Source organism: Protopterus annectens, chromosome 6.part0 (assembly GCF_019279795.1).
Source record: "Protopterus annectens isolate FY-2018-M chromosome 6.part0, PAN1.0, whole genome shotgun sequence".
In the NCBI taxonomy this organism is placed as follows: Eukaryota; Metazoa; Chordata; order Ceratodontiformes; family Protopteridae; genus Protopterus; species Protopterus annectens.
In genome coordinates, this window is record NC_056737.1 from 373,373,803 (window position 1) to 373,662,160 (window position 288,358).

Here is a 288,358-nt window from a genome sequence, read left to right on the forward strand (position 1 = left end):
TGCCACCACCAGCTAATAATAATCAGCTGCCCAAAGGCCCTTAAAAGGGTGTCAAATTATTACTGTGTAATATTATTATCCAATAGTAGTGTAACTAAGCAATCAAGGCTTATTGGAAGGGCTTATTACAGGATCACTTATAAGCATGCAATGTACTCTAGAGCTTAATTATTTCTACATAAACCAGCCACAGTTGAAAAGGGTTTAAAAATATTTAATAATAAATACTAAAAACACAAGACAATGCTACTACACCACAGTGCTATTCAAGAGTTCAGAGATCACACAGAAACGTAAAATAATACAGTAGGAAAGTTCTGATGGGAATACAGAAAAACACTTAGTCTAATTTTTTTCTAATTCCTAGCTATTGCTACAAGAAAGCATACTTCTAAGATAACTTACTTACATAGAGCATAGGCAATGCTGAATTGGATATCCAAGATCAAAATGCTTAATAATCTCTGGTCCTCACTGCTTAAATTGAAACTCCAGTTCTGCTAAATATTACATCATCTTTTACACCTTCTTGGTGTTCCCAGGTTACACATTAACTGCATTTACATTCTTTTACACTTAGAGCAATAAAGGACATTCCACATGTAAATTCTGGTCATTAACTTTAGCCTTAAAACAATAGGCAGGAAGCCTTCATCTAGCTGGACTGGAGCCAATATGTAAAATCAAAGGCAGTGATGAAATAATTTTAATTTCAAAGGACCAACAAGAAATGCTTGACGTAGCTTTCTTTACAGCAGATGGCAATGTTGCCACATTGTTTTAAGTTCAACATTCATATTTACAAATGATAGAATTATCTGCACAATTCTATCTGGCTAGGCTGGCAGCCTTCACCCGTCTCTACCAGTCTTCACATTTCTCACCCCGGAGAACTCAAACTAGTTTTTCAAGTGATTCTTGAGAAGCACCACTTGAGAGGGTTAGGTCTATCTGAATGTGTCTCACCCCATTCCCTGTCTTGAGAGCCCATCTGCATTGGCATTGCTACTCCCACTGTGGTGCTGCACTGATATCACATGCTTGCAACCCTAGGTTCCATCTTAGCAGCTTGGCATTTTGCTGGCTGGCTCTGTTTAACTATGTTAGGGGGTTGTGTTTTGTCATTACAGTGAATTTTCTTCCATACAGATAAGGCTGAAATTTCTGCAGTGCCCACACAATGGCTAGACATTCCTTTTCTAAAGCTGCATAGCATTCCTCCCTAGGTTGGAGCCTCTGGATGCTCTCCCCCCTCTAAAGAAATCTGGCTAAGTACAGCCCCCACCCCATGGTTCAAAGCATCCACTTGCACAACAAATGATTTGCTGTAATCTGAACTGGCTAATACAGGGGGTCCTCCCAAAGCTTCTTTAAGCTTCTGGAATGCCTGCACACATGCTGGGGTCCACACTACCTTATCTGGCCTGTTCTTCCTTGTCAGGTCTGTGAGGGGAGCAACTATAGTACTATATCATTGTTGGAGCCTTCCTGTGTCCTGAAAGAGTGCTCTTCAAACTATCTGGAGATATACAGAGCTGAGTATATTTTTCTGGCACTTCAGAGTTGTGTACTGGTAATTGTTGTTTGACTAATTTTATATCATTTCTGGCTGACTTCAGAGTTGTGCACTGTTATTTTTGCTTCACTGTATAGTTTTCAGATCTCTGCTGAAGGTGTTGGTTTTCCCATACCCACCCTCTCTATTCCTGTGTTGTTGTTTAAATTTGGAGGTTTTTGCAGTTGCCCGCCCCCACTGTAGATTTGATATGGGACACTCCCCCCAGTCCCATCTCTTTACCTCATTCTACCTAATAGACTCCTTCTGCATTGTTTTTAATCATTTTTAATTTAATTGCATTTTTTAAACTGTTTGGTTTAACATTGCTACATACTCGTGTGCTAGCTTGCACTGTATTTGAATTGTTTTGACTGCTGTTTTAGCTGCTTTTCTGTATATATATATATATATATATATATATATATATAAATATGTATATATATATATATATATATATATATATATAATATGTATATATATATATATATATATATATATATATATATGTGTATATATATAATATGTATATATATGTATGTATATATATATATATATATATATATTTAAAAACCTTTCCTGTAACTAGTGTAGTCTAGATTCAGATTTGCTGTATCCAGGACTGTATGTAAGCTTCTGAGCCCCCCAAGCTTTCTGTGTTGGAGGGAAGCCTTCTAGCTTATCAGTGGGAGTGGTAAGCACTAGGTAACCTATCTACCACATAAGGAGTGGTTCTGGCCCAGAAATTGTAGTTATTGGCCGTTTGTTTTTCCATCTCTCTCAACTTTCTGATTTAAAAGCCCACATTTGCACTTGTTTCCCCCCTTTCATGTAACTAGTTTAGTCCAGATACAGATTCTTACTTTTAGCACTTGAATTTGCTTATTCATGATCAGCACTTGTTCAGAACTTGTAAGCACTAAATAACCTACTAATTACTACAGCACTCAGCCTTCTTCATTACCTAGAGGAAAACAGTTTTGGTACTTACTTTCCACACTTGCTTAGAGAAAAACAGCTCTTGTACTCACTTTCCTCACTTATCTAGAGGAAAGTAGTTTTTTATTCAGGCATGTCCAAGGGTCAGCTCCCAGTGTTCTCTCCTGTCTATCTGATGAATCTGGGCATCTTGGGGCAATGTAGAAATTGCCTCATGTACACAGACAACCCTCTCCTCCTACCACCCAACAGTACAACCTGTGAGAGATGCACTTATCTAGCCAAACTGGAGGTAAATCTCTCTCCAATCAAGACTGAACTTGACAGTCAAGAGGAGAAGGTAAACACTTGCGCCACACCACACTCATCACATAGTCTCACTAAATCTACACCTCCAAAATCCACACATAGAAATACAAAAACATTTGCAGGGGCTCTCAATAATAATCTGCTCAAGCAACAGACACCTCCAAAGCAGAAATGCAAGCAACCTCCACCCCCCAACACAACCCAAATGACACATAGCCCGCAGACTCAGTGTGCCACTCAACCACAGCCAATAAGGCAAAACAACATACCCAACACACTAGTCATAGGTGACTCTATAGTCAGGCACACTGATGTCGCACTCACCAGGCTAAACAAGGAGAAGGTTACTGTCAGCTGTCTGTCGGGTGCCAGGATCCGCCACATAATCCACACACTCAGGTCACTCCACAACAAGTACAAGTATGACTCTGTCATTGTCCATGTTGGTGTGAATGACCTGAGGAGTACCTCCCTGGACTACATGAAAAGAGACGTGGAAGAGCTCTCCGATCTTGTAGCCCAGGCAGGTATGACCCTAGCCCTGAGTAGCATTCTGCCATCACCCAGAATGATGCCGCAGTACAAGGACAAAATGACTGACTTCAACAATTGGCTAAGCTTCTGGTGCCATTCTAAAGGGATCCAGTATCTGTCTGCCTGGGATGACATAGTCGACAGACCACGATGCTTTGCCAGAGATGGCCTGCACCTGTCACCCCTGGGTTTCCGGATACTGGCTAAGGCTCTTGTCGCCCCTATAGTGCCTTTTTTAGGCAAGGTTCAAATGAAAAATTCACCACCATAACAGGAACAGGCAAGCAAAAACTGAGGGTGATGCTACTCAATGCCAGAAGTCTAAATCTCAAAAGGCACTCACTCGAGCTACTCCTTAAAATGGAGAACACCGATATCTGTGCAGTGACTGAGACCTGGTTCAAGGCTCCAGAGAGCACCCCTGCACTACCAGGCTATAACTCATACCACACTTTTCAGCCATGTAACCTGGACCGGAACACCAAAGGCGGAGGTTTATCCATATTCATTAAGGATATCCACACCTCCAGGCTAGTTGCTCAGCATAATGCAGCTGAGGTTATCCAAGTGCAACTAACTCTGGGCAAAACTGCAATCCAAATTGTAGCTTGCTACAGATCACTCACCATGACCCAGGATTCCCACTCCTCTTTTCTTGATATACTGGAAAATATTAGGGTTCAACCAAACACCCTAATAATGGGCGATTTCGACTACCCCACCATTAACTGGAAAACTACTCATGTACCAACTCCTTCACTCAACGCTTTCTGGAATTCATAAACTCCAATGCCCTGGCTCAACTTATCCACACCCCCACCAGGGGCAACAATATCCTAGATCTAGTCATTACCAATATGAGTGACCGGTGTTCCACACCTGAAGTCAATGCCTCATTGGTCCGATCCGACCATAAGCTAATTACCCTAGATATCCACATCCTGCCTCCACCCCCCATTAAGGAAACCATAATAAAAAAATTTCTCCAAAGCCAACTTCATGCTTCTTAAGACAGAAGTGCTGAACTTCATGACACCCATGCAGATGGACAATACAGTTACGACTACTGAATCCTACACAATTGCACTTTATAAGCACTTACATGAGTGCATGGATCATGCTATCCCAAACAGAACCAAGACGCTATCCTCCAAAAAAGGAAGCCAATCTGGTGGTCCCCTGCCATAAACAAACTATACAACAGAAGGAAGAAACTCTTGCAAAAGAGAGTAAAATCCCATGAGTGGAGGAGCTCCCTGGTCAGCCTCAGTAAGAAGCTGCGATCCCTGATAAAATCCTCCAAAGCTAGTTACGAAAACAAAATTGCCACTGATTCTAAAGGCAACCAAAAAGCATTCTATAGCTATGTCAAGAATCTGAATGGCAACACTCAGATCTGCTCTGAGTTACAGCACAATGACACTAAATATACAGACCCAACTGATATTGCCAACATCCTGGCAGATAGGTTCAGTGCTAACTTTACCCCCCTCTCACCCCCTAAAGAGCCCATCTCTATACCGGAAGAATGCAAAGTTCCTGTAATCACGGCTGCACAGGTAAAAACCACACTCTCCAAAGCCAAGAACACAGCATCCATGGGACCAGACAACATCCCAGGGTGCATTCTACATGAACTACAGAATGAACCGGCACCCCACCTAAGTACCATGTTCAATCATAGCCTCACCTCAGGCTTTGTGCCTGCTGAATGGCACACAGCAATGGTTATCTCACTCCACAAGGGGAGAGCCACCATGGACCCAGGGAACTACCGCCCCATTAGCCTGACTAGCCTGGTCTGCAAGGCCATGCAACGTATCATCATGCAACTTATAAACAAAGACATTGGTAATCTCCAGACTCTGGATCCCACCCAGTTTGGGTTTGTAAAAGGCAGATCATGTCTCCTGAACCTGATAGACTTCTTTGAAGCAGTCACAAAACAGTAGACAAGGGTAAGGTAGTTCACACAGCCTATCTAGATCTTGCCAAGGCTTTTGACACCATCCCCCACTCTGGAATTATAAATAAACTCACTAAACTAGGTATAAATCCCTATGTCACAAGATGGGTTGCCAGCTGACTCACTGACAGAATCCACACTGTGAAAGTAGCAGACTCCAAATCCAACTTCAGACCAGTGACAAGTGGAGTACCACAGGGTTCAGTCCTGGGTCCTCTCCTTTTTGGTATCTACTTCTCTGAAGTACAGGCTAACACAGAAGGTCTTTGGCTAATGAAGTTCGCAGATGACTGCAAACTAGGAGCCATAATTGAAACTCCTAACGATGTGGACATCCTACAAAAGGGCCTCACTGAGACAGATGCCTGGTGTCAAAGCTATGGCCTCAAGCTCAATGCCAAAAAGTGCATTGTCATCCCCTTTGGTAAAAACTCTGTACCCATGAACTACAACATAGGCGGTAGTATACTTAACACCGAAAGTGTGATAAGAGACCTTGGGACACAGGTGGACAGTAGTCTCTCCTTTGATAATCACATTGCCACAGTAGTCAGGAAATCCTTCTATGTGGCACACCTCATTACAAAAGGTTTCTCATCCAGAAAAAAAGAGGTCATTGTTCCCCTCTACTCATCACTCATTAGACCCATTATAGAGTACAACACCCCTTTTGGTATGTACCTCACAAGACATCTCCAACAACTGGAAAAGCCGCAGAAATACCTCACAAAGAGGATTACTGGTCTCAAACAGATGCCCTACGCTGACCGTCTCAAAAAACTCCAGCTTTACTCTGTCGCATATCACCTACTCAGAGGTGATCTCTGCCTAACATACAAAGCTATGTCAAACCCAGAGCTGGACATGCTCCACTTAAAGAAATCCCAATCCCTCCGAGCTACATGCTCTAGGGACCTAAACCTTGTCACCACAATAAACAGAACATGCCGGAGGGATAGATTCCTGTCCCAGAGACTTCCCATACTCTGGAATAAACTACCTATCTATATCAAATAAAGCTCCTCATTAGCACTCTTCAAGAAAAATCTTGATGATTGGATGTTAAATAGGAAATTCACCCCGGGGATCACCTTTGTGCCTCTGCTCAACAGTCACACGGGAAAATAATTTTCTTGGGTGGCAAAAGCCAGGGTACCTTTTTGGCTGGGCTTGTATGGACCCCAGGGCCAATAGCCTAGTACCTACCTATGAACCTATGAACCTATGAACTGGGGATGAACTTTCTGTAGTACCCTGCTGTTCCTAAAAATGCCCTCACCTGCTTTTTAGTAACAGCTGCAGGCCATGTCTGAATGGCTTCCATGTTGGCAGGTTCTGGCCTTATCTTACCACTCCCCACTCTATGTCCTAAGTAGGAGACCTCTGCCATACCCACCTGACATTTGCTCAGCTTAATGGTCAACCCTGCCCTCTGTAGTCTGCTCAGCACCTCCCTGACATGCTGAAGGTGCTCTGGCCAGGAATGGCTGTAGATGGCAATATCATTTAAGTAAGCAAGGGCAAACCCTCCTGCTCCTGCTAAGATATGATCTACCAGCCTCTGGAAAGTCACTGGGGCATTCTTCATCCCAAAGGGCATCTTTGTGAACTCATACAAGCCAGAAGCAGTCACAAGGCAACTGCCAGTAACCCTTGGTAAGATCAATGGTTGTAAGATACTTAGCCCCACCCAGCTGCTCTAGGGCCTCATCCATCCTAGGCATGGGGTAAGCATCCGACTCTGTGACTATTTCTGACTATTTAATTTCCTGTAATCCACACAGAACCTGGTGCTGACATCTTTCTTTGGCACCAGCACCACTGGGGAGGCCCAGGGACTGTTGGACTCTTGAATCACCCCTACTTCCAACATCTCCTGTACCTCTTCCCTCAGAGTCTGTCTGACTCTCTCATGCATCCTATAAGGGGCCTGCCTAATAGGCCTTTGGGGTCCTGTATCCACCTCATGCTGCACCAGGTGGGTACACCCTGTTTTCAATGTAAACATGTCCCCAAAATTCTGCAACACTGCTCAGATTTCTCGAACCTGGGTAGGAGATAGTTGCTGAAAGATTGCTACCCCTTCCACTGAGGTGTCAGCCCGAGCCTTACCGAGGAGAGCAGACACCAGATCTCCCTCAGACTCCTCCTGCAATCCACTGCAAATGCTCAGCACAAGGGCTTCCCTATCATGGTAAGGTTTCATCATGTTAACATGGTACAATATGTGCCCCTGTCATCTGCCTAGCAGTTCCACCATGTATTTAACATCACTTACCTTTCTTATCACCTTGTAGGGTCCCTCCCAAGCTGCTTGCAGCTTGTTGTGTCTGACAGGAATGAGAACCATTACCTGCTGCCCCACAACATACTCTCTAGCTCGAGCATTCCTGTCATACCACTCCTTTTTCTGTTGTTGGGCTTCTGCCAGGTTCTCCTGGGCCAAGCCCATGAGTTACCTGAGCCTTGTCCTGAGGTTTAGGGTGTATGCCACAACAGACTCCTTGTGAGACTCGCACTCACCTTCCCACTCATCTCAAAGTAAATCTAGAGGTCTGCTCACCCTATGCTCATACAGCAACTCAAAGGGTGAAAAACCTGTGGATTCCTGTGGAATTTCTCTGTAAGCAAACAACAGATGGGGCAAATATTTATCCCACTCCCTCTTAAACTGATCTGAAAATGCCTGTAGCATGGACTTGATTATAGATTTTAACCTCTCAACAAGACCATTAGTCTGGGAATGGTAGGGGGTGGTCTTTATGTGCTTCACCCCACAGGACTTCCGCAGACAAGCCAGCAGGTCTGACATGAAATCGGCACCTCTGTCAGACAGTATTTATTTTGGGAAACCCACCCTGCTGAAAATCTCTAACAAAGCATTTGCCACCTTCTCTGCCTCAATGGAGGACAAAGCCACTGCCTCAGGGTATCATGTAGCATAATCCACTACCACTAGGATATATTTTTTCCATGTGGTACTTGGGGTACTCAGAGGACCCACAATATCCATAGCTACCCTCAGAAATGGCTCCTCAATCACAGGCAAAGGCATCAAAGGAGCTCTCATCTTGTCTCCTGTTTTGCCTACCTTTTGGCACTGCTCACAGGTCCTGCAGTACCCTGTTACATCTCTGGAAATTCCAGGTCAATAGAAGTTCTGCATAATATGCCTCTTTGTGTGTTTTATGCCCATATGACCTGCAAACGGAATATCATGGGCTATGGCTAGACATGCCAGATGGTAGGCTCTAGACACTACCAACTGCTGTACTCTCTCACCTTCTAGCCCTCCCTCAGGCATCCACTCTTGGTATAGTAACCCTTTGTCCCAGTATACAGATTCCCCCTTCCCTTGAGAACCGGGTGCCTCCCTAGCTACCTGCCTCAGGCCTTGCAATGTAGGGTCTGAAAGCTGAACCTGTCTCAACTCTCTCCTTGTAACCCTTCCCAGCTCCCCTTCCACAAGAAGTCTGGCATCCTGTGACAGTGGTGCTTCACTGTCAGCCTGGGTACTACTACTCACCTCTACCTTTGCAGTCATTCTGTCCAAGGGACAATCAGTACCCACAAGTAGCTGTGGCTCACATTCAGTCTCACTGCTACAAAGTAGCTCCCTTCCTGAAATAACCACCTCACCAGTCCTGGCTGCAAGTATGCAGTCTGTCTGGGTCTCCCCCAGGCTACCAGACCCACATGCTTGTCTCCTAGCTTGACCGCGTGTAACTGCATAAGCACATGGTACTGCCACATCCAAATCCTTCCCTCTCAGGACATTTGCAAGATGGTAGTTTAGTATCCCTGTTGTCTCAACACAACCTACTATTGGCATTTTTTCTTTCTCACTTACTGGCTCCCTCACCTTTCGTTCCCCACCTTGCCTCAGTGGACACCTGTATGCCACATGGCCCCACCGGTTGCATTCAAAACATTTAACCCTAGCTCCTGGACGGGTACCTGGACTAGTGGCTTCCCCTGCTACTGGCAGATTCTGTTGTGGCAGTCTGTGCTGCCCACCATGGTTATCTTTAGACCCATGAGCAGTACTGGGGGTTCACTTCCTGTGCAGGGCTGCCCTGCTGGCCAGGTATAGATCTCCCTCCTTCCCCAAATCATTTGAAGTAGCACATTGTCTATCAGCAAACCAGATCCTCATGTCCTCAGACAAAGTGCTAAGGGCTTGGTCCCTCACCAAATGGTCTGCCAGCCCTTCAATAGTGGTGACCTGACATCCACTCACCCAGCTATGAAAATAAGTGCTCAGTTCAGCAACATATTCACACACACTTTCATTTGCCTTGTGTCTATGCTCACAAAACTTTTTCCTATACATTTCAGGTGTTAGCTTAAAACATTCTAAAAGACATTTTTACAGCAGTATAATCAAAACAGACAGAGTCAGGCATTTTTTACAAAAACGTTACAGCTTTCCCATGGAGTAAGGGGGTCAGGAACTATACCTAGAGCCTTTGGTCAACACTATACTGTTTGCATACCCTCTCAAACATATGAATGAAATTATCAAAAGTATCCCCCTCTTTAAATTGCAAAAGAAATTTACTGACCTGTTGTGCTTCTGGGGTCCAGTTGCTCCCTTCCCCATTACCTCCATGATTCTGGTGAAGAGTCAGCATTTCCCTCTCATGCCTACTCTGATGCTCCTTTTCTTCGCCTTCTATCTACAAACACGTGGCCTCCAACTCAATTCTCTTTAGCTCCAGCTGGATTATTAAGTCCACTGCAGAAAGAACGAGCTGTCCATTCTCCGAGGATATTGTATCTCCACTGCCAGTCTGATTGTCCTTCACAGAAAGGTTGAGCTGTCCATTCTCTGAGGATATTGTATCTCCACTGCCAATCTGATTGTCCTCCTGGATGCTGTTTTCTGATGCAGCTGTAACCAAGGCTGCAATTAGGTCTGCCTTAGTCAGGTTTCCATGCACCAATCCTCTAGCCTGGCACATCTCCACTAGCTGGCTCCTTGTTAGCTTTCCATACTCCTCTGCTGACATGCTGCCTGATCACCCTGACTAACTAAGCTAACAAAAGAAATAAAACAATTGTGATCTGAACTCTTGAGTATTCACTGCATGGCTGATTTAGAGTACACAACACCTTCAGAGATCACTATACATAAGCTACAGGATTCACTCTACCCATACCACTACAAGCCAATTAATATTTGCCAACTAATTAATATGTGATGTGAATATCCCACTGCTGCCAAACACAAATGTGAGGTGGATATCCCAACCACTGCCACCAATTAATATGTGAGGTGGATATCCCAACCACTGCCACCAATTAATATGTGATGCCCGTGCCCTGGCCCAGCAGTCAAGGAGCCTCAATCCTCACCACTAACACCAGAGAGGGCATCTCATATAGGAGAAAGGATAACAAATACACACAGTAAAGTGCAATTTCCCTTAAGAGCACACAGAGATCACAGTCAGTCCAGGGCTGGTCACTCCCTTGCTCCCCAGGTCCCCAATAAGACTCCCCAGTGGCACAGCTATAGGGTCCAGATCTCAGCCTAGCTTTTTTCATAGATTCATAGATTCATAGATTCATAGATTAGTTCTAGGCTAACTGCCCTTGCAAGCCATTTTAAGCCTAGCCAATTATCCCCTGTGAGATTCAAACCCTGTACCTTGTGTTTATAAGGCAAACACTTTAACCATTAGGCCACCCTCCAACAGAAAGCTGGCAAGCTAACCCCAGTACCCTCTCTGTCCAACCAGTGCTTCATGTCCCTGTACAAATAGCTGACACACACACACTTAGAGATAAGTATTTATATAACTTCATTGACACTCCTGGGAAAGGCTGACACAGATATGGTAGTAATTCCTGCCACCACCAGCTAATAATTATCAGCTACCCAAAGGCCCTTAAAAGGGTGTCCAATTGTTACTGCGCAATATTATTATCCAATAGTAGTGTAACTAAGCAATCAAGGTTTATTGGAAGGGCTTATTACAGGATCACTTATAAGCATGCAATGTACTCTAGAGCTTAATTATCTCTACATAAACCAGCCACAGTTGAAAAGGGTTTAAACATATTTAATAATAAATACTAAAAACACAAGACAATACTACTACACCACAGTGCTATTCATGAATTCAGAGATCACACAGAAACTTAAAATAATACAGTAGGAAAGTTATGATGGGAATGCAGAAAAACACTTAGTCTAATATTTTCTAATTCCTAGCTATTGCTGCAAGAAAACATACTTCTAAGTTAACTTACATAGAGCATAGGCAGTGCTGAGTTAGATGTCCAAGATCAAAATGCTTAATAATCTCTGGTTCTCACTGTTTAAATTGAAACTCCAGTTCTGCTAAACATTAAATCATCTTTTACACCTTTCTGGTGTTCCCAGGCTACACATTAACTGCATTTACATTCTTTTACACTTAGAGCAATAAAGGACATTCCACATGTAAATTCTGGTCATTAACTTTAGCCTTAAAACAATAGGCAGGAAGCGTTCATCTAGCTGGACTGGAGCCGACTTGTAAAACATCAAAGGCAGTGATTAAATAATTTTAATTTCAAAGGACCAACAAGAAATGCTTGACTTAGATTTCTTTACAGCAGATGCCAACATTGCCACATTGTTTTAAGTTCAACATTCATATTTACAAATGATAGAATTATCTGCACAGTTCTATCTGGCTAGGCTGGCAGCCTTCACCCATCTCTACCAGTCTTCACAGTAACAACTTTCTAATTATATATGATCAGTATTCATATTCTGTCCCTGATTTTGGGCTATTGTCATATATTATTTTAGACTTTGTCCCTGATTCTAGAAGTAAGACATTGAGAGGTATGCTGCTAAACACTCAATGACATGGCAGGAGTAGTGTTACACAATGTATTTTATTTGCTGAAATCAGTGTAAAACGAATATTGTTATGGTTTATGCTAGTGTGTGTGTGTGTGTGTGTGTGTGTGTGTGTGTGTGTGTGTGTGTGTGTGTGTGTGTGTGTGTGTGCGTGCGCGTGTGTGTATGTGTGTGTGATGAGAGGTGGATGCAGTTGTAATGTATTTCAGGGTAACAAGTTGGCCACAGTTTCTTTCAAGTTCTGGCAATAATGTAGATCATTGGACTATGTTGACTTGCAATACAGCATACAGATGCCACTGTTCCACATTATCATCATTAACAGAGAAAATTCATGTATGATGGTTGATATGTAACTAACTGGGCTATACTTCATAAAACAATGTATTATAAATGGAAATGCTAAACAAACAAACAAATAAACATAAACACCTAATCCCAAGGCAGTAGTAATGAGCACTTCAACACTAACCGGCTGTAGTAATTACTGTCTCAGAAGCAAGCAGCATCTTACACTACATCCTAAAGAAGATGTGTTTTGGCCTCATAGTCGCTTCACAGGATCACTACGCTCAAGCTGCAGGCTGTGTGTTTGTCATTTTTTGAGTTTGCAGTTTAAAGTATGCATTCACTGTTAGGCAAAAAAGCGTGAGAAATACAACAATTATATGTTTCTTATTGATGATTGATTCAGACATTAGATGCAATTATATTTGTAGGTGATCACTTCCTCAACATAGTTAGAACTACTTTCTCCAATGGCAGCAGAATATGGAGGGGTGAGTATACCATATAAAAAGCTTGTGGCCAGTGCCATTTTGATTAATAAGAACCTTTTTGTACGACAGTATTTCTGATCTCTTGGCTATGCATTGTGGTTGTTTGGTGCCATTTGTTTTGGTTTTGCTGCAGTTCTTACTATGCATTTTTGCTGTACTGAATTAAACATACAGAACAGTCCACTTTAATATGATAACTCCTCTACACTTCATTGCACTACTCCTGTTATCGCATTCACAAGGTTCGGAATGTTACAGCAGGAGCATGCGAGTGTCAAATTGTGCTACTGGTGTAACATTTTAAGCAAAGACACTACCAAAATTCACCAACAAAGCCATCAGGCCTTGAACCTTATTGCTATAATTATCTGATTGCAGACTGAACTTCCTGTAGGGGGAATAATTTACCCAAGATGGCAGAAGTATACTGGAAGATGTGATGAGAAAAATGTGCATTTAATTTAAAAAAAATCTTTATTTTGCTGGAATTTAACAAAAGACATACTACTACTACTACTACTACTACTACTACTACTACTACTACACACACACACACACACACACACACACACACACACACACACACACACACACACACTCACCATATAGACATACACACATATATATATATATATATATATATATATATATATATATATATATAAAAACCTGAAACAACTGCCTGCATACAAAAACACAGAGAGCGGAAACCCGTACAAACCAATAAAAGCTACTGCAAGTCTTACTTTTACCAACAGACTGTGAGCAGTGTAGGTCTATTATAATATTCTCTCTGTGATACTGCTACTGATTCTTTTGCTGTGCACACTACTAGACCCCCCCTTCCCCCCATTTATTATAACAAATATATACATTTTCCAAAGCTTTGCATTTATGTTATATTCTTATATTTTATTTATCTTATGTATTATATTTATTTTATGACACTGTGCGGTGGTACAGCGGTAGCATTGTTGCCTCACAGCAAGAGGTTCTACCGTTCGATTCTCGGCTGAAGTGCAGAGAGTGCCTTCTGTGTGGAGTCTGCATGTCCTCCCCATGGTTGGATGGGTGTTCGAAAGACATGCGTAAATGGGAGAGCCTTTGCTGAAGGCTGGACGTTGAGCTGGCACCTCGGCGTTCATGAAAAATCTACTACCAATCATTAGCGGACCGGAGTTCTGCTGTGGCGACCCCTAACCGGGAAAAGCCGAAAGACAAACAACAGCAATATTACATTTATTTTATATTCTTATATTTTATTCTCCCATTTATTGTAACAAATATATACAGTTTTCAAAGCTTTACATTTATTTTATATTCTACTTCCCTGATGCTCTACTAAATCTGCTTTTGAGTTCAGATAGATAAACAGACACCTTTAGGTACTGACCTGAGCTAGCTGGTTGATTGTGAAAAAAGAAAAACAGCTTTCTCCAAGTCCTGATTTATAGGTACTGACCTGGGCTAGCTGGTTGATTGTGAGAAAAGAAAAACAGCTTTCTCCAAGTCCTGGTTTATAGCCTCCCCCCTTTTTTTCTTGTTCTCCTATCATAATTCTATTTTACGTTTCCTAGCCCTATCAAATCTGTTTTATAGGTTCATAGATTAGTACCAGGCTAACTGCTCTTGTGAGCCATTTTAAGCCTAGCCCATTATCCCTTGTGAGACTCAAACTCTGCACGTTGTGTTTATAAGGCAAACACCTTAACCATTAGGCCACCTCCCTGGCTCTTAGCCTTCCCCCTTCTCTTGGTCTCCTAATAATCTTATTGTAAGCTTTCCCAGCCCTGTCAATCCTGTCTATTCCCTCCCTGTTCCTCTTGAGAGTTTACTTATTCTTCCCCTGAGCTGTGGCACCATCTTTAAATACTTAGACCATCTGCTCCCCCTCCAGATTTCCTACCTTACTAATAGTTTTCTTTCCAGATAGCAATTCCATATTTGGTTTCAACCCACTCCATTTGACCTCACTGTGCTCAGACTCACTCCTAACTAACTAACATCACTTACATCCCAATTCTTGAGGAAATCTTTGCCTGGGCATCTACTAACATAAAAAATGAGACTATCATATTGGAAGATGTAAATATCAACTAGACATATCCCCACACCATTCTAACTGCAATATCAATCTATATAAGTTCAGCCAGCTAGTTAACACCATAACCAGGCCTAATAAAATTAATACTAATGGCTCAATCCTAGACTGGATTTTAGTGTCCAACCCAAATAAAACCACATCTACTGGTACACTCTCCAATAGGAAAAAATTACCACTTACCAGTCTTTATACAACGCGAATGTACCACAACAATTAATAAACATCAGTACACGGTTACCAGAGATGAATCCCAGTTCTGTCCATCTAACTTTAACCAAAGGTTGCTTAGCATCAACTGGGATGCACTAAAATCACTTCCCCTTGATGAGACAGTTAAGTTCTTCAACTCAACCTTCCTCAGCATACTAAACAATCTCGCTCCCCTTTGACAAAAGAGAGTAAAGACCAGCAATGCCAGTTGGCTAACAAGGTCCACTAAGGATCTCTTGAAACACAGGGACAAATCTTGGAAAATCTGGCAAAAAAACAAAAACCCATCTGACCTCACCCAATACAAACAGCTCTGAAACCAGGTAAGTATTACAAAACAAAAAAGAATGCTACATTACATTACAAAATCAACACAAGCAAAACCCAAAGAAATTCTGGAGCTCCCTCACCTCTTTATTAAACCCAGGCTCTAGCAATAATCCTTGCCAGACCAAAATAAAACACCCATTGAAACTGCTGCAACCTTCAACTCCTATTTCATAGATGCTATAGCCAATCTAACCGCTACCTTCCCCAAGACCAACTTGTTCACCACAGACCTCTCCACAGCTAACACCAGTACACCCCCTATTCCCAACTTTACTCTGTCACCTATACCCACCTTGACTATTAAAAAAATTGCTTCTAAAATTCAAACCATGTACAAATGCCCCTGACAATATAACCGGCAAATACCTGCAAATCACAGCCAACTCAATCACTTACACTATCAGCATACTTCTCAACAGATCTATCCAAGAATCCTATATGCCCATCATCTGGAAAAAAGGTTATATCCTCCCTCTACACAAGGGGGGCCCCAACATAGACACCACCAACTTCCGCCCCATTGCTAAACTATCACCCACCTCTAAGATTCTGGAAAAATGTATTCATTCTCAACTTCTTCACCATCTGACTCACTATCACATCCGCACACCCATCCAACACGGATTTAGACCAAGGCATAGTACCACCATTGCCCTCATATCCTTCATGGACACTGTCAAGCGAGCCTGGTAAAATCATATCTTCACTATTTCTTGATCTTTCTAAAGCTTTTGATACTATATCTCACTCTCTCCTTCTAACAAAACTCTCTAACATAGGTACCTCACCTCAAACTCTAAACTGGTTCACTAATTACCTCACTAACAGGCAACAATCAACTAAATGGCAGAACTCTTACTCCCCTTTCCTAAACACTACAATTGGTGTTCCTCAAGGCTCCATTTTAGGCCCACTCCTGTTTATCATGTTTATCAATAACTTCCACACTGCACTCTCTCAAGGCTCAGTCATCTAGTATGCAGATGACTACACTATCATATGCACTGCAAACAACTCCTCAAAACTCCACCAACTCACCCAAAATGCCCTCACCTCCACCAAAATTTGGATGTCTAATAATCATCTTGCCCTGAACCCCAACAAAACCAAACTAGTAATATTTGCCCCCAAAAAGTCCACTCCCCTACAAACAGAGAACTTCAACATTCAATCCCTAAATGGTACCACCATCAACATTGTACCTATGACAAAACTCCTAGGTGTCATCATAGACAAAAGCCCCACATTCAACCTGCACATCCAGTCCAATGTCAAAAAGACACATCAAAAGCTTGGCACTCTCTACCAACACAATCACCTACTCAGTGCATCAGTCCGACTTTCCCTTGCCTCTTCATTTCTATTACCCTCTTTTTTATACGGTGCCCCCCTCCTCACCAACATTCAGTCCTCTCTAAAGTCCAAATTAGACTCATGCTACAACAAAATTGCTACGTTTGTAACTAATGCCTCCTACTTATCCCCTCACTGCTTATCATTATGCAACCTAAAATGGCTTGAACTCCTCAACTATCTCACCTTTATCCAACTAACTACAGCTCACAGACTCATTCATAATCCATCCATGTGCCCTGCTTTGTCTTCTATACTTACTTTATACCATCCTAACAGACCACTCCGATCCAACAACCAACTGCTCGTAAATGTAGAAAAATCCAAACTTTCGGCTGGCCAGATGCTTTACTCCTTTACCATAGCAAAACTTTGGAACTCCCTTCCCCCAACACTTAGATCCGCCTGCCCAGTAACCCTCTTCAAGACATCTCTGAAACAATACATTTCCTCATCTTGGCTGTGTACATGTGCTAACACCACATCTCATATAACCTAACTTCAACCATCACAACTATTCTCACCCCCACTCTACTACTCTGGCATCCTCCTTTCACATCCACCTGTCTTTTACTTACTCTGCCTCTCCATCCTTTCCACTTCCCTCTTCTACTAACCCTCATTGTCCTACCATTGATCCCTCCTGTCTATTTCTTTCTCTTCCTAACCCTTATAGACCTACCATCGAACCAGGCCAGACATTCAGGTACTCTCGCAGACTACCTTAATATCATACCACCACTTATATCTACAACAATATTCACCAACTTTGTTGATTCTTGCAACAGGAATCATACAGCCTATTGCTTAGCTATTACACCTCCTAAACGTGTGAGAAGTTTAAGTACCTAGTCCCTAATTAATTCATATATCTGCTTTGCACCCACTGAATGAAGTGTCCTAAATAAATTTTGATAACTGAATACTACTCATATGGAATGTTGTCGTGTATATACTCTGTATTGCTTGTATACTATCTTTGATTTGAGAATGATTACTTATGTACTGTTTTTTTTCACCAGTTGTATAAGCTGCCAATAATATGTACTAAATGTCTTTATTAATGTAAATTCTGTATTGTATATGAAATGTGTTATATGTGGAGCTTTTCTCCCCAGGACTCCACTGTGGCAGTTCTGGCCCAGCTGGAACATCCCGGTAAACAAATGCAAATAAATAAATTATAATAAATAAATTATATATATATATATATATATATATATATATATATATATATATATATATATATATTTAAAACCATCTATTAAAAATGCAAAATTTTCAAATGACAAGTGATCAAACACAACTTGTCAACAACCAACCGAAGGTGGAAAAAAAAACATTGTAAAACATATGTTGTGCAGGGGCTAAGCCCAACTTCACCTCCCCCCCACCTGCTATTATAGATACCATCACCAAACTTCCCACTGCACTGTAATCTTGCATGGGAACAAAGCTGCCACATTCGATCAGCTATGCTAGCTCTTTGTCTATATAAATACACCTTAGAAGATACTTGAGGAAAGAGTCTAAAACCGATTTATTAACATTTGAGATATTTTCCAATTTAATAACTGCAAAATTATTGGATAACTGCTGCATTTTAATAATATTAGCAGTAGTTTTTTCAGAGTTTGAGCCTATTCTGAATATGTGGCAGTCAGTTTTGCCTTGAACTATAACAAATGAGAGGGTATGTTTACATGTAATCTGGCCTTTAATTCATCAATTTGTTACTTTACATTTGTATCATATCTGTTTATCAGATGTATATCTAGCAACATAATTTCCTTTCTGGAGTATTTTTTGCCTTTTAGATGTGCAGTGTGACTGATAAAAAGACCCTTCGTTTGGCTTTAAAGTGACAATTAAATATCTAGTTTTATACGCAATGATCAAAACTATTCATGAAGTCAGTAAGATTAAAACTGATATATTTTTCATCCTGAAGAATGTCATTTGTACCAGGATTGCAGAGAGTAATGTTTTGCATAAATCTCATAAAATTCTATGTTAAAGGAACAGCTAAATGATCAGAAAAGGCATTAAATCACTGTATTCTATTCTATTCCCATAATTAAATAATTTTTTGTAAATTTGGACAGAAAGTTTATTATGAAAGCTATATAGTCTTCTTGCTATTAGCATAGATAGCATATATATTTAAAATTAGTAAAGTTTTACAAAGTTTACAGTCTGAATAAACTAAGTAACAGAATCTGCCAAGATTAACAGCATTAGAATCAATATATAAGGATTACATCTTTCCACAAGAAGGACTATGGCTGCCCCACAGTTATCTCTATGAACACCACCTGCAATAACAGAGGTGACCCATTTTTTTCATAGATTTCTAGTGCTCAGCTAACATGAGGGTTTTTAAATGAGCACATTTATGAATTTAAAAAATAGTTTACATATACATAACATGAACAAACATATCTAATTTTAAGCATTGTTCAAAGCATTTATTTTGATCCTTTCATTTCTTATATCCACCTTTTCCCATTAAGTAATCTCTGGTGTTCATTTCAGGCCTGAGCAGAATAATGTAACATTTAGGAGTAAATATACAAACCAGCAGACCAGCCCCAGAGGACACAATGGCAAACACTTCCACAACTACCATATACTTCCCCTGTGTGCTCAAGTAAGCTGGGATGAAAGACATCCATACAGTGACAAAAACTAGCATACTGAATGTTATGTATTTAGCCTCATTAAAGCTATCTGGGAGGTTCCTTGACAGAAATGCTACAACAAGGCTTACACTGGCTAACAGGCCCATGTAAGACAGCATGCACCAAAATGCTATGGGTGAACCTTCATTACATTCTATGATGATATTCCCTGTTACAGAAGCTGTGTTTTCATCCTGGAATGGAGAGCAGATATTTAACCAATTAGCACATATTATTACTTGGATAACTGTACAGAGTGTAACTAAAGATCTTGGAAGTCCAGGTCCAACAAATTTTCTTAGATTGCTGTTCGGTTTACTTGCATTGAAGGCAATTACAACCACAAGAGTTTTAGCTAAAACACAAGAGACAGAAAGTGTGAAAATGAGGCCAAAAGTAACTTGTCGGAACATACAGATCAGGTGGGTGGGTCGTCCAATGAAAATCAGTGAAGAGAGGAAACACAGTACAAGGCTTAACAGAAGAACATAACTAAGTTCTTGGTTGTTTGCTTTGACAACAGGAGTATTATGGGACTTGACAAAGACAGCCAAAATGCTAACAGTAATCATAGCCATGAATGTGGGAACTGCAGTTAAAATTTTCCCAAGTGGCTCTTCATAAGAAAGATATTGAGTCACTTTCTGAATGCACATGTCCTGCTTCACATTAGGCCACTGATGACTGGGGCACTTCAGGCAGGTAATAGAATCTAAAAAGAAACAGAACTGAAGATAAGTTCAGACTCATCACATACTTCTGACAAAGTTTAAAACTGTATAGCAAAATATCTGGAGAGAACTTTGTTGCTCAGTTCTGACAAATAAGGCATGACATTGTATAAAAGTAAAAAGTGAAGCATAACTTAACAGTAAGAGTGCAGGGCTGGGAACTAGAAATCTCAACAGGTCTAATATAAAACCAGCAGCCAATGTTTGGATTTTGCAATTGGAACAAGTTACCTGAACATAGGTAATTTGTATTAAAGTGATATACAGGCCTAGGCATATACCACAAAAACAACACCTAGGCCAGTATTTATCTATTCCCTGACCTTCCTTCTCCCCTCCTTCATATACCACTTAACCATCTCACATATGATCCTCTTGAAGGATGGAACAAGTGTAAACTTTGTAATGTACAACGTCCCACAATATCGCAACTATATATGTCCTGTAGTCCTAGCTCGCCTTCATTCCTACACATGGGTTCAGAGCTGATCCTCGGCTCCGACTCTGCTTAATTGCAAGCTCAAAGTCTTCTTGTTGGTTCGTGGCAAGGTAGGTATCCCACAATGCACTGCTGACAAGCCCCAGATCTTGTTTGCCGCTTGACGAGTTCAGAAGTCTCTCTTCTTGGCCATGGCTAAGTGGATTGTTTTTTCTACTCTTATTAGTGAAAAAGTTGTTAGTTTACTGTTATTAGACTTAGTAGTCAGTTGTTTGTATTATCTTAGCTGTTGCTAGTTATTTTCAATGTTGTTACTGTTTGGCCGTTGCTTTCGCAGGCCTTTTTTTTTTTTACTTGGTATCTCCGCTCTTGCTCTGTTTATCCCTTCTTCTTATCGACTTTCCTGTCTATCTGCTAGACCCATTTAAATTAGAGGATCTAGCTTCCTTTCTTTCCATACAGGGCTAGGCCCATTTAAATTAGAGGACCTAGTCCTCTCCTTTTTCCTCTGTCTTCTTGTTTTGTTTTTCAGGGCTAGGCCCATTTAAGTTAGAGAACCTAGTCCTCTGTCTGTTGTTTTCCTTTGCCTCAGACTAACTGTTTACATTACAAGTTTTTAGTCTTTCTCTTCTCCTGTAGCTTGGTTTTTTGCATTAGAGGTATATTTTCTTAGTGTTAGATAAGTGTTTTTAATAGTTAGATAGCTATGTCTAAAGAAGCAAAAGACCATAAACCTTCGGGTTTTAAGAAGTGCTCAAAGTGTGCCCAAAAAATGTCTTTGACAGATGGGCATAATGTTTGTGTTTATTGTTTAGGTGCTATACACCTTCAGGAAACTTGTTATTCTTTTAGTCCTCAAGTCCTTCAAGAGAAGAAAAACAAAAAATTTTGAAAGGCCTCCTTAAACATTCCTTTGAGGAAAGTTTGGCTTCTTCCTCTTCATCCAATTCCAAGTCTCCCTCTTCTAAGAAATTGAAGGCTAAACCTGCTAAAAGGCAGTTTCCTACTACTTCTACTTCTTTGGAGTCGCCAAAACGTGCAAAAAAATTTCCCCCTCTTCGGCTCCTTTGACTTTGGTGCCATTAGAGGTCATTGATGTTGAAAAGCCAGTTTCAGCTCCAAGCATTATGGAACCGATAACAGAATCTGTGTCTTGGAGCCGGTGTACGGATTTACTACCAGTCTCTCCTACACTCAGGTCACCAATATTTCAAAGATCTAGATCTCCCACGTTATCCTCCCAGTCCTCTAGGAGCCTTTCTGATGAGGATATTGAGAGAGTGGTGTGCAGACTTTTAAAGACGTCGTCGCTAGCAAATCTACTTTCGGCTCCGACCCAGTCAGCTCCAGAGCCCACAAAGTCAGTTTTTCCTGTCTCTGTTCTTCCTCCAAGCCATACCAGTCCTTCAGAGCCAGAGATGTCAGTACCACCTGTTGTGGTACAGTCAACTCCAGCAACCCAAGTGGCTTTCTCAGATCCGATTTCCAGTCCGACACCTTCGGTGCCATCCAAGGTGTCTAGGGTTCGAAGTTCTCCGGTCGGGCCCGAGGGGGATGCGTGGACCCAAACTTCTTCGGCTCCGAGCTTACCTCTTGGGGCTTCGGCTTGGGTGAGCTCAGACCCTACATCAGTCTTGGAGCTGATCTCCTTGGGGCCGAGGTCTATCCCCGCTTCTTCGGAACCGGTGGTGTCCTCAGAGCCGGGAGGCTCGGCCTTCGAGCTAATTAGGAGTGTGCTGTCTAGGTCACGCACATACACATCGAGTCACCACCCAGTGAGCAGGGTAGGCACTACATAAACCGCAAGGGATACCCCTCCATCAACTGCCAGGTCATGTGCAATGCCCAGGGCATTATCATGGATGTGTGTGCTGGCAGCCCTGGAAGCTATCACGACTCCCACATCTGGAATGCCTTACAGCTGTATCGGTTATTTGGCGGGAGGACATCCCAAATGGCCACCTGGTGGGGGATGCTGGCTATGGACTGGAACTGTGGATGATGACTCCCATCAGAAATGCACACACACCCATGCAGGAACGCCATAATGAGGCACACACAAACCAGAATCATCATAGAGCATGTGTTTGGGATGCTGAAATCTAGGTTCCGTTGCTTGGACATATCTGGTGAAGCCTTGCAGTACTCTCGAGGCATATGTGCCCACATCTTCATAGTGTGTACCATGCTACACAATATGGTCCTGCAGAAACAGCTGCAGCAGGGACAGAATGGTGAAGGCCCTCACAGCCCACCACCATTGCCAAGGGCCCCACAGGCACAGAGGTACTCAGACCATGAACACCCTGAGCCAGCCCCAGTAGGCAGACGGAGGCATGCCCAGTATGCCCATGCCTTGGCAAAGAGGGAATGTATAGCACAAACACTGACAGTGTAGGCACCTAGGGACTGACACCTTTCTCCACCTGCACACACAGTAAAAATGGATGACACACACACAAGACTACTTGTAAATTGTCATGTATAGGCAGTCTAATGTGTGCATCCAACATAGGCAGCCGTCAACTATTGCACACACAATAGCCATTGGCACAAAGTAAGTCAACACCTGAACAGTAAATTAAGCTATCAGAATATGCAGATACTGTATGTATAGATTCATAGGTAGGTACTTGGCCAACTGCCAGAGGCCATTTATAAGGCCAGCCAAAATGTGTCAGCTTTTGCCACCCCATTGATTCATTAACTGTCCCTCTGTGGAGCAGAGCCAATGGCGGGATTCCTGGGGTGCATCTACTGTTCCCCATCCACTCTTCAAGGTTTCTCTTGCAGAGTGTTAGTGAGGGGCTCTGTATAATGTAGTTAGGGATGTTGTTCCAAAGTATGGGGAGTGTCTGTGACAGGAAGCTGTCCCTCCAGCATCTTCCAGTTATTGTTGTGGCAAGGTTCAGCTCACTACAGTGTGTGGCTCACTGTGACATGGATTCCCATAGGTGGAGCATATCCATCAAGCCTGAGTTCGACATGGCTGTGTTGGCCAGCAGAGATCATCTCTGGGTAAACAAGATGCCACTGAGTAAAGCAGGAGGTTATTCAGTCTGGCTGCATAGGCTATATGTTGGAGGCCAGTACTCCCCTTGGTGAGGTACATTCGTGGACCCCCCCAGCTGTTGGATGTGTCATCTGAGGTACATCCCACATGGGTTATTATACCCTATGATGCGACTGATGAGTGATGACTAAAGGGGCACTATAGCCCTGGTATGTCTAGATGGAAATCCTTTAGTAATCAGATGGCCTAAATAGAAGGATGTCCTAACTACTGTGGAGATATGATTGTCAAAGGGGGGATCACTATCTACCTTAGTCCCCAGATACCCCATTACCTCATCTGTATTAAAGTGGCTGCCACTTATGTTTTAATATGTGGGTGCCAATTCCACAATGGAATGACCATGCAGTTAGTTGCACTTGGCTGGAGGCCATGTCATTGGCACCCTGTGACGTTCTCTGTGAGGCCCCTTGAGGGATGTCTGTGTCAGCTGGACTATCAATCATGGCTCCCAGTTTGCAGTCATTACCAAACATGGTCTGCCGTAGTCCACCTGTGTTTGCCTGTACCTCTGAGACGTATATGCCAAACAGTAGGGCTCCCAGGACTGAGTCCTGTAGGACACCAGCCATGACTGTTCAAGAGCTGGACCTGGAGACCGCTACTCGCACCATGTGGGTTCTGTGTAAGTCTGTTGGCAACCCAACCTGTGATGTATGGGTGAATGTACAGGCTGGTGTGTTTATCAATAATACCTGAGTGGGGCATGGTGTCAAAAGCCTTGATGAGGTCCAGGTAGTATGTGTGGACCACCTCCCCCCAAGTGGCGGCTGGTGACTTCAAATTAAAGGAGGGCTGCAGGAGACAGCTGAATGGGTGGGGCCAATGGGAAGGGGCATGGCCAACTAGAAAAGGGTGGAGCTATGCTCACAACCACAACAACTGGAACTTTAATTAAATACGCTGCCCTGGGTGCCAAACAGTCATTACAAGACTCCAATCAAGACAAAATGAAGTGTAGAAGACAAAAACATTTCAATGCATTGGCTACATGATAACTTACTTAATATCCAGATGGAAACAGGTTGTGAGGATGAAAAAATAAATTACTTTTTAAATACATTACTGGAATGCCAGTCAAAATCAAGTATAAAAAAACAAGCAGCACTCAACTCAAACCACTACTCCTTGCACTGCAGTTCTAATTATAATTTATATTCAGCTTTATAAAATTTAACCCACTGGGGATGCACATGGAGGTGTTTAGGTGAAATGGCACTGGAGTTTTTAACCAGATTGTTTAATGAAATCTTAGAAAGTGAGAGGATGCCTGAGGAATGGAGAAAAAGTGTTTTGGTACCAATTTTTAAGAATAAGGGTGATGTGCAGAGCTGTAATAACTACAGAGGGATTAAATTGATCAGTCACAGCATGAGGTTATGGGACAGGGTAGTGGAAGCTAGGTTAAGAAGGGACGTGATGATTAGTGAACAGCAGTATGGTTTCATGCCAGGAAAGAGCACTACAGATGCAATGTTTGCTCTGAGTGTGTTAATGGAGAAGTACAGAGAATGTCAGAAGGAGTTGCATTGTGTTTTTGTAGACTTAGAGAAAGCATATGACAGGGTGCCTAGAGAGGAGTTGTGGTATTGTATGAGGAAGTCAGGAGTGTCAGAGAAGTATGTAAGAGTGGTACAGGATATGTACGAGGGTAGTGTGACAGCGGTGAGGTCTGCGGTGGGAGTGACGGATGCATTTAAGGTGGAGGTGGGGTTACATCAAGGATCAGCTCTGAGCCCTTTCTTATTTGCAATGGTGATGGACAGGTTGACAGACGAGATCAGACAGGAGTCCCCATGGACTATGATGTTTGCAGATGACATTGCGATCTGTAGTGAGAGTAGGGAACAGGTGGAGGACACCCTGCAGAGATGGAGATATGCTCTAGAGAGAAGAGGAATGAAGGTCAGCAGGACTAAGACAGAATATATGTGTGTGAATGAGAGGGAGGATAGAAGAATGGTGAGGATGCAAAGAGTAGAGGTGGCGAAGGTGGATGAGTTTAAATACTTGGGGTCAATAGTTCAGAATAACAGTGAGTGTGGAAGAGAGGTGAAGAGGAGAGTACAGGCAGGATGGAGTGGGTGGAGAAGAGTGTCAGGAGTGATTTGTGACAGACGAGTACCTGTAAGAGTGAAAGGGAAGGTCTACAAGAGGGTAGTGAGACCAGCTATGTTATATGGGTTGGAGACAGTGGCATTGACAAAAAGGCAGGAGTTTGAGCTGGATGTGGCAGAGTTAAAGATGTTAATATTTACACTGGGTGTGACGAGGGTGGACAGGATTAGGAATAAGTATATTAGAGGGTAAGCCCAGGTTGGAAGGTTTGGAGACAAAGCCAGAGAGGCAAGATTAAGTTGGTTTGGACATGTGCTGAGGAGGGATGCTGAGTATATTGGGAAAAAGATGCTAAGGATGAAGCTGCCAGGTAACAGGAAAAGAGGAAGGCCTAAGATAAGGTTTATGGATGTGGTGAGAGAGGACATGCAGGTGGTTTGTGTGACAGAGCAAGATGCAGAGGACAGGAAGAAATGGAAACAGGTGATCCGCTGTGGCGACCCCTAACGGGAACAGCCGAAAGAAGATGATGATTCAGCTTTATAAAATTACCAAGTAACATGCTGAAAGTAGCAATCTCTGTGATACCCCCACTTGTAAAAATGTTTCTTATCCAAAAAAGACCTGCTGCCTGACACAGCTATCTACTTGTTTCATGGGGAAGACATGATCAAAGTAAAAAATGAACAGCAAACTAGAAACAAGCTCAAGATAAATTGCTTAAAGGATTCCTGCACAAGTTATGGACCACACATGATAGATTGGCATTCTGTTTAGGTTATGGGTAAGCCTGCAAAGATGACTGCAAGTCTCCAACAAAAGATGACTGCAAGTCTCCAATAAATGTAATGAGCTTCTGAAAATACTGTAATCATGTCCTTTTATTACAAATACTGTCATATGCATTTCAATACCCAAGGCTTATACATTATCTAGTTATGTAAATATTCTCTGCATGGCAACAATGAAAAGGCTTTCAATGCTGGTAATTCTTTAACAGTATGCTTATTAAAGCTTACTTTCATCTTACAATCTCTGACAAGCTTACCTGATGCTCATTAAATAATTGCTACTTAAAAAGAGCTACAGGGCACTGTGACAGCATGCATTTTCTAAATAATAAGAAGCATAAATCAACAGTATAAAAATCTGACAGAAAACCAGAACATTCTGCAAAATCAAGGACAGATAAAAAGCCACGGTCATACTTGTGGTCTACCTTGGATGGGGGAATACTCTGCACACTTACACTGCATAACTGCTCCTTGCCTTCCTTGGACACATCCAGAACAACTACAATGGGGAGTGGGGTGCAACAAGTATGTCACAATTTGAAATGTCTCTGGCTAACAGTGATGGCTCTGACACTCATACCTCTGAACTTCAGAGCAAGAAATCTGGACAAAGCCATACATGGAACTAGAAGTGGGACATAGGCCCAAAACTATGGACAATTTTTAAATATTGCTCTTATTAACTTAGATAATAGAACAGTAGTAGGTCTTGCATTAGTACGAATTTTCTGAAGGGTATGAAATCTGAAACTCAAATGTCTGCCATTATTTTCTAACTTCAGTCTTTAATGACTTGCCACTAATTTGCCAGAAAACCACAATTTTATGAAAAACAGACCAAAAATGTGATGCAAAAATATAAATTTGCCACACAATACAGCTGGGAACCTGTCAAAAAAGGGCCACCTTTTTAATATTAACACTGTTAACTTGAGCAGCTAACAAAATAAGAGCATCTACATGCATTTCTGAAATAAAAGTAATCTATAACTCTGATCATTACAGTTATATATAATTGTAAACCCTCCACGTTTTCTTCCAAAATTGCCATTTTGAGGAGGGATAATTAGGGGAGAGCAACATTTTGAGCCAAAATTGGGGACAATTAAGAGGTTTGGATATTCCTAATTCTACAAAGTGATTTGCACGTACCTTTCAACCTCGTAATGCAGGAAATCTGGACAAGGCCAAATATATTGCGGGAACATACAAACACTACTAAAAATTGCTCTTGTATAAACTTAAGACAGTTGATAGAATAACAGGTCTTGCATTAGCATGCATTTTTCTGAAGGTTATGACGTCTGAAACTCAATGTCTGTCATTTAGTGACTTCATTCCTAAATGATTTGCTAGAAAACCACACATTTTATGAGGAACAAACCAAAAGTAAGAAGCAAATATCTATTCATTCTGCAAAAATATGGACAACTGAGAGGTATAGTTCAACCGGGGCTGTTTGAGTTTGCTACCCTTCCCCCCCTCACAAAATCATGGTCGAATGGAGCTTCCCCCCTGCAGCCATTCCAACGTCCCATTCCTTGGTTATTTTGCCCCATTTACCATAAACACTATAATGTGCATACTGCTTTACTTCTGTGATGATTTAGATTTCATTTGAAAGTTTTATTTTGCATTTTACAGCACAAACCCTAATAGATATCTGTTAAACAAAGCAATGCAGTCTCACAATGAAAATAGACTTAGCATTAAAACTTCTCTGCCCTTGAAACTCACATGCATTGAAACAGCATTGAAACCCACATTCAAAGAAAATACATTTTGCCAGTGGCAGATAAAGATGAACTCTGGGCTGTTTTCAAAATCATAGGCCCCTTGAACATGAAACATACACATGCTCTTTGATACACCTTCCTGACTGTATTACATTATATTCCTTGTACAATACAGTACAGTTGTTAGAGGGCATTTTAAATGTATTGTTTTGAACATTTTTCCAGTAAACAATGAAACAAAATGCATGCACCAATGACAAAACTGCCCAATTCAGAACATTTCCATCATAAAACGTATACTCAATCTTCTATAGTCCACCAGTATCAGTAAATATGTAAAATCTCTGAAGTAGTAACATCCACATTAAAGAAATCTGTAACTAATAAAGAGGTTGCTGCTAGCAAACAAATTTATATGCCATTGTTTCATCTACAAATAAAGTGCCTGTTGCCCTTGAAGAATAAATTGCCTATGTTGCATGCATTAAAAAAATGATAAGCTAGTAATACCGCAATAGGGAATGGATAGCAAACTGATAACAGGTTCATAGTTACTAGGTATCTTTGCCAAAAAGGACTGCAGCATCCACCCCCTTTACCACACAGTACAGTATCAGCAATGCATCTACCTACTGTGGGAGTAGAACCCACAGCCTTCTGCATCAAAAGCAAGTACACTACCTGTTGTGCTATTAACAATTCAAGCAGACTTAGCATAAGCAGCACTAAACTTTTGTTCCCCTGCAGCTCTCAGCTCCTTGTAAAATCTATTCAACACTCAGTTGTATCTATGAACTTTACAGCACAAGAAATCTGGAAAAAGCCAAAATTTATTGGGGGGGGACAAAAGGCCAGAAACCAGGGACACATTTTAAACATTGCTTGTATAATGTTGGAAAGTTGCTAGAATAAAATGCTGTGTTAAAACCATACATTTCACTGTCACGTCTTGAACCCAGGGGACCCTGTGCAAAACAGTCAGAGAAACATACCACTATGCCAAAGCGGCTGAAACAGAGGAAGACAAACTTAAATGGGTACTATTTAGTGAATTCAGTTCTCACCATAGCTGTCAACCTCTTAGCAAAAAACACCTGAAAAAAGCCAATAATGTGGGAATACAGCTGCCAAACATATTCATTGAATTCAGTTCTCACCATAGCTCTCAACCTTAGTACAAAATACCTGGACGAGGCCAATAATGGGGGAATGCAGTCCCAAAAATATGGTCAAATTTCAAATATCCATGTTATAAACTTAGACAATTGCTAGAATAAAAGGTTTTGTTTTACCATGTACTTTCTGAAGAATATGAAGTCTGAAATTCAAATGCCTGTTATTTTTAAACATTTGTTAACCAGGAAACTACTCTGACTTGGAACAAAACAAAGCCAATTTTCAGCAGAGCAGGGAGAAACGCTCCAGACACATCTTTGTAAGGGATGGGAGGACATGCAGACTCCACACAGAAGGCACCCCAGCCAAGAATCAAACCAGTGAAGCTGTAGCTGTCAAGCAACAATGCTACCAGTGCACCACTGCACTACAAACCTTTGCAAGGAAATATGAAGATACAGAAACCACAGATTTTATGAAGAACAGAACAAATACGAGGCAAAAATCTGCAATGTTTTACAAATAGTGGTTTGTAGGGAATTCAGGTCCTTGCCACCTGCGTCCAAGGTACAGGGTTCAAGCCTGAGTATTTCTACCCACCACTATGTGTTAACAAAGGCATTACACACACACACACCACACTCCATTACCTGTAAATGGGTCCGGAAGCAGTAAACTAGGTCCAACTCCATTGTCTCGAAGCAGCAAACCCACGCTTGACTTAACACTTCCCTGCAAGAGCTTAGAACTCAACTTGCCTCACTCCTGATTGGTCCTGTGCTTGAATCCCTGCTCACCTCTCTCCTGATTGGTCCTGTCTGCGGATCAAGCAGTCCGGAGCTCCTCTGTTCTGTGTGGTCGTCTACCACACAGATTCCAGGGTATCTGCAGGGCAGAAAATACCTTCTCTGCATCTGGACTGCTGACTCAGGCAGTCAGAATTTGCACAGATTCCTGGGTATCTGTGGGGCAGTCTGAGTGTGTCTGTGCATGCGAAGTGAGTTCCGGTACCCATTTATGTTTCATGTTATTTATTTCTAGATGGGAGGGCTGCAGCCCGATAGCACAAGCAGCCCCTGCTCCCCGTCATCTAATGTCTTGGTGACTGTATGTAAGACGTCAAACAGGTTCAGTAGGCATGAACTGCACTCAAACAAGCTGACCTGGGTTGGGTCACGTGTTCGGAGGTTGCCAATGTCATTGTTAATGAGTGCCATGAGGATGCGAACCATACCATTGCAGACCAGGCTAGTCAGGCTTATGGGGGGGTAGTTACCATGGTCAGTTGTGATTCCATCTTGATGGAGTGGAATAACCGTTGCCACGTGCCATTGTATGGACATGTAGCCTGTGGAGAGGCTGAGGTAGGAATGCTTAATTAGGAGGAGGGCAGGTTGTCTTGTACAGTTTGCAAGATGCAGTCTGGGTCAACATCTGCCTCCATTGACACTGTGTTCTGCTGTTAGAGAGGGACATTTCCACCTGTGTGTCTCTGATGGTTGGGATACTGTACCTTTCGGATATTGTTGTGGGCTCTTTAAGGGGTGAAGTATGCACCGAATGTATCTGCAAGGATGTTGGCAATATCATTAGGGTCAGCATATTTTGTGCTATATTTCACCGTCACATTGCAAATCTGTGTGTCACCACGTAGATCCTTGACATAGCCAAAGAAGACTTTGTGGTTATCTTTTGAATCCTTGCGTATTCTCCTGCTGATGTTAGCCTTGGATGATGTCATGAGGGACCTACGTATCATACTAATAGTGGTCACGGATGTCTGCCCTTCATGGGATTTGCTGTGTGTCTGGAACACTGTCCTACTTCTGCAGTATAGCTGTTTATTGCAGAGGTCCACCAGACCGGTGTTCTTGTCTGGGAGGAGTGAGTCTTGGTTTACCAGTGATGGCACGATCCATACATTCATGTAGGTGCTTATCGACTGCATTTGTAAATCTGTCTGTATCTTGAGCAGTGTTTCCCCTTAGCGTGGGGGCTGTGAAACCCCCCACCCCTGTCACTAGTAGTGTAAATTTAGCTGTAGGAAAGGTATACACTGTGGTATTAATGGGTGGGGGAGATGCTAGGGTGTGGAAACAGTGAATAGTTCATAGTCAGGTCTAACCAGTGACCGGTTAATCTCCGCTGTGGTGCACCTGTTGCCCATGTTGGTGATGACCACATCTAGTAGTTTCACCCCACATTAGGGAGGTTACCACCTAATACAGGGCATATGAGGTGATACATTCTGGGAAGCGCTGGGCCTGGAAGTGAGTAACGGAGTACGTTTCCCAGTTAATGGTATGGTAGTTGACATCGACCAATGCCAGGGTGTGTGTTAGGACTGTCATGTTCTCCACTATCTCCAGGTAGGTGGAGTGGAGGTCCTGGGTCATGGAGGGTGATCTGTTGCAGGCCACATTTCACATTGCAATTGTGGCTGATGTTAGCTGCACATGGATGATCACAGAGATATCATGCTGCCTCACTAACCTGGCAGTGTAGGTATCCCTGATGAATATGGATACAGCCCCTCCATGTCTGTCAGTCCATGTTCTGTGGCTGAAATGTGTATTCCAAAGCCTAAGGCTGACACATAGGCCGGTATGGTGTCATTGCATATATGTTCCCCATCTGTGCTTGTTTTTCATCTCCCCTGTAGGTAACCTACTGGTAACCAATAGAAAGCCTTAAACTTATACAAGTCTTCTAGCTTCCAAGATAGGCTTTTGGAGTGACTATGTATCAGTGTTCTGTATGTTCTTGCTGTACTCAACTGTTTCTTGACTACATGGTGATTTCTCACTGTATATTGTGATCTGAAGGTCTGTTTATTCACATATTATGGCTGTGATGGCCTGCACGTTAGAGGTTCACAGATAGCCTACTACCTATCTGCCCAAGGGCAGTTAGAAGCATAGCTACAGTGTGTTGGCTTTACCGGCACCATTGATGAAGTAACTGAGCCTCTGTCAAGCTTAGCGAATGAAGCAATTCCAGGCAGCGTTGCTGGAAGCTGTTGAAGACTGGGATTGTGCAGGGTGATAGGGGCACTTAGTGATCTAAAGAGGGCATGTTAATGTGACAATTCAACACCATTCAATTCCCTCAACAGGTGTTGCAGCTATTAAACTGGACAGGCTCCCTCACCCCCTGGCTGTATGGTTCTGGGACACATGATCCCAGGGGTGTATAGTCTATTTCCCATTCACGCAACAAGGTTTCCCTTGAAGTGTGTCAGTGAGGGGCTATGCCTAATGTATTTAGGAATGTAATGTATTGTTTCACAGTACATTTGTTATATGTTGTTATTTCAAGAGTACGTGAAGCTCAGTGAGTTTGGGGGCCTCCGCCCTTTGCTTAGCCTAGCTTACACATAGAAATCATCTAAATAGGAAATAGGTGGAAGCAACGTTAATGTCAACAGTGTAATGGTTACAGCATTCGCATAGTATCTGTGCATTCGAGGTTGCAATCCCTATAAAGGCAGGGATGTTTATCATGTGCAAAAGTATACCTTAACCACAGCTTGCATATATAGGTAGTAATTGTCAGTATAATAAACATTCGAAACACCCATATAAACCCATGTGTGCTGGAGAGTGCAGTCAACAGACAATGTAATGTTATGTCAGCACATAGTGAGATGTTACATCACTGACATGTATATATCCGGAGTAGTTAGCGGATGTGGCCATGTTTGACGCACAGGTTATATGTTACAAAGTTTTTTAACTGTGTTTAACTGCTGCTATAATGTCACACAAACACTTTTAAACATGCTTAAAACTGCTTAAATGAGCCTTATTCTGCAGAAAAAAACATTTGTAAAGCATCTCAGGTGTCGAACCCTGGACCACGAACACTATAGTCACGGAATTTACCACTAAGCCATCCAAGGAGTATACATGTTGCATGCTCTTGAGACTACATCTTATACCATATGCATTTCACTGTAGTGATCACAAATGGGACAGTCACTTTGTGTACATATGTACAGTACATTGTAATGTACTGTAGTTTGTGAACCAACACATTCCAGTCTACATATGTATTACTGTTACAAACTAATACAAAAAATATATATATATATATATATATATATATATATATATATATATATATATATACATGTCAGTGATGTCTGCACACACACACATATATATATATATATATATATATATATATATATATATATATATATATATATATAAATATATATACATATATATATATATATATATATATATATATATATATATATACATATATATATATATATATATATATATATATATATATATATATATATATATATATATATTTATACAGTTACATCAATAGCCATATATATAAATATCTATGAACACACTTTGTGACACAGAAGCACTCCAAAGGAATTGGAGTGTACACAAAACACATGCAGCTCTGGTATTATAACAATTAATATTAACCTAATTCACCATAGAAGGGGTGGTTGTTGTGTATGTGAAGATTGGGGTGGGGGAGGAATGATGGGTAATGCAATCATGCATCAAGGAGGGCTTGGGTCAGATGTCCAATAAGTGAACTGTAGGGGCATACATGGAGTATGGGGACAATATAAAAAGGACACAAAGCAAGAACCATTCTCATTCATAATACACCCTGTCATGTCACATTGCAACACCTACTTTCACAAACATATGAACATTAACATGTAGCAGACATATGTGCACCAAATGACTGTCACATTTGGTTTCAGTAGTGAGAAATGTCTGTAGTACAATGTATATTCTAAACACCATAACATTTGTACATATCTCAGATGCCTCAGTGGTAAAGTCGATGACTGTGGTGTTCATGGTCCCGTGTTCAAGGGCTGTTAGGTTATTTTGAGGGCCAGAATAAGGGCTTTTGAATGCAGGTGGATTAAAGCACTCTTAAGCAGTTGTAAGCGGGTTTCCACATGTTTGCGCGATGGTAAGCGGCGCTGAAACACGGTAAACGGAGAAGCGCTTCACATGTTTAACCTTTGCTTAACGTCACACAGACCATGGGCAAACCTGCTCACAACCAAGTAAATGTGTGTTATTCACACTTTCCCTACCAGTGCCTACCCTGAGAGGTAAAATAATAACACCTACCAGGAGTAGAACCCGTAACCATGTACTCCATTCTCAGAGGAGCCTAACACTAAGCTACCTGGGATGTACCTATCCAAGTTGTATATGCAGACAGGTTAAAATACAAAAGGGAGGAATGTGTTGAAATAGGACAACCTGCCATGTACCAATTAGAGGTGTATGCTCATATATATATATATATATATATATATATATATATATATATATATATATATATATATATATATATATATATATATATATATATACACATATATATATATACATACATACATGTCTGTAGACAGCATCCGAAGTGGTCATATCTGAGTATAATCCACAATACAGAATCCGGCAAGTCCAGAGGCTATCCAACAGACAACGCTAAATAAGCAAAATAAAAGTTTAATGCAGTAGTTTGAAGCGCTTTTCGTCTGCAAAATATGAAGACTTCCTCAGAAACATGTTTAAAAGTTACAATCAGTGCTTAAAAAGGAACTCATACTCTCTAATAACTAAGAACATCAATAAAAAATTAAGTGCAATTAATTAAGCAAAAGATTACCATAGACACTAAATCCTCCAGGCAATTGACTCCACCATCATCCTAAGCAGTAAAAAATGTAAACTGCATTATACAATCCTAAAATAGTAAATCAAAGGCTTCCATAAAGAAAACCACACGTCCACTTGCACAGTGTGTATATAGTAATATCTGAGTATAACATGGACCATAACAATCACACATTCTGCCCCCCACCAAATAATATGAACATAACATATGAAGAGTATACGCCAATACACTTTTACAAATATGTTCTATGGACACAGTCACCAACACAACTGCAATGACTGCAAATATCCATGACAGAATTACACAGACAGCTTTCATTTTGCAAAACTTTATTACATTCCAATGTATTGCCAAAAGGATTCAAGAACTAACAGTACCTGCATGCTATACAGGAAGCATTTAATAGTGCCTTAATGAATCAGCCTGCAATTATCATAGTATTAGTCCACTAAGGGATAGGTGTTCACATAGGGAAAGAATACCCACACACATATAGACATTGTATAAAAGGGGTTCCTACACACCTGCATGTGCTATGTACACCCACCAACATCTACCCCACAACCGAAATAATTACATCAATACATACTTTCATACCATAACCAGTTATGCAACTACTGTACATCTGCTGAAACCTTAACATACCTGGACACAGATACACTAACATGGCCCTATGTGAAATAGTTGCCATTATACAATTGAACAGCTGCTGATGTAACAGGGTTTGTATGAACTAATCCCGTTTCAGAGGGTTGAAAGGTTCATAGACCAGGAAGTTTTACCGAGTACTGATTATTAGCACAGTATGATACATAGTAACACCAAACTAAATATGTCTGGTAAGCACACTGTAAACTCCCTAACGTTATATGCATAGCTATGCTGCCTTGAGCTGGTCAAACAACCTGACCAGACTGAAACATATGCAGAAGTATTAGGTACAGATAAACCCTGCGCAAGTAGCAATGTTCAGAAATATAGCAGCAGTACTCACATTTAGACCAAATCCTCTACGCATTACACACAATATATTACTGTTTGTCTCCATACAGCTGTTGCAATAGATTCCAAACAAAACTTCCACGCTGTCTTCCTCACAAGTAAGGCAAAGGGACAACACCCAAGTGGAGTACTCAGTTATACTCCCCTGTAGCCATGGTATTGGCTAAGGCAGTAGCAGCACAACTGGTGTGCATGTAATTAGCTACTTAGGAACACCAATTGGTCATCGGGATAGCACATGTTACTGATCTGTAACTATAAAAGGTTGCCTTGTCACACATTCAAACCATATGTATCTACCTGTAGGACAGTATAAAACACTGAAAGACGAACCGAAAATGAGTATTATACTAGTTAATAACACCTCCGATTACTAAGACGGTATGTATAACATGTAGTATGTCTGTGTATGTAGTACCTGTACCGTAAGAATTACAGTGAAATCAATGCATATAGTGGAAATAGCTATCTTGTAGCGATGTATTGTTGAGCAGTAGTAGTGCTTGTAGTATTCTATGTGTGTACTGCTGTAGGCCACATGGCACACTCCGCATACCCCACAGGGGATGATATGGGCTTGGAACCCACCAATTCACTTCCAGCCACTGTCAGTGTCAGGATTGGTCCAACAAGTATGTGCTATAACAGGGGATAGTATATGTCGATATATTGTAACAGTCAACATGTGTATGGGTGTATACGTAAGATGAACATGTTAAAGGTGGGCGTACCTTGCAAATATGGTGTGCATTGTGGGATATTGTGCCAATAACTGTGTAATGTACAGTATTCTAGGCAGATCTGTATTCTATTCTACATAGCAGTTCTGTTATGTTATGCAAACAGTACTTATGTCTATTGGCAATTACAATACTCAATGACAGGATACATAGCATTAGTATTCATCTGACAGGTTAGCAGCATGACAGCAAAGATAATTGGAAGAGCCAGGTAACTATCCATGCACATAACACATGTAATATCCACCTCTCTGCTATCATTTGCAAGCAATAACAGCTGTGCATGTGTACATGTTATGCAAATGTGTAGTGATCCTTGTTACAGGGCTGGGTGAAATGGCTATGTGCACACCTACGTAGAGTGGATATTGGGAGTACAGACACACTGGTTGAACTACCAGGTTTGTGTAGCCCATCCTCTCATTGCCAACCTAACAGCCACCTGCACATACTGTATGTAAGGTAGTGCACAGCACTGGTAATGAAACAGGTTGCATATCATCTTTAACTCCAGTGTAACTTCTGCAGTAGGAGTGTAAGATGCAGGAGACAGCTGCCCATGTGTAATAGCCGCATCATAGGTGATGGCTCACACTATCTGATTATATCCTGATTATGTTGATAGTGGCATCAGAGTCTATTGATACATTACTCAGTTTGGAGAGTGGGTGTCTGTGCCCAACAGAGCTCATGGTCCTGGTGGATATGTGAGTATATACCCAGAGAAGGAAACAGACCTGTAGACACTTGCATCATCTGTAATCAACTAACAGGATGTGATGTGCTCCTCAGAGGAGGATTGCTGCTAAAGGTAGCTACAATGTTTCCTTAATAGCCAGTGTTGTCACGTCCATAACACAAATATTTACATGTGAGCATCACTGTCAAAAACATCTTCATAGGCAATACGTAAACTAAATACAGTACTTGGTACTTGTAACACTGACTGCTCATACAGGCATGTCCACTAGTCAGCTACTGGTGTTTACTAATGTCAGCTTTGTGTATGTGGCCATCCTGGGGGAATGTAATCTCTATGCCATGCACACTGCCAGACCCACCTAACACCATGCCCCACACATTGTTTGGGATACAGATACAGGGGTAAGCTGGAAGGCAGCCCAGTTTACAGCAATGACCGGACTAGACAGTCATGAGGTGTAAGTTAACACATGCAGCTCATCAACACAACCAACACATACCCTTACCAGAACACAGTAAGGACACCCACACACACTACCGGAAATCACACACATTCACAGACGCGTCTAAGTATGTGGCCAAACAAGTGACCTCCCCCCCAAGCAGGAAGAGACAGACACCGAAATACACAAACTGTATAACATAGTTTGCATAATTGTGCCACACCTCTGAAGACGTGACTGGAAACATGCCCAACAGTACTCATTTGTGAATGCAGACTCTAGCACTATGTTACACACCAACCTATATGAGGGCATACATACTGTCAGCTGTCTGTCTGCCATGATTAGCCACATACTCATATACTCAGACCATCTTTTGAACTATACACATGGCTCTGGCATATTCCATGTTGTTGTGCAGGACCTGTGATGAAGTAGCCTGGACTGCATGGAAACACATGTAGGAACTGACAGGTCTTGTAGCCCATGCAGGTATGTCCCAAGGCCTGGGTAGCATTCAGCCATTGGACAGAATGATACTGCAGTACAGGGACAAAAGGATTGTATTCCACAATTGTCTAGTGTAGTGGTGCATGTCAAAGGGTATCCAGTATATGTAGTCCTGGGATAACATGGTTGACAGACCATGATGCTTTGCCAGACCGGGCCTGCACCTGTCACCCCTGGGAATCTGGATACTGCCTAGAGCTCATGCTTCCCCTATAGTGCCTTCATCATGCACAGTTCAAGTGAGGGTCCACTGCTGTTACAGGGACAGCCAAGCAATAAACTGTGGTTCTCGTTACACAATGATAGATGTTATAAACACTATACGGACACACATATGTCAATCCCTAACATGAAGAACATATCTGTTCAGTGGCTGAGACATGTTTCAACGCTCCGGAGAGCACACCTGCATGACCATGTTATAACACATACCTCACCTCTTGCCCATTATCCTTTATTGGAACACATGGGCTGCAGGTGTGTCCATATTCCTGAAGGATATGTACACCCCCACGCTAATTGCACTTGCATAACATCAGATGCATTATGCTGAGCAACTACCTTTGTGCCAAAGTGGAATTCAAAATGCATCTTGAGACAGATCACCCATCAGGCCGCGGACTTCCCAACTGTCATAATGTGCTGTAATGGGGAAGATTAGGTCAGAGACAGAACCATAATAATGGCTACTCTCAACTATTCCATTATGAACTAGGAAGACTCCTCATGTACCAACACCTGCGCTCAATGCATGTTGGATTCCATCAACTCCACTGACCAGGATCACAGTAGTCACACAAACAGTGCTAACAGTATGCTACACATAGTTAGTCCCCAATGCCAATGTTATGTTTCCTAAGAGCAGAGTGGTGAGTGTCATGGCACCCATGCAGATGGATAATGCATGTGCAAATGCTGAATCCTACACAAATGAACCTTAAGCAGTCACATATTTGCAGTGATTGTGCCAATGAAACAGAACCAGGATTCAACCCTACACAAACAAGTAGGCAAACTGGTGGTACCATGCTTTAAACTGTACCACAGAAGGTAGTAACTGTTGCAAGAGTGAACACACATGAGTGTAGGTGATCCCTGGTCAGCCTCAGTAAGATGCAGATACACCATATAAAACCATGAAAAGCTACTGTGAAACTAATCAGCTACATATTATGAGGCCAAGCACAGAGCATTCTATAGCTGTGTCATTAATTGTAATGGCAACAATAAGACCTGCCGTGCTGCACAGCACTATGACATGGGAAGTACTGCACCTACAGAAATAGCACCCATTCATCCAGATAGGGTCTCGGAGAACCTAAACCCACTCCCACCTCACCCTCCGACAGGTACACTTAGTAATATATCCATGTACACTACAGGGCCCCTGTACTAACAACTATGCAGGTACAAGCTGCACTCTCTAAAGCCATACATACAGCTTTCATGGGACCTGTTAACATCCCAGAGTGTATCCTACACAAATGTAAGAACATTCAGCTATCTACATACACATCCTGTTCAATCATAGCTCCATGTCAGGCTGTGTACACACCAAATGGTGCACAGCAACAGTTATCACACCCCACAAAGGGGGAGACACCATTGATAATGGGACATAGTGCACAACTACCCTGCTAAGTCTGGTCTGTATGGCCATGAACCGTGGTCAACGTATTTGATGTACTCGGTACAGATAAAGATGACAGTAGGGTTGATTCATGCTGCATATCATGACCTTGCCAGGTCGTAGGACACCATCACTCATACAGTGTTCCAGCTACACTCAGTAAACTAGGTGTATATTCCTATGTCACAAGAGTGGTTGGCAACTCGACTGCTGACAGAACCAACACTACAGAAGATGTCTGACTAATACACACACATCAAACCAGTGCCAGCCACAGTAATACAGGGTTCATTCCTGTATAACCCCCCTCTTTGTTATCTATACCACACAGACTAACACAGAAGGTATCAGCCTATTGATGTTTGCAAATGACTATGAACTAGGAGCAATAGTCGACTCAATGTGTGCTGCGTTCAACATACAGAAGGGCCTTAGTGCGTCAGATGTGTGGTGTGTGATATATGGCCACAATCTGACAGCTAAGTATTGCATTGTCTTCCCCTATGTTACAAACCCTGTACCCAGTAACTATCACTTAGGCAGAGGTCAACATAATGGCAACTGTGGGTATGGAATGCAGCTGGACAGTACCTCCCTTTCATAATTACGTCACCACAAAAGACAGGTAGTCTTATGTGGCACTCTTAATCATGACAGGGTGCCATCCAGGAATATAGAGATAACTGCTCAGCCATACTCAACACCCATGTGACCCATAATAGATCACATATTTCCTTTAAGGGTTATCGCCCATGTGTAGATGGCCTAGACTGCCCTTCCCAATCCCTAGCTGCACTATGTAGCATGCAGCCTACCCTTAATAAAGCCATGTCCAACCCAGAGATGTTGGACATGCTACACTTAACACATCCTGATCCCAAATAAACACGTACGTCATGGACATCCACCTTTCTAGTACAAGGATCACAATATGCCTGACAAATCTCAGTCCCATACTCTTGCCATACTATGCATCCCTGTCCAGCGAAACTGCACAACGCCCCTCTCTGTGACTTGGTGTGATGACCGTATGCCAAATATATCAGTAACCATGTGTATCAGTTCTGTGGCACTGCTTGAACTGGCCACTGAAACTTACCTGTCTGTTGCCTACAGCTAGGTAACCTGTCTGCCTAGGCTCATAAATGGCCCAGAGCATATAACCTACTAGATCACTATGACCATACATGCTACAGCTGATATCCAGCCCTGCAAATACCATCAGGCTAGCTATCGTCCCATGTGTTACACATATGCAACACAGGCAATACATGGCAGGATGCTACACAGCTGTACAGTGCCATGTAGATGTATATGGCAAAACACATACATGCTTGCAAGTCTGCAGGGTCATAGGTCATGTCCGTAATGGCTATGTATGACTATATATGTGACATATACACAGCATTAAGGTCAATTGCATTAATGTGAACACATCCAGGCATGTGCTAATAGGTAATGACCCCACTACAGGCAAACAGACATGACCACGTCAAGACAACATACACATGGTGTATGAGCAATGTCATCACATGACACACACATATATGGCGATAACATTACATCACCAGTAGGTGTCAAATGTGTGTGACTTATACATGTCAGTGGTATTAGTGTCATGTAGATTTGCAAAGACGCATTTGTAATCTTAATAAATGTGATACACATGTATGTTCAGCTGTACTGCTGTACTTCTCTGTGAGTTACTGTGACCTGTCTCCATCATTATGTCTTCCAGGTATGCCACGTAGCAGACTGCCGGCATACAGTCGCAGGATGAGGTCCTCATCCCATACCTCCTTGACAACTACACAGCGCTCTTCAGCCATGTGCCACAAGATACACAGCAGCGGGATGCCCTGTGGGAGGAACTGTGCAGGAGGGTAAATGATGTTGGTGGTCATAATCGCACCTATCAGCAGGTGCACTGACACTGCAATGACCTGATAAGATGGGCGAAACAGCATGCTAATGCAATCACCAGGGAACAAGGTGCAACAGGTGGGGGGGACACTCACCCAGCCCCCACTCACATGTGCCGAGGAGCTACTGGCCAACCTGGGGACACCTGCAGACCTCCGTACACAAGCTTTAGCTGGTATTGTGGTGGTGGGTGTCTCTCAACCACCAAGCCTGGAGTTGCCTGGTAAGTCACTACTGCACATAAAACACAACTATATTTCACATAGTTACATGTGTCACTATACAATATGTAATGTAACATCATATGCAAGGCATGCATGCACACATGCCACATACTATAGTCTGCTACTCTATGTATGCACAGATGTGCATACTCCATAGTATAGTGTATTGTACTGGCTTGTGTACTAACATGGACATTGCACCCTGTAGCTATCACACAGGTGTGGATAATGATCTTACTGCTGTGACACTCCTGTTTAGGTACCTCTGGCATTTTGCAGTGACAGCAGCCTGTGTCAGGTGAAATTGTTATTATTTACCAGGCTTGATAATGCATGGAACATATTAATTGCATGCTATCTGCCATAACACACATACACGTAATGTTTGGTGGTCCTGTTAATGGACACTGGTCAGACCTGCAATGCATCACACTATTTACCTATGTGAAACAATTGAAGACTATATGAAACACCTACACTAAACCTTCCAAACTGTCATTGCCAGATGTGTGGACAACAGTGAATACAATGGTGGAGGTGTGTTCCACTGTAGAGACAGGTACTACATATCAGCATTACACATGTTGGGAATATGAACAGTACTGTACAGAGAGCATATGTGTGCACACACTCTAAATGTGTTGGAGCTGGAGTATGACTGGCCCACAGGATACACCCTTGTGGAGTATACCCTTGCTATGAATGTCACACAATGTCATGTGCTATCAGACATGTCCATGACATGTAGTGGGCTGACTGCAGCACTACTCAGCTATCCTGCAAAACATGTCTCACATCCCATACATACCACCCTTTGTCTGCATAATCCTGTCCTCAGTGGAGCATATGACATCTATGGGTGTATGTCATATGGGATAACACTGACATGTGAAATAAGATGGCCATCACAACCATTGGACTAGCATGTGTACACATGGCCATGGCGGATGACCAGAGACATGAAGTAACACACACAGTAGAAGTGATGTACATGTGTGTGCACCCTGTTGTACATTGGCTCGACACAATACAACTATGGCCTTTGTGTAATGGTGATATTGCAGATGTGAAACACTAAACATCATACAGGCCTGTGCACAGCTTGTGTAGGCATAACATGAAACCAACACATAACATGTCTTGAACATCTTGAGTGTGTCACGACATGGAAGCATTCACCTATACAGTATCCAAATACATACATGTGTTGCACAACATACACATACATCCACATCAAGCCACAGATACAGTACATTCACATTGCTGGTGTCAGACATCACTGTCATGCCTGCTCCTCATGTGTGTGATGTGCACAGATGGCATGTGGGACATAGAGTACTGCTAAGTTAGCCATGTGTGGGCATAGTTGCCAGACATCAGTAATATGGTTGCAGATGTGCAGGGGTGTCATCTGTATACCCTTCTGTGACCTGTGTCACAAATTCCACATTAGGGTTTATTGTGTATACACCTCAGTGACGTGGGTCACATTCCACATTAGATATGCATTGTATGTGAACATAGTCATGAACTGTGTCAGTAGCTCACACTGTATAGCAAATGTGAAGCCACATGATGCCCTGCAATGGCTATGCACATCAGCTCAATGTGCAGTATGTCCCTGCATATTTGTATGGTGGACAGACAACATTGCATCAGCTGAAGGCCCATGTTAGTATAACACATCCCTGCATTGGGACACTATTACCGTAATGTAGCTTGGAAAGGACACCATTGTGTTACACATGTATGCATGTCATTCAACACGTCAGCAGAAGACATGTCATACTACATGTGATTGCCAAGGTCATATGCCACACAGCAGGCCAGTGTACTGTAAACCTGTGCTGGTCTGTGGCACCATTGCAAAGTAAGGACAGCCATGTCAAACATGTGTGTACAGCCACATACACAATGTCTACACTCAGCTCAGGGGTAGGCGGAATAATGTTGAACAGACATGCACTGCTTTGGGGGAGATATGCAAGCTAGGGCTCAGGCAAACATAGTATGCAGTCAGCATACTCTACTGCTCATGTCCTCACACATGGATGTGGTGGCCAACACAAAGCATCAGTGCCAGATGTACAAAGGTCAGCCATGGTCTGTTAACATGTGGTGTATGTTGCACACACCATGGCAGTGCAGTGCAACAGTGCAAAGTGCATGCATTGTTTAGCAGGTATGGGACATAGGCTACTAACACAAATGGTGCAATACAGGTATGTATGCTAACCACCACTATAATTGTGTAAGGTGCATGCTGTCTGCTATAACACATGCATGCTGTTGTGTGCAACTCAGGGATGTATAACTACCACTATAATTGTCTAAGCTGAAACTATAATTGTCTAAGCTGAATGCCATCTGCCACATCACCTGCATGTAGCGTGTGTGTCTCTGTGTCTGTGTGTGTCTGTGTGTGTCTGTGTGTGTGTGTGTGTGTGTGTGTGTGTGTGTGTGTGTGTGTGTGTGTGTGTGTGTGTGTGTGTGTTTGTGTGTGTGCGCGTCTGTGTGTGTGTGCCTCTGTCTGTGTGTGTATGTCTGTGTGTGTGTGTGTGTGGGGGTCTCTGTCTGTGTATGTCTGTGTGTGTGTGTGTGTGTGTGTGTGTGTGTGTGTGTGTGTGTGTGTGTGTGTGTATCTGTGTCTGTGTCTGTCCATCTGTGTCTGTGTATGTGTCTGTCTCTGTCTGTCTGTGTGTGTGTCTGTCTGTCTGTGTCTCTGTCTGTGTGTGTGTCTCTGTCTGTCTGTGTGTCTGTCTGTGTGTGCCTGTGTGTGTCTCTGTCTGTCTATGTGTGTCTCTGTCTGACTGTGTGTGTCTCTGTCGGTGTGTGTCTCTGTCTGTCTGTATGTGTCTCTGTCTGTCTGTCTCTGTCCATCTGTCAGTATGTGTCTCTGTCTGTCTGTGTGTGTGTGTCTGGTATAACTTGTAATGTACAGTTCTTATCTTCCCCTTACAGGTGTTGATGTATGTGCATTGCCCTCCTGCGGTCCACCTGATGTTAGTGTCCCCACAGACTTTAGCAGCGATGATGATAGTATGATTGAGGCACAGGCAGGGTTGTCAGGGGCTGAATCTGTGCCATTGGTTGCCATTCCACCTGTCTCCCCCTCATCCTCGGACACAGTTCCCCTGCCTGCACATACCCCATCACCACTGACCATAGAGGAAGGACAGTTGGCAGGTGGTAGCATGGAACAGGGAAGTGTGGTGACTATGGAAGGTGTGCCTGTACACCATGATCCCAGTCAACAGACTGGTGATGTCCCACACAGGCATGTGCCCAACTCTGCTCATAGGAGGACCACTGGCCAACATGCCCCGTGAGACAAAGCACATCAGCTGGAGTCACTAGACACATGTTTCATGCTGTAATGGAGGCACAGGCACATGCTGAATGGCACAACAGAGAAGGTCTGAGGCTTCAGAGGGCTGCTGCCCATTCATTAACTGACAACATCCAGGCACTTGCAAATGCTCACCATCATCTTGCAGATGTTTTGGATAGACGATCGGGTGACATGGTGGGAGTCCTTGACAGTGGCATGTCAATCCTCGAGCGTGGAATGTCTGTGCTGGAACATTAGGAGGGAGTGAGGTGTCAGGCACGTGGACGTAGGGGCTACATCACCTGTTGAAGGTTTACGTGAACATGCTACTGAACATGCCTGCTCCCATAGAGGTGGTAGCAGCAGCAGTGCAGCTGGTGCTGTGCAGTCCACACCAGGACACAGCAGGCCATGTGCACATGGTCCTGGACGATCCCAACAGGGACACGATTCCAGTGGACATGTGTCATCAGACGGTACCCAATCTGGACCTCTGCCTGGTAGTGTCTGTGCAGCCCCTGGCAGGCGCAGGTCACATGGCCATGGCCGGACACCGTGAACTGTGAAACCTGCCTTGTACAGTCTGCAGCTGTCAATAATACCCCTGTGTAGGCCAGTCACATGCCACATCTGTGTGCCTGCATACACACACACACAAACTGGAAACAAATGTAGGGCACCTCAACACATACACGCATAACATCCACACATACCCAATGATATCACAGGCCCTAACACACACACATGATGTCATCCAATGGCACAGCCTAGGTCTCTGGAAAACATTATAACCCTATAATTTAGCTAGTGCTGTGTCTCCTTTTAATTAACAACCTGTATTCAAACTGGAACCTTAGTTTGAGAGACAGCCTTACAGAACTATCTTCAAGTATATAGAGCTGAGTATATTTTCTGTGTAATTCTGTATTATAGAGCTAAATTGTCTGCTTGATATCTGTGTCTTACTGCTCTGCAAATACATAGAAAACAGTATATATATTTTTTTATAATTTGCACATTCCTTACATCTGTGTTGAAACTGTTTTCCCACCCCTCCCTCCATATTCTTGGTTGTAGTTTAAATTTGGTGGCTTTTGCAGTGCCCGCCCCACTGTAGATTTCATCTAAGACAGTCCCCCAGGACATCTCTTTACCGCATTCTACCTAATAAACCCTTTCTGCACTTGCTTTTAGTCCTTTTTAATTTAATTACATTTTTTCAAACTGTGTGTGGACTAATATTGCTACATATTCAAGTGTGCCAGCTTGCACTGCATGAGAATTGTATTTACTACTGCTTTTGCTACTTTTCTAAAAAAAAAAAAAAAAAAAAAATTCTTCTGCTTTTACTGTACTTGTGTTTCTTCGTACTTTATTTCTGCTTTTGCGTCATCTTAAACGTTCTCAGTTGTATTTATTACTGCTTGGTGTAACTCATTCTAAGCCTTTTAGTTTAAACACTTGGGCTTCAGACCAGTTGTTTTACATTGAGAGGGTTTGTGGTCTGCACTGTAGTGGCAGAACAGGTAGCTTACATCCTTCTAAGTTGGGAACTGCTGATTGAGGGCTCAGTGTCTGTTATTCTAAAAGTATATTAATTCTGGTTTAAGCACCTGGGCTTTCAGGCCAGTTATTTTACATTTAGAGGGTTCGTGGTCTGCACTCTTGGGGGAGGAGAGGCTGGACTCTGCCCTTCTGAGCTGGGAATTTCTGGTTGAAGGCTTATAGTGCTTGCATATCTGAATTTATTCTTACTGAAATTGGTACACCTTGTTTGCTGTAGCATAGACTAGATCCAGGCCTGCTGAATCTAGCTTTGTTTGTATAACTTGAGCACTAATCCAGGCATTATTTAAAGTATTCAGTTGTATTTATTACTGCTTGGTAGTAACTTGGTTAAAGTGTAGCTATCATTCTAAGTCTTTTGGATTAAGCACTTGGGCTTCAGACCAGTTGTTCTACGTTAGGAAGGTTTGCGGCATGCACTGTGGTGGCAGGACAGGTAGCTTTCATCCTTCTAAGTTGGGAACTGCTGATTGAGAGCTCAGTGTCTGTTATTCTTAAAGTGTATTAGCTCTGGTTTAAGCACTTGGGTTTCAGGCCAGTTATTTACATTAAGAAGGTTCGTGGTCTGCACTCTTGTGGGAGGAGAGGCTGGACTCTGCCCTTCTGAGCTGGGAATTTCTGGTTAAAGGTTTATAGTGCCTGAATATTTGAACTGTATCTTACTGAAATTGGTACATCTTGTTTGCTGTAGCATAGACTAGATCCAGGCCTGCTGAATCTAGCTTTGTTTGTATGCTTGTTATTTCCCTGGAACGCTAATTCCACCTAAAACGCGGCTTCTCAGCACTTCTGTGGATCCCTAGTGATATCTGCATTGCTTACTGTACTTATTTCCTTGCTTCGCTTGAAAGAAAGTTACTGTTTGTCGTTTTTGCATTTAAGTTACCTGTAACACATTGCACTTGTTACCTGGCACTTGCTCACTAAAGCAATTATAAGTCAGCACTAAAAATTAAAAGCACTACACCCTCGCTCCCCATTGGCCCTTGTTTTCAATTATAAAGGAATTCCCAATATTATTCTAGCATGTCCAAAGGTCAGTTGTCAATCTCCTCTCCGGTCCAGCTGGTTAATATGGGAATCTTGAGGCAATGTTACAACTGCCTCATGTACACAGACAACACTCTCCTCCTCCCAACAAATTCCAACACATGTGAGAGATGCAACCATATAGCCAAACTGGAGGCTAAGCTCTCTCAACTCAGTACTGGCATAACCAGTCAGGAGGAGAAGGAAACTACACTCACTACAATTCCAGTCTCACATAGACCTACCACGACAGCAAACCAAACACATAATCACACAAAACATACTGGAGGCTCTAAATAAAGATCTGCCTAAGCAGCAGAGACCTCCAAAGCAGACACCCAAGCAACCGCTACCCCAAAACAAAACACGTGCAACACATATCTCACAAAGCCAGTGTGCCCAACAGTCACAGCCCTTCAGGCTAAACAACACACCTGATACACTTGTAATAGGTGACTCTATCGTCAGGCACACTGACGTCCCGCTCACCAGGCTGAACAAGGAGAAGGTCATGGTGAGCAGCCTGTCTGGCGCTAGGATCTGCCACATAACACAAGCACTCAGGTCACTCCAAGGCAAGTACAAATATGACTCAGTCATTGTCCATGCTGGTGTGAATGACCTGAGACGTACCTCCCTGGACTACATGAAAAGAGACATAGAGGAGCTCTCTGAGCATGTAGCCCAGGCTGGTATGACCCTGACCTTCAGTAGCATCTTACCCTCACCAAGAATGATGCCACAATATGAAGACAAGATGATCAATTTCAACAATTGGCTTAAGTATTGGTGTCATTCAAAGGGGATCCAATGCCTGTCAGCTTGGGATGATATGCATGACAAGCCATGATGCTTTGCTAGGGACGGCTTGCACCTGTCACCCCTGGGCTTTCAGATATTGGCAAAGGCTCTTGCTACTCCCATAGTGCCATTTTTAGGCAAGGCTCAAAAGACAAACCCACCTTCATAGGTATCACAAGGGATAAGAAACTAAGAGTAATGCTACTCAATGCCAGAAGTCTAAACTTCAAGATGCATGCACTCGAAACTCTCCTTAGCATGGAGAACATCGATATCTGTGCAGTAACAGAAACCTGGTTCAGGACTCACGAGAGCACCCCAGCACTACCAGGTTATACCCCATACCATGCTTTTCGGCCCCAAAACTTGGACCGAACCACAAAAGGAGGGGGAGTATCGATATTCATCAAAGATACCCACACCTCCAGGTTGGTGGCAAAGCACGAAGCATCAGAGACTATCCATGTGCAACTAACAGTGGGTAAAACTGCCTTCCAGTTTATAGCCTGCTACAGACCACCCTCCCAAACCCAGGAACCCCACTCGGCCTTCCTGAGAACACTGGAAAATATGAAGGTCTCTCTAAACACCATTATATTGGGCGACTTCAACTACCCAAACATAGATTGGGAGCATTACTCTTGCGCCAACACCCTTGCCCAAAGGTTCCTAGAATTCATAAACTCAAATGCTATGGAACAACTTGTTACCACTCCCACAAGAGGGGAAAACATACTGGACCTGATCATCACCAACATGGGGACTCTATGCTCCAGACCAGAAGTGTATCTCTCACTGGTAAGATCAGACCATAAACTGATCTCACTGGATATTCACATCCCGACCCCACCCCCTGCCCAGAAAACCACAGTGAAAAACTTCTCTAAAGCAAATTTCACACTCCTCAAAACCGAGGTGGAATCCTTCAAAGCCCCCGGGCCTGTGGAAAATACGTCCCAGACCACAGAATCCTTTATAAATGCATTCTATGAACACCTTCAGGAATGCATGGATCATGCAATCCCAAATAAAACCAAGACCCAATCCTCAAAAGGCAGACGACCTGTCTGGTGGACCCCAGCCATAAACAAACTATACAATAGAAGGAGGAAGCTACTACATGATAGAGCAAAATCCCAAAAAGGGAAGGTATCTCTGATCAGTATTAGCAAAAAACTAAGGGCACTCATAAAATCGTCAAAGGCCAGCTTCGAGAGAAAAATTGCACAGGACACTAAGGATAATCACAAGGCTTTCTTTAGTTATGTTAGGAACCTGGGTGGGAATTCCCAGATATGCTCAGAATTAGTCCAAAATGACAAAAATACACGAACCCACAGACATTGCCAACATCCTAGCTGACAGGTTCAGTGCAAACTTTTCCCCCCCATCCCCACCAAAAGGGCAAATATCTATCCCAGCAGAGTGCTGCCCCGCTGACATCTCAGATGCTCAGGTGGGAGCCGCCTCTCAAAGCAAAAACACAGCATCAATGGGACCAGACGGTGTCCCAGGCTGCGTCCTACATGAACTCCAAGAAGAGCTAAACCCAAACATAAAACTACTGTTCAATCTCAGCCTTACTACAGGATATGTACCCAAAGAGTGGCGTACAGCAACAGTGGTCCCTCTCCACAAAGGTGGTGCCTCAACGGACCCTGGAAACTATCGCCCCATAAGCCTGACTAGCTTGGTCTGCAAAGCTATGGAAAGGATCATCATGGACCTCATAAATAAAGATATTGGGGACCTACAGACACTGGATCCTACCCAGTTCGGCTTTGTTAAGGGCAGATCCTGCCTCTTAAACCTGGTTGACTTCTTTGAAACAGTCACCAAGGCCATTGACGAAGGGAAGGTGGTCCACACAGCCTATCTGGACCTCGCAAAGCCTTCGATACAATACCCCACTGGCATTATAGATAAGCTCACCAGCTTAAATATAAACCCCTATGTCACTAGATGGGTTGCAAACTGGCTCAAGGACAGAACCCACATGGTTAGAATAGCTGGAGCCATGTCAGACTCCAAACCAGTTACAAGTGGCGTCCCACAAGGCTCAGTCCTGGGACCTCTCTTGTTTGGTATAAATTTCTCGGAGGTACAGGCCAACACGGAAGGACTGTGGCTGACCAAGTTCGCAGATGACTGCAAACTGGGCGCCATAATCGACTCTCCAGCCGACACAAGCATCCTCCAAAAGGCCCTCATAGAAACAGACAACTGGTGCCAGAGCCATGGCCTCAAGCTAAACGTCAAAAAGTGTATAGTCATCCCCTTTGGCAAAAACAAAGTGCCCACAAATTACCACATAGGTGGTAATCCATTAATTACAGAAGAAGTAATTAGGGACCTGGGGACCCAAGTTGATATCAATCTCTCATTTGACAACCACGTGGCCAAAGTGGTTAGAAAAACATTTTATATAGCCCACCTAATCATGAAGGGATTCACATCTAGATTAGGGGAGGTCATCGTGCCTCTTTACTCATCCCTCATCAGGCCCATAATCGAGTACAATGCCCCTTTTGGGATGTACCTTACCAAACACCTGCAGCAACTGGAAAGACCCCAAAAGTACCTCACCAAGAGGATCAAAGGGCTCAAACAGATGCCATATGCTGCCCGGTTAAAGAAACTCCAGCTCTACTCAGTGGCATACTGCTGCTCAGAGGTGACCTGTGCCTGACGTATAAGACCATGTCCAACCCGGAATTAAGGGACATGCTGCACCTCAAAAAATCCAAATCCCATCGAGCTACACGCTCGAGAGACTTGAACCTCAGCACTGAAATAAATAGGACATGCTGGAGGGACAGATTCATAACCCAGAGGCTCCCTTCACTATGGAATAAAATCCCAGTCCAGGTTAGGCAGAGTCCCTCATTGATTCTCTTCAAGAGGAGTCTTGATGAGTGGATGGGAGATCATAGGTTTACCCCGGGTATCACTTCTGTGTCACTGTTAAACAGAGGCACAGTATACTAACCTCGAAAAAGGGCATAGCAAAATTAATTTAAAATGGGTGGCGAAAGCCAAACATACTCTGGCTAGGCTTATAAATGCCCCAGGGCAGATAGCCTAGTATGAACCTATGAACCTATGAACCTATATGATGATGCCTATACCGCATCCCTGTCATCCACACCATCGGCGCAGGGACATGTTCATATGGTCAAATGCACAGGGTGAACATACTAGGTAGACAACTATAGATTAATATTGTTGAGTAGTGTTGACAGGCAGCAGACATACCATGTACTGCAGTTTTAGAATGCATTTTGTACGTTTGACAGCATGTATCATGTATAACAACACTAACAGCATGTTGATCTTGATGTTCTGCCTTCCTCTTTCAGGTGTAGTTGCATGTGCCGGGGGATGTCGGTGTTTGCGGGTGCCCCATTTGTACATGTTGACTACCCACAGGTCAGTATGACAATACCTGCAAAAAACAAGTAATCTCCGTGGTATCCCCGAAGTCTCAAAAGAATTCACTAAAGTGTAGTGGGTCCAAAAACAAACAGTGTAAGAAACTTCTCTGTGTGGAAGATTTTCAGTCCATATATTTCTAGTTAATCACTGTATATTAATCAGATCAAACAATAGCAGTAGAAGTAGCGAATGTAAACTAGTCTTAAGTCAAAACAAAACAAAACAAAAAGTAATAATAGAAAATATATAATTGTACAGCATTACTAAGTATTGGAAAGTAATCCAAGCAAGGCAGGCAGTCTGTTTCCAGTCGAAAATCCTTTATTAAGTACACAGACAAGTGATTCAAGTAAAACAAAAATAGAGTAATAATTTCCTCACAAGCTTTCTAAATATATATATACTTTTTATCAGGCATGGGAGTGGTTTATTGTGCTGTAAAACAAAGTGTTATTGGTACACATGTTAAATTTACATCCCTTCCCCCATCAGTGTGACATTCGAGCTGGTCCTGCCCTACTTAGTAGCTGTCATAATAATATATAACCCTTATGTTCTTTAAATAAAATTATATAATGATGTGGTACCTCTTATTTAGACAAATTATTAAGTAGATTATTAAAAGACATGCTGTAGTTGGATTGGACACTCTGAATTGGCCCTAGGTGTGAGTGTGCATGTGTGTGCCTTCTGTGGAAAGTTGGGTGCCGGGCTGGTAACTCGACACTGTAAAACTCCACTGCCAATCATGAGAGGACAGGTGATCTGTTGTGGCGACCCCTAACTGGGAAAAGCCGAAAGAAGAAGAAGAAGATTAAGTAGATTATTAAGTCTGTGATTTTATCCAAGACAATATACAACATAGCTGGAAATATATCAACCTTAGTTCATTTGGCAATCAAAAAATATATATAAATATATACATATACATTTTGCATGTAAAAATCCATTTCTACTTTCATAACCTATTGTTAACAAAGATCGCTTTCGTTCTTCTAGACTTCTTCAGGTCTGTGTACAAAAACCCTAAAAACCTATATAATTGTATAATTAGTTAGTATTTTTATTACACATCATTTTGAATAAAGTGGAAAAAAGAACCAGAAAAAAATAAAAATAAGAAAAAAATCTATGTATGATGACGGAAACAAAATATACACTTAAATTTCAACTGATTTAAAATGGTATTTAAAACCAGTTTGTAGAATAAAATAAAATAAAATACAATTAGTCATGTAAACAATGTGTCAATTTTCTAAGTTCCAGTGCACTTTTAATTGAACAGTAGTAGTTTAGTCCAGGCTTCCAAAAAGAGTTCAGCTTTAATTGCCACATGAGTTCATGTTTCTCCAGAATATTCGGGATGTCTCCTTCAAGATCACCCATGTCTGTGCAATCCAGGATCTGGAAATTAAAACCTGTGCGTCTTTTATGAAGAGAAAGGTGTTTGGCTAGTGCATTATTTTTACATCCAGAGTGGATTTCTGACAGATGACATGAAATCCTACGCTTGAGTTTATTTACAGTCTTGCCCACATAGAATGCATCACATTCATTACACTGTGCCCTGTAAATTACTTTTTTAGTGCTACAGTCACCCCCTGCACTGGTTTTAATGATCTTCTTTAAATAAGGGCAATAAAAACTATCACCTTGCTGTATAAATATACAAAATGTACAATTAGTTTCACATCTTTTAGTGCTTTTCTCACATGGTCTAGGTTTAAATTCAACAAAACTTCTAATGTTCCTGGCCTTCCTATAAACAAATGATGGGGCTTCACCTAAGATTTTAATCAGAAAAGGGTTTCCTGTGACAATGTCCCAATTTTCTTCAATAATATTTTTGATACTTTGATAATCCAAAGTGTATGTCAGGATGCAGCTATTTTTGCATTTGTTATTCTCTGTGGAATTACTTAACATTTTTCTACTGGGGAGGTTGAGTGAAGGTGCTTCAGTCCTTTTCAGTTCTATAATGGGTTCCAGGACATTTTTTAACATCTGACTTTCATAGCCTCTCACTAGAAAATCATTCTATAAATTGTTCAGGTTTCTCAAAAATGGTTCCATCTCTGTGGTAATTCGAGCTAATCTATAGCCTTGGGACTTCACTACATTATACTTGTTTTTTGTAGGATGTAGACTTTTACTGTGGAGTAATAAGTTAACCCTCGTTGGTTTTCTGAATAGATCAGTGGTGATTCTGTTATTGTTGCTGTCCTTGGAAATCTGCATATCTAAGAAAGTGGTTGAAGTACAGCTATGGGAAGAGGTAAACTTCAGGAAGGGGGTTGTTTGATTGAGGTAAGTGATAAAATCTCCAAGCTGCAAGGTGTCACCTTCCCACACAATAAAGACATCATCAGTAAAACGTAAATAACGTGTGATATGCTGGATGTAATCTGTGTTGTTTAACACAAAGTTCTCCTCCCATTTGTCCAGGGCTATGTTAGCTATGCTGGGAGCCATGGCAGCCCCCATTGCTATACCAGTTTTTTGTTTGTAGTGTTTGCCATTGAAAGTAAAGAAATTGAAGTCCAGTACAAGATTAATGAGCTTGCTTAACTTTTGCAGTTGTGCCTGTGTACCCTTATTATGTTTCTTAAAAGACTCCATAGCTGCTGTTATACAGTAATTGTGAGGGAGCACTGTATACAAGGATTTCACATCAATAGTTATCAGCTTCCACTGTAATGTTTTTTTTATTTTCTTCAAAAAATCCATTGAATCTCTTTTGTATGACTTATTCTTTTCTGCTAGAGGTTTCAGCAAGTAATCAAGGTAAATGGCTGTGGCTTCAGTAAGGGAACCTCCACTTGCTACCACCGGTCTATAAGGTGGGTCTTCTCTGTTCTTGTGTGGCTTTGGTATTCCAAAAAAGTAAGGTAAACGTGGACATGGGCTCCATAAATAATTATAAAGATTTTCAGTGATACGTTTTTCTTCCCATAATGTGGTGAGATTAGTGTTCCATAAATCATATGCTCATCCATGTCATCCATGGTAAATAACTCATAAAATCTGTTATCCTCCAGCATGTTCTCTATCTTTTGGTTGTAGCTAGTGGTATCAGTCACAAGTATACCTCCTCCCTTGTCTGCCTTCATTACACGCCTGGATTTATCATTGCCTAGCTCAAGCAATGCTTTTCTTTCTCCCTGTGTTAAGTTATGAAGTTTTTTCTTAGGAGGTTTTTTAAGCAGTTTCCTGATATCCATCTCACATTTCACTTCGAAAGCAGCTAGTGTTTGATGTAGTGGTGGACAATAGCTGCTAGGCCTTTTTATAGTTTCATCAATAGGCTTATTTTCAGTGTCATTACTTTTGCCATGAAACTGTACCCTTAAGTTGAGCTTCCTCACAAACATTTTAAGGTCTATCAGTACCTGAGCAACCTCACTCCTGCAGCTTGGTACAAAAGTAAGTCCTTTGGATAACACACTTTTTTCCTCTACAGTCAGTGCTTTAATAGAGTGGTTCCAGATAAGTAGAGCACCTGTTATTGTGGTACCTGTTGTTGTTGCTATTGTACCTGTTATTTATTTATTTATTTGCAGTTGTTTAACCAGGATAGTCCATTGGGCCTAAAGAACCCGTTTTCAATGGAGTCCTGGGGAGAAAAGCTCCACATAAAGATTATACAGAGGTTATGTTCCACATACAGATTATACAAAGATTATGTTCCACACATAGTTTACATGAGGATTATAGAGAAAAACATTCTAGAATTTCTGGTTAAAAGTTAGAAGTAGTATATATGTTTTTTTTTGTGTATTTTACTAAAAATTACTAGGTACAAATAAGGAGTTGTATGCTAGAAGCAAGCATGAATTTGCTAGCTGGGAATTGAGAAAAAGGAAGGAGGAAAAAGTGTTGGGAGTAGAGAGTAGGTTATGAGGGGTGTGAACAGGAGCATTCCCATGAGGATGTTAGATGGGAGTGTAGTGATTTTTTAAAGTATGGGAGGCTCGCAATTGTACGAATGGAGGGGGGAAGGGAGTTCCATAGGCGTGCTAGTGAGAAGGACAGGAGGTTTGGTCCTGGAGGGTGTAGGGGTCTATAAACTTCTATGAGGTTTTGATTGTTAGATCTTAGAAGTCTTTGTGTTTGATGCATTTTAAAGGTAGTAGAGAGAGAGGGACAGAGGGATGGCTGGAATATGACTTTATGTGCATAGGTGAGCTGAGTGTAGGAGAAGTAGTTGGGAAGCTCTAGCCAGTTGAGTTTGTAGAGAGGTTCACAGTGATGGGTAGATGATTTGTTACTGGTGGCGAATCTGGCTATTTTATTGGAACAAGAGGACAGTTTGGTTTTCAGAAAAGATTGTAGGTTTGTTAGAAGAGGGGCACCATAGAGAAGGGAGGGAAGGAGAAATGTGGTAGAGAGAGTAATTTTGGTAGTTGAGGTGAGGAACCGATTGTGACGGTAGAGCATGCCTAGTTTTTGGTGGGGTTTTTTTATATTTAGTAGTAGATGGGAGTTGAATTTGAGCGTGTCATCGATTTGGACCCCTAGCAGTTTAGCTTCAGATACCAGCTCAAGAGATGTGTTATTTTGGCTGGAGATGGAGAATAAATTTCTATCAAGGTTATTAGTTTTGGAGGGGGTAAATATCATACGTTTAGTTTTAGCAGCATTGAGTGCAAGATGGTTGTCTTTCATCCATTGTTCTGTGGTGGAGAAGGCATCTTGAGTGTGTTTTAAAAGAGGTGGGATGGATGAGGCAGCACAGATGATTGTGGAGTCATCTGCATATTGAATAATGTTTGCAAGGGGGATATAGCGGAAAAAGTCATTAATGAAAATATTGAAGAGGAGGGGGCCCAAAATAGAACCTTGTGGGACACCTGTGGAGGTGTTGAGGAAGGAGGAGGTGGCTTTTTACCACTTGACGGCTTGTTGCCTATTGGAGAGATAGCTAGAAAACCAACAGAGGGAAGAGGGAGAAAGGTTTAGGTTAGTTAGCTTAGTAAGAAGTAGGTTATGAGAGATAGTGTTGAAGGCTATAGAGAGATCGAGTAGAATGGTAGATACAGTGAGGCCGGAATCTCTAGCTTTATTCACAGCTTCAAGGAAGGATAGGAGGGCAGTCATAGTACTATGATAGGGTCTGAACCCATGCTGTGTAGGAGTTAGTAGATTGTTGTCCAGGAGATGGGGAAGGAGTTGAAGATGGATACATTTCTCTAGGACTTTTGAAATGGGGGAAAGGATGGCGATAGGACGGAAGTTGGTAATATTAGTATTGCTTCCACCTTTATGCAGTGGAATGATGTAGGCTTTTTCCAGATTTGAGGAACAATACTTTCTTGGATTGAGCGGTTAATTAGGATACTGATAGGGAGGGCAATGGCTTCAGTAGCTATGCTAAGGAAGTATGAGGGAATGTTATCAGGGGCATTGGTGCATGGTTTTAGTTTCTGCAGGAGTTTTTTATGGTGGATGTAGGAATAGGTTTGATGAAGAATGGTGGGGGTGGGGAATGAGTGGGAGAAGTTGAGGGAGGAGAAGCATGAGGAGAAGTGGGAGAAGATGGAGGTGGAGAAGCCTGAGGAGAAGTGGGAGAAGTTGGAGGGGGAGAAGCAAGAGGAGAAGTGGGAGATGTTGGAGGGGGAGAAGCCTGAGGGGAAGTGGAGGTAGGAGAAGGATTGTTATTTGAAAAAGAAGAGGTAAGTTTAGAAATAGAGTCTATGAAGAAAGAGTTGAATTGGGTAGCAAGATCAGTGTCATCTATATTTGGGCAAGGGATTGGGTTTTCTGTGTTCCCGGATTTTAAGAGGGTAGTTATACCTCTCCAGAACTTTTGAGGGTTGGTTTTGAGGTTGCTTTGAAGTCGGGTGAAGTAGTTACGACGGTCTGCAGAGATACGTTTTTTAACTGAATTACGAAGAGTTTTGTATTCGTTGAGGGAAGATGTAGATTTGTTCTTTTGATATTGTGTCCAGGCTTTGACTCTAAGTCGCGTGGTGGTTAGGGTGTTTATAGTTAACCAGGGGGTGGATTTGCCTTTTTATTCTTTTGGTTTTTAATGGAGCATGAGTATCTAGAAGGTTTAGGAAGGTAGTATTAAAGTGAGTGATTGCATTTTCAAGTGGTAGAGTTTTTAAGGGGTACCAGTTAAGTGATTTTAGGGTGTCAGAGAAAGCTTCTGGGTTAAAGTTTCTATGACATTGGGTAGTGATATAATTATGAGTGACTTGTAAGGGACAAGGAAGACGTCTAGCGAAGATAGGAAGGTGGTCGCTGAGGGAGTCAGGTATGGTCAGGCTGCTGAATCACCTACAAGGGAGATCAGACAAAAGTAAATCAGTTACTAAGTAGGTAGTATAGACACAATAGATGGTTTGATGCTACCTACATTCAAGCAGTAATAATTTAGGGCAGTCTTCAGGAGTTCTATAGTTCAGTCAAGCAGGCAAGTTCCAGGGAATTCACAGAGGTGATACAGGTGATATTCTGTGTTTGGATTGAGGTGGGGAAGGGAGCTTCAGTGGTGAGCTTCCGAAGAGAGGAACTGTAAAATGAGAGGAGACAAAGTCTAGGTTAGGTTCATAAAAAGGTTAAAACCTGGCAAAGAGGGGAAGGAATAAGAGGGAAAATTTAGTAGGAAAGGAAAAGTATACAAGAATGTAGTAAATAAATACAGAATTCAAGGAAAAGGATGTAAAATTAATCTTGTAGGTAGATAGCGAGCACAAGGTCTTTAGAAACAGAGACTAGCATGAATATAGAAAAAGTGAAACATTATATGGTGCCAGAGTTATTTAAAACAGAAACTGAAGCATTGTATTCTGCCAGGGTTATCTAAAAAAGAGACAGAAACATTGTATACTGCCAGGGTTATCTAAAAGTAACTCAAACAATATATTCTACCAGGGTTATCTAAACAGTTATACAAGCAAAAGATGAGTCCAAGCAGTCTTATACACAACCTAGAATTATAAGTCTCTCTAGAGCACTATTTTAGAAGTATCAATGGCAGAAATCTGTAGAAGGCTGAGTCTTTTCCCCAAATACTAGGCAGACAGGGTACTTATTCAAACAGGCAGATAAGGCATATTAAGAAAGACAATTAAGGTAATGCATAGTACTGTAAACATTCAACTGACAATCTGGTAGGCAGAAGCAATCCAAATAATAGAATATTTCTAGGCAGATTAAACATGTATAAAGAGCATAGAACTTTAAACATTCAACTCATAATCTGGTAGGCAGAGAAAATCCAAATAGTAGAATATTTCTTAGTAGAATAAACATCTATAAAAAGCCAATTGAGGTAAAGTACAGCTCTTTAAACATAAAACATGGTATAATAGGGGGAAAAAAAACAAGAACTAGACAATTGTCTTGCGCAAGGGCTGCCTAAGCAAAGAATATATTGTGTACATACCTAAGCGGGGCAAAATGATTTATCAAGGGAACCATAAAAGACATTTGTGGGAGCTTCTTCCGTTACCTATTGCTAACCTATGGTGTCAGTCTGTGCATGGTGGAGTAATAGAAAGGAGAGAAAAATGAAGCCTTCTACCAACAGTCGGTAGACTTTATACGTTGGTCAGGTGTTAAAAGCCACTTTTAGGGAACAAAGTTTAGGCTACAGGTGAGCTGGCTGAATTGCGAGCAAGAGCAATGTCTCTCAGCGTGTGTAAGGGATTGCACATGGGTTGAGACACGCTATGGTGGCGCTTTGACCAAGCTCGGTATGGATAGGTAAAAAAGGCGCTAAAAAAAAAAAAAAAAGAATTCCTAAAGGGGCTCACAGATAAACACTAAGAAGAAGCCTCAATGGGGCTCTCCCAATATAGAAAGTGAGTAACTCAGATGGGAAGCTACGTAGATAGTTTACAGTTGGAAGCCTCGATGGGGCTCTCCCATTATAGAAAGCGAGTAACTCGGATGGGAAGCCACGTAGTTAGTTTACAGGTGGCTACTAGATAAACCTAGTGAAATGCTAGTAGTAAGGGGCAACTAGATAAAGCTAGCAAAATGCTAGTAAATTGGGGGAAAGCGTATTGTGGCTAGTTCCTCCGTCTTTGCCTGGGACGTGGGTTGTAGTCGGGGTTCCAGTCGGGATTGCCCAGGTACTGTATTTCCCTCACCCCTGTCCACTGTTTGGTTCTCCTGTCTCCCAAGGACACCAACAATAACAGAATCACCACTGATCTATTCAGAAAACCAGTGAGGGTTAACTTATTACTCCACAGTAAAAGTCTACATCCTACAAAAAACAAGTATAATGTAGTGAAGTCCCAAGGCTATAGATTAGCTCGAATTACCACAGAGATGGAACCATTTCTGAGAAACCTGAACAACTTAGAGAATGATTTTCTAGTGAGAGGCTATGAAAGTCAGATGTTAAAAAACGTCCTGGAACCCATAATAGAACTGAAAAGGACTGAAGCACCTTCACTCAACCTCCCCAGTAGAAAAATGTTAAGTAATTCCACAGAGAATAACAAATGCAAAAATAGCTGCATCCTGACATACACTTTGGATTATCACAGTATCAAAAATATTATTGAAGAAAACTGGGACATTATCACAGGAAACCCTTTTCTGATTAACATCTTAGGTGAAGCCCCATCATTTGTTTATAGGAAGGCCAGGAACATTAGAAGTTTTGTTGAATTTAAACCTAGACCGTGTGAGAAAAGCACTAAAAGATGTGAAAGTAATTGTACATTTTTTATATTAATACAGCAAGGTGATAGTTTTTATTGCCCTTATTTAAAGAAGATCATTAAAACCAGTGCAGGGGGTGACTGTAACACTAAAAAAGTAATTTACAGGGCACAGTGCAATGAATGTGATGCCTTCTATGTGGGCAAGACTGTAAATAAACTCAAGCATAGGATTTCATGTCATCTGTCAAAAATCCACTCTGGATGTAAACATAATGCACTAGCCAAACACCTTTCTCTTCATAAAAGACACACAGGTTTTAAGTTCCAGATCCTGGATCACATAGACATGGGTGATCTTGAAGGAGACATCCCGAATATTCTGAAGAAACATGAACTCATGTGGCAATTAAAGCTGAACTCTTTTAGGAAGCCTGGACTAAACTATTACTGTTCAATTAAAAGTGCACTGGAACACAGAAAATTGCCACATTGTTTACATGACTAATTGTATTTTATTTTATTTTATTCTACAAACTGGTTTTAAATACCATTTTAAATCAGTTGAAATTTAAGTGTATATTTTGTTTCCGTCTTCATACATACATTTTTTTCTTATTTTTATTTTTTTCTGGTTCTTTTTTCCACTTTATTCAAAATGATGTGTAATAACAATACTAACTAATTATACAATTATATAGGTTTTTAGGGTTCTTGTACACAGACCTGAAGAAGTCTAGAAGGACGAAAGCGATCTTTGTTAACAATAGGTTATGAAAATAGAAATTGATTTTTACATGCAAAATGTATATGTATATATTTATATATATTTTTTGATTGCCAAATGAACTAAGGTTGATATATTTCCAGCCATGTTGTATATTGTCTTGGATAAAATCACAGACTTAATAATCTACTTAATAATTTGGTTAAATAAGAGGTACCACATCATTATATAATTTTATTTAAAATACATAAGGGTTATATATTATTATGACAGCCACTAAGTAGGGCAGGACCAGCTCAAATGTCACACTGATGGGGGAAGGGATGTGAATTTAACATGTGTACCAATAACACTTTGTTTTACAGCACAATAAACCACTCCCATGCCTGATAAAAAGTATATATGTATATATTTAGAAAGCTTGTGAGGAAATTATTACTCTATTTTTGTTTTATTTGGATTGCCTGTCTGTGTACTTAATAAACGATTTTCAACTGGAAACAGACTGCCTGCCTTGCTTGGATTACTTTCAAATACATAGTAATGCTGTACAATTATATATTTTCTATTATTACTTTTTGTTTTGTTTTGTTTTGACTTGACGAGTTTACGTTCACTACTTCTACTACTATTGTCTGATCTGATTAATATACAGTGATTAACTAGAAATATATGGACTGAAAATCTTCCACACAGAGAAGTTTCTTACATTGTTATTTTGTAGCTTCCACATCACAGTTATATTCTCCCATGTTTCAATTATGTTTACTGTTCTAATGATCCAAGAGCATGATAGTTGTGTAGTAAGCTACTGTGTTCAGAGCCATCGCATCCATAGTGGGTGACATCACAGGTATAGTTACCTGGAGTGCGGAGGGGGTAAAAGAGTTTTATGCCGGATGACAATGGTAAAGGTCAGTGGAAATAGTGGCTTCTCATTGGGAAGCGGTAATACCCACTGCCATGACAGCATGCAAACACAGACACACCCACACACTCAGGGATTCACAGACACAGTAACACACACTCTGACACACACACACACATAGTTGCCAGTGTTTGGATGAGAACCCCTGCCTATGTGTATATCATCATTATAGTACTATGCAATTACAAGCCGCACCACGGAGATTACATATGTACAGGTATTTGGAATGGCCTAAGATCGAGGACATCGACAGGGATACTACAGTGCAGTGAGTGTATGTGGGGAGAGGGGTCCATCAGTAGGCTATGTAACAACAGGTCACACCCCAGGGTGTACATGTTAACAGGTGGTTAGTATGCCTATCTATGATTGATGATATCAACAGGGATGCTAGATTGCATTGAGTGGATGGGGAGGGGGTATTAATATTTCACTATGGTAAAATACAGCCTCACTCCAGGAACTGGACAGCCATACACATGGACAACCACACACACACACACACACACACACACACACACACACACACACACACACACACACACACTGGCATTCACAAAGATATACACCTATGTCACACACATACAGACACTTTACATGTGTGAGGTTTAACCACCTGCCTATGCCTTTCTTTCTACACTTCACTCTGTACTGGTGTCAACAACAGTGTTCAGGAGAGTGATAACATGTGGGATGTATTCCCAACCATACGTGACATATATGGACACACACACACCCACACATGCCAGTACTGTGAACCAAACACCTGCCTATCTCATGATAGGTACTACAGAAGTACAGCACTATCACATCCGGTACAATGCTTACTGACTCTTTCCTTTGACAACTGTGCTGATATATGCACAATATATGCACAAGGAAGGTATTACTGTTACAGGTGTCATGAGGCTTGCCTTCAGTGTCACCCTTACAGCATTCTACATTGTCTGTCTTCCACTTCAATTAACAAAACCTGACCTTAGCAGGTGCACTAATTATTGTAGGACTGGTTGTAACACACCAGTGAGTTGTCCTCAGTAATCATTCATCTGCAAAGAAGCCCCACCACTTAGTAGTCATGTCAAAACATCTGTCCATACCTCATGTACGGCTTACTGTACTTAGAGCATATCACCATATACAGTTGGCAATGTTGAAGCTGTATTGCAACAGCATGATGTACTAAGACAACAGTCACCTTCAGACATTAGACACTGCACACACATGGAATCTACACAAACATAAATACATGTACACATATGCGGTCTACATTAGTACGTGCACTAGCAGGTCAACAGGATGCATTCCACACCTTCCCTATGCCATGTGTGAAACATAGCCGAGCATTACACCATAATGGATGTTGTATTCATGTACTGGTAGGACACCATCACTTTCACCGAGTAGGCAAGTGTACATATATTACAACAGCACATATCAGTGAGACACACACAGCATTATTCCATGTCATGCTCCTACAAACTGTTACTTGACAGTGCCATGGTGAAGCGAGGGCACTGTAATGGTCAACAGTGAGCACATCATATTTGCCACACACATCTCATGTGTACTGGAAGAGTGCCAGCAATGTGCTCTGTTAGAGCTAAGCAGTACAGTCATTCAAGCATGTGCGAGGTCTGTGGCTTATAAACATCTCACCCCAGCATGTACTGGCTATTGTGGTACTAAGGCTAATGTCCAGACAGCATACAGCATGCATGGCTTGCAATTGTTGACATGGGGTATATGTAGGAGCTGTGGCCACACATAGCTGTACATGTCATGAACATATCACCTGTGACTACTCAGGAACATACAGAGCAGAGCTGGATTTCCCTGAGTCTGTCAATACAGGCCTTATATAGGTCGTATGGTCCTGTTATTTGGGTATGTTTGTAGGCATTGCATTAGGTGGACATGTCTAAAGACATACATGCCACATGGGGTGTTGTATGATATGATAGGTGTCATGGGTGACCAGTAGAGAGGGGATATTGCCTCTGTCAACATATATATCAAACCTTATGTACTGTTAGCATGCTATCTGCCATGTGCATGTTGTAATGACTGTAGCCACCTGTATGTAGAAAGGAAAACGAAAGCTATGGTAATGTAATTTATGTTGTATGAGTGTGGGATGTACATATCCAGGGCAGGTACGGTTAGGTCATATCCAACCATGAGGGTGTTGTTTACTGGTGTACAGCAACAGTTGACTGTGTTAATGCTGACAACATCTGAGGGACTCTGGTATGTGTACAACTGAGCTGGTTACAAACAGTGGTATTATTGCATTGCATAACACATTATGCAGCTGTGTCTGTACATGGGTACTTTGCACAGTTGCTGTAGGCCTACGTACAGTCCACCAATTGAGGGTTATCTGGTGGTCTACCATACTATGTCATACCACATATGGATGTGTGTTGGTAGTCTGGGAACAAGGTGGTGGATGTATATGAGGATACAACCTAGAATGCAGCATTTGCCACTGTCACCTGTACCTAACTCATCTGTGACACGTTATGTCGGAGTACTGGTCTTTATATGTGAGTAGCCTTTATGAATATGTGTACACCACTACCTGGAATGTTCCATACCACTGTTATGGCCCACATGTCTGGATCTGAGTTATATGGTGGTAGCACAATTGTGCACTACAGAGCCTTCAGCCAGGTGTTCCTCACGGCACAGATGTCAGTATTCCCCATTGTAGGTTCTACATTGAGCAAATGGATTACTAAAGCCACACATCTAGCACTGGCTAGCATAAGCATCCAATGCAATTGTCATGTAGGTGGCAGGGTGTTACTTCTGTGTGTAGGACATTTGCCTTGGAATGCGGCTATATGGGTAAATGTGACCTAGATATTATCCACACACATGTGCAACATGGATGCATGTGCTCTGTGTTGAAGGCTCATTGTTCGGTCATGACAGCCCGGAATGACAGACACTGGACAACCTCATAATAACAGCAGGACACTGGCTCATTGTTTTGGTCTAGCAGTTGCCACCTGTACCATGACATCACTGCACATGGCATTAATGTGCTTGGTAGCAAATGCCTCATGTAAGGTAACGGACAGCAGCAGAACTTGGGTATATGACTAATGTGAGATATATTTGGGTAGCAGTCCTGCTAATAATGACAACTACTAACACAGCCGGGAGAGGTCATCTTGACTCCTGCACCTCAGTATCATTACACAAGGTGGCTTACACATTATGCTTCCACATGCCACTGTTCCACGTATAATGCCACTGTCCACAACCTGCTATCAATATATGCCTTTCAGGGCAGCAAGGTGTGTGACACATGCTGTAGGTAGCATCTGCCTGTGCGACCCAGGTAACCTATTGTCTGTCACGTCCACACATGCATGAATGTGTATACTTAGCATATATATGTCAGTACTTCATGTACATGTATGCATGTGTATCACACAGCAGAGACACAGATATATAATATACGGGCCACATACAGGTATCAGGTAGTAAACCAGTATGATGTGCATATATACTTACAGGTAAGATGTACCTAGCTGTAAACCTGTGTATTTACAATAGGAGTCCATTACAATGTGTTCTGTACATGTAAGTGTTTGAGCATGCACACTGTGGCCTTCAGTGGTTAGAATTGGAGTGCATCCTAAACAGCCCTATGCTACTAAGTGTATGAGCGTGCCCACTGCCACCTTGTGTAATTTGAGTCAGTGCATCCAACAAGCCCTTTGTTACTAAATGTATGAGCATGCCCAGTATAACCTTGTGTAGTTGTAGTCATAGTGCATCGCAAATGGCCCTGTGCTACTAAGTGTATGAGTATGCCCACTGTAACCCTGTATAGTCATAGTAGTTGTCCATTCCACAGATGGCCATACTCCAGTTCAGGTTCCTGTTGTGTTACAACTATACCTCTCAGGCCTACCTGCAGATGATGTGTCTTGTTTGTGCATACAGGTTGTAATGGACACCAACTTTAAACACACCGGTCTACATCTATGTACTTCATGACTGTCAGTCTCCCTGTTGTTGTCCTCAATCGTAGAAGGGTAGTCTGCCTCAGCATGTGTAATCTCTGTGGCACGTCTCGTAACTGCATAGTACTGTAATAGTGATCTGTAGATAGGTAGGAGTTCTGATTCGACCACTGGCAACTGTGTGCGTGACAGCAAATGCCTGAGTGTGTGTGTCAGCAAATGGCTGAGTGTGTTTCTGTGTATGTGTGTCAGCAAATGCCTGAGTGTGTGTGTCAGCAAATGGCTGAGTGTGGTGTTGTGTGCGCATTTGTGTCTGCATCCTATCATGACAGCGAGTTTTGCTGCATTCCAAAGAGATACCTCCTTTTGCAGTGGCCTTTATCCTTGTCAACTGCTAAACCTCTCTCTTCCCCCCTCCCCACTGCAAGTAATCAATCCTGTGATGTCACTCAGCTCAGAAGTGGAATCAGAATAAGTGTAATTGTATGTGTTCTGTGGCACATACCCCAACTGCATACCACTGTACTAGTTACCTTTACATAGGTTAGACGTGTATGCACAATGCTGGCAAGTGTGTGTGTGTTTGTGTGTGTGACTACCCTGTAGCCAGGCATACACATGTGTAATGTCTTTTAGCACACCATGGTAGCCATCTGTGGTGACCGATGTCTACAAAGTATTACATAGTTAGGAATGGTAAAGAATACACAGTCAAGCATGACTACAGTTGGGTATGTTATTTTCTTGTGCCACTGTCAAGCAGTGACACAGAAGTGGTCGCTGGGGTGTAGGTCCATACCTATCATTTCCCACCCTAACTCCATAATCCCCAGGGTAGATTACATTAGCCATTATTCCCTACCCCAAACTCTACATACACAACAACCATCATTTCTCTGGTGAACTGCTTATGATTTAAATGTTAATACACAAGAAATGCCTCTGTTTTGTGTACACATTAGTTCCTTTGGAACCCTTCTGTGTGACAAAGGGTGTTCAGACGTGTGTATATATATATATATATATATATATATATATATATATATATATATATATATATATATAGATATAGAGCTGTGTCTGTGTATATGCATATATATATATATATATATATGTGTGTGTGTACAGATCCCGTAGGTGCATATATATATATATATATATATATATATATATATATATATATATATATATATATATATATATATATAGTTATGACAGTTGTACAGATGTAGACTTGTCTTTGTTGTTTCACAGAGTACAGTACATTCAAGGGTACTGTACATATGTACACAAAGTGACTGTCCCATTTGTTTTCAGTACTGTGGAATTCCTGTAGTAGGATGTGCATTATAGACTTCATGCAACATGTATATACAATCCAGATGGCTTAGTGGTACATCCAGTGACCTCAGTGTGCATGATCCAGGGTTCAAGACCTGCAAGCCTTGTTTATACTGTCAATTAGGAGTGCACAAGGCAGTTGTAAGCAGGTGTAAATGTGTTTTTGTGACAGTAAGCAGCGGGTACACGCAGGTAACAGACATGTACAACTCACAGTACTCTTGGAATGCCCTTCTTTGGCAATCCTGCTGATGTCACCCACCTACAAATACACCTCTGGGGCTGCTGTAACCCAGTAATCTCCATGGTGCATGCTGTAACTGTGTAATGCTGTCGTGTGTTAAACTAGTTTGGTAGGTGTTCTAATCCCAGACAAATCAACTGTGTGTGTGTCTGCTTGCCTGTGAAAGAAACAATGCTTTTAGAGTATGCACACTCTTTACAATTCACATGACCACCGTTGGCAATCCTGCTGATGTCACCCACCTAGAAATACACCTCTAGGACTGCTGTAACCCAGTATTTTCCATAGCGCATGCTGTAACTGCGTATTGCTGTAGTGTGATAAACTAGTTAGGTAGGGGTTCTAGTCCAAGAAAGGCCAACTGTGTGTGTGTGTGTGTTTCTGTCTGCCTGAGACAAGAACAATGCTCTTTAGAGTATGCACACCCTTTACAATTCACAAGACCACTTTTGGCAATCCTGCTGATGTCACCCACCTAGGAATACACCTCTATTAGTGCTGTAACCCAGTATTCTCTGTAGTGCATGCTATAACTGCATATTGCTGTAGTGTGATAAACTAGTTAGGTAGGGGTTCTGTTCCAAGAGAGACCAACTGTGTGTGTGTATGTGTCTGTCTGTCTGCCTGAGAAAGTAACAATGCCTTTTAGAGTATGCACACTCTTTACAATTCACAAGACCACCTTTGGCAATCCTGCTGATGTCACCCACCTAGACATACACCTATGGGACTGCTGTAACCCAGTAATCTCTGTAGCGCATGCTGTAACTGCGTAATGCTGTAGTGTGATACACTAGTTAGGTAGGGGTTCCATTCCAAGACATGGCAGGTGTGTGTGTATGTTTGACTGCCAGAGCCTGTGTGGAGATGGCTGTGAGTGTCTAACCACTGGACATGTTGGGGAGTGGATTTTGTAGTTTTCCTATATGGTGTCCATCTTATATGTCACAATGTCCACCTCACGAGGAGTACAGATGTCAGTCAGCCAAGGGACTGTGTTGGCAAGCCATACCCCTACATCTGGCAAAAGGCCTGGTGAGCAAAGTATGGAACCCTACTATTACCCGGAATACATCCTGAACTCATGTGTCATACACAAACACACTTTCCTAGAACATCCCGCTATGTTGCTAGTACACTGCACATTGATGACAGATAGTAGGCATGGTGTGATTGCAGTGGGCTGCAGAGGGCATGGCACCCTGTACAGCAGTACAATAGGCACATAATTGTGGACAATGTGCCTTCACTATATTCCCTACTGGATGCCTGCAACATATGTGATGCTATCAAATGTGATCCACAGAGGCCATACAATGCCTTACACATGTGCCCTGTATGGACCAATGCCACTGACACCAGGGAATACTTGTATCATGCTATCAATGCAGGTGCAGGGTCAACTTGCTGTCTATAAGCAGGTCCTGCCACACCAGGCCAGTATTGGCATATCAGTGGATTACAGTCTGTGTACACAGCATGTGCCAGCCAAACCAGGTACACCTGTACATGTCACTGTACATTATTGTGGGACGTGCACATCCCAGGCAATGTCCATGTCAAGGACTATCAAACACAGACATGGCATGCATTGCAAAGCTATGGCCATACACAATAGTAACCAGGATGTCAGGACAGTTCATACAATACCCATCTGTGTGGGACATTGCAGACACTACACCCCTGTACCACACTGCACACCATTGTCGGGTGGAGTGATGCCAAAGATTACCCCTTGCCCAGCCTTGTACAGCCATCTTGCACAGCCAACCACTACACACCCATGAAGCAATGCATACATGTATGTCAGTACTGGCACCTTGTGGCTGCATGTGGGGTATTATGCTCCCAACCACAGTCACTCACAGTATAACTCCCATTGGCATACCGACAGATGTCAAACATGTTCACATGCCCTAGCCCATAGAACATCTGGATATCTCCTGTGGTGTATGTAGTACCTGTGCATTACTGCAGTGTGGCAAACTAAGTAGTTTGGAAGTGTATTTGTGGGCCTGGCAAAGAGTGTCAATGTGAGTCCATTAGAGAGTGTGGTTGTGTTGACAATGACATCCGTTCAAGTGGACAGACATGTGTACTACACCTAATGTATGTCTACTATATCTCTGTTGCAGATGTCGCTCACCAGCACACATATATGTTCTTACAGCACACCAGCATGTCAGCCTTGTGGCACATGGAGTGAATGCATGCACTTGTAATAGTAATGACTAGTCAGTCAGGGGTTTGAACCCCTGTACTGGTAGGTGTGTGACAGACGATGCTTAGGTTTTAGTCTCCAAGCCCTTCTCTGATGTACTTTGCCTCTCTCCGTCCCTCCCACACACTCTCTGGTGGATGTGGAGGTGTACACCTGCTCAGCAGCAGCTTGTGTTTTGCAAGTGATGGTCATGATCAGGTGATGGCCTGTCCACCTATTGCAATCCTCCTTTAGCTGATTGCATGTGGAACAGCTGTGATGATGTTCCCATAGCCAATCGCATGAAAAACACAGTACAATATCTAGGAACATCATGTTGGTGTTTGCCAATGGCAGTCACTGTGAGTGGTACCTGGATCTGGTGTTTGGTAAATGGCATCACAGATGACATCTGGATGTTCCTCAAACAACATACACAGTGGGAAATAGCCTAAAGACAGGAAGGTGATGTGCCAGACATGACTACAGCATGTAAGTGTAGCTATGCTTCATTGAGACTACTGCCTGTTTAACAAGTTGTGTGTGGTAATGGCTATTCTGCATGTTTTAAAACTGACAAGACAGTGCTCTGTTTGTGAGGTACCCCCATCTGTAGTGCCATCTGTGGATTGGTCAGTGTGTGGAACTATTTGTTTCCTGTGTTACTCACTGAACACACATCTGTGAACTGCAGGAGTATAGTGTGAGGATTGCAGTCAGTACATGGTGATAGTGATGAGTTACTGCCATCGCATCCCTGATTGGGCATATGTCACATAAAACACTGGTATGACAGACACTGTCTGGGGTTCTCAGTGACATGCCAATAATGGGCCACTGTTCATAGCTGCAGTCATAAGTCTTCTACACTTTGTGCAGATGTCATGCAGTATATATGCATGTGTTGTGCTCCCTCTGCAAATGTATACCATCTGTTGTGTTGGGTTGATGGTCATATCTATGCATGCTGTTATAAGTAATCCTGAATGCTGTTGACTATTACTAAGCCATATCTGTGTTTAAACTGCAACACCATAGGCTGTATGGGTTTGGAGGTCCTGGCAGAACCTTCTGTCCCAATTCAGCTGGCCATGGCACTGGGCACCAGCACATCTGGGGCCCAGCCTTAGATCTCCACCTCTATTGGCTCTACACCAACTTCTGGTGGTACCCCACTGAGGATGGGGCTTGTCCCCACTGGGAGCAGGTCCAGACAGGAACATGTCCGCTGTCATACAGTCCTGGACGTGGTGCATAGGGGGCTCAATAAGGGGTTTTGAGGCCATATATGCCAGCTCAAGGGCAGAGTGTCACATTTACATGGTGAGGCTGCCCCTCCTAGACAGCCCCCAGCACTGCCACCTTTGCAGCTGTTTTGGTACAGTGGTCGCTGCCCATGGCTGCGGACCTCCGTCCCACTGTTTCCATCTGGGGGCTCATGGGCTTGTGACTGCCAAACACCTCTCACCATCTGAGGTGTATCCCCCCACGTGTCATATACTGACCCTGTATGCTATCTTGTCTGTCATCCTAACCTACCTATCCTCCACGAGCATACCTACTCTCCTTCCCCCACATCCTACTGTCACCCTACAGAAACAAAAGGCCAATCAGTTCCTAGAACAACATTTGCCCCATACATAGCTGTCCATTTCACACATGTGTCCACTGGACACATGTAACCCTTTTAATATGCATCACAACATACTCCAGTTGTCCTCACCCCTGTCTCTCAGGCACATGATCCTAGTATGCACATGACTCCTAAATGTTCCAGGTACACATTATGCGGATGATCCTATTGTGCACCCAACACTACCGGTCCCTCTATGGTTACCCCATTTACCTTTATCATGATGATGATGTCACACACAGCACCTTGCAAGAGTACAGTTCTCACATAATGATTGGACAGGAACTGTTGTGTTAATGTAAATAACATGCACAGAGCGATGTATATGGCCAATGTACAAATGTTTGCGTGTATGAATTACACGTCTGTCTGAGGGAGTCTTGATATTACATAGTACAACACCACTACATAACACAGGCATTGCTGGTGTTTCCCTTTTCATTCCTTTGTAATGCTTTGTTGTCACATGGGATGTTCCTGATATATCTATATATATGTATGTATCTATATCTAGACATAAACACTCACACATACATCTACATGATGGAATACATCTCTTATACTGTTGAATGACTGCGCTGGATGATATGGTTGTGATAAGGTCTGGTGTCTGTATATCTGCCATGGCTTAGTGGTAAATCACAACAGCTGTGTGTTCAGGGTCCTGGTTTCGAGCCTTGAAGAGACCATTTATTTTGTTGCTGGGCAGAACAAGGCCGTTAGATATGGAGTGATTAAGGCACATTAAAGCAGTTGTGAGCGGGTGTGCGTGGGTTTGCACGGAGCTAAGCAATGCTTACCTCCGGTTACAGTTTCTTACACTCAGTTAGCCTCTACATAGCTTTACCAGTGTAATACTCACATACTGGCGGCCAAACAGGCTTATACCCGCTTGCTCCCACACTTGCAAATCCACTGCATTTGGTGTTTGCATCTGACACTCACACCCCTGGGTGGGAGTGAAGACTACGATATTACCTTGTGATGCCTATTACATCAGATTACATGCCTACAGTATCGGGAACGGCTGCCCATTAGGTGACAGCATGCCGTTCGACTGTACGGAATCCGCAGCCTGTCCAGAATTTGATTCATATTATTGGTGTGTTCCTCTTACAATCTGCACCTGTCTGGCTTATACATGGGAACTGACACTCTTCAATACAAACAAGTAATTGGGTTTTGCAACCCACGTCCTTCAGCCGAGTCATGCTACTGCATTCCTAATATTCTATCATCTTTCTAAGGTTGTCAGTGGAATATGTGCTTTCTGTCCCTATCAGACCTCTCATACGATTGGGGAAAAATACAAACTGAATCAGGGGCACTGCATAACAACATCAGGGACACATGTAAATTATTGGTGCTATTAACCTGACACATTGACAGACTCAGAGCATATGAATTAATTCACATTTTCTGAGGTAAATGATGTTTATGACTCTTAATTGTTGTCGTTATTCATTATGTGTAATTCAACACCTTTCCTCCAAATGTCACTCATTTTAGGAGGGATTAAGTGGGACAGAGTTAGAAATTGAGTCAAAATCAGAGACGTCCCTGGAAATCGGGGACAGTTCAGAGGTATGGTCCCTATTTGTTCCCCCAGTGGTTTATGTCCTGTCCAGTGGATTTGCTCTTAGGGGTTGAGAGGTATGGGCGTCAGCTATGCCCATTTTGGAATATTACTTACATCCCCGGGGTGGTCCTAATATGACTGCACCAGCCAACACCTGCATGTCTAGGCCCATAATTGCATACCCATAGTTCCCCCACCTGCCACTCCTCTACAGCACTCATCCTTACTGTGGGTGCACGTGGGGTATAAACACACCACTACACACTGCCCACTCTCCCCGTGTCAGAGCACATGTCGTATGTTGTGTTGACCCATGGGTTATCAGGCTTGCACAACCTACTAGTCCGTGTACATCTACAGCCTGGTTTGATGAGTCATTACTGGGACTGCCTCCGATGATCATTCATTTCTGGTGTCCCACAAGGGACATCGATGTCTATGTTTCAAGATTTAGACCTGGCAGGTCTCTCCCACTGGTAGTATCCTGCCAGTGGTCTGGGAAGTAGTGGTGTGATTACTTTTATTGTGTGTCTGTATGTCTCACCGGCCTAACTGGGGGGGGGATTGATGCTACATGTTACACGTTTGTTTATTGGACTCCTCACCCCCATATGCACGGCCTGTGAACGTATGTAACTCATAACTGCTGTATCATACCCTAGCTATATACATGTGTATATTTACAGTCACATATATATATCTATATACATTACTATATACAGGTGTATCTGTATATGTATGCATCCATGTATATTTATATTTTGCTGTATATATATATATATATATATATATATATATATATATATATATATATCTAACAACATATGAGTCTATGGGTGGCTGCATATGTATATATTTATATGTGGGTATGTATCTGTATTCTGTCTCTGTATGTATACATTTGTACTACGGAGAGGGAGAGGCTTATCTCTATGTCACTATGGGTAGATATACACACACATACCTCTACATATATACAGCTACATCTGATTATTCCGTTCCTTGCCATATAGATTACACTTTGCTGCAGTGGGACTCGTAGTGGCTGTGGCTGCTTGTTGGGCGACACCTCTGCCCAATGAACACATTCGTTTACATCCCTAGGGCTGCCATATAGGCCCACATCAGCCAACACCTGCACACCTAGACCCATAAGTAGCTACTCATAGTTCCCCCACCTGCACCTCCTCAACAGCACCCATCCTTACTCTTTGTCCTGGTCTGTTCTGGACACACCACTACATGCTGCCCACTCTCCACTTCACGGGACCCATTTCATACAATTGTCTAGACCCATGGGTCATCAGGCTTTCCCACCCTTGTATTCTGAGTATTTATACACCCCAGCTAGAATGTTCGGTCAATCACCTTCTTTTGGTCTTGCCAATTTTTGGGGTGTCCTACAAGGGACACTCCTGTCTGTGTTCCGAGATTAGAATTCATGGGTGCACTGTATACCCCCCCCCCGGTTGTATCCTGCCTGTGGTCTGGGGAGCAGTGGACTCTTTACATTGTTAGTGTGTATGTTTCCCGTGTCCAGCTGGGGGGGGGGGGTGGAAGTCATGCTACGTGTTTCATGTTTCTTGCTTGGACCCCTCACTTCCATTGGCATAGCCTGTGAACATATGTCATTCTTGTGTGCTGTTTCCTATCATAGCTATATATCTGTGTATATCTGCATGCCTACACACACACACACACACACACACATATATATATATATATATATATATGTGTATATATATATATATATATATATATATATATATATATATATATATATATATATATATATATATATATATATATATATATATATGTGTGTGTGTGTGTGTGTGTCTGTAAAGCAATGCATACCCCGTGCAAATGCACTTACACATGCTTACTGGTGTTTATATATGCTTGACCCTGCTTACTAGTGCCTTATTCATTATGACACTGACACTTCACTCCAGTTAACTTTTAATTGATATTTTGCAGGGTATACAGCGGACAGATGTCGCAATATGTTCATGTATGGATTAACGATGTTAAATGGTATGTGATGCAGTGGGATTTGGTATGGGAATGTCTGTTCGTTAGGTGGTTATTCTAACCAATGCACTATTGCTGTGCTGCTTCATTTGAATATATACCCATATACCCATGGCTCCTGGTTCCCTAAACACACGCCCCAATGCCTCCCTAACACTGCAGTCATCCCATTCTCCAGTTGGATTTGCGGTGTATCCACACCACTACACATTGGTCACTCCCTACTCCTATAGACCCATCCCATCAGTTGACTCACTCCACGTATCATCAGAACTCTCAAACGTTTAGTCCACAAACATTGGTGACATGAGTGACCAAAAGAATACTATTCGCAATTTTTGGGTTGTCCCACATGGGACACACATGTGTTTATGTCAAGATTAGACTCTATACTTCATTACATCCTTACTCCCGTTAACATGACACTACAATAAATTAATAAGTATGACTATGTGGTAATGCACACTTTACACATGAGAGCCTAATTATGTACGTGTTCAGCATATTTCTTTTACAATAGACTGGTTTAGTAATCGGCGTTGCCGTAGCAGGCAGATCACAGGAATGATTCCATGTGTGGGAAAGTCCTCACATTTGATTTTTTTAGCATAGCACTGACTTTGGACATTGTACACACTTCTGCATTTTATCAGTTTCGTCCCATCCCTCTTCTGCACAACCTATTATTCTATCTACTGTTGAGGTTTGTAAGGGCACATTCATGTTATTTATGTCTGCAAATGGAATGACTGTGTTACAGAGAATGTACTTCTACATATAGATGCTGCATGTGTGTATGCATATATACTTATAATGAACTCGCTGACCTCCATGGGGTGGTCCAATTAGAACCAGCTCATCCAACCCTGGCATGCCTGGCTCCATAATTTCATACCCATAGTTCCTCCACCCCACCCATGTTCAACATACATGCATACCATCCATTGTCCACTTGTTATCGCAGCCATGACACACCTCCACACATTGCCCTCCCCCTAGTGTTAGGGGCCCTACACATATGTTGTCCCAACCCATGTATTCTCAGGCTCTCCCACCATTTACTCCTTGAACATACCTGCCCTTGCTTGTGTAATGGTCGGATGGCCAAATGGTCTATCAATTTTTGGGTAGTCCCACCAGGGAGTACCCTCTGTGTGTAAAGTAGACTTAGCAGATCAACAGTGTTACTCCCACTGGTAATATCCTGCCTGTGGTGTGAGTAGCAGTGCTTTGCTCACTCCTGCCCAGCTTGATATGACATACGCTGACAGAGCTGTATAATACTGGGGTTGCTGTTGATTCCCTTCTCATTCCTTTTGTATGCTTTATTGTTACGTCATTCTTTCTTCATATATATATATATATATATATATATATATATATATATATATATATATATATATATATATATATATATATATATATATATTATATAGCTGTATTAACTTATATACATTTCCTATGCTGGACACTGCTTAAACCCGCGCAAGCGCACTCAGACTTGCTTACTGGTACTTATATGTGTTTACTGCTGCTTATTTGAACTTACACCTGCTTACTAGTACCTTATTCATTATGACAGTGCCACTTTGCTTGAATGATATTTAAGTTAAATATCTCATGCGATACTCTTATGTCGGTTTTATGACAAAACGACATTCATTCCATGTGGAAAATTGTATGTGCTATTGTTGGGCTTGAACCAAGAAAGCCTGTTTGTTAGGTGGATGCTCTCAACACTACACTATTGACATTTATGTTGATTCCGCATGTTTTTCTCTATTTGAATGAATATGATGTGTAAGCTACGCTTGGCGGAGGGCAGCGACACACAAACATGCTGTGCTTTGCTTACTCCTTCAATATTGCAGCAATTTAAATGTATAATAGGGACACAGGGAATCTAATTGTGAAAGTTCTAGGGATAGGGCTCAACATTCCACTACGTGCTTGTGTGTTTACTACTTCGATTTTATTTCACTGTTCATGGACACTCTTGTATGCTTAGCATACATTTCGGTATCCACAGAAACTGAATTACTGACTTACTATTAGGGGTGGGCTCTACTAGTAGGCATAGTAGGTTTTGCAAGTGTCGGGGCATGTTTACGCCTCCGTAGAGCATTTGTACATGCCCCCTGCACTTGCACACATTTCCTGTGCACGTCGAGGGTGCGGCGGTGCGCCCTCATACATATTCATATGGCGCTGCTGCGCCATCTGTAGTGAGGATGCTCGGTGCAAGGCTAAAACCGTCTTTGCGCCCAGCTTCTTGAATCCCGGGGACAGTCTCCTCTCGTTTCTTACATTCACTCACACAAGCATTACTCTCAACCTCTTAGCGCAAAAAATATGGGCAAAGTCAACAATAATGGGGGGACAAAGCCCCCAAAAACAGGGACAAATTTTAAATATTGCTCTTATAAACTTAGAATGTTGCTAGAATAAAATGTCTTGCATTACAATATATTTCCTGAAGGATATACAGTATAGCCTAAAATTCAAATGTCTGTCATTATTTAGTGAATTTACTCCTCACTGGTCTGCCAAAAACTTCAGAAAACTACAAATTTTATAAGGGACAGGCAAAAATATGAGGCAAAATCTGAACATTCTGTAAAAATGTGGACAGTTGAGAGATATGCACACAAGATTGCTCTCACTCTCACACTCTCTCTCTCTATCTCTCATGGACACAGTCTCCTCTCCTTTCATACATGCATTCACTCACACAAGATCACTCTCACTGTCTCTTGATCTCTCACACACATAGTCTCTTCTGCATTCGTACTCATACACATACACACATATACACTTTTTTTTCTGTTTTTTTTTTTTTACACTCTCTAAACAGCAAAAGCACTGCTTAGTGAGTGTAAAATATTGGCAATCATTCGTTTTTTTCAGTCCGAGCTCCATGGCAGCTTGATATGCTGCCATGAAGCGGCAGACTCATTTTTCAGCCCACATTATTTGTACATTAATACCCTGCTGAAGAACATTCATTCTCCAGTCAGGGTGCTGATGTACCATTTTCCCATTCTATAATATCTTTTATTGGACCAACATGGGTAGAAAGAGTCGGATCTTATACTCTTAACTCTAGGAAACAGATCATTAAGAATTTAGATCCCTAACTCCCCTGGAATAAATGCCAGACTTTCTTTAACATCTTAATTTTCTGATAAATCACTGAGAATTTTACAGTCAGTCAATAATGACAGTCAATAAAGTTTCACAGTTCTTGCTCAGGAAATGCAGGCTGATGTAAATCCTGTTGTTTTGTTAACTTTAGAATTATAGTAGCGTGTCTCTTATCTGCCCCTGATTTTGCAAAGCATATTTGATTTTGCCTCATTTATACTCTGTCCTTCATTAAATCCTTTATTACTGAGGATTACATTTAGTCAATAATGACATTCATTAGAGTTTCTTAGTTATTATCCAGAAAAAATGCAACACTTGTTATTTTGTTAACTTTTTAAGTGAATTAGCATTGTCTAGCACTTAAGTATCTGAGCTGTTAACAAACTGCTTCCTGTAGCCAAAAGAAGATAGTTTGAATCCTTCCACCTCCATTTGTCTAATGTGTGACTTTCAGTAAGTTACTTAACCAGCCAGTGCTTCTGAGTCACCCTTAGAAAGGACCACTTTGGCCAGTGGGTTTTCCTGGTTAAATAGATAAGATAATATTTAAAATTGGTCCCACTCATTACTTTGGGCTTTGACCATAATTCTTGAGCAGAGAATATAGGCATTTTAACTTGTTCTTGTAAAATACGGGTCTATATTATAACACTGAAGTTGCAAAACTTTGAATGTTATAATATCGAACCAACTACATCGAAGGATGAAAATAGCGAAGCCCCGGAACATCAAATTCTTACCTAGGGCAAGATTTCGGTGGGCCATTCTGTGGCTTCATTATTTCCTCCACTGTGGTGCGATAGTTACGGACCATAGGGTTAGGGTGCGGGTTAAGGTAAGTGGATGGATAGGAATGTATGTATAGTTTAGTGTATGCTTTGAAGCAGGGTTTTGTTAAGTGTATGTGCGTGTTTTAATTAGTTTGCTTGTGTATAGTTTCTTACAGGTAAGTGTGCGATAATTACGGACCTTAGGGTTAGGGTGCGGGTTAAGGTTAGTGGATAGATAGGAATGTATGTACGGTTTTGTGTAGGGTTAGAAGTAGGGTTTTGTTAAGTGTATGTGTGTGGTTTATTTATTTGGTGTGCTTGTGTTGTGTGTATGTTTCTCGGAACAGCAAATTTTTTTTCCCTGGGAAAAAATTTGCTATTCTGTGTGTTCGATGTTATCATATTTCGAAATTCCAAGTTCGAGCTTATGATGTTCGATATTTTGGAATTTCAAATATATGATATAGACCCTAAAATACAGTATGTGGCCTTCTGGCAAGCTTGTGTATACAATCAGTAAATAATGATAGGCATGTGAGTTTTAGATGTTATCTTCTTTAGAAAATGCTTGTTAATCTAAAAATTTACTAAGTATATAAGAGAAATAATGTGAAAAATCCAACCTAAGGCACAAAACATGGCAGACTGTCTTAAAATTCCAAAAAATATATTTTAATAAAACAAACACAGGTTAGTGCTTTCACACTCAAAGTGCTTCTTCAGACCACATAAAACAACATAAAAATACACCCATATACAGCTCTAACAATTAACAAGTTAATCCAATTAAACAAACTAATTAGTGTTGAAGACATCTGGATTTTAGATGGGGTTTTAATGAAACCTTCCCATTAATATCGGGTGACTTATCAGCTTGTAGAGTGAGCATCCAGTGCAGTTCTCTGAGATCTGTGAAGTTCCTTAAATCACCTCCACGTTTATTCTCATTAACCACTTCTATCACCCTAAAGAGAAAGATATGAGTGGCACCAGTTTCTAAAGTGTGCTTAGCTATAACACTCCTAATATCACCCACCCGAGTACTATATAGATGCTCCCTTATTCTTTCATACGAAGTACAATTGCTTTTTCCCACATAAAAGCAGTTGCATGCAATCCAAGTTGCAAGGTAAATTAGAGAAAAGCTCCACATATAATTTCATACAACAAAAAGTATACATAAACAATAAACAATACAGGGTATATAAGGTAGAGGTAGCACATTAAAATAAAGTAATAACACATAGAGCAATTTGGTATTGACATTACATAAATTGATAAAACAGTGAAACATTGTTGAAATTCTGAAGGCATAGTTAATGAGCCTCCTGTTGTGTGGAGAAGAACCAGTTTTGCTTCCCAAACTAATGTTACATGAATCAGCTTTGCATAATTTTTCCTCGATATCCCTCCCTTTAACGATCAAATGGATGGCAGTAGAAGACAGAGGGAGATTAGTCAGCAAAGGGAGGAAACTGAGGAGACAGCAACCTGACCCTCCCTCTTCATTCACAATGAAGCGCTATCTACAGCACATAAAGAGTCCTTAATACTGAATCTATCCAGTAAGTATCTTACTCCTTTCCAGATTTCTGTACTTGAACGTGGTTTATCCTTTATACTGGCACAGAGTGCAAGATTCAGTGACATTGTACCTGACATCAGGTCTTTTGCTATGAATGCTATACTTAGAACCATCTTTCTGGATAACAATACCTCTTCTGTTTTTCGGAAGCTGAGCATATTTCAACCAATGTTGAATCCTGCTTTAGAGGTTTTTTGCTGGAGATGTGAGTCAGACTTGTTTAGACTGCTCTATCAAGACAATGTAGCTGGTCAGACTTGTAAAGTGAACAATAGATTTTATAATTTGACAAGGAGTGAGAATGCAGCCTTGAAGCAACTACATGAGGATGTGGACATTATTATTAAATCAGCAGACAAGGGAGGGGCTGTTGTAGTTCTTGATTATGACTGTTAAAGAAATGGACTTAACCCACTTGCTGATGAGATTGTTTATCTATTGATGTTGAACATGTTAAAATGCTGAAGAGAAATATTGATAACATGCTTCGTGATTGTTTTGCTAGTCATCTGATAACTTCCAGTTTGTTTAATTATTTAACAGTGGAACATCCCATCATACCTTCATTTCAAGGACTTCCTAAAATTCATGAGAATTTTTCTAATCCACCCTTCAGGCCCATTATGTCTGGCAGGGGGTGGATTACAAAACCTTTTTCTATATTTGTTGAGAAACACCTCAGAAAATTTTTGAATGAGGTTCCTTTTGTTTTAAGGGATACCAAGCAGTTCTTGAATGACTTTTATACATTTACAACACTCTTATGGATTGATTATTGACTGTTATCTAGTGACTTTGGATGTGGAATCACTTTTTACAGTGATTCCCAATACAACAGGGATTGAGATGACAAAGGAATTTTTGAAGCAGCATAGTAGCTTTTCATCTGCATTGATAGACTTATTGTATTTATTTTTAGAGACTGTTTTAGAAAGTAATGCTTTCATGTTTGAAGATGCTATTTCTCTCCAGAAGGTTGGCATAGCTATGACCACGGCTTGTGCCTATAGCTACATGAACATGGTTCTGGCTTCCTGGGAAGAGAAATATGTTTTCCAAGGCCATGCATTTATGCCATGTATTATGTTCTATAGAAGATTCGTGGATGACATATTTTTTTTTGTTGTTCCTCTGGAAGTTTGCAAGAGTTTATTACCTATTTACACACTGCCACCTCTTTTTGGAAATTTGCTAGTAAACACTCCCTGGGATTCATGAACCTTGCGCCAGGCGCCAGCATAGCGTCGGCGTTATAACGCCAAATATGGCTGCTTAGCGATTCAGGTATGAATGAATTCCACGTGCACTACCGGCGTGCGCCGGACCGTCCCCGCCCCCGGCGTAGGTATGCAAAACACACTGTGTGCGGTATTGCACCATGCAAATGAGGGCAAATAGCGATCCACAGTGGCGCAGGCGTGGCGTAGTCACGGCAATGTAAACCAAAAAGCGGTTTACATTTACCCAAACATACCGGAGGAGTAACGGAAGGCTGTCAAAGTCAGGTATCATATAGGTGCAATATGCCAATGTGGAAAGGCACCGAGAATGTCCAAAGAAAATATGCACAAAATGTAAAAATGACATAAATGGCACGTGAAAGAACAGCAGACCCCGGGATGTGTGCACAGACGTTGTAAAACAATGCAATACTCTGGTAATATCCGACACAGCATTAGAACACAAATCAGCTGCACAGCCACCACACACCATAGTATGTATGTAAAGCTGCAACCCCAGCGCAATGGTTGTCAAGGAGTGGAGGCGGTGTCCGCGCCGTAACCAGGTATTAGTAGTCAATTCCATGCAAATGAGGCAGATAATAGTGAATCGCAAAACAGGCGCCAGCGTAAGGATGGAGCAAGCGGCGTGGCGATGCGACACCGAGGAGTGGCCTACACGAGATACATGTCAACCACACAGGGGTGTGCCACTGTAGGAGGAAGGATATTGGAGGACAGCAAATCTGGGCTGTACAATGCACATCACAGCATCAGGACTGGCGTGTTAGGAAATAGATGCGCTGACAGTACAGAATGCGTACAAATGCATGTGCACGAGGATGACTACGTTCCCGAAACCAGTCATGTGACGGCCTCACCGGCAACAACCAGGGATATAGGAAGGTAATGCGGAGAATACGAGGAAATGCAGAAGCAGTGTAAATGTATCCGTAACGAGCAATTAACACCAATCAATGCAGGAAGGGCAAACGCCGGCAGTTGATAAGTCTGCATGCAGACTCCTGCAGAACGGGAAAGGGGAGGCATATGAAAGCAAAGATAATAGGGGATGTAGTAGAAATGCAAAGAGCAAAGAACCGAAATAGCACAGCCAAGTACAGAGGTAGCATAACTGCGGCTGCAGATAAAATGCATCATATGCCATGTGCCTGCAGGATGCAGTAATGTAAGATGCTAGGCGAAGGCAATGCAGGCAACTGTAATGTAACACTACAGGCAGTACCGTTGCAGCTGCAAGCGTAAAACCACGGAAATAATCCATGGATAGGGCCGCACAGACACACCCAATGACTTCACGGGTATACAGCACAACAGTAATAAATGTGAATGCACAACACACAGCGATTTCCCAAACGCCGCACCGTAGGGTGTAAACAGACGGGGAACTTTTAACATGTGTATGCTGGGTGCCGCCGTGGCCGTGATGCATAGGTATGTGGCAGAGACAGACGGAGTTGCGGAGGGTGGTGCCGACAACTACCGTAGGCCTCACAGGAGAAGGAGAGTGTTCAGACCAAGGGTGACCTACCAGGGGCTGCGAGACCTGGAGATAGTAGAGCGCTACAGGGTGGACAGGGACACGTTACAGCAAATAGTGGAGCTGTGCCGCCGCGCCTGAGAACAAGAGACAACAGAGGGAGCCCATCCCAGTGGACACAAAGGTATGTGTGAGCTTGCGAATACTGGCTACAGGTAACTTTCAAAGGCCCAGCGGGACATAATGGGCATCTCACAGGCATCAGCATCCAGGGTACTACACCAGTTCCTGGATGCCATGTTCACATGCCCATGAGCACATAAAGTTCCCACATCTCAGGAGGAGTTGGCTAGCAATATCGCCGCTTCCACCGTGTGGCACAATACCGGAGGTCCTGGGTGCGATAGACTGCGCACATAGAAATCAAGTCACCACCTGGGGAGCAGGGTAGACGCTACATAAACCGCAAGGGATACCCCTCCATCAATTGCCAGGTCGTGTGCAATGCGCAGGGCATTATCATGGATGTGTGTGCTGGCAGCCCTGGAAGCTACCACGACTCCCATATCTGGCATGCCTCACAGCTGTATCAGGTATTCGCCAGTGGGGACGTCACACAAGGTCACCTTGTGGGTGATGCTGGCTACGCACTGGAGCCGTGGTTGATGACACCCATCAGAAATGCACACACACACATGCAAGAACGCCATAATGAGGCACACGCACAAACGAGAATAATCATAGAGCGTGTGTTCGCGATCTTGAAATCACGGTTCCGGTGCTTGGATACATCCGGTGGAGCCTTGCAGTACTCTCCAGGCACAAGTGCCCACATATTCATAGTATGTTGTATGCTACACAATATGATTCTGCGGAAACAGCTGCTGCAGGGACATAATGCCGGAGGGCCACCAAGCCCGCCACAACTGCCAGGGCAAGCACAGGGCGTGCGGCGCCACGGACACACTGAGCCAGCCCCAGTAGGTAGACAGAGGCGTACCCAATATGCCTACGCCCTGGCAAAGAGGGAACATAGCACATACTTTGACAGTGTAGGCCCCATGGACTGACACCTCCTGACCTGCACACACAGTAAAATGGACGCCACACAAACATGTCCGCCCGTAATGTGTACCGTATGCGGACGTATGTGTGACTCCAACAAAGGCACCGCCCAAACACTGCACACCCAATAGCCAGCAGAGCATGGAACGCCAACACCTCAACGCACGCCGGTTCAACAGCACACGGCGTAGCCATATGCTGCCACTATCGCCGCAAGTCGACCACATATGCGCATGTGCATACACAGATACGGAAATACATATCAGTACACATGTAGAAATATATGTACGCATACACAGATCGAAAGTACAACAGGGTAATATGGAACCCAGGGATGCAAGTTCACAGATAAGTAAGACGCGAAATCACCACATATTAAACATAGTGACCGACAACCCGATCATCCTGGAGGGTGGGCAGGGCAGGTAACGCCAGCCATGGAAATGTTAACCTGCATCAATACATATCCGCGTGTCGGGATGGTCACCAGTCCACGGTACAGTAACGGGATATGTGTAGGGTCACCACCTGTCCCACGTTGTGAGGGACAGTCCACCTTTGGGCAGTTGTGTCCTGCAAAAACATTGACAAAATGGCAAATGTCCTGAGATTGTAGGACAAAACCATTTCCCATAATTACTTTATTAGTTGCAGAAAACAGTTATTTTGTAGAAGAAACATCTAAATATGATAATAAACAGAATAAGCAACTGTAATGCTACAGCTTTGTATTCCGTCAAAAAGTGAATCGCTGTCCTTTGTACTGGCCGTGGGTATGTGTTGGCATGCAAAATCTGACGTTCCTACTAAAAATGTCCCACTTTGGCCATTTGAAAAGGTGGCAACCCTACATATGTGCGTGTCATATCCATAGGACATGAGTGCGGAGATACACGCCGCCACCGGCGTCTGCCAACGTAGGTATTGTGGTCAACCATCGGTGCGAAAGCGGAAAGCATACCAGTGAAGTGTACGACATTATGAGGAACGTACCTCATTTGGGGTGTAAAACAGTTCATGTTCCTCGCAGTTCCTCCAAGTTCCACATTGAAAATGTCTCTCAAACATCCATTGTTAGGAATGTATATAAATGACATCCTGGTAAATAGAATGTACTCACAGTAAGTTAGTAAAGGTTCTTCACTGTAAGTAAATCAGCATATCATAATCAACCTATGACCTACTTAGCTGAAGTTGTCACTATGCCATTACTATGTGTTCCACATTATGCCCATGTGTTTCACATTACTACTGTGTGTGTTCCCCACTCCGGAAATAGAAGGTTGACAGCCATGGCGGCAATATGTGTATGTGTGAGGTGAGGTTGTCGTGTGTTCCGCTGTGTGTGTGTAATGTGTGTGCCAGTGTAAACTGTGTATGAAGGTGACATGTCACAGGCGGAGTGTAATAACAGGCGTAGGCATACAGTACAGGAACCATAGGCGTATGTACAGCAGTACCCACAAAGTAGTACTGACATCTCCTCAGTGGCTATGCACGTGGCGACGTAAAATGATGCAAAGCAAATGTCCCAAAGTGTACCACAGGGCCATAGCAAACAGGAGATGCAAAGGACGCATGTACAAACCACGACCGTAGGTATGGCGGCCATAACGTAGACTCCACACGGTCCGTCGGCAACGTTACACAGCATCAGGCATGTACGGCGAAAATACGAATGTGCCATCCCGGCACCGATCGTGAACACTCACGGTCCGGTAAATACCGTGGTGTGTTCCACGACCGTGACGTAAGCAAGTGGCACACGAATAGGAGGCTACCGGTAGCATACAGTCCGCCCCAAGTATAGGACCACAATCACCGTAACTATCAGCGACAAAATGCCAATGGATGGTAGGCACGGACGAACATCCGCAGATATATAACCGATGTGAAGGAGGAATACGTGCAGGAAGCACACATGCAGGCGATACCGACAGCAGACGACATCAACAAAACAAACATTCCCGGAACAACAGACAGGTAACCCGCAGCTCCCCAAGCAGGGATGGAGCACACACACAAGCATATCTGGTATGTATAAATGCAAGACTCACAACCCGTACCCGTCACCCACATCCGCAGATATACCCCATTGCACATATCAAAGGGATAACAGCTAAAACCGTAGCAAACACATACAGGCAGTGAATGACAGCGGCATACCCACAACAAGCTCCTGGGAAACACTAGCAGCGGCTCATGCATCCATGCATTCGCTATGTACAGGAAAATAACAGCCATGTAACACATTTGAATGCACAACGCCATCGACAGGCCGCCAGGACACGGGACCCACATGTCGAACACAATACCATACCCAACACACACAATCCACGGCTAACACCACAGCGAAATGTACCCGACACCACACATAGCAGATGCAGTCACACAAACATGATACAATACATACCATCCTCACGAAGGTATTGCAAATAACCAACGGCCACACGAGGAAAGAACCATGGCCTAGTGCCGGCGATATGTAACGAAAGGAAGGGGATCACCGCTGATATGCGCATAAGTACACACCGAGGAACAGCTTTTGGCCTGATTAACCCACATGCATCAGGCGGCGGCGAATATAAGGAAGACTCCTGGATATTCAAACCGTATGTTCATACCGAGCATACAAACTAGAGAAAGAGAAACAAGGGAATAGAGGCGAACTCAGAACAAAAGGCGGAAAGGTATGTCGAACCCACGACATGTACTGGTGTGTAACGCCGATACGTATGACGAATCTGTACAGTATGTGAACAGTGTGTGTAGGTAAAGATACCTGTCCATCAGGCAGAGAGGCGAAGGTTGGATATGTAATGCTAAAAGCGCAGCATACCAACAACTGTGGACAACGTGTGCACAGCAGTGGGACAACATGTAAACACCGGGATAACCCCAGGGCCGGCTTGCCACCCTTTCAAAAGGCCAAAGTGGGAAATCGTCGGGACACACTTCAGATGTTACAGGTGGACACATACCCATGGTCAGTACAAAGGTTAGAACTCTACTCTTTTGCATAAAGAAAAGTGTAGTCTTGTAGCAGTTCAGTTGCTTATTGTGTGTCTTGTAACAGTGAGGAATGTACATACATAAATAAGTATGTTATGCAACTCTTACATAAGAATGGGATATAGTGATGTCCCACAATCTCAGGACATTTGCCATTTGTGATAAATTTTGTCAGGACACAACTGCCCAAGGAGGGACTGTCCCTTGCAAAGTGGCACAGGTGGTAACCCTACCCCAGGTCTGCCATAGGGGTTGCAAACACAGAACAATGCCACCACCCACGCCCGATGCTGGCAGTGGATATCCAACACTGAAGTGCCACAGCAGGATAGGACATTTATGTATAGTGTCACAGCACACATGTGCATGGGCATATACCGTCGATGTCATACGGAATGTGCGCACGGCGTGCACCTATCCCACGCAGTAGGGCGACTATGTCAATTATGTGTAATGCAAAGCTGGCATGATGGATATGTTCACAAATCATAGACAGTATCACAGGCATAGCATGCATGATGGAGCGATGGGCTAATGTTATATACATACACAAGATATGTATGGCCTGCACATATGGGACAATGTAGTAGCAGAATAGGTACCCGAAATGGAGGTAACAGCAAGTGACCATGTCCAAACGTTCCATAGCAGGTGCAATGTGTGCCACAATGATGTCCAGCAGGGCCGTGTGTAAACACATGTGCAATGTACACAGTACTGACACCCCCCCCCATGGTAGTGTCCACTGAACGGCAGAACTGGATGTCAACTGTCATGTCTATACATGTCCGCTGTGGTGGTACCATGGGTCTGTGTCACCCTACCAGCAAGGCAGCTATCACATGACTAGTGACACAGTGTGCCCCTGTGGGATGTGCACAGGACCTATGTCCCACAGCATGGTGTGTGTCCAGTCTGTGGATGTCACACAGACGCCCAGGCTGAGCAATGTGGCATGTGTGCACACATGCAGGACTGCTCCTCCCCCCCTGCCCACAGCAACCGCCATGTAGGAGTACTACATGCATCAGTACTGTGGAGAACATGGCCCATGGCAGAGTACATTACACCCCTGTGTTAGTGGCATGCAGGTGAGCACAGATGTGTTACATGACTGTCATTTGCATATGTCAACTGTCTGAGCTGGGTAGAGAGCACAGCATGACTATACTGAGACATGTAACGTTGTATCCATTGTGTAAGGTACACCACACATGTGTTATTGTAACACGGCCTGCGTGTACATGTGTGTATGGCACAGGTACAAGGGCACCCAAGGTATCAGCTAGACATACGGTCCAGAAATGTGTAGTCCTGCACATGTGTACCCACGCTATGGTGTAATATGGCAACCACAGCACCATGTGGGCCATGTGTGTACATCAACCATGTACAACGTGATATGCCTGTATAGGGACAGTATCCATGTGATACACACCGCATGACTGTCAGTATGCAAAGGTGATGTGTATGCACTATGTGTGATGTAACTGATGCAATGATATCTACATGATATATCTGCCACACTGACACCTGTATGGGTGTCAGCAACATGAGTAGGATGAGCTAGAATGCTGCCAGGTATGTAGAAGTGGTATATGTAGGCATGTACAGTACTGTGTGACAGCAGGTAGTGTCGTATGCAAATACTGAGCATGAGGGGCCACATGTCTGAGGCGTGCAATGCCACACGTCCCTGAAATGTTGTAGTCAGCATGATATGCCTGCACCACTGTGTGAACTGTACAGAAGGCACATGGCGTAACATGCCGATACATAGGGTCCGATGTGATGCTGGATGTGTACACTGTCAATAGCATAAAGTGGAATGGTGCTGAAGGGCAAAGAGCGGATCATGTCTGATGTGATACCCTCTGTACCACCCCAACCACCCATGCAATAATATGACAGGTGGCCAGCATGGGATGTGGTGTGCTGTGGCGCACAGAAGCCCAACAAGGGTGCCAGGAAAGGCATGCAGGTAGTCAATGAGTGTGTGAAGCATGTATGTCAAGATGTGGCCCAGTGCCATACTGAATGGCCCAGTCATGGGTGTAGAGATGCAGCCCCATACGTGCAATGCAGTACCATCCATGTGTAGTGTGATAGATGTGGTAGTGTGGTGGTCAGGGTGCACAACGTACATGAATGGGCTAGCAGTCACTGTCGTGTGCTGCTGCAGAGACATGTAACAGCCAGGTTGGCGGGATACAACAACTCGGCGGTTGGAGGTGACATTGGGACTGTGTTCCCAGACATAACATGTGCATGCCAGTACTATGTATGTGTCCACAGGGTTAATACAATGTCCAGCCAAGGATTGGAACCCTGTAGTGAGTGAGAGTGTGTATTGTTGGTAGGTACCCCATTGGCAGGCAGGATGCCAGCAACATCTGTGTCGTCAATGCCTGCATGACCGTGGTATGCTGCATTGAATGTGGATGTAGTCAAACAGCAGAGACATACCACCACACTGCGTGAGGGCCCACACTGCAATGTCTGGCAGTCATGTGTAGGTAGCTAGCTGTGGAGTATGTCATGCACCAGCAGGACACACCATGACTGTCAAGTGACACACAACACACAGGTGAACAAAACTACCGTGCAACAGCCTGCACATGTGCCCATACAGCACGTGTGCATGGAACAGGAATACCACTGTGGCGTCTGTGAAAATGCCAGCACCACCATGTCTCAGTGTGGAATAGCATGGTCCCTACCAGTGTGTAAATGTAGCAGAAGTGCACTGTGATCACTGTTGGCATAGGCACATAGACTGTCCATCGGACGGGTGCCATGCCCTCAACTACCTCTGTCAGTGGATGTCAGTAATACCGGCTGTAGTGTGTATGTACCATGCATGCTGCTATGGTTGTGTGCTTAGGGTGTGGCTAGCAGGGATGGTAAGCATGGATGTTCAGCAAACAGAGGGGAGGTGTGTAGGCCTAGCATACAGACACATGGAGGTTTGGTGCATGCTGAGGGTAGTGTAGGTATGGTATGTGTCGTGTAATGTGTCACCCAGCTATGCGTACTGCATGGCCAAGCATGTGTGGGTGCGTGGGAGTCCATACTAGGAAAGGTCATGTTGCTGGCAATACATAGCAGTAGCAACTGTCCCAGGTGCAATGTACAGCATGCCAACCCGACTGGCATGTAACCTGTGGTGTACAGTGTCTGCATTGTCGCGTGTCACAATGTGTGTAGTGGCCACAAACATGGGTATCTGAACATGGACTACCTATGATGCAATGTGTCATGGGAAAATACAGTATGTGTGTAAATCACGGTGTGGTGTGGGAACCACCCACCTGTGTGTGTTGCAGTCCAGGTATGTGACTGGGAGGTATGATCTGTGTACAATCTGGACTGGCAGGTGTGCCGTGTAGGGCATGGAGGCAGGTCCCAGGCACCGTAGATAAATGACATGTGTGCTGTACTGTGTGTGCAGTGCTAGTGTACAGCACAGTGGAGGGTGTAAGCATTGTCACACATCACTGCATGCTGTGCCTACCTGTGACAGCCCTGCCAGAGACAGACATGTGACACCGCTGCACAGGCAGCATAGCATGAGAAGATGTACATGTGGGCTGCACACCTTAGCCAGATGTCCACACATCATGTGTGCCACGGTAGTGTGGTTCAACACGACTATCAGACTGGACAAACAGCACATGCCTGCATAACAACAGTATGACCACAGTCAACAGTCCCAGTGACAGAGTAGGCCAATGTAGACTATCCCTGCATGCAGACCAGTGGCTACTGGACACCTGGCTAGACACACACCTGGACGGTTAATTCACCATTGAGCCATCACATGTCCACGTCCATGTGGGCCATACAATGTCATCACAGGGTGGTCACAATAGCAGGTGGTAAGGCAGACACGGTGTACCAGGTGATGTGTCATGTGTGCATATGTTGAGTAGCACAGCCGTTCACATGTCTGCAACATACTGGTGCACGATGTATACTGTTACATGATGAATGGAACTGCACTGTCACCCACTACAGGGCCAGCTGGCACAGGTGTGGTGTGACTGGTGTAACCCATGTTTGCACAGGATACACACACTGCTGTTGTAGGCAGCCATGCTGGTGGCCACCAGTGATATATGCAGTGGTCATACAAACATACCGTACACAGTGTTCAGGCAGGAATGTCAATTGTCGTGGACGATGTGCTGCTATGTGAATGTGGGTGTTTGTTGTGAATGTCACACATCCAGAAGACACCATCTGGTGCAGTCATGGTTGTCAACACCGGTACACACATCCACAGCAGTCAGAACCCAGTCCCGACAATGTGTGTCAGTCACCCTTGTACCGTGTGACATATGTGCACATGGCGGAACACCTCTCACTGTCATCTAAGCTGGCTACATGATGGCTGGAATGTGCTGTAGAAATGTACAATGCTGGTAGCCCAATGAAGTACCTGGAATCAGACACAGTACACTATGTCAGCCATGTAAACCATGCACAACAATGACTGCCCAACAGACACAAACAATGCATTGACACATGGAACATGTGCTCATGACAACCCCACTGAGGTATGTTGCACATATAGATGTACAATTGTCATCTATGGCCATAGCATGGATGCAGACACACATACTCCACAGGTAGTACCATGTGATGTAGGTAGGGGCATTGCTTGTGTATATGTCACAGTAGATGTACACAGACATGTCCTGCATAGCCGTCATGTAGGGTAGCTGTGGTATGTCACTACTGGACATGCCCATACAGATTACCATGTCCCGCAGGAGATGTGTTAGGTGTGTACCACATGTGACATGCTGACAACAATCTGCGATGTGTATGGCTGCCGGTGTACCTGTGTGACAATGTCTGTGATGGGTGCAAAGGCACATAGTATCGTATTGTATGCACACAAGCCCCACATAGCTGCATAGCCTGAACATACAGTACAAGGAGTGTGTGGGATGATAGCAACCCACAGGTGGAGATGGGTATGGACGGCCCACAACCACATGTGTGTTTGGTGTTCACGTCCACGACACATGAGCATCTGAGAGGCTAGCATCACAGTTGTACAGGGTCGCATGTACATATGTTCAGCAACATCCCTGTATGTCCCACCACTGGCCTGTGGACCGATGGACAACAAGCAAATGTGCAGGTATGAGATGTGCACAGCACATCACAGATGCCTACCGTAGAACAGGCCTACCATGTAGACATGTGCACAGTAGGTCTGCGCCACCTGCAGTCAAACACGTTGGGTGCCAAACCACACCAATAGTCCGCCAATGACACAGATGGGCGTGCATGCCTCTGTGTATGTATGTCTGTGAATGGCTCCGGCATAGCAATATAGCCGTGTCACCATTGTGAACAACAATATGAATGGGTTGTATGTGTGAGGGGTGCATCATATGTGTATGGTCAGATCGACGATACCATCAGTGGGCCTGCTATGTGAACATCCATGTCCCCATACATGGATACCTCTGCTGAGGCCAACACCACATTCACACGGAGGGATGGCGGTGTGTAGTGCAGCAGCAGACATGTGGGTGGCAGCGGGCAATGTATGTACACATATGTGTTACCCACATCAGTTCAGGCAGATATCCATGTGCATGGGATAGCGGTGTGTGTACACATACAGCACTGTGTCGATCAACATCCCAGCACATAGCACCTGCCAGGGCTACAGTGTATGCATGGATGTGTGATACCTGCATGCACCACACACCCTCAACAAGCAGCGTGCAGCATACCTCGCTGGAGGACAGTGTCCACACCATGGTGATAAACATGTTGAATGTCCATATTCACACAGCTATGACAAAAGCAATGGACAGCCACCCTGCCAATACCGTCAGCCCCTGGGTGGGTCACACCCATTGCCATGTATGTGGCATACCCTGCCATATCATGCAGAGATGACCAGCAAGGCTGCATGAGCTATCACAGTCCCACATGGTGCAATGGACAAAAGGCACTCTCACTATCAACCATACACAGTAGTAATGTGGTGGCGATGCACCCTGTCATGTTACAGGTGCTGTGTGATGCTCTGCACAATGTGTGCGTGTACATGCTATGCATGGCCTTTCCTGCTAATGTGTCATGGTTACACATTGCTCCATGTCTATCACATGCGTAACACAGGTGAGCTGGGCAAGTTGTCCAGCACCGGTACAGTGCTGTGTGGAAGTACATGGCACAACACATGCATGTGCAGGTGTCCATGTGTATGTGTACAGTGCCGCTGCTGGCGTTCACAATGGACACAGACGTGATGTGTACTGACATATACACAGCGTACAGGTGAACAGTAGCACAGGCGTCACATGGGGACATATGCCAACTGATATGGACATAGGTGCAGCCAGGTACACATGTCCATGGCAGGCTAACATCTACATGGTGCGTGCACAGTGTGATGGGGTGGCACACAGATATGATGTGACACCCAGTGCTCAATGGTGTGAAGCCACAACATCGGCTGTGTCACCGCCATGATGCCCTTCACAGATCACTGTGCAGATGTCGTACATGTCATAGCAATGTATTTCCAACAGTATGCCAGCACAGCAGTGTGAATGTGACCTGCCACCATCATCATGTCTTCCAGATAATGCCACGTTCGGCTTCCACCATTTAGCCGACAGGAGGAGGAGGTCATCATACCATACCTCCAGAGTAACTACAACGCCTGTTTAGCCATGTGCCACAGCAGGCACAAGAACGGCAGGAGATGTGGGAGGAGTTGTGCAGGAGGGTGAACAGCGTGGGCGGAACCAACCGCAGCTACCAACAAATCCGCAGGCACTGCAGAGACCTGATCCGGCATGCAAGACAGCGTGCCGCTGCAATCGCCAGGCAACAACGTGGGACAGGTGGTGGGCCACCAACACAGCCCCCACTCACAGCTACGGAGGAGCTCCTGGCCAGTCTGGGACACCCACGGAACAACACGCAGAACCACTTGCGTCCATCGTGGAGGTGGGTGTCTCCCAAGCTATGAGCCTGGAGCCGCATGGTAAGTCAGTGTTGCATGTTTGTATGATAGGCGACGTGGGTGTGGGTGTCATAGTACAACACATGATATAGCAATACATGCCAGGTATATGGCCACACAAGATGCAAACCATTGTATGCTATGTTGTGTTAGCAGACATGTGCATAGCACATGCAACCACACATGCATGATGTGTCATGCACAGTGCTGACCGTGGAGATAGTAATGGCTAATGTGTATACCTTTGTGTAATGCCTTTACAGGTATGTCTGGCGTGTCGCAAGGACAAGGGTCTGTTGCAGGTAAGTCTGTTGCCAGTCAAACGCATGTTCTGCTGTATTGATATTCCCCATGTGTCTAGGCATGACATGCTCACCTGTGTGTGCCCCGTCACGGTATACAGCTCGCACCACCCGACATACACACCACCCATGTACAGTAGATACACCCGTTATCAGAGTGGTATGACACCACACAACCAATTGGTGTGTTACGTGCATTCAGCTATGCATACAATGGTGTAGGTGTTACACAATGGCTGCATGTGTAGTATGCATTGGTATGCCAGTGCAGTATGGACACAGTACCACAGAGTGAGCTGTGATCTGGCCAGAGCACAGGTGTTACCAATGTGACCCATGCCCCTGCATCGGGTGCACACGTTGTGACATGGCGCATGCCATGTCCCATGCACATGGATGTCTGGCTGCAGCATTGCCACACCATGATATGACCTATGCACAACATAGCAGACATACACACTGTCAGCATATCCGTAGAGAATGTGACACGTCACACTAGTATGGGTGTATGTCACATGGGCCACCACAGGGCCGTGTGCACAATGTCTACCACACACAATTGTCAATGAGTCAGACAGACAAGGCCATGGTTGATACCTACAGGCATGTTGCCACACAGCACATCCACAGTGGGTACTCACCATTGCACCCTGTACACACATAGTGGGTTCATCAATGTAGTGGACCCCCTGGACATCTGATGTAGTACACCAGTGACATGAAATTCCTCTCCACAGCTACTACAGGTGCCTCCAATGTCCACCATATATGTGCTGCTGAGCAGCTGAACTGACTTACAGACATGGCAATGTAATGCGTCCAGGTCACGCATCGCACAGACACATAGCTGTGTCCTGCTACTGTGCAGTGGCACAGAGCCCGCACACACCGTACAGCTATGCACACTGCTCACAGCATGCATTCCTGCACAGACATCACTGTTACACATACATTGTATCTGTACACTGTACACATAACACTGCACCATGACAGCCATCGTGATGTGGTGCATGCGGTGGGACACCATCTTCACATGTCCACATGATACCGCACATGTTTGCGGTGTACATTACATAGTGTTGGCAGCCATGTGTACTCTCAACGTGCCCGCAGCCACACGGTGTATCACGCTGATGCATGCAAACTACCATGAATGTGTGTACTGCATGCCTACTAAATGACACCTGCCTGTTGTACTGTCCCCACCAGGGCAGTGTACATACTGCCACTATGAATGTCTGGTCTGCATTCACTGGTCTGTGTTGTGTGAATGCTGCATGCCACCTGCATTATCACATGCATGCTGTGTGTGTGTGTGTGTGTGTGTGTGTGTGTGTGTGTGTGTGTGTGTGTCTGTGTGTGTGTGTGTGTGTGTGTGTGTGTGTGTGTGTGTGTGTGTGTGTGTGTCTGTGTGTGTCTGTATTGTAACCGATGGTATGTCTTTGTATTGACAGGTGCTGTAGGTGCGTTCCCCTCCCGCGTCAATCTGATGCTAGTGTCCCCACAGATACTAGTGGTGATGAGCATGTGCATGAGGCACAGGCAGGGTCGTCACATGCAGAGTCTGTGCCACTGGAGAACATCACACATACGTCCCTTTCATCCCTGCACACGGTTCAGATGCCGACACATACCCCAACACCGTTGCCCATAGATGATGGTCAGTCAGCGTCTGTTGTCCCCGAGCAGGAATGTGTGGTGGCTGCAGAAGGTGTGGGTACACACGATGTTGCCAGTGTAAGGACTGGTGCAGTGCCACGCAGGCATGTGGCAGGTGCTGCCCGTAGGGGAGCACCGCTTAGACATACACCTGCCGTACAGGGTGCAGCAGCTGCTATAACCACACCCATGTTCCAGACTGTAATGGCGGCGAGGCACGCGTGCGGCAGAACCAGGATGGGCAGAGGCTGCAGAGGTCCGCAATCCGTACTTAAATGACAGCATCCAGGCATTGGCAAATGCACAACAGCATCTTGCCGATGTTCTGGATAGGAGATTGGGCGATATGGCTGGTCTCATCGACCGAGGCTTGGCCATCCTTGAGCGTGCGCAGTCCGTGCAGGAACACCAGGTAGGGTGAGGCATAGGGCACGGGCGGTGCCAGCAACACCACCTGCTGCAGGTCAGCGTGTGCGCGCCACCTCCCATGCCCACACAGACAGTGATGGTAGCAGTAGCACTGCAGCTGCTACTACACCATCCACACCAGGACAGAGCAGGCCACGTGGACGTGGCCCTGGGCCCGTCATGGGCACGTTTCCAGCGGACATGTGACATCGGAGAGTGGACAGTCTGTACCTCCACCCGGTCGTGCCGTGCGACCCCAGGCAGGCGGGTCACTTCCGCGCGGCAGACACAGTGAGCCGTAACACCTGCACTGTACAGTCAGGGGCTGCCAAGCATACCCGTGTAGGCATCACAGATGACTGAACTGTGTACACACACCCACACACAGCAGACACAACTGTAGGGCTCCACCACACCCACATGCAATCTACATAGTCATGCCCACTCAATGCACTGGCCCTTACACACACACATGATGTCATCCATTGGTACAGCCCATGCCTGTGGCACACATATCACCCTGTGCATATGATTAAGTCTCTGCCGCATAACTGTGAGCCACACCATCAATGCACGGTTAAGCTAACATATTATGATGCACAGGGTGGACACGATAGTGAGAGGTGTATGTGATACCTGTGTACGCATAGTACGTGTGTATGTTGTGGTGTGTGTGTATGGCTGGTGACAGGTGTGTATGTGATGTGTGTTGTGCACGGACATCATGCAGCAGACATACCATGCAGGACAGGTGCAGCATTCATTGATATGTGTACACAGTATGTGTGGTGGTTACATGTGTAGCACCATGTCGGTGCAGTTAACCCGTATGATACTGATGGTGTACTTGCACGTGCCTACTGGGAGCACTGTAATTAGTTCCCCACGTGTAGTCATGGGGTACCCACAGGCATGTCTGGCAAAATCAGCATAGCACAGTTACCCACATCCGGCATGGACCCCTACATAGGTACATAGGCACACATGAACGTGACAGGATATGTGCCCTACGACATGTGTGGACCTAGCATGACTGTGTGTGGCATCTAACACCCCTCAGGATGGGGATGCCATATCCATCAGTCCCAGTCCCTGGTCTAGCAGTGACACACAGAGGTTGACTGGCGCATAACTATCGTCACACATCCACACGTCATTAGCAGTCCTGGACAAAGGCAGTCAGGGCCTTTCCTTCACATGGCCTGGCACTCCTCCCCGTGTTGTAGGGTGTGTCTGGCCGTTACCCTGTTCCCCCAGCACGTCCCACTCATCTTTGAGTTGAGGTGCCTGACAGTCGCTTCTGTGCCCGTGTTTGCATGGGGCCTGGGAGGTGGAATGTGCCCATGTCACCCAGGTCAGACATGGCCGTGTATGTCAGGCACAGATCACCACGGAGCAGCTGTGCTGTGAAGATCCACAGCCGGTGTCCCCTTGGCCGTGCACCTTGTGACACATGTCCTAGCACCGTCATCCCCGTCTTGTGGAACGTTTGCGGTCCTTCCAAGTGCTGCAGGCGTCAGGTTAGCTACAGGCCACATGTGCCATTGTACGCAGTCATTGCACTGGTGTGTGATGTGTACAGGGGTACAATGAACACCCCTGATGTGGTTGCCATTCCATCCAGACCAGGAGGCCACAATGGAATGTCTTCACACCCACATTGCCATTGTGTGTGTTGACAGAGGTTGCCGACAGGTGTGGTAGCCATTTCCCTGAACATGTCCACCATCTTTAATGGCGTACCACCTACATGTGACATTGGGACGAACATGTTCTTCACACTGGGTAGGGCTGCACCTTCTCTGGCATTTGGTAGCAGGCCATGGCTCTGGCACCAGTCATCCATGTCTATGACGCGCCCTAGGTGGATGTTCGTGTAACATGGGGTGTTGGGTATGTTGGCCGGTGCGTAGTCATCTGCATACCTTGTCTGCTACAATCCCCCTATGATTGCATGCACATTGGAAGGTTGGATGCCATATGGCAGGGGGCACAGGAGTGAGCCCTGTGGGCCTCCACTGGGTCCAGATATGAGTGTGACAAGGCACCTTGAGCACCAACCCTGGTGTGGTGTGACCTCCAACCTGTGTGAGAAGCATCGGGTGACATATGTCCCCACATGTATGCTGGCGAGCCTTTCCATGGGTCCCATGTGTAGTGCTCTGAACGCTCCCACCAGGTCATGGTACTGTGTGCAAACCCACGTATCCCCATCAATGGCCTTGGTGAACACTCCAGACTGGGACGAGCAGGTTCGGGAGGCAGGATCCGCCCCTTGACTATGTAGTTGTGGGTATGTTCCGGTATTGGCTGTACACCGCTATCTGTAACCATGACCACCTGTATGGACCTCCACACAGCTTTGCAGACAACACTTGTCAAGCGTATAGGGTGTGGCTGTTGACAGTCCATAGGAGCACTACCCTGGCATAGTGGGACCACAGATGCCATATGGCATCCATTGGGGACATAGCCCATAGTAAGGCTAACATGACACAGTGGCCGCATGTGTGGGCCGAGGGCCTCAAAGAGGATGGGTAGCACACAGCCAGGAAACCATCGGTGCCCATTGCTGACGTGTCAACGCCATAGGGATATGGGATCACTCCAGGCCATATGAGATGTTTGGGAGGATACACTCTGGTGGGATGGATATGTTCCCTGTTGGGGATGTATGCATGGAACATGTCCTGTGGTATGCAGACAATGTCTGTGGGTGCAGTGACTGTTGTACCATTCTGGACCATTTCCAGGCAAGTCTGTGTGCCCCAACCATGTCCTTACCACAGTTAGGGAAGGCCCTGTGGTTGTCTCATGTGCCCTCTGCAGTACCACTCCCACGAGCGGACCTGGATGATGGTATGTGGGGCCGTATGGTGACGCCCGTTTGATTGGGTGATGGTTTTTCTGGTACTGTCATTGCCCTGCCATGTAGTAGCTCCAACTGTTGATGTACAGGTAGTCAGTGGCTGCGGTCCACCACACCATGTGCCTACCTGTGGTGGACAAGGTCCTGATGTCATCATGTTTGCCTGTTGCAGACATGCATGTGGGTGGTCAGGGAAGGCTTTCGTTAGTCTATTGCCGTTCTGGCCTCTGTTCAACATTGGCATGGAGGACTTGTAGGGTACCACACCGGTCATATGATGTGTGTGTTTTTCTGTGGAGAGGTCATCACTGAGGTCCCCCATGCTGGTGTTGGTTACAGTGAGTGGATGACCAGTGGATCCACTATACGGTCTTGCATCACCATTGAGGGCTGTACATCCTGTGTGGGGCATATCCTCACCATGCGTGATGGGTAGAACTGTCAGACATCCCCCCCTGGTATGTATGGTGCATGGCTGTTTAACAGTGGCCAGGTGTGTGAACACCTGGGACTGCTGGCGTACTGTGTTGTGCCATGGAACATGTTCCCAGGTTATGTATGGGTGGTTCATGTCACCCAATACGGTGCTGTTGTGAGAGCATGCCCACTCACCAGTGTCCTCAGGACATCTGTGAAGGTATCTTGTGTTTGGGAGGGTTGTCTGTAGCATGCAACAAACTGTAGGCCAGTCCTACACATGGTTAATTGCACCTAAATATTCCCCGCAGCAACAACAACGTCTGTGGCATGACCGGGTTACTGTTGTGTGGCCGGACACACAGGATGGTCCGCATTCCGCCACCCATGCCGCCGCACCATGTGTATGCATGTCTGACCTGTGCCGACTCTAAGCGTCTGAGCATGCCCAGTAGGCAGCTGTGTAGATAGACACACAGCACAGTGCACACCGCGCCGCCTGCAGTTATACCCGGGTGCATGCCTGTATCCCTACGAACGCCACGCCTGTGGCATGGCCAGGTTTCTGTTGTGTGGCTGGACACACACGACAGTCGCACATTACGCCACCCATGCCGCCGCAACATGTGTATGCATGTCTGCCCTGTGCCGAGTCTAAGTGTCTGAGTATGCCCCGTATGCAGTGATGTACTGATGAGTAGTTACTTGTTATTCACGACCGCAGCACTAACGTGTTAGTGTCCGGCGACCTTGGGATGGAAACAGACTGCGTGACTGCGCACTCTGTCCGAACACCCGATCGGGCGCATTGCCTCTGCAAATGATACCACTCACGTAGGGTATGCCTTCCTGACAGCGCTCTGCTCAGTAAACTCGGTAGCGCTCTGTAAATGCTTCATACTGTAGTGTGTTCATGTAGATAGCGTAGGTTCGTCCCCCGTCCCTTCCGTGTGTGTGTGTGTGTGTGTGTGTGTGTGTGTGTGTGTGTGTCTGTGTGTGTGTGTGTGTGTTTCCAGCTGCCTCTGCGACTGATTATGCTTTTAGACGCTCCGCAACACATGCCTTGGCTATTGCCAACTATTGTCTTGCGGGTGACGTCAGCAGCCTACAAGTATGCCTGTGACAGCGCTCTGTTTAGCAAACTCGGTAGCGCGTTCTGTAAATGCTTCATACAGTAGTGTGTTCATGTAGATAGTAGGTTCGCCTCGTCCCTTCCGTGTGTGTGTGTGTCTCTGTGTGTGTGTGTTTCCAGCTGCGTCTGCACTGATTATGCTTTTAGACGCCCGCAACATACGCCTTGGCTATTGCCAACTATTGTCTTGGCGGTTGACGCCAGCAGCCTACAAGTATGCCTGTGACAGCGCTCTGTTTAGCAAACTCGTAGCCGTTCTCTAAATGCTTCATACAGTAGTGTGTTCATGTAGATAGTCGTAGGTTCGTTCCCCGTCCCTTCCGTGTGTGTGTGTCTCTGTGTGTGTGTGTGTTTCCAGCTGCGTCGGCGACTGATTATGCTTTTAGACACTCCGCAACACATGCCTTGGCTATTGCCAACTATTGTCTTGCGGCTGACGTCAGCAGCCTACAAGTATGCCTGTGACAGCGCTCTGTTTAGCAAACTTGGTAGCGCGTTCTGTAAATTCTTCAAACAGTAGTGTGTATCATGTAGATAGTCGTAGGTTCGTCCCCCGTCCCTTCCATGTGTGTGTGTCTCTGTGTGTGTGTTTCCAGCTGCCTCTGCGACTGATTATGCTTTTAGACGCTCCGCAACACATGCCTTGGCTATTGCCAACTATTGTCTTGCGGGTGACGTCAGCAGCCTACAAGTATGCCTGTGACAGCGCTCTGTTTAGCAAACTCGGTAGCGCGTTCTGTAAATGCTTCATACAGTAGTGTGTTCATGTAGATAGTCGTAGGTTCGTCCCCCGTCCCTTCCGTGTGTGTGTGTGTTTCCAGCTGCCTCTGCGACTGATTATGCTTTTAGACGCTCCGCAACACATGCCTTGGCTATTGCCAACTATTGTCTTGCGGTGACGTCAGCCTACTAAGTATGCCTGTGACAGCTCTGTTTAGCAAACTCGTAGCAGCGTTCTGTAAATGCTTCATACAGTAGTGTGTTCATGTAGATAGTCAGAGGTTCGGCCCCGGCCCCTTCTGTGTGCGTGTGTGTGTGTTTCCAGGTGCCTCTGCGACTGATTATGCTTTTAGACGCTCCGCAACACATGCCTTGGCTATTGCCAACTATTGTCTTCGCGGGTGATGTCAGCAGCCTACAAGTATGCCTGTGACAGCGCTCTGTTTAGCAAACTCGGTAGCGTTCTGTAAATGCTTCATACAGTAGTGTGTTCATGTAGATAGTCGAGGTTCGCCCCCGTCCCTTCCGTGTGTGTGTGTGTGTTTTTTCACCTCAAATGAAAAATCTTTTAAAGGCCAACAAAAGTGTATTTAAAAAATTTGTCCTTGGGTAAAACCGATACAATTTCCTGCAGTGGAAACCAGCTGCTTTTTAATGCTTTTAATTTTCAAAATTTTGTTTGGCCGGGTTTTTTGCGCTTTCCCGGGTTTGTTTGTGTTTCGTCTTTTGCCTGATTATGCTTTTTAGGGAACACATGCCTTGCCATTTGGAACTATTGCTGGGTGACGGAGGAAATACATTTTGCCTGGAACTTCCTGTTTGAAACCCCCGGTAGGGTCTGTTCCTTTATACCCTGTTGTTAAAAGTTTATGTTGATTTCCCCCTTGTGTGTGGTTTTCCAGGGGGCCCTCTTCCCTGTTATTGGGGGGGTTTGAGGGAACACAAACCTTTATTAAAATGTCTTTTTGGGGGTCAACGCCATAGTTTGACCCCCTTGTTTAGCAAACTGTTTTTGCCTTTATTTTAAAAGGGGAATTGTTCATGTAGGGAAACGGGTCCCCGTTTCCTGTGTTGTGGGTTTCCCCGGGTGTTTTTTTGAATGGGGGTTTATGCCCTTTTAGGGAGCCGCAACACTGTGGATTCCCCCTTTGTTTTGGGTGACGGCCCCGGTTGCCTCCTGGGGAAGCCACGGCCAGTAGGGCTGTAAATTTCAACTGTTCTAGTTATGGGAATAGGGAGTCATTCGCCCCCCGGGGGGTGTCTTCCACCAACCCAATTTTTATACCCCAAAAATTTTTAAAGTTTCCCCCAACCCCAGTGTGGGGAAAAAATTTAAAATCAAGGTGGGGGGTCCACATTTTTTTTTGGGGGACACCCAAAACATTTGGGGATTTTCCTTTCCACACGGGTGACCCCGGAAAGTTGCCCCCTTTTAAAGGGGAATTTTTTTCAATGGACAGATGTGTTGTGTTTAACAGGGACTTTCCTTCTGGCCCGGGGGTTTCCGGTTGTTTTGGTGTTTTACCCATATTATGTATTACGCGGTTTCCCCTTTTTAGGGGGGGTTCTGTAGTTGCAGGTTTGGTGTTTCTTTACAGGGACCTTGTCTATGCCCCGTTTTTTCATTCCAGCCGGCATTTGAAATTTTTTTTATGAAGTTTGTTAGGTGAACCCCTTTTTAGCTGATACCCTTTCCAATTTTTTTGTTAAAGTTTCCCCGGGGGAACCCCGGGTGGGGGATCCCCCTCTGGGAAAACCTTTGGTTCCTATTCCTGGCGGAGGATGTTAGTTGACCCGTTTTCCCTCTTTTTTCCTTGTTGCCCCCGGTTTGTTGGGCATTTTGGGTGCCAGCCGTCTTTGTTCCTTGGGTGTTGGCATGTGTATGAAAAATTTCCCCAAACCTTTAATTCCCAGGATGTTTTCCCTTTGGGCAACCCCCCTGTACCCCGCCCCCCGGGGGAGGGTTTGCCCCAGGATTTTTACCCAGGTCCACTGCAAAAGGACGCGCCCCTTATGTGCGGAAATGGGGTTGGAGCATTTGGCACGGGTCTGGGGATCTGTTCATATTCCCGATTCTGGGGGTTATCCCCTTAAAAAGCTGGGGGGAAATTTTCCCCCAGGTTTGACTATTTGGTGATCTTCGACTGGCCATCAAATTTTTGGATCCTACTGGACACCGATGGCTTTTTAAATTAAAAGGTTTTCTTCCCCATTCCGTGGATTTATCGGTATGTTAGTCGTATGTCTGGCACCCCTTTTTTTAAAAGGCCACATATCCCTGCCAATCCACAAAACCGCCCCTATTTCATAACGACATTTGGCAAACGGGGAAAAAGACCTTCAAACATGTCCCCGGGAAAGGATTGGCCCTAATCAACAGGGGACCTTGGTTTTATGACGCCGTCCCAAAACACCCCTTAGAGTGGTTTGCAAATAAACTAAAACCCGTCGTTTGGGGGACGGCTGTCATTTCGTTTAAAAATTATGTTGCTCCACTTTTAAAAAAATTAAAAAGGAATAATTTTTGGTTCTCAATGGACACATGTTTATAATTGGGGAAGTTTAGAATGTGGTGTTTTCATTGAAATTTGGGGTTTGACTTGCGCGGTAAAAAGTCATTTCAAAATTTTTCAATTTTAAATTAAATGTAGGGCTCCCTAACCCCCTGGTTCCCTTCCACAATTTACCCATTGGGTGGGGTTTCCGGGGCCCGCATTGGCCAAATTTTTTACATTCTTTTTTGGTTTTCCGTGACTATTTGAAAATTTTGTCCGTTACACGGGGCAGAAACCTTAATTTATTATGAAAAGTTTTCCAAAGGGGTTTGAACTCATATTTTAAGCAAATTAAGGGATGACCTTCCCTAAAGGGGTTGTGTTGTTGCATTAATATGTCCCGGTCCAGTAAATTTCAATACCCCCCACCGGGTAAGGGACCTTCCCTGCTGGGGGGGGTACGCTGGAAAAAATTTTCCCCCCCCATGGCCCCGGATGAAAGTCTAAAAGGGTGTTAAAGAACTGCTTTTCCCAAACTTTATTTTCCTGTGTCTTTTTTGGGGGCCCCCCTCGGGGCCCCGTGTGAATTTTAAACCAGGGGGCTTTTGGTGCCATGGGCCGTACGCCCCCTTGTCAACCTTTGGGGTTGGGGGTTTTCTGGAACTGATTAAGGGCTGACAACAACCACTTCCTTACTAACCCCCTTGATGGCCCTTTTCAAAATTTTCGGGTTTTAACACGGCCCTGACCCGCATTTCCCGGGCGGGGACAACATTTTCAGCAAACAAACCGAGGCCCCTTTGCATTTGAAACCGGGGTTTTTTTCAAACCAGTCCTACACATCCCATGCCCGGAACTGGGAAAGCGCCTTTGGCCGGGGAACGGCTTTCTTGCCTTATGTCTGGGGTATATTTTCCTTCAGTGTGTGCCCTATGTCCCCAGCGTGCCCCGGGTGTGGATGCTGTTTACCCAGGAAAGTCCAGGGGAATGGGCCTACAATTGCCACCCATGTCCCCCTTGGTTAAACCGGTTGGAAAGGGGCCCCAATGGCCATGGTTTTTGGCCTTTCCGGGGTGTTGTTCCCTTGGGATGGCTGGCACCCTCCCTGGGGATGCCCGCTTTCCCCCCCTCCAGCCCCCGGATAAACAGCACCTGGGGCCCTTTTCCCACTTCATAAACTTATGGGGGAAATTTTCCCAACGGGGCACTGTTAAATACCCGGGTGCCCCAAATGAAGGGGACTGAGTCCACTACTAATGGGCCCCCTGACCCCGGTTATTACCCTACCTTATTTTCAACCCTTTCTCAAAGTGGGTTTAAAACCTAATAAAAATAACCCCATATTTGGTAAACCCCGTTTTCTTTCAAGTCTTGTTTAACGGACTTTTTAAATCAGTCCCCGGGCCTTCTAGGGAAACAATACGCCCCCAACCCCCAAGGTTAAAATACTTATATTGTAAACCCATCAAGTAAAACCAAAACCCCTAGGGGTTTAAAGGGTAAGTCACCAAATGGTAGTTGTGGCGTGTATATCCGATGGGGGTTATGGGGGAGCCTTACATTTCCAGCATTGTTTTAATGTACAATAACATTATTGACAATTTTGAAGTAAACCGGAGGAGAAAAATTCCGTACCTTCCCTGGTTAATGGACCAAAAACCACAGCAAAACCTGCATGGTCCCCGGATGGGTTACCCGAGCTACCATAGGGGGAGTCCCTAAAGGGGGTTTCCCGTGTCTGGGGGGTTTTTGGGTTAACCCCGGTTTTTGCTAAAAATTTGGGGACCTTAAATTCCCCAACATATGGGGATTTCCTTGACGGGGAGGCATTTCCCCTTTATATATTAACCAGTTGGGGCAAAGCCCCCTTTACGCCCCCAAACCGCACACTAAAGGCCCCCAACATTTTCCCAACGGATGCAGGGGCCGGTTGGTTTTTTGACCATGAAAAAAAATTAGCTGTTCGTTGTCCCCTTAATATTGGGATCCCTGTAACCCTTGTACATTTACAAAAAATAACCCCGCCCCAAGGGGGGCGGCACCTTCCCCGCTTTGAAAAGGTTTTTGGGGGGGGGATTTAAACATCCTATTTGGCCATCCCAGAAAGTAGGGGGGCACCCGGGCCCCGTTAGATTTTTACTGGATTCATTATTTATTTTAAAAACCTTCGAATGTTCATTGCCTTTTGTCTTTTTTGTTGGCATTTTTCGAGCTAACTACGGATGTTAATATTATGGCACTTTTTGTCCGTTCCAAAAAGGACAAAGTAGGCAATTAGTCTTAACGTGCATTTAAAAAAATTTTTGTTGGTTAGTTTCTTTTTACTAATTTCCATTTTTGATGAAACTTACCTTTAACTTCATTCCCCACTTTTGGGGGAAAAAAGGGTTTTTTGTTTTCGCCTTTAAGGGTTTAACCTGCACTCTAATGACCAAAAATTTGCTTTTTTTGGTTGGCGTTGTTTTGCTGAATAATGCGAACAAAGGTTAAAGCTAGGGGCCCAATTTTTTGGTGTCGGTTGGGCCCCTTTAAGATCTCTTTGTTTGGTTCACGGCTTTTTCGGCTTGTTGGGGGAAATTTCCGTACCCAGTGTTTACGTGTTGCCTTTGGCGGAACCCCCGGGGCATTTTTTGTGGATTTTGTCTGGTATATGGTTCCTCTTTCAGGTATGGGCTTTCACATTTTCCCTGCATTTTTACCCCCGGGTTGGTTGCTTATTAGGAGAGTGGCCTGGTAACCCCCCCCAGGGGGACGGTTGCCCCCCAAACAACACCCGCTACCCCCTCCCTTTTCAAAATACAAACCCCCTTTAAATCCCCAGGGGCCAAGTGGGGGCAAACCCGATACCCTGGGTATTTCTGGCATTTTGTGGTTCTGGGCATCATCAACGCACGCTTTCCGGTATGTCAGCAAATTTTCACATAGAAGCAGGAACACAGGGATTTTTCCAAATTTTTGGGGCCACAAAGGCCCGGGTTGCAATTAGATTTGGGATTTACCCCCACTTTTTACGCTGGGGTATTTCCCCAATCGGATGCTGTTTTTACCCACCCCTGGGGTACATCCACATTTTGATGGTGCCTCCAAAGACTGGTTACCAACCTTATTAAACCTCGCACCCAAAGGGAAATGTTAATTTCCCAAAAAAAAAACATGGACCGCATTCTTTAACCAGGGTTTAGGTGGGTCCCTAGTTTAAATCCCTTTACGTTTTTTTCCCTTGTAGTGTTCCCCAGGGCCATTTTGCTGGGTAGCGGGGGCCCTCAGTCTTTCGGCAGAGGGCTTGTACCCGGGTTCTGAACCGGCTTTGATGTAATTCAACTTGGCCCATTTTTTTTGGTTGCCACGGGGTAGTCAACCCGGGTTTAGTTGTGGGGGCCCCCTTGGCCAAATTTTCCCCCATACAATTGCCATGGCCCAGTTGGGGTCACATTCCACACCCACGCTTTCCAATGGTTTTAATTTCAAGGGGGTTAAATTGGGGGGAAAGGTTGCCTGCGCAAACCGAGCCAAGTTCAACCCAAATCCCCGACCCCCAAGAATATTCCTTCAGGGGGGTGTGATGTGGATAGTTTTTGGACCCGGACCCCCGGGGTTTTTTTTTATCGGTGCATTTCATACCTTCAGAACATTAAAAACCCGGGTCATATGGTCCGTCCAATGAGCCGAGGGTTAAATGGGGAAGGTGTTTTAACGGGCCCCTGGGCACCCCTGTGCAATGTAAAAGGGAGACTTTCACTTGCCTTTGAAGGGTTTTACATCTTTTTGGAAACGGGAGTCTGTTTGTACCCATTCCCCTTCAATAACCATGATTTGGGAAAAAATGCCCCGGGGGTTTTTAAATGTTATTAAAAACCCGCAGACAAAACCCAAAGGACCATATTCCGTTTTAAAATTTGGTTTATTTTTTCCAAATTTAATAAACACCCCCCCGAAAAACAAAAAGGGGGGTTTTTGCTTACATGCTTTTCCCCATTTTTAAACCCCCATTTTTTGGGGGTCTTCATTTAAAAGGGTTTTGGGAATGCCCCCCCCCATTTAGCCCTTACATTATTTTCCTAAAAAAATTGGGGGGGTTTTTGTGATTAATTTTGTTTCCCAAGGGGAATCTGTTGTTGCCGGGGGGGTTGTCTTTCGGGTGAGTTGGTGCCTTTGGCATACATGGGGTTTTTTTTTAATGCAAATTTGGCCCTAGTTACCCGTTCATCCACCCTCATTCATTTCCGGGGTTTTCATTTGGGGATTGGCCCGGGTGCCATCCTCAAGCCAGGAAAGATGGGGGGAACACCACACCTACATTTAGATTTTCCCGGGGATTTTTCATTTTTGGGGGAAGGCAGGGGTAGAAACCCTCCCCCCGGGCGGAAAGGGGGTTCCCGGAAAAAAACCCCCCCAAAAGGCACTACCCCGAACCCCCACCCCCAAATTTAAGTACCCTTTCCCCCCATGGGGCGGAAAGGGGATTATAGCGGAGACCCCGGGGTTTTTGGATTTGGCCTTTCATGGACACATGCAAATTAAAAGCTTGGGGGAATTTTGTCCTGTGAACCCTGGTTCCGTTTGGTGTTAAAAAGGGGGGGCTGTTTTAACAAAATTTTTGGGGCCCACAAAAACCAGTGATTGTAAAGTGAAGCTTTCAGTGCCCGTACATGGTTTCATAACGGGTTTTAAAAGGGATTCGTTTGATCCCATTACACACAAACCCGTGTTTAGTCTTAACAAAAGTCTCCCAAAAATGGGTTCCAATGCTTCATATAAAAAGGGCTTGGGCATTGATGTTTTCCAAATTCACCCCCGCGTTGCTTTCTGCTTTTTTAACCTGTTGCTTCATGGTGGGAAGCCGTTCAATCCCTTGAGTTTTTTTGTCCATTAGTATGTGTTCCCGGGGTAAACTTTTCCCGGGGGGGGTTCCCCGTTGTTGTGGCAACTGGGCTGGGCCTTTGCGCTCCGGGCCCGTATTGGGTGTAACTTTCCCTATTGATTTCCGGTATGTTGCCTTTTTTTTTTTGGGGGGGCCATCCCCAAGGGGGAAGAAAATTTCCTAACACAGAAGGGCTTACCATTTCCCAAACCACATTTGCATTCCCATATTTTTTTATTTTTCGGGGGTAAGGAGGTTAACCCCTCCCCGGGGGAAAGGGGGTTGTGCGAAAAAAAGACACAAGCACATAAAACCCTTGGCAAAATTGACGTACCCATTAAATCCTAGTGGGGAAGGGGGGGATCGTCTTGGGCCCTTGGGTATTTCTGTGCATCTGTGCTGCATTACATGGACAGCTATCAGCAACATTAAACACGCTTGTGCATATGTGTACCTGTGACGACAATGAGTTCACTTAAGTGTTGAAAGAAGCGGCATTCCTGTCTTTAGACAAATTTTTGGGTCCTACATTGGACACCACTGTGCATATGTAAAGTGTAGAGCTTGTCGGACTGTGTCCTTGTGAGCAGTGGGTTTCACTGATACTGTGTGTTCAGAAATCGCGGATGTCTGTTGGACTACCCATTCCACATGGTGCTACATAACCAGGTGATTTACTACTGTGGACAAATTACATACATCCAAAGATGCTGGTTAGCAAATGCTCCATTTAAACCGCAGACGTCCCAATGGGACATATCCGTCACTGTATTTCCACTATAACACCACCAGAACATGTTGCTTACCTATGCATTCATTTAACCATGTTGTCTTCATAGGTGGGAAAGCCATAGTTTACATATCCTACTTGACGTTGTGTGTGTGCCATTAGTATGTGTTCCACAGGTCGCACATCTGTTACGCTGTACGGTAGCGGTGCTCCTCAGTCTGTTGCTGGCAGATTGAGTGCTGTGTACGCCGGTGTTGGCGACGGTCCTGCTGTGTATGTGGAATGTCAACTGTAGTCCCTATGTGTATTTGGTGTGTTATGCCTTCCCGCGGCTATGTCATTTACCGGGTTTGCAGTTGTGGGTGCCATTCTGGCCATACGGGTGTCCATCCATGACAATTGCCTACTGGACAGTAGTATAGGGCTGTACACATTACACACCTACATTTAGCATTCTCCGGAGTATGGTTTGCATTATTAGCGGAGAGTAAGGCAGGTGATACGCACATCCCTCCCACGGGCGGAGAAAGGATTGCCTCGAAACAACACCGAGCACAGAGTCTACATACCCAGAATCCCTTGACTGCAACAATTGACAGTACCCATTACACATCCGTCATGTGCGGGACTGTGATGTGGGCGCAGTTCTATGGACCCAGTACCCTGGGTATTGCTGTGCATCTGTGCTGCATTACATGCATAGCTATCAGCAACATTAAACACTCTTGCGGTGCATATGTGTACCTGTGACGACACTGATTTCAGGTTTGCATTGAAATAAGACATAATTTGGTTCTTTCCACAATTTTTGGGTCCTACACTGGACACCACTGTGCATATGTAAAGTGTAGAGCTTGTCGGACTGTGTCCTTGTGAGCATTGGGTTTCACTGATGCTGTGTGTTCAGCAATCGTGTATGTGTGCTTGACTACCCATACTGTGTTGTGCTACAGGAACCATGTCTTCCGACACCAGACACCAATGCTATACATCCAATGTTGCAGGTTAACAACCACTTTCATACCATACCCAGAGGTCACGATTGGGAGGTATTGCCACTTTATTATCGGAACAACAACCCCAGACTGTGTACATCATGGGAACTTAAATTGTTTTCTCATGGGAATAACACAGCCTTGCAAGGCACCTTGTACATTACAGTATCCTTTTGTGATTGTAGCTGTTTCAAGGACCCTAGACTGTTACGATACAGTGGACAGTTAATTTCTTGATACGTTGCTTTGTCTGTCTGGTAGGGAGTTGTACTGCTATCTTCCATTGAGCTCACAAGGCCATCCTCCTCTGGGGAAGGAGTGCTGTTATGCATGTACATACATTTATTGTTCTGTAACCCAGCACATAATTAATGATGACAGACATGAGCCTGCTGTCCTGCTTACTGCCAGGTTCAGAATTCCATCACAGTACAGCTTAGCTTCACCAATTACATGCCGGCTTAGTTCTGCTGCCATATTGTACGGTACAATTCAATACATTATATAGTATTTCGAGTGTAAACTGGAACTTCATATGTGTTTCTATATATGTTACGAACAACATCCATCCAGCCATATGCATGTTGTTCCATCCTTTACCTTGACTGTGTGTATTTGTCCGTCCAGCCACGCTAATCTCCACATGTGATGTCCCAGTTTCCCCTTCTTTGCCTGTAGCACCCTGTTAGGATGTCCTGTGTGTTAGGCACCTGTTCCGCTATATGTGATCGACTTCACTGCAAAGATAATCGTCGCTCGGTGGTCCAACGACCGACTTGTCCACATGTGTACACTTATGTGCACCGTGTCGTATGCAAACCTAGATGGTTTGGGCGGGTACATACTACATGCGGATGTACACATTCTGCTGACACATTCACATGCAGCCATTTACATATCTGTACCTGCGGTGGGTTGCTGACATGTGGGTGCGTATTTGCCAGTGGCATTGCCTAACACAAACATCTTACCACAGTTCAGGTATGCACATTGTGTGTGGTTGTATAGCTGCACACGGATGCTAGCAGGTTTGGGTGCTGGGGTATACATGGGTGTGACTGACATGTACAATGAGGCTATTGTGTAGTACATCCGAATGCATGGGTTCTGCTTCTGGATATTACACTTCATCATACACCATCCAGTGTATGCAACAGAGATGTTGCTGGGTCTGGGATATGTTGCTATGCACATGTTTGCCTGTGTTTGGGGTATCTTGCTTCCTTACTGTTGTTATGTCGGCACAGCTACCCGGCTATGTACTGTCACTACTGCTTGTGACCATTATGGTTAGCACCTTTTCCAATGCCCATAGTGGGGCATGTTATGTGGACACTTCGAAATTTGCAGGACTACACATACCCAGGGCTAGTGCAGTAGACAGAACTTCACTTGTTTGCCATACTATGAGCCTATTCTGTTAGTGTTTGGGTTCCTTATTTATTTTCTTATGCCATGTCTGTGTTCCATACCGTAATGTATATGTTTTATGCTACTATTTACATGTATATTATGGAATTTGCGTGGCAGGGGATCGCAGGTCATTTTCCATTTTTACGATTGTTGCAGGGACACGACTGTCCAATCAGGGACTGTCCATGGCACTTTGGGACAGCAGGTAACCCTGGTGACCATGCCCATGTCGCTGCTGGGGTTTCCACCTTTTCCATTTTCCGATCTGGGATATTTCCGGGACTCACATCTGCCTTTACAGGCCGACACATACAAACGGTCACTATATAGCATAGAAATTCACTTGTTTGCCTAAATAATTTGCTTATTATTGTGGCAATTTCCTTGCTTATTCTGTTTATTGTGTCATTTCGGTATTTCTGTTACAGAAATAACCAATTCATGCTACCATTACATTACATACGGGATATCATTGTGTCCTACACTCGTAGCACATCAGCCATTTCTAATACGTTTTTTCGGGACACAACTGTCCATGGAGAGACTGCCCCAAACAAAGTGGGACAGGTGGTGACCTTAGTCGCTGCTCCTATGTCGGTGCGGCGCTGACATGCGGCTGTACACCTTCTCTGAGTGTAAACACTGACAGTGCATTGCGGGACGGAGGCGGTCTTATGCGTATCCTTTGCTCCTTGAACGGGTACACTTATGCCTTGGTGGCTTCTATTTGCTTCTCCGTTAATTTGGAACGGGGACTATGTTGCGTACTGTGCGTGCGTTTCATTCTGCACGGGACCTGGCTGCTGCCATTACTATTGTGGGCGGACCGTGGCTGTCAGCACATTAGGTTGCTCACCTCCTGCCGGCTTAGACACGCCTCCAGACGCATCCTACCTGGGCTCGCTCACGTACACTACGCACGTGTCTGTGATTCCGGTGCACTCTCATTAATATGTATGTGGCGCTACTGCGCCGGATATTCCATGCACCGCCGGCGCAGGCCTTACGCCGGCCTTGCGCCGAGCTTCATGAATCCCGGGGACTGTTTTTCTTCTAAAGATTTCCTTGACGTCCTTATAGACAGAGATGCCAATGACCATTTTAATAAAAGACTTTTCTGGAAGACCTGTAGATGTAATGCAGTCTTACAAAGGGATAGCATGCATCCTGCCTTTATTTTTAAGAATATCTTAAAAAATCAAACCTTATGGGTGCCAAGATTGAACAATCTTAATCAGAGATTTGATAGTGATTTAGCTTGTTTAATGTCTGAATTTAGACAGAGGGGGTATTGAAATATAGAAATTGTAGATGCTTGCAGTTCAGTCAGGAACCAGAGGATTAGTAGAGCTAGACCATACTTCTCGGATTTCAATATACATCAGGATGAGACTTCCAACATTCAAAGGGGTGGTTCTAATGGACTTCCCATCACTACATTTTATTAGCAATGTGTAAGCAATATGCAGAGTTATCAGGTGTAATTCGTCCATTTTGCAGACTGATGAAGCCATAGGAAATGTGGTTGGTGATAGACCCATACAAGAGCAAAAAATCATTGAAGAGACAATTACGTTATAAGGTACATCAGGGTTCAAATAAAGGTCCTGGTTATGTACAAGGTATGAGACAGTGTTACAGATGTAATTTTTACAAGTACATAGAGCTTTGCGACACATTTGTTTACCCTCTTACTGGCTATGTATATAGGTTTAAGGTTTCGGCAGACTGCCACACCCCCAATATAATTTACCTTGCAACTTGTGTTACATGCAATGGCTTTTATGTGGGAAAAAGCAACCGTGCTTTGTATGAAAGAATAAGTGAATACCTATATAGTACATAGGTGGATGATATTAGGAGCACTATAGCTAAGCACACTTCAGAAACTGGTGCCACTCATATCTTTCTCTTTAGGGTGATAGAAGTGGTTTATGAGAATAAACGTGGAGATGATTTAAGGAACTTCACAGAGCTCAGAGAACTACATTGGATGCTCAATCTACAAGCTGATAAGTCACCCAATATTAATGGGAATGTTTCTTTAAAACCACATCTAAAATCCAGAGGTCTTCACCACTAATTTGTTTGTTTAATTGGATTAACTTGTTAATTGTTAGAGGTATATATGGGTGTATTTTTATGTTATGTGGTCTGAAGAAGCACTTCGAGTGTGAAGGCGCTAACATGTGTTTGTTTTATTAAAAAATATTTTTTTGGAATTTTAAGACGGTCTGCCATGTTTTGTGCCTTAGGTTGGATTTTTCACATTCTTTCTTGTTTTACTCCAGGCACATCTTCCAAGAGACTTCTTTTTACTTTTTATATAAGAGAAATATTTAAAACCCGTTCATGATTTTGGATTTTTCTCTCTGATTCTTCAGCTAAAGTGAGAGGGCAGAGTGGAGTTGCAACATATTGCACTATATGGTTCTGACAGCAGTAAGGTGAGATGCATTTCTGAATCATTATTTATGAATGTATTAATTCACTTGATCTCAAGCATATATCTAAGGTGTACACTTATGCAAGTGGTTATAATTCTTGTGCGTGCATGTGAGCACATGCACGAGCATATGTGTGTGTGTGTGTGTGTGTGTGTGTGTGTGTGTGTGTGTGTGTGTGTGTGTGTGTGTGTGTGTGTCTGTGTGTCTGTGTGTCTGTGTGTGTGTGTGTGTACAGACTTGCACAGAGCATAGTTCTGAATTTTACCTGATTTTTCCTCGTATTTATAGTCTGTTCTTTCTAAAAATGTGTCACTTTCTGGTAAAATGTTGTGGACTGCAAACTGTGTTTACTAAATAATGACAAACGTGAGTTTCAGACCTCATACCCTTCAGAAAACACTTGCTAATATTAACTCCATTATACTTTCAACTTTCTAAGTATATAAGAACAATATTTAAAACCTGTAAATGATCTTGGACTTTTGACATTATTTTATGTTTTGTTCGCAATTTTTGAACTAAGAGTTTGAAAGCTGTGGGAAAGTTCCTCTGTAGCAGCATTTTCACCCTGAAGCAGTAAATTTTAGGTTCATAGGTGATTGCTAGGCTAATGGCACAAGAGCCTTTACAAGCCTAGCCAATTATACCCAGGATACGACAATATTGTATCGTAATTCCCCAGATGTGGGATGGGATAGTATCAGGGTAGTGGATCTTTGGGTGCTGGAACCCTGAGTCCTTTTACAGACATGAGCAGTACCCCTGGAGTGAATTTACAGTTCCTCATCCATTTATCCAAATTCTTTTTGAAGAGAGTGCCAGGTGGACTTTGTTTTGTGAAGATGTGGAGTTTATTCCATACATGATGTAGCCTTTGGCATACAAATCTGTCTCTCCAGTAAGTTCTGTTAGAGTGACAAATAAAGTTCATGTCCATGAAACACATAATCCTTGTATTACTTTTCTTTGTGAATATGTAGCATTTTCATCAGGGCAGGATCAGAGAATGCATTGTAGGTCAGTCATACTCACCACTCAATAAATGATATGAGATGGCCTTTAGTTGATCTACATAAAATATAAGCCTTATGCTTTGTATTTGTTTTGTGAGAAACCTCTGTGACTGCTCCAGTTGGTATATGTGCCTGGTTAAGAACATGCAGAAGGGAGCATTGTACTTAATTATAGGCCTGTTGAGGACCAAGTACAATGGCATTATGATTACCTTTGATCTTGATGCTATCCCTTTACTTATAAGTTGAGACACACAGAAAGATTTCCTCACTATCATAGCTACCTGGTGGTCAAACTTTAGGTTGCTATCTATCTGTGTTCCTAGGTTCCTCACCACTGGGTCTACTTTTAGGGTTTTGCTATCAATATTATAATTTGCAGGGATGTCTGATTTACTGAAGGGTATGATTATGTATTTTTTTAGCATTTATTGTCAGACCATGGTTTTGGCAGCAGTAGTTTGTCATTTTTAGACCTGTTTGTAGGATGTCAGCATTGGTTGGGGATTCAGTGATTGCTCCCAGCTTACAGTCTTCAGCGAACTTGGTGAGCCAGAGGCCCTCAACATATGCTTTCACTTCAGAAAAGTATATACCAAACAGGAGGGGTCCCATCATTGAGCCTTGTTGGACACTGCTAGTAACAGATTTCTTAATGGAACTCGATTCACCTATCTGGACAACATGTGTCCTGTCAGTGAACCAGTTTGATATCATTTGTTATTGTAGTAGTTTATGCCTAACTTGGTAAGCTTATCTATGATCCCTAAATGGGGAATTGTGTCAAAAGCTTTTGCCATGTCAAGATAAGTGGTATGTACCATTTTACCCTCATCCATGGCCCTGGAGACTTTCTTGAAGACCTCCCTTTGACAAAGTCATATTGGGTCTGGTCCAGTGTTTGGAGATTTTGTATGTCATTATTGATTAGGTCCATGATAATTTTCTCCATGGTTTTGCAGATATGACTGGCTAATCTTCTGAGCCTGTAGCAACCGGGTCTATATTAGAACACCGAATGTTCAAAATTTCGAGTGTTCTAATATCGACCCGTTTTCAGTGAAAGCTGAAAATATTGAAGAAACAGAAAACCAAATTTTTTCCTAGGGAAAGAATCCGGTTGTCCGTTTCTGTTGCTTCGGTATTTTCAGTGCTGTGGTGGAAAGTTACGGGTCGGGTTCAGTGTGCGACTGTGTAGACGTGAGGGTTAGGGCGGGTTAGGTGAGTTAGGGTTAGGGCGCGAGTCAGGTAAGTGTGTGATTGTGTGGATGTGAGGGTTAGGGTGAGGTAGGTGAGTTAGGGTTAGGGCGCAGGTGAGGTGACTGTGTGGTATTGACGGACCTTAGGATTAGGGTTTGGGTAAAGGTAAGGGGATAGTTAGTGGTGTATGTATAGTTTAGTGGAGGGTTAGGTGTAAGAGTTTAGGTGTATGTGTGTGGATTGCTGTTTGTTTGGTGTGCTTGTGTTGTGTGTATGTGTTTTGGAACAGTACATTTTTTCCCAAGGAAAAAATTTGCTGTTCTGTATGTTCGATGTTTTAAATTTTCGATTCATAGGGTTCAATATTAGAAACCTAGGTAAGTTGATGGGTCCACTTTGTGAAGACAGATGACTGCTGCCATCTGCCATTCCTCTGGGATAAGGTCCATCCAGGGACTGTGGTTAAAAATGGTTTCTAGTAGCACTGATAGATTCTATTTTAAGGTATTTAAGAAGCATCTTGGAATGTTGTCAGGACACATGGAGGATGTACTTTTTGCTTTATTGAGCACAGTATCAAAATGACCAGTAGGGGGATAGTTGCTTATATTTCTTTGGGTGAGGTAGGAGGTGATGGGGGAAGTTTGAACAGAAATTTCTGGCCAACGGGTTTCCGTTTGGGTGTAAGTGTTTCTGTTTATGACTAATTCAGCACATTGCTGAACATTTCTCCTGAGGTTATGAACATAATTAAAAAAATTCTTATGGCTATCTTTCACCTGGGAGGCTATTTTTGACTCTTAGTTTGCTTTGGCAGATTTGACCAGCTCTCTAATTTGTTTGTTTAGACTGGTGAGTGTCTTTTTGCATTGTTTTGTCTGTTACTTTTTTGGCTTTGGAGAGGATTTTTTCCTTTTGTTAAATAACCTATTTATGTTAGGGGTCCACCTGGGTAATTTACTTTTCCCAGCAATCATAGGTTTGACTGAAACAAGTACTGCCTGTGTTTTTATGTACAGCTCAGAGCAGGCCTCAGTGTCATCTGGGTTTGGAAGGGCTTGAAAGTTAAACAAGCTGTCAGTTAGTTTGAGGTAATTGGCCTTAGCAAAGTTCTTAACAAGTCTGTAGTTTGATGGGGGTTCTAGGTTAGTTTTAATACTAAAGGAAATCATTTTGTAAATAAGTCTTACCAAGGAGGAGTTAACAAATGGGAAGCAGCATCCTCCATGTTTATGAGTACTAGGTCTAGAATATTTGTACTTCTAGTTGGGTTGGGAAGCTACCCATTTGCTACCCATTTGCTCCAGGGTGTTTGCACTGACAAAGTACAAAAACCTCTAAGCAAGTGAATTATGAGTCATATAAGTCTCCCAGTTTATGGAGGGGTAGTTGAAGTCACCCATAAGTATGGTGTTAGGCTGAATGTAGGTTTAGGTAGGAGATGCAGTTTTCCAGACTCATGTTAGGGGATCTGTAGCTAGCAAGGATATGATAGGGGGTCACACCTATAGTTAGTTGGGCATGGACCAGCTCATGTGAGTCATTTTGTTGGCCTAACAGTGTACTTGTCTATTATGAACACTGGGACACATCCTCCTGAAATGCATTTATTTTTTTTATTTTTTTATTTTTTTTTTTTTACTACTTATAGCTATCAAAATTGGAAGCCAGAAGTGTTTGTCTCTTTGAGGATGGGGGACAGCATAGCTCTGAAATATACCACATTAGCACAATGTTCATCATTTTGTGAGCCTGAGTTTTAAAACCTCCACCCTCCATGGTATTTTACATGGAAGTCTGTCCCTAAATTACTGTTATTATTTTTTTAAGAAATAACCTTTGTAACACATTGAACCATATTAGTTCATCCCAATAACTTTTCTTGTAAGTACATGAAAATAGTTATTGTAGATCAGTTTGTGTGTATATACCTTTAAGAAGCTATCCAAGGGCTTGCACTGGAGTATAAATACTGAGCAAGTGTGAGCCTGACTGCCATTTTGTAGTTAGCTGTTGAGATGTAAGCATGTATGTTTGTAAGCTCTGTTTGTTAGTTAGATCACTCGTATTTAAGGATGCTGCTATCCTTCCTGATCTGTTTGTATGTATTAAAGCATCAGAACAAAAACCATGGCCTTCTCATTAATTTGTATTAGAGACGAATGAGCAACATGGTGTAGGAAGCTGCATGTCTAAAGGACATGAAGTCAGAAATGGCATATCTACAAGGACATGAAGTCAGAAATGGCATATCTACAGGGACATGAAGTTAGAAGAGGCACCTGAAGGGGCATCAGGTCAGAAACGGCTTGGGTAAAACAAGTTAAAGCACCTGTTTAGATGCTGGTGGAATATAAAGGAGTAGGTGGTGCTGCGGTACCATTGTCGCCTCACAGAAAGATGTTGTCCTGTTCGATTCTCAGCTAAAGCGTCTTCTGTGTAGAGACATGCGTGAATGGGCGTACCTTCATTGAAGGTTGTGCATCAGAGCTGGCAACTCGGTACGTAAAAATCTACTGCCAATCATTAGCGGACCAGAGTTCCGCTGTGGCAACCCCTAACCGGGAAAAGCCGAAAGATACAACAACATCATTTCCAAAATGTGTATACTTCACAAAGCAGGTCAGAAAAGAATTTTAGGTATTAAGACTTGCTCAGCACTATTTCTTTTCACATGATATGGAACAGGGCATACAGAACGTTCTAAATAATTTTGCATAAACAGATATGTATGGTATTTGGTTCATAGGTTCATTGGTTGGTACTGAGCTATCTGCCCGAAGGCATATATTAGCCCAGCCACATTGTGCGGTATTCACCGCCCCTTTAGTAGTTCCCTAGACCCTTCTACTAGCAGCTAGTACCCTTGGCCCCTATCTAGTAGTGCTGTTGGTGTGATCCCTGGTGTGAACTTTCTGTTACCCATCCACTCATCAAGGTTCCTCTTGAAGAGTGATAGTGAGGGGCTCTGTCTTATGTAGATCGGGACCCTGTTCCATATTAAGGGAAGTCTCTGCGAAGGGAATCTATCCCTCCAGCATGTTCTATACATTGTTGTGTTGAGGTTTATATCCCTAGAACATGTAGCTCAAGTAGATTTGGTTTAGCTAAGATGGAGCATGTTCAACAATTCTGGGTTGGACATGGCTCTGTACGTTAGACAGAGTTCACCTCTGAGAAAGCGGTATGCAACAGAGAACAGTCTTAGCTTTTTCAATCGTGCTGCATAGGGCAACTGTTTGAGGCCAGTAATTCTCTTGGTTAGGTACCTCTGTGGTCTCTCCAGCTGCTGGAGATGTCTAGCCAGGTACATTCCAATATTGATTGATATATATTGATAAAAATATTTGAATTACTACAGAAAATGTTTGAAATTAAGTCTGGATTGCATAAAACAAATAAAATAAAAGGAAACTACTGCATTTTCATAAAGCATGTGTATTTTTCATATTAAGCAAATATATCCAAGTTTACAGAGGTGTATAAAGTGTTTGCATGTTGGTGCAGTGTTACAGTAAAGCTATTTCCCAAAGTACAGCCATTACAGGGCATAGTTTGCAAAGTGCAGACATTGCAAGACATATTTCACAAAGCAAAGTATTTCAAAGAGTTTATTGCGCATTTGAATGTTGTTACAAGCTCACAGCACTGTTTGTTCATACATAATTACAAGGACCATATTTTCAGTGAGTTTGTGTATACTTTGTGGGCATGGTAGATGGATTTTGAAAACCCAATGCTCTTGTATTTGACAATAATATTGCTGAGAACTGGAGAGTGTTTGAGCAAGAGTACAACATTTTCATACAGGCTGCATTTTCTGATAAAGATGACCATACAGAGGCATTTATTCTGCTTAATTTAGCTGGGTCAGAAGCCATAGAAAGGGAACAATCGTTTGTGCATGCACCTGCTCTCTATACTGGACAGAGGGAAACTGTCATATTGTAGTACCGGCTGAGTCGAGGGAGGACCCAGAGTGCTTAAAACATAAATTAAGAGAAATGTGTAACCCCCAAACAAATGTTACAATGGAAAGGCACTATTTTACACAAGGGATCAAATGCCTGGTGAAACTTTTGCAGCATATATAACTGACCTGAGAAATAAAGCTAAAACTTGCAGATTTGGTGACTTAAGGGATGAGTTGATAAAGGACAGACTTGTGTGTGGCATAAAAGATGATGCTGTGAGAAAGATTTTGCTTCATGATGGTGATCTAACTTTGAATAAGGTCACTGAGATTTGTCAGATATACGGGCCCACAGAAAAGCAGACTAATATGCTTACAAATGAGAGCAGCTCTAGAAGGCACAGTGATAAAGCACATGTTGATAGCATGCAGCATGTGGTTAAAAGAAACAGGCCCAAAGCACAAGGCAGCTGTAGCCCCTGCAGCACTCACTGGTAAACCCCAGAACTTTCTAGCACATTCCAGACTTTGAACAGTCTAAGTTAAACAAAAGAGTGAGTCTGCGAACGCAAAGCATGTGCCCCAACCTAGTTTCATTGCCAACTGTCATAACTGTGGTGGTGATCATGAACCTAAAAGGGAAAAGTGTTTAGCTTTTGGTCAACAATGCCACAAATATAATAAATGGAATTATTTCAAAACATTCTGTAAATTGAAAGAATGTGAGCACTCTTATTAAAAGGGGACATTTTAGGAAACAAGTTAATCAGTTAGATAGTGGTAACTCTGCTCTTTATGTTGATGGTGTGTCAGTGCTTCATGAAACGGTCAATGCAGTAGATTTAAGGGCAAAGAATGAAATATTTTGTACTCTTCAGATAAATGACAAACCTACAGAGCTCAAAGATGACACAGGTTCCAAGTGCAATGTTATGTCTACAGAAACATTTGCCAGAGTGTGTAAAGGTGAAAGGCTTGATTTGGCAAGTTATGTGAAACTTGTTGCTTATGGAGGTGAAGAAATTCAAACTGAAGGCTCAGTAGTACTTTCATGTTACTTTGCTGGAAGAAGCTACAACTTGTTATTTGATGTGGTCAAGAGGCACGTCCAGTCATTATTAGGACTCAGACACAGTTTGAAAATGGGACTACTTTCATTTAATAAGGAAGTCCACCATATTAGCTTAAAAGACCACTATTCTACTTTTACCCAGCATATTTTTTCTACCTATGCTGATTTTTTCCAAGACAAACTTGGCAAACTGCCATTTGTGTACTCCATGAAGTTAGACCCAAAGGTCAGTCCAGTTATCAGACGAGCATGCAAAGTTCCAATAATAATGCAGGACAGAGTCAAAGCTGAGTCAGATAAAATGGTGCGACAAGGTGCGATTTGTCCAGTGGAAACTCCAACTGAATGGGTATCTTCCATGGCAGTAGCTCATAAGAAAAGCTCAGATGACATCAGAATATGTAAAGACCCATGAGATTTGAACAAAGTGCTAAAATGAGCTTATCATCCAATGCACACAGTCAAATAAGTCAAAGCTTTAATGCGAAATGCCACTATTTTTTCTCTTAGATGCAAAAAGTTAATTTTGGCAAATTCAGTTTGACAAAATATCATCATCGTTCATTACTTTTAGTACTCCATTTGGCAGGTACAGATTTTTGAGAATGCCATTTGGGATAAATTCTGCAAGTAAAATCATTCAACGTGCAATGGAGCAAATTCTTTCTAGGTATCCTTGTGGTATCATAGTAGACGACATACTAGTAGGAGGTAGTGATGAAGCAAAACATGACAGAAACCTCAGAAAAGTTCTAGAAAGGGCATGTCAAGTGAATCTTAAGCTCAACCCACACAAATATAACTTCAGGCTAAAATAAGTTCCTTATGTTGGTCAACTATTTATCATTACAGGCTAATGACCAGACCCTTCAAAGCAAACAGCCATTCTCGAGATGCCAGCTCCAAACAATGTTCAAGAGCTGCAAATTTTTCTTGGCATGGTCAACTACATAGGCAAGTTCATTTCAGACTTGAGCCAACTTTCAGCACCACTCAGAGAGCTGACATGTAAAGATGTATCCTGGTCTTGGTTAAAGCAACACCAAAGAGCATTTGATGTTCTGAAACAGAGCATTGCTAGCCCGCCAACGCTCAGATACTATGATGTTCACAAACTAGTTACACATTCCTGTAATGCTTCAAAATTTGGTCTTGGTGCAGTCATTCTACAAGAGGATCAACCTGTTGCCTATGCATCAAGAACTCTTACCCAAACTGAGATGCAATATGCCCATATTGAGAAAGAGCCTTTGGCAATTGTGTTTGCATGTTTGATGTTCCATGATTATGTTTATAGCAGACCTATCTAGATCAAAAAAGACCACCAACCACTAGTCACAATCTTGAGAAAACCAATGCAGTCACCACCAGCCCGACGGCAACATATGATGCTAAGATTACAAAAGTATAATTTCAATCTTGTCTACAAGAAAGGCAAACTTTTTTATCTTGCTGATACCTTATCTAGATCACCCAGAAATACCACTGAACAGACTGATAATCAAGGTTATCATTTGACTGATGATTTTGAACTCATGGAAATGAGAAATTTTTCTTCCACACATCTTGATGAGTTGAGAGATCACACAGCCACAGATCCAGTTTTACAGAGGCTCAACCACTTCATCAGTCCAGGATGGCTGTCAAAGCAATCTAGTTTACCTCAAGAAATACAACCTTATTTTCCATACAAAGACAAGATTTTGTCTGACAAAAGTATCATAATGAAAGGTCTGAAAGTGATTGTTCCAAATTCCTTGCAACCTGAGTACATTACTATTCTGCATCATGGTCATCCAGGAGCAGAATCTACCAAAAGAAGGGCAAGAGGACTAGTATTTTGGACTTCTATGTCACAAGACATTGAGAGAGCCATTTCTTCTTGTTCAGTATGTAATAGTACAAATCCTCATCAACAGAAAGAACCACTTCAGCTTAACCAGATTCCGGAACTACCTTGGTCTACAGTAGCCACTGATATCTTCCAGTGGAATGGTCAATATTATTTGGCGTTAGCCTCTTACTCCAATTGGTTCGAGATTGACCTACTTACCTACCTAACATCCAGTATTGTCATTATTAAGATGAAGTGTCATTTTGCTGTACATGGTAATACACATAAAGTTATTTCTGACAATGGCAAACAGTTCTCAAGCCAACAGTTCAAAAGATTTGCTAAAAAAGTGGACTTTACACATGTCACAAGTAGTCCAGAGTACCCACAGTCAAATGGTTTGGCTGAATGTGCAGTGCAAAGTGCAAAACAGTTACTAGAGAAGTCAAAAAGAGACACTAGTGATGTTTTCCTGAATCTCTTAAATCTCAGAAATGTTCCTTGTGATAAATATCTTGATTCACCTGCTCAAAGACTTCTGTTGAGATAAACCAGAACCACAAATAATAACTAGTAGTCAATTGTTGGGTTCATGTGTCAAGAACAACAGATCAGTGAAAGCCAATCTGTTGAAGAAATGCCTGTCCCAGAAGTCCTACTATGATGAGACCAGCAAACCGGCCAATCCATTACAAGAGGGAGAAGTGGTAAGGATGCAGACGTCCAAAGGTTATGATCAGATTGCTGTCATGAAATAAATTGGGCCAGAGCCAAAATCATATATTGTGGAATCAGAAAGAGCAATCTTTAGGTGGAATCTGAAACATTTACTACCGGTGTCTGAGCCTATACCACAGGGCATAGCCTGTAGGAAAGACTGTTTATCTCAGAGTGAGTTGTCCGGTGCTCCAATTCCAGAGGAAGTTCAAGAGGACATTCTTGTTCCTGTGCCAAATCCAGAAGTTCCTGATACAAGTTGTGCACTACAGACTGTCCCTGTTGCTAAATGTAGTCCTGTCATGTTACTAGATATGGTCGAATCTCTAAACCCTGTAGCAGATATGAAGTAAGTTGGATATGAACATTGTGTTTTATTTTCAAGGTATATAGTGATGCATGTCTAGCTCTAACATTATTTTGTATAAAGGGCAATCCTTTTAAGAGGGAGGATGTAGATCAATATGTGTGTATATAATGTACCTTTAAGAAGCCATCCAAGGGCTTGCAGTAGAGTATAAATACTGAGCACATGCAAGCCTGACTGCCATTTTGTAGTTAGCTGTTGAGATGTAAGCATGTATGTTTGTAAGCTCTGTTTGTTAGTTGGATCGCTCGTATTTAATGATGCTGCTAGCCATCCTGATCTGTTTGTATGTATTAAAGCATCATAACGAAACCCCAGCTCTTCTCATTTTTTTGTATTAGAGACAAACGAGCGACAGTTATTTTATAGGTTCATAGGTTCATAAGAGTTTTCTAGGCTAACGACCACAAGGGCCTTTTTAAGCCTAGCTATACATCCCAAATCTCTGAAAAGTTCTGATACCCTTGATAAGTGTAAGCATGGGCCTGGGAGATGAACCATTTACAGGTTGCCTGTGTCCATTAGAGACATAAGTGCCAAACCAGGGATGGGTTTCTGGTTTCCCATCAAATTGTACAAGTTGCACTTGAATTGGGTTAGGGAGGAACTCTGCTTCACATGGATGGGGAACCTGTTCCATAGACCAGGTAGTCTCTGGGATACATACCTATCTCTCCGGCAGATCCTATTTATATCACAGGCAAGGTTTAAATCTTTAGAACGGCTAATTCTGGTACTGTTTGTTTTGTGGATATGCAGGAGGTCCATCAGAGTGGGGTCTACAATGCCCTGTATGGCAAGCATAGATCTCCCCTCAAAAGCCTGTAGGAGACAGAATACAGGGATAGGGACTTGAGGCAGTTTGTATAGGACATATTACTTATGCCCTGTATTCTTTTAGTGAGGAACCTCTGTGGATGTTCCAATTCTTGGATATGCCTGGTTAGGTACGTACCAAAGGGAGAATTTTACTCAATGATAGGTCTGACGAATGCCAAATACAGTGGAACAATGACATCCTTGGACTTAAATGCCATACCTTTATTTGTAAGTTGCACAACATAGAATGATTTCCTCACCACTGTAGACACATGATGGTCAAAGGCTAGATTACTGTCTATGTGTGTCCCTAAGTCCCCAACTACCGGGTCAGCTCGAAGGGGTGTTTTGTCAATATGATAGTTACCAGGGATATACCAAGAATCAAACAGCAATAGCAGCCACTAGGTCAATAAAGGTCCATCCTCTCCACAAAATAATAATCCAGGTGAGTAAAAACGTGTTTTATTGTCAACCACAAAATGTATAAACACAGAATACTTGATTTAGCATGTTTGTTTCAGTCACATGAAACTTCATCAGAATAATCATCTTTGTGACATCATCCTATATATACAAGCATACTTCAATAGAATTTGCACACAAATTGAAATTAAAATATGCATCATTAATATCCAACTGTGTTAAAGACACATACTCACTAACTATAACATTTAAAACCCTATATGCCCTTAACAATACAAGGATCCATATAAAACTCTAAAAGTATACTAACGTATTTATTTATTTATTTTATTTATTTTATTTTACATTTGTTAACCGGGAAATTCCGACTGGACCAGGTCCATTTTCAGCAGAGGCCCGGGAAGAAAAGCTCGGGTATTTAGTTATACAACAACAATACAGCAAATATAGTACAAAAATAAAATGTAGTAAACTGATTACAATAAATGTGGTGAACATAGTAATAAAACAAGCAATTGTTGAAACACTCCAAGTAAACAGTGATGTGAAAAATGAGTAGAATGATAATAGCAGTTATACATTGTTGTCCCTTGGTATGAGAAGAAATATATCAAGTAATTCAACAGGTAAAAATTTGACTTTTCAATTAAACAAAGCATGCAGGTGACCAGAGAGCAAGTAAATATTTACATATTTACCAGGGATGGTCGACTTCCCAAAGGATACTATTATGTATTTCTTGGCATTTAGTTTTAGTCCATGGCTCTGACACCAGTTGTTTGTCTGTGTCAGCCCCGCCTGGAGAACATTTATGTCAGTGTGAGATTCAATGACAGCCCCTAATTTGCAATCATCTGCAAATTTAGTCAACCAGAGACCACTGACATTGGCCTTGACTTCTGGGAAGTAAATGCCAAAAAGGAGCGGTCCAAGGACTGATCCTTGAGGGTCTCCACTTCTGACTGTACTCTTTGTAGAGGTGGACTCCCCAATTCTAACTTCTTGGGTCCTATCTGTGAGACAGTTGGCTATCCACCAGGTGACATATGGGTTTGTACCTAACCTCTTGGGTTTGTCAACAATGCCAGAGTGGAGTATTGTGGCATATGTCTTGGCCAGGTCAAGGTAGACAGTGTGAATGATTTTGCCCTCATCCATTGCTTTGGATGTCAGAAACTATCGACCTATTAGCCTGACGAGCCTGGTCTGCAAGGCCATGGAACGTATCATCATGGAATTCATAAACAAAGACATTGGTAACCTCCAAACTCTGGATCCCACCCAGTTCGGGTTTGTGAAAGGCAGATTATGCCTCCTGAACCTGATCGACTTCTTTGAGGGTAAGGTGGTTCACACAGCCTATCTTGACCTCGCCAAGGCTTTCAACACCATCCCTCATTCTGGAATTATAGCTAAACTCACTAAACTAGGTATAAATCCTTACATCACAAGGTGGGTTGCCAAGTGGCTCACTGACAGAATCCACACTGTAAAAGTTGCAGACTCCAAATCTGACCTCAAAGCAGTGACAAGTGGAGTACCACAGGGTTCTGTCCTGGGACCTCTCCTGTTTGGTATCTACTTCTCTGAAGTACAGGCTAACACAGAAGGCCTCTGGCTAATGAAGTTCACAGATGACTGCAAATTAGGAGCCATAGTCAAGTCCCCAAATGATGTGGACATCCTACAGAAGGGCCTCGCTGAGACAGATGCCTGGTGTCAGAGCCATGGCCTCAAGCTCAATGCCAAAAGGTGCAGTGTCAATCCTTTTGGTAAAAACTCTGTACCCATGAACTACCACATAGGCAGCAATCTACTTAACACTGAATGTGTGATAAGAGACCTTGGGACCCAGGTGGACAGTAGTCTCTCCTTTGATTCTCCTTTGATAGTCACATCGCCACAGTAGTCAGGAAGTCCTTCTACATGGCACACCTCATCATAAAAGGGTTCTCATCCAGGAAAAAAGAGGTCATTGTTCCCCTCTACTCAACACTCATTAGACCCATTATAGAGTACAATGCCCCTTTTGGAATGTACCTCACAAGACATCTGCAGCAGCTGGTAAGGCCACAGAAGTACCTCACAAAGAGGATTACTGGCCTCAAACAAATGCCCTACACTGACCGCCTCAAAAAACTCCAACTTTACTCCGTAGCATATCGCCTACTCCGAGGTGATCTCTGCCTAACATATAAAGCTATGTCAAATGCAGAGCTGTTGGACATGCTACACCTAAAGAAATCCCAATCCCTCTGGGCTACATGCTCTAGGGACCTAAACCTTGTCACCACAATAAACAGGACATGCTGGAGGGATAGATTCCTGTCCCAAAGACTTCCCATACTCTGGAACAGGTTACCCATCTATGTCAAGCAAAGTTCTTCATTAGCACTCGTCAAGAAAAATCTTGAAGAGTGGATGGGAAATAGGAAATACACCCCAGGATCACTTCTGCGTCTCTGCTCAACAGTGGCACAGGAAAATAACTTTTTTGGGTGGTGTAAGCGAGGGATCCTTGTTGGCTAGGCTTGCATAGGCCCTTGGGCCGATAGCCTAGTACCTACCTTTGAATCTATGAGCCTATGTCCGCCAGGCTGAGTAGGCGTGATCTGCCCTCGATGAAACCAAACTGGGTTGGGTCCAGTGTCTGGAGGTTTACTATATCTCTATTGGTCATTTTATTTACCATGCTGTAAGCTTTTTAGACGAAATTGTTAGTAAATATTCCATATTTTGCCTTTTGTTCTATATTGCTAAAGGTAGTGTTTTGTTCCATACTTTGGAGATGGAAGATTGAAAACTATGGGATGCAGTCTGTAAAAAAAAAGCAAATGATACTCTGAGACTGATCATATTACAGTGAATATTGCTATGGCTTGGTGAAAGGTGTTGACTGAACCTAGTATCTGAAATTTCAGCTGGTTCAGCTTTCACTTGTCCCTGGTGAAAAACCAGAAAGATGTGAAGACAGTGGTAACAATGCCCACTACCCACAGCACAAATACACTTTATGTTTATCTTTTATTTAATTTTGTGACAGATGACATTCTGTTGTGGTGTTGTTTTTCATTTCTTTTCACTAAGACATTGGAACTATAGAGAATATGGGTATCATGTTTCATGGCAGGTGATGCATGAAAGTAAATGACAGTTATAGAATCACTTCTAAATGATTATTGATATTGTTTGTTGCTTGAGCATAATGCCTGTCAAACAGCAACATGGCCAGTATATTTGATTCCTTTAGAGTCAGAGATTGGTAAAGTTCATTGCAGTATTGTTTATATTTTCCTTTAGTGCTTCATCTCTGTATGGTTGATTGCAGTGTTGTTCATATTTTCCATTTGTGTTTTTCTCCTATATAGTTGATTGCAGTTGTGACAATGTCAGGTATTGCCAGCTATACCAGGAGAAGTAGGACAGTGGAAGTGTAACATATGCCAGCACAGCTACCTGGAATTTTGTAAAGAATTATATGTCGTTTATATATCAAACTGATTTGTACAGATGCTTGTGTTGCAAAATGTATTTGTAAAGCTGCTTGTGGTAAAAATGTACCAACAGTTTGCCCAGCTGTACAGAAAAAGAAATATACATGTATTATTGTAACTGTTTAAAAGTGTATGTTTTAACAGAGAACATTGGAAGAGAAGACATTAATCTCAAACTCTGAAAATAGGCTGAAATTAAATCACCTGGCTTAGGCCATAAATATTGTAGCTTACAGTTCTCAATGCAACCAGAGACAAGAAGTCTGCACTAGGAAGCTTCTCGTTGTCATTAGGGTGAACTAATTGCTGTACTGGAAGGGTGGAGGTTTGAAATTGTTTTATGACTTTCAAGAGCTGCAGCAGATCTTAACAAGGCTGTGTGTGTGTGTGTGTGTGTGTGTGTGTGTGTGTGTGTGTGTGTGTGTGTGTGTGTGTGTGTGTGTGTGTGTTATTGACACATATGTGCTAAATCCTGACAGCTTCTAACCAAGGTGGGTTGCATGGGAACCTGAAGTCAGATGACTAGATGTATGTGATGTCATTCTGTAATCCAGCACTAAAATAATAGTTTAATACTAAATAAGACTGAAGTCTCAGAACATTCTATTTTTGTAACCTGACAAGGAAGAACCCCTCATCTACTTCATCTTGCCTTGCTCTACTAAGTCAACTTTAGATTAGTCAGAAAAATACAGTGAGATTTATTAACTACTGTTTTTTCTGTATCTGTGTGGATATACTCATCTGTGTTATTTTATATTTCCTGTGATTGAATCTCTGGTGTTTATTGTAAACAGACATTTAGTATTTTCATGTTCTTTTATTATTAAATATATTTAAACTTTTTAGTCTGGCTGGTCCTTTAGAGAATACTTTAACCTTTGAGAGTACTTATATCTATTGGTGACACTGTGGCCACATCTGAAAGTCTGGCTGTTTGGCCAACATTACCATTTGTATTAGTATTAATTTCACTCAGTATAATTGGATACCTTTGTAAAAGTCTTAAAGTAGCTGGCTTTGTAGTGTCTAGTGGCAGTGTAACTACCTTATAGACTGGGCAGAAGGGGGCATAGCTTGTAAATCTGTGCCAGCCTTTCCCAGGTGTGTGTGTGTGTGTGTGTGTGTGTGTGTGTGTGTGTGTGTGTGTGTGTGTGTGTGTATGTGTGTGTGTGTGTGTGTGTGTGTGTGTGTGTGTGTGTGTGTGTGAAAATCAAATCTTAAAGAATGTGTATGTCAGCTGCTTGCAACAGGGCCACAAAGCACTGGTTTCACAGAGAGGGTACTGGAGGACTTGGTGTGGACAATCAGCTGAGGACCCAAACCTACAGCTGTGCCAGTGTTAGTCTCACTGGGGACCTGGATAGAGAGTGAAAGAACCCAGCCCCCAGACTGACTGTGTTCCCTGTGTGCTCTTAAGGGAAATTGTGCTTGATGCAGAGAGTTGCATCTGGATATATTGAGTGTATCTATTTTTGTTCCAATTGAGCATCACTCTCTAGTGCCAGTGTTGGGGATTCAGGCTCTTTGATTACTGTCCCAGAGTGGGGATGTCACAGCATTAATTTTCATATTTTCCTTTTGTGTTTTTCTCCAGTATGGTTGATTGCAGTGTTGTTCATAATTTCCATGGTGTTTTTTATATGGGGTGGTTAACTGTAGTGTTGTTCATATTTTCCTTTAGTGCTTTATCTCTGATATGGTTGATTGCAGTGATGTTCATATTTTTCACTACAATTCAGCTGACCTGTAAATGCAGGATCAGCAGTTCTGAAGCTGTGATATCATCTCAGTTTCATAAATCAGTGCCGCTCTTGGACTTCTGCATCATCATCGTCATCAATTGTCATCATCAGCTCGCTTTTTCCTGTCACTTGTCACCATCTCTCGCTATTCAATGTCTGACTGTCACAGGTTTTCTCTTACACAATCCATTCACCTCTTTGATGTATGTGGTTGTTTCCTCTTGCTTTCTTTCTCTCTGTCCCAAATCTTCTTTACCAGATTGTCTTCTGTTTTCCTGCATATGTGCTCAAACCACCGTAATCTGTTATCTTTGACCTGTTCTGTAACTGAAGCTACTTTGGCTTCTGCTCTTATGTCCTCATTTCTTCCTCTGTCTCACAGTGTGCATCCTACCACCCATCTCAGGCACTTTATTTCCATTACCTCTAGCTTCATCAACTGCTCTGCCTTTGCTGCTCAGGTTTCTGTGCAGGTTCACAGGTGTTTAGTAGGCTAATGACCACTAGGACCTTTTTAATCCTAGTCATGCATCCCAAATATCTGACAAGTTCTGATCCCCTTGATAAGTGTAAGCATGGGCCTGGGAGATGAACCATTTACAGGTTACCTGTGTCCATTAGAGACATAGGTGCCAAACCAGGGATGAATTTCCTGTTTACCATCCAATTGTCCAAGCTGCATTTGAATTGGGTTAGGGAAGAACTTTGCTTCACATGGATGGGGAGCCTGTTCCAGTGACGGGGTAGTCTCTGGGATATATACCTATCTCTCCAGCAGGTCCTATTTATATCAGTCAAGTTTTAAGTCTTTAGAATGGGTAATTCTGGTGCTGTTTGTTTTGTGGATATGCAGGAGGTCCATCAGAGTGGGGTCTGACAATGCTCTGTATGCCAGGCATAGATCTCCCCTCAAAAGCCTGTAGGAGACAGAATACAAGGATAGGGTCTTGAGGCAGTCTGCATAGGACATTTTACTTACGTCCTGTATTCTTTAAGTGAGGAACCTGTACTGATGTTCCAGTTGTTGGATATGCCTAGTTAGGTACATATCAAAGGGGGTACTGTACTCAATGATAGGTCTGATGAATGCCAAATGCAGCAGAACAATGACTTCCTTGGACATACAGTAGTACTAGTCACACACTTTAGTTTTCAGATTCTTTGGCATTCTTCTGTCATACACTACCCCGATACTCTGTCACAGTTAGCTGCAGCCCTTCTGTTTCTAACTTTGACCTTCTCATTTAGAATTCCCTTCTCTTCAACCACCCCTCCCAGATACTTGAACTCGTTAACCTGTTCTAATGATTTTCCTTCTATCTCAATTTCCATCTTCTTTTGATTTCCCCCATTTGCTGCCATTACAATTGTCTTACATGTACTCAGTTTCATCCCATATGTCCTCAGTTTTGCATTCTTTTCTCCTACCTTTTTCTGAAGTTCTTGCGCAGAGTCTGCCTGTAATGCCACATCATCTGCAGGCAGCAACTTTTTGCTAATGTACTTCATCACCAGTATAAACAGCAGTGGGCTCAGAGCCGAACTCTGCTCTGCACCCATTCCACTGGGAACCCCTCAGTAAGACCAGCACTGTTCATACTTGAGTCATTGGGTCCTTGTATGTAGCTTGCACTAATTCTGCCAATGTTGCTGGGACACCAAATCACTGCAAGACTGCCCAAATCAGCTTTCTGGAGACCTTGTCATATGCTTTTTCCATGTCTAGGAATACCCAGTTGGACACTTTCTTCATTTCTAGCTTCTACTCAAGTATCTGCAGTAGTGGTGATGCGGTAGTGTTGTCACCTCATGGTAAGACGTTGTCTTGTTCGATTCTCAGTTAGAGCATTTTTTGTGGAGATACATGTTAGAATGGGCATACCTTCATTAAAGGTTGTGCGCCAGGGCCGGCAACTCGGCACATAAAAATCTACTGCCAATCATTAGCGGACCGGAGTTCCGCTGTGGCGACCCCTAACTGGGAAAAGCTGAAAGACACAGCACTCAAGTATCTGTCTCACTGCAAACACTGGGCCAGTTGTACTGCATCCTGATCTGAATCCAAACTGCTCATTTCCCATCTTACTTTCTACAACTCTGTCTATTCGTTTACCAATCACCCTCACCAGAACTATCATGCAGTGTGATAGGGGGTTGATACCTCTATACTGCCCACATCCCCTTTATTCTTGAACACTGGCACTAGGATACTCATTCTCCCATCACCTGGGATATGACTTTCTCTCCATACTGCTATGAATACCCTCAGGATGCATTTTTCTCCAATCTCACCAAACACCTTGATCACATGTGCTCTGACCTCATCTTATCCTGCTGCTTTCCCTGACATAACTTTTCTTAGTGCTGTTTTTCTCCAGTAGACTCATTTTTCTTCTGTAACAATAGGCTGTGTCTGGGTCAGTACAGCTTTGGTGGGGTTTTCTTCATTCAGACGCTGCTGGAAGTACTCCTTCCATCTGCCTTTGATGGCATGTGGGCTGGTGAGCAGATTGTTACAGGCATCCCTTCTGAAGGATGTCTGCCTATCTTATTCTGTCTTTGCCATGCAACTGGATGGAGTTTCTTTTTGCCATCCACTGACTCACCTTTCAGAAGTTGGTAGAGTGCTTCTAATGCCTTGTTCTTTGCTATTGCAACTCCCGTCTTAGCCTCTTTGTTAGCTAAACAGTATTCCTTCCAAGCCTGGTCTGTCTTTTCTATCTCCCACTTTTTTCCTGCACTCCTTCTTTCTTTTGATGACTTCCTAGACCTCTGTATTCCTCCACCAGCTTTCCTTATGTACCTTATTTCCATACCTGACTCAGCCACATATCTGTTGTGTAGCCCGTACACATGCTGTTTTGAGGCGCTGCCATTTTTCTTCAACTCCATCTATTTCCTCTTCTTCTTGAGGTGATAGAGACCTGAGTAATTCCTTGAGCTGTTGTGCTTTCTCTCCAGTTATCTCTCAGATCATCAGCCTACTCTCTGTTAAGCTTAAAGCTTTATCTGTCCACTGCTTGCAGCTGATTGTGGCAACCAATAGTTTATGCTGTTTGCTGACTCTTTCACTGGAGATGACTTTGCAATCACTGATTGTAAACAAGTGCCCTTTCCTTACTAGGATGAAGTCTACCTGGCCACTTTTGTATGTGATCTTGTAACTGTCTGTCTTTCTGAACCATGTGTTGGCTACTATCAAATCAGTTGCCAGTCGAGAATGGCCTCTCCTTCTTTATTCCTTTTGACCCACCCATGTAGACCCAGGCTTTCCTTATATCTAGTTCTGTCTGTCCTGATATGTGCATTCAGGTTACTGATTATCAACAACAGTTCCTGCTGACCTGCTTTACCTAGGTCCTGCAACTGCTACCTAAATGCACTCTTTTCTCACTACCATAACTGTGCTGTGGAACATGGGCTGAGATTATAAATACTGCTCTATTATTACACTGGATTTGATTGCCATGAGTCTGCCACTACTTCTGATGACATCCCTCACTGTCTTCTGAAGCTTCTCATTCTCCACAACTCCCACAACATTTCTAGCCTGTCCTCTTCCTGAGGAATATACTTGGGATCCCACGCCAACTGGCTTTGCTGCACTGCCCTTCCACCTTGTCTCCAGGATGAATAGGATGTCCAGCCTCCTCCTTACCATCATGTCATCCCCTTCCAAGCCTTGTCCTGTCATTACATTGAGTGTGACGACTCTTAGTTCATGTTTGGCAGGTTGATTGTTTTTTACATTCAGCTTTTGCTCAACAGAGCTATCCCAGCTAACCCAAGCTGGACAACTGGACACTGGCTGACCAGTAGCCCACTGTCCCAGGGCTGCTGGCAAGGGAGCCTGCAGGATTTTTTGCAGGGGGGTGCAAACCCAAGCCCCACCCACACCGCCCAACCCCCTCTGCTGCTCCGCCCACTCAGCCCCACCCCCCACCCCTGCCCACGCAGCCATTCCAGTGTCCCAATACTTGGCTATTTTTCCTCCTTTGTCATAGACACTGTTCAAATCTCTCAGTGTGCATACTGTTTTATGCTTTACTTCTACAATGATTATAGATATTTGGATTTCATTTACAACTTTTATTTCAAATTTTATAGCACAAACACTGATAGACATTTACTAAACCTAAACAAAGCAATAGTCTTACAATGAAGAGAGACTTAGCATTAAAACTTCTCTACCTTTCAAACCCACACTCACCAAAACAACATTGAAACCGCATTCAAAGAAAATGCATCTGGCCAGTGGCAGGGTAAGTTTACCTTTGGGCTGTTTTCAAATCATAGACTCTTTGCACACATTTCTATAACCATGCAAAAGTTATTTGATTCACCTTCCTGACTGTATTAATTATACTATATAATAATTGACTTGTATCCCTTGTATAATACAGCACCACTTGTTAGAGTGTGTTTTAAATTTATAGTTCTGAACATTTTTCCTTTAAGCAATGAAACAAATCATATGAACCAATAATGACAACCTGCCCAATTCAGAACATTTCAACCATAAAGGGCCACTCTACTCAAACTTCTGTCATACAATCCGTCAATATCAATCAATATGCAGAATCTTTGCAGAAGTAACTCATCTGAATAATTCCACATTAAAGAGATCTGAAACCAGTGAAGAGGTTGTTGCTAGAAAGCAACTTTATATTTCAGTGTTTCATCTACAAATTCACTGCCTGCTGCCTTTGAAAAATAAATTGCTTACATTATATTAAAAAATGGTAAGCTGGTATATTGCAATAGGGAATGGGTGGCAAGCTGAAAAACAAGTTAATAGCTATTAGGCATCTCATCCAAAGGAGGACATACACCCCCTTAAAATACAAATCTACATGTTGTGGGAGTAGAACCTACAGCCCTCTGTATCAAGATGCAAGTATGCTACCTGCTGTGCTGCTTTAAAAATTCCATACCACAACAGTGATACTATTTGCTAAACAAAACAGTTGCACATTTTAAGTAGGCTTAGCATGAACAGCAGTAAAACTCTCTTCCCCTGAAGCTCACAATTCCTTGAAAATGCACTTGAAAATAAATTCCACCTGCTAACTCTAGGACATTTCACTCTCTTTAACACACACCTTAACCTCTAAGTGCAAGAAATCTGGACAAAGCCTAAAGTAAATAGGAGCAGATTATAAATATTGCTCTCATGAACTTAGAACATTGCTAGAATAACAGGATTTATGTTGGTATGCATTTTTCTAAAGGATATGACATCTAAAACTCAAATGTCTGTCATTATTTAGCAACTCCAATGCTTTTTAGGAGGAATATGGGGCAAAATCTGGACATTCTCCAAAACCTGGACAGCTGAGGGGTATGCTTTCTCCTCCTTATACATACATACATACATACATACATACAGACACACATACACATCATACCTCTCAATCTGTTAACACAAGAAATCTGGACAAAGACTGTTGTAATGTTGGGGATAAAGGCCCAAAACTAGGGACACATTAGACAGTTGCTAGAATAAAAAAGATTTATGTTAGAATTGAATTTTCTGAATAATATGAAGTCTGAAACTGAAATGCATGTCATTATTTATTAACAACTATATTCAGATATAGTTGGTTGTCTCAGTACTCACCGTGGCTTGCATTTTCTCCTCTCTTGAAAGGCCCGGCCACTCTGCTTAACTTGTGTATTATTTCCTCAGTCACTTCACCGTGGGTTGCAAGGCAGCTTCATCACTAGTGTGTGCACAAAACATAATGCCTTCAATGAGTCTTGCAAGAAATCACATGCAATCATCATGGCACAAAGGTTCTACTGAAGATGCTTCCAATTTTTCTTATACATGAACATGACAGAAGCCAGAAACAGCTGTTATTCCGCAGCTAGATGCAGCAGTAGCAAAACAAATTGCAAAGAACCAAAATAAATTGGAACCAATTGTATCTACCAGTATTTATTGTGCAACCCATGACATTCCTCTCTGTGGAAAAGAAAGATCTGGTGGAAATTTGTGTTACTTGTTAGATTTTCTTATTGAAGCTGGTGGGACAATACTGGAACAGCACAGTGAAACAGCTGCAGGAAATGCTTGGTACACATCCCATAGGGTGCAAAATGAGCTGTTGGCAGAATATGAACACGTACTTTAAAAGAAGATTGTGCAGCAAACAGGGCAGTTGAATTTAGTGTATTGGCAGATGAAACTGCAGATATCTTAGACATTGAGCAGTTGTCATTGGGCATTTGGTTTGTTGATGATGATTGTATTCGAGAAGAGTTTGCGGTTTTTGTTCCCGTTGTTGTGAGAGATGCACAGTCTGTATCAAATGTCATTGTCAGTGAATGCATAAAGTGTGATCTAGACCTGGAAAATTTACTCAGACAGGCTATGATGGCTGCTCCATAATGGCAAGCATCCAGAATGGTGGTCAGGCAAAGATTTGTGAAAAGTATCCAAAAACAGCCTTTATCCACTGCGTATCTCACAGACTAAACCTTGTAGTCAATGATGTTCCTGAAATATGTAGTGCTGTTGGTGTTATCAAGATTATTACTTTTGTCCATGACAGTCCAAAACGATGAGCATTGGTACCAAATATACCTCTTCTGTGTGAGACATGATAGACCGAGAAATATAAATCCATTCATGTGTTTAGTCAAACTTTGAGAAAATATTTGACTTTCTTCAGAAGAGCACTGCTGGTGAAACCAGACAAAATGCACATATGTTACTCAGCGCTTGCTCTTCATACACGTTTCTTATTTTTCTCTTCATTATTGCAAATTTCTCATCAGTTCTTGAGCCTGTTGCTCAGATGTTTCAGTCTGTTCAACTTGATATAGTAGAGGCTCAACAACACATCAACAGACTCAGTGAAATATTCAAGGAGCACCGCAACCATGCTGAAGAACACTTTCGGAATGACATTCTCAGTAAGGCAAGATCAATAGCAGTTAAATTTACTATTGAGTTAGTGTTGCCAAGGATTTGCAGTCGACACACCGAGCAAACATAGTAGGCATGGATTTTGACAGTTATTACAGAACAAGTATTTATATTCCTATCTTGACTCATTAGTTTCTTCACTGGCGTCTAGCTTTTCCACCATTAACACTGCTCAGTTCAACTTATTTTATCTGCATCTTAAAATGATGCAAAACCTACAACGTGAAGAATTCTGATAACGAATTGCCGTCAGTAATAAACTATATCATATTGCTACTATATCTGAATGATCGCTTCTAGTCTGATGCATTGACTTTGAAGTTATAAGACAACCTAAAGAATCCAATGGGCTACTACTACCTTTGTAGTCAATATCTTGCAGATCTTCTATCAATGATGTTACTGAACAAAACAAACAAAAAGTGTCAGGTATGGGATAAAAAAAAAAAAAACATTTTCTGATGTGTTTCAGCTACACCAATGATTAACACATGCATCATGCTAACCTGGACAACAACAAAAAATAAATACATAAAACTAGTTGATTTTGCTTGTGTACATGTTTATGCAAAAGAAAACTTAATACTGCAGTAAGCACCATTGTACCTCTCAACTGAACAGATTTTACAGAATGTCCAGATTTTTGCCTCAAATTTTTTGTGTTCTTCCTAAAATCTGTACTTTTCTGGCAAATAGCTGAGGACTGGTCATTAAATAATGATAAACATTTGAGATGAAGAGTCCACATCCTTCAGAAATTTCATGGTAATGCAAAACCTATTATTCTATCAACTTTCTAAGTTTGTAAGAACAATATTTAAAATCTGTCCCTAGTTGTTCCCCCATCATTTTAGGCTTTGTCCAGATTTTTTGCTCTAAGAGGTTGAGACTGAGGTATGAATTATGGATAGGAATATATGTTTTATGCACAGTCTTCACAGTTTCCCTTAAAATGTCAATGAACCTCACATGAACTTGTTTATATTCTCCTGCTTTGACAATCTGGCTAGTGTTTTTTTAGTTTTTCCTTTCTTGTCTTATATTTAGTACATCTTCAACATTATCTCTACTAAACATACTGTATGAACAATCATATGTTACTGCCTACTATACTTTTAATTGTATGTCTAAACCATTATGCTTATGTAAATATCTTATGCAATCATATATCTGCTATATTTTATAACTGTGTAAACCACAATGCTCACGTAAATATCTTATGTATAGTATGTTAGCAATTGTTCTGGAGCTTTTCTCCCTGGGCCTCTGCTGAAAATGGACAGCTTTGTCCAGTCAGACCTCCTCGATAAACCAATGTAAAATAAAAAAACAAATCTGACCTTTATGTGGATTCAAAAAAAAGAAAAGTACATCATGTAACAGAAACCAAACAATGGCTCTCTGTGAATTTACTATACTATTCTGTAACTGAATGCACATTACTTAATGTTAACTGATAAAACAATTAAATAAAAATACAGTATGACAGGGGAAGAAGATAATGCTTTATGATTTGTAAACTGCTCATAACTTGTCACAATCCTTGAAGGGTATAAAACACCTCTTTCTAACCTTTAGAGTCTGGAAAACAGCTTTTCTCGATAAGCAGCAATAAAGACTCCAGCATATAATAAAATGCATACACACCAGAACATAGCAGTTAAACATACTGTGCATGTCTCTCTGCATATCTGTAAATTAGTAAGCCATGTCTTTTAAACCTGTAGTAAATGTTATGTTCTCCATGATAACGTTATATATGTAGTTCTTTGCATACTCTCACCGTAGTAAACATCCTGTAGTGACAAGAACACTGTCTCTTTGGGAGTTACTTTGCAATATGCTTAAATCAAAACTACTTGCAGAAGACTGGGGGCCAGATTCAGGAAGCCTGCGTGTAAGAGTTATAACTCTTACAGGCTACAGTTAAACTGTGTGATGTCAGCATGTCATGCATATGCATGAGGTGCATGAGGCATGCTGAATCACACTAGTAACTCTTACACGGTCCGTGTAAGAGAGTAGAAGCGTGTCTGTAGGCTAAGCCCTGCAAGCGGACACGCGGAAGACTAGAATGGCTGAAAGTAAACAGCCACGAGAAAGGCCATGAAAATGTGAATAAACACACTATACAACACATGCCCTGACTGGCCATTAGTGTATAAAGTGAAGAGATGTCATAAAATTAAATTAAATCCTTTTTGTTAAACCCGTAAATGTTTGCTACTGTGCAATGGCGCTGGAATTGTGCTACTAAGCGCAATCACAGTCAGCAGTCAGTGGAAAAGGATATAAGAACTAAATATGCAAAGTAAGCCAAGAAATAATAGCTTAGCGGTAGAGTTGCCGGCCTAAGAGTAGGCAGGCAGGGTTCGAAACCCTACAACAACCTTTTTATTTTTGTAAATAAGCACTAAAAGCCCCCTGACAGTATTGTACAAATGTAAATGTATTCCCTTTTGTAAAATGTAATGAAATAGAGCATATATTTTGAAGTAACATAATAATAAAAATAGTCAGAAATGTACTGATAGCTAAGACGCTGTGAGACAGAGTGCCCGTAGCTGAGTAGTGTTTCAAAAGCTGCAAACTGCGTGACCGTTGCCAAGCTGCAGTTAGACAGACTGAAACTGTGTGCAATTAGCTTAACATGTGTGTCAGTAGCCAATTAGGATTTATCCCAGCGCACACCGTTTGCGCCAGCTCCCACAAGCTAACTGCCAGTGCGCATCGTTACCTCCAGCATAAGCGGCGCAGACCAGGTTTAAAGGGCTTAAAAGTGCTTTTGGCATGTTTGATTGACAGGTCCTCAACTCATTCCTGTCAGGAAAATGAAAAATCAGTTGCTAGATTCGAACCCAGGACACCATGCACTAGAGTCAAGGAACTAAACCACCAAGCCATGACAGCAATACCTAGAAATGCAGAAATAGCATATATATGGGATAAAACCCAGAATGGAGCATGAGAAAGCATTTTCAGTGAAGTAGATACAATTCCAAAACGGCCAATCAGAGAAATGTGCGGGAAAAGCGGCATATATAAGCCCCATAGGCGGGAATACACAGCATAACTGATTGTAGAACAGACTTGCAGTCAGCATGAGTGGAGTAGGTGAGGGACGTTGCTTTCGAGCACAGCGTTGGGGCGTTGAGGAGTCCAGATACATGGTCTGGCTCCTTGTCCATAATCATGAGGCCCAACTCATGCAGGGCCAGGTCTCATGGGGAGCATATAGGGCAGAGGCGTGGGACCAGTTGGCTCGTGATCTGACCAGTGCTACTGGCATTCCACGCACTGGTGAGCAGGTCCGTCACCACCATGCGGACCTGAAGAGACGCAAGCAGGACCAATTGAACCGTTGGATCCAGGAGGCCCGGCAAATGTACGCCCCACCACTGAGTAAGTCACATTTTACTCATGTATGTAAGGATTTCAACTAGCTGATACCATGGAGATGTGCAGTCCAATATTATTCCCTTTCTATTACAGCTGCAGGTGTCCGCTCTATGAATCGTGAGATGCACGCCCGGAGGCTGGTGCGGCTGCGCCACCATGCAGGTTAGTAACCCCACCCAGTACTTGTAAATAAATATTATTATGTACCATGTATCAGAACAGTGCAGTGTATTGATTAAAATTAATATAATGTGCAAGCAGGAATTGAAAGTCTGCAGGTATGGCTGCAACAAGTTCATCAGTATGCAAGTGTAACTGGAAATATAATTGATAGAATTAAACAGTGCTGTAATACAGATGTCCCATCATTAATTAAATATACTGTAACCTGCAGTAGTCTCAAGAGTACAGCTTCAGAATCTGAGGTAGTCACATGTGACATATATCCCCTGTTGAAATGCTGACTCATGACAGAAGTGAGGCTGTTGGAAAGTGTTTGAATCACCACAGGTCTAATATGTGAACAAAGCCTAGAAGTACCAACCTGAACTGTGAAGTTGCAGAATGTGTGAGAGTGACAGAAAGGCTCATGTATGAATAAATAAAGTAGTAATAACCCCTGAATATATAAGCCTCAGTGTGTTTCTACAGAACTAAATGCATGTGGGAAGTACAAATTAACATCCCAAACTGATTTCAGTGTGTCTGAATCTGGAATGTCTAGGTCAAATCTGTATATGGTGATAACAGTAAACAATTTTCAGATAGAAAGAAAGATTATCTCTCAGACTAAACAGCCATAGTTGTCCCTGTCCTGTCATCAAAGTGTAGCAGGATGATGTATCTGATCAAATTCCAAAACAAAATTTTGTGGAATCAAGAAAGGCCCCCCAAACCCTTTAGGGGAACCCTTGAAAATTTAACTCCGGTTTTGTCGAGCCAAAAATAAAGGGCCCAAGCCTTAAAAGGGAAAAAAACTTTTATTCGAAAATTTTCCGGTGCTCCTTTTCCAAAGGGGGAAGTTAAAAAAGGACTTTTTTTGGGGGTTTCCGGTCCCAAAAATTTCCAGAAATTTCCCGAAAAATTTTTTTGTGAAAATCCAAAACCTGCCCCCTTTTGGGCCTAAAGTGCCCCTTTTAAAATGTTCCTGTAGGGTTCAAAATTTTCTTTTAAACCCTGTAGCAGATATGAAGTAAGTTGGATATGAACATTGTGTTTTATTTTCAAGGTATATAGTGATGCATGTCTAGCTCTAACATTATTTTGTATAAAGGGCAATCCTTTTTAAGAGGGAGGATGTAGATCAATATGTGTGTATATAATGTACCTTTAAGAAGCCATCCAAGGGCTTGCAGTAGAGTATAAATACTGAGCACATGCAAGCCTGACTGCCATTTTGTAGTTAGCTGTTGAGATGTAAGCATGTATGTTTGTAAGCTCTGTTTGTTAGTTGGATCATTTCGTATTTAATGATGCTGCTAGCCATCCTGATCTGTTTGTATGTATTAAAGCATCATACTTGAAACCCCAGCTCTTCTCATTTTTTGTATTAGAGACAAGTGAGACAGTTATTTTATAGGTTCATAGGTTCATAAGAGTTTTCTAGGCTAACGACCACAAGGGCCTTTTTAAGCCTAGCTATACATCCCAAATCTCTGAAAAGTTCTGATACCCTTGATAAGTGTAAGCATGGGCCTGGGAGATGAACCATTTACAGGTTGCCTGTGTCCATTAGAGACATAAGTGCCAAACCAGGGATGGGTTTCTGGTTTCCCATCAAATTGTACAAGTTGCACTTGAATTGGGTTAGGGAGGAACTCTGCTTCACATGGATGGGGAACCTGTTCCATAGACCAGGTAGTCTCTGGGATACATACCTATCTCTCCGGCAGATCCTATTTATATCACAGGCAAGGTTTAAATCTTTAGAACGGCTAATTCTGGTACTGTTTGTTTTGTGGATATGCAGGAGGTCCATCAGAGTGGGGTCTACAATGCCCTGTATGGCAAGCATAGATCTCCTCAAAAGCCTGTAGGAGACAGAATACAGGGATAGGGACTTGAGGCAGTTTGTATAGGACATATTACTTATGCCCTGTATTCTTTTAGTGAGGAACCTCTGTGGATGTTCCAATTCTGGGATATGACTGGTTAGGTACGTACCAAAGGGAGAATTTTACTCAATGATAGGTCTGACGAATGCCAAATACAGTGGAACAATGACATCCTTGGACTTAAATGCCATACCTTTATTTGTAAGTTGCACAACATAGAATGATTTCCTCACCACTGTAGACACATGATGGTCAAAGGCTAGATTACTGTCTATGTGTGTCCCTAAGTCCCCAACTACCGGGTCAGCTCGAAGGGTGTTTTGTCAATATGATAGTTACCAGGGATATACCAAGAATCAAACAGCAATAGCAGCCACTAGGTCAATAAAGGTCCATCCTCTCCACAAAATAATAATCCAGGTGAGTAAAAACGTGTTTTATTGTCAACCACAAAATGTATAAACACAGAATACTTGATTTAGCATGTTTGTTTCAGTCACATGAAACTTCATCAGAATAATCATCTTTGTGACATCATCCTATATATACAAGCATACTTCAATAGAATTTGCACACAAATTGAAATTAAAATATGCATCATTAATATCCAACTGTGTTAAAGACACATACTCACTAACTATAACATTTAAAACCCTATATGCCCTTAACAATACAAGGATCCATATAAAACTCTAAAAAGTATACTAACGTATTTATTTATTTATTTTATTTATTTTATTTTACATTTGTTAACCGGGAAATTCCGACTGGACCAGGTCCATTTTCAGCAGAGGCCCGGGAAGAAAAGCTCGGGTATTTAGTTATACAAAAACAATACAGCAAATATAGTACAAAAATAAAATGTAGTAAACTGATTACAATAAATGTGGTGAACATAGTAATAAAACAAGCAATTGTTGAAACACTCCAAGTAAACAGTGATGTGAAAAATGAGTAGAATGATAATAGCAGTTATACATTGTTGTCCCTTGGTATGAGAAGAAATATATCAAGTAATTCAACAGGTAAAAATTTGACTTTTCAATTAAACAAAGCATGCAGGTGACCAGAGAGCAAGTAAATATTTACATATTTACCAGGGATGGTCGACTTCCCAAAGGATACTATTATGTATTTCTTGGCATTTAGTTTTTAGTCCATGGCTCTGACACCAGTTGTTTGTCTGTGTCAGCCCCGCCTGGAGAACATTTATGTCAGTGTGAGATTCAATGACAGCCCCTAATTTGCAATCATCTGCAAATTTAGTCAACCAGAGACCACTGACATTGGCCTTGACTTCTGGGAAGTAAATGCCAAAAAGGAGCGGTCCAAGGACTGATCCTTGAGGGTCTCCACTTCTGACTGTACTCTTTGTAGAGGTGGACTCCCCAATTCTAACTTCTTGGGTCCTATCTGTGAGACAGTTGGCTATCCACCAGGTGACATATGGGTTTGTACCTAACCTCTTGGGTTTGTCAACAATGCCAGAGTGGAGTATTGTGGCATATGTCTTGGCCAGGTCAAGGTAGACAGTGTGAATGATTTTGCCCTCATCCATTGCTTTGGATGTCAGAAACTATCGACCTATTAGCCTGTGAGCCTGGTCTGCAAGGCCATGGAGCGTATCATCATGGAATTCATAAACAAAGACATTGGTAACCTCCAAACTCTGGATCCCACCCAGTTCGGGTTTGTGAAAGGCAGATTATGCCTCCTGAACCTGATCGACTTCTTTGAGGGTAAGGTGGTTCACACAGCCTATCTTGACCTCGCCAAGGCTTTCAACACCATCCCTCATTCTGGAATTATAGCTAAACTCACTAAACTAGGTATAAATCCTTACATCACAAGGTGGGTTGCCAAGTGGCTCACTGACAGAATCCACACTGTAAAAGTTGCAGACTCAAATCTGACCTCAAAGCAGTGACAAGTGGAGTACCACAGGGTTCTGTCCTGGGACCTCTCCTGTTTGGTATCTACTTCTCTGAAGTACAGGCTAACACAGAAGGCCTCTGGCTAATGAAGTTCACAGATGACTGCAAATTAGGAGCCATAGTCAAGTCCCCAAATGATGTGGACATCCTACAGAAGGGCCTCGCTGAGACAGATGCCTGGTGTCAGAGCCATGGCCTCAAGCTCAATGCCAAAAGGTGCAGTGTCAATCCTTTTGGTAAAAACTCTATACCCATGAACTACCACATAGGCAGCAATCTACTTAACACTGAATGTGTGATAAGAGACCTTGGGACCCAGGTGGACAGTAGTCTCTCCTTTGATTCTCCTTTGATAGTCACATCGCCACAGTAGTCAGGAAGTCCTTCTACATGGCACACCTCATCATAAAAGGGTTCTCATCCAGGAAAAAAGAGGTCATTGTTCCCCTCTACTCAACACTCATTAGACCCATTATAGAGTACAATGCCCTTTTGGAATGTACCTCACAAGACATCTGCAGCAGCTGGTAAGGCCACAGAAGTACCTCACAAAGAGGATTACTGGCCTCAAACAAATGCCCTACACTGACCGCCTCAAAAAACTCCAACTTTACTCCGTAGCATATACGCCTACTCGAGGTGATCTCTGCCTAACATATAAAGCTATGTCAAATGCAGAGCTGTTGGACATGCTACACCTAAAGAAATCCCAATCCCTCTGGGCTACATGCTCTAGGGACCTAAACCTTGTCACCACAATAAACAGGACATGCTGGAGGGATAGATTCCTGTCCCAAAGACTTCCCATACTCTGGAACAGGTTACCCATCTATGTCAAGCAAAGTTCTTCATTAGCTTTTCGTCAAGAAAAATCTTGAAGAGTGGATGGGAAATAGGAAATACACCCCAGGATCACTTCTGCGTCTCTGCTCAACAGTGGCACAGGAAAATAACTTTTTTGGGTGGTGTAAGCGAGGGATCCTTGTTGGCTAGGCTTGCATAGGCCCTTGGGCCGATAGCCTAGTACCTACCTTTGAATCTATGAGCCTATGTCCGCCAGGCTGAGTAGGCGTGATCTGCCCTCGATGAAACCAAACTGGGTTGGGTCCAGTGTCTGGAGGTTTACTATATCTCTATTGGTCATTTTATTTACCATGCTGTAAGCTTTTTAGACGAAATTGTTAGTAAATATTCCATATTTTGCCTTTTGTTCTATATTGCTAAAGGTAGTGTTTTGTTCCATACTTTGGAGATGGAAGATTGAAAACTATGGGATGCAGTCTGTAAAAAAAAAGCAAATGATACTCTGAGACTGATCATATTACAGTGAATATTGCTATGGCTTGGTGAAAGGTGTTGACTGAACCTAGTATCTGAAATTTCAGCTGGTTCAGCTTTCACTTGTCCCTGGTGAAAAACCAGAAAGATGTGAAGACAGTGGTAACAATGCCCACTACCCACAGCACAAATACACTTTATGTTTATCTTTTATTTAATTTTGTGACAGATGACATTCTGTTGTGGTGTTGTTTTTCATTTCTTTTCACTAAGACATTGGAACTATAGAGAATATGGGTATCATGTTTCATGGCAGGTGATGCATGAAAGTAAATGACAGTTATAGAATCACTTCTAAATGATTATTGATATTGTTTGTTGCTTGAGCATAATGCCTGTCAAACAGCAACATGGCCAGTATATTTGATTCCTTTAGAGTCAGAGATTGGTAAGTTCATTGCAGTATTGTTTATATTTTCCTTTAGTGCTTCATCTCTGTATGGTTGATTGCAGTGTTGTTCATATTTTCCATTTGTGTTTTCTCCTATATAGTTGATTGCAGTTGTGACAATGTCAGGTATTGCCAGCTATACCAGGAGAAGTAGGACAGTGGAAGTGTAACATATGCCAGCACAGCTACCTGGAATGTTGTAAAGAATTATATGTGGTTTATATATCAAACTGATTTGTACAGATGCTTGTGTTGCAAAATGTATTTGTAAAGCTGCTTGTGGTAAAATGTACCAACAGTTTGCCCAGCTGTACAGAAAAGAAATATACATGTATTATTGTAACTGTTTAAAAGTGTATGTTTTAACAGAGAACATTGGAAGAGAAGACATTAATCTCAAACTCTGAAAATAGGCTGAAATTAAATCACCTGGCTTAGGCCATAAATATTGTAGCTTACAGTTCTCAATGCAACCAGAGACAAGAAGTCTGCACTAGGAAGCTTCTCGTTGTCATTAGGGTGAACTAATTGCTGTACTGGAAGGGTGGAGGTTTGAAATTGTTTTATGACTTTCAAGAGCTGCAGCAGATCTTAACAAGGCTGTGTGTGTGTGTGTGTGTGTGTGTGTGTGTGTGTGTGTGTGTGTGTGTGTGTGTGTGTGTGTGTGTGTGTGTGTTATTGACACATATGTGCTAAATCCTGACAGCTTCTAACCAAGGTGGGTTGCATGGGAACCTGAAGTCAGATGACTAGATGTATGTGATGTCATTCTGTAATCCAGCACTAAAATAATAGTTTAATACTAAATAAGACTGAAGTCTCAGAACATTCTATTTTTGTAACCTGACAAGGAAGAACCCCTCATCTACTTCATCTTGCCTTGCTCTACTAAGTCAACTTTAGATTAGTCAGAAAAATACAGTGAGATTTATTAACTACTGTTTTTTTCTGTATCTGTGTGGATATACTCATCTGTGTTATTTTATATTTCCTGTGATTGAATCTCTGGTGTTTATTGTAAACAGACATTTAGTATTTTCATGTTCTTTTATTATTAAATATATTTAAACTTTTTAGTCTGGCTGGTCCTTTAGAGAATACTTTAACCTTTGAGAGTACTTATATCTATTGGTGACACTGTGGCCACATCTGAAAGTCTGGCTGTTTGGCCAACATTACCATTTGTATTAGTATTAATTTCACTCAGTATAATTGGATACCTTTGTAAAGTCTTAAAGTAGCTGGCTTTGTAGTGTCTAGTGGCAGTGTAACTACCTTATAGACTGGGCAGAAGGGGGCATAGCTTGTAAATCTGTGCCAGCCTTTCCCAGGTGTGTGTGTGTGTGTGTGTGTGTGTGTGTGTGTGTGTGTGTGTGTGTGTGTGTGTGTGTGTATGTGTGTGTGTGTGTGTGTGTGTGTGTGTGTGTGTGTGTGTGAAAATCAAATCTTAAAGAATGTGTATGTCAGCTGCTTGCAACAGGGCCACAAAGCACTGGTTTCACAGAGAGGGTACTGGAGGACTTGGTGTGGACAATCAGCTGAGGACCCAAACCTACAGCTGTGCCAGTGTTAGTCTCACTGGGGACCTGGATAGAGAGTGAAAGAACCCAGCCCCCAGACTGACTGTGTTCCCTGTGTGCTCTTAAGGGAAATTGTGCTTGATGCAGAGAGTTGCATCTGGATATATTGAGTGTATCTATTTTTGTTCCAATTGAGCATCACTCTCTAGTGCCAGTGTTGGGGATTCAGGCTCTTTGATTACTGTCCCAGAGTGGGATGTCACAGCATTAATTTTCATATTTTCCTTTTGTGTTTTCTCCAGTATGGTTGATTGCAGTGTTGTTCATAATTTCCATGGTGTTTTATATGGGGTGGTTAACTGTAGTGTTGTTCATATTTTCCTTTAGTGCTTTATCTCTGATATGGTTGATTGCAGTGATGTTCATATTTTTCACTACAATTCAGCTGACCTGTAAATGCAGGATCAGCAGTTCTGAAGCTGTGATATCATCTCAGTTTCATAAATCAGTGCAGCTCTTGGACTTCTGCATCATCATCGTCATCAATTGTCATCATCAGCTCGCTTTTCCTGTCACTTGTCACCATCTCTCGCTATTCAATGTCTGACTGTCACAGGTTTTCTCTTACACAATCCATTCACCTCTTTGATGTATGTGGTTGTTTCCTCTTGCTTTCTTTCTCTCTGTCCCAAATCTTCTTTACCAGATTGTCTTCTGTTTTCCTGCATATGTGCTCAAACCACCGTAATCTGTTATCTTTGACCTGTTCTGTAACTGAAGCTACTTTGGCTTCTGCTCTTATGTCCTCATTTCTTCCTCTGTCTCACAGTGTGCATCCTACCACCCATCTCAGGCACTTTATTTCCATTACCTCTAGCTTCATCAACTGCTCTGCCTTTGCTGCTCAGGTTTCTGTGCAGGTTCACAGGTGTTTAGTAGGCTAATGACCACTAGGACCTTTTTAATCCTAGTCATGCATCCCAAATATCTGACAAGTTCTGATCCCCTTGATAAGTGTAAGCATGGGCCTGGGAGATGAACCATTTACAGGTTACCTGTGTCCATTAGAGACATAGGTGCCAAACCAGGGATGAATTTCCTGTTTACCATCCAATTGTCCAAGCTGCATTTGAATTGGGTTAGGGAAGAACTTTGCTTCACATGGATGGGAGCCTGTTCCAGTGACGGGGTAGTCTCTGGGATATATACCTATCTCTCCAGCAGGTCCTATTTATATCAGTCAAGTTTTAAGTCTTTAGAATGGGTAATTCTGGTGCTGTTTGTTTTGTGGATATGCAGGAGGTCCATCAGAGTGGGGTCTGACAATGCTCTGTATGCCAGGCATAGATCTCCCCTCAAAAGCCTGTAGGAGACAGAATACAAGGATAGGGTCTTGAGGCAGTCTGCATAGGACATTTTACTTACGTCCTGTATTCTTTAAGTGAGGAACCTGTACTGATGTTCCAGTTGTTGGATATGCCTAGTTAGGTACATATCAAAGGGGGTACTGTACTCAATGATAGGTCTGATGAATGCCAAATGCAGCAGAACAATGACTTCCTTGGACATACAGTAGTACTAGTCACACACTTTAGTTTTCAGATTCTTTGGCATTCTTCTGTCATACACTACCCCGATACTCTGTCACAGTTAGCTGCAGCCCTTCTGTTTCTAACTTTGACCTTCTCATTTAGAATTCCCTTCTCTTCAACCACCCTCCCAGATACTTGAACTCGTTAACCTGTTCTAATGATTTTCCTTCTATCTCAATTTCCATCTTCTTTTGATTTCCCCCATTTGCTGCCATTACAATTGTCTTACATGTACTCAGTTTCATCCCATATGTCCTCAGTTTTGCATTCTTTTCTCCTACCTTTTTCTGAAGTTCTTGCGCAGAGTCTGCCTGTAATGCCACATCATCTGCAGGCAGCAACTTTTTGCTAATGTACTTCATCACCAGTATAAACAGCAGTGGGCTCAGAGCCGAACTCTGCTCTGCACCCATTCCACTGGGAACCCCTCAGTAAGACCAGCACTGTTCATACTTGAGTCATTGGGTCCTTGTATGTAGCTTGCACTAATTCTGCCAATGTTGCTGGGACACCAAATCACTGCAAGACTGCCCAAATCAGCTTTCTGGAGACCTTGTCATATGCTTTTCCATGTCTAGGAATACCCAGTTGGACACTTTCTTCATTTCTAGCTTCTACTCAAGTATCTGCAGTAGTGGTGATGCGGTAGTGTTGTCACCTCATGGTAAGGCGTTGTCTTGTTCGATTCTCAGTTAGAGCATTTTTGTGGAGATACATGTTAGAATGGGCATACCTTCATTAAAGGTTGTCGCCAGGGCCAACTTCGGCACATAAAATCTACTGCCAATCATTAGCGGACGGAGTTCGCTGTGGCGACCTAACTGGGAAAAGCTGAAAGACACAGCACTCAAGTATCTGTCTCACTGCAAACACTGGGCCAGTTGTACTGCATCCTGATCTGAATCCAAACTGCTCATTTCCCATCTTACTTTCTACAACTCTGTCTATTCGTTTACCAATCACCCTCACCAGAACTATCATGCAGTGTGATAGGGGGTTGATACCTCTATACTGCCCACATCCCCTTTATTCTTGAACACTGGCACTAGGATACTCATTCTCCCATCACCTGGGATATGACTTTCTCTCCATACTGCTATGAATACCCTCAGGATGCATTTTTCTCCAATCTCACCAAACACCTTGATCACATGTGCTCTGACCTCATCTTATCCTGCTGCTTTCCCTGACATAACTTTTCTTAGTGCTGTTTTTCTCCAGTAGACTCATTTTTCTTCTGTAACAATAGGCTGTGTCTGGGTCAGTACAGCTTTGGTGGGGTTTTCTTCATTCAGACGCTGCTGGAAGTACTCCTTCCATCTGCCTTTGATGGCATGTGGGCTGGTGAGCAGATTGTTACAGGCATCCCTTCTGAAGGATGTCTGCCTATCTTATTCTGTCTTTGCCATGCAACTGGATGGAGTTTCTTTTTGCCATCCACTGACTCACCTTTCAGAAGTTGGTAGAGTGCTTCTAATGCCTTGTTCTTTGCTATTGCAACTCCCGTCTTAGCCTCTTTGTTAGCTAAACAGTATTCCTTCCAAGCCTGGTCTGTCTTTTCTATCTCCCACTTTTTTCCTGCACTCCTTCTTTCTTTTGATGACTTCCTAGACCTCTGTATTCCTCCACCAGCTTTCCTTATGTACCTTATTTCCATACCTGACTCAGCCACATATCTGTTGTGTAGCCATTACACATGCTGTTTTGAGGCTGCCATTTTCTTCAACTCCATCTATTTCCTCTTCTTCTTGAGGTGATAGAGACCTGAGTAATTCCTTGAGCTGTTGTGCTTTCTCTCCAGTTATCTCTCAGATCATCAGCCTACTCTCTGTTAAGCTTAAAGCTTTATCTGTCCACTGCTTGCAGCTGATTGTGGCAACCAATAGTTTATGCTGTTTGCTGACTCTTTCACTGGAGATGACTTTGCAATCACTGATTGTAAACAAGTGCCCTTTCCTTACTAGGATGAAGTCTACCTGGCCACTTTTGTATGTGATCTTGTAACTGTCTGTCTTTCTGAACCATGTGTTGGCTACTATCAAATCAGTTGCCAGTCGAGAATGGCCTCTCCTTCTTTATTCCTTTTGACCCACCCATGTAGACCCAGGCTTTCCTTATATCTAGTTCTGTCTGTCCTGATATGTGCATTCAGGTTACTGATTATCAACAACAGTTCCTGCTGACCTGCTTTACCTAGGTCCTGCAACTGCTACCTAAATGCACTCTTTTCTCACTACCATAACTGTGCTGTGGAACATGGGCTGAGATTATAAATACTGCTCTATTATTACACTGGATTTGATTGCCATGAGTCTGCCACTACTTCTGATGACATCCCTCACTGTCTTCTGAAGCTTCTCATTCTCCACAACTCCCACAACATTTCTAGCCTGTCCTCTTCCTGAGGAATATACTTGGGATCCCACGCCAACTGGCTTTGCTGCACTGCCCTTCCACCTTGTCTCCAGGATGAATAGGATGTCCAGCCTCCTCCTTACCATCATGTCATCCCCTTCCAAGCCTTGTCCTGTCATTACATTGAGTGTGACGACTCTTAGTTCATGTTTGGCAGGTTGATTGTTTTTTACATTCAGCTTTTGCTCAACAGAGCTATCCCAGCTAACCAAGCTGGACAACTGGACACTGGCTGACCAGTAGCCCACTGTCCCAGGGCTGCTGGCAAGGGAGCCTGCAGGATTTTTTGCAGGGGGGTGCAAACCCAAGCCCCACCCACACCGCCCAACCCCCTCTGCTGCTCCGCCCACTCAGCCCCACCCCCCACCCCTGCCCACGCAGCCATTCCAGTGTCCCAATACTTGGCTATTTTCCTCCTTTGTCATAGACACTGTTCAAATCTCTCAGTGTGCATACTGTTTTATGCTTTACTTCTACAATGATTATAGATATTTGGATTTCATTTACAACTTTTATTTCAAATTTTATAGCACAAACACTGATAGACATTTACTAAACCTAAACAAAGCAATAGTCTTACAATGAAGAGAGACTTAGCATTAAAACTTCTCTACCTTTCAAACCCACACTCACCAAAACAACATTGAAACCCGCATTCAAAGAAAATGCATCTGGCCAGTGGCAGGGTAAGTTTACCTTTGGGCTGTTTTCAAATCATAGACTCTTTGCACACATTTCTATAACCATGCAAAAGTTATTTGATTCACCTTCCTGACTGTATTAATTATACTATATAATAATTGACTTGTATCCCTTGTATAATACAGCACCACTTGTTAGAGTGTGTTTTAAATTTATAGTTCTGAACATTTTTCCTTTAAGCAATGAAACAAATCATATGAACCAATAATGACAACCTGCCCAATTCAGAACATTTCAACCATAAAGGGCCACTCTACTCAAACTTCTGTCATACAATCCGTCAATATCAATCAATATGCAGAATCTTTGCAGAAGTAACTCATCTGAATAATTCCACATTAAAGAGATCTGAAACCAGTGAAGAGGTTGTTGCTAGAAAGCAACTTTATATTTCAGTGTTTCATCTACAAATTCACTGCCTGCTGCCTTTGAAAAATAAATTGCTTACATTATATTAAAAAATGGTAAGCTGGTATATTGCAATAGGGAATGGGTGGCAAGCTGAAAAACAAGTTAATAGCTATTAGGCATCTCATCCAAAGGAGGACATACACCCCTTAAAATACAAATCTACATGTTGTGGGAGTAGAACCTACAGCCCTCTGTATCAAGATGCAAGTATGCTACCTGCTGTGCTGCTTTAAAAATTCCATACCACAACAGTGATACTATTTGCTAAACAAAACAGTTGCACATTTTAAGTAGGCTTAGCATGAACAGCAGTAAAACTCTCTTCCCTGAAGCTCACAATTCCTTGAAAATGCACTTGAAAATAAATTCCACCTGCTAACTCTAGGACATTTCACTCTCTTTAACACACACCTTAACCTCTAAGTGCAAGAAATCTGGACAAAGCCTAAAGTAAATAGGAGCAGATTATAAATATTGCTCTCATGAACTTAGAACATTGCTAGAATAACAGGATTTATGTTGGTATGCATTTTTCTAAAGGATATGACATCTAAAACTCAAATGTCTGTCATTATTTAGCAACTCCAATGCTTTTTAGGAGGAATATGGGGCAAAATCTGGACATTCTCCAAAAACCTGGACAGCTGAGGGGTATGCTTTCTCCTCCTTATACATACATACATACATACATACATACAGACACACATACACATCATACCTCTCAATCTGTTAACACAAGAAATCTGGACAAAGACTGTTGTAATGTTGGGGATAAAGGCCCAAAACTAGGGACACATTAGACAGTTGCTAGAATAAAAAAGATTTATGTTAGAATTGAATTTTCTGAATAATATGAAGTCTGAAACTGAAATGCATGTCATTATTTATTAACAACTATATTCAGATATAGTTGGTTGTCTCAGTACTCACCGTGGCTTGCATTTTCTCCTCTCTTGAAAGGCCCGGCCACTCTGCTTAACTTGTGTATTATTTCCTCAGTCACTTCACCGTGGGTTGCAAGGCAGCTTCATCACTAGTGTGTGCACAAAACATAATGCCTTCAATGAGTCTTGCAAGAAATCACATGCAATCATCATGGCACAAAGGTTCTACTGAAGATGCTTCCAATTTTCTTATACATGAACATGACAGAAGCCAGAAACAGCTGTTATTCCGCAGCTAGATGCAGCAGTAGCAAAACAAATTGCAAAGAACCAAAATAAATTGGAACCAATTGTATCTACCAGTATTTATTGTGCAACCCATGACATTCCTCTCTGTGGAAAAGAAAGATCTGGTGGAAATTTGTGTTACTTGTTAGATTTTCTTATTGAAGCTGGTGGGACAATACTGGAACAGCACAGTGAAACAGCTGCAGGAAATGCTTGGTACACATCCCATAGGGTGCAAAATGAGCTGTTGGCAGAATATGAACACGTACTTTAAAAGAAGATTGTGCAGCAAACAGGGCAGTTGAATTTAGTGTATTGGCAGATGAAACTGCAGATATCTTAGACATTGAGCAGTTGTCATTGGGCATTTGGTTTGTTGATGATGATTGTATTCGAGAAGAGTTTGCGTTTTTTTTTTCCCGTTGTTGTGAGAGATGCACAGTCTGTATCAAATGTCATTGTCAGTGAATGCATAAAGTGTGATCTAGACCTGGAAAATTTACTCAGACAGGCTATGATGGCTGCTCCATAATGGCAAGCATCCAGAATGGTGGTCAGGCAAAGATTTGTGAAAAGTATCCAAAAACAGCCTTTATCCACTGCGTATCTCACAGACTAAACCTTGTAGTCAATGATGTTCCTGAAATATGTAGTGCTGTTGGTGTTATCAAGATTATTACTTTTGTCCATGACAGTCCAAAACGATGAGCATTGGTACCAAATATACCTCTTCTGTGTGAGACATGATAGACCGAGAAATATAAATCCATTCATGTGTTTAGTCAAACTTTGAGAAAATATTTGACTTTCTTCAGAAGAGCACTGCTGGTGAAACCAGACAAAATGCACATATGTTACTCAGCTTGCTCTTCATACACGTTTCTTATTTTTCTCTTCATTATTGCAAATTTCTCATCAGTTCTTGAGCCTGTTGCTCAGATGTTTCAGTCTGTTCAACTTGATATAGTAGAGGCTCAACAACACATCAACAGACTCAGTGAAATATTCAAGGAGCACCGCAACCATGCTGAAGAACACTTTCGGAATGACATTCTCAGTAAGGCAAGATCAATAGCAGTTAAATTTACTATTGAGTTAGTGTTGCCAAGGATTTGCAGTCGACACACCGAGCAAACATAGTAGGCATGGATTTTGACAGTTATTACAGAACAAGTATTTATATTCCCTATCTTGACTCATTAGTTTCTTCACTGGCGTCTCGCTTTTCCACCATTAACACTGCTCAGTTCAACTTATTTTATCTGCATCTTAAAATGATGCAAAACCTACAACGTGAAGAATTCTGATAGCAATTGCCGTCAGTAATAAACTATATCATATTGCTACTATATCTGAATGATCGCTTCTAGTCTGATGCATTGACTTTGAAGTTATAAGACAACCTAAAGAATCCAATGGGCTACTACTACCTTTGTAGTCAATATCTTGCAGATCTTCTATCAATGATGTTAGTGAACAAAACAAACAAAAAGTGTCAGGTATGGGATAAAAAAAAAACATTTTCTGATGTGTTTCAGCTACACCAATGATTAACACATGCATCATGCTAACCTGGACAACAACAAAAAATAAATACATAAAACTAGTTGATTTTTGCTTGTGTACATGTTTATGCAAAGAAAACTTAATACTGCAGTAAGCACCATTGTACCTCTCAACTGAACAGATTTTCGCAGAATGTCCAGATTTTTGCCTCAAATTTTTTGTGTTCTTCCTAAAATCTGTACTTTTCTGGCAAATAGCTGAGGACTGGTCATTAAATAATGATAAACATTTGAGATGAAGAGTCCACATCCTTCAGAAATTTCATGGTAATGCAAAACCTATTATTCTATCAACTTTCTAAGTTTGTAAGAACAATATTTAAAATCTGTCCCTAGTTGTTCCCCATCATTTTAGGCTTTGTCCAGATTTTTGCTCTAAGAGGTTGAGACTGAGGTATGAATTATGGATAGGAATATATGTTTTATGCACAGTCTTCACAGTTTCCCTTAAAATGTCAATGAACCTCACATGAACTTGTTTATATTCTCCTGCTTTGACAATCTGGCTAGTGTTTTTTTAGTTTTTCCTTTCTTGTCTTATATTTAGTACATCTTCAACATTATCTCTACTAAACATACTGTATGAACAATCATATGTTACTGCCTACTATACTTTTAATTGTATGTCTAAACCATTATGCTTATGTAAATATCTTATGCAATCATATATCTGCTATATTTTATAACTGTGTAAACCACAATGCTCACGTAAATATCTTATGTATAGTATGTTAGCAATTGTTCTGGAGCTTTTCTCCCTGGGCCTCTGCTGAAAATGGACAGCTTTGTCCAGTCAGACCTCCTCGATAAACCAATGTAAAATTAAAAAACAAATCTGACCTTTATGTGGATTCAAAAAGAAAAGTACATCATGTAACAGAAACCAAACAATGGCTCTCTGTGAATTTACTATACTATTCTGTAACTGAATGCACATTACTTAATGTTAACTGATAAAACAATTAAATAAAAATACAGTATGACAGGGGAAGAAGATAATGCTTTATGATTTGTAAACTGCTCATAACTTGTCACAATCCTTGAAGGGTATAAAACACCTCTTTCTAACCTTTAGAGTCTGGAAAAAAGCTTTTCTCGATAAGCAGCAATAAAGACTCCAGCATATAATAAAAATGCATACACACCAGAACATAACAGTTAAACATACTGTGCATGTCTCTCTGCATATCTGTAAATTAGTAAGCCATGTCTTTTTAAACCTGTAGTAAATGTTATGTTCTCCATGATAACGTTATATATGTAGTTCTTTGCATACTCTCACCGTAGTAAACATCCTGTAGTGACAAGAACACTGTCTCTTTGGGAGTTACTTTGCAATATGCTTAAATCAAAACTACTTGCAGAAGACTGGGGGCCAGATTCAGGAAGCCTCCGTGTAAGAGTTATAACTCTTACACGGAGGCTGCAGTTAAACTGTGTGATGTCAGCATGTCATGCATATGCATGAGGTGCATGAGGCATGCTGAATCACACTAGTAACTCTTACACGGTCCGTGTAAGAGAGTAGGGGGCGTGTCTGTAGGCTAAGCCCTGCAAGCGGACACGCCCCCGGAAGACTAGAATGGCTGAAAGTAAACAGCCACGAGAAAGGCCATGAAAATGTGAATAAACACACTATACAACACATGCCCCGACTGGCCATTAGTGTATAAAGTGAAGAGATGTCATAAAATTAAATTAAATCCTTTTTTTTTTTTGTTAAACCCCGTAAATGTTTGCTACTGTGTGTGCTTGTGTGCTACTAAGCGCAATCACAGTCAGCAGTCAGTGGAAAAGGATATAAGAACTAAATATGCAAAGTAAGCCAAGAAATAATAGCTTAGCGGTAGAGTTGCCGGCCTAAGAGTAGGCAGGCAGGGTTCGAGCCCCTACAACAACCTTTTTTTTTTGTAAATAAGCACTAAAAAGCCCCCTGACAGTATTGTACAAATGTAAATGTATTCCCTTTTGTAAAATGTAATGAAATAGAGCATATATTTTGAAGTAACATAATAATAAAAATAGTCAGAAATGTACTGATAGCTAAGACGCTGTGAGACAGAGTGCCCGTAGCTGAGTAGTGTTTCAAAAGCTGCAAACTGCGTGACCGTTGCCAAGCTGCAGTTAGACAGACTGAAACTGTGTGCAATTAGCTTAACATGTGTGTCAGTAGCCAATTAGGATTTATCCCAGCGCACACCCTTTGCGCCGCTCCCACAAGCTAACTGCCAGTGCGCATGCTTTACCTCCGCGCAGACCAGGTTTAAAGTGCTTAAAAGTGCTTTTGGCATGTTTGATTGACAGGTCCTCAACTCATTCCTGTCAGGAAAATGAAAAATCAGTTGCCAGATTCGAACCCAGGATACCATGCACTAGAGTCAAGGAACTAAACCACCAAGCCATGACAGCAATACCTAGAAATGCAGAAATAGCATATATATGGGATAAAACCCAGAATGGAGCATGAGAAAGCATTTTCAGTGAAGTAGATACAATTCCAAAACGGCCAATCAGAGAAATGTGGGAAAAGCGGCATATATAAGCCCCATAGGCGGGAATACACAGCATAACTGATTGTAGAACAGACTTGCAGTCAGCATGAGTGGAGTAGGTGAGGGCGTTGCTTTCGAGCACAGCGTTGGGGCGTTGAGGAGTCCAGATACATGGTCTGGCTCCTTGTCCATAATCACGAGGCCCAACTCATGCAGGGCCAGGTCTCATGGGGAGCATATAGGGCAGAGGCGTGGGACCAGTTGGCTCGTGATCTGACCAGTGCTACTGGCATTCCACGCACTGGTGAGCAGGTCCGTCACCACCATGCGGACCTGAAGAGGCATAAGCAGGACCAATTGAACCGTTGGATGCAGGAGGCCCGGCAAATGCCAAACGCCCCACCACTGAGTAAGTCACATTTTACTCATGTATGTAAGGATTTCAACTAGCTGATACCATGGAGATGTGTAGTCCAATATTATTCCCTTTGTATTACAGCTGCAGGTGTCCGCTCTATGAATCGTGAGATGCACGCCGGAGGCTGGTGCGGCTGCGCCACCATGCAGGTTAGTAACCCCACCCAGTACTTGTAAATAAATATTATTATGTACCATGTATCAGAACAGTGCAGTGTATTGATTAAAAGTAATATAATGTGCAAGCAGGAATTGAAAGTCTGCAGGTATGGCTGCAACAAGTTCATCAGTATGCAAGTGTAACTGGAAATATAATTGATAGAATTAAACAGTGCTGTAATACAGATGTCCCATCATTAATTAAATATACTGTAACCTGCAGTAGTCTCAAGAGTACAGCTTCAGAATCTGAGGTAGTCACATGTGAGATATATCCCCTGTTGAAATGCTGAATCATGACAGAAGTGAGGCTGTTGGAAAGTGTTTGAATCACCACAGGTCTAATATGTGAACAAAGCCTAGAAGTACCAACCTGAACTGTGAAGTTGCAGAATGTGTGAGAGTGACAGAAAGGCTCATGTATGAATAAATAAAGTAGTAATAACCCCTGAATATATAAGCCTCAGTGTGTTTCTACAGAACTAAATGCATGTGGGAAGTACAAATTAACATCCCAAACTGATTTCAGTGTGTCTGAATCTGGAATGTCTAGCTCAAAATCTGTATATGGTGATAACAGTAAACAATTTGCAGATAGAATGAATGATTATCTGTCAGACTAAACAGCCATAGTTGTCCCCTGTCCTGTCATCAAAGTGTAGCAGGATGATGTATCTGATCAAATTCAAAATAAGTAGGATAGTGATGTATGTGTAACAGGTGTAGCATGACAGTAAAATAAAGATTATTTTGAAACATCAGCCTCAACTTAATTGTGTACCTATTAGAAATGTGAATCAATGTGTAACATATGAATGTGTCATCACTTTCTATCCCCACCCAACCCTATAATTCCATATAACAACATCCACTAAATAATGGTATGTGAACATTTCATTAATCATGGACATTTGTCCGTTTCAAACATATATGCATGTCTGTTCGTGCATGTGCCCTGTTCATACCTGCAAATCTGATGGCCTGTTGCCATTAATCAACCCTGCATGTCGTTTGACCGTGTTTTGCTGTTCAAATAATGCATGTGATATTGATATGCCCAATGGTGTTCATATCTGGGTGTTTGTTTGATGGGAATACCAATGCATGCTGTTACAACTAATCTGAATGTAATAAAATGCCACCAACCCAAACTAACATAACTACTCACAAACCTAGAGCGCTTGGGAAGGCAGGTCCCAGCGGACCCACCTCTCCCACCTCAGCTGGCGACTGCACCTGGCACTAGTGGCCAGGCGGACCCCCTCCGGTGGCCCTGTGCCACCTTCGGGTGGAAGCGCTGCAGGGGATGGGGCCCGTCCCCTCTGCAAGTGTGGCCGGAGGGTTCGTCCACTCACCCTCCAAGGTGTCCGGTCGGTGGTGCGAAGGGAGATCCAAGACTCTGTTCTTGGGCCCCTCGCCAGCTCGAGGCTCGTGTGGCACAGCTAACGGCCCGGCCGTTGCCCTGCCTACACAGCCCCAGCACAGCCCGTCCTGGGCTGTGAAGGAACAGTGGCAACTGCCTATGGGTGGGGATATCAGTTCCATTGTTGTCATCTGTGGGCTCGTGCATCTCGGATATCCCAACCTCCGTCCCGTCAATTGTGTAACCCCCACGTGTGTCATACACCGTCCCTGTATGCGTTTTGTCTGTCTTGTCTGTTAACCAACCCAACCTACCTCCCCAGCTTTACCGACTTCCTTCACCTGGTATACCACTCTCACCTGTAAAAAAAAAAGGGGCACTCTGTCCCACAAAAAAATTACGCCCCATACATAGCTGTCCATGTCGCACACATGTCCGCTGGACATCTAAACTGTTAATTACAATTGGCTGTACAACAAATATTAATGTTGTCCTGACACCTCTCTCAGAGGTGGAAGGTTTCAAATGTCTCACCAAAATACATAGAAATATACAGCTGTTGCTGCCAAAGACATGGGCATCTATGGGCCTTACCTATATCCCTCCTGCAAATCCCACGCTTGTTTCCCTACTGTCTTACCCTCTTTGTGACCCCTTTTCACCACTTTCCTGTCACCCCTTTTTCTTTTCTTTCAAAGAAATTAGCGCGGGTGTGCGCTTGTGTTAGCGGAGCTCACCGCCAGTCTTGTGCGTGAGCTCAGCATGCGCGCAGACCTGGTTTAAAGTGCTTAAAAGTGCCTTTATGGCACTTTGATTGACAGGTCCTGTACTCACTTTGAAAGTTTGCTAAGAAAAATAAATTCCCACTGTCAGTCTCGAACCCAGGACCTTGGTAACATTAGTCTGTATGACCTACCACTAAGCCATGCCTGCTTTACAAGAACACAGTGCTAAAATAAATATAACATGTAATAGTAGGAATCAGTATAAAGGCAATATAGGAGATGTACTATCCAAAGCATGTCAGGTAGAGTTGTAATGGCCAAATTACTGGATTCCCATACTAGTTCAGTGTGAACAGAAACAGCACTGCTACCTGTTAGCTTGTACATAATAATGTAAGGTAATGTACATATGTGAAGGTATGTATATCTACACATACATATATATAAATATATATTAATACATATGAAATATAATCGTAGGTCTCAGTAGCCATACACACTCACTACAGGAAAAAGTGAACATAATTGCAGCAACCTGAATCTGCAACACAGCCTGACCCCTGTGTGACCTACTTACCCTTCTAACTGCTTACAGGTGGCCTCAGCTATTTGATTGACAGGTCCTGTACTCAGTTGGAAAGTTTGCAAAGTAAAAAATTCCCACTGTCAGTCTCGAACCCAGGACCTAGGTAACATTAGTCTGTTTGACCTACCACTAAGCCATGCCTGCTTTGGAAGAACACACTGCTAAAATAAATATAACATGTAATAGTAGGAATCAGTATAAAGGTAATATAGGAGATGTACTATCCAAAGCATGTCAGGTAGAGTTTTAATGGCCAAATTACTGGATTCCCATACTAGTTCAGTGTGAACAGAAACAGCCCTGCTACCTGTTAGCTTGTACATAATAATGTAAGGTAATGAACATATGTGAAGGTATGTATATCTACACATACATATATATAAATATATATTAATACATATGAAATATAGTTGTAGGTCTCAGTAGCCATACACACTCACTACAGGAAACAGTGAAGATATATGCAGCAACCAGAATCTGCAACACAGCCTGGCTCCTGTGAGACCTACTAAGCCCTTTAACTGCTTAAAGGTGCCTCCAGCACTGTGATTGATAGGCCCTATACTCAACTCAAAAGCAGAATATGAGCATACTAGTAGGCCCTACCACAAGACCATTGTAACACTAGTCTGTATGACCTACCACTAAGCCATGACTCTCATACAGGAATATAGTGCTAAATACGTGGAACATGTAATAGTAGGAATGAAGATAAAGGCAATATAGTATGTCTACTACCCAAAGCATGTCAGGCAGACTTTTATAGTCACAATTACTGGGTTCCCATACTAGTGTAGTGTTAACAGAAACAGCCCTGCTAATTGTTAGCTTGTACCCAATAATGTCAGCTAATGTACATATATGAAAGTATGTATATGTACACAGATATATATATATATATTTATATAGCAATACATATGACATATAGTTGTAGGTGTCAGTATGCATACACACTCACTACAGGGAACAGGCAAGATAAATGCAGCAACCTGAATCTACAACACAGCATGAAGCATGGGAGATGTACTAACCTTCACACTCACAGAACACTGTCAACAGCATACCAGCATGGTCCACGCCCTAAAATCTGAAAGGGCAACGCCTATCTCACATACCCTTTTATAGCAGTGTCCTGAAATCACAGTGAGACATGCAATCAGTACACACCCAGCTGCTTGCAATTAGCAAATGCTGCCTTACAATTGGTGCAGAGGCCATCACATGGACCTATGCAGATACCTACAAAAGCTTTGAGTTCCCACACTACACTCACGCAATACATTCATTGCACAAACACTACGGATAAAGAGAGAGAGAGAGAGAAAACAACCAAACAACAAAAAGAAAACAAATATTAGGACTGCCAGCAGCAAAATCAGCAGCAAGCAGCAAGGAGCAAGCAGCAAGCAGCACCACTGGCACAGCAACAGCTGCCACAAACACAGGTAATGCAAAGTAGCAGGTTAATCCTGTGTATACTGTGACACCTCAAATGTATCATAGTTCACTATCTATAGGTATGTGCATGAGATAGGTTGTGTGTAGATAGTCATGAAATATAAACATATGTAATATTGTTGTACATGTGGGCCATAACTAACACTTCCATAGCTTAGAACACAAGGCCAGTTGTGCATATGATGCAGTAGTTCCCAGGGTCAGTAGAGGTTCCTCCTCATTGGTGTGGGACCACTGTGTATGTATGGCACTGTTCAGGTACATATCCTGTAGTATGGCCAGGGATTAATATCAGTCTGTCATGTGGTGCTATGTCCTCCAGGGGTGAATGTAGCACACATCCAGGGATACCATTTCGTAACAGTGATGATATGTGTTCTGCAATGATGAGGGTGGCTCTCACCTGGACATGTGAGAGGATAGGGAGGTTACAGTCATCTGGGATAAATAATAACACGTGTGTAGGACAATGGGGGGGGGTACCTGCACCTAAACTGTCTGCAACAATGTTGCCAATATCTGTGCATTTGGTGAATGTGAAGCCACTTAACACTGCAGACAACAGATGCCTTCCGTCATGTGAATATGCCCTGTGCTGCAGTAGCCTCCTACTATTGTTATACAATATGCCTGTATCTGTAGTCCACTGGACAGGATTAATAAGTGGTGTGCAGTTGTTCTGGGTTAGATAACTGTGTGCACAGTACATGCAGTATGTGGGATGTCTGTGGTAAGCATATGCAAAGGTGCTGGCGGTGTGTGTTGTGGCTTCCACTGGCCCAGTGGTCTGCATGCATAGCATCACTGTCATAACTACTGAATAACTGTGTAATAACATGCATACATAGCAAGGTAGTGTACTGTGCTTGTGGTGTTGTTCGGATATGTATATCCAGGCTGAGTAATGTGTGTCCACATCACAGGGTTGGATGGCAGCACACATCCAGTATGTATGGATGAACACCCAGAATGTGTCAGCCGTGTCACCTGTGCAGGCGTATCTGCCCATTACCTGTGCATCCCCACAACACACACACATGCAACATATGGCAGAAGTACTATAGCAGTACACACATGTTCATAGGTTCATACTAGGCTATCTGCCCAAGGGCATTTACAAGCCCAGCCCATTGTTTTGTGGCTTACGCCACCCCTTTAGTATGGGGAACCATACCCATTATTTTGCTGTGCCTCTGTCGAGCAGTGACACTGAGGTAATCCCTGGGGTATATCTGCGATCTCCCATCCATTGGTCAAGATTTCTCTTGAACAAGGCCAGCGAGGTGCTCTGCCTCACATATACCGTGATTTTGTTCCACAGCATAGGGAGTCTTTGGGTGATGAATCTATCCCTCCAGCATGTCCTATTAATAGCCGTGTCGAGGTTTAAGTCTCCGCCCTTGTGGCTCTGATGGAGCTAGATATTTTGAGGTGAAGCATATTCATCAAATCTGGGTTTGACATGGCCTTGTATGTTAGGCAAAGGTCACCTCTGAGCAAGCGGTAGGCGACTGAATAGAACATACATGGACATGCTGGAGGGGCAAATCCTAACCGAGAGGCTCCCTTCACTCTGTAATGAGCTCGAACAGTTGAGAATGAACAGTTCATAGGTTCATACTAGGCTATTTGCCCTAGGGCATTGGTAAGCCTAGTAGAATGTGTTTGTCTTTGCCACCCAATCACAAGTTATGCTGCTATGCCCTTGTCCGACTTTAGTATACTGTGCCTCTGTCTAACAGCGACATAGAAGTGATACCTGGGGTACAACTATGATCTCCATCCACTCATCCAGATTCCTATGGAAGAGAGTCAATGAGGGACTCTGCCTAACCAGTAGTGTGAGCTCATTACAGAGTGAAGGGAGCCTCTCGGTTAGGAATATGCCCCTCCAGCATGTCCATGTATGTCAGTGCTGAGGTACAGCTCTTCTGAGCATGTGGCTGTATGGGACTCTGATTGCCTGAGGTGCATCACGTTCATTACTGCTAGGTAGGACATGGCTGTATATGGCACGCACAGATCGCCTCTGAACAGGCAGTATGCCACTGAGTCCAGCTGGATTCACTTTACCTGGGCAGAATATGACATCTGTGTGAGCCATTGCATCCCCTTGATGATGTACTGTTGTCCTGTACCAGTTGCTGTAGGTGTCTGGTTAGGTACATCCCAAAAGGTGCATTGTATGCAATTATAGGCCTGATGATGGATGAGTACAGAGGCACAATGACCTCCCCTGCCATACATGTGAATCAGTCATGATTAGCTGGGCTATATAACATGTCTGTCAATCCACGTTGGCCATGTGGTAGACAAATGACAGACCGCTACCATGTTTTTCCCCAGGTCCCCAACTTCGTCTTCTGTACTCAATGGCCTAACACCTATGTTGTACTGTGCCACCAATGTGGAGGCGTGGGAATCTGCATTGAATACTGATACTCCCCTCCCTTGTTCAAGTGTTGGGGCCGACAAGAATGGTAACAGCTATAACGTGGTAGTACTGGTGTGCTCCTGTGAAACCTGAAACAGGTTCATGTTACTGCACAGATATCGATGTCCAGAATGCTAGGTAGGGTTTTGTGTGCGTGCATCCTTGGGTCTTGAGTAGCATCACTCTTATTTCCTCATCCTTTGTGATACAAATGGATGTGGGTTTGCCTTATGAGCCTTGCCTAATACAGGCACTATGGGTGTAGCAGGAGGCTCTGCCAAATGTCAATAGGACTGTGGTGACAGGTGCAAGCTGTCCCTAGCAAAGCATACCACCCCAAGATGGCAGGCATTGGCACACCTGTGAATGACACCAGTATGTCAGTCAATTGTTGGAAGGGATCATCGCGCCTTGATATTGTGGCATCGTTCTAGGTGAGGGTAGGATGCTACTAAAGGTCAGGGTCAAACTGTCTCGGCTACGTGCTCAGAGAGCTCTGTAATGTCTCATGTCATGTAGTCCAGGGAGGAATGTGTCAGGCCATTCACAGCAGCATGGACATTGACTGAGTCATACCTGTACCTGCCTTGGGGTTACCTGAGTGTTTGTGTTATGTGGCAGGTCATAGTGCCTGACAGGCTGCACACCGTGACCCTCACCTCGTTAAGCCTGTTGAACATGATGTGAGTGTGCCTGATGATAGAGGCACCTAGTACAGGTGTATGAGGTGTGTCGTTAACTGTTAATGGCTGTGAGTGTTCAGCACATTGGCTTTGTGTGATATGTGTTGCACATGTTCGTTTATGTGGTAGTGGTTGCCTGGATGTCTGCTTAGGAGGTCTCTGCTGCATAGGCAGAGCTGTGGTCTGAGCCTACAAGTATGATCATGTGTGATCATGTGTTAGGTCTGCTGTTGTGGTAGGTCTACGTGAGACTGGAAGTGTAGTGAGTGATCCCCTTTGCCACGTGACTGGTTATGGCGGTATTGAGTAGACAGAGCCTAGCCTCCAGTCTGGTATATGGTTGCATCACTCACATGAGTTTGAATTTGTTGTTAGGAGGAGGGTTGTCTGTGTACATACAACTGTTCTAACATTGTCTCTGGAGTACCACACTCACCAGCTGGACTGGGAGGGAACTGACAACTGACCTCTGGACATGCTAGAATACTATTGTGAACTCTGTAATCACTAATGATTGAAAACAAGGTCCAGTGGGGAGTGAGGGTGTACTGACATTACCTACAACTGCTGACTGATATAAAAGTGTCAGTGAGCAAATGCCAGGTAACCTGAGTGCAATGTGTCACAATGAAGTAAATGCAACAATGACAAGCAGTCACTTGCTGTCATGTGTAACATGGAACTACGTACAGTAAGCAATGCAGATAACAGTAGTGAGTCACAGATGTGTTGAGAAGATGTGTACTATGTGGAAGTAGCATACCAGTGAAATAACAAGCTAACAGATAACAAGCATATAAACAAAGGTAGATCCAGGAGGCCTGGATGTAGTGTTTGCTACAACAAACAAGGTGTAGCAATGTCAGTAAGATACAGCTCAGATATGCAGGCACTATAAACCTGAAACCAGATGTCCCCAGCTATGAATGGCAGAGTACAGTCTATTGTCACACATGAGTGCAGACCACAAACCTCGATAATGTTAAATAACTGGCCTGAAGGCCAACTGCCCATACCAGAAGTAATACACTTGTACACTGGGCCCACAATCAGCAGTTCCCAACTTCAATGGATGAAAGATATGTGTCCTGCCACCACAGTGCTTGCCACCAACCGCCCTAATGTAAAACAACCGGTCTGAAGGCCAAGTACTTAGTACAAATGACATAGAATGATAGCTACACTGTAATCAGGTTTTAACCAATCAGTAATAAGTAGAAGTTAACACTCCCTGTATAGAATGTGTACCATGTATTGTTGAGATACTATGCTGATAACCTGTTTGTGTACCTTTCCAGATAGACATGGCACCTAAAAGGAATCCTGCCTACTCTGCTGCAGAGGATGGCGTGATCCACCAGAGCCTGGTGCGTGACTATGCCATCCTGTTCTCACGCACCACCCAGAATCAGCAGGAGAGGTCTGCACTGTGGCTTAACCTTGTTAGCAGGATAAATGATGTTGGCATGCATGATAGGACATATGAGCAGGTGAGACATCACTGCAGTGATTTGATAAGAAATGTCCGCCAGCGTGCTGCAGATATCCGCAGGCAACAGGTTGCCACAGGTGGGGGGGGGTGGCCACACATCCCCCCCTCACCAGACAGGAGGGCTAATGCTAAGTGTTGTGGAACCAGCCCCAGAACAACAGCAACAACCATGCATCCTGATGGAGGTTGAGTCCACACAGCAGCAAGACAGCGGCGTGCAGGTAAGATGCCATATTCATTTATTGTTATTACTTTTACATTTGTTGACCCAGATAGTCTAGCTGGATATAACTTCATTTTCAGTAGAGGCCTGTGGAGAAAAGCTCCACACATAATGTAATAAAGGCAGACAGACAAGTTGTCAATACAGACAGCCAACATAATAGAATTGTACACCAGCCTGTTAATCAAATCAACATACATGTAAGGAAGTCAAACAGTTTAGAGTCATACACAATGTACCGTTGGTTTCAAAGCAATCCTACCTAAAGCATAATGGTTATGCAATAAGGCAAAAGCCATATACATAATAGTTAGGGCTCAGAAGGGTAGAGAAGTAGAAGGAGTATGACAGATACAATGATATGGAAGAGGCAGGAGTCAAGAAGGGAAGTGAGGAAAAGTCATCATGATATATATACAGACATGATGTGCAGCTGATGTGTATAAGGGAACTAGCGTACTACTGTACTGTATCATGTGCTAAACAAATGGCACACATGTGCCCACTGACATTACTCTCTTCACACTTCCAGGTCCCTCCCATGTACCAACGAGGCAGGCCATACATGCTGGTGAGTCTTTTTAACAGTATCTGTAAAACAATTTATAAAACTAGGAAGAGTAGTGTAACTCTGTAGTAGACATGCTGGTGACTGTGTTCACAATAACTGTAATTGACAGGTAGTAAATTGAGTAGTGTAACACGGTACTGATGTGTGTGTTTACTGTGGGGTGTGCATGTGTGCAAGTGTGCCTGTGCCCAAGTGTGCATGTGTGTTAGTGTCCATGAGTGCATGTGTCCATTTCTGAATGTGTGCATTAGTATTGAAGTGCATCTCTTTCAAATATGTATTGAGACTGTAATCTGTGTTCCATGTTTTCCTCCCGTAGGTTCTGGTGCTGCTCTGGTGACCTGCAGCAGGGAACCTGAATCTTGTGCCCCAGGTACTGATGATGATGAAATGTTTGTAATGGTGCAGGAAGGTGTGTCTGGGTCCGCCATTGGTCAGCCAATTGACAGTACACAGCTTTCAACCCCGTCAATGCGCACAGTCATCCTGCCGTTACATCCTTTATCACCATTGTCCCTAGGTGATGGACAGTCAGCAGTGGGCATAGATCAGGGTAATGTGGTACCTGTGGTACATGCATCCTCACAAGGCAGCCATGTGCAGAGGCCTCCAATGGTACCACGCAGACAGTCGCCCATGGGTTCTCGTGGGGGCATCCGTGGCCGTACTGCCTCTGGCCGACGTGCCCAAGAGGTATGTCAACCTCCACTATGTTTAGAACTGTCATGCAGGCACAGGCACGTATGGAAAGGTACACCAGACAGGGTCTGAGGGAGCTGAGAGCATGTCGCATAGCCATGACAGACGGCATGCATGATGTTGCGAATGCTATCCGTAACTTCACAGATGTCGTTGACAGGCGTTGTGGGGCATACAACAGCTGCTCCACAACCAGATGTCCATGGGCCAGGGCGATGGTGTGCGTTTGCGGCGTCGGCGTGGCCGTATGCCAGCAAGAGCACCAGCTGGCAGTGGCATGGGGCGACAACGGGCCCACTCGCGCGCCTCAAGTGCCAGCACCAGCCCCAGCAATGCTGGGTCTGTGCTGTCATCCAGACGCCCCAGGAGACCACGTGCACGTGGCTCTGGACAGTCCCAACAGGGAACTGTGTCCAGTCAACACACCCCTGCTTCCGATGACAGTACCCAGTCTGGGTTAGTACCGGATACCCCTGCCAGGCACAGGTACCGTGTCCGTGCCCACAGACACTGATCTGGATGACCTGACAGGTGCAGTCTGTGGCTGTCCACAAAACCCTGTACATGGCAGCCATTATGTGGGACTGTGTGCGTGCTTACACACATGCAGAAACCTAACACCTAGGGCAAACACATACACACACACACTGCACCAACAACGGTCCACCCTGTACTGCTGCCCCTCACAAACACACATACACACACATGTCAATTGGTGTTACCAGTGGCCGGCTTGGGCATACCTAACCCACACCCTGTGCATATGATGACACTGTGCCACCTCCTGCATACTACAACATCGGTGCAGGTAAAGGTAAACACGTTGCTGATGCACAGGGTGACTACATAGATGTGTATAAGTAGTAACATGTTGGTAACTGTTGTGTGTTGCAGTATAAATGTGTGTATATCCCATCAGTCCTGCTGCAGTAACTGTATGAATGTCCTCAATTGTTATCTGCACCCATACTACTTAACAAAGTGTACCAGCTGCACACCATCACATGCTAACATTGACTATGGCAATGCGCATCTTGTGCTGTTATGTAGATTCAGCTACATGTATCTGTTCTGTCACACATGCATTTATACACACCCTGCTACCCACACACATGCACACGCTCACCTGCCATTCCCATTATTTATCACCCTACATGAGTAGCTGTTGATACATGACAGGTACACATTTCAGAAGTGCACTATGTTGTTTACTACTGGCATCCCCTTCTCTACCTATACTCACAGGGTGCAGGCAACCTCATCAGTTGGAAGATGTAATGTGCATCAGGTACTGTAGTACCCTGATTGACACAGCAAACATGTTTCCCATACGGAAATGCACACACAGACACATCCCACATCCACACACTTGCCACATTCAGGCTTCAGAACACTATCTAGGTATATTCGGGTACATGTGCGTGTTACAGTAGCATGTAACACTATACTGAGTACTGGCAGTTAGTTGTCTTTTGTCATGTTGTCTGTATAGAATAAAAGAATTGTTTTATTATCCTACTCCGTTTTGTGGACATTACTTGAAGAAGTGTTACCTTACATGTGTTATCAGTACCACCACCTTCTGTTTTGTAGTTTTGTTTGTATAGGGTGCTATCAACATCACTGCTTGTTAAGGGTAATGACCACCCTGCAGTTCATAGCCCCATGTGGCAAAAGCCACATCCCACCCCATCATTGTGCACACACACTAACCCCACCAACAGTAAAACACATACTTTCCATTTGCAAGATTCAAACCCATACCTAACTGTGCAATGACAGTAGAAACAGACACATTAGCAGAGTGTGCTATTTGCAGTAGTTGGAGAAATCTTTACTAATGCTGTACTTAGAGGGTGCTGACATCATCTGTGTGTAGGAGGAGGGATGTGCACCCTGTAGTGTGTTCTCCCAGTTGGCAAGGCAGTTAACCCTCCCAGCATAGTGCACACACATAAACCACACTCATACATTCCCTTTGCAGGATTCAAACCCCCACCTAACTACGTTATGACACTGAAGAAAGACACATTAGCAGAGCGCACTATGCCAATTACTGGAGGACTTTACTACAGGTGATATACTTATACAGTCCTGACATCATCACTGTTTCAAAGGGGACGTGCATGCTGTACGATACTGTCACGGTTGCAAATAGGGAGATTTCGCAGACACACACATCGATGTGTTGGAGGTTTGCATATGTGGGGATCCAGAACACCAGTGTGATTAGTATATGGTTTGATTGCAACAATGAGGGATATACTCCCAGTGGTGAGCAGTTTGTACTCATGTTTGTAAAGATCAGCTCTAGTATATCTGCCCCTCTTGTGGGAAGGTTGGTTACCTGTTCCATAGCCAAAGAATGTCTGATCAATGGGAACCTTAGAGCTTGGGTATTGTGGCTTGTGTAATGTTCACAGTCTATGTTTGGGTAGCTGGCATCACCCAGTATGATGGTGTTTGCAGAGTAATCTAAACTCTCCTGTGTCAGCATGAAGGCTGTGTGGGAGACCTGAGTTTGAGAGGGTGCTGTAAGAGCTCCTCTGTGTCTCTTTCCATGTGGTCCAGGGAGGTGCGTCCCAACAGGTAGCTGACTGTGACCCTCCCTTGCTCTGTCTGGAGGGCACGTCTGTCAACAGCTCATGTCAAGCAAGTGCACACCCCTCATAAATGATGTGGAAACCTTCAAAGGCCCAAGGCCTGTTGAAAATATGGACCAGACTGCAGATACCTGTATAGAGGCATTCTGTGGACACATTCAGGAATGCATGGATCATGAAGCCACATATGAAAGCATGACCCAATTCTCCAAAGGCAGATGTCCTGGGCGCGGACACCAGCCATAAACACACTATACAATAGAAGGATGGCGCCACTACATGATACAACAACCTCCCAAAATGTGAAGGCACCACTGATGAGTATTGGAAGACAACTACAGGCACCCATATGATTGTCTAAGGCCATCTTTGAGAGAGGATTCCACAAGCCACTGAGGATAATCACAAGGCTGCCTGTAGTTATGTTAGTAACCTGGGTGGTACTACCCAGATATGCTCAGAGGTAATACAATATGTCACACAAAATATAAAACACACAGACATTGCCATCATCCTAGTGGACAGGTTCAATGCTGCCTTCTCTCCCCACCACACCGGAACATATGTCTCGCCTCACAGTGCTTACCCCCCTAACATCACAGATGCTCAGGTAAGAGATGCCCTTCCCAAAGCAATAAACACTGCATCAATGGGACCAGACAGTGTCCCAGGCTGTGTCCTACATGAACCACAAGAAGAGCTACACCCAGACATAACACCACTGTTCAATCCCAGCCTTAATATATGATATGTGGCCAGAGAGTGGCATACAGCAACAGTGGTCCCTCAACATGCAGGTGGTGCCGTCACGGATCCTGGACACTACTGCCCCATATGTCTGACTAGCTTTGTCTGCAAAGCTATGGCAAGAATCATCAAGAACCTCACATATCTAGATATTGTGGACCTACAGACATGTCACCATACACAGTTTGTCTTTGTCAATGGCAAATCCTGCCTATCAAACCTGTTTGCTTTGTTTGAAACAGTCACCAAGGCCACTGTCAAGGGGTAGGAGGTCCACACAGCCTACCTGGACCTTGCATAAGCCTTGGATACAATACCCCACTTGTGCATTCTAGGAAGCTCACCAGTGTACATATTAACCCCTATGTCACTATGGGTATTGCACAGTGGCTCAAGGGCAGAACACACATGGTAGAATTGCTGGAGCCACGTCAGCCTCCAACCTGGTACAAGTGGTGTCCCACAAGGCAAAGCCCTAGGGGCTGTCATGTTCATTATGTATTTGTCATAGGTACAGGCCAACATGGAAGTACTGTGGCTCAGCAAGTCACAGGTGACTGCAGACTGAACACCATAATCAACTCAACAGCTAACACACGCATCCTCCAAAAGGGACTCTTGCAAACACACGACTTGTGCCACAGCCATGGCCTCAACGTGAATGACAGAAAGAGTATAGTCATCCCCTTTGTCAAACACTAAATGACCACAATGTACCACATATGTGTTAATCCAGTAAGTGCAGACCAAGGAATTATGGACCTTGGGGCATGGGTTGATAGCATTCTACCATTTGACAACAACATGGACAAAGCGGTTAGGTAAGCATGTGATATGGGCCACATCATCATGGGATCCACATGTAGGCCAGGGGAGGACATTGCGCCCCTTTACTCATCCCTCATCATGCCCATAATTGAGTATGATGAACCTGTCGGCATGCACCTTACCAGACACCTGCAGCAACTGGGGCTACCACATATGTACCTCGACAAGGGGATCAAAGTGCTCAAACAGATGCCACATACTGACTGGTTAAAGTAGCAGCAGCTGTACTCAGTGACATACTGCCTCTTCATAGGCAATCTGTGCCTGACATAGAAGGCCAGGTCATACCCTCACGTAATGGCCATGCTGCATCTCAGAATATCCAGATCCCACCAGGATACACGCTGGAAATACTTGAACTTCAGGAGTGATATACATAGGACATGGTGGAGGGGCACATTCACAACTCAGAGGCACCCTTCATTCCTGATTATTATCCCAATAGAGGTTAGGTGTACTGACTCAGTGACTATCTTCAAGAGCGATATTAATGACTGGATGTGACATTGTAGGGTTACCCTGGGTATCACTTATGTGTCACTGTGAGAAAGAGGCACAGTATACTAACCTTGGAAAAGGGCATAGCAAGACAGATTCACAATGCATGTTGAAAGGCACGCACATTCTGGCTAGGTGGATACATGCCCTGGGCAGATATCCCTGTACGAACCTATAGACCTATGTCTCTTTTTCACCATTGGCCCTATGTGCTGTCAATCACCAATGTAATCTCAATACTCCGGTAGCATGTGCAAAGGTCAGTTGTCAGTCACCTCTATGGTACAGTTGTGGAATATGTGTGTCATGTAGTAATGTCACAGCTGCCACATGTACACAGTCAACCCTATCCCCTACCCATTGATGTACATCACATGTATGAGATGGAAACACATGGCCAAACTGTAACAACAACATACAAGTCAGTCAGATGCATGGACACATATGACTCAGTCATTGTCCATGCCACCACAGCTGATGTGGGATGTCGCTCACTGGGATACGTGATAGGGAACATGGAAGGGATCACTGAGCAAGTGACACAGGCTGGTAGACCCTGACCTTGGTTGGCATCAGACCCTCACCAGGGATTCCGACAAATTACTGAATGCTAATGAATAAGTGTATCTACAACACCCTAGCTGAATGGTTCTTAGCATGCAGTCACTGCATTGCTATGGAATACTGTCTTACCACTCCCACAACAGGTGAGAACATGCAGCTCCTGTACATTAACAACATGTAGACTTTATGCCCCAGACCAGGTGTGCATCCCTCACTACTAGGCTGATAGCATCTACATCTCACACTGTATATACACATCCCACATGCAGCATCTGCACAGAAGACCACGGTCATAATGTTACCCTGTGCAAATACCATGTATTCACATGTGGCAGGCATCACACATGGTAAGTATTGAAAGTCTCAGGTACATATGTGTATTTGGCACACACATACATCATGTGTTCATTGCCATAACCGGTGTAATCAATGTCATGCATTATTGTGAGGGACAACCCACACACATGGGCATTCTGTGTGTGCACAACACACATGGCATGTCTGTAATCAAAAGCCATACATAATTGTGATATCGTTTAGAAATGGGTATGTGCATCCTGTAGTGTGTTTTCCCAGTTGCCAAAAGGGATATATCAATCATACACACTTACCCCCCTTCACACACACTTGCCACCTGCTGGATTCAAACCCCTACCTAACTATGTTAAGACACTAGAGACGGACGCATTAGCACAGCGCGCTATTCGCATTACTGGGGGATTTCCTTTCCCCTGATATACTTATAGGGTGCTGACATCATCAGAGTTTAGAAAGTGGAATGATCACCCTGTGGTGTGTTTTCCCAGTTGCCAAAAGGGATGTTTCTTTCATACACACTTACCCCCTTCACACACACTTGCCACCTGCTGGATTCAAACCCCTACCTAACTATGTTATGACACTAGAGACGGACGCATTAGCACAGCGCTATTCGCATTACTGGGGAATGTCCTTTCCCCTGATATACTTATAGGGTGCTGACATCATCAGAGTTTAGAAAGTGGAATGATCATCCTGTGGTGTGTTTTCCCAGTTGCCAAAAGGGATGTTTCTTTCATACACACTTACACCCTTTCACACACACTTGCCACCTGCTGGATTCAAACCCCTACCTAACTATGTTATGACACTAGAGACGGACGCATTAGCACAGCGCACTATTCGGATTACTGAGAGAATCCTTTTCTCCAATATACTTATAGGGTGCTGACATCATCAGAGTCTAGAAAGTGGAATGATCATCCTGTGGTGTGTTTTCCCAGTTGCCAAAAGGGATGTTTCTTTCATACACACTTACCCCCCTTCACACACACTTGCCACCTGCTGGATTCAAACCCCTACCTAACTATGTTATGACACTAGAGACGACGCATTAGCACGGCGCGCTATTCGGATTACTGAGAGAATCCTTTTCTCCAATATACTTATAGGGTGCTTACATGATCAGTGTCTAGAAAGGGGATGAGCATCCTCTGGTGTGTTTTCACATTTGCTAGGGGTAACATTTGGACCAAGTGTGTGAGCATGCCCAGTTCAGCCTTCCTGTGGCATGTTGTGTGAAAGATGTCTCATTTATCTAAGTGTGTGAGCATGCCCAGTGTGGGCTTTACATATGTTGAACTCTGCAGCCCATCACATTTGTGGATGAGTGTGACCTTCAACAAATACCTCCAGTTTATGGTTGTGTGTTCTGTGCCATGTTGTGTAGTTACTGTCCGAATGCTTTTTGTGTGAACAAAACTGGGAGTATACTGTGCCTGCAGGTTTTGCATGGGATACTTTGCACACAATTGTCAACATCCGTTCATACTGACCTAACACTGTAGCACTGTCTAGTGTAGTGTTTCAGTACTTTCAGACTCAGAAGATCCACCTGAACCACTAGTGCAGGTGACTGACACCTTAGCAGGGATGTATGTTGGACATGTTGGAGGGATGGAGTTATCACTCGGAGACTCCCTATGCTGTGGAATACAATCCTGGTCCATTTGAGGCAGAGCACCTTGCTGGCTGTGTTCAAGAGGTATCTTGACCTAATGCTAGTCGGAGAATGTGTTTGTCCATCAACACATTGTAAGCGTAGTTTGACATGTCATATGTCTTGTTTAGTATACTGTGCCTCTGTCTACCTGTGACATAACATTGATACCCAGGGTAAACCTCCCATCTCCCATCCACTCATTAGGATTCCTGTTGAGGGACTCAACCAGTGTCTTTATGGACAACCTGTACTGGTAGTTTACTCATGTGTGGGGTGGCTTCTGTGTTTTGGATAATGCAGTACAGCCTGTCCTATATATGTCAGTGCTGGGGTTCAGGTCCCTCATGTGCATAGCTCCCTGCCATTCAGATTGTACAAGGTGCAGCATGTGCATTGATTCCAGCTTGGACATGGCTTTCTACATCAGGCACAGCTTGCATCTGGGTGGACAGCATGGCAGTGTGTGGAGCTGCACTCTGTTTAATCAGACTACACATTACATGTGTTCCAGCTCTGTCATACTCCTGGTGAGGTACTGTTGTGGACTTTACAGGTGCTGGATGTGTGTGCATGAGGTACACCCCACAGGGGCTGTTGTGGTAATTTCTACTGCTGATGAAAGATAACTGCAAAACCAGAATGACCTCGCCTTAGCTAGATGTCAGACAGCATGGACCATACAATCACAACTGGAAACAGGACCCTCTCCACAAAGGGAAAGTGTCCTGTCTGGTGGACCCCAGCCATAAACAAACTGTATGACAGATGAGGGTTACTAATGCAAGACAGAGCTACATCTCCAAAAGGGAAGACAGCTGAGATCAGCACTAGTAGAAAGCTACATTATCTCATAAAGACATGCAAGGTCAACTTGGGGACATAAATCACCAAAGACAATGAAGGTAACCACACTGCTTTCTTCAGTTATGTCAGACACCTGGTTGTGAACCCTCGGATATGCTCAGAGTTGGTACACAACAACATATATAGCAGTGACCTGACAGATATTGGCAACATTCCGGCGGACAGCTTCAGTGCAATGTACCCTCCCTCACCCCCAAAACAAGATAGTTATCACTGCTGTATGTAACCTCACTGTCATCTTGGATGTCCATGTGAGAGCCACACTCAGCAAAGACAAGTACACAGCATCCATGGGACCTGCTGGTATCTCCAGTTGCATGCTATGTGAACTCCAGAAGGGGCTGGACCCATATATACAACTGCTAGTTAACCTTAGTCTTGCTACAGGATATGTACCTGAACACTGGCATACGGCAACAGTGGTCCCACTCCACAAGGGAGATGCCTCCACAGACCATGGCAACTACCACCACACAGGCTTAACCAGCCTTGTCTGCAAAGATATGGGAGGAGTCATGGAGCTCTTACACAGACACATTACTGACCTACAGACCCTTGTTCCCACCTAGTTCAGCTTTGTACAGGGCAGATCCTGCCTTTTGCACCTTTGCACCCGAAAAGTACCTACCATGAAGATCAGGGTTCTTCAACACATGTCATATGCTTCCGGAATAGAGGAAGTCCAGCTTTGTTCAGTGTCATACCGCATACTTACAGGTGACCTATGCCTGACATACAAGACCATGTCCAATCAGGATTTGGTAGACATGCTCCACTGCAAGCAATCCAAATCCACCAGAGCCATGAAAGCTGAGTATTTGAACCTCAGCACATACATGTATAGGACATGCTGGAGGGACAGAGCCATAACTCAGAGGCATCTCACACTCTAGCAGAGTATCCCAGTTCATGTTTGACAGAGTCCCTCACTGACTCTCTTCAGGAGACATCTGGACAACTGCATATGAGACGGAGGCACAGACTAGACAGAGACACAGTCATGTTATTCAATTACGTAAGGGGTCATAATGTGTCACTACTAAGTCAGAGGCACAATATTCAGAATCTATTCTGTACACTTATTACCACTATAAGGGTGGCAATAGCCACATCACTATGGCTAGGCTTATACATGCACTAGGGCAGATAGCCTAGTATGAACCTGTGAACATAGGCCTGGGGCAGTTCCTGCTATTAGGACAGTGGTCTGCAGCAAGCTATATAGTAGTAGTCGGTTTTAGCCATTGGTTTTGACCATGGCTATTCCATGTTGCTTCTTGTTGTGGTACAAACATGGGTGTGTGGTTATCCATGCTATTTATTGCTAGTCACCCTCATTTTGTATCTTGTTCCATGTTTTGCACATGTACATCACTGTATGACGTGCAGCTGTTTCCACAGGGTCATATGCGTGGATATGGATGTTAGTTGGGGTCCTCAGGTGTGCATATTGTACATGATATTACATTACTTAACACATGGCATTCATGCCTCAGGTGGTGCTGCAGGGCCACCTCTGTCGGATACACATACTACACTCCCTGTACGTTTGGAAGCAGGTTGTGTCATGTTAGGCATCCCTGTTACTGTATGAGTGAGTCAGAGCGGGTATCAGTCCCAGTGTTCCTACTGACCAAGCATATGTGCTATCGTTGCCTCTTTGCCAAGGCCAGGTCATACTGGGCACGCCTCCTTCTTCATTCATGCTAACGAGTGCAGACCTGGTTTAAAGTGCTTAAAAGTGCCTTTATGGCACTTTGATTGACAGGTCTTGTACTCATTTTGAAAGTCTGGAGACAAAAAAAATTCCCACTGCCAGTCTCGAACCCAGGACCTTGGTAACATTAGTCTGTATGACCTACCAGTAAGCCATGACAGCCATACAAAACACTCTGCTAAAATAAATATAACAGTCAATAGTAGGAATTAGTATAAAGGCAATATAGGAGATGTACCATCCAAAGCATGTGAGGTAAAGTTTTAATGGCCAAATCACTGGATTCCCATACTAACCTTCACACTCACAGAACACTGTCAACAGCATACCAGCATCGTCAGCCCTACAATCTGAAAGGGCTACGCCTATCTCACATACCTTTTATAGCAGTGTCCTGAAATCACAGTGAGACATGCAATCAACACACACCTGGCTGCATGCAATTAGCAAATGCTGCCTTACAATTGGTGCAGGGGCCATCACATGGACCTATGCAGATACCTACAAAAGCATTCAGTACCCACACTCCACTCATGCAATACAGTCATTGCACAAACCTAATGAGAAAGAGAGAGAGAGAGAGAGACAGAGAAGAGAAAATATACAGACAGCCAGCAGCAAAACCATGAGTAGCAAACAGCAAGCAGCAAGCAAGCACCACTGACACAGCAACAGCTGCCACAAACACAGGTAATGCAAAGTAGCAGGTTAATACTGTGTTTACTGTGACACCTCAAATGTATCATAGTTCACTATCTATAGCTCTGTCCATGAGATAGGTTTTGTGTGCATAGTCCTGAAATATATACATATGTAATATTGCTGTACATGTTGCCCATACGTGACACTTCCGTAGCTTATAACAGAAGGCCAGTTGTGCATATGATGCAGTAGATACCAGGGTCAGAAGAGGTTACTCCTCATTGGTGTGGGACCACTGTGTATGTATGGCACTCTTCAGGTACACATCCTGTAGTATGGCCAGGGAGTAATATCAGTCTGTAATGTGGTGCCATGTCCTCCAGGGGTGAATGTAGCACACATCCAGGGATACCATTCTGTAACAGTGATGCTATGTGTCCTGCAATGTTGAGGGTGGCCCTCACCTGGACATGTGAGAGGATAGGGAGGTTACAGTCATCTGTGATAACTAATTCCACTTGTGTAGGAGAATGGGGGGGGGGATATCTGCACCTAAACTGTCTGCAACAATATTGCCAATATCTCAAACATGTTTTCCATATGGAAATGCACACACAGTAACATCCCACATCCACACACTTGCCACATTCAGGCTTCAAAACACTATCTAGGTATATTCTGGTACATCTGCATGTTACAGTAGCATGTAGCACTATACTGAGTAGTGTCAGTTGTTTGTTGCCATGTTGTTTGGATAGAGTAAAAGGAGCATTTGTTTATCCTACTTTGTTTTGTGGACATTACTTGAAGTGTAACCTTACATGCATCATTGGTAACAACACCTTCTGTGTTGTTGTTCTGTTTGTACAGGGTGCTGTCAACATCACTGTTTGTTAAGGGAAATGTGCACCCTGCAGTGCATAGCCCCATTTGGCAAAATAGACATCCCACCCCCACCATTGTGCACACACACCAACCCCACCCACAGTAAAACGCATACTTTCTATTTGCAAGGTCCAAAACCCTACCTAGATGTGTTATGACTCTAAAGGCAGACACATTAGCAGAGTGTGCTATTTGCATTAGTAGGAGCAATCTTTTCCAATGCTGTACTTAGAGGGTGCTGACATCATCTGTGTTTACGAAGAGGGATGTGCACCCTGTAGTGTGTTCTCCCAGTTGGCAAAAGGCACTTTCCCTCCACAGCGTTATGCACACACACAAACCCCACTCATACTAACACACATACATTCCCTTTGCAGGATTCAAACCCCTACCTAACTATGTTATGATACTAGAAACGGATGCATTAGCAGAGCGCGCTATTCGCATTACTAGGAGATTTCATTTCAGTTGATCTACTTATAGGGTGCTGACATCATCAGTGTTTAGAAAGTGGAATGAGCTCCCTGTGGTGTGTTTCCACAGTTGCCAAAAGGGATGTTCTTCTCATACACACTTACCCCCATTCACACACACACATGCCACTTGCTGGATTCAAACCCCTACCTAACTATGTTATGACACTAGAGACAGACGCATTAGCGGAGCACGCTATTCGGATTACTGGGAGGTAGCATTTCTACTGATCTACTTATAGGGTGCTGACATCTTCATTGTTTGGAATGGGGAATGTGCATCCTGTGGTGTGTTTTCACAGTTGTTAAGAGGAACATTTGAACTAAGTGTGTGAGCATGCCCAGTTCAGCCTTCCCATGGCATGTTGTGTGAATGATGTCTCATTTATCAAAGTGTGTGAGCATGCCCAGTGTGAGCTTTCCATATGTTGAACTATGCAGCCCATCACAGTTGTGGATGAGTGTGAACTCCAAAAATAACTCCCGTTTAAGGTTGTGTGTTCTGTGACATGTTGTGTAGTTACTGTCCAGATGCTTCCTGTGAACACAACAGGGATTATACTGTGCCTGCAGGTTTTGCATGGGATACTTTGCATACAATTGTTAACATCCATTCATACTGACCTAGCACTGTAGTACTGTATAGTGTAGTGGTTCAGTACTTTCACTGTGGTGGACAGTATCCTGGGCTTTAGTCCTATCACTGATTTACATTTCCATACTGTGCACAACAGCCTCTTTAGGGTCCAGTTGTGCACGTCTGCACAAAGGCAGTGCCTCTATGGACTCTGGTAATTACTGCCCCATAAGCTTAACAAGTGTAGTCTGCAAAGCTATGGAGAGGATCATAATGGAGCTCATAAAGAAAGATATGGGGACATGCAGACATTGTACCTGTCCCAGTTTGTGTTGATCAAGGGCAAGTCATGCCTTTTGTACTTGGTTGACATTATCAAAACAGTAACTAAGGCCATTGATGAGGGAAAGGCAGTCCATAGAGCCTACCTTGCCCTTGAAAACACTTTCAACGCAATACCCACTCAGGTATTGTAGGAAACCCTACCAACAGAAATGTACACCCATATGTCACAAGATCAGGTTGCAAACTGTCTTACGGACAGGACCCACGGGTTAGAGTTGCTGGCACTATGTCAGACACCAGGCCAGTCACATGTGGTCTCACACAGGGCTCAGTCCTTGGCCCCCTATTGTTTGTTATCTACTTCTCAGAAGTACAGGCCAACATGGGAGGACTTTGGCTGACAAAGTTTGCAGATGACTGCACACTGGGTGCCATAGTGGACAGTGCATCAGACACGGATATCCTTCAGAAGGGACTCACGGACACTGATAGCTGGTGCCAGAGCCATGGCCTGAAGTCAACTTGCAAAACATGTGTAGTCATACCCTTCAGGGAAAGCAAGGTAACCCCAAGCTACCATATAGGTGGCAATCCTCTAAGCACAGAGGAGGTTATCATGGACCTGGGGACCCAGGTTGACAGTCACTGTTCTGATGACACTCACATTGCTAAAGTGGCTAGTAGGACCTTCTACATTGTCCACATGATCAGGAAGGGATCCACATCCAGATCTAGTGGGTCATTGTTCCCCTGTACTCTTCACTTATCGGACCGGTGATCTGGTACACTGCCTTATCTGGATGTATCTCACCTGACATCTGCAGCAAGTGGAGAGACCCTGAATGTCCCCAACAAAGGATAAAGGGTCTCCAACATCTGTCATATGCTGCCAGATTGAAGACACTACAGCTCTATTCAGTCACATACTGTCTGCTTAGAGGTGACATGTGCATGACATGCAAGCATGTCCAACCAGGGATTAACGGACATGCTCCACCTCAAAATCGTCAGATCCACCTGAACCACTAGTGCAAGTGACTTACACCATAGCAGGGATGTACATTGGACATGTTGGAGGGTGGATTTATCACTCGGAGACTCCTATGCTGTGGAATACAATCACGGTCCATGTGAGTCACAGCACCTTGCTGGCTCTGTTCAAGAGGTATCCTGACCTGTGGATGGGAAATCATAGGTTTACCCCGGGGATCGTCACTGTGTCACTGCTGGAGACAGGCACGTCAAACTAATGGGCACAGTACTGTTTCCATATAAGGGGTGGCGTACGCAACCAGACTCTGGGCTAGGCTTAGAACTGCCTTGGGGCAGATAGCCTAGTATGAGCCTATGAACCTATGAACCTATCTGACCATGTTGCATTATGTTCAGATGTGAACTACTTACAACGGCCTCATCCAACATCAGTAGTGTATTCCACAACATGGGTGTACATTGGCAAACACTACCAATGTGCCCAAGGCCATTTCTAATGGTTATTGGATAGTGTGTTTGTCCATCAACACATCGTAAGTGCAGTTTGACATGACATATGTCTTGTTTTGTATACTGTGCCTCTGTCTACCTGTGACACAACATTGATACCCAGGGTATACCTACCATCTCCCATCCACTCGTTAGGATCCCTGTTGAGTAGAATCAATGAGTGACTCTATGGATAACCTGTACTGGTAGTTTACTCATGCGTGGTGGTGGCTTCTGTGTTATGGATAATGCAGTACAGCTTGTCCTATGTATGTCAGTGCTGGGGTTCAGGTCCCTCATGTGCATATCTCCCTGCCATTCACATTGTACAAGGTACGGCATGTGCATTGCTGACAGCTTGGACGTGGCTTTCTACATCAGGCACAGCTTGTGTCTGGGTGGCCAACATGGCAGTGTGTGGAGCTGCATTCTGTTTAATCAGGCAACACATTACATGTGTTCCAGCTCTTTGATACTCCTGGTGAGGTACTGTTGTGGACTTTACAGTTGCTGAATGTATCTGCTGAGGTACACCCCACAGGCGCTGTTGTGGTCATTTGTAATGCTGCTGAAAGATAACTGCAAAACCACAATGACCTCCCTTAGCTAGATGTCATAACCCTCATGATTAGGTTGGTATATGGATTGTTTCTGTTAACCCTACAGCCACATTTTGGTCCAATGCAGGATATCTATCACCTTGTGTCCCCATTCTGGCATTACATGTTAGGTATGTCATGGGTCGACACCTATGTGGGAATTGGTGGTCACTTACTGGATTATCCACAGAGGCTGACTATACTGTTTTCACCATTTAACATGCTGACATGGCTATGGCACCAGTTGTCTGTTTCTATGTGGCCCTTTTATGGGATGCTTGTGTCAGCTGGTGTATCAGATATGTCAGGCTTGTTGTCCTCTACAAACATGTTCCAGCACAGTCCTTACTTGTTGGCCTGTACCTATGGGGCATATATACCAGATGGTGAAGGTCCCAGGACCAAGCTTTGTGGGATGCCTGTTATATGTGGTTTGTAGTCTGACATGGCTGCTGCATGTCTGACCATGTCAGTTCTGTCGTTGGTCTGGTTTGCAACCCCTCTCATGACATTGGGGTGTATATATCAGCTGGTGAGCAAATCTATACGGAACACATAGGGTATTGTACAGAAGGCTTTGCAAGGTCCAGCTACACTGTGTGGACCACATTGCCCTCATCACTGACTTCAAGTACTGTTTCAACTGAGTCACACATGTTTAGGGGTGGGGTCTGCACTTTGTAAACCCACACTGGGTAGGGTCGGGTCAATAGATCCACAATATCATTATGTCTGTGGTACATGCTGGTCCTTTCCATAGCTGTGCAGACCAAACCTCTCATGATTCTGTGGTGGTTGTTTTAGTATCCATTCAGGAGACACCTTTGTTGAGAACACCCACTGTTGTTGTACACTGCTCTTTGGTGCGTATCCTGTGGTAAGGGTGACATAATGTCAGGGAGGCGGCAGTCTGCTGGGGAAGGTATTTGGCATTATGGGGGTTTGCACTGCACATGTCAGGATGTATGTTGGCCATACCTGTGTGTGTCTGGTATGTTGTTTGTAATATCTGTGTGATCCGGAGCATATCCAGGAATCAACAACATGCTTACTACCATCATTTGCAGCAGCCTTGGGGTTATCTGTAGTGTCCTGTACAATCTGTATCATAATGGGTTCATACTAGGCTACCCCCCTAGGGCATCTGTAAGCCTGCATGTCCATTTTGTTTGATGGATTCTGGGAATTGTCTACACCTGTGTCAGTGCTAGTATGATACCAGGTGTATAGTGACGAACAGGTCAGAAGCTGACTTCACACTTCTTCGGACTGAGATGGTATCCATTAAGCCCACTGGGCCAGTGGAAACCACAACACACAATGGTGACTCCTGCACAGACACTTTCTACGGACATCTCTGAGTAAGCATGGACCATGCAATCACAAATGAGAACGAGACCCTCACCACCAAGGGAAAGTGGCCTGTCTGGTGGACCCCAGCCATAAACGAACTGTATAACAGATGAAGGATACTAATGCAAGACAGAGCTACATCTCCAGAAGGTAAGGCAGCTGTGATCAGCAGTAGTAGAAAGCTACATTCTCACATAAAGACACCCAAGTTCAACTTGGGGACATAAATCACCACAGACAATGAAGGTAACCACACTGCTTTCTTCAGTTATGTCTGGCCTGGGTGGGAACCCTCATATATGCTCAGATTTGGTACACAACAACTTATATTCCAGTGACCTGACAGATATTAGTGACACCCTGGCAGACCAGTTCAGTGCAATGTACCCCTCCCTCACCCCCAAAAGATGATAGTTATCACAGCTGTATGTAACCTCACTGTCATCCTGGATGTCCATGTGAGAGCCGCAGTCAAAGACAGTACACAGCATCAATGGGACCTGATGGTATCCCCAGTTGCATGCTATGTGAACTAAAGATGGAGCTAAACCTGTATATGCAGATGCTATTTAACCTTAGCCTTGCTACAGGATCTGTACCTGAACACTGACGTGCGGCAACAGTGGTCCCACTCCACAAAGGAGATGCCTCCACAGACCCTGGCAGCTACCACCACACAAGCTTAAACAGCCTTGTCTGCAAAGCTTTGTGAAGGGTCATTATGGAGCTTCCACACAGAGACATTGGTGTCCTACAGACCCTTGATCCCACCCAATTCGGCTTTGTACAGGGCAGATCCTGCGTTTTGCACCAAGTTGACTACTTTGAAACTGTCAGTAGAGCCGTTGATGAGGGCTACACAGTCCACACAACCTACCTGCGCTTGGCTAAGGCCTTTGACACAATACCCCACTCAGGCATCATAGACAAGCTCAACAGCTGAAATATAACACCATATGTCACAGCATAGGTTGCAAAATGGCTCAGAAACAGAACCCATAATGTCAACATTGCAGGTGCCTTGTCAGGTTCAAAGCCAGTCACAAGTGGTGTCCCACAAGGTTGTGTCCTGGGACCTCTCTTATTTGGTATTTACTTTTCAGATGTGAAAGCTAACATAGGAGGGTTGTGGCTGACAAAGTTTACAGATGACTGCAACCTGGGCACCATAGTGAATACATCAGCCAGCACACACATCCTACAGACTGCCGTCACACAGACAGATAGCTGGTGCTGGACTCATGGCCTGAAACTGACTGCAACTGATGTGTAGCCATCCCTTTGGGAGGAACACAGTACCCACAGATCTGTACACAGACAGCAACCCAATGAGTACAGGAAACAAATCAGACAGCTGGGGACACATGTAGATAGTGACATCTCATTTGACACCCATGTTGCCAAAGTTGTTTGACAGACTTTCTATCTTGCCCACCTTATCATCGAGGGTATTCCATCCAGACCATAGGAGGTCATTGTACCACTATACTTCTCCCTTATCAGGCCCATGCTTGAATACAATGCCCCATTTGGTATGTACCTCAACCAGCACTTGCAGCAGCTGGAGAGACCCCACAAGTACCTTACCATGAAGATCAGGTATCTACAACACATGTCATATACTTCCAGAATAACTAAAACATGCTTTTTCAGTGTCATACCACATACGTACAGGTGACCTATGCCTGACATACAAGACCATGTCCAATCAGGATTTGGTAGACATGCTCCACTGCAAGCAATCCACATCCACCAGAAACATGGGAGCTAAAGATTTGAACCTCAGCACATACATGTATAGGACATGCTGAAGGGACAGAGTCATAACTCAGAGGCATCTCAAACTCTAGCAGAGTATCCCAGTTCATGTTAGACAGAGTACCTCACTGACTCTCTTCAAGAGACATCTGGACAGCTGCATGTGGACAGGGGCACAGACTAGACAGAGGCATAGTCACGTTATTCAATTATGTAAGGTGGTCATAATGTGTCACTACTAAGTCAGAGGCACAATATTTCGTATCTATGCAGTACACATATTACCACTATGAGGGGTGGCAATAGCCACATCACTATGGCTAGGCTTATAAATGCAGTAGGGCGGATAGCCTAGTAGTAAACTATGAAACTTTGACACTATGGTGTATGTGTAGGTGTTGTCAGTCGAGCAATGTAATGTGGTTTGGGGGGCTTGATATCTTCCTGTATTCCGACATTGTTTTGTCTATTCCTTCTAGCATGTCAAGGGATCGGTTGCTACTGTCCTCTCCTACTCATCTGGTGGACCTGGGAATATCGAGGCAATGTTACAATTGCCTCGTACACTGACAACCCTCTCCTTCTCCCATAAACAGAAATACATGCGAGATGCAACTCTATAGCCAAAGTGGAGGCTGACCTATCTCAACATAGGACTGGCAAGACCAGAGAGTAGGATAAGATAACCACACACACCACAAACCCAGTCTCACATATCACTATCACAACTTCAAATCATACACATAGACACACAGAGACACACTGGAGGCTATGATCAGACATCTACCAGAACAGCAGAGGCCACCACAGCAGACACCCACACAACTGCCTCCACAGGGCACAGCACATGCAACACATAGACCACAGAGTCAGTGAGCCAAACAGTCACAGCCATTACGGCCAAACACAATGGCAGGCACACCTGTCATAGGTGACTCCATAGCCAGACACACTGACATCCAACTCACCAGATTGAGTAAGGAGGGGTCACAGTAAGCTGCCTATTGGGCACTGGAATCCACCACATAATGCAGGCACTCAGGTCACTGAACTGCAAGTACAAGTATGACTCAGTCAATATCCATGCTGGTGGGGACAACCTGAGATGTACCTCCCTGGACTACATGAAAAGAGTCATAGAGGATCTCTCTGATTATGTAGGCCAGGCAGGTATGACCCTGACCTTGAGCAGTATCCTACCTTCACCAAGTATGATGCCACCTAAACAGAGACAGGATGATCAGCTGTAATAATTGTCTTAAACTATAATGTCATTCAAAGGGGTCCAATGTCTGTCTGCCTTCAATGACATGCTGGACAGGCCACACTGATCCGCAAGGGACAGCTTGCACCTGTCACCCATGGGCTTCGGATTTTGACTAAGGCTCATGCCACCCCATTGTGCCTCTTTTATGCAAGGATCAGATTGTACACCTACCACCCTAGACGACAGCAAAGGGGAAACACTAAGGGTAATGCTGCTCAATGCCAGAGGTCTCAACCTCAAGCTGCACACACTCGACACCCTTCTCAGTATGGGGAACATTGATGTCTGTGCTGTGACTGAAACCTGGTTCATGCCTTCTGACAGCACCCTGGCACTATCAAGTGTTACCTCGTATCATGCATTCCAGCCCCACAATCCGGACAACACCGAGAAAGGAGGGTGGGTGTCCATATTCATCAAGGACACCCTCACCTCATGGTTGGTGGCAACACACGATGCATTGGACACCATCCGGTGCAATTAACCATAGGCAAGACTGCTCTGCAGTTTGTAGCATGTTACAGGCCATCCTCTGAAACTCAGGTACCTCACAAAGCTTTCATGAAAACAGTGGCGGGATACATGTACCTGCAAACACCATCACACTGGGTGATTCAAACTATCCAAATATAGACTGGGATCAGTACTCCAGCCCCAACACTCTAGCCCACAGGTTCCTAGAGTTCATACACTCACATGCCATGGAACAACTAGTCACCATCCCCACAAGAGGAGACAACATAGTAGATCTCATCATCACAAACATGGGGTCACAATGTTCAACACCAGAGGTATACCCATCATTGGTGAGATCAGATCATAACCTACTCTCAGTGGAAGTCCACATCCCACCCCACCCCAGATAGAAAAGACCACAGTGCAGAACTTCTCAGAAGCCGACTACACACTTCTAATGACTGGTGTGGTCTCTTTCAAAGCCCCCAAGCCAGCAGACACCATTACCCAAGCCACTCTATCACTTACAACTGCCTTCTACCAGCACCTTCAGGACTGCATGGATCAGGCAATCCCAAACAAAACACAGACTCGTTGTACCAGAGGCAAGCGTCCAGTGTGGTGGACCTCAGCCATAAACAAGCTCTACAACACAAGGAAGGAGGTACTACAAGATAGAGCGATATCCGTGGAAGGGTAGACACCCCTGCTCAATATAGGTGAAACACTGAGTTCCCCATGAAATCATCCAAGGCGAATATTGGGAGTAAACCCACTAAGGACTCACGGGACAACCATGAGGCCTTTTATACATACGTTACACACCTGGGAGGAAACTCCCAGATATGCTCAGAATAGGCTCAGAATGCTGTAAATATCACTGAACCTACAGACATTGCCAACATACTGGCTGACAGGTTCAGTGCAGATTTATCCCCTACCCCTCCACCACAACTGGAGAGATATGCATGAAAGAGGATTGTAGCCCCCCAAACATCTCAAATGCTCAGGTGGGAACTGCTCTATCCAAGGGAAAGAACGCAGCATCCATGGGACCAGATGGTGTCCCTGGTTTTGTGCTCCATGAACTCACTCAAGAATTAAACCCGCAGTCAGGGCAGCTGTTTGATCTTAGCCTCAACTCAGGATATGTTCCCAAGGAGTGGCATATGTCAATGGTGGACCCACTTCACATGGGGTGCCTCCACCGACCACAGAAACTACCATCCCATCAGCTTGACAAGCAGGGTCTGCTAAGCTATGGAGAAGATCAGAATGGAAGTCATATATGAGGACATAGGGGACTTGCAGACATTAGATCCAAACCAGTTAGGCTTTGTCGAGGGCAGATCATGCCTTTTAAACTTGGTTGACTGTTTCATAACAGACACCAAGGCCATTGACAAGGGCAAGGCACTCCACACAGCCTACCTTGACCTGGCAAAGGCTTTCAACACAATACCCCACTCGGGTATCATTGAAAACATCACCAGCTTAAATGTGAACCCATACATCACAAGATGGGTTGCAAACTGGCTACGTGACAAAACAGACAGGTTCAGACTTGATGGTGCCATGTCACACTCCACAACTGTCACAAGTGGTGTCCCACAGGGCTCAGTCCTGGGCCCACTATTGCTCAGCATCTACTTTTCAGATGTACAAGCAAACACAGCAGGATTATGGCTGACAAAGTTTGGAGATGACTGCAAACTGGGAACCATAGTTAGCCACCCATCTGACACAGACATCCTTCAGAAGGGTGTCATAGACACGGATAACTGGTGCCAGAGCCATGGCCTTACATTAAACACTAAACAATGCATAGCCATACCCTTTGGGAAGAACAAGGTTGCCACTAGTTCCCATGTAGGTGGCAATCCTGTAAGCACACAGGAGGTTATCAGGGACCTGGGCACCCCGGTTGACAGTAACCTTTTGTTTGACACTCACGTTGCCAGGGTAGTTAGGTAGAACTTCTACATTGCCCACCTCATCATGCAGGGATTCACATCTAGATCCAGGGAGGTCATTGTTCCCCTGTACTCTTCACTCATCGGACCATTGATTGAGTGCAATGCCCCATTCAGCATGTATATGACCCGACACCTATGGCAATTGGATGGGCCCACAAATTCCTCGACAGGAGGAGAAAGGGTCTCAAACATATTTCTTATGCTGCCCGACTGAAGGAATTCCAGCTTGATTCCGTGACTTACCGTCTGCTCAGAGGTGACCTGTGCCTGACATCCAAGACCATGTCCAAACCTGAGTTAATGTACACGCTTCACCTCAAGACCTCTACATCCATCAGAACTACAGGGGCAGGAGATTTAAACCTCAACACAGATATTAATAGGATGTGCTGGAGGTACAGATTCTTCACCCAGAGAGTCCCTATGCTGTGGAACAACATCCTGGTACATGTGAGGCTGAGTACCTCACTGGCTTTGTTCAAGTGAGATCTTAATCAATGGATGGGAGATTGCAGGTATGCCCCAGGGATAACCTCAGTATCACTGCTTGTCAGAGGCACAGCAATATAATGGGCAAATTATCCGTCAGAGTGAAGGGGTGGCAGACTCCACGGAACTCTGGTCTAGGCTTATAAATGCCCTAGGGCAGATAGCCTAGTATGAACCTGTGAACATAGGCCTGGGGCAGTTCCTGCTATTAGGACAGTGGTCTGCAGCAAGCTATATAGTAGTAGTCAGTTTTAGCCATTGGTGTTTGACCATGGCTAATCCATGTTGCTTCTTGTTGTGGTAACAACAGGGTGTGTGGTTATCCATGCCATTTATTGGTAGTCACCCTCATTTTGTATCTTGTTCCATGTTTTGCACATGTACATCACTGTATGAGGTGTGACCCTGGTAGTGTCAGGGTGCTGATGTGGGCTTTGACCCTGTTTTCTATTACAGCACTGATATGTGCATTCCTATACTGTGTGCATTTACACTGCACACATCTTGCTGTTTATACCTTTGGCATTGGGTAGCATTACATCTAGGTTCCTATCCCTCGTGATAGCTATGAGGTGGGTTTGTGTTTTTGTGGTTTATGATTGGTGAGGGTGGATGTTAGTCATGGTCCTCAGGTGTGCATATGATACATGGTGTTACATTACTTAACACATGGCATTCATGCCTCGGGTGGTGCTGCAGGGCTGCCTCTGTCGGATGCACATACTACACTCCTGTACGTTTGGAAGCAGGTTGTGTCATGTTAGGCATCCCTGTTACTGTATGAGTGAGTCAGAGCCGGTATCAGCCCCTGTGTTCCTTCTGGCCAAGGATATGTGCTATCGTTGCCTCTTTGCCAAGGCCAGGGCATACTGGGCACGCCTCCTTCTGCCTACTGGGACAAGGTCAGGTTGTTCCTCCTCCGAGTCACCCCCTGCCTGTGGTGGCCTTGGCAGTGGTGGGGGGATGTTTGGCCCAGCCCTGTGCCGGTCCTGCTGCAGCTGTTTCCGCAGGATCATATTATGTAGCATAGCACATATCATGATCATTTGGGTACATGTAGTTGGTGTGTACTGCAAAGCTCCACCAGGCGTGTCCAGACACCGGAACCGTGACTTGAGCAGCCCAAACACACGCTCTATGATATTACGTGTTTGTGCGTGTGCCTCATTATGGCGTTCCTGTTCAGGTGTGTGTGCATTTCTGATGGGTGTCATCAGCCACGGCTCAAGTGCATAACCAGCATCCCCCACTAGGTGTCCGTGTGGGAAGTCCCCATTGGCAAATGATTGGTACAGCTGCGTCAGATGCCAGATGTGGGAATCGTGGTAGCTCCCAGGGCAGCCAGCACACACATTCATTATTATGCCCTGGGCATCACACACGACCTGGCAGTTGATGGAGGGGTATCCCTTGCGGTTAATGTAGACTCTACCCGCTCACCGGCTGGTGCTTTGATGCGTATGTGTGCAGTCTATTGCACCCAGCACCTCAGGGTATCCCGCTATTTGCTGGAAGAGATGCATATTGCTGGCCACAACCTCACGGTCATTAGGGACATATATATGATCACTGACATGTGGTGACATGGCATCCAGGAACTGGTGCAGTACCCTGGAGGCTGATGCCTGTGATATCCCCATCATATCGCCAGTTGGTCTCTGGAAGGTACCTGTTGCTAGTATTCTTAGGCCAACACATACCTTGGTTTCCACTGGGATGGGTTCCCCTCTGTTGGTTCTGTGTGTGAGGTGTGGCCTGCACAGCTCAACAATCTGCTGCAGGAGCTCTCTGTCCACTCTATAGCGCTCTACTATCTCCAGCTCATGTAACCCATGGTAGGTGACCCTAGGCCTGTATACTCTTCTCCTTCTCCTCACTCTGGGTTGTCTGTCAGCATCTGCATTATCACCACCCTCAGCAATTCGCCTATGCCTGATTATAATAGCCATGGCAGCCCCTAGCATTTCTGCTCTGAGTTCAGCTTATTTTCAGTTTTCAATTCTGAGAACTTAGTTTCTGGCAGTATCTCTCGTGAGAAACAGCCTGCACTGCTCTTTGTTGTGTTTTAAGTGCTGGGTTGGGCTTCTAGTCTGCCTGTGTCATTGCCTGCTTGTAATTGTTTCCACCAATTAACCCCAGCAGTATTCCCTGGCAGTTTCCCTGTGTTTTGGTTGTTTCCTGTTTCCTCTCTGTTTCCTGAAGGGGAGCAATGTGCACACCAGCTTAAACACGCTCACAGTCACTTAAATGCGTGTACACATCCCTACACGGTGTTACACTCGCGCACACATCCTTACACGGTGTTAGCTAGGCTGATTCATGCTAAAACGCGACACTGCATCACACACGCACGCCAAGAAACCGTTGTAAACAGTTTGCAACATGCTCCCACATGTAGAACCTGCCTTACACGTGCGCATGCACGTATATCAAGAAACTTAGAGTGTAGGGATAGCGTATGCCCTCAATTTCTTGACTTTCCTAGTGTTCTGTTGGGACACACCTCCTCCCTGATGTCTGTCTGTCATCTGTTACCTTACATTGCCCTCCAATCTGGTACATTTCTTTCTATCCTTCCCCCCCGTGATGTCACCTACCTCTTACTCTGTTCCTCCCCCTTCTCTAACTCTTACACTACTCAGAAAGTGCTCATTACCTATGTGGCAGTGTGATTCAGTATTGTAACCCTCATTTACATAGGATTGCCTAGTAATGCTTAGTTACATATCTTACACGGAGCTTCCCCCCCTTGACAACCACTAAACGGAGGCCATATTTTTTTAGTCTGCAAGTCCCTCCATTGACATTCCATGTAATACATAAATCCCACAATTGTGAGCTTATAAGCTTCGGTTTTAGTTTTAGGTAGCGCACCCGTTTGCTGGTGTGCGCTGCAGTTAAACACAAAAATCCTGTGAAAAAAAAAAAAGTTATATAATTTATTTTTGCAACACTTTTTCATGCCAATGGCCACATATTTGGCCATTGGCATGCTTACTGTAACAAATGCACCCTTTATTTGGAGCTGACATAGCTCCGCTTTTTATTTTGCAGAAATGTACTCAGTTGTCAGCTGAGTACATTTCTGCAGCTAACACGTCCGTTACACGGACTGGTTTGGGCTTCGTGGATCGCTCACATACCTCATTTGCATATCTGTCAGCTGCAAATGAGGTATTGAGCATTTCCACGCCCACTCCGTGTAAGAGACGTGTTAGCTGTCTCTTACACGGAGATTTGGGCTGTTGCTGAATCAGGAGGCTTACACGGAGGCTTACACTACTCTTAAACTCCGTGTAAGCCTTCCTGAATCTGGCCCAATGTTAATCCATCCTGAATACAACCAATACAACACTTTATTAAAATATCTATTAATCTACTAAAAAAACAGATTTCTGCCTCAAAGTAAGAAGTAATTAAAAACAGTTAATAACAACAACAACTCCTGCTCTTTGGTCTGACGTCCTGTGATTTGTAATTCTAGCTACTCTCCAAAAAAATATTTGTTTGGGACTTCATCAATTAAGGTAGATCACCAGCAAAAATCAGCACTCCTTGAAGATGTGACAACAATGCAAACAGCACAACATAATTCTCCTGATAAGTACTGCAAAATATTCTATTTGCCATTTCCTATTTAACCATCTGCATATGGGCAGAAGCTGGAACACAGAGGTGAAGAAATCAATACCTTTATTTGGCCAAGATGGGTTTTACAATGCACCTACTGGAGCTCCACCTTCAACAGGGTCAGGCAACAACTACTAAATAAACAAAACCCTATGTTTAATAAAATAAACAGATCTAACGTCACCACATTTCATATTTTGAAAGTTTACTATTACAAATACTAACCCATCTCTAAACTTGAGTGCAGTGTGGTATTCTAAGAAAATAAAACCTAAAATATATTTATTCAGAAAGAGTAACAAATTATAAAACTTAACCAGCAGCCAATGTCTTGTCACATCAGGACAAAGTCCAATAAAAAGTGTTCCAAATTTCAAACCAAATTATTTATACGTAGCACAATTGAAGTTACAGACACTCCCAATCCCACAGTGTCTGAAAACTTTTAAACTTAGGGTGCATACATACTTTAAATAAAAATACTAATAACTACATGTAAACATTTGAAATATGCACAGATAGAAAACAGTAGCACAACTCAATCTGGTGCAGGCTTGTATTTCAGCAGACCGCAAAAGTTCAGGTGTACATCATAACACTCCAGCTGGAACTAATTGTTAATAGTTGTTGTGGTACAGCTCTCTAACAAGGGGTGGACACAGGAGCAGAGCAGAAGTACTACATACTACTACAGAAATAATTGGTGACGTCTGACAGGCCAAAATTAATTCAGACAGCAGTTATACCTTCGGTAAGGCCACCTCCAGGCAGACAATAGTTAACATGGATGCAGATGCCACTCTGTCCCTAATGGGTGATAGCCCCATAAAAAAAAGTAAAACGGACAGTATCGTTCTCTCAGAACATGCAACACAAATGTGCAACAGGCAACTAGGACACAACTCTGTTCTAGTTTCAATTGTTAAAACATATACAAGGCTCCAGAGAGCACCCCTGCATTACCAGGCTATAATTCATACCACAACCTTTGTCCACCTAACCTGGACCGAAACACTAAAGGTGGAGGTGTGTCCATATTCATTAAGGATATCCACACCTCCAGGCAAGTTGCTCAGCATAATGCATCCGAGATTATCCAAGTGCAGCTAACTTTGGGCAAGACCACAATCCAAATTGTAGCTTGCTACAGATCCCCCACCATGCCCCAGCATTCCCACTCCTCATTTCTTGATACACTGGAAAATATTAGGGCACAACATAACACCCTAATAATGGGCGATTTCAACTACCCCACCATTAACTGGGAAAACTACTCATGTACCAACTTATTTTGCTCAACGTTTTCTGGAATTCATAAATTCCAACGCCTTGGATCAAATTATCCACACCCCCACTAGGGGCAGCAATATCCTAGACCTGGTCATTACCAACATGGGCAACCGGTGTTCCACACCAGAGGTCAGTTCATCATTGGTCAGATCCAACCACAAGCTAATCACCCTAGACATCCACATCCCACCCCCACCCCCTATTAGGTAAACCACCATAAAAGATTTCTCCCTGCAGCCATTCCAATGTCCCATTCCTTGGTTATTTTGCCCCATTTACCATAAACACTAATGTGCATACTGCTTTACTTCTGCAATTATTTAGATTTCCATTTGAAAGTTTTATTTTGCATTTTACAGCACAAACTCTAATACATATATGTTAAACAAAGCAATGCAGTCTCACAATGAAAATAGACTTAACATTAAAACTTCTCTGCCCTTGAAACTCACATGCATTGAAGCAGCATTGAAACTCACATTCAAAGAAAATACATTTTGCCAGTGACAGATAAATATTAACTCTGGGCAGTCTTCACAATCATAGGCCCCTTGAACAGAACATACACATGCTTTTTGATACACCTTCCTGACTGTATTACATTACCTTCCTTGTACAATACAGTACAGTTGTCAGAGGGCATTTTAAATTTGTTTTGAACATTTTTCCGGTAAACAATGAAACAAAAGGCATACACCAATGACAAAACTGCCCAATTCAGAACATTTCCATCATAAAAAGTCTACTCAACTTTCTATAGCCCACCAGTATCAGTAAAAAAATATGCACAATCTCTGAAGTAGTAAAATCCACATTAAGTCAGATGAGAGTAAATTCCACTGAAACCAACACTTAGGCAGGGTATATTGCTATTACAGCATGACTTGTATTTTCTGACCTGGTTCCACAACTAGCTCTTTAATAGATCACAAGCAGTTAGGTGACAAAATAATTTATCCTTATTTCTTCCATAATTTAGTGTCCCCAAGGATCCATTTTTGGCCCCACTCTCTAACATTTTCATCACTGACCTCTGCACAATCAAACAAAACTGTCTCCACAGTACAATATGTGGATAAACTGTTCTCCCCTTCTTATCTGCTCTGTCAACAGCCTTGAAAGTCTACAAAAACTAACACAAGGCTACCTTTTTTAATAGTGACCCGGTTAACAAAATCACAGTTATTTCTCAGCCCCAAGAAATCCCAAACAACTAAATATTCAAAAAAAGCTTTCTCTATTAACTCTACAAATAATACTAATATTGAACTTGTCACATATTGCAAATTGCTAGGTGTAAGCATAAAAAAATCTGAAATTTGACTACCACATAAAACACATAGTTAAAAAAATGTCAAAGGCTCCCTCTACAAAACTAAACCTTTCCTGAGCAACACTGCAAGAAAAGATATTGCTTTCTCTCTTCTTCTGCTCACAATCCTTAGCACCCTTTGTGGTGTATTCTCTCTCATTTTTGAATTGTTTGCCTAGATTAACTTATTAAAACATAGACTGTTATTATTTCACATTAATACTGCAAGTTTTTGATTCAGCAACAAATTTAGTAGCTATGTCTACCATGCAATCTATTTCCTTCATTACTAAACAAATTCAGATATCAGCAGGTAATATTACTTGGTATTTTTTTTTCATTTAGTGCCAAGTATTTATCAGGTAGTAATGCCTGCTTGATTCTAAGAAATACCATGACCAAGGAGGAAAGGGTCCCTTAGTTAAGTCATGATAAACATGTTGGCAACAGGTGGGTCACAATTCATAGCCTTTGTGCATGATTTTATTAATGGTCACAATCTAAAGTTTATGTATTGAATGAATTTAAACCAAAGTTCCAATGTGTAACAATGTTGAGCTTTATTCAGATCCTGCATGGAAAAGCAAAAAAAATGTGGAATAACTGTGGCTAATGGTTATTTTATGCTTAACAAATGACATTCCATATTATAAAGCATAGCCTCCTCAGAAAATTATATGCTTGATATATATATTCTCATCATCATAACAAACTTGAAAGAAGTCTAAGGACCTGATCTTTTCTCTTTTATGTGAGATTTGTTAAAACTGACTAATAAGTAAGTGTTCAGTATTTAAATGCATTTTTTTTCCTGTCTGATCGCTGACTTAGATATGCATATGAAACAGCTTCTTAATTTGTTTGAGGCAGGTGTGAGAATATAATTAGATAACACAATCCTGTATGAAAGGTGTTTATGCATGAAACTATGTCATTTGTCTTGAGGTGTTCATTGATTATATGGTTTAAATAAAAGTTGCAATACATTAGCAGGAAGTCAGATGTCCTTGCATTTGACTATTTGTTGCTCTTACTAGCATTAATTAACCTCCTGAGGCTGTACATCAGTGAGTGACTAGACATAATAGAGAGATGGCTAACAGCTGTTGGATACATAACAAATACAAACATTATATAAGAAATTACATGAGAAATATTTGATTGGGAAATTAGGAAAAGTCAGATGCATTATCAGGCATTATAATTTTTGCTTGCATCAGGACAACACATGGATGAGTAAATGACAGACATCAACATCAACAGAAAGCATTTCTTGTAGGATATGATTGAAAGGTGCTGTTGTGATGTGGAGAGAGGGAGTCCTGGCAACTTTCTCAGATAACATGGGTTCAGTTTGTAGTCCAGGCTTCTAGAAGTAAGATAAGTTGCTGTTTGAGTGAGAGAGGAGTGAGTCGCAGGTGCCAACTACCCTATCCCTAGATGAGGGAGTTGGCAGAGTCCCACTGTAGGAGCTCCATGCAGAGGAATGCCAAGGTACTGCACCTTTTCAAATTAGAACTTAGAGAGGGCTTTCATGCCCTAAGTAAAGTGAAAACTGGAAAAAGTTTCAACTCATAGGTTTGTACTAGGCTAACTGCCCTTGTGGGACATTTTGAGCCTAACCCATTGTCCCATGTGAAAATCAAACCTCGCACCTTGAGTCTGTAAGGTCAGCACTTTAACCATTATGCCAGCCTCCCACCTGTCATTGAGTGAACTTTATCTCTTTACACTTCACCCTTTGCAACTTATTTACTACTTTCCCCAGGGAGTCACTGCTAGCACAATTTCCCTTTAAGCCATGCTGGTAATTTATAGTCTTTTGACTTTTCATTTTTTCCATGGTCATGTGCTTGTGCACTTTGTGTATTTAAATAACTGAGGGTGCAGAAAAAATGTAAGTGCTTTTTTTACTGCCTGGTCAAAGCTTTGACCAGTCTGTTCCATCCAGTTGATGCTTGGACTGATATTGGACCAATGAGATATAATGGAACTCACAGGGAGCAGGATTCCACCAAAGCATGCATCTGCATTGTAGCTCAGCTCTGCATGTGTGTGTGCGTGGGTGTGTGTGTGTGAACTCCACTCACACTGGGTCCAGCACAGTAGGTATTGCTCTGTGCTTCTGATTATTTTTAGGTGCTTAGTGCACTTATAAAAATCTCCCAGTTCCAAGTGGATGACAGACATGATTCTGGGCTGTCTTTTCTTTCTGTTTGCTGTTGTAGAACAAGTGGCCAGTAGGAAATGAGGATTTAATATTGTGAGGGGAACAGAAATAAAAAAAAAGGATAAAAAATAAAATCTGATACTTTTACTCTCTGCAAAGATAGGAATAGTGCTTGAGTGGTCGAAGGAAAGTAAAATTAAAAATACGTGACAGGAGTTAAGTTGTGACAGAGATGAACAGGGAGGTGTCCTGACATATCTGGCTATGACCATGATCAGAAGAAGCTGATGACAGTCAGCCAGCTCATTCATTGTCAGCAAACAGGAAGTGGGTTACTTAGGCATCTGGCATTTTGTTTTGAAATTTTGGGCATTAAACATAAGAGGGGGCAGGATGCATTTTTTGAGAGCAAGCTTTCTGTCACTGATAAATACAGCTGAAGTCTTCCCTCCACAATAAGGCAAGGTGTGATTTGTGTGAGAGAAATTCCCAGAAGAGGATCGTAAAACATTCTATGGCTGCTAGAAGTATAAGGATTCCCCAAGCTGGGCAAGACAGTAGGTGTTCAGCACCTGCTGGACGAAAGAGAAAGAGACATAATGCAATTTACACACTCAGCTCAACAAACTGAAACACTGCGACACACACACACACACTTACTCTGAAAGTGTCCCATCTTCCTTCGTTTCCTCCCGGCTTGCGAATCCGTCCGTCTGCTTTCAGTTCAGCGGCCAGTGGTCCTATTTTCCGCTTGCGAACCCCAAAACCGCCCATCCATGTGAGTTCCCGCCAAAACTCGAAAATATCGTGCGATGATGTCAGCACGCAGCGACCGTTCTTCTTTCTTCTTAAAGAAGAAAGTCCAAAAAAAACCTTTTTTAAATTTAATAGTCAGCCGATTCGATTCCAGGGGGTGCAAGTGCACTTGCACCCTCTTGGCGCCCTTGGCTGCTGGGCTTTATAGCAGGCACAAATTGGCCAATAGGGGCAAATACACATCTCCCACCATGAGTATTGGTCCCTGGTATAGGTTGAGTAGACTGTGTTCCCAACCCACTTATCACTGGAAAATACTCCATGTCCATTTTGGTGACATTGTCAACACAACCAGGTCACCCAGAGCCATAGTTTTCACCATCAAGTGGCTAGCCCTGCCACAACAAACAGTCTGTGATCCATGTTCTCCTATCTTGAGGATACTGCACACCACAGTAGATGCCCATATTTGCTGGTTTATCTTCCCCCTATAGGGCACCATCTAGAGTCTGTGCTGCCCACAGCTCTATTCTTAGATGAGTTTGAGATGGAAACACTCAGCATGTTTTTCATAGAAGGGAAAACCCCCACAAAGACATAGGGAGAACATGCAAACTCCAAACAGGCCAGGATCAAAACTTGTACCTTATGCATGGGATGCAAACAGCTTAACCATTATACTAACCAGTTTTCTGCACCATTAAAAAAAATACCCATGGTGCCCTTGACAGATTGCACCTGGGCAGCTGCCCCCTGCACCCCACAATACATATGACTGTACAGTTGTGATCCATACTGAGTTGCACTCCAGCAACCTATGGAGTGTGATTTTTTTCTTTTTTCTTTTTCTTCTTTTTTCATTTAGCATCTTTATTAAAGCATTATATTTCAAACTGCAGCACAAGATTTCATTTATTAATAAAAATAAAAAAATAACAGTCTCCATTACTAGTGTATACATGTGTGTATACGCATGCACACACACAGGACCACTGTGTATGTATGGCACTCTTCAGGTACACATCCTGTAGTATGGCCAGGGAGTAATATCAGTCTGTAATGTGGTGCCATGTCCTCCAGGGGTGAATGTAGCACACATCCAGGGATACCATTCTGTAACAGTGATGCTATGTGTCCTGCAATGTTGAGGGTGGCCCTCACCTGGACATGTGAGAGGATAGGGAGGTTACAGTCATCTGTGATAACTAATTCCACTTGTGTAGGAGAATGGGGGGGGGGATATCTGCACCTAAACTGTCTGCAACAATATTGCCAATATCTCAAACATGTTTTCCATATGGAAATGCACACACAGTAACATCCCACATCCACACACTTGCCACATTCAGGCTTCAAAACACTATCTAGGTATATTCTGGTACATCTGCATGTTACAGTAGCATGTAGCACTATACTGAGTAGTGTCAGTTGTTTGTTGCCATGTTGTTTGGATAGAGTAAAAGGAGCATTTGTTTATCCTACTTTGTTTTGTGGACATTACTTGAAGTGTAACCTTACATGCATCATTGGTAACAACACCTTCTGTGTTGTTGTTCTGTTTGTACAGGGTGCTGTCAACATCACTGTTTGTTAAGGGAAATGTGCACCCTGCAGTGCATAGCCCCATTTGGCAAAATAGACATCCCACACCCACCATTGTGCACACACACCAACCCCACCCACAGTAAAACGCATACTTTCTATTTGCAAGGTCCAAAACCCTACCTAGATGTGTTATGACTCTAAAGGCAGACACATTAGCAGAGTGTGCTATTTGCATTAGTAGGAGCAATCTTTTCCAATGCTGTACTTAGAGGGTGCTGACATCATCTGTGTTTACGAAGAGGGATGTGCACCCTGTAGTGTGTTCTCCCAGTTGGCAAAAGGCACTTTCCCTCCACAGCGTTATGCACACACACAAACCCCACTCATACTAACACACATACATTCCCTTTGCAGGATTCAAACCCCTACCTAACTATGTTATGATACTAGAAACGGATGCATTAGCGGAGCGCGCTATTCGCATTACTAGGCGATTTCATTTCAGTTGATCTACTTATAGGGTGCTGACATCATCAGTGTTTAGAAAGTGGAATGAGCTCCCTGTGGTGTGTTTCCGCAGTTGCCAAAAGGGATGTTCTTCTCATACACATTTACCCCCATTCACACACACACATGCCACTTGCTGGATTCAAACCCCTACCTAACTATGTTATGACACTAGAGACAGACGCATTAGCAGAGCGCGCTATTCGGAGGTAGCATTTCTACTGATCTACTTATAGGGTGCTGACATCTTCATTGTTTGGAATGGGGAATGTGCATCCTGTGGTGTGTTTTCACAGTTGTTAAGAGGAACATTTGAACTAAGTGTGTGAGCATGCCCAGTTCAGCCTTCCCATGGCATGTTGTGTGAATGATGTCTCATTTATCAAAGTGTGTGAGCATGCCCAGTGTGAGCTTTCCATATGTTTAACTATGCAGCCCATCACAGTTGTGGATGAGTGTGAACTCCAAAAAATAACTCCCGTTTAAGGTTGTGTGTTCTGTGACATGTTGTGTAGTTACTGTCCAGATGCTTCCTGTGAACACAACAGGGATTATACTGTGCCTGCAGGTTTTGCATGGGATACTTTGCATACAATTGTTAACATCCATTCATACTGACCTAGCACTGTAGTACTGTATAGTGTAGTGGTTCAGTACTTTCACTGTGGTGGACAGTATCCTGGGCTTTAGTCCTATCACTGATTTACATTTCCATACTGTGCACAACAGCCTCTTTAGGGTCCAGTTGTGCACGCCTGCACAAAGGCAGTGCCTCTATGGACTCTGGTAATTACTGCCCCATAAGCTTAACAAGTGTAGTCTGCAAAGCTATGGAGAGGATCATAATGGAGCTCATAAAGAAAGATATGGGGGACATGCAGACATTGTACCTGTCCCAGTTTGTGTTGATCAAGGGCAAGTCATGCCTTTTGTACTTGGTTGACATTATCAAAACAGTAACTAAGGCCATTGATGAGGGAAAGGCAGTCCATAGAGCCTACCTTGCCCTTGAAAACACTTTCAACGCAATACCCCACTCAGGTATTGTAGGAAACCCTACCAACAGAAATGTACACCCATATGTCACAAGATCAGGTTGCAAACTGTCTTACGGACAGGACCCACGGGTTAGAGTTGCTGGCACTATGTCAGACACCAGGCCAGTCACATGTGGTCTCACACAGGGCTCAGTCCTTGGCCCCCTATTGTTTGTTATCTACTTCTCAGAAGTACAGGCCAACATGGGAGGACTTTGGCTGACAAAGTTTGCAGATGACTGCACACTGGGTGCCATAGTGGACAGTGCATCAGACACGGATATCCTTCAGAAGGGACTCACGGACACTGATAGCTGGTGCCAGAGCCATGGCCTGAAGTCAACTTGCAAAACATGTGTAGTCATACCCTTCAGGGAAAGCAAGGTAACCCCAAGCTACCATATAGGTGGCAATCCTCTAAACACAGAGGAGGTTATCATGGACCTGGGGACCCAGGTTGACAGTCACTGTTCTGATGACACTCACATTGCTAAAGTGGCTAGTAGGACCTTCTACATTGTCCACATGATCAGGAAGGGATCCACATCCAGATCTAGTGGGTCATTGTTCCCCTGTACTCTTCACTTATCGGACCGGTGATCTGGTACACTGCCTTATCTGGATGTATCTCACCTGACATCTGCAGCAAGTGGAGAGACCCTGAATGTCCCCAACAAAGGATAAAGGGTCTCCAACATCTGTCATATGCTGCCAGATTGAAGACACTACAGCTCTATTCAGTCACATACTGTCTGCTTAGAGGTGACATGTGCATGACATGCAAGCATGTCCAACCAGGGATTAACGGACATGCTCCACCACAAAATCGTCAGATCCACCTGAACCACTAGTGCAAGTGACTTACACCATAGCAGGGATGTACATTGGACATGTTGGAGGGGTGGATTTATCACTCGGAGACTCCCTATGCTGTGGAATACAATCACGGTCCATGTGAGTCACAGCACCTTGCTGGCTTTATTCAAGAGGTATCCTGACCTGTGGATGGGAAATCATAGGTTTACCCCGGGGATCCTCACTGTGTCACTGCTGGAGACAGGCACGTCAAACTAATGGGCACAGTACTGTTTCCATATAAGGGGTGGCGTACGCAACCAGACTCTGGGCTAGGCTTAGAACTGCCTTGGGGCAGATAGCCTAGTATGAGCCTATGAACCTATGAACCTATCTGACCATGTTGCATTATGTTCAGATGTGAACTACTTACAACGGCCTCATCCAACATCAGTAGTGTATTCCACAACATGGGTGTACATTGGCAAACACTACCAATGTGCCCAAGGCCATTTCTAATGGTTATTGGATAGTGTGTTTGTCCATCAACACATCGTAAGTGCAGTTTGACATGACATATGTCTTGTTTTGTATACTGTGCCTCTGTCTACCTGTGACACAACATTGATACCCAGGGTATACCTACCATCTCCCATCCACTCGTTAGGATCCCTGTTGAGTAGAATCAATGAGTGACTCTATGGATAACCTGTACTGGTAGTTTACTCATGCGTGGTGGTGGCTTCTGTGTTATGGATAATGCAGTACAGCTTGTCCTATGTATGTCAGTGCTGGGGTTCAGGTCCCTCATGTGCATATCTCCCTGCCATTCACATTGTACAAGGTACGGCATGTGCATTGCTGACAGCTTGGACATGGCTTTCTACATCAGGCACAGCTTGTGTCTGGGTGGCCAGCATGGCAGTGTGTGGAGCTGCATTCTGTTTAATCAGGCAACACATTACATGTGTTCCAGCTCTTTGATACTCCTGGTGAGGTACTGTTGTGGACTTTACAGTTGCTGAATGTATCTGCTGAGGTACACCCCACAGGCGCTGTTGTGGTCATTTGTAATGCTGCTGAAAGATAACTGCAAAACCACAATGACCTCCCCTTAGCTAGATGTCATAACCCTCATGATTAGGTTGGTATATGGATTGTTTCTGTTAACCCTACAGCCACATTTTGGTCCAATGCAGGATATCTATCACCTTGTGTCCCCCATTCTGGCATTACATGTTAGGTATGTCATGGGTCGACACCTATGTGGGAATTGGTGGTCACTTACTGGATTATCCACAGAGGCTGACTATACTGTTTTCACCATTTAACATGCTGACATGGCTATGGCACCAGTTGTCTGTTTCTATGTGGCCCTTTTATGGGATGCTTGTGTCAGCTGGTGTATCAGATATGTCAGGCGGCTTGTTGTCCTCTACAAACATGTTCCAGCACAGTCCTTACTTGTTGGCCTGTACCTATGGGGCATATATACCAGATGGTGAAGGTCCCAGGACCAAGCTTTGCGGGATGCCTGTTATATGTGGTTTGTAGTCTGACATGGCTGCTGCATGTCTGACCATGTCAGTTCTGTCGTTGGTCTGGTTTGCAACCCTCTCATGACATTGGGGTGTATATATCAGCTGGTGAGCAAATCTATACGGAACACATAGGGTATTGTACAGAAGGCTTTGCAAGGTCCAGCTACACTGTGTGGACCACATTGCCCTCATCACTGACTTCAAGTACTGTTTCAACTGAGTCACACATGTTTAGGGGTGGGTCTGCACTTTGTAAACCCACACTGGGTAGGGTCGGGTGTCAATAGATCCACAATATCATTATGTCTGTGGTACATGCTGGTCCTTTCCATAGCTGTGCAGACCAAACCTCTCATGATTCTGTGGTGGTTGTTTTTAGTATCCATTCAGGAGACACCTTTGTTGAGAACACCCACTGTTGTTGTACACTGCTCTTTGGGTACGTATCCTGTGGTAAGGGTGACATAATGTCAGGGAGGCGGCAGTCTGCTGGGGAAGGTATTTGGCATTATGGGGGGGGGGGGTTTGCACTGCACATGTCAGGATGTATGTTGGCCATACCTGTGTGTGTCTGGTATGTTGTTTGTAATATCTGTGTGATCCGGAGCATATCCAGGAATCAACAACATGCTTACTACCATCATTTGCATACAGCCTTGGGGTTATCTGTAGTGTCCTGTACAATCTGTATCATAATGGGTTCATACTAGGCTACCCCCCTAGGGCATCTGTAAGCCTGCATGTCCATTTTGTTTGATGGATTCTGGGGAATTGTCTACACCTGTGTCAGTGCTAGTATGATACCAGGGGTATAGTGACGAACAGGTCAGAAGATGACTTCACACTTCTTCGGACTGAGATGGTATCCATTAAGCCCACTGGGCCAGTGGAAACCACAACACACAATGGTGACTCCTGCACAGACACTTTCTACGGACATCTCTGAGTAAGCATGGACCATGCAATCACAAATGAGAACGAGACCCTCACCACCAAGGGAAAGTGGCCTGTCTGGTGGACCCCAGCCATAAACGAACTGTATAACAGATGAAGGATACTAATGCAAGACAGAGCTACATCTCCAGAAGGTAAGGCAGCTGTGATCAGCAGTAGTAGAAAGCTACATTCTCACATAAAGACACCCAAGTTCAACTTGGGGACATAAATCACCACAGACAATGAAGGTAACCACACTGCTTTCTTCAGTTATGTCTGACGCCTGGGTGGGAACCCTCATATATGCTCAGATTTGGTACACAACAACTTATATTCCAGTGACCTGACAGATATTAGTGACACCCTGGCAGACCAGTTCAGTGCAATGTACCCTCCCTCACCCCCAAAAGATGATATTTATCACAGCTGTATGTAACCACACTGTCATCCTGGATGTCCATGTGAGAGCCGCAGTCAGCAAAGACCAGTACACAGCATCAATGGGACCTGATGGTATCCCCAGTTGCATGCTATGTGAACTAAAGATTGAGCTAAACCTGTATATGCAGATGCTATTTAACCTTAGCCTTGCTACAGGATCTGTACCTGAACACTGGCGTACGGCAACAGTGGTCCCACTCCACAAAGGAGATGCCTCCACAGACCCTGGCAGCTACCACCACACAAGCTTAAACAGCCTTGTCTGCAAAGCTTTGTGAAGGGTCATTATGGAGCTTCCACACAGAGACATTGGTGTCCTACAGACCCTTAATCCCACCCAATTCGGCTTTGTACAGGGCAGATCCTGCATTTTGCACCAAGTTGACTACTTTGAAACTGTCAGTAGAGCCGTTGATGAGGGCTACACAGTCCACACAACCTACCTGCGCTTGGCTAAGGCCTTTGACACAATACCCCACTCAGGCATCATAGATAAGCTCAACAGCTGAAATATAACACCATATGTCACAGCATAGGTTGCAAAATGGCTCAGAAACAGAACCCATAATGTCAACATTGCAGGTGCCTTGTCAGGTTCAAAGCCAGTCACAAGTGGTGTCCCACAAGGTTGTGTCCTGGGACCTCTCTTATTTGGTATTTACTTTTCAGATGTGAAAGCTAACATAGGAGGGTTGTGGCTGACAAAGTTTACAGATGACTGCAACCTGGGCACCATAGTGAATACATCAGCCAGCACACACATCCTACAGACTGCCGTCACACAGACAGATAGCTGGTGCTGGACTCATGGCCTGAAACTGACTGCAACTGATGTGTAGCCATCCCCTTTGGGAGGAAAACAGTACCCACAGATCTGTACACAGACAGCAACCCAATGAGTACAGGAAACAAATCAGACAGCTGGGGACACATGTAGATAGTGACATCTCATTTGACACCCATGTTGCCAAAGTTGTTTGACAGACTTTCTATCTTGCCCACCTTATCATCGAGGGTATTCCATCCAGACCATAGGAGGTCATTGTACCACTATACTTCTCCCTTATCAGGCCCATGCTTGAATACAATGCCCCATTTGGTATGTACCTCAACCAGCACTTGCAGCAGCTGGAGAGACCCCACAAGTACCTTACCATGAAGATCAGGTATCTACAACACATGTCATATACTTCCAGAATAACTAAAAACATGCTTTTTTCAGTGTCATACCACATACGCACAGGTGACCTATGCCTGACATACAAGACCATGTCCAATCAGGATTTGGTAGACATGCTCCACTGCAAGCAATCCACATCCACCAGAAACATGGGAGCTAAAGATTTGAACCTCAGCACATACATGTATAGGACATGCTGAAGGGACAGAGTCATAACTCAGAGGCATCTCAAACTCTAGCAGAGTATCCCAGTTCATGTTAGACAGAGTACCTCACTGACTCTCTTCAAGAGACATCTGGACAGCTGCATGTGGACAGGGGCACAGACTAGACAGAGGCATAGTCACGTTATTCAATTATGTAATGTGGTCATAATGTGTCACTACTAAGTCAGAAGCACAATATTTCGTATCTATGCAGTACACATATTACCACTATGAGGGGTGGCAATAGCCACATCACTATGGCTAGGCTTATAAATGCAGTAGGGCGGATAGCCTAGTAGTAAACTATGAAACTTTGACACTATGGTGTATGTGTAGGTGTTGTCAGTCGAGCAATGTAATGTGGTTTGGGGGGCTTGATATCTTCCTGTATTCCGACATTGTTTTGTCTATTCCTTCTAGCATGTCAAGGGATCGGTTGCTACTGTCCTCTCCTACTCATCTGGTGGACCTGGGAATATCGAGGCAATGTTACAATTGCCTCGCACACTGCCAACCCTCTCCTTCTCCCATAAACAGAAATACATGCGAGATGCAACTCTATAGCCAAAGTGGAGGCTGACCTATCTCAACATAGGACTGGCAAGACCAGAGAGTAGGATAAGATAACCACACACACCACAAACCCAGTCTCACATATCACTATCACAACTTCAAATCATACACATAGACACACAGAGACATACTCGGAGGCTATGATCAGACATCTACCAGAACAGCAGAGGCCACCACAGCAGACACCCATACAACTGCCTCCACAGGGCACAGCACATGCAACACATAGACCACAGAGTCAGTGAGCCAAACAGTCACAGCCATTACGGCCAAACACAATGGCAGGCACACCTGTCATAGGTGACTCCATAGCCAGACACACTGACATCCAACTCACCAGATTGAGTAAGGAGGGGGTCACAGTAAGCTGCCTATTGGGCACTGGAATCCACCACATAATGCAGGCACTCAGGTCACTGAACTGCAAGTACAAGTATGACTCAGTCAATATCCATGCTGGTGGGGACAACCTGAGATGTACCTCCCTGGACTACATGAAAAGAGTCATAGAGGATCTCTCTGATTATGTAGGCCAGGCAGGTATGACCCTGACCTTGAGCAGTATCCTACCTTCACCAAGTATGATGCCACCTAAACAGAGACAGGATGATCAGCTGTAATAATTGTCTTAAACTATAATGTCATTCAAAGGGGGTCCAATGTCTGTCTGCCTTCAATGACATGCTGGACAGGCCACACTGATCCGCAAGGGACAGCTTGCACCTGTCACCCATGGGCTTCCGGATTTTGACTAAGGCTCATGCCACCCCCATTGTGCCTCTTTATGCAAGGATCAGATTGTACACCTACCACCCTAGACAACAGCAAAGGGGAAACACTAAGGGTAATGCTGCTCAATGCCAGAGGTCTCAGCCTCAAGCTGCACACACTCGACACCCTTCTCAGTATGGGGAACATTGATGTCTGTGCTGTGACTGAAACCTGGTTCATGCCTTCTGACAGCACCCTGGCACTATCAAGTGTTACCTCGTATCATGCATTCCAGCCCCACAATCCGGACAACACCGAGAAAGGAGGGTGGGTGTCCATATTCATCAAGGACACCCTCACCTCATGGTTGGTGGCAACACACGATGCATTGGACACCATCCGGGTGCAATTAACCATAGGCAAGACTGCTCTGCAGTTTGTAGCATGTTACAGGCCATCCTCTGAAACTCAGGTACCTCACAAAGCTTTCATGAAAACAGTGGCGGGATACATGTACCTGCAAACACCATCACACTGGGTGATTCAAACTATCCAAATATAGACTGGGATCAGTACTCCAGCCCCAACACTCTAGCCCACAGGTTCCTAGAGTTCATACACTCACATGCCATGGAACAACTAGTCACCATCCCCACAAGAGGAGACAACATAGTAGATCTCATCATCACAAACATGGGGTCACAATGTTCAACACCAGAGGTATACCCATCATTGGTGAGATCAGATCATAACCTACTCTCAGTGGAAGTCCACATCCCACGCCCACCCCAGATAGAAAAGACCACAGTGCAGAACTTCTCAGAAGACGACTACACACTTCTAATGACTGGTGTGGTCTCTTTCAAAGCCCCCAAGCCAGCAGACACCATTACCCAAGCCACTCTATCACTTACAACTGCCTTCTACCAGCACCTTCAGGACTGCATGGATCAGGCAATCCCAAACAAAACACAGACTCGTTGTACCAGAGGCAAGCGTCCAGTGTGGTGGACCTCAGCCATAAACAAGCTCTACAACACAAGGAAGGAGGTACTACAAGATAGAGCGATATCCGTGGAAGGGTAGACACCCCTGCTCAATATAGGTGAAACACTGAGTTCCCCCATGAAATCATCCAAGGCGAATATTGGGAGTAAACCCACTAAGGACTCACGGGACAACCATGAGGCCTTTTATACATACGTTACACACCTGGGAGGAAACTCCCAGATATGCTCAGAATAGGCTCAGAATGCTCTAAATATCACTGAACCTACAGACATTGCCAACATACTGGCTGACAGGTTCAGTGCAGATTTATCCCCCCACCCCTCCACCACAACTGGAGAGATATGCATGAAAGAGGATTGTAGCCCCCCAAACATCTCAAATGCTCAGGTGGGAACTGCTCTATCCAAGGGAAAGAACGCAGCATCCATGGGACCAGATGGTGTCCCTGGTTTTGTGCTCCATGAACTCACTCAAGAATTAAACCCACAGTCAGGGCAGCTGTTTGATCTTAGCCTCAACTCAGGATATGTTCCCAAGGAGTGGCATATGTCAATGGTGGACCCACTTCACATGGGGTGCCTCCACCGACCACAGAAACTACCATCCCATCAGCTTGACAAGCAGGGTCTGCTAAGCTATGGAGAAGATCAGAATGGAAGTCATATATGAGGACATAGGGACTTGCAGACATTAGATCCAAACCAGTTAGGCTTTGTCGAGGGCAGATCATGCCTTTTAAACTTGGTTGACTGTTTCATAACAGACACCAAGGCCATTGACAAGGGCAAGGCACTCCACACAGCCTACCTTGACCTGGCAAAGGCTTTCAACACAATACCCCACTCGGGTATCATTGAAAACATCACCAGCTTAAATGTGAACCCATACATCACAAGATGGGTTGCAAACTGGCTACGTGACAAAACAGACAGGTTCAGACTTGATGGTGCCATGTCACACTCCACAACTGTCACAAGTGGTGTCCCACAGGGCTCAGTCCTGGGCCCACTATTGCTCAGCATCTACTTTTCAGATGTACAAGCAAACACAGCAGGATTATGGCTGACAAAGTTTGGAGATGACTGCAAACTGGGAACCATAGTTAGCCACCTATCTGACACAGACATCCTTCAGAAGGGTGTCATAGACACGGATAACTGGTGCCAGAGCCATAGCCTTACATTAAACACTAAACAATGCATAGCCATACCCTTTGGGAAGAACAAGGTTGCCACTAGTTCCCATGTAGGTGGCAATCCTGTAAGCACACAGGAGGTTATCAGGGACCTGGGCACCCCGGTTGACAGTAACCTTTTGTTTGACACTCACGTTGCCAGGGTAGTTAGGTAGAACTTCTACATTGCCCACCTCATCATGCAGGGATTCACATCTAGATCCAGGGAGGTCATTGTTCCCCTGTACTCTTCACTCATCGGACCATTGATTGAGTGCAATGCCCCATTCAGCATGTATATGACCCGACACCTATGGCAACTGGATGGGCCCACAAATTCCTCGACAGGAGGAGAAAGGGTCTCAAACATATTTCTTATGCTGCCCGACTGAAGGAATTCCAGCTTGATTCCGTGACTTACCATCTGCTCAGAGGTGACCTGTGCCTGACATCCAAGACCATGTCCAAACCTGAGTTAATGTACACGCTTCACCTCAAGACCTCTACATCCATCAGAACTACAGGGCAGGAGATTTAAACCTCAACACAGATATTAATAGGATGTGCTGGAGGTACAGATTCTTCACCCAGAGAGTCCCTATGCTGTGGAACAACATCCTGGTACATGTGAGGCTGAGTACCTCACTGGCTTTGTTCAAGTGAGATCTTAATCAATGGATGGGAGATTGCAGGTATGCCCCAGGGATAACCTCAGTATCACTGCTTGTCAGAGGCACAGCAATATAATGGGCAAATTATCCGTCAGAGTGAAGGGGTGGCAGACTCCACGGAACTCTGGTCTAGGCTTATAAATGCCCTAGGGCAGATAGCCTAGTATGAACCTGTGAACATAGGCCTGGGGCAGTTCCTGCTATTAGGACAGTGGTCTGCAGCAAGCTATATAGTAGTAGTCAGTTTTAGCCATTGGTGTTTGACCATGGCTAATCCATGTTGCTTCTTGTTGTGGTAACAACAGGGGTGTGTGGTTATCCATGCCATTTATTGGTAGTCGCCCTCATTTTGTATCTTGTTCCATGTTTTTGCACATGTACATCACTGTATGAGGTGTGACCCTGGTAGTGTCAGGGTGCTGATGTGGGCTTTGACCCTGTTTTCTATTACAGCACTGATATGTGCATTCCCTATACTGTGTGCATTTACACTGCACACATCTTGCTGTTTATACCTTTGGCATTGGGTAGCATTACATCTAGGTTCCTATCCCTCGTGATAGCTATGAGGTGGGTTTGTGTTTTTGTGGTTTATGATTGGTGAGGGTGGATGTTAGTCATGGTCCTCAGGTGTGCATATGATACATGGTGTTACATTACTTAACACATGGCATTCATGCCTCGGGTGGTGCTGCAGGGCTGCCTCTGTCGGATGCACATACTACACTGTACGTTTGGAAGCAGGTTGTGTCATGTTAGGCATCCCTGTTACTGTATGAGTGAGTCAGAGCGGGTATCAGTCCCAGTGTTCCTACTGACCAAGCATATGTGCTATGCGTTGCCTCTTTGCCAAGGCCAGGGCATACTGGGCACGCCTCCTTCTGCCTACTGGGACAAGGTCAGGTTGTTCCTCCTCCGAGTCACCCCCTGCCTGTGGTGGCCTTGGCAACGGTGGGGGGATGTTTGGCCCAGCCCTGTGCCGGTCCTGCTGCAGCTGTTTCCGCAGGATCATATTATGTAGCATAGCACATATCATGATCATTTGGGTACATGTAGTTGGTGTGTACTGCAAAGCTCCACCAGACGTGTCCAGACACCGGAACCGTGACTTGAGCAGCCCAAACACACGCTCTATGATATTACGTGTTTGTGCGTGTGCCTCATTATGGCGTTCCTGTTCAGGTGTGTGTGCATTTCTGATGGGTGTCATCAGCCACGGCTCAAGTGCATAACCAGCATCCCCCACTAGGTGTCCGTGTGGGAAGTCCCCATTGGCAAATGATTGGTACAGCTGCGTCAGATGCCAGATGTGGGAATCGTGGTAGCTCCCAGGGCAGCCAGCACACACATTCATTATTATGCCCTGGGCATCACACACGACCTGGCAGTTGATGGAGGGGTATCCCTTGCGGTTAATGTAGACTCTACCCCGCTCACCGGCTGGTGCTTTGATGCGTATGTGCGTGCAGTCTATTGCACCCAGCACCTCAGGGTATCCCGCTATTTGCTGGAAGAGATGCATATTGCTGGCCACAACCTCACGGTCATTAGGGACATATATATGATCACTGACATGTGGTGACATGGCATCCAGGAACTGGTGCAGTACCCTGGAGGCTGATGCCTGTGATATCCCCATCATATCGCCAGTTGGTCTCTGGAAGGTACCTGTTGCTAGTATTCTTAGGCCAACACATACCTTGGTTTCCACTGGGATGGGTTCCCCTCTGTTGGTTCTGTGTGTGAGGCGTGGCCTGCACAGCTCAACAATCTGCTGCAGGAGCTCTCTGTCCACTCTATAGCGCTCTACTATCTCCAGCTCATGTAACCCATGGTAGGTGACCCTAGGCCTGTATACTCTTCTCCTTCTCCTCACTCTGGGTTGTCTGTCAGCATCTGCATTATCACCACCCTCAGCAATTCACCTATGCCTGATTATAATAGCCATGGCAGCCCCTAGCATTTCTGCTCTGAGTTCAGCTTATTTTCAGTTTTCAATTCTGAGAACTTAGTTTCTGGCAGTATCTCTCGTGAGAAACAGCCTGCACTGCTCTTTGTTGTGTTTTAAGTGCTGGGTTGGGCTTCTAGTCTGCCTGTGTCATTGCCTGCTTGTAATTGTTTCCACCAATTAACCCCAGCAGTATTCCCTGGCAGTTTCCCTGTATTTTGGTTGTTTCCTGTTTCCTCTCTGTTTCCTGAAGGGGAGCAATGTGCACACCAGCTTAAACACGCTCACAGTCACTTAAACGCGCGTACACATCCCTACACGGTGTTACACGCGCGCACACATCCTTACACGGTGTTAGCTAGGCTGATTCATGCTAAAACGCGCGTACACTGCATCACACACGTGCACGCCCGCGCAAACCGTTGTAAACAGTTTGCAACACGCTCCCACATGTAGAACCTGCCTTACATCAGACACGCAAGCATGCACGATATCAAGAAACTTAGAGTGTAGGGATAGCGTATGCCCTCAATTTCTTGACTTTCCTAGTGTTCTGTTGGGACACACCTCCCTCCCTGATGTCTGTCTGTCATCTGTTACCTTACATTGCCCTCCAATCTGGTACATTTCTTTCTATCCTTCCCCCCCGTGATGTCACCTACCTCTTACTCTGTTCCTCCCCTTCTCTAACTCTTACACTACTCAGAAAGTGCTCATTACCTATGTGGCAGTGTGATTCAGTATTGTAACCCTCATTTACATAGGATTGCCTAGTAATGCTTAGTTACATATCTTACACGGAGCTTCCCCCCCTTGACAACCACTAAACGGAGGCCATATTGTTTTTAGTCTGCAAGTCCCTCCATTGACATTCCATGTAATACATAAATCCCACAATTGTGGGCTTATAAGCTTCGGTTTTTAGTTTTAGGTAGCGCACCCGTTTGCTGGTGTGCGCTGCAGTTAAACACAAAAATCCCGTGAAAAAAAGTTATATAATTTATTTTTGCAACACTTTTTCATGCCAATGGCCACATATTTGGCCATTGGCATGCTTACTGTAACAAATGCACCCTTTATTTGGAGCTGACATAGCTCCGTTTTTAATTTTGCAGAAATGTACTCAGTTGTCAGCTGAGTACATTTCTGCAGCTAACACGTCCGTTACACGGACTGGTTTGGGCTTCATGGATCGCTCACATACCTCATTTGCATATCTGTCACCTGCAAATGAGGTATTGAGCATTTCCACGCCCACTCCGTGTAAGAGACGTGTTAGCTGTCTCTTACACGGAGGTTTGGGCTGTTGCTGAATCAGGAGGCTTACACGGAGGCTTACACTACTCTTAAACTCCGTGTAAGCCTTCCTGAATCTGGCCCAATGTTAATCCATCCTGAATACAACCAATACAACACTTTATTAAAATATCTATTAATCTACTAAAAAAACAGATTTCTGCCTCAAAGTAAGAAGTAATTAAAAACAGTTAATAACAACAACAACTCCTGCTCTTTGGTCTGACGTCCTGTGATTTGTAATTCTAGCTACTCTCCAAAAAAATATTTGTTTGGGACTTCCGTATCAATTAAGGTAGATCACCAGCAAAAATCAGCACTCCTTGAAGATGTGACAACAATGCAAACAGCACAACATAATTCTCCTGATAAGTACTGCAAAATATTCTATTTGCCATTTCCTATTTAACCATCTGCATATGGGCAGAAGCTGGAACACAGAGGTGAAGAAATCAATACCTTTATTTGGCCAAGATGGGTTTTACAATGCACCTACTGGAGCTCCACCTTCAACAGGGTCAGGCAACAACTACTAAATAAACAAAACCCTATGTTTAATAAAATAAACAGATCTAACGTCACCACATTTCATATTTTGAAAGTTTACTATTACAAATACTAACCCATCTCTAAACTTGAGTGCAGTGTGGTATTCTAAGAAAATAAAACCTAAAATATATTTATTCAGAAAGAGTAACAAATTATAAAACTTAACCAGCAGCCAATGTCTTGTCACATCAGGACAAAGTCCAATAAAAAGTGTTCCAAATTTCAAACCAAATTATTTATACGTAGCACAATTGAAGTTACAGACACTCCCAATCCCACAGTGTCTGAAAACTTTTAAACTTAGGGTGCATACATACTTTAAATAAAATACTAATAACTACATGTAAACATTTGAAATATGCACAGATAGAAAACAGTAGCACAACTCAATCTGGTGCAGGCTTGTATTTCAGCAGACCGCAAAAAGTTCAGGTGTACATCATAACACTCCAGCTGGAACTAATTGTTAATAGTTGTTGTGGTACAGCTCTCTAACAAGGGGTGGACACAGGAGCAGAGCAGAAGTACTACATACTACTACAGAAATAATTGGTGACGTCTGACAGGCCAAAATTAATTCAGACAGCAGTTATACCTTCGGTAAGGCCACCTCCAGGCAGACAATAGTTAACATGGATGCAGATGCCACTCTGTCCCTAATGGGTGATAGCCCCATAAAAAAAAGTAAAACGGACAGTATCGTTCTCTCAGAACATGCAACACAAATGTGCAACAGGCAACTAGGACACAACTCTGTTCTAGTTTCAATTGTTAAAACATATACAAGGCTCCAGAGAGCACCCCTGCATTACCAGGCTATAATTCATACCACAACCTTTGTCCACCTAACCTGGACCGAAACACTAAAGGTGGAGGTGTGTCCATATTCATTAAGGATATCCACACCTCCAGGCAAGTTGCTCAGCATAATGCATCCGAGATTATCCAAGTGCAGCTAACTTTGGGCAAGACCACAATCCAAATTGTAGCTTGCTACAGATCCCCCACCATGCCCCAGCATTCCCACTCCTCATTTCTTGATACACTGGAAAATATTAGGGCACAACATAACACCCTAATAATGGGCGATTTCAACTACCCCACCATTAACTGGGAAAACTACTCATGTACCAACTTATTTTGCTCAACGTTTTCTGGAATTCATAAATTCCAACGCCTTGGATCAAATTATCCACACCCCACTAGGGGCAGCAATATCCTAGACCTGGTCATTACCAACATGGGCAACGGTGTTCCACACCAGAGGTCAGTTCATCATTGGTCAGATCCAACCACAAGCTAATCACCCTAGACATCCACATCCCACCCCCACCCCCTATTAGGTAAACCACCATAAAAGATTTCTCCCTGCAGCCATTCCAATGTCCCATTCCTTGGTTATTTTGCCCCATTTACCATAAACACTAATGTGCATACTGCTTTACTTCTGCAATTATTTAGATTTCCATTTGAAAGTTTTATTTTGCATTTTACAGCACAAACTCTAATACATATATGTTAAACAAAGCAATGCAGTCTCACAATGAAAATAGACTTAACATTAAAACTTCTCTGCCCTTGAAACTCACATGCATTGAAGCAGCATTGAAACTCACATTCAAAGAAAATACATTTTGCCAGTGACAGATAAATATTAACTCTGGGCAGTCTTCACAATCATAGGCCCCTTGAACAGAACATACACATGCTTTTTGATACACCTTCCTGACTGTATTACATTACCTTCCTTGTACAATACAGTACAGTTGTCAGAGGGCATTTTAAATTTGTTTTGAACATTTTTCCGGTAAACAATGAAACAAAAGGCATACACCAATGACAAAACTGCCCAATTCAGAACATTTCCATCATAAAAAGTCTACTCAACTTTCTATAGCCCACCAGTATCAGTAAAAAAATATGCACAATCTCTGAAGTAGTAAAATCCACATTAAGTCAGATGAGAGTAAATTCCACTGAAACCAACACTTAGGCAGGGTATATTGCTATTACAGCATGACTTGTATTTTCTGACCTGGTTCCACAACTAGCTCTTTAATAGATCACAAGCAGTTAGGTGACAAAATAATTTATCCTTATTTCTTCCATAATTTAGTGTCCCCCAAGGATCCATTTTTGGCCCCACTCTCTAACATTTTCATCACTGACCTCTGCACAATCAAACAAAACTGTCTCCACAGTACAATATGTGGATAAACTGTTCTCCCTTCTTATCTGCTCTGTCAACAGCCTTGAAAGTCTACAAAAACTAACACAAGGCTACCTTTTTTAATAGTGACCCGGTTAACAAAATCACAGTTATTTCTCAGCCCCAAGAAATCCCAAACAACTAAATATTCAAAAAAAGCTTTCTCTATTAACTCTACAAATAATACTAATATTGAACTTGTCACATATTGCAAATTGCTAGGTGTAAGCATAAAAAAAAAATCTGAAATTTGACTACCACATAAAACACATAGTTAAAAAAATGTCAAAGGCTCCCTCTACAAAACTAAACCTTTCCTGAGCAACACTGCAAGAAAAGATATTGCTTCCTCTTCTTCTGCTCACAATCCTTAGCACCCTTTGTGGTGTATTCTCTCTCATTTTTGAATTGTTTGCCTAGATTAACTTATTAAAACATAGACTGTTATTATTTCACATTAATACTGCAAGTTTTTGATTCAGCAACAAATTTAGTAGCTATGTCTACCATGCAATCTATTTCCTTCATTACTAAACAAATTCAGATATCAGCAGGTAATATTACTTGGTATTTTTTTTTCATTTAGTGCCAAGTATTTATCAGGTAGTAATGCCTGCTTGATTCTAAGAAATACCATGACCAAGGAGGAAAGGGTCCCTTAGTTAAGTCATGATAAACATGTTGGCAACAGGTGGGTCACAATTCATAGCCTTTGTGCATGATTTTATTAATGGTCACAATCTAAAGTTTATGTATTGAATGAATTTAAACCAAAGTTCCAATGTGTAACAATGTTGAGCTTTATTCAGATCCTGCATGGAAAAGCAAAAAAAAAAATGTGGAATAACTGTGGCTAATGGTTATTTTATGCTTAACAAATGACATTCCATATTATAAAGCATAGCCTCCTCAGAAAATTATATGCTTGATATATATATTCTCATCATCATAACAAACTTGAAAGAAGTCTAAGGACCTGATCTTTTCTCTTTTATGTGAGATTTGTTAAAACTGACTAATAAGTAAGTGTTCAGTATTTAAATGCATTTTTTTTCCTGTCTGATCGCTGACTTAGATATGCATATGAAACAGCTTCTTAATTTGTTTGAGGCAGGTGTGAGAATATAATTAGATAACACAATCCTGTATGAAAGGTGTTTATGCATGAAACTATGTCATTTGTCTTGAGGTGTTCATTGATTATATGGTTTAAATAAAAAGTTGCAATACATTAGCAGGAAGTCAGATGTCCTTGCATTTGACTATTTGTTGCTCTTACTAGCATTAATTAACCTCCTGAGGCTGTACATCAGTGAGTGACTAGACATAATAGAGATGGCTAACAGCTGTTGGATACATAACAAATACAAACATTATATAAGAAATTACATGAGAAATATTTGATTGGGAAATTAGGAAAAGTCAGATGCATTATCAGGCATTATAATTTTTGCTTGCATCAGGACAACACATGGATGAGTAAATGACAGACATCAACATCAACAGAAAGCATTTCTTGTAGGATATGATTGAAAGGTGCTGTTGTGATGTGGAGAGAGGGAGTCCTGGCAACTTTCTCAGATAACATGGGTTCAGTTTGTAGTCCAGGCTTCTAGAAGTAAGATAAGTTGCTGTTTGAGTGAGAGAGGAGTGAGTCGCAGGTGCCAACTACCCTATCCCTAGATGAGGGAGTTGGCAGAGTCCCACTGTAGGAGCTCCATGCAGAGGAATGCCAAGGTACTGCACCTTTTCAAATTAGAACTTAGAGAGGGCTTTCATGCCCTAAGTAAAGTGAAAACTGGAAAAAGTTTCAACTCATAGGTTTGTACTAGGCTAACTGCCCTTGTGGGACATTTTGAGCCTAACCCATTGTCCCATGTGAAAATCAAACCTCGCACCTTGAGTCTGCAAGGTCAGCACTTTAACCATTATGCCAGCCTCCCACCTGTCATTGAGTGAACTTTATCTCTTTACACTTCACCCTTTGCAACTTATTTACTACTTTCCCCAGGGAGTCACTGCTAGCACAATTTCCCTTTAAGCCATGCTGGTAATTTATAGTCTTTTGACTTTTCATTTTTTCCATGGTCATGTGCTTGTGCACTTTGTGTATTTAAATAACTGAGGGTGCAGAAAAAATGTAAGTGCTTTTTTACTGCCTGGTCAAAGCTTTGACCAGTCTGTTCCATCCAGTTGATGCTTGGACTGATATTGGACCAATGAGATATAATGGAACTCACAGGGAGCAGGATTCCACCAAAGCATGCATCTGCATTGTAGCTCAGCTCTGCATGTGTGTGTGCGTGGGTGTGTGTGTGTGAACTCCACTCACACTGGGTCCAGCACAGTAGGTATTGCTCTGTGCTTCTGATTATTTGTAGGTGCTTAGTGCACTTATAAAAATCTCCCAGTTCCAAGTGGATGACAGACATGATTCTGGGCTGTCTTTTCTTTCTGTTTGCTGTTGTAGAACAAGTGGCCAGTAGGAAATGAGGATTTAATATTGTGAGGGGAACAGAATTCAAAAAAAGGATAAAAAATAAAATCTGATACTTTTACTCTCTGCAAAGATAGGAATAGTGCTTGAGTGGTCGAAGGAAAGTAAAATTAAAAATACGTGACAGGAGTTAAGTTGTGACAGAGATGAACAGGGAGGTGTCCTGACATATCTGGCTATGACCATGATCAGAAGAAGCTGATGACAGTCAGCCAGCTCATTCATTGTCAGCAAACAGGAAGTGGGTTACTTAGGCATCTGGCATTTTGTTTTGAAATTTTGGGCATTAAACATAAGAGGGGGCAGGATGCATTTTTTGAGAGCAAGCTTTCTGTCACTGATAAATACAGCTGAAGTCTTCCCTCCACAATAAGGCAAGGTGTGATTTGTGTGAGAGAAATTCCCAGAAGAGGATCGTAAACATTCTATGGCTGCTAGAAGTATAAGGATTCCCCAAGTTGGGCAAGACAGTAGGTGTTCAGCACCTGCTGGACGAAAGAGAAAGAGACATAATGCAATTTACACACTCAGCTCAACAAACTGAAACACTGCGACACACACACACACACTTACTCTGAAAGTGTCCCATCTTCCGCTCGTTTCCTCCCGCTTGCGAATCCGTCCGTCCGTTTCAGTTCCCGCGGCGCTCGTGGTCCTATTTTCCGCTTGCGAACCCCAAAACCGTCCATCCATGTGAGTTCCCGCTCGCAAAACTCGAAAATATGCGTGCGATGATGTCAGCACGCCCGCGACCGTTCTTCTTTCTTCTTAAAGAAGAAAGTCCAAAAAAAAAAAAAAAAACCTTTTTTTTTAAATTTAATAGTCAGCCGATTCGATTCCAGGGGGGTGCAAGTGCACCCCCTTGCACCTGCCTGCGGGCGCCCTTGGCTGCTGGGCTTTATAGCAGGCACAAATTGGCCAATAGGGGCAAATACACATCTCCCACCATGAGTATTGGTCCCTGGTATAAGTTGGAGTAGACTGTGTTCCCAACCCACTTATCACTGGAAAATACCCATGTCCATTTTTGGTGACATTGTCAACACAACCAGGTCACCCAGAGCCATAGTTTTTCACCATCAAGTGGCTAGCCCTGCCACAACAAACAGTCTGTGATCCATGTTCTCCTATCTTGAGGATACTGCACACCACAGTAGATGCCCATATTTGCTGGTTTATCTTCCCCCTATAGGGCACCATCTAGAGTCTGTGCTGCCCACAGCTCTATTCTTAGATGAGTTTGAGATGGAAACACTCAGCATGTTTTTCATAGAAGGGAAAACCCCCACAAAGACATAGGGAGAACATGCAAACTCCAAACAGGCCAGGATCAAAACTTGTACCTTATGCATGGGATGCAAACAGCTTAACCATTATACTAACCAGTTTTCTGCACCATTAAAAAAAATACCCATGGTGCCCTTGACAGATTGCACCTGGGCAGCTGCCCCCTGCACCCCACAATACATATGACTGTACAGTTGTGATCCATACTGAGTTGCACTCCAGCAACCTATGGAGTGTGATTTTTTTCTTTTTTCTTTTTCTTCTTTTTTCATTTAGCATCTTTATTAAAGCATTATATTTCAAACTGCAGCACAAGATTTCATTTATTAATAAAAATAAAAAAATAACAGTCTCCATTACTAGTGTATACATGTGTGTGTATACACGCATGCACACACACACACACACACACACACACACACACACACACACTTTATATATACACACATTTTCTTTCTTCACAATTTTTATTCACTTCAAGATACCATAAAATGGCAGTCCATGCCTTCTCTCAAACTTAACTCTTCCACCTCCATTATTCTGTATGTACTCTTCCTGCAGATTCTATTTATTTCTATGAAATTTGCTCCCATTTCTTTTCTAAAGATCTTATATCCAGTTCTTTTATCTGCTGTTTACCCCATTTGCCAACAAAGGATTAAGTATAACAGAAAAAGTTGTAGGAAATAACATTGCTACAAATTGTGTGAGGCATAGAGTGCTATAGTTTTATGAATTTGTATTATTCTAAACATTTTATTACATTTTTGAATGATATTATGAGATAACTAGTGATTTAAATAAAACAACATATAAACTAAAACATAGCTAATCAGCCATTTATAATGCATAAAAAGAATACTTAATATTGGCAGTATTTTTCATCAAAATAATAAACAATATTAAATGCACTGCTAACATTTCCTTGTTTGACATAATTGATGTTTATTACCATCATATCATATAATAACATGACAAGTTGGTCTTTGCATTCGATCTAAAATGTCAATGTCAGGTTAAAAAAATGATTCCGCTATGAGTTATACCTCTCTGGGATTTCCATTTTCGTAATACTGCTTTACTAAATAGTTTAGAGCTGCCAGCTTTCATTATCAATACCTTTGCCGTATCAGATAAAAAGTTCGTACATTGGACATCAAAATCATTTACTAAGACTATTTAATGAAGCCCATTCATTTACATCTCACAGATCAAAAGGACACAAGATATTTTTTAATTTAAGTCAACATTTGATAACCACAGAAGCAGTTATATTAGTTGAAGTCTATAGGTATGATCTTCCTATATGGAGAGTGTAGATGTGGCTCCCTCACACAAAAAAGCTTTTATGATTTACTATTTCAGTTTAGCAGTCGGCACTGCATGGCCTTCAGTCATTCCTCAATTATGTTAGCCATATTTAAGGGACAAATCCATGTACTTGACCAATAAAAGTTGTTGAAATCACTGGTTCTGAAAGTGAAAGGTGATACTAGTAAGTGAGAGCTGCGAATGTCAGAAGTTTCACTATAATTATACTGCTTTCTCCTAACAATCCATCATGTACTTACTGTAAAGGACTTGGTCTGTGTAACACATGCTTATAAGCATGAAATTCCTTCACAAAGTCAGCTATGGACTATGCAAGCTAGAACCTACATACTTATGCTACAGATGCGTTTTCTTAAATGGAATTACAAATAAATATGTGAGACACTGTTTCACCTAGTCAACCCTTATAATTTATTATTATTGGTAGTGTTAGCAGTATTTTTCTTCGTTTTATATTAATGAACTTGTAGTTTTGTAACTACTGTTATTTATTATTTTATTTATTTATTTATTTATTTATTTATTTATTTATTTATTTATTTCCAGTTTGATTACTGGGGAAGTTCAATGGGCCCAGAGAGTCCGTTTTCAGTGGAGGCCCAGGGAGAAAAGCTGCATGAAACAGATTATAGTAAAGATAGCAGTCCAATAAGAATAAAAGTACAAGTACAAATACATATCAAATAATACAAAGCGTGAGCAATATTGCCCATTGTGGAAAAATATCGTGCAGATACATTTTAATAAATTCACACAGTTAAAGTCAAAAGTTAAAAGCTATTTACAATATTTACGGAGTGTGAGAAATCATGTGGGAATTAGCTATAGAAGGTTATAGCCAGCTATAAGGTGCTTAGGAACTCAGGAGAATACCCTCCTAGGGGCTTTTGTTAAAGAGTTCTAGGTAGGGAGAATGCAGTTACATTTCCATTTGGAGGAGAGGTAGGTGTAAAGCTGAGTTTTGAAGTTGTTTGTGTTTGACATTGTCCTTAGTGTGGAAGGGAGAGAGTTCCATTTCTTACCTAAGGAGAAGGAGAGGAGAAGATGTCCAGCAGGACATTTAGGTTTGTGGACAGTAATTAAGTTTTGGTGTTCAGATCTGAGAGTTCTATTTGGGATGTATGGTGGAAGGATGTTAGTTAGAGCGGGGCATTTGGTTTGATTAAATATTAGTCTATGTGCTGTAGTGAGCTGGAGGAAGTCCAGGTAATTTGTGAATTCTAACCAGTTGAGGGATTGGAGGGTAACACAGAGATGAGTGGAATGTTGGCTTTGGTGGCAAATTTAGAAATTTTGTTATAACAGCTTTCAATTTTGGAAGTGATGAAAGAGGATAGGTTAGTTAGTTGCAGGGCACCGTACAGAAGGAAAGGAAGGAGGTATGAGGAGGCCAGAGTATGCCTGGTAGAAGTAGAGAGGAAGTGGTTGTTCCTGTATAGATACCTAGTTTATGGTGGTTTTCTTTATATTTTGCTGAATATGGATGTCAAACTTGAGGTGTTCATCTATAGTTACACCGAGTAGTTTGGCAAAGGGAACAGCTTCTATCGGAGAGTTGCTTTGGCTAAGGACTTAGAAGGAATTTTTTATCAAAAGAGAAAGATTTTGAGGGTGTGAATAGTAGTATTTTAGATTTGTTAGCATTGAGAGAATGGTGATTTTGGCGCATCCAGATCTCAGTGGTTGAGCAGGCAGTCTGAGTTTTAGATAGAAGTTCAGGGAAGTTAGAGGCAGAGCAGACAAGTGTAGAGTCATCTGCATATTGGATGACTTTGGCATTAGGAATAGCAGAGTGAAAGTTATTGATAAAGATATTAAACAGCATCGGTCCAAGGATGGACCCCTGCGGTACTCCAGTAGGGGTAGGTAAGAAAGGTGAGGTGCCTTTTTTCCATTTCACAGCCTGAGATCTATCTGACAGATAGCTTGAGAACCAGGAAAGTGTGTTTTGGGAGAGATTTAGGTTTGATAGATGACTTAGAAGGTGCTTATGGGAAACAGTATTGAATGCTTTAGAGAGACCTAGGAGCACTGTGGATACCAAGTTCCCAGAATCTCGGGCTTGATTGACAGTTTCTAAGAATGAGAGTAGAGCTATTATGGTGCTATGTTACTGCTAACAGCAGATGTCTGACTATATGAATCAGGTCTGGGATTCTATTAATTGTCTTCCTCAGTTATGTTATTATTGTCTTACATAGGGTATAGGGAATGAAGACTTGAAGATAGCATGGCATGAGAGTTAAGGCTTTGCTCTCAGCACTGTGACTTGACAAGGAATGCACCAATCATACATAAATGCCAGTTTTTCTGAACTGATCACTGCACTTCATGTATGCCAGAGGGCTTCACTTTGGAGAATTGCAGCACTAAGTCACCGGTTACACTCTTGTAATGCTGATATCTCAGAGGAGCTAAAAAGATATCGAAATCAAATGTCACATTCAGTAAGCTCAGTTTTTATATTAAGTAAACTTTAGAATTTGTACAATGTTTGAGGAGTTCTGACATAGTTATAATAGGAAGTAGTGGAGACTGCAGTTAACTGATAACATGTTACAGTAATTCTTAATCAAATGGCTTGTTGGCATAAAATATAATGCCCTAATAAATGCAGAAGACAAAAAAAAAAAATACTGTCAATTTCCAAAATGCAGTAAATATTAATGCAGAATTTCTCATGATGAAACAGTATCAGAAAGGGAACAAATCAGAAGTTATGTGGAAGCAAGATTTTACAGAAGGCAAAGACAATGTTTGTACTTAGCAGAACTAGAACTGCCTACCCACAGATGTAGTAAAGTAACAGAGGACTTTAGCATATATTATAATGGACAGGGGATAGAAACTTTATATACTGCACATAGAATTGTGTCTAATTTTCTGTGTGTTTATCATCTTCTTAACTATTTAATGTTGTTGTTTGTCTTTTCAGCTTTTCCCGGTTAGGGGTCGCCACAGTGGAACTCTGGTCCACTAATGATGGGCAGTAGATTTTTATGGTGCCGAGTTGCCAGCCCGATGCCCAACCTTCAGCAAAGGCATGTCCTTTCACGCATGTCTTTTGAATGCCACTCGACCGCGGGGAGGACATGCAGACTCAACACAGAAGGCACTCCAGCCGAGAATCGAACAGGAGAACCTCTTGCTGTGAGGCAACAATGCTACCGCTGCACCACCGCAGCCTATCTTCTTAACTATTTAATACTTGCCTATAAACAGTAAAATTATGGCTTTCTATGCATTTTATTACTTCTTATTTAAATGATTCCAGCATATCAAAAGAAATGCAATGCCCCATTTTTAGGTTACTTGTGTTTTTTAATAGTATATAATAAAAGTTAAACCTCTTGCCTGTAAGGGCTAGTAATGGGAATGAAATTCTGAGGACTCAAAGTCATGCTAAGTGGTGTCACATAAGATAAACTGGGACTCCCATTACAGCCTTCATATGTCGCTTACACCTCATTTGGTATCTAGTGAGTGCTCTCTGTTCACATATATGACCAGAATGGTAGCAATTGTTAATGACATTAGCAGATGAAAATGGGTGAAGGTTAATCTGATTATAACACATTAATGATTAAAAAGCATAGCCTTTGGAAGTTTAAATCTAAGAAGAGCAAAGAGAAGCAAAATGGCATAAAGGTACTTGTAATGAGAGCCATGAACAGCTCTTATCCAAATCAGAAGATGATGATATTTAGAAAAAATATGTAACTTCAATGAGAGGAATCTCTTGAAAGTGAAGAGGACATTTTTCTTTCTACAAAGATCATGGGTAGTGCCACTATAACATGATTGCATGTTAATGCCTACTACTGAAGAAAAATGGCAAATTGCTGCAGAAGGTGCAATGTATGATAAAGAACATTTTTTTGGGCTTGGAGGATAATCTATCAAAGGCAGGGCTGATTTAGCTAAGAAAGTTTTACGTTGAGAAAGGGGGAAAAGGAGCATGTTTAAACTTTTAAAATGTTTAAAAAGCAGAAGCCATTCTCCAGCAAACAAACTGTTGTTTAAGGAAAGTACAGATCCCCCCTAAAGGATGAATCACAATACCAGAAGAATGCCAGGCACCCAGCATTACTGCAGCACAGGTTAAAGCTGCATTGTCCAAGGCCAATAATACAGCTTCCATGGGACCCGATAATTTCCCTGGCTGTGTTCTACATGAACTACAAAGTGAACTGGCACCATATCTGTGTGCCCTGTTCAATCACAGCCTCACCTTAGGCTTTGTCCCTACCAAATGGTGCACTGCTACAGTCATTCCTCTCCATAAAGGGGGAGCAACTACAGACCCTGGGAATTATTGCCCTCATTAGCCTGATGAGTCTGATATGTAAAGCTATGGAGCGCATTGTCATGGACCTGATTAACAAATATAGGAAATCTCCAAACTCTAGGCCCCACGCAATTTGGCTTTGTGAAAGGGAGATCATGTCTGCTCAACCTGGTTGACTTCTTTGAGTCAGTCATCAGGGCTGTGGATGAAAGTAAGGAAGTGCATACAGCCTACCTCAATCTGGCCAAGGCCTTTGATACCATTCCTCACTCGGGAATTATTGATAAACTCACTAAACTAGGCATCAACCCCTATATCACAAGGGGGGGTTGCAAATTGGCTCACAGATAGAACACACAGTGTGAAAGCAGTAGACTCCAAGTCAGACTGCCGACCAGTCACGAGTGGAGTCCCACAGGGATCGGTCCTGGGTCCTCTCCTGTTCGACATCTACTTCTCAGAAGTCCAGGCCAACACAAAGGGACTCTGGCTGACCAAGTTCGCAGATGACTGCAAACTGGGAGCCATTATTAACTCCCCAAGTGATGCAGACATCCTACAGAAAGGCCTCACTGAGACCAATTACTGGTGTTGAAATCATGGCCTTAAGCTTAATGCCAAAAATGTGTCAACATCTCCTTTGGTAAAAACTCAGTTCCCACTAATTACCACATTGATGGGAGCCCACTGAACACTGAAGGCGTTGTAAGAGATCTGGGGATGCAGGTTGACAGCAACCTCTTCTTCGCCCACCACATTGCCACTGTGGTCAGAAAGTCTTCCTGTGTGGCATATCTCATTACCAAGTGTTTTGAATCCAGGAAGAAAGAGGTCATTGTCTCTCTCTACTCTTCCCACATTAGACCAATCATTGAGTATAATGTCCCATTTGGCATATACTTCACTAATCACCTGCAACAGCTGGAGAGGCCACAGAAGTACCTCATGAAGAGGATCCTAGGCATTAAACACATGTCCTACATGGACAGACTCAAAAGAATCCAGCTATTCTCTGTCTCATATCATCTACTAAGAGGTGATCTTTGCTTGACTTACAAAGCCATATCTGACCCAGCTCTGTTAGAAATGCTACATCTAAAGAAATCCCAATCCCTCCACACCACACGCTCCAGAGACCTCAACCGCATTACCTCAATCAACAGAACATGCTTGAGGGACAGGTTCCTCACCCAGAGACTTCCCATGCTATGGAATAGACTTCCCATACATGTCAAGCAGAGCACCTCGCTGTCCCTCTTCAACAGAAATGTTTATGAGTGGATGGGTAATATAAAGTTCACCCCGGGGATCACTCCAGTGGCTGTACTTGATAGATGCACTGGGAAATAACATCAGGTGGCACGATGCCAGGGCACTTCTATGGGCTAGGCTTGTAAAGGCTCCAGGGCCATTAGCCTAGTACACACCTATGAACCTATGAACCTATGTGAGAAGCTACATTCTTAAATAGCAGAGATGATTATGAGAAAGGTGAAAGACTGCCCTTAATTCCTTAACAATGCATTTGAGTCCTTTTTGCCCTAAGTCTATAGAATGTCAACAATACATATGTTAGTGTAAACAGGTCATCAAAAACAGGTTGAAGAAAGTGCAGAAACAGGTCACTTTAGTCTGCTATGCCTCCTCCTCCTCTCCTATAAAACAGCAGTGATGTAGCATCTCGTGCTGAGATAACTGATATTAGCTATATTTATTTTTTAAATTAAAAATTATAAAATCTATTTTTAAAAAGCTTTCACATTAATGAAGCAGTTTAAGGTCAAATGTTTCATTAAACAACTAAGGTACTAACAAAATAAAGTAAATTGTAAAAGAAAATATGACTCCTATCTGAAACCCAAAGTGCAAGCAGATGCGACTAATTAGTATAGAGTCTGACTTCCATCTCCTGTTTAGTAACAAGTCTTTAAAAGGCAACATGACCCCTACATGAACCCATGAGAGTAGCCTTATTAGCAGACAGTATATCCATTATAAACTGACAAAATGTAATACTTGCAAAGAATTCGGTTTAAAGTGAAGATGTCGTTATTGCCCTCTTAAGATAAAGAAATATAAAATCTATTGAATACATAATAATTTTGTGTTGTTGTAACTTCAGGCCAAAAAGCGTCTCCATATTTATACTTAAAAGTAGGATTATCTTTCTTTAAATGCTTTAGTTAAAAAATATATTTCTTTCCATTAAAATTCTAGATGCAGCCACTTCTTTCAGTAAGAGCCTAGAGACAGAAACAAAGGATGTTGCTTATAATTGTCACAGTAAATTCTCTAACTTTCAGAATACCTCACATCAGATTAGAGATACATCCATTTACACAGAGACCAAAAGCAGCCAAGATAGTCAGACATAAGGGTACCACCATTTTGAAAATGCTCGCTGTTAAAGGGATTGATAGAAAGGTAATGTAAGACTGAAGTACTCTTCATCTCATGTACTGATAGATTTTTGAGTAAAGCACAAAATGAAATGAAGAACGTGGAAATGAGGTTGAGAGGAAGATATATCTCTAAGGAGGAAAGAATTGGAGATGACAGACGTAATAAGAAGAGGGACAGTGGAATTAGCAGAATGGATCATGATTTCTGCCCAATTCATTTTTCCAAGTCATTTTGGTTTCTAATATCATGAGGAGAAAGGACCTCATTCTTAAGTCAAAGCATGATTAAAGTTCATGAAATTAGTATTGTTTTAGTCCTTAATGTTAGCCAAAAGTGCTTTTGTGGCACCTGCAATGTGCCTAGAATTGACTCTTTCTTCTATTCATACGGAGTTACATGTATCGGTAGCATATCTTAATATGACTGTAAATTACTTTTTATGAGACCCATTGCTCCTACTACAATTGGAACTATCTCGGTATCCTTCTTCCACATTGTCCTCATTTCTGCCTGTAAATCCTCGTATTTTATGACTTTGTGTCTCTCTGTACATAAGACATTGTAATCACTGGGTTTATTTTCATGGACTACTACTACTAAATCTATTTTTCTCACATCTATTTTTAAAATGTTGGTAATAGGTTATCCCATGTCCTTTTCATCTACTTCAGTATTGTAATGTTTGCACAATCCCCAAAGCAAGAGTCCTGCCACATTATCATGTCTTCAGTATACAGGCCTTCTCACATTAGTGTATCACACCAATACCTCTCAACCTGTTACAGCAAGAAATCTGGGCAAAGCCATAATTAAGGGAGGGAGACAAATGCTCAAAATAGGAACAATTTTTAAATATTGCTCTTACAGACTTATAAAGTTGCTAGAATAACAGGTTTTGCATTTGCATGAATTTTTGGAAAGATATAAAGTCTGAATCTTAGATGATTGACATTATTTTCTGACTTCACTCCTCAATGATTTTCCAGAGATTTGTCAGGAAACAACAATTTTATGATAAAAATTAAGAGGCAAAAATCTGGAAAGTCTGTGAAAATTTGTACAGTTGAGAGGTATGATCACACTCAGCAACAACATGTGCAACTGTTTTCAATTATGTTTTCAAAACCTGCATTTTTGTGTTTCTCCCACATGTTTAATGGACATTGTAAACCAACATGTACGTAGTCCATCCACTATCCTGGCCCCCACTATTATCCTTTAATATATTGGTTTAAATTCACTTATCCTTCTTAACCTTTCCTGCATCAGATCTTGATTGACAAGAGGTTGTTCCAGAAGTTTTCTGTATTTGCAACTATATTTATGCCTTTTCCACATGTCTTAACTTCTCATCTTATCCTTCATCTTATATTCTTTCTTTTGTTTTTTGCCACATTCAGATGCTGCTGATTTTTGTCTACTTCTGGTTTGATTTCCATTCCCACTGGACACTGATATGCTTCTGCTAAATCAAGCAGCTAAGCCATCTTAGACTTGTGTGATGTCCCCACTCTGGGCCAGTAATCAAGGAGTCTGAATCCTCAACACTAATACTGGAGAGGGACGTTTACTTAGAATAAAAATGGATACACTCAGTATTTCCAGATGTAGACCTCTCTGCATCAAGCAAAATTTCCATTAAGAGCACACAGGGAACACACTCAGACCGGGGTCTTGGTTTCTCTCTCTGTTGCTTTCCAGGTCCCTAATACAACTCCCTACTAGCACAGCTATAGGGTTAAGTCCTCAGCCTAATGTCCAAGCCATGTCCTCCAGCACCTGTGAAACCAGTGCTTCGTGTCCCTGCTTCAAGTAGCTGACACACACACTCTTTGAGATTTAAGTTTCACACACACACACACACACACACACACACACACACACACACACACACACACACACACACACGGGAAACCTGGCACAGATTACCCACTCTACCAACTTTGCCCAGACTATAAGGTAGATTCACTGCCATCAGTCAGTTGCTATAAGGCTCTTAAAAGTATATCCAATTATACTGAGTGAATTTACTATTAATACAAATGGTAGTGTGACTAACAGCAAGGCTCTCAGGAGTGGCCAGAGTTATCACCAAATAAATATATGCAAATACTCTCAAACCTTAAATATTTTTAAAATGACCAGTCACAATGAAACGTTTAAATGTATTTAATAATAAATAATAAAAGATCAGGAAAACACTAAATATCTCTTTACAGTAAACCCCAGAGTTTCAGCCACAGGAAATATTAAAATGACAAAGAAAAGCAGATTCACACAGATACCGAAAAACAGTACTTAACTAATCCCACTATATTTTCCTGACTATTCTAAAGAGTCACTATTCCTTGGTTCACTTACTAGAGCAAGGTAGGATGAAGTAGGTGAGGGATCCTTCTATGTCAGGTTCCAAGAAATAACCTGCTCCTGAGACTTCAGTCTCCTCTAATATTAAACCATTATTTCTGTAAAGAATGATATCACATATATCTGATCATCTGACTTCTGGTTCCCATGCAACCCTCCATTGCTAGAAGCTGTCAGGATTTGTCACATTGGTGTCAATAATACACACACAGAGAGCCTTGCTAAGATCTAATTCAGGTCCTGGAAGTTATAAAACAATTTCAAACCTCTACCCTTTCAGAGTAGCAATTAGTTCACCAAAATGACTTTTGGTCTCTGGCTGCATTCAAAACAGTGAGATAACATTGTTATGGCCTAAGCCCAGTAATTTAATTTTCTTACTATTTCTCAAAGTCAGGTGGTTTGAGGTAAACCTCTTCTCTTCCAGTATCCTCTGTTACAATGTATACATTTAAACAGTTACAATAATGCATGCTCATTTATTTTCTTTCCAGCAGGGCTCACTGTTGATACATTTTTAACACAAGCCACTTTACAAATACATTTTTTTCAACACAAGCATCTGTACAAATCAGTTTGATATACAAATGACATATAATTCTTTACAAAAAAAAAAAATCCAGCTAGCTCTGCTGGCATATGTTACACATCCACTGCCTTACTTCTCCTGACATAGCTGGCAGTACCTCCTATTGTCACAACTTGTTCTCCTCGTATTTTAAAACTTTCACTATGTTTGGTTCTTGTGAGGTCAGCAAATATATATGCAGTCCTTTAATTGCAGATCTATACATATAATCAGTTTTGAGACTCTCAGACCTCCTTCTGAATGAAGAATATATAATTTTGGTATACATTCATTTTTATAAATCATCTGATAAGTGTGAAGCATTTTTCTTGTTTTTCTGTCCAGCTAATCCAATACCTTTTGAAATCAGTCAATCACCCTAAAACTGTAAGTTAGAACAGGAAGAGCAAATTGCTTTATAGCTTGGACTTTGTTCCTAGATGTCAGGGCTGTTTTCAGTAATAATGTTAGTCTTTAAAAATATTTCATACTAAGTCTTCCTGTGGCATATTCTCCTCAGCTTTGTCCTATATCATCAGTTGCTCTTTCATATAGGAACTCACTGGCCTATCATTCGACAACATTGACTGTGCCAGAGTTGCCATCTTTTCCTGTTCCTTTCCTTGCTGTGCAACTTCAATTAAACTTTTGTACTGGTTTCCTGCTGAAGGCCAAAACTATCAGTGTCCAGGTAAAGGTCAAGCCAAAATGCAAGAAAAATTTGTAAGAATTCTAAAATGTACTTGACACACCACAGCTGAAATAATAATATGACAACTTTAATATAGATAATAAAATGTATATGATGAGCACTTTTGCAGTATACCACACACTTCTTCAGACCAAGAATTTGGGGACTCATTGTTCTGTCATACTGTAATGTTACCAGAGTTGGATTTTCTACACTAAATCCTTCACTTTGTAGGTAATCCATAACTTCAGTTTCTATTTATTTAACTTCTCCATTACTAATCTTCTTTTATCCTTTCCCCCTTGGCTTACCTGTTTTTTGTATTGCAATATATTCCATATCTGGATGCCTTTGCCTGTATTTCTCTTCAAATATCTTTGGTGGTGCTTTTAGTATTGATTAGTTTTTCTCCCTTGCATGAATATTGTAACATATGAAATCTCTTTTCCTTTCCCATGTCCATATGTCTTCTTCAGATGTTGCCCACCTCCTGTTTTTTATTACTTTGGAGACTCATTGTTCTATCATGCTGTGAAAAAACCTGTTAGACTTTGTACACAAAATCCTTCACTTTGCAGGCATTCTATAAGTTCATCTTCTAGGTGTTTAACTTCTGCTTTACTAATCTTCTGTTCAACATCCCATTTGTGATCTTATTTTTTGTATTGTGAAATTTTCCATATTTGGGTGCCTTTGCCTGCATCTTTAAATATCATTGGAGCTGTTTTTTTTTTTTTGTACTGATTAATTTAGGTTTCTCCTTTGCATAAATTTTGCACCATCTCAAACCTCTCTTTCATTCCTATGTCCATGTTTCTTTGTTATACCTTTAAAAATATATCTAGATTTTGTTCTTTATATTTTCACACTTCCTCAGTCACTTCTCTTTCCAAATGGCCCAAGGTTTCTTGGTCTATATAATGTTTTTCATGGATCTACTGAATTAATGAACACAAATTTGCATTTGAAGTGTTTTTCAGTTTTTCTTGTTCAAGTATTTTTCTTTCCTCTAATTTCTCTCTTAATCTTTTTGTGTATCTTCTATCCAGAAATTCTGGGCTTCCTGCATAATAGTAGCAAACAATATTTTATTTCTTATACTCAGTAGTCCACTCTATCATCTTTATGTCTGTATTTTAGCTTGTCAGTTTTAGTGGGGTTTTTTTGTGGACTACTACTTTCATGTACAACAGGGGGCCAGCTTCCCACTGAGGCTGACCTAACCCCATTGTAAGAATATTTCTGTGTCTTGAGGATTCCATACTGTCATTTTTTTTCCATTCCTGACACCAGTGTGCCTATGAGAACTGGGTACTTTCTTCTTCCTGGGACTTGTGCACCCAGCTGTCTTTTTTATTATTTAACCTATTTATGTCCATGATATATGCTATATAAAATGCAGTCTATATATCAATGTCATCAGGATTTTGTAAAAACAGGGTCCACCTCATGAAGATAGTTACCAAGATTGAGGATAAATTCAGTTCCAACAATAATATTCTCCTTTGCTTGGTGATTTTATTATCTCTCCATTCGGGCCTTTTATCATCTCTCTAGTCAGGCCATAATTGAGAGTATTTTCATGTATATCAAATTATAAAATAAGAAACACAACTAACCACCTGTGATTGGGGACTGGAATGCAAAAAATTAAGGTACATAGAGTGAAACTGAGTAGTGAAAAATAAAATTGTCATAGAACCAAAAGGGGAAAATCAGAAGAACCTGAAAATTGATATAGAAGGGAAAATAGTGGAATTATCAGCTTCTGGGAGATGTGACTGAGAAGAAGGAAAATCTGCAAGTCAAAGTTAGAATAAGAGGTGTTACAGCCAACTGGCACAATGCACTTGGGTGGTATATAACAGAAGAATGTCAGAAGCTGAAGAGTAAAGTGTCCAAAACAGCAGTGTAACTAGTGCTTCTGTATGATAAAGAAACATGGACAATGAAGGCAGAGTAACTGCAGAAACATGAGGTAATGGCAAAGAAATGTTTGTGATGGGCAGTGGGCTGCACATGGTGGGACAGATGCAAACATGAAGACATTTGAGTAGAAAGCAAAGTAGCCCTGACTGAAGAGAAGGTCAATGAAAACAGATTATGATGGTTTGATTACATGTCCAGGAAAGAAAAGATAATTTAATAAAGAAGATTTGGGAGAAACAGAAGGAAAGGAAGAGGAGACATGAGGTTCCAGCCAAGAGATGGATTGTGTAAGTAAAGACCTTCAAAAGTCGGACGTGACAGTAAAAAAGTAGGAAAGTGGCTCTGAACTGAGAGATATGGCAACAACTGAGACAATACCCTGATACCATGCAGAAATACAAAAATATGATATTGATGATGGTGATAATCATGATGATGAATTAAAGGCAGACAGCAATAAAGGTAAAGTGTTTTAGAATATCATTTTGATTCTTCTGCAGTACTGATTATCCACTTTTACCTGTGAAAGTCACTTACCACTTTGGTTGGAAATTTCCCCTTGGGAGCACATGACACAGCTGAAGCAGCAGATTGGCTGGCCTGGCTGAGGTGCCTTCCTGTATCCTGCAAGACAACTCTGACTGCACTCTGACTGGGGAATCTGTGAAAAAAGATGATTATTTGGGATTAAACAAATTCTTAACTGACTATTTATGTGATTATGAGATGGCATCTCATAACAGCATCCCTTTTATATATGCCAAACAACCAAAGCTCTAGGATACTGGCTATTCATGGGTTGTTTTTCACTACAGCATCAAACCCATTCACTACTATCATGAGACTTACTGTCAAAATGTGTCAAAAAGTGACTTATTTTTATTGTAGCTTGCTGGGAGTTTTTTTGTAACAGGTGTCATTTGCATAATTATTTTGCCTGTTATACAGTGCTCTTTATGTATAAGTATGTACTGAAATACTGACACTTCAAAAATTCAAGTATTAAATATAAATGTTCATATCAAAACGGTGAGCCATATTCAGACATTGCCAGAGCTGCCAGACTTCTGTTTATTTGCAAAATTCAGCTGAGAAATAATGTCATGAGCTAATTTAATATAACCCTTAGTAAACTCAAATATGAACCACTATCTGATTCTAATTATTTGAAAGCATTTTTTTCTGTTACTTCATGTGTAGTCAATTTAGTTAAATGCTTCCTTTCCTTGTCCTCATAAATTTGTTGCATCTTTAATCATTCATTTTAAAGACTCTTTCACAAATAGCATGTATATTTAGCTTTTTTCTAGCACTTTGTCTCTTTGCTATAGCTACTTTGAAATATGTACTATATCATTTTATCTGGTTACAGATTGTCTCTGATTCTTGATATTCAAAACATTTGTTAGACAAAGAATAAATACCTGTAAGTTGATGCAATCTAGCATAGCATCCATTTTCACTTAACCTTACCAATTAATAGTAGTTTTTCAATAGAGAAGGTTGTATTTAATAAAATCAGTTTAATTCCTTTCATATGAAAATATTTACTAAGTGAATTTACCACTCAGTATATTTTTGCGAGTTTATAGTCAGTATCACTACAAAATAATTGGACAATTTCTGCCTTGATTTACACTGTCTACATTGCCTGGTAAATATGTATATAGGAAAATGCAGTTTATTTGGGAAAAATTATATTCATCAACATAAGCTGCATATCTTCTTATCACATTATTTTGCCTCCATATAATTGTTAAATCATCTTGATTTAACATATTACTAAGTAATTTGCCATATCTGGCAAAATTATTCATAATAACCTGCACATATTTACTTACATTTATATCCTGTGTAGCTTTAGACTCTTCTACCAAAATTATAGAATTAATGCCTGGTTCTTTCTGCCTCTCCTGCTCCTAGATAATATATTCTATCTGTAATTCAAAGGATGCATATAAAAAAACAAATTTCTAACTAAAATCCTTATAAATGACTGTACTGGAATCATAACATGCTGAGTCCCTCTAACATGACAGTAGATTAATATCCCTTCCATTTTAAACGGAGGGTAGAGCTTCTAATGTCTTTCTACCTGTATTGATTTCTATTTCCTTTGTTACCTTTAACTCAAAGAATCTATTTGTAGAAATCCTGCTGACTTATTTGTGTTACTTTCTATCACGTGTTATCATCAACTTAGAGAAGGTTTATGTATATTATTTATTATATCTATAGTTCAAAGGATGCATATAAAAAAACAAAGTCTAACTAAAGTCCTCATAAATTGCTGTACTGGAATCATAATATGCTCACTCTCTCTAACAAGAACGTAGATTAATATCCCTCCCATTTTAAACAGAGGGTAGAGCTTCTAATGTCTTCCTACCTGTATTGATTTCTATTTTCGTTTTACCTTTAACTCAAAGAAACATTGTTGTGGAAGTCCTGCTGACTTGTTATTTCTGTCATTGTTGTGGAACTCCTGCTAACTTCTTATTTGTTTTACTTTCTATCATGTGTGTTATCATCAACTTAGAGAATATTTATTCATATGATATTCTTGTTCATAATAGTATTAGTGCACTGAGTTTTCTAGTACTAGCACCAATTTACATTCACTGAAGTGTGCATTCAGTTAACATATTTACATTGCAATCCCTCCATTATTTAGTTGTCTTTTTCATAATACACAATTAATACATATCTTTCCTTTAGGTTGAGACTGAGCCAGCTCCATCTATCTATGGCAATCATAGCACTATTTTTTATAAATTATATTCTAGTCGATAATGAGCAGTTCTGCAATATCATCAGTATCTTACAACTAAATAAGTAAAAATGCAAAGTAAAAAAAAAATCAAAGAAATATCCAAGCAAGAGGATACATTTACTAATGAATTCATCCTTTCATACCTGACTCCTCATTTTCATTGCAATGTCAACAGAGTGAAACAGTCTTCATGATATAGCTATTAATGACATTTAACATCCTGCATTCATAATATTCTGTACATTTTAAAATTATTAATAACATCTGAGTTATTTATGTAAAGCCAGTCTTTTACTGAAAATGTGGCATTAATCTGGAACTTTGTATACAAACTGTATCCTATTTTTAGAAAACAAATCATGAACAGAAGCACATAAACAGAGGTTTGATTGACTGCAACGTCTATAATTTTAAAGCTTTTACCTCTTTATAAACTGTTTTCATGTATGCTAAGTAGAATAACATCAACTTGCCTAACTAATAAGGATGGATGGAGGAAAAAGATTTGATCCTCACCACAGCAAGTAAAGTGTAATGCTAAAACAACAAAGAATGTTTACGACATTCATTTAACATCTATGGCTTCACTGATAATACTGAACTGGGTAATGATATAATTTCCTCTCCAGAAGTTTCCTGATCATTTTAAGGCTGTTTACAACCCTCAACCCCCCCCCCCCAAAAAAAAAGGACACATTGCTTTTCTTTCTGATTTTAAGGTCTTTCAAAACAAGAAAAAAACTCTTCTTAACTTAACATCTTTAGGAAAAGACATTTTTTTCTTTGATATTGTATTTTTGTCTTTTACAATTATGAAATACTATTTTTAACACTAAAGTTTTGCTTTATCCTATATGGACTTGGTTTCAACTGAATTTCAAAAAGTATTTCATTATTACTACTTGCTGGTATGATGGAAATTAGTCTTTGATCAGTTGAGCTATCTCAATAACAAATGACAAGATAAATGAATAGTAAATAAAAACAAAGTTAATAAGAATAATATCACAAACTTTCGACCTATCACTATCTTATTCCCATTTCAAAACTTTTCGAAAAATGCATCCATCTACAACTTCTACCTTACCTCATAAACAACCAACTTCTAACCCCTACTTAACATGGTTTCAGACCCAGCCACAGCACTACCATAGCTCTCCTCTCCTTCCTAGAAACAGTTAATAAGGCCCGTGACTCTAGCCACATCATGTCCACTCTCCTCCTTGACCTCTCTAAGGCATTTGACACTATCTCTCATAACCTTCTTTTCACTAAACTCTCCAAACTAAATCTATCCCACTTCTCTATTAACTGGTTTACCAGTTACCTCTCAAACAGGCAACAAGCAGTCAGATGGAAAAAAGGCACCTCCCCCTTTTCTTAATACTCCTACAGGTGTCCCCCAGGGTTCAGTTTTAGGCTCTCTTCTATTCAATATATTCATAAACGATTTATACCAAGCCATCCCAAATGCCAACCTTGTCCAATATGTTGACAATTCAACAATAATCTGCTCTGCCTCTTCTATACCCACCCTAGTTAAATTAACCCAAGATGTCTTCTCCTCCAATGAGCAATGGGTAATAGACAACCATCTAGCACTCAATGCTACTAAAACTAAACTCAAGATATTTACTGCTTCCAAAACCACCACCCTAGATAAAACCTCATTCTCAGTCACCAGTCAAAATAATACTCCTCAAAATAGTCTCTAATGCTAAACTACTAGGATTCCTGATCGATGACCAGCTAAAGTCTGATAATCATCTACAAGTAAATATCAAAAAAACACACAAAACAATAGGCATGCTTTACCACCACAAATGTTACATCTCTCCATCCACTAGGCTCACCCTCTCCAACACTTACCTTATCCCATCCCTCCTATATGGTGCTGCTATCCTTACTAACCTGCAATCCTCCCTCAAGACTAAACTCTCCTCTTGCTATAATAAAATAAAATTTGCAACTGGCCATAGATCCATTTGCCATCACTGCACTGCCCTACACCAACTGAATTGGCTTGAGCTGTCCAGTTACCTCATCTATATTCAACTTGTCCAAGCACACAAACTTATTTTCACCTCCTTTCTCTGTCCCTCTCTTGCCACCACCTTTAAAATGCACCATCCAAATAGAATTTTGAAATCTAATTCCCAAAATCTAATTGAACTGCATAAACCTGCCCATCCACCAGGCAAACATCTAATGTCCTTCTCTCTAGCATGCCGTTGGAATTCCCTCCCACCTCTCATCTGCACCACCAGCAGCCTGTCTTCATTCAAAACCTTACTTCACACACACCTAACTTCACTATGGGAATGCTCTTGCTCCCACCCCACATAATCACCCTACACTATAGCTACTCTCTATAAGCTATAATTCATAATAGCCTCCCATTGTTTTGTACCCCTAATAAACTCTAGGAATTAGCATAACTCCTAGAATGGTGCAATTCAGTAGCCTAGAAATTAACTGCATGAATTTAGACTGTTTCTGTTATTGCATTGTGCTAATATGTTAAACTGTTAAAAAACTTTGACTGTTGGTAAATACTCTTATTGCATTGTACTAATATATGCACTCTACTAATATGTGCTTTTCTATTTGTTTAATTTTGCTTCATTTGTGCACATTACATTTCTCTAATAACTTACTCTTATGTTAAATCTGTAATTTGTAATTTTCTGGAGCTTTTCTCCTCAGGACTCCATTGAAAGTGGGCTCCTCGTGGCCCAATGGACTATCCTGGCAAACAAACTATAAATAAATAAATAAGTTCATTTTGAAGACAAGCAATAACAGAAAGCCCATCAAATTATTGAAGCAGCATCAACTGTAAAATGTTATGTGTTTATAGTCATTGTTCCACAGAATGGAGTTCATTTTCCGTGTTATATCTTTACCATTTTAAAATCTTACCTGTTTATAGCCATTGCTCCACAGAATAGAATTTACATCTATTACTAGTTCTTTGCCATTGTTAGCACTCAGTTTGAAATGGCCGACCTCTAAGTACTGAAAAGAGTCATCTGATGCTGGCTTCCAGTTTAGAATACTATATAATGCTGGTGGGTCACCATTCATGTCAAAATATACTTCTTCTCCATTCTTGTTCCTAAAGTGGACATCCTTTAAGTAGTGGAGAAGCTAATAAGAAAAAAAAATCAGTACAAACTATTAGTCTATGCTGTCTTTACTGCATCATTTTATTTAGTATAGAAGCACTGCTATATGCTCTCTGTCCTCTAAAGAAGTGCACAAAGCTAAAATATGTTGAGAACCTTTTCAGAGCAGTGGTCTCAGTGGCATAAATAAGATATAAGAGAAGAAAAACACTGAGAAGCTGAGATATTTACCAATAAAATAAATAAGATTTAACGATTCACTAGGAAGAGAGAATAGGCATATAGATTAATAAATCAGTCACCTGATTTGATTGTTAGATTGAAATATTGTTGGAGCAGTGAATCAAACAAGAAAGTGACCAATTAATAGATAAACAGATCAATAGCTAGACTGATAGATGTATTTGATGATATTATATCACTTAAAAGATTTTGATTGTACTGCATGTAGTGAACATTTTCTCCCCAGACATCAGCTGAAAAAGGGCCTTTGTGCCCACCAGACTTGCCCTATCAAAAATGTAACATAAAATAATAATAAACAGATCACTTGTCAGATCAGACAATAGCTTAATAGATCAAGAAATGGCTAGATATATTTCTAGATCAAAAACAGATAGCTAGACAGACAGAAAGCAGACACACAAGAAATGAGCATGTGGGATCACCTAGATCAGAAAAGTCGGGTGTAAAGTAAAAGAATGCACATGTCACTGTGTCAAAAAAGCAATAAAGACTGTAAAGCAATATCATCAGTAACTATAACTCATGTTCATGATGAGTTTAGTTGGCTGTCTACAAAGTTGTGGGATGTCATGTGAAGGCTACAGTCTGTTTTATGTGTACTGAATAAATAACCCCAAGTTCCCACAGCACAAATTAATATTTGTTCACTGACATCTTGGTATACACCTTCCAGGGTGGACAAAAATAGAATAGCTCATAGACAATACATAGAACAGAAAATGACATTGTCCCTCAAACAATAAACTCACAAAACAATTAAAATAAGTAAGCAAGCAAATAAATCAATCAATAGAAGAAGTAGAGGTTTCCAATTACATTCTAGATTGAGTCCAAAGGCAGTAAGTGCACTGGATTTGAAAATAAATGTGATTTCATTATAATATAAGAGTTGTTTCAATATGTTACCACCTCTTCCATTCTTAGTCACTTTTTTATAAGCACTGTGTGCATGATGAAGGTTGTCATGTTGCATTACGTAGGAGTGAGATCATAAGACAGAAGAAATGGTGCTCACTATTACTTTGGAAGGAAGTTGCCTAGGCAAGTGGGTACAGAATGACATTCTAGGTAGCCTGGCATTAACCCTCACACTGTTAAACTGCAAATGAGGAATTACTATAGTAGCTGAGAGATGATTCTCTAGCATTTTATTGATGAAATCCCTGAAGCTTCAACTATGTGAAACAAATGGGTCAAAGCTTCTAGTCAATAAAATCTACAAAAAAAATTTTTTTTGCATGGTGGGGCAAGCCCTCCTGTAACACCATGCGCGGGTTCACCTTCACACCCTTTACATAGCATTACATGCTTCAAAGTCAAATCACCCTAGTGCAAGCTATACTTCATGAGTTGTTTTATACTGTAAAACTTAAGTCAAAATCAGAAAAAAAATGGAAAAACATATTTTTACATGGAGGGGGGTTCTTCTCTGTGCATCAATTTACTTATACATACCAACTCCAGGATTAAAATACAGGGGGGACTAAAAAAAAAAAAAACTACAGCAGATATGGGTGTCTTATAATATAACAACACAGATTTTACAAAAAATGAGTAAAGCAACATATTGAAAAGCTGCTCACACAAACTATACTCAGTATAGTATAAGAAAACCTCTTACAACCACTGAGGAAAGAGGAAAGCCCACAAAGAGTGAACTACTACTGGGGTGTAAATAAAACTGCAGTAATATTAATTTTAAATAGAAAAAACAATTGGAGATTTCAGCATCAGAAACTGGTCAGCAAGTTTATATCTTATTAACTTTATACTTGGCCTAGTGTAGGGTAACATTTCAAGGCACATAGGTAGCTAATGCACAGGAATATTACTGAATAACTAAAGGATGTAAAATTGATGCTATTTATTTATTTATTTATTTCTCTTTGTTTACCATGAAAGTCTGACTGGGTAATACCTGTTTTCAGTGAAGGTCCAGGTAGAAAAGCTCCAGCTATTTGAAGTACTTGGACTGCCATGGGATTAAGTGACTGTAGCTGCAAGTACTAAGCTCACATTGGTTTTAGTTTTATTATTCCTGATTGTGCAGTTTACTGTGATGACAGTAGCATCCTGGTATGTTGATACAGTCAGCACCCTACTATCATAAAAGTAGCATGCTGACTATACCAGCATACAGGTTACTTTATTAAAAACGGATTAAATCTAACTGGAATTGATTCGCTTCCTGTTTATCTGGAGTTTAAAAAAAATGTCATGGATAATCCGGGTTGTGTAATGTATGTCTTAAAAACTGAATAAAACTTTAATATGTGCACTGTAAGTTGTTCAAATTATCCTTAGCAATGCTGAATGTTTGGAAAAAATGTCCATATGCTAAAGAGGAAAGTCTGTTAATGTGAAATGTTTCATAGAGAACTGCATTTTAAATGGGGTTGAGTCTTAGTCTAATGTGACTTTATTTTTTATTCAGTACTGGAATATGAGATGCAAAACAGTAGAGTACACATATGATCTCATGGTTTCATTTCCTGGTATGTGTTGAGCTACATGTGCACAAAGAAACATGCTTTGCACATTATACAAATATATATAGCTTAGGGATGTGAGTATTCATATTTCAGAATTAGTCTGTAAGCTGTTTGAACTGGGTGTGTGAACATTTATGCATTTCTATTTATGTTAATTTTTCACAGATAAAGGGCAGCATTTTTCAAAAAGTCACTGGATCCATTCAGAAGTTGAACAAGTCAAATACTCATCTGGCATTAGTTTCCATGGTGCAGGGTGCTATTTTTAAGGATACGATGTTGTGGCTGGTATTGCATTTCGAATCATTTTACCATCTACTATAACCTTTGGCTATATCTTCAGTTTTTTTCATACCTCTCAATTGTCCAGAGTTTCATAGAATGTCTAGATTTCAGCCTCATATTTTTGTTCTGTTCTTCATAAAATTTGTGGTTTGCTGGCAAACTATTCAGGACTGCAGTTTATAAATAATGTCTGATATTTGAGTTTAAGACTTATATCCTTCAGAAAAATAAATGCTAATGCAAAATCTATAATTCTAGCAACTTTCTAAATTTATAAGAGAAATAATTAAAATCTATCCCTGACTGTGGGTCTTTGCCTCCCCATTATTTTTGTCTTTGTCAAGACGTTTTGCATTACAAGGTTTAGGAGAGATGATGTTATCAATGCCAGTACATCACATTAAATGATTTTCACCTCTGCAGGAGACCCTCATGTACAATATTCACCAGTCTATAGCTGGCCTAGAATTACTACTTTGTAGCCAAATAATGAAGTTCCCTGACTTCAAGACAACCCCTCTTTCCTATTATCAAAGACATGATATAACAAACTAGCATCTCTATTCAATTCTTTTAGAAGTAATCCATATACTTAAGGCAGTACTGAATCATTCCTGGTTTCTCTGTATATAGCAATTTTTATTACAGGTTACTCTACAACAAATTATATACAGTACACATCCAGTGACTAATGGATGCAGGGTCATAAATGTAGTTGTGATAGTCCATTAGCACTGTCTTGTTGCCATAACACCACATCTTTTATACTGTATCAGTATGGCTGCTCATGAAGAACAAGGACCAGTTATGTAATTTGACTGCTTTTACCAAGGATACCTTTTCTTGGTCCAGATATGGATAGCAGAAGTTCATATTCTTTAACTAGGAAATGCATTTTCTGTGCAGGTTTGGCTGATATTTTTATTCCCCAGACAAGACTAACAGCTTATGCTTTGCTCAGGATTAGTCAGTATTTTTGAATGAAATGCAGTGTGTGTACCACCTGGAACCTGTGTAATACAGCAGCACAGGTTAAATAAGGTAAAGCATCATATGTCAGTCCAATAGGCAGGGATGGGTTTAAGTGAGTAAGCATTGCATTTGACCTGATCATTTCCATATTCCTTCAAGGTATGTTCACAGCTTTCCAGTTTTCATGCGGACCAATTCTACACTACCACTACTGACAGGTATGTAGAAATGAATGGTATTTGACTTGTTCATAACCTCTCCAGTGACATATTGTCTGGGTACTTATAGCACTGATACTGCCTTATACCACAGCTTACACACTCTGTTCTTACTATTCACATTCCTACAATATGAAATTTCAAGCTCCATTTTGAGTTAACAAGTTCAAACTCATTCTACCAATAACCATCAAAACAATGTGTTTTCCTTCAAAGGTAAGAAAATACTTCTTTAATTTGTTAAAAACTCTGTGTAGGTTAGCCAGATGATAATATTTACCCCCTCAACAGACTGTCACTTAGGTAATACGCATATGACAAATTCCTTGGACTACCTGATCCAGTGCTTGTTGCCAATTAACAGATGCAAACAGCAGCCTGAAAAGAAGGCATTTGTACTGCAACAACTTGTAATGTGTGTTACCCAACAAGACTTTCTCGGTAGACTCTTCCATTTGTAAGTACATCTGTATCAGATTATTTTCATGTCTTGTTGACTTGTCCTGCCTCATTTAAGCATGCAAATATACATTAAGTTCCTGGTAAAATTTCTGCTACTGCAGATATCACCTGACTTAGCTCTGCTAAGTAATGCTACTGTGGGAATAGTACAATCTCACTCCTCATTTTAACAAAACACCAGTAGTTTTCATCTTGAGTGGTTCCATTTCTGCATTAAATGTAAAATTACAAGACAGTGCTATGACACCATTAAACTTCAGGCAAGCATTGTTTTGAGCTTACTATTTTACTTTATGCCCATCAGTGTTCAGATTTTTTTGCAAAAGACTTGACTGGAATCTGCTAATCATTGTGACATCCTCTAAACCATGGTGTGTTTATTTATTTATTTATTTATATTTACTGATATTTGATTACTGGGAAAGTCTGACTGGGTAGAAGCCCATTTTAAGTAGAGGCCTGGGGAGAAAAGCTTCAAACTGTACCAAAACATTTTAAGAACAATCATTTTATAATCTTCAAAAATAAAACAAAAACATCTGCAGTTTAAATAATTACAACAAATTAGACATAATATAAAACACTGGTTATGAAATGATGCAAGTTATATAACAATCATTTAATATTTACAGAACGTTTAGACAGATTGTAGAGAAATTAAAGGCAAGTTAGTCTAATACAAACAGATATGAAGTGAGGGGAAAAACAGACTTATGGTATATCTAGAGAGAAATTCAGGGAAGAGACTCTGATAGAAGTAAGGAAGTAAGTGAAGAAGGGAGAGAAAGTAGGCATATGGAATGAAAATGTACTTGTTCACATTTAGGGATAAAGTTTATCCTGGCTTTGAGCAAGAACAGAGCCAGAGTTTAGCTAGGAAGTCTTTCTGAGTAGTTTTGAAAGATGGGAGGGAGGGTATTGACCTGATGGATACAGGTAAAGAGTTCTAGGCCTTAGCAACCTTGTGCAAGTACAGACAATGCCCAGCAGATTTTATAGGTTTGTAGGAAACAGGCATTTTTGGTCATTGAATCACAATGACCAACTAAGAGCATAGTTGTGTAGAATGTGTTTTAGTGCTGGACAGGCAGATGGATGCTGGATAATTTTATAGGTGGTAAGAAGCTATGTATTTGTTAGTTGATGAGGCAGTTCTAACCAATTTAGGGTTTTTAGTGCTATACAGTGATGGGTTCTGAAAGGGGTATTTGCTGCAAATTTAGCAACTTTGTTATAGCAATTTTGGTGAAACCTGGAGGTTAGTAAGGATGGGAGCACCATAAAGAAGTGTTGGGAGGAGATAAGAAGGGGCAAGTGTAGTTTTAATTGATTCTGTGAAAAAGTTTTTGACTCTGTAAAGCATCCCTACTTTTGATGAGTTGCTGTTATGCAAGTTTGTATATTCAGGTCAAATATAAGTTTATCATCCACCACCATCCCTAATAATTTACTGTGAGAGGTAACTTCAGTGGTTGTATTATCAAGAGAGGAGTTAAAATTTTGTTTTTGCATGAGAGATGGATTTGTGGGGAAAATGTAATAATGGTCTTTTTTGGGTTGAGCATGAATTGTGAGTTAAGAAGCCATATTTCAGAGGCTATTGAAGCTTCCTGAGTAATTCCAGATTGTCAGATGTGCAAATGGGAGTGGAATCATCTGCGTATTGTATTAGGGTGGCCTGTTGTGTGGATGTATAGAGGGTGTTGGTGAAAATGTTAAAGAAGAGGGAACCAAGGACAGAGCCTTGTGGTATACCAGTGGTGACTAGGAGGTAAGGACAGAGAGTGGAGTGCCATTTAACTAACTGATACCTATTAGGTAGCTTTTGAACCACAGAAGGGTGGGCTGAGAAAGACCAAGTGAGGACATTTGAAGTAGACATTTGCTGTGATAAACTGTGTTGAAAGCTTTAGACAACACTAGAAGTAAGGAAGAGATTAGTTTGCTGTTATCTCGTGTTTTTTTTGCCAGTATCTGTATAGGTGAGAAGGGCAGTGCTAGTACTATGAGAAGGAAGGAAGCCATGTTGTGTAGGGATTAGGAGTTCTTTCTGCAGGAAATAGTCTAGCAATTGTTTTTGAATATATTTTTCAAGTAGTTTGGTGAGGGAAGATAAAATTGCTATAGGTCTAAAGTTATTAATGTCTGTTAAATGCAACATGTCCTTCATCTTCTTTAATATGAGCAGTGGTTGACTCTGATTTTATTTTTCTTGTCAACTCTGTATTAAACAGTGTTGACCCTTACATGCCACATGCACGCAAATTACTATTTTACATTTCCCCTACATATATCATAAGAACAATTATTTTGACTACTGGTGTTACTTTTTTAATCAATTTTTATTAATGTTGAATAATCAAACAAATCAAAACAAATACAAATATTTACATTAGTTACAAGTAATAATTAGATACATAGAATGTTAATTGTACTTAACTTTTCATTAATGACACAGCTGACTAAATATTATATTTTTTAATAATAACATACATTTTCCTGTTGTTTCCATCTTGACTGTTTACAAATAGATCTCATTAAAATAATATACATTTATCTTTGATATACAACAGTGGCTAAATTTATGAATTTTCTACAATTTGATGAAGATTTGCTTTTCCAGTTAATAGTAAAACTTTTCCTAGCAAATGCAAGTAAGGTCGGTCCATAGTATAGAATATTTACGTTTTTTGACACATGAAGGGACTGGATTATTCAGTAGTACTGAATCCAAATGTGCACAGTTGTCAGACCGCAAAGATTTTAAAAAGTTCTTAAATTCATCCCAGTATGTCTTATTTTTTCACAACTATGAAATATATGATACTAATCAGCCTTACCAAAGTCATGTACCAGCCTCACCTTGTAGAAATTTCAGTGGAATGTGTTAACATAATTTTTAATACTGTAATGTAGAAACACACTAAGAACAAGCCTCTTTTCAGGGATGACCCAGGAACACTATGTGGTAAAATTACTTGCTCAGAGTTATATAGGATGTAATAAAAGATGAGGGAATGAAACCTGGCTCTATAGCATGAAGGTCTTTATCTATGCATGACTTTAATCCTATATGCTAAACTGTTAGACATTGACAAAGTACCTCATGTATCGAGTTCCTTATTCATTTTCATAACTTGTATTTCTAGGGATGATCCAAATGATTTCTTGTTCAGATTTATGCATACTAATCTGCACTAAGTACATCAGGTCAGAAGATTTATTTTCAAAGGCTGTCTTTTTTGTTAGATGCCTCTTCACTTCCTACATCCAGCATTTTGTACTTATATTTTGATGCATGTTTCCCATTCTGTGCTGTGTTTGACTTTGCCAGTCTTTTTACCATTTTTCTACTGGTATCCTGTCTAAATGTAGCATTTCTTATGACATATTTTACAGGCTTATTGTTTAATCCTAGCAGGTCATGGAAAACTGATCTTTTGGACAGTATTCTGCAAACTGTCACTGAAGCTCCAGTTTAGTGCTTTTGAAACACAGGTAGGAACCTAACATGTAGTGTTGTAGCTTTTTGGAAAATGCTTTGAGTTTTGTAATCTACAACGTGATGTGGAATGATAAGTCTTGAGACAAGGTAGGAGACTTTAAGTTATGGGTGGCTTTCTTTGGTGAGGCAGGTGTAGATGTATAGGTCTTACAGTTATCTTTGATTTATTTGTGTTTTCAATGCCAAGATTCATTTCTCCCTAGTGACAGTAAGCTTTCTAACAACTTTATCAAGAAGTGGCACTTGCAACAATTGCCTCAGGCGTGTGTAGGCATATAAGAGCAATAATGAGAACATACCTTACACACACCTCAGGCAAGCATAAAACAGCAATAACAAGATCATGATGTTTTTGAATTTGGTGGAAGGAGAAGACCCCAGTCTAACGCTAAATATTTCAGTGGCAGGTGTGTGCAATTTGTTTCTACCCATGAGGCTTACTGATAACAGTGTAAGGTGTGATCAGATGTTGTTCTACCTCTCTATTGTCCATCAGGAGTTTTATTCCCCTTTCTAATCATGCAGTACTATTACTAATTTGGTAAACATTTTGTGGAACTCAAGTTTGCATGTTATCCATTCCTTTTGTTTGTTCTTTTAAATACTTGTACATTTTACCACATAGTTTGAATGTTTGAGTAGTGAATTATAAGGAATGTGTTCTGTTTAACATTTATGATTTTTTTTTTGTCATTGCTAATATAATAGAAAGTGCTGGGAAGGCTGCTCAACTTATCCTGCAGCTATGTAATATACCTGAGCTTCACTAGCAGCGTAATTTGTTACAAACTTTAAGTTTAAGGGAATATCAGTGTCCCTGTAGGAAATAAGCAGTAAACTGATCTCTTCTAAAATAGATGTGAGATTATATAGAAAAGGTACAGACCTGTTGCACTGAATTGGATTAGTTGTGCTAACAAAAACATGTTTATGTGTCTGCAGTTATTCATTTTTACACTTAACTGGATGATGTGGTTGATGTAATGGATTATTTTCAGTCCAAAACAAGTACTAACACCCTGAAAATGACCCAGGTGACCTAAATATGGGCGAGGATTCAAGTGCAGGGGGAGCCAGGTGAGGGGGAGGGAGCGAGCAGCTCACATCTGCTCACCTGTTCTGGGTTAAGGGTAGCAGTCTGACCTGCTGCAATTGCAGATCCTGTTGGAAGATGAGAGAACACTATGCAGCAGACAGACAGACTGGGGACATGTGCTTGTTTTCTGCTAAACTGCTTCTGCAGTAGTCCTCTGAATAGGCATAGTGTTCTGGGGATGGCAAGTATAGATGTGGGCACATCCTGTAAATATAAACGAAGCATTGTAGAGCCCATGCATTAGTGAGATTACAGATCAAGTGTCAAACAGTTGACATGTATAATAAAAGTTACAGAACATATTAGAAACCCCCTTATGGTTGTCTAAATAGTGACTGCTCACAACTGGGTTTCATACCTGGTGGAAGGGAAACGAATGGGGCTAATTAGCCATGATAGGGCTGATGGTCAACAGGCAGAGGGAGGTGAATAGGTGATTAAAAAAGAAACAGATTTTGGTAGCAGGGTAGGATCCTCATGGTCCAATTAGTCTGCTAGGTTCCCTACTCAATGAGCGGGTTATAGGGTTGCCACCTTTTTAAATGCCCAAAGTGGGACATTTTTGGTACAAACATCAGATTTTGCAGGCCAAAACATACTCACGGCCAGTACAAAGGACAGAACTTCCCTTTTTTGCCTAAATAAAAGGTTATTCTTGTAGTGTTTTAGTTGCTTATTCTGTTTCTTATAACATTTAAGTGTTTCAGATACAGAATAACTGTTTTATGCAACTATCGCATAAAATATAGGAACTAATTTTGTCCTAAAATCTCAGGACAATTCCCATTTTTACACTTTTTTAGCAGGACACAACTGCCCAAAGAGGGACTGTCCCTCGCAAAGTGGGACAGGTGGTAACCCTAGCGGGTTATACATCCTGCTTATCTTTCAACTTACATTATTCACATTAGACTTGTATTATATACTTTGTCCCATGAATTTATGAATTCTGTATGCTTTTGATGGAACATTATCTTTAAAAAGGTTGTTTCAATTATCTACATCAATTTCTATAAAAAAAATTATAATAATCATATGTCATTTCGGATGTGTTACTTTTAAAGCACCCTTTTTACTAGTGCGGTCATTAAGACCTGGACATTGACCAGTATTTAAAGTCAGATGTTATTTTAATTCCTAAATGGTAGTTTACTTCTTAAATGATAATATTGCATTACTGTCATCTCCTCTAGGGTCAATAACAATATTAACTATCACTAAAAAGTGAAATCTTTTAAAGAACAACAACTTCTGGGTCTTGAAGACCACATTATTATAAAGAGTGTTTTAAAATTAAGACAGTTGGTACAATGTTGTGTTTTTAATTATGACTTTTAGGTCATATGATAAATCTCTTTGCAAAGAATTAGCAGAATTTCCCATCCCCTACAAATCCTTCATCACTGTAATACGAAATCTAAAAAAAAAAACTCAGGATTTGGTTAGACTCTTTCCTAAACTTCCATACCCATATAGAAAACACACCAAAAGATCAATTCCCATTTATTCTGGGTTAACAGAATCTTTCCATTCCTCTCTGGAATCACTAGGAATCCCATAGACAAGGGTATCCTACTTGCTCAACTAGAATATGGACTCTCTCTTACAGCAGTAGCCTCAAAAAGAAACTCCTTAACAATTCAGACCCTCTCAAACTCCATCTATAGGTTCATCATTTGCTCCCAGAGAAATGAAAACCACTGTGAAATATTAGAAAAAGTTAAATGACCAAAGTTAAAGAATATTCTTTTTTCTCACCTCACAATTGTGCAAGCTCATCGAAAATGAGACCTTCTCCCCCTTAGCATCCAATCTTATTCAGGATGTACCTTCATACAATCTAAGAAGTCCTAATCACTCAGAAACACTTCTCCAAACCCCACTAACTTGACTTCAGTGCATTAAAATGCCTTCTCTGTCCTTGATCCCAAATTATGGTACTATCTCCCCTCGTACCTTACACATTACCCCAAGTATCCCACCTTCCATGCACATCTAAAATAACACTTCCACTCTCAATGAAATGCAAATACACTCTTAGGTCATGTTACCTAAACGCCCCATCTCCTGCCAATCCTTCAACCTTAACGCTTAACTCTCTCTTTCAGCAGGTATACTGTTCATTGCATTGCTTCTTACATGTCAAATGTGTCAAATCTGGTATTGCTTTTTTTTTTTTTTTTTTTTTTTTTTTTACTGTTTTGTAAAACTGAGCTGAGGCTGAAATAGGTCTGTTGGATCAATTGTCTATTCTGTTAACAAATTCAAAATAAAATTAAAAAAAAAGAATTAAAATATTAAAATTGATGTGGTTGGTATTAGAATTTGTTCTGTTAAAATCTCAGTGAAAGAATGATGACAAAAGTGTTAAATTATCAAATAAAATTAGTCTATTTTTTAGTGTATCCTTTCTGAGATTTTGCTATACAGTATTAAAGAGGTACTTTCCCTTAATCTGGATAATAAAAGCAAGTAATCAGCAGACAATGGACTTACTGTGGTGGACTGAAAAAAAGAAGAAGGAGAGAGATCAAGCTTTACAGAAACCGAAAAGTCTTACAAAAGTACAGACAGGTTGCACCAGAATGCATTATTAGCCTCCCTTGACAGCCTGCCTGCTTAAGCCAATTCCAGGTGATGGTGAGGCCGGAGTCTATCTTGGCACTCATTGTGTACAAGCAGAGGAAGTAATCTTGAATGGGGTGTCAACCCACCACAAAATGTACGCATAGTCACAAAACACATACATATGGACAATATAGTTGAAACAATGATTCATCTACTGCACATGTTTGGAATGTATGTGGAAACTGAATGAAATGGTTTCTGATCCAGATCTGTCTTGCTGCCCTCTTTGTGGTAGTTTGAGCATCACTAATAACATGGTTTATGGATACGGACCACACTATAAGTTTATTGTAGAAGTCTATTCTCTGTAAGAAGGTTAGTTCTCTCAGTTTTGGAGCATAAGCATGTTAAACCTGTGTGTTACATTAGGCCTGTAGCAACTTGGGATTGCTTAAATAATGCATTTTAATGAATAAATGATTTTTGCAATGCAAAGCACACTCATAGTTTACTACAGATCACTGCTAACTGTTTTCTATAATATTAATCTGTAATGTAACCAAGTCACCCTTTTAGAGGGTGAAAAGATTACCTTCCCTAGCAAAGCATGCAAATGGATTCACTTGATGTAATCTAGATTTAACAGAAGATACACAGAAAGTGCTTTAGGTGTTCGTAATAATAATTTGAGAGATACTTGAACAGTCAAAGTATAGCATATTGAACAATGGAGACCTTAAATTCAAAAATAACTTTTATGTAGCCTGTGTTATTTGCCATTATAAACAGGCTTTGAAAAAACAGACTTATACTGAGTTTAGACAAGAAAATTGGGGGAAAAGTATATTGTCCATGTCTTGTAAAAAGGAGACAAAAACAGAGGCTCAGTGATTTCATTCTGATGAAAATGAGTGTTAAAGGTACCCTGTAAGATGATAACTGGATGACCGTGCATGTTTGTGTGTGTGTGTGTGTGTGTGTGTGTGTGTGTGTGTGTGTGTGTGTGTGTGTGTGTGTGTGTGTGTGTGTGTGTGTGTGTGTGTGTGTGTGTGTGTGTGTGTGTGTGTGTGTGTGTGTGTGTGTGTGTGTGTGTGTGTGTGTGTGTGTGTGTGTGTGTGTGTGTCTGTGTGAAGGGGAACTATACTTGATATTGCAAATCAGATTTGTCACACACACTTTCCTTTCTAAACAAACATCTACTCTAAATTAAGTAATGCAACACAGTTTTATCTTACCAAAATGAGTTAAACAACTGGATGGGTATCCACAAATATACTCATGGAATAACTATTGTGTTGCTGCTTTAAAAAGGAGAGAAGTTCTAACGGGTGGTACTGGCAAAGTATAAAGGGCCACCAGCCCTCTTTGCCTTATATATTGTACTATTCTATGATTATATGATAATGGAGAAAGCATGTGCCTTTGTGTGGTGCTCTAAGTATCAGTGCTACTTCTTTCAACAGGATAGTAGGACGCTCAGCTGTACAGTTGTTTCAACTGCTCAGTTCAGCAATTCATAGTCATGCAAATTACATTGTAATCTGATGCAGTGAAATGCAATTTGTGAATCTCTATTAATCACATTAAACAGAAAATGACAGAGCAGTCTTTCTGTGCAGGAGTTGCATTTCTGGAAAATAAGATGATAAATCTCTGCCATAATTTTTGGACTCAGTCCACTTTCATATGATATTGGATATGGGTAATAATATTTCGTAGTACGTGGATAAAATGCTGTTGTACAATACAATATGCCGAATGCTAAAACATATTACTATACACACTGACATCTGTTCTTAAAATGAAAAAATGAACACTTCCATACAATTAAACAAGTAAATTTGCATGGGTCTTGGCTTAGTTTTATAAATCTCTTATGACTGGTGCAAGTTCCTTATTCTAAGCTTTTCAGTCAGTCAAAAGCTTTACGATCTTATCAACAGATTCTTTTTAGCACTAAAGCAATTAAGAGCCAACATAAGAATAGAAATTCACCGTGTTGTTGTGCACTTTATAACACCATTCTCCTTAATAAAGCACTCCATTACTTTCCCTTTTGTTTTGCATGTCATAAATAAAACAATTGAAACATATTTATTGGTCTACATATCCAGCGTGGTGAATAAAAGTACAAATAACTCCTTTAGGCTCCAAGGATTACACATTTATACTTCTGACCAAAATATGATTTAACATGAATTTCCTTTTATCTATGGTCCATTGCAACCAGATGAAGAAGATCTCCCTTTGTCTTGCAGTCAAAGGAACACATCCCCCTTCACTTCTTTACATATGCTATTACTCCAAACATTACACTTACAGACCTGAAACTTGTATCTCATATCATTTATTCTCCAGTCACTATTCTTTATATTGAAGAAATACTAAACATTTTGATATTCCCATACTGTTTCCACAAACAGTTTTGAACAGTATGCAGTCTTGTTCTGGTCTACTTTCTTTAAGAACCATGCTTTGTTATCATTTTCCTTGAGTACATAAAGTAACTTTCATTTAATATAAATATTATATTTTTCTTGAGATACCTGTACAAATACTCAAATCTGTACTCTCTCTAAATTTTGCTAATTTTTCTTATTGATAAATTGATCCGTATTATTTCATTTCCCACCACTTTTTCTTATCCTACAAACTCTTGATCATCACCTTACTGTCTGTTCTTATTATTCATACCTGTCTTGCCAGCACATGGGCATCCAACAAGGCCAACTAATTTTCAGTTCCAACTTATTTCTTAACATATACGTCTAGAAATTGTGGTTGGAGAGCCTTAGGTCTTTTCTCATTATTGGTTTCATGAAGCCTATGCTTTGTTTATTATACCATACCTCTGTTGCTTATGTTAGACTGTGATATATTTTTGCTTTTATGCATAATTTCTCTTTTATGTTTATGCCAGATGCAATTATTTTTAAAAAATAACACTCAAGCAGGCAAAGTATGGAGCATGTTCTTAGTCTATACTGTAGGCCACTGCCTTTACTGTTGTAAGCTATCATCTTAATTGTATTTCTTCTGCAATCCACTGTTTAACATAAACATACCCACTGCTTTTAACTGTTTTCTCATAGATTCATAGGTGGTTACTGGGCATGTGGTCTAGGAAACCATTGAGAAACCTAACCCAGTTACCCAATTACCCTAGAGCACTGTCTGGTTAAGTGATGTGCTCAGTCACACAGTAGGCAGATGGTGGCTGAGGGAATCAAACTCTGTTCCAGAGGTAGCAGCATAACAAATCATAGGCTCAGTCCTCAGCACTGACTGCCAGGATTTAAATGTTACATTAGTTTATTTGCTAAATGGATCCTAGCTGGCCCTTTTCATCCGCCATCCAAGCCACAAGGGCAGGAGCAAACACAATATAGATGGACAACTTACAGTAACCAATTAGCTATCATATTGTTGAGAACTGAAAGAAATCTACACAGACCCAACAAGAACATACAAACTCCATACAGAGAGTGACTGAAATCCAGAACTGAACCCCAGATACTGGAGCTGTGATGCAGAGATGTTACTGCTGAGCCAAGTGAAATAATCAAAACCAAAAAGTCTGTTGCTAAAAATGAATAGATTGTTTGTATAACTGACTGTCACAAAATGTATCCCACCTGGATTGTGACTATCTATGTTGACCTTCTCAAGTACTTCAAAGAGAATTTCTATGTAAATTATAAATATCCATAGGGCCATTATACGTCCTTGCCTTACCCCTTTATTAATTGTAATTCTTTCTTATAAATGTCCCTTTCTGGAGATCTTTGATTTGTGCCCATGTTTCTTCTTAAAGAGCCACTATAATTACAATCAACTGTAGAAGAAATAAAACCATCTCTCATTCTTTAATGCAGTTTGTTTTAAATGACCCAAATGAAATTTGAGCCAAGAGATTTTCACTTCTGCAGGGGCTCTAAGTCCATTTATATAATGTTTACTTTTTAAGATCTAGTGCTAGCATTTTTTTCATCAGTATGTTGAAATAAGAAGAAGGCATCTGTTGCAGTTCTGTTTGACACATGTATATATAACAGCGTACTACCAGTATGTGCTCCATCTGTGTCCTTCAATCTTTTAAAGCGATTTCATGTTTATATGTTCAGTGAACTGAGTTTTATCAGTCTATCATATTTATGCTCTTTATAACTATCTTTTTTTTATAAACTGGAGTGATGTTCGAACCAGCCCATGTCTCTGGAAAAGGCTTAGATATGCAGAAATCCTGAAATAGTAGATGTGCAACAATATTGAAACAGTTTTGTCAGTAGCTCAGCCCATTACATTGATCAGGAGCCTCGGGTTAAATTTCATATCTTTATCTGTCTGGGCCTGCAGGTTTTGCTCTTTTAAACCTTTGATTGATTCCTATATTTCTTCCTCTGTCATGTATCTAACGTACAATTGGTTGCTTCTGATCATAGACACAGTGACACCAGTGATGTTCTAATTGCATACAAAGTACACTTGTGTATACTGACATGTAATTTGTACACACCTCTGCAGTAACTGCAGATTCTTCCAAGGAGTACAAATTAAACGTCTAAAACAGAATTTCTCCCAAAAGGTCGAGTACTCCTCCCACTTTAATAGTATTTAGACTTTCCGATTCATACATCAGCCAAATGATAAAGCCACATCCAAAATTTCCCTCTGGCTCCATAGCATTTTGTGTACTTGATTCCCTTTTATTTGCACCTAATTCCCTTTCAAAACCTTACATGGATTATTCCTCCATCAAAATTCCCAGTTGATAAACTCCACTGAACCTTTGCCTTCTTCTGACAGTTCAAATCCCAGACCTTCCCCCCACTGAACTCCTTTCATCAGTCTCATCCTTGAATCACTTTCCCCATTTCTTAGACTTTCAGGGATCTGTGACCCTGCCTGTTTTCATCCCTTCAGGCCTGTCAATCTTCAGAATTCTCTGCTTGCCACAGAACCAGCACATCAGTAACTTTCTCCCATCCTTTATGTTATCCTTAGTCTTACCCTGTCAAACACACACCATCAGTCAACAATCCAGGCGCATACAATCAGTCAGTGATCAAAAATCCTGGATTCTTCCCTGCACTCAGAATCCCATTCCTTATGTAAATAATTGGAAACCTTAAATGCTTCAGTGCATGCACTGTTAGCAGTTGAAGCACCACTGTCTCTAAACACATAGAGTGCCAGAACCAACCGTGACTCCTTACCCCCCACAACAATTTCACCCTCCCTTCTCACACCTGTGATTGGTACCATTCTTGTCCATCACCCCTCACCCATTTTGGTAGTGATCATATTATCCCACTGCTCCTCATGCAGAGTCAGTCACATTGGTTTGATCCCTACCTCTGGACCATAGACTGTGCTACCTTTTGAGCCAGGACATATTGTGGTGTTCATTGGTGTTATGATTACAATCTGTTTGTGAGTTATGCAATTGTGATGCCCATTTGCATTTTACAAGCACTATAATTCTGAGTTGTGTAATGGTTCATTTTTGTGAAACAAGCCCCAGTGTCATAGAGAAGAGTACCTAGTTTAGCATGCCACCATCTCAAATTCTGTCAGCAGATATTGTATCGACACCCCCAGCTGCTCAGTTTTATGGGCAGGATATATTCCATCAATTACCTATACTGGACTGACTCCCTTCCAGCAAGCCTGTGTTACCACCTATGGTTTACACAAAAAAGCCTGAGTTTACATGCCTACACATCACTGTGCCTCACCAGAAGAGCCCCTGACCTTAGTGAAATGTCTTTACTGATGGTACCCCCTCACCTCCCAGGATGGTGAAGGCATACTGTGCAGCAGGATGACCTTTCATGCTTCTGTGGCACATTATCAGCTGCAGTTCCTGCTTCTTTGATATCTGCTAGATAGCTGCCTTATCTATATGATGTGCCCACCTCTTGGTGGAGAGATCTCTTGAATGGATGCCACCTCCATCATGGCATTCAATGATTAAATGGCTGACATCTCTTTTGGTTTGGGTGGATGATGGTGAGGAGTTGACAGCAGTGGCTGTTTGCAATATTATTGCCTAACCCCTGCAGCAAATGATTGGCCATTACACTAACACTACCAGTGGAATCAAAATCCCTTTATTTTAAGCATGGGCTCATTTTTTCTTTAATTCAAATATTTTTATTGAATATTTTTTAAATGAAATACAATTTGTCATATCATAGTAAAATAAACAATTTTTTTAGGTTAACAGCAAAAGTATTTATATAAAAAAGAGCATAATACATCAACACAAACAACTATTTGCAAGGGTGTCTAAGTTATTAAATACAATTTTTGTTATTCAAAAAATAATTTAAATTTATACACTTTATCAGTTATTTCTCACTAGTATTTCTACAACTTTTTGCCAAGACATGTAATAAGAAGTAATCTTTTCTGTTCTCTTCTTCATAGTTGTTAGTTTCATTTGCATGGGATCATTTTGATGGCTTAAAGCTGTGACATATAAATTGAAAGTGGTGTCCAGCTGCATTTCTGCATTGCTAGCCCACTCAGAGTCTTCTTCTGATAATGACATGATTCGGATGGTAAGCTGCCCAGAACCGCCCTCTGATAAGACTGCAGCAGAGGGAAGATAACCACTTTCACAGTATGGTAGAGATGTAAATCTTGGAAGGTATGTAGCCCAAGCTGGTAAAGCCCACCACATGACAAGCTGATGTTCCTGCTTAAGCTCCTGTAATGAATTGGAACCCCTCTGACATAGTATCATTCATTTGTTACTACTTAGAGTAAAGTTTCAAGGACTCACAAGTGAAGCTGCTAATCTAAGCTTTATTTTTAGTTTGTCCTCCTTTATGCATCATTGTAATAATAAATGCTATTACTGTTCAACTTGGGATTATATACATATAATGTGTATCATAGTAAAATTATTGACGACCTTTTGATAAACATAACTATTAAATAGTCGTCCATATTTATTTATCAAACTATATTATCTGACATATAAATCAGCTAAAAGAGTAGTTTTTAAAGCTCATGCATACTTTAGAGATCTGTTAAAGAAAGTTTCTTCCAGTTTAAGCTGTAAAAGTTTTAGGAAGGTCATGAAACAGAGTGTGTAAGCATTGTAAATCTGTTTGTCATTAATAATAGATGGATATAGTTATATGTGGGTTCCAATTAGAAAACCGAAGATGCATTCTTTCGAATGCGTCTTGGTCGAACTTAAAAGACTGAAAAGGCAAAATATTGAAGCAGCTTTTAAGCAAATTACTTTGCTGCTTTCAGCACTGTAGTACGGTCTCGGAGTTGGTATATTTAAATAGTGGGGGTGGGAGGTGAAGCCCCAACTTAATGCAATTTTTAAAGTGTTTTCTTTTTTATTTTTTTTTTTTGTTGGAAGAGCGATGCTGTTCTGACAGTTCGACATTGTAAGCTTTCGCTTACATAGGGTCAATTAATCACCGTTCACTTTTTTAAGAGTTCAGTGATGTAATATAGACCCTTATATGTTGCTACAAATGTTTATTTGTGCTGCTTGGTTGCTTGAAAATGATTTTGTACAGCTGCCAAAGCAGATAAATACATTTTGAATTTAAATTTAAATTTTATTAACTATGTTTTCTGCCACAACCATCGTTGTTTATACAAAAATTCCTTGGAAAATGATCCCAGCCATAATAAATGTGAAATGGTTTACGTATTTGCACAGAAATTCTTTAATGGATGCCTACCAATGTCATATAATTCTTAGGAGCTGTTTCTGTATATATCTTCAATTTCCTACTATCCATTTTATGTTTATTTTATTTATTTATTATTTTATTTACATTTGTTGACCAGGAGAGTCCGACTGGACACAGGTCCATTTTCAGAGGAGGGCTGGGGAGAAAAGCTCCACATTAAGTATTACTTACATTATACAGTTAAAAAACATAGCATTTAAAATATAGACATTAGTCCAGCTGATGATGTAAGACAAGAATAAAACATAGATGTAAAACAGCTGTAGAACATAATACAATTTTAAAATATGGTGACATATACTAAACATGCTTACAAATGTAGTTGAGATTCATCAATGAACAATTTATACAATCTGTTTTTGAGGTACATAACAACCATTAGCAGTCGTTGCTACAAGAAGTTATTACTATGTGGCAGGTAGCTGGGAACACGAGTAGCCAAGCTTGCTAAGAGTAGGTTGTTGATAGGGGGCCGAGAGAAGTAGTGGGTAGTGTTGTTCTTTTGTTTAATTCCACAGCATATGTCCATTAATATTTTTGGTTTACTATGACAAGGGCGATAGGACTTTGTTTGAGTTTCATAAGTCCGAATGCCCAATTCGACTTTTGTAAATGACGAAAAGAATGTTGAAATTCACAATAGCAAATGTTAGTTCTCGCCCCCCAGCAAAAATGTTCTTTGCTGTTTACCGGAAGTGTGGTATTTTCGACAAAGTCGACATTTTTGAGATGTTGACTTTTCCAGAATACCTCCTCCGGTCTTTTTTTTTTGTTCGATGGTTTGATTTCCGATATTCTAGTTTGGAAATCTGACAACTCATCCAATGTTGGTGAGAGATTTTGATACTAAACCAATATTTTCATACCATTCATTTTCCTTTATTAGTTAACTATAATGTGAGCCTTATTAAATGGAGAATTAAAAAAAAATACAAAGAAGGTCATGTTTTAGGAAGACTTACATTTCATCTTATAACAATGAGGTGCAGTGACATTTTCTTGTATGCACATTGAACCAGTTCCAATTAAACGTGAATGATTTTCCACAATAAAAGAGTGCCCTTTCAGCTGCTGTTGATGTTTTAACTCTGACTGTGTCATCAGTAATAAGGTTTTTACTGGCAATCACCAGTAGGAAGATAGAACTGAGCAGCCAAAGCAGGCATACCATTCCTGGGGGGAAAGCAGGTGTATAATACTCCAAGTCTACCTCCTGAGGAATGCCAGGAAAAGTGTTCCAATAACTGAAAACCTGGGTTAGATAACATATTGCAAGCTTCCACAAATCACTTTGGTTGTAAGTGGAAGCACATGAATGGTGCTTTTCAGTACTATCATTATGTGCACTGTATTGTGAGGTTCAAATTTATGAAGGGAAAGGAATCAATCCCAGCTTTCATGGAACATTTTACTGTAAGCAATTGAAAGAGACTGGATGGAAGCAAACATCTTCTTTTTGTGGCAGGGGGTATTTTTTCTGACTGCTGAGAACTTTGTCATAGAAATAAATAACCTTAAGGCCCTTTAATATTTGACGATTAGAGTGCATCTGAAAAAAGGGTGGCCACGGTGGTGCAGCTGTTAGCGTTGTCGCCAAACAGCAAGAGGTTCTCCAGTTCGATCCTCAGCTGGGGTGTCTTCTGTGCAGAGTCTGCAAGTCCTCCCTGTGGTCACGTGGGTTTCCTCTGGGTGCTCCCGTTTCCTCCCACATCCCAAAGACATGCTGTATGTGGATTGGACACTCTAAATTGGCCCTAGGTGTGAGTGCGTGCATGTGTGTGCCTTCTGTGGTTGGTTGGCAATTTGACACCATAAAATTCTACTGCCAATCATGAGTGGACAGGTGATCTGCTGTGTTGACCCCTAACCGGGGAAAGCCAGAAGAAGAAGAGTGCATCTGAAAAAAGTGGAGTAATACCTGCCATTCCAATACGTAACCATTTCATTATTTAGCTTTTAGTCCTTTAGAGCTTAACATTAAAGAAGAAAAAGGATGCTGTCATGTTAACATTTTTCTTTAGATAATGTAACTAATTTACATGCTCTCCTAAGACCTTTCACTCAAAAAGTGCATGGTCTGTTTACTTCTATAAATCATCCTTTCATCTGTAAAAAGATAATCCCATATTACCAAATAAAACTAATAAAAGACTCAAATATGTCTTCTGCTGAGAAATGTTAATATAACTCTACTGGAACTAATGAATGAGGCCATAGGTCTGCATTCTGCCTTTACATTACAGCATGAAGAACTCATATTATTCCTCCCTGTGTGCATGTTTGGATGCAGGCATGACCTCCAGAATGGAATGAAATGTATTGACTGAAGCCTAAACACTGACCTGCAAAGTAGAATGCTATGAAATCTTTTAAGCTTGAGATGAGCTCTTATATATGTAATCTAAAAAAAACAACTATGGATGTCAGAAGGCCCTGGTCTCCATACATCATCACTACTATACCTAGCCACAAATATTCATGAAGAACTGGATACAGCATCTGTCTTTCTGGGTTATTGGAAATTAAATTTTGTCTGTGAGCTAATACCAAACTAAGCACAGTAAGTAAAATCTTATTAAACTGTTTTTTTTACCTGCCATGGCTTCAAACTTTCAATTGCAGGACATGTGCCGTTATAAAATGGTCCATCTCCATAACTGCAGGTACTCACGGTCTGTAAGGCATGGGCAACTGCATATATAGCATTGTATACATTATAAGTAAATCTTAACTCATCAAGGTCAAAAAAGTTTATTTTATTTTTTTCCAGATTCTCATCTCCCGTGCAAGCTTTTGCTTCTTGTGTTTCATTACTTTTGGTTCTATTTATCTCAAGAAACTGCAGTTTGCAGTCAAATGCCAATTCCCAGAAATTTTTCAGAAACACATCCTCAGTATTTCTGTAAGGATTAAGACCATAAATGAATTCTTTAAACCCTGACATTTTCCCTCTTCGTATCATAAAAGCAAGAGTCCCTTGAAGCGTAACAAAAAATTCCTTCTTGGAAAATATAGGTGAATTTGCCCATGCATCAGTAGCAATCCAGACTTTCCCGTTTACATTAAGCTTTGCAAATTCTAACATAATGGGATATATATTGAAGTCTGTTGCATAAACCACTATCACATTAGTGGAAGACTTCCTAATTACTTCAGTTATGTATTGCATGTGCATTTTAGACAGAGGTGTGGGTATTGTCTCAAAGAATTCAATGCAAGCACCGGCTTTGATAAGTTCTTCTTTTACAGTTTGACCACCTTGTTGACCATAATCAGTGCTATCAACTAATATGCCGACCCATGTCCAGCCAAAATGTAACACCAAGTAGGCTAAAGCTATAGACTGGTACAGGTCACTTGGAACTGTTCGGAGAAAAGAAGGAAACTGACTTTTGTCACTCAGTGCCATGACAGATGCTGAGTAACTGATCTGGAAATGAAAATTGATACATACATTTTAATAAACAAATGTATTTGATGAATATCCTGAGCCTTTTACACTGAAAATTAATATTAAAAAAGGAAATACAAACAGTGTTAACAATATGTGATTATATATGTGCATATGTATATATAAATATATATATATATATATATATATATATATATATATATATATATATATATACATATATTATAAGTTGGTCTCTGAAATGTCCATGTTATCTGGATGGTAAACATTACACGTCTTTTGACTCCAGAGGAATCAGTAGGCCTATGCTTTCCTCTAGATTCCACTTTTAGGTGACACATGTTCATCAGGATCCTTGCATTGTTCTGATCAACATAGAAGTGGTCAACTATCCCCTGGTTGGTCCAATTATGGTATGCAATGTACTGTACATAACACTTTCATTCTTGCCGCTTGCTAAGTTGCACTGCCTGACAAGAGGTAGCAGCACTAAGTAAAACAAGAATCTGCAGAGGAAGTCCTGCCATGATAATGGGCATTATTGTTATCTGGAACAAAGGTACTTCTCAGATGCTCTGGCCTTTTATAAAGTCACACTGCACATAGCCGGCCTTAGGCATAGGCCAACTAGGCGACTACCTATGGTGCTGCTTTAGCAGGGGTGTTTTTCCAGTAATCTGGATGGTGTAAATAAACCAGGATGGGGGCACCAGGTGGTGTTGGAGATGCTGTCAACCCCTTTTGCCTAGGGCACCACTTGACCTAAGGCTGACCCTGACACTGCATGATGTGCAAGTTCCTTTAAAATGACTACAAATAGTGATAATATTTTGGTTGTATGTATTTACATATAATCTCTGCCTTATATGGGTATGCATCTTCATTTGCATGTCATTATGCAGTCATTTGCATACAAAGCATCATACTCTGTACTGCTGGCTGTGCTATCACACAAGTCAGTGTGAATTGCCACCACCTTGACTGTGGCCTCTGATCTCATGAAATCTAAGTCATTGCCCTTACCAGAAACTACATCCCTTCATTTAAAATAAATTAATTATCGTGTCAGTTAGAAAGAAACCATTACATTACATTATGTTTTTGTTCCATAAACTGGAGACTTTAATCCTCCTCATTAATGTACATTGAGCTGTCCAAATAGCTTCTGTAGCATAGTTGTATAGTTTCCTTACTTCCATCAGTCCTTTTAAAGAAATATGCATACATACATCTACCGCAGTGGTGCAGCAGTAGCGTTGTTGCCTCACAGCAACAGGTTCTCCTGTTCAATTCTCGGCTGGTGTGCAGGGAGTGCCTTCTGTGTGGAGTCTGCATGTCCCCCCTGCGGTCGAGTGGTATTCTGAAAGACATGTGTGAATGGGCGTGCCTTCATTGAAGGTTGGGCATCAAGCTGGCAACTCAGCACCGTAAAAACCTAGTGCCAATCATTAGCGGACCGGAGTTCCACAACACACATACACACATACTTCTCTCTCTCTCTCTATATATATATATATATATATATATATATATATATATATATATATATAAAGAGAGAGAGAGAGTTAGATATAATATATGTATATGAACTCCTTTTCCCTGCTCCTCAGACTATGTGCATTCTTCTGTGTTGAAGGTTTATATAATATATATATATATATATATATATATATATATATATATATATGGATTCCTATTACAAGAACGAAAGTTCACTACTTTGAACTTGTAATAGCAAGCCTCACTTCTGCGAAAGTTTACTTTAACGAAAGTGAACTTTTGCGTAAGTGCACTTCACCAAAAACACCGCAGCACAGTGGAGGACATAAAAAACAAGCTATGTCCTCCACTATGGTGCGATAGTAATGGACCTTAGGGTTAGGGCATGGGTTAGGGTAAGGGGATAGTTAGTAAAGCTATCCTCTTACCCTAACCCATGCCCTAACCCTAAGGTTCGTGACTATCGCACCATAGTGGAGGACATTGCTATGTCCTTCACTGCGCTGCAGTCGTCACGGACCTTAGGGTTAGGGCACGGGTCATAGTAAGGGGATAGCCTTATGGGCTATCCCCTTACTATGACCCATGCCCTAACCCTAAGGTCTGTGAGTACTGCATGGAAGTTCAGTACAACACCCATTCATTGTACTGAACTTCGCGTAAGTGCACTTTCAATTAAGTGCACTTTTGCTGCAGTGAGCATTCCATGCACTATTTCGAATTAAAATTCGATCTAGTGTATGGAACCCATATATATATATATATATATATATATAATTATTCAGCAAACTCAAGCTTGATAAAACTTGACTGCATGAGCAAGAACATGGTCCTGCAGGGAGGCAAATTCACCACTCTCCTGTTCCTGTGCTCTCCAACCTTTCACTGCATCAGGAATAAATTAATTGGTTTCCAAACCATGGTTTGCTGAATTTACATTAATGAGGAGCTATCAATGTTTGTACACCAAATTTAGCATATTTGCCTTTCATAAATGAATCATGATAAGCTTACAAGCTGTTTTGAGAAGTTTATAGAGTTAACTATCGGAAATAGCTATGCCTGATACAGCTTAGTTTCTACTAACAGATAAAAACTGGTGGTAGTTTTCAGTCTCTTGGCCCAAATCAACAAATGTAGCTTATGATTTGATACAACATCAGACATTTTAGTGTCATTCCAAATTCCATACTCCATCACAAGGAAATTAGGTGGCTCACCCATCAAATAGCAAACTTTCAATAAGCATTTGGACAGGTGCTATTTTATAAAATACTACTAAAAGGCCATTTGGAAAATAATTACTAATGATGTCTCACACTGGAAAGAAAACAAAATGCAGTAATTTTTGGATATTACATCCATTTAGCACTCAGTATCAGCCTTCAAGAAGGGCCTATACTAAATCTGATAATCTTGTTCCACTGCAGAAGGCTGATATTGAGTGCTAAAGGGATCAAATATCCAGAAATTAATGCATTCTGTTTTCTTTCTAGTGTGAGAGATCATTAGTAATTATTTTCCAAATAGCTTTTTTCTTTAGTCTACTGGCTAATATTTTACCAGTACACGTGGCTCTGGGGTGCAAATGGATGGACCCCAGACGGTGGCCTAGATGACTGAGGGTTTAATTAGCTGCCATGGTACAGGGTGAGCTAAGCAGTGAGGGGAAACAGTGAAGGAGCATGGCCCACTCACGTCTCTTCAAGGGTGAGAAGGATTTGATTCCAAAATGGTGGACAGCCTGTAAGCACACTGACAGTGCAGCTCCTGCATTCCTGTACTATAATCTGACTTCAAACCAGCGCATCGCTTGGGAAAAGTATACCAAACATCAATGGATTAAAGCAGAAATACAAGCACTTACTTGTTTTATCTTTATTTTTCAAAAATTCTCTCATTCTGAAGGAAAAATAATTACTTGTTGGAAACATAGCCCTGAACCACATGGTGTGGATTCTTCAGGACCAATAGGCCTAATAAGAGGAAAGTAAGAAGAAAAACAACTTTCATAACAAGACTTATCATTTAAAATTCTGCACTACTAGTAGGAATCTAACTATACAAGATTAATGGAGAATCAGCCAGATCGGATGGAAACTGTAATCGCAAAAACCAAACTGTCTGCAAGTACTACTCCTGAGAAAGAAACCACTTCTAAAAGGCAAAAAAAAATTAATAAACAACAGCAAGAAGCTGGTAAAATGTGTCAAAGATTAAAACAGGAACAACCTTTAACACTGGAGGATCTGAAAACTGCTTTACAACCTTTACAAACAGAAGTGCAGGGTTTCCCTCATAAGCTAACTACATTTGGCTCTACTCTGGACCAAATTGTGCTTAGGCTAGAACAAAATGAAGCTAAAGTTATGGACAATGAGCTAAAAATAAATGTACTGCAACAAAAAGCACAAACCAATGACACCATAATTAAAGAATTACAACAAAAAATGCTAGACTTGGAAGCTAGAAGCCGGAGAAATAATTTTATCATAAGAGGTATTCCAGAGAGCTTTGATAATCCACAACTTATTCCAATAATAAAAGAAATACTAAGCTCTCTTCTGACTAACAAAGATCTCCTGGATGAGATAGTGATTGAAAGAGCCCACAGAGTTATAAAGTGTACACAAACAAGTGATCTTCAAAGACAAATCTACATCAGACTGCTTAATTCAGCACATGTTTGACAGATACTGTCAGCTTATAAAGTTAAAAAGAATGTTACATGGAGAGCAGATAAAATTACAATTACTCAAGATCTTCCTTTAGAAATTAAACAAAATCGACAGAAACTCAGTAAATACTGCACTTACCTCATTGAAAATAAGATTTGTTTCCAAATGAAATATCCTGCAACTTTAACATTTTATTACAAAGACGAAAAAATATCCCTGGAAACACCTGACCAAGCAAAATCCACCTTTCTGCATCTCTTCAAAGTAAATCCTGCCTGAGACAACTCTTTTCATATCTTTTGATCCAAAAACAACATTTGGAAGGCTAAACAAGTGCTACAGCTCCAAAGAACTACAGGACAGAAGAATATACCACTCTTATGGGAAACTTCAAGCAAATTGACGTGGAATGTGTTCTAAACAACTCTTGCTTACCTGCCTGTAAAGAAAACTTTTTGCTACACTGTAATACTTAAGGTACTGTCTTTTAATAACTGCTTTCTACATTTAAAAGCTGGAAAGCTACCTAACACTGACTGCATGGAGAAATGACTTTAAAGTGCATTTACAAGTTACAGAAAAGGAGTGTTAAACTACATTTAAATAATGGGATATAACCTTTGATATAATAGTTTAAGTAGTGTAAACACTAGACATTAGTAGTTTCATTTAAAATGTACAATCATTATTCTACTGGCATAATCATTGAGTTGCTTTTAAGTGTGTCTATGAGAAAGGTACAAAAACATTTCTCTTTTTTTTTCTCTCCCTGTTTGTCCAGTAGATGGCACTGGTTAATTAATAATATATGCATTCACAATGATGTGCTTGTATGGCTTTTGCCAGTGCAGTGTTAGATGAAGTTTCCAATACATTTTAAAGAACCACAGTTAGTTGATGTTAGCAAGAATAAGACAACTGTTGTTGAATTTTAAAGTGCTGCCTTCTTTAAATGTTTAAAATGTATAATCATTATTCTACTGGCATAACCATTGAGTTACTTTTAAATGTGTCTATGAGCAAGGTACAAAAATATTTTTCTCTTTTTTTTTTCCTGTTTGTTCAGTAGATGGCACTGGTTAATTAATAATATATGAGTTCACAATGATGTGCTTGTATGGCTTTTGCCAGTGCAGTGTTAAACAAAGTTTCCAATACCTTTTAAAGAACCACAGTTAGTTGCTGTTAGCAAGAATAATGCAAATGTTGTTGAATTTTATAAAGTGCTGCCTTCTTTAAATGTTCATATATTGTACTTGTTTTTTGAAAATATTGTTTTGTAAGCTCTTTAATAACTCTTGAAATGTTAAGAATTATAATATGTTGCTGTTACTACAAAAGTTTTTATAAAAGCTACTTTTCTCTTTCTCTATATATAATATCTAAGGGTACAATTAACATAATATTTTAAGAAGTCTGAAAATGAATATGCAGTACATAAATAACAAAAGGAGCTGGATGGGCACAGTCTGTTAGCTGATGACTGTTCGCATTTAGAACAGTATGGGTATTATTGACATCTCTCTGATAAATATTTACTCCTTGTTGCTAAAAATAATAGTCTTTTTTAGTTTCTTAACTCATGCGCATTTACTAATACAGAGGGATGGGTGGTTAAGCACCTATTTAGAGTTTAGGAGTATAGAAGTCACAACATTTATTCTTAAGATAAATACATTAACAAAGTTTATAACTGTATTTTTGAGTATCAACTAATGAGAAACTTCAACAATATTAATAAAAAATGATAACCATAGACTCTTGGAATGATAAAGGGATGGTAGATAAAAATAAAAGAAATGTAATCATGCACCTCACATACCAAACCAAGGCTGATATAACTTTCTTGCAAGAAACTCACTTAGATGACCAACTTTGGGTTAGGGAAAGGAAAAGAAAATGGGTTAAAACAATAGTTGCTGCAAATTATAGTTCTTTGTCCAGGGGAGTGGCCATTATAGTAAATAAATCCTTCCAAGGAGAGATTACTTCCTATGAAGCTGACTCAAAGGGAAGATGGGTATTATTTACTACTGAATATCATACTTTGAACAAACCATTACTCTTTCTTAATATATATAGCCCCTGCTCATATCAACAGCTCTTCATTTATGAAATCTTTAATATATTAGCCAAATACCCATATCATCTGTTTATTGTAGGTGGGGACTGGAATGCTTTACTAAATCTAGATAAGGATAAATCGCATAATAAAAACAGACAGTCACAATCTACCACTATAGCACTTGAAGAATTACAAAATACATTTGAACTAGTTGACCCTTATGTTAAATTTCAATATGATAAAACAATATCAAGATTCACTTTCTTTTCAGCCACTCATAAAACTTGGTCCAGGATAGATGCTTTTCTAAATTCCCTTGCTTTCCTTTCTAACAAATTAAATTATGCTGTATCACCTAGAACTCTTTCAGATCATTCCAAAATTAGACTTTTAATAAACTTTCAAGCCCATAAACAAAACATTTCCTATCTCATACCTGGACGTTAAATCCTAAAATTATACAAAACCAAGAAACAACACAAGAAATTCTGAATGTCCTAGCCCAACTCCAAAATGATTTTATATCCACTCAAATGCCATATGAAATAAAACGGGTGACTACCAAGGCAGTCATTAGGGGTATTATTATTCAAAAATCTGCATGGCTCAAAAAAATATATAACAATCTTAAGAATGAACTAGAGTATCAAATAAACACTGCTGAACTAGAACTTCAGGAAAAATACTCTAAAGAACTTGAGGAAAAAATAATTGATTGGCAAAAACAATTACACAAACAGAATTAGAAACTATCTCCTTCTTAGAATTAAGGTCAAAATAACAATATTCAGAATGGGCTCAAACACCATCAAAATTCCTAGCTAGACTAATTGACATAAAAAGTGGACCACCTAGGATCAAAGAAATAAAATATGACGGACAGGTGAAATATAAAGACCAATATATAGTGGACGTTTTTGAAGATATTTATAAGAAATTATACAATATACCCTTATCACCATGTACAGACAGATTTGAGAATTTTATACATAATATACACTTTCCACAAATTATAGAAGATCAAAGGGAACTCTTAAAATCACCGTTAAAATTAAAAGAGATAAAAGCTGCAATAAACAAACTAAAACTAGGTAAATCCCCTGGGCCTGATGGATACACATCTGATTTTTATAAGTTATTCATGGAACCTATCTCCAAAGTGTTATTAATAGTTTTCAACTATATAATACAATATGGTATTACAGACAAATAATCCAAAGGTAAAGTGGTTCCTTGTGTGCGAAGTGGGTGCCAAGCCTTAGCGTAAGGTTTTCTTCAAACAAAGTCCAAATTCCCCAAATAAGCGATAGAGCTCCAATGCATATAGTTCAAACAGATTGATGTTTATTAAGATTCCAACAAACAAAATAATAAAAACCGATGAGCGCTTTCACTAAAAACTAGCTTCTTCAGATCGTTATAAAAAATGGTACAATTCCATCCCTTATATAATAATACAATTTAGTATTTGATTGAAACTGACGTACATAATTGAATAATCAAATGAAAATCAGTAATAGAAACATAATTCTTAAAGGAGTCAGTACTTATTCAAGTATATCTTTCAAGGTCACTTATAAATAGAATTCATTATTTATATATTTTAAATATTTTAGATATAATTCATTCTTTTATCACACAATATATAAAAATTGCATGAATTATACGAAAATCTATGAAAGCATATTCTTTTAATTAAGTAAAACAATATGTTATGTCAGCTATATGCTTCTGGGGTAAGCTCAGATAGAGTATGGTATTATAAAGTGTGTTTAAAAAACGCTGCCAGTATAAAACGTGACATTATCACATTCATAATATCGTATTCATGAATACATGATCTAAACTATAATTCAAGCAGAATATATATATACATCAAATAAACGCTTGTTAAAAAAGTAAAAGTATATAAAAAACCATATGATATAAAATGTATAAAATATATATCATAAAAAAGATATTTAAAAATATGCATATATATATAAGATACAAAAATAAATGAAATAGAGTTTATGTGTATAGACATAATTATTTGTTTTTGCCTATATATTATTAAATCTAAATAAACCATATAGGTATGTGCGTATATGTATATATCTTAATATATATGGATCATAAATGTACAGATATATATTTTTTGATATAATAAAAATACCTCAGGGTATGCCAAAAATATATGTTCTGTAATTGAATGAATAAATAAATAAATATGTATATGAAGTGTAAATTGATATATATGTAGCACTACAAGTACGCGAGATCTTGAATAATATGGCGGATGTTGAGTTACCATACAGGCCAGGAGGTGAATACCAAGACAAGGATAATATGGCGAAATTGCAGAGACCCAGAGGTGAATATCGGGGCAGGGATGAGATTACTTCTCAATTTACAAGATACTTAAATGGAACATCCATACCTGCATGGTTTTTTGAGGAAAACGATGCAACCATTAATAGCGAAAATGTAGTCGTGGACATGGATAAATTACATAAACTTCTTGGAGACATTGAAAGGGACTTTTACAAACTCAAGCGTTTGCAGACCCAGAGGATACATTTTGAATTCTGCTTACAGCATAACATCATACCAAGAGGACTTAGGGTCTTTTCCATGCCCAGTCAAGGAAAGCATTACCCTGAACTACTAGCTATGTGGCAACGAATAAATATAGAAACTAGCTGTAAGTATTTAAGACTCTTAATTGACTTTTTTATACCTGAAGAAAAAGCATTGATAGACAGCATAAATGGAAAACAGCATGAACTTTTCAATGACTTTCCAGAAGGGGTTGTTAGCCCTTTGTTTGACAATATCTTAGACTGTGTATCAGCGTTTGAACATAAATTATTCCAACAGAAAAAGACCAAGGTCTCTAGAGACTTTAGGGATTTTAGATCAGGGAATGTATTTACTTGGCCCAGGAATACCACCTTTGAAACTGGTACCACCAGGAATATCCCACCAACCATTCACATGAATGAAAGGGGAGCTGTCAATGGGAATAATGTTAATAGTTTTAGACAACATTATCATAGGGACACTAATGGGGTATCTACCAATAGAAATTACTCACACACTGAGAAAATTACCCAGGAATTAACACCAAATCTAGATGAATTAGCATCAAATAAACTTGTAGCTCCAGTCATCACAGACATAGTGACACAAGAAAGGGATATATTGAATCCTTGCATTGTTAATAGTCATTTATCAGTTATATCTGACAATAATATAACAACTGAAAAAGATACTGAATCTGTCTGTAATGACTCTGCTGATGTTATACACCTAACACATGATGGCTCTGTTAAGAACCATAATCTTTACCCTAATGTAAGTATTAATAGGACGAACATGAAAGATAGAACTATAACAACACCCATTGTGAAACCTAAAATAAGAGACAATGTTAACACCATAGGGTCGAATATTGATTTGACATTCCCTTTAGCCATACGCCAGGAAAAGGGCCAGAGGAGATCCAGATCAATGAGCAGGGGGAGGCAAAAGAGAAAGATATCAGGGGAGCCTCTACACAATACAACCATAAAGAAAATGTGGAACAACAACCACAAGGATTGATTTTTAACTTATCTAGTACCGAATTAACTAATGATGATATCAATCTCCTAAATAAGGGATTGAATTTTATACCCCATACGAAAAGTGATGTCACAGATACTGTAAAGGATTTGAAAATATTCTGCCGCAATTTAATGTTAAAATATCTGTTTCGATCTACTGATGAGACAGATGTTTCTGATTCATCTATAAGTGATAGAAAGAAATTTAAATTTAAGAATTTGAGTGACTTTATACCGAATAACCATCCCTTGGTTGAAACTTATTTCAAATTAACAGAGGAAGAACTCCATAAGTACTATATTAATGAAAGGAATAGTTCTAGAAATGTATGATGGGGATGGTCGGTGTATGTATGTATAAGTACTCATACAAATCTTTGTCAATAAGGCCACTTTTAAAAATATCTGTTAATACATCATGAACATAAATACACATATTATTAATGGATATCATATTTTCTTTGACATAGAATCTATCATGTAACATTGAATTCATTTTATCTGTGTAATATTCAGTATCTAATACCACAATACCTGATCCTTTATCCGCAGGTCTGATGGTAATATTGTGATCATTTTTTAATTTGTCTAAGCTGACTCTCTCACTATGAGTTAAATTATAGAATCTTCTTCTGTTTCTAGAACTATTAGGAAGAGCTGTCATCGAAATATGTTACTATTTAGGACTAGCATGCATCCAACATATGTTTTTAAGAATATTATGAAAGGGCAAGCACTAAGGATGTCAAGAATGAATTCTAATGAGGTTGGTCTTGTGAACGACTTATATGAATTGAGAAACCAGTTACTAGCAAGGGGATATAAGATAGATGAAATTGAGAAACACTTATTAATTACACCTGAGGTGAGAAATTTAAGAGGCGCACCATACTTTGGACCAATAAATAATGAGACTATAAGTGCTAGTACTAATTCTACTAATGTCAAATTCTCTACCTATTTCACAAGAGATAACAACGATATTAAATCTATTATTGGTAAATACTGGGACATTTTGACAATAGACGATGATATAAAAAGATTGGTAGGTGAGAAACCGATGTTTCTGTATAGAAACAAAAAGAATTTAAAGAGAATTCTATGTCACAAACGACACAATGAGGATGTTAATAGGGATGGTCCTACGAAACCATGTGGCCATTGTAATTTTTGTACATTGATCAGCACTGAACCAGTTTTCACACATCCAGACTCCAAACAAGAAATCATTACTAATGCTAATGCCAATTGCATGACATGCCATGTTGTTTATCTAGCAGTCTGCTCAGTATGTACATCATTTTACGTAGGTAAAACTAATAGATGCCTACGAGATAGGATTAGGGAACACTGCTATAGCATTAGAAAAGAAAATGTTAATAATGCTTTGGCTAAGCATGTTTTAGAAAATGGGTCGGAACATACATTTACATTTAGGGTTCTTGAGGTTATAGTCCCAAACCCGAGAGGAGGAAATATAAAATGCCACACGGAAGATAGGGAAAGTAGCTGGATAATCTTACTAAGGGCGGATAAAGGGCATGGATTAAATAAAAGAGCCTCAATCAAACCACATCTACGACAACGTAGACATATTAAATAATTTGATTAAGGGCGATCCGTTTGCCCAATACAACAACATGCTTCATTAATTCACTCTATATAGACCACAAACTCATACATTCCTGCGTTACATACACTCACTTCCTTTTAATACATGCATATACATACATACATACACATATCTTTTCATAATATGTTTTTTCATAATAATATATACAATATCTTGATTTACTCTTTAACTTTGCACACTTGTTTATACATACATAACATGTATACATCTTTGAACATACATACATTTTATATTCATATATCTTGCACTTATTTTTCACACATTTATTATATATATATATATATACAACATACATTAAACATCATATATTTATATTTACCTTACACTTTTTATATTTATATTTATATTTATAATTACATTTATATTTGTATTTATATTTATATTCATATCCATTTTTACAGTCATATATTTATATTTATATTTAATCATTCATATAGATTTTAACAGACACATATTATCATATATGTATATACAGATCTTATATACACAGATTTCATAATATACATATATCCTATTTTATTGTCATACTGTTTCATATTTCATACATCTATCATATATATTTATCTTCATATTATATATTTCATATATCATACATCTCCCTATATACACATATTTATAATCATATTTTCATTTTTATATTCACATTTATATTTATTTATATTTATATTTATATTTACAATGACTTATGTATTTCATATTCTCATCTATTCATACATATATATCAATTTACACTTGATATACATATTTATTTATTTATTCATTCAATTACAGAACATATATTTTTGGCATACCCTGAGGTATTTTTATTATATCAAAAAATATATATCTGTACATTTATGATCCATATATATTAAGATATATACATATACGCACATACCTATATGGTTTATCTAGATTTAATAATATATAGGCAAAAACAAATAATTATGTCTATACACATAAACTCTATTTCATTTATTTTTGTATCTTATATATATATATGCATATTTTTAAATATCTTTTTTATGATATATATTTTATACATTTTATATCATATGGTTTTTTATATACTTTTACTTTTTTAACAAACGTTTATTTGATGTATATATATTCTGCTTGAATTATAGTTTAGATCATGTATTCATGAATACGATATTATGAATGTGATAATGTCGCGTTTTATACTGGCAGCGTTTTTTAAACACACTTTATAATACCATACTCTATCTGAGCTTACCCCAGAAGCATTTAGCTGACATAACATATTGTTTTACTTAATTAAAAGAATATGCTTTCATAGATTTTCGTATAATTCATGCAATTTTTATATATTGTGTGATAAAAGAATGAATTATATCTAAAATATTTAAAATATATAAATAATGAATTCTGTTTATAAGTGACCTTGAAAGATATACTTGAATAAGTACTGACTCCTTTAAGAATTATGTTTCTATTACTGATTTTCATTTGATTATTCAATTATGCCAGAGCCATGGCCTGAAGTTAAACGCCAAAAAATGTATAGTCATACCCTTCGGGAAAAACAAGGTAACCCCAAGCTACCATATAGGTGGCAATCCACTAAGCACAGAAGAGGTTATCAGGGACCTGGGGAGCCAGGTTGACAGTGGCCTTTCTTTTAACACTCACATTGCTAAAGTGGTTAGAAAGACCTTCTACATTGCCCACCTGATCATGAAGGGATTCACATCCAGATCTAGTGAGGTCATTGTTCCCCTGTACTCTTCACTTATCAGACCAATGATCGAGTACAATGCCCCATTCGGGATGTATCTCACCCGACATCTGCAGCAATTGGAGAGACCCCAAAAGTTCCTCACCAAAAGGATAAAGGGACTCCAAAATCTGTCATATGCTGCCAGATTGAAGAAACTCCAGCTCTATTCAGTCGCATACCGTCTGCTCAGAGGTGACATGTGCCAGACATACAAGGCCATGTCCAACCCGAATTAATGGACATGCTCCACCTCAAAAATCCAAATCCACCAAAACCACTAGAGCAAGCGACTTAAACCTTAGCACGGATATAAATAGGACGTGCTGGAGGGATAGATTTATCACTCAGAGACTCCCTATGCTGTGGAATAAAATCCCGGTCCATGTGAGGCAGAGCACCTCGCTGACTCTGTTCAAGAGAAATCTAGACCTGTGGATGGGAGATCGTAGGTTTACCCCGGGAATCATCTCTGTGTCACTGCTGGACAGAGGCACAACAAACTAATGGGCACAGTATTTTTTCATATAAGGGGTGGCGTAAGCCACAATAATTTGGGCTAGGCTTATAAATGCCTTAGGGCAGATAGCCTAGTATAAACCTATGAACCTATGAACCTATGAACCTATGTACGTCAGTTTCAATCAAATACTAAATTGTATTATTATATAAGGGATGGAATTGTACCATTTTTTATAACGATCTGAAGAAGCTAGTTTTTAGTGAAAGCGCTCATCGGTTTTTATTATTTTGTTTGTTGGAATCTTAATAAACATCAATCTGTTTGAACTATATGCATTGGAGCTCTATCGCTTATTTGGGGAATTTGGACTTTGTTTGAAGAAAACCTTACGCTAAGGCTTGGCACCCACTTCGCACACAAGGAACCACTTTACCTTTGGATTACTTGCTTTTTGTGGACCAGTGTGCTAATCCGACGGAAAGTTAACTTCCACGTAATTACAGACAAATACTTAAATAACTCCAAGACAGTGTTGATTCCTAAACCGCATTCTGACCCAACAGATCCAGCAAATTATAGACCAATAGCCCTCATAAACACTGATCTTAAGATATTAGCCCATGTTATAGCAAATAGACTTAAGAATATACTCCCCTCTATTATTTACCAACAACAAATTGGCTTTAGGACAAACAGACAAACAAGTGACAACACCCTCCTCTTAGATACCATTGTAAGACTACTTAATAGTGATAAATGTCCCAGATATGCCCTTACAGTAGATGCAACCAAAGCTTTTGATAGAGTAAACTTACACTTTCTCTTTAATATACTGCCTTTATATGGTTTTCCTCAAGAATTCATTAAAATGATCCAGGTTCTGTATCAGAAAGCTTTTACCACTATACAGGTAAACAAACTTATAACTAACCCTATACTCGTATCCAATGGTACAAGACAAGGATGTCCTCTTTTGCCATACCTATTTAATCTTTATCTAGAACCCCTCCTTCTGTTTATTTCACAAAAAAACTTTCATCATATTCCCAGAATCCACAATACAAATCTTATATACTCGGCCTTTGCCGATGACTTAAATATATAGTTCCAACTCTCCACTACTGACTTCCCCAAAATACTTAAAGCTATTGATGATTTCTCGGTAGTTTCAAACTATAACTTAAATTTAAACAAGTCACACATATTTCCCCTCAATCCTATAGGTCATAAAGAATTGTACTTTCCCATGAGTGAAATCAAAATAAACTATCAGATAAAATATCTAGGAATACTATTTACTTTGGACTTCAAAGATATTATAAACAATAACCTAAGTACATGGATTAGTATTCAAAACGATATTGATAGATGGAAGAACATCAATATGTCTCTACTGTCAAAATCTAGTGTTGTCAAGATTAATTTTCTACCAAGAATACTCTTTCAATTAAATGCTACTTTTTCAAATATTCCCCAAAACTTCTTCCTTGCCATGGAAAAAGCTATATCAAGATTCTTATGGTATCTCAAATCTACCAGAATTAAATATGGAAAACTTGTACTCGTCAAAGATAAGGGGGGATTGGGGTTGCCTGATTTTAAGCTTTGCTATAGTATAATTACTGTCTACAGACTAATACAAATAATAAACTATGACTCATATATAAATACTTGGACACCCCAGTGGACCAAAATCTGGTATGAACAGTTGAAATTCCTTGGCTATAATATCAAATCTCTACCATTCTTGAATTTAAACCAGTCTAGCATATACATGAAGAATCTACACCCACTAATTAAAAACATGATTTTTACAACACAGAAACTATTTAAATCATTGCAATTAGCTGACGCTTTTGCCCTTATACAACCGTTAAACCTAAATTCTAATCTACTAATAAATAATAAACCCATAAATCTAACAAACTACCCCCTGATAAAAGACTACACAATATTGGATATATACCAAAGGAAAGACTCTAACACGGGGCAAATGAGACTTGAACTAAAACTTCCTAAGAAATATAGTATTATCCTTAACCAACTTCACCATCTTATAAATGCTAAATTCTCACAAATACACACTGACTTACAGAACATAAATTTAGTTAAATTAATACTTGAAAATCTTGCGATTAAAGGGAAAATAATTTCTAGGACTTATAAAATTGTAATGACTGCAAAACATCAGAATTCTTTATTATTTTCAAACTATTGGCAAACGAAAAATCAATCACTGAGTGAAGAAAATAAGAAACTAGCCATTGAAAATACAATCAAATTCATTCCTTTCAAGAAGCTGTTATATACACAAATTATGATAAATAACAATCTATATTATACCTTATCTAAATTAATTAAATTCAATCCTAACTTTTCGCCTATATGTCCCCATTGTCCGAATCAAACAGCTGATATTTTACATGTCATGTGGAACTGTACTAAGATACACAACTTATGGTGTTCCTTGAGAGTAAGATTAGAGAAGATGGGATATGAAAACTCAAGCCTTACATGGGAGACAGCTATATTGCACATTAACATCAATCAACTTCCAAAAATATTAAAACATGTCTTTATTACAATGTGTGCCCTTATTGAATTCTTTATTACAAAGAATTGGAATGTCATGTCACCAATTACATGGGAAAATTTTAGCAATCTTGCTATCAAATATATCTCATCTCACAAATTAGTTTATTCAAAAACAAAAAACAAACACTATTACCAAAAATATTGGGGTTACTTACTAGATATAATTCTTGACAAATAAAATGTGCCCACAAATTGACATGAAAAGCTAACCTTTTAATAAGAAATGAATGTAGTATAACCAGTTTTCTTGCATCTTCCCCCTTCTCTTAGTATACGTGTATCTAGATATTTTCCCTAACCATACAATAAATGGTTGAATTTCTATCTTTACTTTCTATATAGACTATCCCCATTCCACTGTCCCTTATGAGACCAAATGAACATAAGAATTCTCATACTCTACTTGACGATGTAGTGACATCTAGTGTGTATATTGTATATATATATATATATATATATATATATATATATATATATATATATATATAATTTTCTCGGAACGAGATTGTTGTCTGTTTTCTTTAGATATGTATTTGCATTGTTTATTTGTGTTTTTGAGTTATTGTATTCTTGTTATTATTTGGAAAAAAAGAAAATTGAAATAAAGAGATTTTGGAAAAAAAAAAGGGTGAGAAGGATTTTTACCAACCTGGGGGCACATTGGGTGGTATAATTTCACTGGTGGATACTAGTAAAAAAAAACACTCCTACTGTGCAAGGAGAGGCAAGGCTGTTTACAGGAAGTGGCCCTTGTAAAAGTGAAGGAGTGCCTTTTGTGGACAGCTCATTGCATACTTCTCCCCCCGTATTTTGAAAGTCTTGAAAAACCCCGACACCTGTCAAAATGACTGGGTCTCCTAGATGACCCTTACCCCGGTTATGGGGAATGAATGGGCTGATTGGCCAGGAGGGAGCTGCTGACTGATAGCTAAGGGGTGAAAAAAATTAGGTGCATGAGGAGACACTGTATGGAACTGGCTTCATTATTTTGCCTGTTTCAATAAATTCTTAATATATGAGTAAGTTTGGACATGCTGAAACATTTTAGCACTGAGACAACTCTTTTGGCATACATAGATAAATCTTATATTATGACCCAGGTAACCCAAGTTCAAATAGCAGTGCATGGCTGTTGGAGCTGACAAGTGGAACGGTTGTATGACACACCTTAGCCAGCTCACCTCTCTTTGGGAAAACACTATAGAATTCATATCTGGGGCTCTCTGTCCTATGGTTGCGTCCTCAGTGGAGACCAGAATCAATAAGAAACAGCTGTTTTCAAGGAGATCAGGGGAGTCTGATCCTTTGCTGAAGCAAGCAATACTGTTTACTGATAAACTTTGCATTCTAAGTCTTGTGATATTTCATTGGACAGGTGCAGTGGAGTAGGAACTAAAGCAGAAACTTCTTCCTCAGAGATGTCTGCATTATTCTTCACTGCCTGACTCACACCCTGAGAGGAATGACTAGGCAGAAGGTAAATTACCACTTAGGAATGAATCGGTATGTAAAATTAATACATAGAAATTCATCTGAGATATACACAGCACTCAGGTATTTGACTCATTTGTTATCACCTTACGTAACTGAAATCACAAATGAGCAAAAGCTTCTGACTGTGAACAGCATTCAGTAAATAAAAATTAGAAACCAGGGAAGCTAGCCCACATTCATTATACTCCAATGTGTGGGGGTTGTTTTATATATATATATATATATATATATATATATATATATATATATATATATATATATGTATATTATATATATATATTTTATATATATATATATATATATATATATATATATATATATATATATATATATATATATATATATATATATATATATATATATATATATATGAGTCTGCTTTGATTCACTGAAAACTCATTTCACTGAATTTCAAATCACCTTCAAAAAATCGCTGAAAGCTCAAATTACTGAAAACTCATTTCACTGAATGTAAGTACTGTTGGGCAAATAAAATGTATATGCCCTTTTCCTCACTGTAGTACAATCCTGGAGTTAGTATATATAGTAAGGGGGGTGTGGGTGGGTGTAACCCCCCACCTACTTAGCTTTTATATTTCTGAATCTCATTTCACTGAAAGCTAACAATATAAAACCAAAAGTAGGTGGGAGATATATATATATATATATATATATATATATATATATATATATATATATATATATATATATATATATATATTTATATCAACTGCAAGGTTGTACTATCATGGGGAAAGGAGAAATCTTCAGTATGCCACCAATTTGACCTTCCAGTGAAAAGCTGTCCAGTTCAAGTGTGTGGTGTGTGTGTGTGTGTGTGTGTGTGTGTGGTTGCGTGCATTTATGCATATAAATATTTTGGCATGTCAAAATGGTTTACTAAAGTTCAATAATAACTTTTTTGGCTCGTCATTTATGGAAGGTATGATTTCAAAAATGGTCAATCGAAAAACCTATAAAAACAGAAAAACATCTCATTACCTGTGGATGTTTATAGAGTCCTAAAAGTTTGGCCATGGGTATTGACATTAGAGAGTAAGCATCACCAATCACAGTTACAGCAGAAGAAAATGGGTCGCAGCAATAATTTGGGACTGTAGTCTTCTGTCCTGTAAGTAACCTCATTGTGCTCTCAAGTGCTCCAGCAATAGATGTACAGGTATCAAAAATATGAAATCCAAGTGTAATGTTTGGTAGCAGTCTTAGGTTTCCATGGATTTCTTCAATTGTAAAGACCATACCAAGGAGTCTTCCATAGGATCTAAAATCAAACCTTAAGGAAAGCCAAAAAGTCACTGAGATATTTAAATAAAGAACAATTGTGAGTGCATACTCATCAAAGAGATTTCTGAAATATTTCAAATATACATGGGAATGTATTTGTTGTGCACACACAAAATGTCAAATTTAGCAATGCAACACATACTCTTAAGCTAGATAGTGACTTCACCAGTACAAAAGAACTGAGCCATCCAGCCCTTCCCTGTAAGGTCACACAAAACTGCTGTTGTGCTGGACATTATTGTTTTTTTTTTTTTATACACTCTGTTTTCCACCCTCCATATTTACCAGCAGTCTAAGCTCTGCAATGATCATCTCCATTTGTACCCCATGACATAGGTAAGCACCAGTTATGGCATGCTCTTCATCTGCACAACCATGGGGGGGGGCCTATTCTGGACTTAAGCTATCCCCCTGAAGCTGACATGTAGATTCATAATTGCAAGGGCTTACTGCACCACTTCCTCTGAGAGTGCATATTCCTGCACATGCTCCATGAAGGTTATTACATGGATGCAGCATGGCAGAACCAAGCACAGATACAGCGTATGCCATGCTTTTTGGTCTGTAGGAGATACGAGCACTGCAGCAAGCCAGACGATCTCCATCTCCCAAAGAGTGGAAAGTTAACATTATGTATTTACTCCTACCCCCTGCTATCAGCTCCTGCAGTGCATAGGTGGTTAAGCAGAGACCCTGTAGGTTGCAGCCAGGGTTTTTTCTGTCTGTGCCATAAATCTAACCAGCACATTGGTGACATTGTACATTAAAATGTACAAACTGCTACAAATCGCTTTATATAGTGTTTTTGTGGCAGCACAGCTGCCCTGATCTGAGGCATCTGTCTGATAACTTATTTTTGCCTGTTGGACTTTATTCCTCCTCATCTTTCTTCCTGTAGTACTTCTATCTGGCTGTCCCTTTAGCACCCATTTCAGAGTGACAATTCTGCTTGATTGTATATCTTGCCAATTTTTCCTGCTCCTTTCTCCACAGAGGTTATTGCAGAGCATCAGTGTTTCACCTCTGAACAGTGCCATCATGGAATTTTCCTGGTACCTATTTTATTATTTACTTTGCGCATATATAGCCAGTTTGCTTTAAGAATATCTGAGGTAGCTAGTTATTATAATATTTTGGCACTGTCAATACACCATTTATTTAAAAATATTTATGATAAGTGAATATTAATTGCCACTCACATTATTTGTTTTTCTTTTTACCTCCTTCAATTATATTATTATAACTAGATCCCCAAACTTTTTTTTTCAGATATCTTTAGTGGTTGAATTGGTTCAACATTTATACAATTTCACTGAACTTCTATTTCACAATGCCAATTTCTTCTCAATCTCCTTATCTTGTGTACTGCTAATCCTATTTTATAGAAAAATGGTAAATATTATTATAAATAAAAGAGAGTAATTAGTTTCCTTACATATTTTTCAGAAGATGTATATCACATTTAGGTTTTCCAGTAATATGTTTTCACTCGTTAGTTCTGAAGCTAAGCATGTATGACTTTCTCACGCCTTAACCTCTTCACATCACTTATCTCTTTTTACTCCTGGCCTCTTCTTTTATTCTCATTTCTCCCTCTTGACTTCTCCCCTTGTCTCTCACTAATGCGTTCTTCACAGATTTGAGTCTTACAGGTCTTAGATCTGTACTTTACATCTGTGATATAACTGGCTTCGGCTAGCCTTGTAAATGCATCCATTTTATACAACAGCATTACCTGCATCAGGTCTTCTCTTAATATGATAACATTATTTACTGGATGGGATTGCTTTATCATGTTAGTGCATTTTTGCTTTATTAACTTTTATAATATTTAAGTGGAATGTTAATGTATTATTTCAACTATCTTGTTTACTCTTATTTATATGGAATAATTATTTTCATTTTTAAATACCATGGAAGGTCACTTTATCTAATGTTGGCCAAATGCATTTATTAAGTACATTAGTTCTACATAAACTTAGCAATTTCAGTTTTGCTTTTATGTATACTAACATCACCAACATAAGTTTGCTTTGTTCCTGATAAAATGGCCTGCTGCCCTGAGATAACATGTTTCCCTGATAGCTGTCAGATTCTCTGCAGGGGCATGCATCTGATGTAGCTGGTGGGAACTCGGGGTTGTGATACTACAGTTGTGCTCCAACCTGAGTGTAATGGTCTTCCCCACATTTGTTATTGTTCATTCCATGACGTTTTACACAAATCTCTTGAGATTTTCTCATTTTATTTGAGCAACCTGTTAATTTTAGGTTGAAACAGCCCCTGCAAGTACGGCAACTGCACGGCTCCAAGAAACCTCATAGCAATACAAAACACAGGGAAGCCAGCAGACTGTAGCATTCAGTAGTTAATGAAAACTAGCTCAAAAGCATAATATTTATTAAAGAAGACAAGCTGAAACCGGTCCGTTTTGTCTTCTTTACTCAATATTATGCTTTTGAGCTAGTTTTCATTAAATACTGAATGCTACAGTCTGCTGGCTTCCCTGTGTTTTGTATTGCAACCTGTTAATTTCTAAATACTTTATTGGAGGAGGGGAGTTTTTTTTTTTTTGTCTTGCCATCA

The 288,358-nt window shown here is 41.6% G+C and overlaps 1 protein-coding gene across 1 annotated transcript; it reads right to left on the reverse strand.

Moving 5' to 3' along the window:
- Positions 1–19,420: 19,420 nt before the first annotated feature.
- On the reverse strand, positions 19,421–239,305 carry LOC122803841 (vomeronasal type-2 receptor 26-like). The gene is made up of 3 exons (XM_044073523.1): positions 239,273–239,305; positions 238,386–238,509; positions 19,421–20,331 (listed from the first exon to the last, which is right to left on the reverse strand). The coding sequence occupies exons 1-3, from the start codon at positions 239,303–239,305 to the stop codon at positions 19,421–19,423; spliced, it is 1,068 nt and encodes a 355-aa protein (XP_043929458.1).
- Between the last annotated feature and the right edge of the window lie 49,053 nt (positions 239,306–288,358).

What these genes read in the sequence shown, in the direction of transcription:
- LOC122803841 (XM_044073523.1), bottom strand. Translation starts at nt 239,305, where the DNA reads ATGGATGCTATGCTAGATTGCATCAACTTACAG. An exon ending in TAGATTGCATCAACTTACAG is followed by an intron (nt 238,510 to 239,272) that starts GTATTTATTCTT and finishes CTTTTTTCACAG; the next exon opens with ATTCCCCAGTCAGAGTGCAG. An exon ending in GGAAATTTCCAACCAAAGTG is followed by an intron (nt 20,332 to 238,385) that starts GTAAGTGACTTT and finishes GTTTCTTTTTAG; the next exon opens with ATTCTATTACCTGCCTGAAG.